Here is a 288,358-nt window from a genome sequence, read left to right on the forward strand (position 1 = left end):
ATCGCGTACACATATATTTCTCATTTAGTTAGCTCAGATGAGCAATATTTATATTACTTAGAATATTCTCGCGATCACGAAATCAGCCAATGGCTGTTGTGGGTCCAGCTGCCTGCGATGACGTTGCATGACGACAATGCGGAAGAGAGAGCTAGCAAGCGATTTTCACTGCTTTTGACACGAGATTGCAACTTCCCTGCAGCATTAAGTGCGATAATATTTTGCACATATGTTCCCAGGAGTTTCGTTAACAGATCGGCAGCGTTTTTAAAAGCGTTTCAGGGGCTCTTTAAATCGATTGGGCCTGGTGAGACATGCGACTGTACTGTACAAAGCTATTGAGATCAGCTGGACAAAACATCGCGCCCATGTCCCCATGTTAACTGAGGCACACTAGCACAACAAAGTGATCGTTTGCATACCCTAAAATACGAATGACATTCAGCACCCCAGGAATGTTATTAGATCGGAAAGAAATAATCAAACAGTAGTCGTTTTTGTTTCACGCATTTCCAAACACGGTGGCTTCTTTTGCATTGAATTGACGCATATTTCTAACTCGATGTGGCAGATCTTGTTGCTTGGCGTTTGTAGTTGCGTCTTATGCTCACATTTCATTTCACAACAAAAACTGCCGGACCATTATCTTTAATAAAGCTTGTTCACGCCCTAAAATGACAGGCACAGCAGAGGCCCGCCTTTCTTGGTGTTCCTGCCGCGAAAAAGCTACTCTGCATCGGTCTGTTTATGGAAAACGGCATTGTAGTTTACGCGTTGCCATTCTCCAACTAGTCCACGCGCTGCTGATCAACATACAACGCCACGAGTACCGAGAGAGAAAGAGCACGTTGAGTGCGAGTGCCACGAGCAGCGAGACAGAACGCATAGCGCGAATGTGGTCCCTATAAGAACCATAGCGCGTCTGAGCGCCGCCGAGGAACAGACGCAGCGCGAGCGCCACGAGCAGCGAGAGCGCGTCCATGTCTGCTTAGAGACAACACACAACTAGGCGCCGACGCGGCCGCAAAAAGAAACCGTTAATGCGCAGGCATTCTATGGCTACTTCCTTCGGAAACCACTCCGTCCCTCCTTCCGTCTGTCTGTAACGCGTGGCACGATGTGATCCATAGGGTCCTATGAGGGTATGTACGAGAATGCCTTATGACTACCGAGATTTATTATGACTATATATATATATATATATATATGAGTGTATGAGCGACTGGAAAGAATGCTTATGCACTATCTGACAAATCAAATCCCGCTGGGCAGTTCGGCAGTAATTTTTTAACATTGGCGGTGCTGTGACGATAATGATGATGATTATGATGATTATTATTGTGATGATGATAATTTATAGCCTGTCTGAGTTAATCAGGTATGCAATACATGCTTTTTATTTTAGCATTTTGTATACATCTCATTAATCTTTCTTTCTCTTCCTCAAAACTTCTATATCTACCTTGTTCCGCTACCTATGCCTGTAACGGATGCGATCGTATCAATCTCTTTCCCGCATTCTTTCTGTCAATATTCTGAACGCCTCTTGCCCACCTCGACTACCGACCTGTTGAAGTTTCCATGCGCTTCAATTAAAACCAAACGCTTCTGGAAAGTGTACCTTACGTAAGGGTTTCATTGGGTGAATACCTTCGCATTGCATTAGGACGTGCTGAGTGGTCTTTGGATTTTTGCTGCAGCAGACATACGATTTATCTTGTTGCGAATATTTGTTCCGGTATGTTTTTGTGCTTAGGCAAGCAGCTCGAGCCTCAAATAGCAAGACACTGCCCTTTGTGTTACCGTACAGATTTTCCCTTACAATTTATTTCTTGTCATTCTTGTAAATCTCCGTGGTCCTTTTTGTTTCCAATCTTCGCACCCAATTTACTGTCTCTGTTTCACTTTCTTTCTGGCGATTCCTGGTTGTTGCACTTGGTTCGTACACTTGACTCCTGGTTGTTACAAGTTACACATTCAATTACCCTGTACTTGGTTGCCTAATTTATTGACCTCTTCCTCCATTCGGTGTCTACGCTTTTCAAGTACAGATACTTGTGCACTTTAACCGCCCATTTACTGTGATCCATGTTCCTGAGTCTTTCTTAAAAACTAGTTTTACTCTGCGCTTCTCTGACTTCAAAAGAGGCCAACCACTGTCACCATGCACTGTCTCATTTGTGATTTTATCATGGGCTCCCAAAGTCAACCGACCGACCGATCTTTGGTTAACTTCCAGCCCTGACAAGATATCCGATTTCAAACACCGAATGGCGTTTGCGAACTTCAGCGCTGGCACCCGCTGGCACCCGCTGGCACCCGCTGGCACAGGGTAGAGTCACTGGAAAAAATTTTTTTCCAGTGACTCTAGCACAGGGGGCGCAGTAGCGCCCCCTGGCGTCACTGTATACATATCGTGCTCAAGTCTTCCTCTGTCAGCTACGTATTATTTTAATGGGGGTACGTGTCTCCTACATAGCGCTTCTTTTACAGTTTCTTGACGTCATCATCTTGCTCATTAGTGCGTAGTCACTTTTAGTATTGAAACGCTTCCATGTTTCATGCCACCAGAATAGACCAGAATCTTTTCCCCTTGCCGACTTCTATGAATCTGTCTCCGACGGGATGCTTGCAGAGGCTTGGTGGTTTGCAATTGCTGCGTCGGGTGTACGGGTATGGGAAGACGGAGAAAGATGATATACGTTTGTGCAGAATAGTACGCATATGATTACAAAATCAGGAAAGCGTTATCACAAAAGGCTGACAGGGCCTTAAATGTACCCTTAGGAGGTCTTTGTCTTAAAGTCCTCGTATACGATGACGGACCAATACTGTTCTCGTACCTCCTCGCCACCACAGAGTGCACTCGAAAATAGAGGTGCCGGCACAACTCTCCTGCCCTCAATCCAAGCGAGGGTTTCCGTGCTGGAGTGCGATATGTTTGAGTTTGTAGAGCACGAAGGTATTGGCAGCCCGCAAAATACGTAGAGTCTGGCACCTTGGAACGAGCTTGGAAGACGACCTTCGTACACTCCAGCAAAACGTTGGTCCTTCGATCCGGTTCGTTCAGGAAAGGTGAGACATGTAGTATACGCAAAGCTCTTCGTGGCAGCAGCAGGCAGCCTCAGACAAATTAGGCCGCCGCCCACCCCAAGACGCAGGGACGCGATGACACTGGTGCCTACAGCAAAACGCGGTATTTTCATCCACGGCCTAAATCGCGCGTGTAACGTGGCAGCATTGCTCCGAAGCCTAAACCCCAATCGGTGTCTCCGTGGATGAAGTGGCGAGCAATAATTTTCTGCGAAGAAAGTTGTCGGCCAGAAAGAGAGACAGAATTGGTAGGTCGTAACACGATGACCTTGTGGGGACGCTCGACTTTCACGCGTCCCCTGATATTGTTTTCCCCGCATCGCTCGCGTCTCATGTAATCAGGCTTCGCCATGTGGCTTTGCACCGGCGGCGGTCGGTGTGGTTGCGACGATTATAGTACGAGATATGGCACGATGGATGGATGGATGCTATGAGCGTCTCGTTTGGAACGGGGTGGTGGGTTGCGCCACCAAGCTCTTACTATATTGCCTAATATCCAACCTACGTTAAAAGAAAAAAAGAAAGGAAAGAAAAAGAAAACCACGATGAATTCCCATAACCAAACTTTCTTAACCCCGACTGTGAACTTTGTTTTTGTACGCCTCCGTTTGCCATTTCTCTACTTTTGTCCCATCAATCTCCCAATCGCCTCTTACTAATCTCTACTGTGGATATGTTTACTTTCCCCTTGCTCTCGCTGAACCCAAGGGCTTCAAGGAGGCCAGAGGTGCCTAAATCGACGGCTGGGCAGATATATTCACATTTTAATAAAACATGCTCCATCGTTTCCCTAGCTTTGCCGCAGCCAAGCACATGCTTCTTCTTCCTTGTATCTCGCTTTGTAAGTGCGTGTTCTAAGGCATCCTGATCTCGTTACAAAAAGTAAAGAGCTTCCCTTTGAGTTATCATAAAATGTTTTATTCCTGATTTCGTTTTTTTTCTCTTAAGTAGTTACTCATAGTAGGTTTCTTTTCCATTGCCGTCACCCATGAGATTATCTCAGCCTCTCTGATTTTCCGCTTGACGTTCTTTGTTGCCATGTTGCTCACCATACAGGCCGTATACTTGCTGGTAAGCTTCCTAGTTCTTTTCCTCGACTGTGAATCAATGTTTTTCCTGTACAAATACCTGAACACTCTCCCAGCCCATTTGCTTTCTTCCATATTACTCAGTCATTCTTCATAATCAATTTTACTGCGAGCTTCCCTCACTTCAAAACTTGTCCAGCCTATATCACCCTGCACAGGTTCATTTGTAGTCTTCCCGTGAGTGTTGCGCTGCTAACGCCACCTAACGGCTGGTTACTCGGGTGCAAAATGGAGTAAGTAGCCTGTGCCTTTTCGGCTAGCAGTCGGCTAGCTGCACGGACGTTTCGCACGCTTGACGGCTGTTCGCGGGACTGTCCTGCGAAAGGCTTGGTAGCAGGACATCGGAATGGACGAACACGATCGTTCGAACGCGTCACCGTTCGCGTGACCGTGCACGCGAACGACTAGGCGCTGGCGTCCAGCATGGGGTTAACATGTTCGCTCAATATCTTGCCGCAGTAAGTCGAACCTCCTCGATTAATTGCGCGCCCATCGACGTAATTCATTGGTAATCATTCGGCTGGCTAGATCGGTGTACAAAAAACTCAATAAATGCATTTGTTTGTTTCCACTACTGTTGTCGTTCCTTTTCCCAAGAGCACGTTTGAGACACCACCAACTATCCTCATTCATTACATGGCCAAACCATGCCTCAGTTTTCCCTGTTGAACATTGGCTGCCATGTCCGCGACTCCTCTGACCATTCCTCGCATGTAAGCATTCTGAACTCTACATGTCATTGCCATTGTTATGATTGGGGGCTCAATCCCATCGCTCGTGATCCGTTGTCAAGATTGGAGTCGGGCATGAATTAGAAGGTAGCTGGCCCATGCCGTCGTCCAACTTATCCACGCTGAAGACGTTGATGAAGGGAAGGACTGCTTCTCATCGAGAACGAGGAATATGGGTTTATTTACAGTATCTACATCAGTCTAGCATGGCTGCTTAGAAAAGTACATCAGCCTAACATGACTGCTTGAGAGAGTGCCAGTCTAACATGACTGCTTGAGAGAGTGTCAGTCTAACATGACTGCTTGAGAGAGTGTCCTGAGCAGCGGTTTAAAAGCACTCGGTCCTCCCCCGATACCGAGGTGACGGAAACGGCCGTCCAAGCACCGTAGGCGAGTTGACCAGGCACCGTAGGGGAGACGAGTGTTGGGGTCTCGGTGCTGACGCCCGTTATTGCCAATGGGTCGCAAGCCCCAAGGGTAGCGTTGGCCTGGCGGCCTGGGGCACTGGAAGCATCCGAAGGTCCCGGCAAAGCAAGAGTAGACTGGTAACAGAACAACTTGTTTATTCTAACATAGCAAAAGAGCGGCCGGTCAGGTCGACCGAAGTAGAGAGACGGGAGAGCACGTAACTCAACAGTACAAATCGGAGCCTCTCTCCTGGCGTCCGGGGGCAGCTGCTCTTATACTCTCGGCGTCGCGGGCCAGAAGGAAGGTCACGGGATGAGCCCACGCGACGGCGGAGCATGAGCCCACGCGACGGCGCGCACGGTCGAGCCGAGAGACATGCTGAGCCGAGTGTAGTGACGCATCGCCAACCCGCCGACGGACAGACCTCCTGGCACCTCACTTGGGGAGCTCCGCTCCCCGGCTGCCGCGCTTTGACAAGCGTGGGCACACACACACACACGCACATACGAAGACACGTGGCACTGAAACACGCCTGGACACGCTTGGCGGGGAGGCGTTGCGGCGGCGTCGAACGGGCCAAAATGTCCGCCGCTTTGAACGAAGCCCCGGCGTCCGTTGCATCCGCGCCGGCATTACCGCGCGTTGTAGGCGAAACGTAACAGACGCCCCGCCGGGGGAAGGAGATCCCGATGGTCAGGGGACTGCATCCGCTGTCCGGAGGGATGTCGCTCGATGATGCTCATAACCGAAGTCGGGCGTCCTTTGGCGTTTCTTGAGCGCAGCGCACAGAGAAGGCCTCGTTCTCACGTTCAGGTGCACACAGGACACTGCAAAGTGACTTCGGGAGAGTTGACATTTTTGTTCTCGTTTCCGGCAAGCGTTAGAACTACGCCGAAAGTCAACCGCTCAGTCAGCAAGCACGGCACAACCCTCACTAAGCCCTGCCAGGCTCTTTCCCCTTTTATACTGCTGCCTAGTTCCTTACAGTAGTTTAGCAGCACTCAGAACGCGTCCACAAATCGGAAAATTGCACTAGAAAGCACATCATCACTTTGAAACACTACACGAAAGCAATAGGTTAAAAATCCTGCCTCAGGAAGAAAAACATCAGTAACAAGCAATTTTGAGGCTGATTCCCACGTTAGGGGCTTCGACTTAAGCCATCGGCGTTACCGTTGAGACTCCCCTTTTTGTAACGCACCTCAAAGGAATATTGTTGCAAAGCGAGGCTCCAGCGCAGGAGGCGGCCATTTTTGGGAGAGATGGTCTGCAGCCATTGGAGAGGGCAGTGATCCGTCTCAATGATAAACCTCGAGCCAGCTAGGTAACATGACAATTTCTGAACGGCCCACACGATACACGCACACTCTTTCTCGGTGGCGCTATACGCCTGCTCACGACTCGTCAGCTTACGACTAGCATACAGGACGGGGTGTTCTACTTCTCCATTTTCCCGTTGGCACAGTACAACGCCCATGCCTCGCTCACTAGCATCACACTGAACAACGAACCCTTTTGTGTAGTCGGGCGATCGTAGCACAGGCTGGCTTGTTAGGGCGCTCTTTAGGGCGCTAAAAGCTCTTTCCTTTGTCTCATCCCAGACGACTGTTTGCGGCTCTGTCTTTCTTAGAGCATCCGTCAAGGGAGCCGCGATATCAGAGTACCTGGAGATGTACCTCTGATAGTAGCCGGCGACACCTAAGAACGACCGAATATCGGTCTTCGTGCGCGGTTGCGGGAAGTCTCGCACAGCGGCCACCTTTATTTCAGAGGGGCGGCGACGACCCCGACCAATCACGTGTCCGAGGTAGACAACCTCGGCCTGTGCTAACTGGCACTTGGGAGCCTTGACTGTCAAGCCCGCATCGCGCAGGCGGGTTAGCACTGCCCGCAAGTGCGCCATATGCTCAGGCCAGGATGCGGAGAATATCGCTACGTCGTCTAGATACGGTAAAGCGAATTCTTGCTGTCCCCGCAACACTTTATCCATGAGGCTTGAAAAGCAGTATGGCGCGTTCTTCAAACCAAAACTCAAAACTTTAGGACGGAATGTCCCCATTGGTGAAATGAACGCCGCATACCTACTAGCCTCTTCTGTAAGTGGAACCTGCCAATAACCCCTGACAAGATCTAGGGTGGAAATAAACTGAGCGCTACTCACTCTCTCAAGGCGCTCCTCGATGTTAGGGATCGGATAAATTTGATCCTTAGTGATGGAATTAAGCCTGCGGTAGTCGACGCAAGGACGAGGTTCCTTGCCCGGTACCTCAACTAAAATCAAAGGGGAGGTATAATCACTCTCACCCGCTTCAATAACACCGAGCTGCAGCATTTTCGTTACCTCAGCCTCCATAATATCGCTCTGGCGGGGTGACACCCGGTACGCCTTGGATCGTACTGGCTCTGGGGAGGTAAGTTCTATGTCATGAGTAAGGACAGAAGTCCTACCAGGCCTCTCAGAGAACAGACCTTGAAACTCTTGTAAGAGCTGGTGTAGTTCGGTTTTCTGCTCAGGCGACAGCGATGCTTTACTTATTAAGTCACTAATGACTTGATCGGTGTCTTTCCTGTTCGTCACTGAGCCTAGTCCCGGAAGCTCGACCGGAAGCTCTTCTAACTTTCCCGCATCGGAAATTTCCTCTCCAGTATCTGGTGCCTTTAACGCTACAGGCTCAATTTTATTCAGTTCGGGCGTGCTCTGAATACCAGCTTGCTGCGCCTCTGACCCTTTCTCATCGTTCAACAACGTCGGCCCCGCAACTACCGCCTTTGCAGCGAGCTCCCGAACCTTCGATCTGGTTAAGGCCTGAACGCTAGCCTCACCAAACAAAAGCCCCTTCTCGCGCAGGAGGTGATCGGACCTGTTCGAAAATAGGTACGGGTACTGGGGGGGCAGCATAGATGACACTGCGGCCTCCGTCTCAAGTGCTCCGAAAGGTCCTTCAATAAGCACTTTTGCTACCGGCAGACACACGCTATGAGCTTCCACTGCTTGCTTGATCCATGCGCACTCGCCCGTGAACATATCGGGTTCTACGTAAGAGGGGTGAACTACATCCATTGTAGCTGCGGAATCGCGAAGCACTCGGCACTCTTTCCCGTTCACGAGGTGGTCTCGCATGTAAGGCTCGAGAAGCTTCATGTTCTCGTCAGTGCTGCATAAAGACAAAAACACGACTTTTGGTTTTGTTTCTGGGCACTGCGCCGAAAAGTGACCCGGCTTCTGACACGTATAACACACGCGCACTTGCCTCATCTCGAACCGCTTTCTGCGTTCGGCTTCGGCTGCCGCCGTCTCCTCACGTTCGGTCGGACACTGCGCCGAAAAGTGACCCGGCTTCTGGCACGTATAACACACGCGCGCTCGCCTCGTCTCGAACCGCTTTCTCATGGGCGTGAACTTCGGCCTCTCAAACTTGGAGCCAAATTCACCCTTTTGACCGTCCTTAGCTCCGCGAGCCCGACGCGTCACAAACTCCTCGGCTAGCTCAGCGGCTCTAGCCACCGTACTAACGTCTGGCCTATCCAAGACCCAGTACCGCACGTTCTCAGGTAACCGACTATAAAACTGTTCTAGCCCGAAACACTGCAGAACTTTCTCGTGGTCACCAAACGCTTTCTCTTCTTTGAGCCACTCCTGCATGTTTGACATAAGCCTGTACGCAAACTCTGTATATGACTCACTTTTGCCTTTCTCATTTTCCCGAAACTTCCGACGGAACGCCTCCGCTGACAGCCGGTACTTTTTTAGCAGACTCGATTTCACTTTGTCGAAATCCTCTGCCTCCTCTCTCTCCAAGCGAGCGACTACGTCGGCCGCCTCGCCGGGTAACAAAGTGAGCAAGCGCTGTGGCCACGTTTCCCGAGAGAACCCCTGCTTCTCGCACGTTCGCTCAAAGTTAACCAGGAACAAACCAATGTCCTCTCCAAGCTTAAACGGCCGCATCAGGTCAGTCATTTTTAACGATACTCGTTCTCCTGCACCGTGTGCCTGACTTCCATTACGAGCGCGTTCCATCTCTAACTCGAGACGCTTCATTTCCAAAGCGTGTTCACGCTCTTCTTTTTCTTTCTGTTCTATAAGTTCGCGCTCATGTCTTTTTGCCCGCTCCTCAATGGTCTCAAGGCAATCCGACAGCTCGTCATCCTCAGCTTCTAACTCAAGAATAGCCCTTAGCAGTTCTGGTTTTCTGAGTTTGTCTGAGACATCCAGACCCAACTCTCTTGCAAGCTCCAGCAATATCGGTTTGCGCAACGACTTCAAATCCATGGCTGCTCTGAATGCTGCTTTCTCTACTGCCTACTATTGTCTTGCCGCAAACTAACCCGGCAGCAACGACAACCACAATTACCAGCTCTGTTTCTAACACTAACAAAAGCCTGGCAAAACTCAGAAGAAGAAAGTCCCGCACTCACCAAACCTCGCAGCCAAGACTTCAGCGCAGTCGTTCCGCTGCAGGCAACCAGTCATCACACAGGGCTCGTTGCACTGCTCCCGGATGGTCGTTGTGCTGCTCAGCATACATTCAACCGCATCTCTTCGCTGCTGGCCTCCGTTGTCGCGATCTCACCGCTGGCAACCAGTTGTTGGGGTCTCGGTGCTGACGCCCGTTATTGCCAATGGGTCGCAAGCCCCAAGGGTAGCGTTGGCCTGGCGGCCTGGGGCACTGGAAGCATCCGAAGGTCCCGGCAAAGCAAGAGTAGACTGGTAACAGAACAACTTGTTTATTCTAACATAGCAAAAGAGCGGCCGGTCAGGTCGACCGAAGTGGAGAGACGGGAGAGCACGTAACTCAACAGTACAAATCGGAGCCTCTCTCCTGGCGTCCGGGGGCAGCTGCTCTTATACTCTCGGCGTCGCAGGCCAGAAGGAAGGTCACGGGATGAGCCCACGCGACGGCGGAGCATGAGCCCACGCGACGGCGCGCACGGTCGAGCCGAGAAACATGCTGAGCCGAGTGTAGTGACGCATCGCCAACCCGCCGACGGACAGACCTCCTGGCACCTCACTTGGGGAGCTCCGCTCCCCGGCTGCCGCGCTTTGACAAGCGTGGGCACACACACACACACGCACATACGAAGACACGTGGCACTGAAACACGCCTGGACACGCTTGGCGGGGAGGCGTTGCGGCGGCGTCGAACGGGCCAAAATGTCCGCCGCTTTGAACGAAGCCCCGGCGTCCGTTGCATCCGCGCCGGCATTACCGCGTGTTGTAGGCGAAACGTAACACGAGGCACCGTAGGAGAGACGACGAGGCACCGTAGGAGAGACGACGAGGCACCGTAGGCGAGTTGACGAGGCACCGTAGGCGAGTTGACGAGGCACCGTAGGGGAGACGAGGCACCGTAGGGGAGACGACCCGGCACCGTAGGGGCATTTATTCCCCGAGCTGCAGCGCGCCCGCCGGCTGCCCATTGTCTGGCGTCTTGGTCGGCGCGTGGGAAGGTGTCTCAGTAGACGTTCCCGCGTGCTCAGTAACAATAGTTGGTCCGCCGAGCCCGTTTAGTCACAATGGCGACTTCGTCAAACTTGGCTCCAGCGACGGAGAGTCGAGGACGCACGTATTGTTGTTCACACGCAGCCGACTTAGTCACGCCGTGGCTAGAGGTTTGCGGCGACGCTCCAGGAAAGTTTCCGCCACTGTCGCAATTGGCCGGCAAAACTTGCACTGCAGCTGGCCGTTCTTAACACCACTCAACGCATTCATCTAAGCGTCCTAATATCAGCCACGTGGATCATATGCATGCTAACCTTTATTAAGTTTCGATTCGGTAGAGTATAGGAGTTCGTCTCGTACTTTTTTGCTACGTAAACTTAGCCCTTCAGCTTGACTGGTATCTCCTTGTTGAAAATGACTTCGCAAGTCTTACTTTATTTAGGTGCATCATGCTTAAAATCAGCCAAAGCAAAATGTCCACCATAATAGCCACATCGTCACACAGCCTATATGTGGGCCGAGTACAGGCTTGTCTCGCGTCGTTAACCTCAGCTGCGGGTCACCTCAGCCGCCTCCCCTCCGGAAGACGGTGGTTGCAGCATACATAAATCATCAGAACCAACGGTGCTCAGTCTGGATGCGAGATAGGGATCGACGCTCTCGTGTGCCAAACAGGTGCACGGTCCGCGAAGCGAATCGGTGTATGCGATCTCCCTTTCACGTCAACCTGGCGAGCGACTGACACCAGGCACCCTCGGATGACGCATGGATGAGACATATACACATAGTGACATCATCAGCGACCTATGTACTATACTGGTCCAGTTGAATCGGAGTTGTTTACATTGGAGCAATCATCAACAACTTTCATCCAAGGTAATAAGTAGCCGTTCTATTACGTATGTTAGCAATGCGTAATATATTTTGCGTTCGGCTTGGTTGCGGCTGAGAACGTCAATCCCGGGCTGGCACGCGTCAACGTCTTTCCCATCGCTGGAAGCAGCCGAAATGCATTCAATTGAATGCGCCGTTAATTTTAGAGCCAGTTGAGCCTCAGAAACGAAAACAATACAGAAAGGGGTGCCGTAGAATACGGTGGATAAGCTGTTTGGAAGAGGATCGTGGGGCATTGTAGTTAGATTTCTTTCGTCTTAACGACAAAGACCGCATTATACGTAAGAAAGGGGGAATTATCAAAACAAAGAAGTTTAACATGATGACCAGAAGGCACATAAGACACCAAAAAAGAAAAGAAATAAAAGGGAAGCAGTGCAGGAATTTGCAAAAAACAAGAAAGAAAGAAAAGAACTGTTTCTTTTGTGCAAGATGAGGGGCTATGAAGTAATAGAAGAAACGCATTTAGACCATCCGGCGGTACGCAAAGGGATATATGGCGTTGCGCTTCTGAACTCGAGGTCACAGGTTCGAGCCCGGCTGCGACGACCGCATTTCGACGGGGGCGAAATGCGAGCACGCTCGTTTATAACATATAGACTAAGGTTCGCGTGAACGTTAAAGAAGCACAGGCGGTAATAATCAATCGGGAGTCCTCCACTACGGCGTGCCTCATGATCAGGTTGTGATTGACACGTAATACCCATAATTTATTTTTGTCAGCATTGCCATTTGTTGGGCATGTTGGTAAACTGACTTGGAAAGCATATTTAGCGCTAGCGAACGAGGGCAGTAGGGAGACGACACGACAAGCGCATTGTGGTGTCGTCTGCCTTCTGTCCTTGTTCGCTAGCGCTAAATATGCTTTCCAAGTTATTTTTGTCACACGCATTTAACGTTACGAGTGTGTCATTTTACCGATGCCGAGTTTTATAGACAATGCACACATTTTCGTCATTTCCCGATTTTAATCGCAATACTGCATTTAGTGTCAAGCGACTTTACAAAACATCCTTTCAAAACACGTTTTGCGCCAGGCGCAAGAAATCTTCGTTGATAGCGCGCAAGCGCCATAGACGTCATCTGCGACATGCCTCTTCGTTCTCGCGCGACAAGATAAACTACTGTATCTGCTCAGGGCAGGATACAGACAAATAATTTCTGAACCAGTGCATCGTATTCAGCCAACGACAGTTTCTTCTCGTTTTTTTTTTTTTTTAGGAGAGTCAGTGGGTTGCACGCAGGCTATGAAAAGCTTTCGACGAGCAGTTTCCCCTCGAAGAATTATCAGCGCTATTTTTGCTCGGTCTGCAACGCCTGATCCCGTATCGCCGCGTGCACGAGGCAGTCGCGAAGACTGTGCAGGATTTTCGAAGCCCACTTGTTTAGAGTGCCCTGCGCGGATCAGCGGTTCAGCCGCAGCTGAACAATGCGCTGACCACTAGCCACGAGACCGCCACCGTCAGCATTATGACGTTTTCGCGCTCGGAGTGAAAACGCGAGGGGCCCATGTGTGTATCCCTGGTAGGAGATAATGAATCACTGGCCGCTAGCCAGGGAAACATCGGAGCGCCATGCGCGTCAGCTGCCCGTGGCACGTTTCGTGTCTAAAAAAAAAGCGCACTCGCTACGCAGCCGCGAACCCGTTATCACTTCAAAGTCCCTCTTTCCGAGGAGCGTGGGCGTCGGGGGGTCTATCGTGACTGCGCCAGGAATGGTTTCAGAAGTAGACATGGAGAGCCTGCGGTTTTCTTCCCTAGCTTTAACCTAATATCACCACTCATTGCATATATCGGAACCATAAGGCTATATTTACGCGATAGCGTTAAGGAACCCGTCTCGCAGAAAATCCGGCGTCCGCGTCCGGCGTCGGACGCCGTTTCGATAATACATATTTTCGAACCACCCATACCCAGGCCTTCCATGCGACGCAAGGAATTTACTGAATTGAATTTCGCAAGCTGAGATACGAGGAAAAATGGTAAACTACGACATACACACAACCTGCAGACATGATAGCTCTCGGATTGCAATTTGACTATACGGGAGAACATAATTCTGTTACGAATACTCAAAGAAACGACTTTTCCAGCGCTTCTACAATTCACAGACCGGCCGTGGTGTCCGCCATTTGAGCACGCCGGCGCGTGGGTGTCTCGGAGGCCACGGAGCGGCGAGGTCGCTTCCTAGCAATACCGCCAGCTGGCGCTCGCCTCCGCCGCATCGGGGCCCAAGGAAGAGGCCGTGTTTCTACCACAAAGCCCGCCTTCGAGCATAGCGTTCGCGGCCAATGTTTTCCGGTCAACATTCGGTTACATACGCTCCAGTGGCCGGGAAGCGTGAGAAGCAGTCAGGGATCGTTGAATGCTGCCGCGTTCCACTCTTAACGGCGAAGCTTAAACGTGCTCCAAAATTTTCTTCTCACAATATTTGAATTTCCATCTTCCTTGTCTCTACATATAGTCATCACCAGAAGTCGCGTCTTCTCTGCCATCGTTATGCTAGAAATCTTCGAGAATAAAGCTAGATACCCTATAAAGGCGTTTCCTCACCCGTACGTACTACACTGGATAAGGTGATCGAATATCATACCTTACTGTATATTTTTCTATATTTGATAAGGCGAATGAGCACAGTACCTTTCGGCCCTGAGTCTTTTGTTTGCAATGTGCCAACACTGTACACACGCGCCGTGGCTGTTTAGTGGCTTTGGCGTTTTACGCAGCCAAGCACGAGGTCGCGGCCGGATCAAATCCCGGCCGGGGTGGCCGCATTTCGATGGGGGGCGAAGTGCAAAAATGCCCGTGTATCGGTGCGTGTTAAAGAGCCCCACATGGTCAAAATCCGGAGTCTCCCACTACGGCGTATCTCATAAGCAGATCGTGGTTTTAGCAAGTAAGAATGCAGAATTTAATCTTTAGCATTGTACGTATACGTCGCCGGTTGACATACACACCTGAATATATAGCACCTGATGCCACAGCCCGTTAGTATAACAGTATATGCAGTGTTTTAGTATGTTGCTAGTGGGCAAGAAAGTATTCGAGAGTACTAAAGAAGCGCGCGCACTGCAGAAACGAACGATTTGACAACCGGAGTGAAAGGTGGTATAGAAACCTTCGTGGGCGCCGTGTCCAGTTCCCTGGTTCTGCTTTCTTTTAATATTTGCGAACCCTTTTGGACTTTTCTTACCGTTGCTGCCACTGTCTTGTCGATTAAGTCATACTTAAAAGCAAAAGTTGAATTACTTATTCAACGATGGGATCGAACCTCGGTTTCCCAGCACACACGTTCAGCCACTCTTGCGAATAAGCCAGTTGGCATCCTCTCTCGCGGCCCGATGTTTACAACCATTGTAGAGGCCACAATCGCCCGTGCACTTCTTCTGTGCCAGTGCCGTTAACTGTAGCTCTTTTAGATAATCGCCGCATGTGTCACACTGCGTTGCACAGGTGCGCGAGAGAGAGCACGTTCTCGCGCGCGTCAGGTTCCTTTACGCCAAAAACGCAGCAATGAAATGGTCAAATTTATAGCATTTGATTGACCGCTGCACGAAAGCTTCGCTTCACATAGATTCTAAAATGCGGGTTTGGATTTGCATAATTTATTTTTCTGACCTTTCTTTTCTTCTTTCTTTCCCTCTCTTCTTTTTCATTTTTTTCTTTAGGAAGCATGGTGCAGGGTTGCCGCGGTCTCATTATAAAGGTCGAGGCTCGGTAGCAAGATTTAGCCAGCGAAGGTGGATTTGTTCCACCCTCAGCTCGCACGAGTGCACGTGTTGCCATTTGGGGCAAATATCGACATGCATAACCTGCTTTCGAGCACACGTACAGCCCAAATTTCGCTGACCCCAGTTTGTTTACGGAAAGAATAGCCTCGAAAATCGTGGTGTTTCGCAAACTAAAATATTTTGGCCGCTAGAGGATGCTAACTGGCTTATTCGCAAGGGTAGGCTGAACGGGTATCTATTTTGGTTAGCAGCGTGATGATCTGCATGGGAAGTAATAGAAGTGACAGGAAGTCAGCGATCTTTCCCGTCACTTCTTTCACTTCTCATGTAGATCGCCGCGCTGCTAACGAAAGATTACTTATTCGGCTTGTTATTCCGCAAACAGCAAGAACCTGCAGCGAGTCTAGCCATGATTTTCTCGTGGGAACGTGTGATGCGATCGCCTTCGTTGCTGGTAACACTTGTAACGCTCTGTCGGCACTGCCGGTGAGGCGAATGACACGTGATTGAGATGAGTTATTTCACGCGTCACGTTTTTCTTAGAAAAAAAGAAAGGAGGGTGCTAATGCTGGTGGAACGCATGCGCGATTGGTATAAAACCTGGCTGCATTGCCTTGCCGCGGTTCAGTCGGTTCACTGCGGCGGTCACCACCAGTGGAAGCGCCGATTCGAGACACCACCTTTGACTTGAACGCATTGATGCATCGTCGCGAGTGTGGTAAGTACACTTAATTGCCAAGTTCCTCGGCGTATCGTAGGTGGTATGTAGAGGTTACGAAGGAAGGCTGGGTTTTCTTTCTCCATGAGGTCTGGACGCTGAGCTTGAGGCTGTTGTGGCTCCCTCTTCACCTATGCTGCGATGCTGAAATAGATAGTGTACCGGGCTGTTATTGGAGGTTTAGCATCGCCAACACTACAAGGCGGCGTAGTGAACATCTACTAATTATTTTTACCAGCTGTGATTCTAAAGACGTCCATCTAAAATGTACGCGGTGGTTTCGCGTTCAGTCCCCATCGCAATTCGTCTGCCAAGGCCGACAATCGAACCCTAGACTTCGTGCTCAGCAGCCGAACGTCGTAGCCCCTGAACCGCAACAGCCGATAATCTACTATGCGGAGACCCTGTAGGACTGGTTTACATGTAGTGTTCTTTGCTGCCTGACTCGATTTTATAACAGAAATTTCGCAGCCAGAAGCTATTTTAGGTGTACCGCGTTTCAATTATACGTTCCATATAGGATCGTACTTTGCTTTCTTTTGGAGCTGATGTATTTCACGAAAGAAGTCTCTATAATTGATTATGAAAAAAACGAAAAGAACAGGGTGCGAATATTTGAGGTCTCGACTAGTTTTGTTTCGAGTCGAAGTATCTGAGTTAGGAATTAGGCCTCTGGAGTGTTTATACTTTATACACCACTGATAACTTTCATTGCTTGACCGTTACTGACGGAGAAGAGCGGTGCATATACTGTGGCTTAAGTACCACGCATTGCAATTCGAACAGTAACTAATTATTCCTGAAACTTCTTTTCTGTACACGAAGGGCACAGCCGCATGCATGAGGCTGGGGAGCAATCATGTTTGCGTAATCTCCTGTGCCTTTAGCAAGGATGTGCGTACCTGGGGCGGCTTGCACGAACGTTTAATAATGAAAATAATAACGAATATAAGAACGCGTTCCGAAATGTTCCATAGACAACGACTAGTCCGCACAAGAACGCGTTCTTAAATTCGTCATTATTTCCGTTATTACATGTTCGTGCAAGCCACCCCTGGTTTCGTTCACAGCCTGCAGATCCCGACAGAAGACCGCGGCAGCCGCATTTCGGGAAGCGAAATGCAAGAACGCTCAATATGAGTGCACATTAATGTAATTGGTCAAAATTATTCCGGATCGAGTCCCCTACTACGGAGTGACTTGTATACATATCGTGGTTATGGCACGTAAAACCCCAGAAGTTAATCTTTACTGATATGCAAACTAACGTTATAGAGGAGGAGGAGTAGGGTGATGTAGTTGGCTGCAGGCGGGTCTAGCCTTAGCGCGGCCTTTCAGAACTTCAGAAACCCAGAATCTCAGGTACGTTGTTCAGTGCGTCCTCATTCAAAGCGCATCGTGAGACAAGCGAACAAGGCGACGCGCACAGTCATGCGGAAAAGAACGCAAGGCTTGAGACGCGCGCGCCGACCCGCGTAAAGTGCTTCGGCCTACAATCCGAAGCAGCGGGGTTCATTATTTTTTTCGAAGCATTGGGGTTTATGGACAGTGGAGGCAAAATAGACTTTAAGCAGGCAGAAATAACCAACCGCGGGTTATCTGATTGGTGGCTAAAAACAAGGAAAGAGTGAAATTTCCCCGTCCACTAAGTACAAAATATATTACTAGTCACGGCTAGGTGGCGTGAGCTACGGCCCGATTTAAAGGTTTCAGCCTTATCCATCCATCCAGCCTAGAAGGGAGGCTATGTAGCAGCTCTAGAACCCCCCCCCCCCCCCCCCCTCGGCTATAGTATCAGCATCCCTATAGCAATGTGACAGAACTATACCACAACGCCCCGGAATGAGTCTGCTAAACGTTATCAATCACAATCTGTCCACATCACTTGTTTTCAACACTTCAACACGAGCCAGAACACGTACCGCCCAAATATCCAGTGCCCTCGAGGAAACATCGTTTACTTTAGCAAGTGAGGCGTCTCGACGCTGAAGCGCTTCAAAGAATTTCGTACGCGAATCACTGCAGCTTGCCGCACAGAAGAAAAAGGTACGCGCGTAGGATCATCGCGTAGCTGGGTTATGTAGATCTAGTCAGTCGGATAATCTAGTCATTCGTTGAGAGCTGCATCGGAAACACTGAGCACGTGCTGGTGGGCGAGCTGGTTATGCATGATTACAAAGAAGGCGCCAAATAAAACAACAGACGAAGGAAGGAGACGCGCCTACGTGTCTCGTGTCTCCTTCCTTCGTCTGTTGTTTCATTTGGCGCCTTATTGGTAATCATGCCTTGGAAAGAAGAAAAAGAAAAGCATGAAGAATGCTCAAGACTGGGTCTGATCAACGGAAATTTGTACTGAGCCTAATTTCGCACTGAGAAAAATACTGGAGTGTCATGTGAATATATGGCAAAACGACACGCAATAACAGGACTAATGACTTGCAAGTAATTTGACTCTTGTAAGTTAGCATCAATACTATATTCGCTTGCCTTATTTGTCCGTGTTTCCATAGGTGATTCTGTCGCGCTGGTCTTCAGCACAACAAATGGGTCAGTCTCGCAGCGTGGCAGACCGCCGTTGCTACGGTTCTTTCCTAAACTGAAACATGCGGACCATGAAGTCTGGCTTTCTAAATGCATGCAAAGTGTCATCCAGGCTCATGCATATTTTCGTAAACTCCTGTAGCTTTCGGAAATAACTGAACTGTGTCCTCTAGAAGCTGTTTCGTTGCTATACATGTGTTCGTTCAACTTGTTTCAAGCCAGACATGGTCTATTTCTCTTCTTTTGCTTTTCGTTCACGGCTGCGCGTTCGACTATAGTCAACGCTGAATGCGGTAGCTGTCATTCACCGACTCCCTCCCAACACACACACGCATACACACTTTTCGAACGCTTGAATGTGGGTCAGTGGGTTCAACTAGGCAATTCCCATGGGAAAAAAGCAAAATATACGAGCCTCCTGATGTACTTCAAGTTAAAGACAATTTCGCAAGTTGGCTTCTTCGCATACGTCTGTCACCCGAAACCAGGAAGTTCGACAACAGCTTCCTTGAACCGTCACTTACAATACGTAGATCGACTGCAGTAGTGGTGCTTCTTTGCATGCGCTTTGTTTCTCTTTTTTTTTTAATCACGATAGCAGTTACGCCTTCACTTCAACTTAACTTCACCTTCATCATATCCCAGTGAAAACGCTTCGTCCGTAGGGCATCCGAATCTTGTTCCGATATCTGTGCACCGTTTCGGATACAAATGGGACATCCACCAGGCTGAATATCCTACCGCAGACGCCCCAAGGATATCGCACATGGACAATGTTTCAGATAATCTACCGCGGATGTCCCAGGGATATCGCATATGACCCTTTTTTGGCATACTGCGCGAGTGTCTGTTCTCGAAGAAACTTTGTCCGAGCTTCCTCGTAATAGAATTGTATTCTTCCATGTTCGAATTACAATCTGAAGCTATCGTGTCTGCAGCTCGTGTGTACGTTGTAATTTACAAAATTTTCTGGCTCGATGCACTTTGAGAACTTCATTAGTTCAATAAGCCACTTGCGCTCGGCGGAAGGCCTAAAAGAATGAGGCGTATGCCGCACTTCCTCACGCGTGCGTGCATGCTTAACGTGTGCACGCAACGTGCATACTTGTTCATGATGCGTAGGGGCTTCTCCCGTTGCATGCTGTGCTGCGACCATAACAGACATTGTGGCAAACACTGCAAAAGGCCTTAGTATATGTTCGTGAAATGTACTAGGCATGTCCCCATGGTGTCCCTCGCGGAGACGCAAGTGATGTCCGCAGGACCACACGATACGGAAAGTGTAGCCAAATGGCTATGTGAGGGACGTCCGCCGGACGTATTCGGCAGATCCCCTGCGGTATCCTTGTTCTGGCAGTGGATATCTATTGCAAATCCATAGCACGTTATCACTGGGGCGCTACTGTAGTTATACGGCACACAACGACGAGGGTGATGATCTCTATTCGCGCCTACAAAAAATTACCAAGTCTGTTTAAGCTAATCTGCCTTTAAACCTATTGCAATCAAGCATTATTCTGCTTGCTCTTTGTCTCTTCATTAAAACCTCTCTCACATTGCACACTTGCTTATGAATTGAATTCTGGGGTTTTACGTGCCAAAATCACGATTTAATTGAGGCGCACGTCGTATATACAGGGGAGACTCCGGATTAATTTTGACCACTAGGGGATCTTTAACTAGCCCCCAATGCAAGCGGCACGTGCGTTTTTGCATTTCGTCCCAATCAAAATGCCGCGGCCGGGATTTGATCCCGCGACCTCATGCTTAGCAGCACAACGCCATAGCCGCTAATTAAGCCACCGCGGCGGGTACCGCGGCCTGTAATGACCCCGGCTCCATCAATCCTTCCTGATTTTTCTTTTTCACACAAACCAAATGAGATGGAAGCGCAGTTTTCGGCTTTGCCCAGTAAATTTGGAGCTCTATATAAGGCCGTGCTCCGACTGCTTGCTGACCGCGTCTCACATAGGTCAATCACTTTATTGGACGGCAATCGAAAACTTTCTGCGCATGGTCTGCTGTTGAGCGCTATTGCGGCTTTGATTCCGGGCTTTGGATGCTGCGTCCAAAAGGACTCGGAATGAAAACACTCGTGTACTGAGATAGGTGCAGTTCAAGTGACAAATCCCGCAGTTTTCCGCTATGCGACGCCTGTCATAGCGCCATTAATTATAACTGGTACAAGCACAGCGTGCATTTTGTGGCACTGATTGTGCGCCCACACACGGTAAGTATTTTTGCATCTGGACATACAGTTGGAAAGTACCCAGGCAACAGACATCCCAAGGTTGTTTGATAGATGTCCCTGTAAGGATGTTGAGGAGATCCCAGGGATGTTCCTAAGGTGTCCTACGCTAATCCAGAGAACCTCCCATGCGAAACACCGAAAGATGTCACTCGTAGGTCCCGTCCGGGCCTCTTTCGTATGTTATCTGGATGCGGGATGGAGGTGTATATCCCTGGCTTGATACATAAAATGGATGTCATTTGCCATGCTTTTTCTAGGTACATGGTGGCCTTTGCATGCAAATGATCGGATCAATAAAGCTTGCACAGCTTAATTGCAACTTGTCATCGGGTTGCCTAACTGCATGAATTTTGCGAACAGTGATCAGGCCCCAAGAAAAGATCAACATCGTGCCAGGACGTACCACCACCGGAAGTGCGGATCGGCACAATCCGGCGATATTTGCGTGTTACATTATTGACAGGGAAGAAATGCGATATTTGATTTGTGCAGGAATAATGGGCCCCCAAGGTGTGCGTAAACTTCACATTTTACCAATATATATGGCCCTTCAGCGTTTTTGGTTTAGTCGCGAAAATAAAAACAACGAAATGCAAGTGTATTGGGCCGTTTGTGCACGATTCAAACGTGCTGCTGGCGAACTCTGCCAACGCATGCCGATATGTCTGCAATTGTTCATTGTTGAGGCTTCGCTGAATCCCGCGGTACATCTTCCATAGGACGTGGGATGTCAGCTTTATTATTTTTTTTTTTTTTTGGTGGGGGGGGGGGGGGGGGCTTGTGGGATGCTGTGCGTTGTCTGGGTAAAGACCACGCGTATGTACAAGACGTAGACACAACTCAACGCATCGCTGGAAAATCTTTATTTCGACAGCCAAGATGCGCTAGGCGCAATTAATTTTCGGCGGCGCATGAATTTCTTCGCAGCAGCTAGCCGCTACGGCGAATGAAGTTAAATGGAGACTGCCTTGGCGCATGTCAAGAACGGGGTCACACTTTTACGGCTCGAGAAGAGTGTGGTGAGAACTCATGAACTCCGAAAGAAAAGAAAACGAACTTTAGTCGCAATATTCTCGCTTTCTAGGACAGCGTTTGCGTAATGGCAAGGTGTGTCTGCACACACTTCAAACAGTTAAGAGTATCTAGTTCAGCGCAGATTAAACTTGCGCTCGCCCGATTCAAACGCGAAAGTCCGAGTTAGCCGCGCGTGCGATATCAAAGAACCAGCTTGTGGCCTTGCCTAGTTGCTGCTCCCTTTTCACTCCACTGCTTGCTCGTCAAAACTACCGCCCGGCAGAAAACGAAACCAAAACCGTCGACAAAACTGATGCCATTATCAAAAGTTTACAACTGCTTAAACTAGTAGAAAACGCATAAAATGTGATTGAGTTTTTTAAATTCAATGTGAATATTATTTCAAAACATAGTTTTGTGCTTTATTAACACAACGCAAATGTTTTTTTTCTTGCCGCTACGTGTCGTCGAGCTCATGTGGGGAATTTTCCCCCCCACCTCGCGTCAGCGCTGGAGCGCTTTTCATGTGTTGCAGCGCGAACATTGCTTGATAACAAGATTACGTGATTGCAGTGTACAGATGCAGGTTAACGTAAGGTGAGTTTTACTTTTCATTCAGTTGTTTCAAGATTCAGCGAAGTCGCTTTCCTGCTTGGTTACCGCTTCACAAAATCTGAATGAGCGCTTCTTCCGACAGTTGCTTCTCTTCCGCAAGTTTAACGGCACCTCTGCGTATGTGCTTGGCTAAATAACTACAGGCTTTATCGTTATCCTGTACTAATGGCCGGCAGTTATTTTTTTTTAAAGAAATAATAGTACGCGGCCGACACAATGCCTTTCTTGATTCTGAAGAAATCGGCATGACAGTTTAAGAATGCCACAGCTTCCTGACAGGTTCGGACGCTTGTCGACTCTTTCGAATAACCGGATTAAAAATCGCACGTAGCCGGGCCGCAACCCGTAAAAGTACCCGCTGTGCAAAGCTTCGCCTGTCGAGCGTTTGCTTGCATAATACTTTATTATTACGCTTTCTGAGTGCCTTTGTGTAATGCTACATTGACCTCAATTTTGCAAGGATAGCTTCTGTAGTGTTTTTAAACTTAATACCGCTATTGAGTGGATGTTACAAACAGGCTAGTATACTACCGAAATTTCTTGGCATGTTCTTGACAGCTTCTCACTTGTCAGGATGACGTTCATTTTTCTGGCGCAAGCGCGTAAGATACGAATCCGAAGTCCCGGCGCTACTGCTGTCACTGGGATTGTTATCACGTGGAATCTGAGTCGGCACTGTAAACTCTCGATGTTGACTGTTCCTGGAGCAGTAGCCCTGCGGAAATGTGTAAGCGGCGGAGACGGCCTGTTTTTGTAAACAGGGGCGCAACCTCTGACGCTCGTGGTCGAAGAACATGCGTAATTCATGCTGCATGAAATACTTGTCTGGGCACCCTTTCGGCTTGTTTACGAAAACATATGGTGCGGCGCTACTTTGCGACGGCGGCAGTCGCCACCCGCTTGCTCGGCTGTCGCTTCTTTCGCGCATCGCGAGGCGTCTGGTAACTTTCTGTGCCTAGTGTGTTGGTGATTCACTGCAAGACGTTTTTCGAGTAAGTTTGCTGAATCACTTTCTACTGTTTCTTTTTCAGATGCAGATGACATAGCTACAGGGTAAGCTCTATTCGCACACTTTATTATCTTGCTATCTACTTCAGACTGTTCTATCTCACATGTGTGGTTGCTGCATGCTCCACTTCTGCCAGTACTTCAAATTGCTAATAGGTATATAGTTTTTGCAACTTTTCCTGACATTCTCCTTTGCTATAGTAGCAAGTCCCAATGGTCAATTGCTTTCACTCTTGAACTTGAATAGAATTGAACTTGAATTTTTGTTTCTCTAAAAGAGTGGACATCAGCAGTCTTCTTGCAGCACACATTTAATTCAGTTATGTGGAAAGTTGGGCTAGTTGGTCATTAATCGTACCTTGCTGGTGAAGCAGCGCACTGACACAGACACGGCGAAGACACACTATCACACTACCTGACACTAGCAGAGAGTGTCTTGTATTCTTGTGTTTTCGCCGTGTCCGTGTCAGTGCTCTGCTTCACCAGCAAGGTATGATCACACATTTAATGTGTGATGTGGATGACATTTAATTTGGATGACTGTAGCACAACTCCATAGCTGTGGTACAATGCGAATTTCTGCATTATGGCTCGATGCGGAGAGCACAGTATGCAAGCTGCTGCTGCTGCTTGAGATTGTGTTGTTGTCAGCAAACTGTGCACTTGCATTCTTCAACCAGCCACGGCATATGGAGCACCTGACTTGGATAGAAGTATTGATTACAAAATGCTTATTTTCCAAAGTGTAGTGCAGGTTTCAAAATCTACATTGTTTCGTTATTAGCAGTGGCATCCTCCTTTGGAGTGTTACAGGTGAAAGAACTATCTGCTTTTATTAAAAGGGTACTGACACAAAAAGTTTAACTTGAAATAACTGTTTGATTATATTGCTGCACGCTCATGGGTATCATCTGTAAAGTATCATTAGTAAATGAAGCTTAGAAGTTCTTGTTTAATTTTGAAGTTTCTGCAAGTGATGAATCGGAAAGTGCAGCACCTATCGATGCAGTCATCAGCATAGGTTCTATATTTGTGAACAATGTTGCGTCACAAGTTTCGCTGATTGATTTTGGTGACGTGCAGTCATTGGCTTGTCTTGCACTCTTTGCACTGGGTGTCTACGTGGAAGCTTCTCACTGTTTTCGGATTACTAGGATACTGGTGCCATGGCTGGCAGTAGCAAATCTGGTGGTGACATCTTGTGACGATTTGTCCAACTACAATGCATTCAAATTTTTTGTCTCGTTAGTGTTGTTGTTCAAGAGAATTGTAATAAATTTACTGTACATTAGCAATTATGTTGCTATGAACACTCTACATCATAAGTTCAGTAGAATGTTGTATGTTGCAGTATTAGTTTTGTGGGCTATGAGGATATAAACTGTCACCATATGTCACTACCAATTTTGTTCCTGCTGTGTACAATACATACATATTTTATGCATTTTACAGCGTGTATCTTTAGACCATACTCACACTATCAATCAGGTGATAGAGAAATGTGTGGAATATAACCAACCCTTATATACAGTTTTCATGATTACGAGAAAGCGTTTGATTCATTCGAAACCTCAGCAGTCATGCAGGCATTGCAGAATCGGGGTGTAGACAAGCCATATGTAAATATCCTGAAAGGTATCTATAGCGGCTTCACAGCCACCATAGTCCTCCGTAAAGAAAGCAACAAAATCCCAATAAAGAAGCGCTTCAGGCAGGGAGATACGATCTATCCAATGCTATTCATAGCGTATTTACAGGAGGTATTCAGAGACCTGGATCAGGAAGAATTGGGGATAAGAGTTAATGGAGAATACCTTAGTAACTTGCGATTTGCTGATGATATTGCCTTGCTTAGTAACTCGGGGGACTAATTGCAATGCATGCTCACTGACCTGGACAGGCAAAGCAGAAAGGTGGGTCTAAAAATTAATATGCAGAAAACTAAAGTAATGTTTAACAGTCTCGAAAGAGAACAGCAGTTTACGATAGGTAGTGAGGTACCGGAAGTGGTAAGGGAATACATCTACTTAGGGCAGGTAGTGACAGTGGATCCGGATCATGGGACTGAAATAATCAGAATAAGAATGGGCTGGGATGCGTTTGGCGGGCATTCTCAGATCATGAACAGCAGGTTGCCATTATCCCTCAAGAGAAAAGTGTATAACAGCTGTCTTCCCAGTAGTCGCCTACGGGGCAGAAACCTGGAGGCTTACGCAGAGGGTTTTACTTAAATTGAGGACAACGCAATGAGCTATGGAAAGAAGAATGATGCATGTAACGTTAATGGATAAGAAGAGAGCAGATTGGGTGAGGGAACAAATGCGAGTTAATGACATCTTAGTTTAAATCGAGAAAAAGAAATGGGCATGGGCAGGGCACGTAATGAAGAGGGAAGATAACCGATGGTTATTAAGGGTTACGTACGAGATTCCAAGGGAAGTGAAGTGTAGCAGGGGGCGGCAGAAAGTTAGGTGGACGGGTGAGATTGAGAAGTTTGCAGGGACAACATGGCCACAATTGGCACATGACCAGGGCAGTTTCAGAAGTATGCGAGAGGCCTTTGCCCTGCAGTGGGCATAGCCAGGCTGATGATGATGATCTTTAGGCCACTATACAGCCAACTTGCATCTATACTATGTCATATGCTATACAACCTCGCACTATTTCCTGGCATTGCTTGGCCATCGTTAGCCCTTGTGCCATAAAACCCCATACATCATCCTTCCATAAACCTCTCCGGCTACTTGGCAATGTGCAAATGGTGAGAAGTTTACAGACATGCTAAAACATGGCTAGAACTCGCTTATGCCGGGATCATACTGTGCAGTGGACTTCTGCCCAATGAATCATTACGATAATGTAGCGATGCACAGGTTTCCCACCAAACTAGCAGGAGAAACAGCACAGATGGCATGGTAGATAGTGCATGAGCATGTGTTGCAGGTCTGCACTCTACGGTTTCATTGCTGTTCACAAGCTTGCCTCTTAAGTCGCAGGGCACGAAGTGCTCTTCGAAATCGAGACTGTGACTGGTCTTGAGGTAAGAGCATATTTCTAAATAATCCTCCCACGCTGGAGCAAATAAGTTTCTTTAGCAAAACTGATGGTTCAGTAGCTGATGATTAAGCACGCAAAACAGAGCCCAAATAATTTTGTGTCAGTACTCCTGTAAGACTCGTGTTTTGTCATGTCAGCTAGGGATTATTGTGTAGTTTGTCTTGCAAATGACTCGGTATAGCAGTACAGCAACGGTACAGCAGCAGTGGCTTCTCATAGGCATTAAGTCCTTTTGAAGCTATGCCTATGACACTGGTATTGGTCTAGAATTCTATGTTGAGTTCTGTGAGGTGACTTGCAAATGGTATGGTATGTAGCTCATACATTGCTCACTTTCATTTGCACAGTATGTCTGCAAAGGCCTGTGGCCTTACCAGTTTTGCAAGTGGGGCGATGGATAGTGGAGGCACCAAGGGCGATGGTGACAGCCGCACTGAGAGAATAGAAAGGTATGCGGATTAGGTCATCACCTGCAGTTGCCTGTTAGTAATTACGGGTTGTGCCCTGATTGTTCAACACACTCTGCTTTCTTGGCATTTTGTCATTGCTTTTCCACCACAGCACACTCAACCGAGCACATCTTTGTTTCCCAAGAATTTGGCACAAAAGTTAGTTAGGGTGCTTAAAGTGCCAATCCTGGAACAAGTTCATCAATTCGCGAGTTTGCAGTGGAGAAAGGAAGGTAATTTTCTGTGGATGCCATATGAGAAATCGGCTGTTCAGAATGTCAAGTGGCATACTAATACTGAACTTTATTGGTACTGCTTATAGTACTTTATGGAACTTTATCGGTACTGTTTACTGTGTAAAAGCTGAAGCTGTAATAGCATTAAATGCCAAGTGTTGTGGTGTGACTGAAAAAGCACTGGTATTGCATTTTTCACACGTCAGAATGGACTTTGCGTTTGCAGTATGATGAATAAGGTGCAACTAATGAATGTCATGTCTCAGTTGTTTTGATTATGCATGTGGCATGGACAACTTGAAGCAAGCATGCTTATGTATTGTCTTGAGAACCTGACCTGATGAGATGCATTAATTCATGGCTGCAAGAAATTGAAACATCCCTGTTACCCATCTATGACAAGCAGAGCAGGAAACATTCAGGAAGAATCTAGATAGCAAACAGTTTCAGCACCTCGTAGTCATTTGCATGCGGGTGTGATATGGAAATCGAAGGGGCAGTCAACCACTTGCCATTCCACTGCCTTGTCACTGTAACCAAGCACACTTATACTGTTTGGCATCTTCAGTTCGCTGCTCTTACGTTGTCTGGTCACTTAATCCCAGACGCTGATAGAAGCTTTTGGGGTTTTCTTTTCTTGTCATGTTTGACAAGACAGCAAAATTGTCATAGGCTCTTCAGTTGATCTTCTTTCCTCATGGTCGCATGAGCTGAGGTGACGGGTATGGAGTACCTTTCATTCTTCAACCTCTGTGCTAGAAAGTGAAGTTTCCTCCTCTGTCAATTCTTGTTTAGGCTGTTTTAATGCGATAGCGTTAAGGGCCCCGTGTCGCAAGAAATCTGGTGTTGGCGTATAGCACCGATCGTATTGTGAGGGGAAAAATCGTTGCAAACCACGCAGGCCCTCCGCATGGCGCATAGATGTTACTGAACTAATTGCATTTCTCAAAGTAAAATGGGTCGGAAAATCGTAAGGCATGACTTGCACAACCTACAGACATGGATAGCGTCGGATTGTAGTTTGAATATAAGAGCAAACATAATTCTGTTACGTGGAAACTCAAGCACAAACCCGTTTTTCAGCGTTTCTACCATTCATAGAGCGGCACGCCCTGCTTGGTTCCTTGTAGCAATGCCATCCAGATGGTGCTCGCATTCGTGGCAGTGTTGCACGGAGGTGAAGGTGGAGAAAAAAAAGCTGCAGTTGCCAGGGAGCGTTCAGGGATCTTTGAATGCTATCGCGTTCCACACTTAAAGGCGAAGCTTAAGCATCCTCCAAATTTATCCGGACCCATGATATTGCAATGCGGCAGATTTGTCCTTGAATTGGTTACTTTGTGGGCACAGTTCTTGGTGAAAAAGTTTCACCTGCTGTGCAATGCAGGTACTTTACATTCAGCTACATTTACTGTCCAAGTCCAAGCACCGATTGAATGAGCAACCTGATCTGGTGATGTTTGAAATTGTTTTCGTGCAGGTACAAGAAGCAGAGACGGGAAGAATTGGCGAGGCACTACATGACAAAAACAGCTGCATCTGAAGAGAACACGGCTGCTACAGCTACGAAAGTTAAAGCTGCAACAAAAAGTGCCGACGCAGAAAGCCACATTGGCAAGGGATCTGCCCCAGAAAGAAAGAACGTCGCACCAAGCGTTCGAATGACCAGGACGTCTCGGTAAGCTTTCTGTGAGATTGGCATGACATTAAGTGCTGGGTTTCTGGCTACTTCAGTGTGGCCTACACTGGTGTTTACCATGTTAGTTAGAAATAATAGTGTAAAAAGTGGAAGCATGTGGCTTACGTGCTAGTCGCTTGCTCTTGCTTTCGCAATATCGTGGCGCTGCATCATCACAAGCAGCTGGATCCACCGCTTTTGGCCGATTTCATGACTGCAAGAGCATTCTCAGTTGCAAATAATTGCTAATTTGTGAGTTGAACAAATGAAATGTGTACATGTCTGCAATCTCAAAAGGACAGAGAAATAGTTTCTTCTTTGTACTGCTGGTCTACACAAAATTACGCGTAGCTGCGCCTGCTGTGCATGGCTTTCGAGATTGGAGCGGCGTGCTGCATAGCATGCCATATTTACTCGCGTAACAATCGCACTCGCGTAATGATCGCGCCACCTGAATTTTGTCGTCAAAATTAGATTTTTTTCTTTCCCATGTAATGATCGCACCCTGAACTTGTCGCAGCGATATGTGGTGTGCCAAGTCTAGCTAATGACGGTCGCGCTTACCATCTGTCGAATGCTACGCGAACAACTCTTGAATACATACCAAGTGGTTTGCACGCACCCAACATTCTTCAGCAGATGGCCCATTTCATTCCTTTCATCACTTTCCGCACTTCCATGAAAAAAAAAGCTACAACCAAACTTGCCTTGGCTTTATTATTTGTAGGCTTCATAATGGTTTTGGTCAACAACAGCAACAACATAAAGGGCCCGCGTAATAATCGCACCCCTGAATTTGCGTCGAATTTTTTTGACAATGAAGTGTGATCATAATGCGAGTAAATATGGCACTCTATGACAGATGCCATGGACTGCTGCAACACTAAACTTTGGGCAGGGCTTTGCCCTCTTGGCTTCACCACTGTGTAGCTTTCAGCGTGCTAGTGGAAATGAAGAGAGAAAGCCAGGCATTGATGCAAGTTCTCCTCATATAGTTGGATATTAAAAATTTTTGCAGCATGAGATTTGCGATACGTCTTTTAATAGTGAGACCGTTCATGGACCCTTTAAGACATAGCGAGCACGTGGGGGCGGCCATATATATATGCAGCAGAGTGGACTTGCTTTCTCTATTGGGCTGCTACTAGCATTGATTGGCACACACTAAATAGTATAACCTATTGAAACAGTGTGCACAAAACTTGGAGGTTACAACAAAAGGCCAGAGAAAAATGCTGACTGCGAGGTTTTCGTTTTTTTTTTTCATGAAGGCGAATGAATATATATGAACACCACTGACACTCTAGAAATGGTGAAACTGAACTGACCTTTCACACAACTTTTTTAACTCTGCAAAACTGAAGAGTGCTTGACGGTCATTGTTCTTATCGTCCATGTTTTGTTCATAGAGGTAGGTAGCCAAACGAGTTGGCCGAACATGTGATTGTCACGTCGGAGCTTGCAGTAGGTTTTAGTGGTCCCCTCTCTCCAAGTAGAGCTATGACGTGGTGTAATGAACAAATGCGCATTGATCAAAAACTACCGGGAGCCAAACTTTCTTGGTCAATCCACTGAGTCTTGAAGGTCATGCGTTGAGCCGACACTTCAAAGGGGAAAATGCACAAGGGACGGCTTCAAGGAGAGTTGGCATGCTAAGGCTGGCTATGTGATGTAATGCTCTCTACTAATTTATTTCCTTCAACATGCTTTCCTTTGCATTTCTCTCCGGCGGAAGTTTACAATGCACTTCCGCTGTGTGGTCTTGTTTGTGCCGTTTATTCTGTAGATCTGTATTCCTCATGCTTGTGCGACATGATGCTTGCTCAAGGAAACTGTTGATCACAAATAAGCCTCTGATAATGTTTGGTTGCACGTTGTTTAGCATAGTCGTCTAAGGTGCTGCTTGATAAATACTGTGTAATAAACGCATACACATATGTTGTAATTAGTGGGGACCTTCTTTGCAACCCTGCACAATTGCCATGATTGGGAGAGCAGAGCTCGTGGTTCTAATTTAAACGGCTTTCACATGATTTAGCGGACAGTTATGCAGAAGAGAGATTGCACATTGGGGGGGGGGGGGGTAGTAAAGAAACCTCTACACTACACTTTCAGTTATTTTCGCACATCCTGTAGGGTGTAGTCTTCCTTGCACATTCTTGTTCTGTAACTTTTTTTTTTCTTGCTCGCTTAAGCATGGTGGAAGAACAGACGTCTCATGCAAGTTGAAATTGTAAAAGTGGCTTTTTACTACGATATTCTTGCAGGGAAAGCCATTCTATAAAAATAATGAAATTGCATTGATGAGCATAACTATTGGGCGAGTTGGTCTAGGTTCATGATCTGACCACAGCATTATGCACTGAAGTGCAGGAATAAGTGTTAGTGGAAAGATGCACAAACACAAGCGCTATTGTATGTGTGCTTGTCATGCTCTTCTGGTGCAGCTGTTGTGTTTGTGCATCTTTTTGCAAACCACTTCTTCCCACACTTCGGTGCTTTGCATTGCATTCAGGCCGTGTACAGCTATAGTTCTATCCCAAACGCTACATTGATGCGTATAAAGCCAGCTCCACTATACTTATGGACTATTTAAATTATATTGCGGCCACATGGTACATGGACCTCAAGTTTGAGACTGCGCCACTATTGAGTATTGCTGCTACAAATCTACTTCCTGCCTGCACCAAGGTCTACCATTGCAACTCAATTCGAAAAAATCCCATGGAAGCCGGTGACGTCGGTAGACAACAGAGCATTGTCAGGATTGGGGGCTCAATCCCATCGCTCGAGATCCGTTGCCAAGATTGGAGTCCAGCATGAATTCGAAGGTAGCTGGCCCATGCCGTCGTCCAACTTATCCACGCTGAAGACGTTGATGAAGGGAAGAACTGCTTCTCAACGAGAACGAGGAAAATGGGTTTATTTACAGTATTTAAATCAGTCTAACATGACTGCTTGAGAAAAGTGCATCAGTCTAACATGACTGCTTAAGAAAAAGAGTGTCAGTCCAACATGACTGCTCAAGAGAAAGTGTGTCGAGCATCCGCACAACAGCAGTTTTTAAACACTCGGTCCGTCGGCGATACAAGGTGGCGAATGTTCGTTTCGTCATCGCAAAACTAGCCGCCTCCCGCGAAACAAGGTGACGCGAGCGTTCGTTTACTCATTGTAAATTCGCCGCCGCCCCGAAGAACAGTTTACGCACACAAAGGCACACACATTCCGAGGTCTGGAGCAGACGTCAGAGGGGCGCCGTTCCGCTGAACAGTTTACGCACACATAGGCACACACCTTCCGATGTCTGGCGCCGACGTCAGAGGGGCGCCGTTCCGGGTACCTCGGAGACATTCTGGGTAGCTCGTTGTCCTGCGTGCCGGCCGGCGCATGGGAAGTGACATAAAACGGCTTTCCCGCGGCAGCTTGCTCACGCGTAGCAAATCAGGTTCGTGCTGGGGACCTCGGGCACACTAGTTTGTCCGTCGAACCCGTTTCGTCACAACGGCGATGGGGCTGGTGGATGGAGGCGGTTTTCAGCACAAAGCCCGCTTCTTCGAACGCAGCCTAGCTGCAGCGACGGAGAGTGGGGGATGCGCGTCTTGTCCCCCAGTCGTAATTGGGTGGCAATTTTGCCTTGCAGCTCGCCATTCTTAACAGCATGTGAAATCAACTTTCCTATGGCTTGATTTTGCATGTGTCAAAGTAAAATGCGATGGCGTAATGTGTGGTTTCAATGCTGTGCCTTATTTCCACAAAGGCTTGCAGATCCTAGATGTGCAGCGGCTAACAGGCTGTGGTTTTACTACTTGACACTCGTGTAATGGCAGCTATTAGCTTTTCCACAAATGTTCCCATCTGCAACTGTGACTGCAGTTTAACCTCAATTTAACAAACCCTGGTGTAACAAAATCTGCTTTGTAACAATGTTTTCTTAGCTTGACCAGTTCCATTTTGTGCATGTACTTGCAATTGAGTGCAATTTCGCTCTGCTGTTCAGGTTTAATGAAATCCTTGTGGATTGGATGCACGTACTATCGTGCACTATGAGTTGCTACATAACAGCCCGTTTCTGAAAGGGTTTCGAGACTGTATGGCAACGGCCACACGAAAAAATTGAAACTAAACGACATTTCAATTATACTTCTAGCATCTTGTTTACAAGGCTGTAATTTTTCTTGGCGAGACAAAAAGGGGCAAGTTGAGTGCTACGATGCCTGGAGATTCTTTGTAAAGCACAATTGAAAACCAACAGAAAATCATTTGCACACTACCTTCCACGTGCAAATGTTGACAGTTGATTTCAAGAGACTTGAAGCATCATATCTCTGAATTTACTGTACTAGTATCAAAATCACGTAGCTCGCTTCATGCACCCAAACGCATGACTGGCCAGTCAAAACAGGAACTGATGGAGAGATTGAGTGCCTCAGCAATGACTGAACTAACACATGTGCAGTGTTCTCATTGTTATCACTAATAGATATCGCATCAGGGTTAACCTGTTTTCTTGAATCTCTACAGCATTGTAGACGAATGAATAAATGAATGAGCCATTTATTTCAAAACGGGATGGCTTATGGGCCTAAAATTGGCAGTCAAGCATTGGTGGGCTGTGACAGTCACTCACATGTACACATAACATTGTCTGATGGCAACTGCTAGCACAAGGTGCAGTCTGTGACCAGAGTTTGCGCTTGACTCTATTTCTGACACATTAAAAAAAAAGCTTTTCTTGCTGGAAAATTGTGAGTATTGTACACAGTACCACATATACCTGTAAATTCCACGTCTTCATTCCACATTCTCCATTTTTATCTTTAGTGCAACAGGAAGTCGAAGTCAACTGCAGCAACATCTTTGTCATTTGTCTACGTCTGATACGTTTCTTGACTCATTTTCTCCAGGAACTAGGCCTCGCATGCCTGGTTCAGATCAAGTTCCCTGTCGTGAAACGAAGAAGGCAGTGCAACAAACAGAGTTCACTAGCTAGACCGCATAGGAACGCGTAGAGTTATCAAAGTGCATCCACTGTGATGCCTTGTAGAAATTTGTCCCCATATGCAAATTTCAACAATGAGAGGACACACAGTGAGTGTAGGTGTTGCAATTTGATCTTGAGATGCCCTCATCATTATTACATGAGCAGGTAATTTTTTTTTTGAAAGGCGTGCACAATGCTGTAAGTGCAGGAAGAAGAAAATTTGGAGTACGCTTAAGCTTCGCCTTTAAGAGTGGAACGCGATAGCATTCAATGATCCCAGAGTGCTTCTCGCGCTTCCCGGCAACTGCAGCTTATGTAACCGTAATGTTTATTGGGAAAGGCTGGTAGTGAACACTATGCACAAAGGCAAGCTTTGTGGTTCTTTTTTTTGATGGTGTGCAAGGAACCGAGGGGGCCGCGCCACTCCTACCAAGACAGACCTCAAACGGCTGCTGGAAAACACTATCTCGTTAAAAGGGGTTTGTGTTTGAGTTTCTGCATAACAGAATTGATTTCTCGTATATTCAAATTACAGTCAGACCCTATCATGTCTGTAGCTTGTGTGTAAGTCGTACCTTCCAATTTTTCAACGTATTTTGCCTTGAAAAATTCAAGTAAAGTGGTTCAGTAACTTCCATGTGCCACGTGGAGGGCATGCATGGTTGGGTATGCGTGGTTCGAAATCCTTTTTTACGGAGCGATGTCCAATGCTGTCAACTGACGCCGGCTTTTCTGCGACACGGGGCCCTTAACGCTATCGTGTTAAAAAGTGGTTTATATGTCAACATTAAAGCATGTGCCTCCATGCTGAACATTTTGCCCGTTAGCTTTATCTGTATACATTTATGGTGCAGTAAACTCCACAGCTGCAAGACGAAGTGACTAGACTTAGACTAGAACTGCAAATTGACCACATATGCAACACTCTGAAAAAAAACTGCAAGTTCGCGATGCACACTATTATGTACAGCATCTGAAAAGGTTAAAGAAATTGTATTTAGCTAAGTTTTGACTGCAACTGCAGTCTCTTAATTCAGATTTCGACACTAGTTCACTGCTCATTTATTTTTGAATGACTAGCTGCAACACAGGTCATTTTTATGCGGTAAACATCGGATTCGTGCTTGTGCATTTAAAATTAAGTTTCTGTTGCATTGTGTCATTGTGCAGCTTTGTCTGCTTTGAATAATACCTTTGATCAGGATTCTTGCTGTGTTCTTTCGTTGAATTTTGTGTTGGAAGGTTTGTCGCCTGTCAACTCCTTTTCTATTTTGCAGTCTTCGTGCGCTCTCCCATGCTGCCAATACACAGGGTGCTTCAGGTAGGATAACTACTTCATACCCCCCCCCCCCCCCTTTTCGGTTTTGAAGCAGTGCAGATGCAAGATGCTTAGTATGTATATTTAATGTTGTATTTGTAGAAAGAATTCCCTGTGGTGGCTTGCTTTTCATTAAATGTTCAGTGGGTGCGGCTGCTGCTGTATCCTTCATTGATGGCTTGTGGCGATACATGCAGTCTTGCGTGACATGACATTGAGCAGTACAGCTAGTTGGTCGAGTTAGTTGGGCATTGTAAGCATGTAAATGTGCTTAACGGAAGTGGAGAAAAGCACTAAGTGCATTCTGTCCTTTTTTTTTTCTTCATCCACGTCTGTTAAAGTGCCCCTAAACAACCGCTAATATTACACATTTAAAATGCCTGCATTGCCTAGAAAATGCATGACCATCATCCTTGGCTTGGCGAATGTGGCAGCACTTCACTCCACAGTTTCACGCCACACACTTCACGTCACAGATTCAGAAAACAATCCTGTGCTCCTCTCCTTTACGGTGACGATTTCAACAGTGGTTAACGTTGTCGATTAGTTAGTCAAAAAGGGACAACAGCATCACCATGACGAGAGCAGACTGTTTCGAGAAAGAAGGGGGCTCGCTCATTGTAGGCCACTGAGCGAGTGGCCCATTCAATCCATTCCATTCAATCAGCTTCACGTGGAGGGTGATTGTGGGTGGAAAATGGAAGCTTTCTTGTGTGCTGACACGACCCATAGCTTTTGCAGCACTGAATAGTTTGGTGAGAGTATGCGGCAAGGGGAACTGAGTGCAAGAAACAGTGGCAGCCAAGTACTCGTTCATCAAATGCCTGTAACTGTGCCATTAGGCACCATTACAAAAGTTCTTGCTATGTTTTCATACTTGAATAGTGCACATGTTCTATTGTGCAACTAATTTTTGAGCTCGGGGTGGTTTAGGGACTCCTTAAGTGAATTTACACTTGCAAAACATTAAGGCTGTGCATGGCTGTACCAGTGGACATCTTTTGACATTAATTACTGCTACCCAACTTGCAACTATGTATTGTTAGACACTGACAGGAAGTGGGCTTTGTCTTCCCAGAAGTTTTCATCACATGCTACTTCTTGGGAAGCCAGTTGTCATGAACTGAAAAGTGCTTCAAAGAGACAGCTAAGTGTATGCACGTTAAGTTATTCTAATTCTTTCTGCTTAAAAGTAGTTGCTGTGTAGCGACTCTACGAGGCTTCAGTTCCTTGAACATGCAACAAATATACATTCTTTTCATGTGATGAATTAAAAATGCATGTTGACCAGAACTCCCAACACATTCTGAAAGTTGGGAGTTGTGGTCATGTGATATCGGTGACCTGCAGGCCGGTGCAGTGGTCGACAGTGCCTTGTGATGGTCTTGCCGATGGCTTTAGGTGATGAGATAATGGAGAAAAGGTGTGACGAGTGCACATTTTGAGAAAAGTGATAGCAGTAGACCTGTGTCGAATGTTCAGAATGAAAGAGCAATGAATAACTTGTGGTGCCCCCAACTTTTGACAATATAGCTATTCTGTGGCTTTCGACCACTGTACCTCAACAATGAGGCTGACTGATCCCCATGTCAGTGCTTTGTGGTACCGCCATTGCACCATTAGATCAGTTTTTGTGATGTAAGAAGCGTGCTCTTCAACACACACTACCCCAAGAGGCTGCACTGCTCTTGATGCACGTTCTGAGCAGGTCACATTAAAGGGAATATAAATAATTTGTAGTGTGTTTGAAAAATTTTGGCACCATACTGTCATGTCATCAGCAGCTGTCTAAATAAAGCACAAAAAGTAAAAGGCAAGATTCAAAATTATCAAATAAAGATATCAAAGTGTTGCCTTCACTGTATTTACTTTACTGCAAGCTATCTATAGCTTGCAAGTGAATGGGCAAGTTCTTAGCCTTGGTTGAAGGTTTTTCTTTGTGGCTCCTTGTTATGCATTGGGAATGAATTCAAAGCTTGCATGCGTGCACTTGACCCCTTTGGTGACCCCATAGTGATGCCTTTACTGGCAGCATCTGTCTCTGCAGTGCTTATGGGACAGTGAATGTAGTGAATGTGTGTCGTCCTGTCGAAATGTCGATTCTAATGCGCAACTTTTTTTTTTTCCTGAAGAAAATTAAGCCTTAAACTGCGTTTGGATGCTTTGTTGCATAACACGTTAGTATTTCGGCGCAGCTAACTTTAGGAAACTGGGCACAACTGTGCAAAACATATTAGACCCTTGCCTATTTTGTTTGCTAAAAGATTGGGTGTATGTTAGACTTCCTTGTTTGGCCATGCTAATGTTATCTCTACCTTAGTTTTCTACTTTGGCCATATAGAAAGTGTGGGTGCATTCGACTCAGCGGCATGTCAGAATCGGGCAAATACTTCCAAATGAGTTTGCAGTTTGCTTAACTTTTTTCTGCGCCTTGTTCAATTCAACTTGCTGGATAATTCATTAAATTTAGTCAGTTCTGTCAGGGTTGAATTAATGGTCGTCGACTGTATACGATTGCATCCAGGCTTTTTCTTGTCAAGAAGTAGTCTTTCACTGTCCACAATACTATTGCAGCCGAACAACCATCAAAGCCAGAACTGCCACATCGTGGGGAGCGTCAAAGTTTGAGGCCCCTGGACCTGAATGACAACATCCCAGCAAGGGTAAGGGAAGGATCGCATCTGGGTTGTTTCATTGTGTACAAAAACGGTGCAAACTGACTGGAATTCTGATTACATCCACGCTGCAGGTCATATTATCATTCTTGCTGTTGAATTAGTCATTTTGCTCCGTAAATATTGGTGTGCAATTTTTGCTTGATGCATTACTTAAAGGGACCCTGAAACGATTTTGTACAAACATACTGAGTTACCAATCATTAATTGATGCATCTAAGTGCTCCGTGTAATGCGTGTAATTTATAAGTTTTAAAAATGTATATCACTGCTGATCGCAGCACACTGCTCGGCTGAATTTTCAGCCGTGCCTACTCACTTGATGTAAATTGCCCTAATGACTTCAGTAGAACGAGCTATCTGATTGGCTGCCCAGGGTGCGTCATCGATAATTTTTCCAACTTAATGGTGAACAAATGTTTGTAATAGTTGGAATGTTAGTTAATTTGCTTCTATAAAAAGAAAGAAAGAGAAAGAAAATGTGCAAGAACAATTTCTCAGTACACTTACTTTAAGCACTTCCGGCACATAGCAAGTGTCGTCTGCTTGTGTTACAACATGCTCTGTCTTGACAAGAGCTCCGCGGTCAATGTCTGTCTGTTTTTTTTCTCGTGAACACCATGAATCGCTTTTGTTGTGTTGTGGGCTGCAAACGTAGCCACTGGCAATATGTCAAGCTGCAACATCGTGTCCCTCTGCAAGGCAGCAGACGAACGGAGTGGCTGCAGCGCATCGAACTATCGCTATTCGATCGGTGCCAGGATTTTCACGTTTGCGGCCACCACTTTACACCAGAGGATTACTACCACAATAGCATTTCGCGAGTCTGGTATTCGGGTAAACACAAGCGAGGGGACAGGGCCTGGCCGCTTGACCATGCCGCTTCACGGGATGGGCAGAAGTGCAAACGTGAATGATCTGCACGGTGCAGCCACCTGGTGGCACAGAGCTCAACCAAACACAGTAGCGGTAACGAAGTGTATTCTTTGTTGCTGGCACAAATTTTTTCCAGGAGCATAATTATTAACATGCTGTTTTTTGTAAATGTTTAAAGTGTTTTCCACTTGGTTAGAGCAATATTAGCTCTTTGTTTGGCTGGTTAAGCTCTGCGCCAACAGGTAGCTGGACCATGCAGACTGATCAGGCTGCTTACGTACGTCTACGCTAACGTTGCTTCATCGGCTGGAGTTTATGCCTCCACCCATATGTCAAAACACCCAGCTCGCCTGTGGTTACCGGAGTTCCAGACACGTTTGGCGCTGCGACAGAATGCTCCCAACGTACGCTGCTTCGATAGCTCTCGCTTGGGGTCGACTGCCAAGCAGCTGCCAGAGAGGTTGGAGAGGCTTTGTTCGCTCACTCCTAAGAACCGAAAGTAGATTACACGACATGCCATTGTGACACAGAGCCAGTGAAGGTGGAACTTAGCCCCGATCACTCGGTGAACGAGTTGAGGAAAAAATGCATGGCTATGGAGGAGGGTAACTTGTAATCATCCACAGCTCTCTTAATATCGGACGCTTCACACAAATTGTGGTGCGAATGATTAACTTTAGCTGTACCTTGCACGTCTACAAAATTTGTCGGAATCGTTTCAGGGGCCCTCTAAAGCAAATACTTCATATGGGTGTACGTTGTCCAGAGTTACCTAAACACTTTTGATTTGTACGTTTGGTTTGCACATCAGTCTACTGAGGAAAATTTACTGCAGTGTAGTAAAAGGATATTCTGATGCTCAGCTGTGAGTTACTGTCAAATTGCATGCTAGCCTGATGTTTTCCATAGAATTAAAGCAGCACGAAACGGAACACAGAAGAAAGGAGTACACATATATTCACCAGGAGCTGCCTGTAGACACTCTCCCCCCCCTCCCCCCCGTTCCATCTCCATGCAGTTTTGATCCCAAGGTCTTCACTCTTTCTTTTCATGTTAACTGTTTAGCTTTAATTATATTCCTTGCATATAATCTTAGGCCAGTGCTTTGGTGTGCAGGCTCAAGTTTTCTCTGGTAGCAGCAGAGCAGAGAACAAAGTTGTGGCTGGGTCTTCCAAACCAACTGCTGAAAAGAGCCCCATCAAGCGGAAACCACCGGCAGCTGTGAGGCACTCCCCTTCACGAGGCTCAATGGGTAAGTAGACCTCAAAAAGCAGGCACCTTACTACTTCAGAGTTGGCAAGTTTTGTTCTGCATCAACTTCTGTATTTGACAAAATTGCAAAGCTGCTTTTATTGCTTTTGTGTGTATGCGTGCATGAATGTGCAAGAGACCCTCACTGCAAACACTCTGTTGTGCTTAGGCCACTTACTCGTTCATTATTATGATTAAAGTTCTTCGACTTTCTCTCGGAGACCAACTTAACATGGCACTGTTTCTTTTACTCCTGTGCATTCCTTCCACATATTCATAGGAAAGAGGTCCTGAACCACCCCTCAGGCGTGGTGAAAAAAAGAGTCCGTGGATAGCCTACACTGCTGTGAACATTGTGGCTAAGTTTTGTAGTTGTGCGTCACACATGGAGCTCGCAAACAGAGCGCAAGGCCACCTTTCTCTCAAACACTTTTCAACAGAAGCCTGCTCCTCACTCTTTTCTGGATGCTTAATTTTGTTATATAGTGGATTCCCATACGTGGCTGCCATTGGCCAATAGCTGACATCAATTGAGGGTGTTTGGGCAGCGTGCATCTTCCTACTGTTACTGTGTATATTTATTTTTGAAGTTTACTAAACAGGTTGAAGTAAGCAAAAATTTCGTTCCGAATTTCGATAATCGCACATCTCCGAAGAAGCAGACTCTCGTGTGCATACGCTTGGCCGCGGCCGCCCACGTAGGCAATAAACTTTGGCCACCCTGCTTATTGGTGTTGTAGTTGTTGGGTCTTGCTAATTTCGGCTAGTAGTTCTGAATGCTGAACTAGCCTTGCACCTTGCAAAACTTCAGCTTGGGCCACACGCACGCTTGCCGGCACATCCTCACTCTTGGCCGCTCCTGGTTACACTTCCGCAGACTTATTGATAGTGCTTCAAAATGTGTTGGATGTGGCTATTATCTGTCAGTCACGCTGATGAAAGACAAAGGTGGTCTGCACCACGTAGCACGGAGCACATGAACATATGAGCGCAAGCACGTACTCAAGCCCTGATGTAATAGTTTTGCAGAAACCTGCAAGGTGGCGATAAGTAATAGAGAAAACGAGACATCCACCCAATGGTAGCATTTGCTACATGCATTTGCATGGGTTCCTCAAAAAGAAAGCTCTCAGTTGAAAAATTTGTCCTGGTCCGGGACTCGAACCTGAGACCACCGCCTTTCCGGGGCAGCCGGTCTACCATTTGAGCTAACCAGGTGGCTAGCAGATGGTAGGGCGGAGGCGAACTTATCAACAACTCCAAGCAAAGGCAAGAGTTTGATCTAATAGTTCTGCTGAAACCCGCAAGGTGGAGAGAAGTAATTAATAAAGTGAAAATGAAACATAAGCGCTGTTGTGTACAAAGCAAACACAGTGCACTACAATTGCATGTGGCTGCATTATGCTACGTAGCATAGATACTGCGGCTGCCGTTGGGTGCTGCGATGAGTCCATTGGCTAAGCACTGTGGCTCGCTGAGCACAACCACATTTGGCTTATGTTTGGAACGTCGTAGGTGCCAAAATCTGAAGTAGTGGTCTCTACGTTAACATCCAAAATCAAGTTTGGACTGTATGCCACGGTGACCTTCAGTAGGTGGAGCGTTGTGTGCATGCCCCGCTCCACCATAGCCTTTGCAGTGCAAGGCATTGAAGGAGCAGAAACATCGTAAAAGGTGTGTTTGATTGCCAATAACTCTGCTTCTGCTGAATGGATTGAAGTACTATCTGCGGTAATGTATGTCTGAAATAGCCTACTTTAACTCCAACTGCATTTCTCCATTTCAATAAAAAGTGGTTCAGGGCCCCTTTAAAGTGGGTGTGGTTATTCCACTTTTATAGATGGTAAATGGCTCTCTCCTTGTCATTGCTGCTGGGAAGCCATTCTAGCACAAATAAGATGAACAGATGACGGCGTAGCATGGACAACACCCGTAGTGTCCTGCCTTCCTATCTTTGCATAACTGCCAATGATCCTTAATTTTCTTTGAAGTTTACGAATTTAGGATGTTTTTAACGGTTTTGCGAATGTTGTGTCAAGTTTTACAAAAAATAAAATCTGTTTGTGAGCAAATTTTGCTAGTTAGTGCCCAAGCTATTGGAACTCTTCCGATCGTGCAAGAGGGGCGCTTGCTTGGAGCAAGTTAACACCGATTTCACCTGCTTCAGAAAATTGTCTGTACAAACGCCAAAGTCACTAAGATGTAAAAACATTGGGTTGCTTGTTCACTTTCCCACGGAATGCCTTCCTCGATTTGTTCATTGTGGCATGCTCACCGACGTGAGCACTTGTCATCGATGCCGAAGGTGCCGTCGGATGCTTGCCATGATTCTAGGCATACACAACAACCTTGTGCTTTAGTGCAACTTTGTATGCCGTAAAATGCTTCCTCTCCATTGCTACTCTCATGAGCTGACAGATGAGCCGAAGGAGCTGGCAGCAAAAACTGAGTGCGCAAAGACAAGATAAGGCTGGCGACTTGCGTGCTGCCACGGGGAGGAGCCTGTCGTGGCTGTGCCCTGGATGTAGGAAGTCAAAGTGCAGCTCTCTATTTAGTTGCGGTGTGTAAAAAATTGCTGAGTCATGTGTGCCATTTGATCACGCCAACGTGATTGCATCTTGGTTGGAATTTCTCTCCCCCAAATTTTGGGTGGCCAAGTTGAGGGTGCAGTCCACACATGGGTGTGACCATAGATTGTACGTTATTTTTATAGTGGGGCTGTATATGTCTACCTTCCCACACATTTTTTAGTGTCTGTGCCTCAAAACTCCCACGCCCTCTATGATGAGGCAAAGCAAGCCAGTAAGGCATGTGCTGACACCTGGCATAGCAAGAGGAAAGCTAAGAAACTGCCGAATACATAGCTTCATACAATAATTACTGAAGGGAACTCTGGCGCAAGTGTCTACGGGAGCTGCAATCGGGCTGGTTCCGCCAGCATGGGAATTGTGGGACGTACATGGATTTGCCTAAACTTTTGTCGAAAATGACAAATTTACAAAGTCGGAGAGACGTTGAAAGCCAGAAGGACAAAATGCTGTGTAATAAATAAACATCATTAAAATCTTCTGCCAGCAGGATTCGAACACGGGACTTCTACCACAGAAGCCTGACATTAAAAGCATTACGCCACGGACGCATGCATCGTCGAGCGGCATAGGATGCCCTTATGAATTTTTTGCGAGCAAGCCAGTGTCCCGAGACGCTTGGCATGTTTCAGTTTTGACACCTCGATAGGTTGAGCTGCTATTGGTAGCGATTGCGCATGTTTGCAGGGTATTGGACGGATACGGAAGGGAAAAGCCCCAAAAAAAGTAAACTTTTACACTCAGTAATGTGCTTTGTCTCCTTTTTTTTTTACAGCTCCGCTGGTAGTGCACAAGCAGTGTGGAATGGCTGCAAAATTTTGCTTACGGTGTTCATAGTTAACTTTGCCCTTTCCTCCAGAGCGCACATTGAGCTAGTTTTTAGTGTCACTAGCTGATTTCTTCTCACGGAAATCGGGGAAGATTACTGACAAATTTTGAAAAGTAACTTTTAATTAAGGTAAACAATGTGTGAAGGGCTGCAGAGGACGTACTAAAGGTGCCAGGCCTGCTTGTTCTATTCACTGTGCCTGTACAATGTTAATAGAAGTGCATACGAAAGCGATGTATATGTAGTCGATTAACTTTCATGTTGCAGTAATTGGTAACTGTAATGAATTACATTTTTAAATAAAGTATGGACCGTATTTGCCCAAATATAACGAGTTCCTGCTTTTGAAATTTCTGGCCTCGAAATGTGCCTTGTGTTATATTTGGAATTGTGAATACATATGTAAAGGCCAAGAAAAAAACCTGAAAAAATTTTGAAAGATACTTTTTACAGCACAAAGAAAGTGAAAAAAAAAAAAAATTAAAATTTCCACGTACAGTTTTACGTGCCATTCACTGCTGTGCAGCATACAATTCTAGAAATGGCAACAAGAAAACGGCAGTGCAGTTTTCAAGTGTTCATTATATGCTTTCCTGTTTTCTTTTGAAAAGGGCGCATAACTTTCAAATGTAGCGGAATACAGGACGCCCCCTGGGTTCAGCAGGTCAAGGTGCCCATTCAGTTGCTGCTTCCTGCATAATTATTGCACCATAATTCTTTATTGCCGGTATTATGTACATCTGCTATTTTAACCGGAATTTTGATTCTCAATTCCCAAAATTTCTTGAAAAGAATAGGGCAAATCTTTTTCCTCCTGTTCAAAATTTCCAGAAATTCAGCATCCCTATTTGTGACACAAACAAATGCATTTTTCTTCCTTTTATTTTTTTCTGCCTACTCGCTGTGCGCTCCATGCTTGCTACTCCACCGAGCATGAGTGGAGAGATGGGAGTTACCACTGTGAATTTGTGCTGTCTTCTATTTTTTTATTTGTGAAACTTTGTATCTGCAAGCTGCAGTAGAAAATTAAACTAAGGCTCGACAAGCATCCTCATTTGTGCTTCCTTTCCTGTTTCTTTGCAACATCGCTTTTCGTTACGTTTGTAATGTAAATTTTTTCTTTTTTTGAGAGGCTGACAGACCTCTCGCATTATTTACGTGCAAATATGGTAATTATAATCGGTTCCATTTTTTTCTGTTTTGTTTACAAGTCTGGTATGCATCCCATATAAAGCATGTGTTCGAGGCAAGTTTTAAAAAAATTAGTGCTGTCGCATTGGTATTGTGTCAAGATTTTATGAATTTTATGGTTCACAGGCTGGCATGTCTTTTTTTTTTTTTTTGTGGAAGAAGACATTGGTCATACAACGAAGTATCACCTGACTTGCCAAACAGGTTCCTTTGAGAAGTTATTAACTCAGCTTGGCTTTTATTTGGCTGCAGCACCCTGTATATCACCCCCACCAAAGATGGTCATGCCTTTCTATGAGCGCAAAAGAAAGATTTCCGTGCAGTACATTTTTGGTGAATTCACGTGGCATTGTTTTTCACACTAGAAAACGAGCACACTCTCGTGAAAAAGGCTGATTCAGAGGGACCCAAATTGGTTTTTTTTAATGTTTTTGTACTATGTATATGTGTATTCGAAACAATTGCTTTCCACTTGTTTGTCGAATGCATGGTAAGCTTCTAGCAGCAACATTTACTACACAAAGCCAGGGGCGCCTAGCAACTCGGGGTGCTGCCTGTGTACATTGTAATGAACTGTTGCGCATAGTATTGTGGTTACAGCTGGTATCAATTTTTATTGTACACTGCCATACTGACATACTCGCAGAAAGAGAGGACTTCGGTTGCTTGAATGTATCTATCCTCTCAAGATAATTCCCAAGAGTTTCTAAATTATGCAGTTTGAGCATGCAGGGCCTTGCAAACTATTCAGTAATATGAGAAAAAAAAATTTACAGCACTTGCTTTTTGCTGGATGTTAAGCTTTCTTTGTGCTTGCACATGTGCGCTCTCTTGCTAAGTTTGCGCATGCTTTTGCCAGGTTTGGGACACATGAAAAACCTTGCCTCAGAACAGAGGTGATACCACATCTTTAAATTTGTGCAGTTATAACGTACTAGTTTTTTCTGGCTGCATCCCAGTTGGGCTGGATTTTGTACAGTCTGGCAGATGCTGTTGCTGTGCCTGGCATTGTGGGCTCTTCCACTTCGCTGCTTTTTGTTTGTTTGGGTCTGGCCATGATGCGCGCTCACTTGACACCCCGCCATGCTTCCAAAATAGCAGCGCTCCCCTGCCCTTTTGGTCCCTTCCCCCGGCTCACCCCTCCCCCTTTGACAGCCCTCGCGTTCATCCCAGCCTTGGTTGCCCTGCTTTTCGAAACTGCTTTCACGGCTAGAAGAACCCAGTTTCAAAGCCAGCAGGCAGCCACCCGCTTAGCCTCTTCATCCACCAGTTTCCTTCTGTCGGCGAGTCTCCATGCAGCGATGCTGCGTCGTACGCTGAGCCCGCGCGCAGACAGCTCTTTCGGAGTTCTGCAGAAGTGACCTAGTGTTCACCCTACTACTTGTGCTGTGTGCACAAGGTTTTGGTGTCAAACGTGTGCAAGAAAAGGAGCCTTCAAGTGTTTTCCCCGACAGGTACGGCCAGGCTTCGCACCTTTAATCCTTCCTTATTCTGGTCTCTTCATAGTCATAATTGATACCTCACTCCAACAGAAAGTGAGTACCCTAGTAGCAGATGTGGTAGAAGCAATGGTTTGTTTCCTGCAGAAGGGGCAAATTAGCCAAAAGATTCGGACAACGTCGGCATGCTACTTTGTTTGCTGGTCAAGTGTAATGTTCCATTCACTTGGTTGGGAATTCTGCTGCTTTTGTCATTTAACAATTTCCATCTTCTTATAGAAGTAGCAGAAGATGACGTCAAGTACTTTGGTACGGTCATGTTTCTATGTTGCTAAAGCTGCCTTTGACCACTCTTGTTCTTTGACCAGCTCATAACATCACTTATTGTAGGATGAACATGTCAAAATTGGTTATGATGTTTTAGCTAACGTGTCCCTCATGAGAGCTTGATTCCTGAACTTCCCTGTTATAGCCGTCCCAATGCAGTTTAGAAAAATGCCTTGGCAGCTTGCCTTTAGACTCTTGTGGTAGTTCTGAGAGTTTCCAGCTTCCTTATAGCCATCTTACCTGTTGCCATCTAGTTGGGCTCCTTACTACTGCTTGAAATAGTAAACTGTGTTGAAAACCACTTCGGAATGAGGGTTCAGTTGTGCAGCTAGTTTCATTCAAATGTCCATGTGTCTGTCTGCATGTGTGATGAATGTGTGCACTGAATGCTCGTCATTTCCTGTTCAAATTTGAGTGATCTTCAATGCTTGCAATGTGCAATGTGCAGAGCGGGCTCATGAAGATTCTAATGTTACCTGTTTGTATTGCTTTTACTTTCAGTAGCCAGATCTACTCAAAAAGCATTCATTGCATAATGCTATTTTTCTTTCCCTAATGGCTTGCTATTTTTCTTCTGTTTTTCCAGTACTTGACTTCTGTTTTACTCATTGTTAGCTGTGCTACTAGACTGGCTCTGATCAGGAATGATCAGTGAACCTGTATTACACAACTTGTCATATTGTATTAGTAGCATGACAAAGTACCAGCTGGTACAAGACGATTGTTTGCATGTAGGCCAGCTGCAGTCACGCCGACCTGGTGCTTCGGGTGATTCGAAGCCGGTGTGTGATGAGAAGCCCCCGTCTGGTCATGCTGCAGAAGACCAGGCTGAGAACATTGTTCCTCATGTGAGTGTCTCGCATTTCAAAGGGGAGTTCGACTTGCTGCTAATGCTGCACTGTGGCCATGCATTTGTCTGTCTGGTGCTGTGATGTTGGCAACCCTCACTGCTAAACTTGGGTACTAAGCAGCCTCTGCTCAAGTGCTAAGGTATGACTACATAAGTCTTTTTGCTGACAGCTTGCACAAACCTCCCTGACCCACGTGGTGTGGGACATACTGCAGGGTTTATTGCTTTTTATTGCTCGTGAATGTGAAAAGTACAGCAGGGTGCACACCTACAAGCAAGGAATTGTTATTGGTAGTTGCTGTTCATTTTACAAGGAATGGTTCATCAAAAGTTGAACTAGATTAGTTGCCATCAAGTGCCCTCAATGAGATCTGCTGTAATGTCTTTTGTGCAAGGTGTGTGCATGTTGCATATGCACTCACCTGTTGGTTTTCTTTTTCTTTTTTTTTCATCACAGTCAAGTTGAAAAACGTGAATTTTTTATGCAATGTTGAAACAGGACAATGAGCATATAGTTGTATTCATATGCGATGACCAGTTAATAACCACTTGGTGGCGTTTCAAAATGTGAATCTGGGGCAGGTAATTGTAGCCCCAGTGTGGCGCTGTTACTGCTGCATTCTTTCTTTATAAAAAAAATTAATTGAAGTAATAAAATAAGCTGTCATTCCCACAGCTGCCACAATGTTCTTACTTTTCTTAAGACTGCTAATGGAGCAACAGAATGCCACCATTTTCCTATGTTCAGAGTGCTTACTGTACTGCCAGATAATGTATTCTATTTGGTTCGCAAACAGCAACGTTGACTCTAGCACTTAGTTTACAGCTGCCTTAACTTCCAAACATGACACACAAGTGAGGAAATGTCACTATGCATAAACCAATGTTTTTATTATGGTGGTACCCTTTATGGTGGCAAGGTGTAAAGTATAGTGCACAGTTAACGGGTACACCCAAGTAATAAAGCGATTGTAACTGGAGCATTTGTTTGCCTTTATTTGAATGGAGGTTCTAATATAATCAATTGGATTTTCATTTATACATAAAATTTCCCTTGATATTTCATGCTATATCTTAGTGATAATCGATGGTAGAATACTAACAGCATGTTCTCTTTGACAGAAAATCATACCATATATTTAATACGATCTATAGGACTCCTTTGGATGTACACCAACTGTCTTGCCAATTATTATACCAGTTGGGCCCTGTCTTTGGCTCACTCTACATATTCAGCACTTGCTATAATTGCGCTGTCACCTTTTTGTATGACAGGTGAGCCCACAGCCAGGTGGCAAGCAATTGGACGCTTTTGACACATTTGGTGAGGAAGAGCCAAGTTGCAGCAATACTTTGTCAGGAGAGGAAGAGTCTCAAGCCACTGCTTTCAACAAGCACTGCTCAGTGCTCCCTGATGTTCCATGCAACAAGGGAGAGCCAACATCGCCAAAAGTGTTCAGCGTGACCTTTCACACGACCTCGACATCGTACCTGCAGCCTTCTGATAGACCGACCTCTAGTTCCAAAAGTGCTGTTGCCAAAGTGCAACTGCCCAGTGTTAGTGTAGCGATTGACACCAGCTGCTTGTCTGAAAGTTCAAACCAGTTCACAAAGCCAGAAGTGCTTAGGCCCTGGACAAAGTCGTACTCTCCTGTAAAGCAGCCACCATTGACAACGAGAGCTCCAGGTACCACTGCGACAGGTTTGATTGTTCCTGTAGAGAGCAAGTCCGCTGCCTTGGAAAGCTCGTCCACTATCATCGGGAGTCAAGAAAAGCTACAACCACAGACGCATCACACTCTAACCCTAGATAGAATCTTAGTAGGTACTGAAAGCTGTGGGACAGTGCAGTCCAGTCTAGGTTCAAGTTTGTACAGCGACCTTACTTCTCATCCACAGAGCAGTGTTCAAGTGGGGCCACCAAGAAAGGAATCGGACTTGCTTGCAACTGAACAGCCAAGTTTCCAGCTCGAAGCCTCGGAGAGAAGTAAAAGTCTGTTTGGGGAGGCAGAGTTTGAGAAAACACAAGTTTCTTGTGAGGGCGAGATAACCGTTGAGACAAAGCTCGAAGAATTGAACCTTCAAAAAAAGAGTGAGTGGAGTGCCTCATTTTCAGAGTCCGTACACAGCATCTTGAAAGCCAACGCAAGGGAAGACGACAAACCACGCCACTCTATTCTTAAGAATCGCTCAAGCAGCTCAGAAGAGAGAGACCACTCTCCCGAGCTTCACTCTATCCTCAAAAGCAAGGAGGACATTGCCAAGCCAGAGGACACTGCCAAGCCTAAGCCAATTCTCAAGAAGCACGAGGACACGTGCGTCCATAGCGAGCCAAAACCCATCCTCAAGCGCAAGTCGGTCGACGAGGATGCCGAGGAACGCCTGAAGCCCATACTCAAAAACCAGCAGCAGAGGCGTTGGAGCCACGAGCACTCCCCAGAAAAAGGAGACGCCATTGTTGTGCGAAGGAGGTCTCACTCCACAGAACTTGAAACCAAACCCGTGCTCAGTTTTGTGGAAACTGCTGCAAATGCTGTTGCAGTACGGACTGGTACAGAAGAAAAGCCTGAACCTGGCAGGCTTACAGAGTGTGTTGTGGTAGATTCCTTGCAATTGACTCCACAAGGGGGACATTCAGTGTCTGAGTCCAAGGTTGTGAGCTGTCCCCCATTGGACAGCACTTTGGGAACTCGTGGCATTGGTTTTCAGGCTGACGGCTCGCCACACAGAGCGGCAGTTGAAGAGGTTGTCCTGAAAAGGGACAGGCCCATCACATTGAGGTCTCCGTAAGTATAAAGCTTTGTTCCCAGTATATTCATTTTCAACATATTTGTAATCTTAAAAGGAAGAGAGTGTGAGGCGCTTGTCAACTGGGCATGGTACTAAAAATATGCTTGTTTATTCTCCAGGTTGGTCATTTGATTATTCATTTGCAGCTTCATCTAAATCAACATCACACTAGAAAACTACGAAGCTACACAAGCTTGTGCCGGCAGAGACTCTTTCTGTCTCTAAATTTTCCTGCAGTTGCTCTTGTGCATTAGGAAATTTGATAAGTGACATAAACATAGCTTGCCTAAGAAATGCTCATTTCATTGCTTTTGTGTTATCGCTAAATGCTTTGGGAGGCAGCAGTGAGGGCTGACAAGTATAGGCGGGCAGAAGTAGCTCATTGTGACATAAGGCCAATGTGTACGACTAATGAAAATATCTTGCTCATATAATGTAAACTTGGCGCATACAGCTACTGTCGACTTTCAATAATTCCCTCCTTAAAGGTGGCCAATTTTCTTGTTTGAGCTAGAATTGTTCCAAGGTGAATAAATATCTCACTGGACAGAATTAAATTATCCTATACAAACGGTATATGGGCACAGACAACTTTGTACAAAATGCACGACTGAGAAACTGGCTACTCCTGAGCATCATGGCTGAAATATTAGTTCTCACCTTGCACGCGCTGGGTATTGTATTTAGGTGCGTACACATGACAAGGTTCATGGTGCAATTTTGTAGGGCTGTCCATGAACATGCTCACTAGTCTGGATACTAAAGGTAGACTCTCAAGATTATTTTCACTTTAGAGATAGCCTCCCACCAGCAATCTCTGGCCATGTCATTCTTCCTGCAGAAGCCATAGAGCTTGAGTTGAGTGCTTTTCTTGAACTAGCTGGCTTGGCATGCATTGAAAATGTAGCGGACTGATTAAAGCTTTTCCCATTTAAGGAAATTCATCATAATTTTCAATTGTCTGAATTATGAGTTGGCTCAAATCTTAGATGTTCTCAGAAATTGACCAAGCAGCAAGTTGATGCATGAGCTACAGATAATGTGCCTTTCCAAGAAGGCTCACTTGAATTACTATTCCATGGAGCCTTGGCTTGGCAAGCAAATTTGTAATGGAAGCCTGAATTTGTGTGTTGTTGTGGTGACCAGCTTAATATGGTCTTCGTAGTTTTTCTGAAGTTTTATTATGATGGGGGGGGGGCAGCCAAGTACTTTTTTTGTTTATGAGTAATTGTACATTTCAGAGAACTTCAGGCATACGAAGCGATTTCACTTCACACTTTATGACAAGCAGAAAAAGGTTTTATACATTGTCTCCCATGCAGCCCCTCTCAAAGCATCGTGTGGATGCTAGCCCTGATTTACAAATCCTGGGGTTCAGATATGAATGAAGCATACATTCATGTTCAGTGGACTCTGTTGGTTAGAATTAAATTGAAAAATCTGTTTTCTTTGTCAGCAGTTGTACTTTGTGTTAAAGTAACAAAACTACCTCTTGACTTTCTAAAGGTTTGTGTTGTGTGTGTCACGTGCTTGGAAAGATGTTTGCATAGCTTGCATTTGGGCTTCTAGCAGAAATTTTGATGCCATTGCAGGCCACTTGCTGGATTTTCCAGCAGCACGTCGTCACCAGAAGAGAAAAGATACTTCAGGCGAAATGCGTCCTGCTACAAGACCCAGCCTGTAACAGCCAGCGAGATCAAGGCTACAGATAAGTATGTGCTATTTTCCCTGTGGCTTTCTCGTTTGAAAAATGCTTCAGTAGTATCTGTGTCATCTGACATGACAACTTCAACCGGCAATGTATTCATTCTGTGTAGCAATTTGAGACTGGGCTCTTTTTACTCTTAGTTGAAGCAAACCACTTATGCATGTTTGCCACAACTAATGCCCCCAGGTTGATGTTGTTGAGAAATAAAAAGAATTCTTACTGCATCACTTTGTGTTATAACTTTGCCGAGAAAGTACAGCCGAACAGTCAAACCAACTACGGCATTACCAAAAATTTCACTTATTTTAGCTTGTTTCAGTTGCATCAAGCGTGGCCTGAAGTCTGCCACTTAAAAATGTTGTACCAACTGGCGAGGTGCCATACTTTATTTTTTCTTCTGCTATCGTGATGGGTGCCGTGTCAAGTGGGCACTATTATTTTACTCACTGAGTTGCAAGAACAACAGAAGTAGCGGATTATCACATCACCACACATGTGGACAGGCTATCGGTGGCACGAATAAAAATGTACATACTGGTGCTTCATTGCCAGTGGGCTGTGTTAACTGCACAGGGTGGGAGGAATGAATTGGAAGAGACAGTAGCTTCATGTTGCTACCCACCAAATGGCTGTGAGTCAAGTGCACATCGAAGTCTCAAAAAAAAAAAAAAACTCATTTGCAAACTTCTGCTATCTTATAGTAAAATTCTTCATTTTTAGGCCTGTTTATCATTGTCATATTGACTACTTAACAATATCTGTCCTGATAACTGCAAGACTAACTTCAAGAGAATGTGGATAGTTTCCAGCATTCCTCTTTTTTTTTTTTTTTTAGCCCGATTTCTGAACTCGCTTGATTCTTAAACCTACCCACAGCATTATTACTCTCTCATAGAACAAACTTATCGTGACGACTGAAATTTTGGCCATTAGGTGAATGAAAACACCCATGTGCTTAGATTTAGGTTCACGTTAAAGAACCCTAGGCAGTTTCAAATTTCGGGAGTCCCCCACTATTGCAGGCCTCATAATCAGATTGTGGTTTTGGCGCGCAACACCCCATAATTTAATTTTTTTTAGTTACGGGAATATTTCACAAACAAGCTTGAACATTTCCGAGAGTACTGTTCCCGTATCGCTACAGAACAAGTCTGCAAAAATTTCTTTACATAAGCAGTCATCCCGACTAATCAAGCAGTTTTGAGTATATTTCACCATGTTCTAGTTTTCTTTTCTTTTGCTTTGACAGTAGTACCTTTCATATTTTAAGGCTGGTAAGTCTGCTTAGGCTATGTACTCGTACAGTTCTCAGTTCTAGCAGTGATAAATAAATTGCAGCCTTGCTCATGGTGGAAGATGCGGCAGTACTGCAATGGCATGGTTAAAAATATTTCTCTTGCTAGAGGACAGCCACTGTGTACATAGATCATATGCTCAAGACGCTTTATGTGTAAAATTTATTCAGTGAATTGCATTTATGGTATCATGGTACATTGACATAGACTTCTGCCAGGACCGAAAACCTGGGAGGGAATTTATTGGCGAAGGCATTAAGACAGGACTCGGAAGGAGGTAATTGTATCGTAGTTGTTAAACAAAACATTATCAAGTAACTTGTATAACCACCTATGCCTTTATGGTGTTCTAAACAATGTGCGCTTTTTTAATCGTAGCTTTAATTTTCTCTTTTGCTGCACAATTCCAATTCATTTTGTACACAGTGGTTTTGGGTTACAACACACTCATTGCATTATAAGTACATGTGCTGCACTGCCTTAGTGGTTGCAGTACTCTTGAGCCAAGCACAATACTGTGCTTGGAATCTTTACCCTTGCTTTCACATTGTGAAACATGCGAAAGGCTAAAATACTTGTGCTGAAACTATGGCACCTGCCAGTGGTCAGTTCAGCTTGTTTATCTGTCAAAAGAAATGGCCCAAGGCAGACAGCTCTTCCAGGTTTCATGCTTGAATGAGCATGAATTTTTGTTTATTGAACTGCAGTGTCTGAGCTGCCTATAGGGATTTCTTATACAGCTTATTGCTACTTTCAGCTGGGCGCAATCTTTGCCCTTTGTAAACCTGCTTCTACATTGCGCATTTCTGCAGAACTCTGTTTAACTCGGTATTGTAAACAATAACCTGGAACTCTTCAGTATCCTCTGCATCCCTAATGTAGCTTTCTCATGTAAAATCGATTGTTGCCAAATTTGCTGTGTGTACGTGTCTGTGTGTGCATGCTTGCTTGCTTGCAAGTATGTGTAAAATTAAATCTCTTTGCACACAGCCTGGAGTCTGTACGGTCCTTTCGCAATCTGGTGCTGAAGGAAGCATCGTTGAGCATCTTCAACAAGGAAGCCTTCAGGCAAGATCTGCAGGCATACAGCAAGAAACCAGAATTCCCACTGCCTTACAGCCCACCATCCAAAAGCACACGTCAGCAGCGAGAACGCAGACGTACCCTGCCAGTTACATCGGAAGAGCTGGAGGAGGCAATCAAGATGGATGCTGCGTAAGTGTACCTGCACTAGTAGTAACCCTTTATACATTGCATGGAGCCATATTGAGGCAACATTGCTTTTGCCTGTACTTTTCAGTGAAACTTCCTATGCCAGTAATTTCCTTGGGCACGTGGAATTAAGCTTCCCACAGGGCAGTTGTTTGGCAATAATACTGTTGCAAATACTTTCCAAGTGTGAAAGAGTAATTAAAAAAATGGAAACATTATTGGAGACATTACCTGCTGTGGTGGCTTAGTGGCTGTGTCATTGCACTGCTAATAGTGAGGTTGCTCTATCAAATCCTGTCTACGGTGCCCTGTTTACTGTGCATTGGGTGCATGGTAATTTAAAGAACCCTAGGTGGTCAAAATTATTGCAGAGTCCCAGGTTACGGCATGCCTCCTAAATTATCTAATGAACTTTTCAATTAAGTAGCCATACTGCTGAGTTATGGTAGGTTGGCTGATTTCATTTGTAAAACTGCAAATATGTGGGGTCTAAGTGTAACCAAATCCTTGTTATCCAAAGAGACAAGAAATTGCCTGGCTGTGAATAGGTAATTGTGGACAGGACTGAACGTGCATTGTAAGATGTAAAAAGGCAAGTCTGGGCACATCTCTGGGTTCTTTTTGCACCTGGAGAAATGCCAAAATTGTTAAAAATAACTTTAGGTCACTACATCGTCACCTGGGCATTTCAAGCACAAAATTGCAAACTCTGAAAAGGAAATTTGGCCTTGTATTTTTCTCGCAGATAAATTTTGCTTCCTTAAACTTCTTCATTCCCATGTATATAAAAAATCAATCAACAGTGATAAATGATGTAATGCTATATTCTGTAGACCAGGAAAAAGGCCTTCAGAATTCGCTTTGGTTTTCGGCGATTAAGCAGATTTTTGATGCAACATTTGCTAAACTGTGGTGTGCACAGTGTAAAAATTACTCTGGCATATGCTTTCTGTCACTCCCGAAATGTGTGCACCTTGGTATTACCGCAGGATTACAGAAATGACGCTACATTGATCAATGAATTCACAGCGCTGAAAGGCAATAATTGGAAGAAGTTAGCAGCTGGTAGTCTGCTGATATGTTTAGTTATCATTTCTTAAGCCTCTTCAAAAAGTGCATTTCTCATGTGCACTTCAACATGTCTGCTGCGTGTTCAACATGTAGGTCTGGGAATTTTCACAATGTGTAGAACAATTGTAGTTCTAAAAATCTTCAGCCTCAGGCAGTTGTTCAGAATTGGGCTTTTCAAGCCGCTGCTGGCTTGACACTGAAGAATAGCTTCTTAATAGAAGACCATTACCAAAACTTCACCACAAACCAGAAAAATGCACATGAGACCGAACTGCAAACTGTGCTATTCGGAGTGCAAAGTTAAACAAAAGATTAATTTGCAAAAAATGCAGTCTGCCTTTGCCTCATGAAGTTGAAGAATGCCTTCACTGTATGTCATGGGCACCGGAAGGACTAATCTTTTCTGTTCTGTACCCATAGAACAGTTGTATGATTATATGCTTTAGGAATGTTCTCATGCAACATATACTATTCTAAATTTTTTCTGACACATTTTTTTTGCAGATGTATCTATTTTTTATAGTTTCTTTCAAGTGGCCACAAAAGTATCAGCTTTAGAAATGTTTGTTTCATATGTATTAAATATTTTTCTTGCAACTTACATACTTCGGAAGGCCAACCATCTTTCTACAGTTACATGCATGGCGCTGCCTAAGGAGACATAAATGTAACCCCTGAAAAGTGATATCTCTGTGGTAACAAAGAAGTTGGTGTAGTAACACCCATTTAGCAGGTACTACTGTTAACATTGTCATGTTCTATTTTTTGCAGTGGTCAGAAAAGAGTACCAAGCCCTGTGAAAACTGTTGATGCAACCAAAGATGACTCTTCGGATCCCAGCAAGCTTAGTGTGGCCGCGAAGGTGTCCATGTTCAAGAAGTCGGCTGTGCTGGATGCTCCCCGAAATGGTGCAGAACGTAAACGACCAGCACGGTTCACTGTTGCCGAGCGCCGCCTGCGATCCCAGACACAGCCTGTCACAACGGAGGAAGTACAGCTGGCAGCCAAGGAGATCAAGGAACAGGATAAGCAGCCTGAAGTCAAGGAGGATGATCTGTCCAAGATGAGCCTGGCCGAAAAGCTCAAGATGTTCAACCAGAAGGTGAGCTGCATTCCTTTCTCTGTCCCTTGGCAAAGAAAACATGGGCTGCTGTCTTCAGTCTTTCAATAGTAAATGATTGGTTGATTGGTTGATTGGTTGGTTGATTGGTTGAACGACTGATTAATGGTGTTTAGCATCCTGAAGGAGTACCATGGCTATGAGATGCTGAGTGGGGAGCTCCAGATTAATCTTGATTGCCTGGTGTTCTGCAACATTTTGTGTGCTTACGTTTTTGTGCATTTCTTCCCTATCAAAATGTGGCTCTCCTATTGCAAAATGCTGTTGCCACAGAGCCATCCTAAGAGGTCATCATTTTTCTTACCTGTGGTGAATTGTGCTCGTGGTACCACTTCACCCAAATATGATAAAACCGCCTGCATCACAGTAGTAAATCTTTACATTACCTCAGGAATTGAGCACAGTAGCATAGAAATTGTGTTAAAGGGTCTGAAAACCAATTTTCATGGTACCGATCTTTTTTTTTTTGTGCAAAGGAAAGCTTACCAGTGAGCGTCTAATCATGAAGTGGTAACGCAGAAAACGCTGTGGAATATTTCTCAGAATATTTTGATCTGCAGTGAAGTTGTAGTCGTTTACTGGAAGCATTCTGAAAACAGTGATAAGTGAGCGCGATAGCGATTATGCATTGCAGGAGGCAGACAAGTGCAGCTGTAGCTGTAACAAAGTATTTTGTTTATCAAGCTGATGTTCCTGTAATTCACGTTTTTCGGTGTGTTAAATTATTTCTGCAATAATAACTACATGCTTTCCTGATTTCCTGTCCAATTTCTTTGGTTATTAACTAGTCAAGAGTGTTTTCTAGCCACGCCAAGTTAAGTTCTCAAAAGCAACGCAACACTTTCACATATGATATAGTTTAGCGTATTGCTGTAGCCATGCATGTGCTAGTACTGTAGTGCTGGCACCAATTTATGGCACAACTAGCCGATGGCATTTGGTATGTCACAGGGAGATCGCACAACATGGGGTCCTTATTCGCAAACTCGAGTACAAACGGCATGTGCGCCGCCATGCATTGTGGTATGCATGTGACACTCGTTAATGTGGACTATACTTCATAATAGGCTGTACTTAATTAATAATAGCTCATTTACATACAGTGATCTCGTATACTACAAAATTAGTGAACAAGTCATTCACCTAAAATCTGGTAAGGCAGACTTGAACTTTCACCGGCATTTCTCTGGACAATTCTTCAGCAGGAAAATATTCACTGAAAGAAACGGCATTTTCCAGTGGGAATACAAACAACAAAAAAAAAAAAGCCCTCCAAATTTTGGGTTGATGAAAACAAAAAATGCTGTACCCTGTGTTCTTGCTTACATCACAATTTGCGTGCATTTCATTACTAGCTGGTGCTCATTAATGCCAGGCAAATTTGCTAGTGTCCTGCTCTTATGCCCACAGGTCACCCTGGATGTGCTCACACAGAAGCCACCCATGCGATCCAATAGTATGCGGCGATCTTTAGGGTCCAAGTCGTGCGCTGAACCTGCTGTGCCCGCGTTGGCCACACTTGGTGTGCCACTCAATCGTGTACGCTCGCATTCATCTCCTCCAGAAGACCCAGTGGAGCCTGCTCCTGGGACCATCCCGAAAGGCAAGTGTGGCTCTTGCATAGAAGGGGTGTGACTCTGGTGCAGTGCTGGTGCAAGCTGAGGCGATAAAATATGGTGGAAATTTATGAAAAATCTGGAGGTAATGGCAAAATATTGTTATAAGAGTTGGCCGATGTCATTTTTTTAGCTTTGTGCATTATTTAATGTTTATAGTACAGTACTAGTATTTTCCATGCCTGAAAGACAACAGCTGGTGATGACAAACTTTTTGACTGTGGGGGAAGTTAGAAGTTAAGTAGAAGTTAGTAGTGTGCAGTAATTCTTTATTCAGACATATCCCCGCTTAGCCTGAAAGTGTTACAGCAGAGGGGTTGCAAGCATGAAAAGAATACATCTTGATTCACACTGCACACCTGTCCACATGACAGTCAGTTCCACTGAGCGATAGTTTTTACAAAAAAAGAATTGGCATACAGGCCCGTCCTAGCCCGGTATTCTCTAATGTTGCACTAGGGGTCAGTGCGTGCTGATATAGAGTTTGGTGGTTTTACGTGCATTTCCCTATCAATTCGTTTTGTTCTGATAGATTTCATACAGAAGCTTTAGCCGCAGTTTATTTCGGCGAGATGACAGGGATTCCCAGTTGAGCTCTCTTTTCATTGCTGTGCAACTAACTGTACTTCCTCCCGTACCTACCCGAGACGAACCTGGCTCCTCTGTTTTGTATTTTTTCTAGTTTATTTACAAGACATATCTGTGACGGGTCCCAAAGGGTACAAGCATATTCCAAAATAGGTTGTATACAAGTTAGGTACACCGTGCTTCTAAGGTTAGAATTTGCACATTTTAAATTTCTTTGAATGTAATTTAAAGCAACTGCCGCTTTGCCAACTACATAGTCCACATGTGCCCGCCAAAAGCAGTCGCCCGATAGCATCACGTCTAAATATTTAATGTTTAATGTTTAATATATAAATATTTAATTTAATATTTAATGAGCATAGATTTAATTCAATATGCACTATTCATTAATTATACACACTATTAGATGTGCTAATGAAGAAAGATAACCATCATTATTTGATTAACCCATTGGCATCCTGCATATACAGTTGAGTTTACATGTTGACACTGATAGCAACTTCTGCAGGCCGTAACTGAAGTGCAGCTTTAAATACAATTAGTACAGCTGTGTAACTAGACTAATGGGAAAGATTGAACACGTAGGCACGATAATAAATCTTCACAATTGAAAGAAGCACTCGCTGCTTGTTTTCAACTCTGGGAAATACTTTGCGTTTTAGAGAAGTCTCCAGAATCATTAAGGTATATATATGAAAAGGTAATTTTAAACTCTAGTGCCTCTACAGCAAACTCTTTTACATTGAAATGACCTGTACGATGAAGGAATAATTCTGTCCTGGTTCTATTGTGATCTGGGCAATGCGCAACAGTTGCGATGAAGTGATCTGTATAACAAATTTTGGAGATCCCGAGCACACCGATTTAAAGGCATTGGGCTGTGTGTCTTTTCGCAAAAGCTCCGTTATGCATGAATAGGTATGTCCAGGTAAGGCTAAGCCAAAATGATACACCAATCCTTTTTGCACAGACTGTGGCCAGTAGATTTTCTTCAAATTGTAGCATTACGTAAACGTTAAGTTCAATCTTTTTGAGGAGACTCATTGGTGTTGCATAGCTACTTGTTATTTAGTTTAACCTTGCAAAAATGTCTTGCTCTGCAGATAGCAAAATGAATGCTACCAGCGTTCTGTGTGCAAAATTGCATAGGCAGTCACTGGAAACATCGGTTTGTTCCCTTAACATGAAGTAAAGTCTGAGGATTCCAAAACCCAGCTTTAGGTCTATATGCATATAAATCTGTTGGTGTAGTAAAAGTCATCTGGTTTTGGAAGAAGCAGTGTTCACACCCATAGTACATACCTTAAATGCAAGAGTGCTCGGAAGTTCTTGCCACCTTTAAGGAATTGTTGCAACACCCGCCATGGTTGCTCAGTGGCTATGGTGTTGGGCTGCTGAGCACGAGGTCGCGGGATCGAATCCCGGCCACGGCGGCCGCATTTCGATGGGAGCGAAATGCGAAAACACCCTTGTACTTAGGTTTAAGTGCACGTTAAAGAACCCCAGGCGGTCGAAATTTTCGGAGACCTCCACTACGGCGTGCCTCATAATCGGAAAGTGGTTTTGGCTCGTACAACCCTATAATTTTATAAGGAATTGTTGCAACGAGATGCCACTCATGGTTTACTAAGAATGGTTACAAGAGCATTGATAACTTCAAGGCTTCTTACTTCATCTAAAATGAAAGACCAGTTAATCAAATACTGCTTTGCTGCAAGGGCTGAATTGTAATTTTTTTTACCAAGCTTTTTCTTCTATATGAAATTGCTGGTACAGTAGATGATTGACATGATGAAAACCCAAGTTTCTAGAAACTACCATTGCATTATTAGTAGGGCAAACTTGCGCAAGAAAGCTTTCTGTAGCTTCTTCGATTTTAACAAAAGCACCTCGACGCCACAGTTGCAGCACCCTTGAGAGCATTATCTTGGAGCTGATCCCATCATTTCAAATAGATTTTCTTGTATCTGCTACATCAACTTCATTCCAAACAGTCAGTGTTATCAGCAAGGAGAGGGAGGTCATTCTGGTGCTTTTATTTTATTGAACATAGTGAGCTCGTAGTAGCTTTCCCATAAGTATTTACGGTAACTCTGCCATACCTATCCATTGTAATAGTGCATGATAGAATAAATATTATCTAGTCAGTAGTATATATTGATGAGTAGTGAAAAAGGTAGCTAGGTCTACTTGTCACAAGATACGGTAAAATTTTTATTAGATGCAAGCCATCACAGAGGTTTAAGATTGATCAAGTATATATGCTATCTACAACTCTTCTAAGTTGCTTTCAGCACTTATTCTTGCACTGTGAAAGTGCCAACATGGTTGGTAATGTCTTTTCTAATCTGTTGCTACCAGGAATTCTGAAGGTGCAAGTGGGACCCCAGCCTGTTGTCAAAAGCATATTGAAGCAGGACCAACATCAGGAAGTCAAGGAAGACGTCAAAGGCATCCTGAAACAAGAGCCTGTCTCGGATGCTGCACCTCCAACTCCCATAAAGCCCATTCTTAAGCCGGAGAAGCCCTCTGCCGAGTCTCCAAAAAGCTCCGGCAGCGAGTCATCCTCGGAGGAAGAAGAGGAAGAGGAGTCGAGCTCTGAATCGAGCTCTGAATCGTCTAGCGAGGAAGGCAGTGAGACCGAGGACAAGAAAAAGATTCTTCTGGGTGGTCAGCGACATCTGGTGATTGCGCAGGGCTCTTCACCACAGGCTTCCCGCAAGGTCATCTCAAACCCGGCAGTCCAGAGGAAGCTCAATGCTTCACTGCGCCGCAAGGAGGAAGAGCGGTGAGGGGAAACTCCTCATTTCTCTGATCTGACTCTCTTGCCTGCTTGTGGCATGTGGCATCTCTTCCATGTGGCAACTTTGGGGATTCGAGTGCTGTCCTGTTGTAGAGAATGTTGCTCGTTTCCCTCCCAGTGCCTTACCCCTGCATGCTTGTAAAAGCCTGGTTTCAATTTTTTTTTCTTCGTTTTTGTTGCTGCTGCTGCTGCTAGTGGCTGTGAGCTGCGTTTTTGCTTCGTATCCGAAGTTTCGTTATTCGAATGGTGCTTGCAAAGTTGTGATAGTTGCTTGGACATTGTTCCACTTTTGGCTTTGAACTGCGTGTGGCTTTCTCATGGCTAGACTGCTGATGTGTGGGTGCTATTGTGGCCAGTGAGGTCATTCTTTTCTCTTTGATGTGAAGCAATGTTCTTTAGATTGGAGCTTTTCTTGATTGTCTTTCTTTTACTTTTTCGGCAGTCAACTTGAGGTTTGACGAGTCGATTGATTTTATATATTATATAGCTTGAGTGGGTGAGTTTTAAGGTAAGATGTTGCAAGCCATTATACTTATTTTTAACAGTGGACTGCTGCTTGAAACTGGTTGTACAGTTTACTTCGTGCAATAAATTTTTACCTCATGGAGCCATCTTTTAGTCTGTGCTCCTTTATTACAAGCAGAAAAAAAAGTAAGGCTGTGGCCTGCAGGTTGCAAGCAGCCGGCAGAACAAGATGTACATTTAGAAACAGTGTCAGGTATGTTACGATGTGGCAAGTTAAATACAGCGACGAGCCTAATTACTTAGCAGTCTTTATTTAAACTGACAGCTTCAAGAATTCTTCAGTTAATTGCTGCTTTGTCAGCACTCAGATTTTGTGAAGTAGCGGGTTAGGGGCAAGTTCACCAGGCCTCGTGGAGGTTGAAGACTGGGCGTGTTGGTATAGCATACTAGATGTTGGATTGCGAAAAATTTTGACAGTACAAAAAGATGAAACACACAACGAAGCACTACACAGAAGAGAAACACACAGTTGTCTTTCTGTTCTGTGTGTCCCATCAAAATGTTGCACAATTCAACATCTGGCCTTATGGACTGAGTCTCGAATTTGTTGTCAGTAAAACATACAGAACAACCTTATTGAAGAATAAAACGCTCTATGGGTGGAGCCCCTAGAGAAGGGCCCCAGTGGCATCCGCACGTTGTCTCACTTGTCGGATGATGGCCCTTTGGACGTCTTCCTGTGAACTGGACAGCGCCGCCTCCCATAATTTCTGAGTTTGTTCTTTTTGTGTATATGCCGTGCATGCCCATGAGATGTTGTCTAAGGTTGGCGTGGCCCGGCACCATGGGCATGTGTCTGTATATCTCTTGGGATGAATATTATGGAGAATATGCAGGTTGTTATATGTATAGGTATAGGCAGCTTTCTCCATATAACCTGTTCTTCCTTACTGAGATTCTTACCTGGGGGCGGTAGTTCCATTCAATTTCCTCTCTGATAGTTTAAAATTGCAGAGTAGTTCTGGTCAATGGGGATCAGGTCGTCGGAGGCGCCCTGTGAGCACCCGCGGTGTGTAGCATGCGCACGAGCTACTCTGTCAGCCTCTTCGTTTCCTCTGATTCCCTCATGACCGGGTACCCATAAAAGGTGAAGTATGGCTCGGGGTTTTATATCTCGTATAATCCTATAGGCTGTGGTGCATACTCGTCCCCTGAGGTAGCTTCTGCATGCCGCTTGAGTCAGATAGGATGGTTATTTATTGTTAGTTTGGTTCCGTCGCTTCGATAGCAAGGGCTATTGGCAATTTCTTCTGCTTCCACGATAGTGGTGTTGCGAGTGGAGGTGCTAGTGATTTCTCTGCCCAAGTAGTCAGTGACAGCAGCTACCGTTCTTTTCTGCCTGCCTGGGTATCTTGCCGCGTCCACGAAACGGGAATTTGGTTTGTCTCCGTGCCTTTTTTTTTAATGTATGCAGCTCTGGCTTCTCTTATGCCTGCATGTAGAGTTGGGTCCATATTTCTGGGTATGGGCGCCACTTTGATGCTGTTTCTGATTCTTGCGGGGATGGGTTTAGCTTGGTTGTATTTTTCTAGGAGCTCGTGATACCCGAGTCAGCCAAGGAGTTTCCTACCCGTGGTCATTTGTGCGAGTCTGTTTCTTTGAGTTATCAGTTGAGCTTCTGCCAGTTCCTTGAATGTATTATGAATCCCGAGAGACACGCGTTTTTTGGTTGAGCCGCATTGTGGAATTTGTAGGGCGATCTTGTATGCTTTCCTTAAGCACGAATTGATCGCAACCCTCTCTGCTTTCGTTAGCTGGTAATACGGCAAGCTGTAAATGAAGCGGCTAACCACCAGACTTCTGATTAGGCGAAGGGTGTCTGATTCCTTCATCCCCGTCCTTTTCGTGGCTACCCGCTTTATCATTCTTGCGACTTGTTGTGTTGCTGTCTTGATGAGGTTAAGCCTGCGTTGGCGGTGTTGATTTGATTGTAGCCACATGCCGAGTATACCCGGATTGTGGTCTTCTCGGGTATTGCATCATTTGCAAGTCTGATTTCCAGTTTAAGGGCAGGGTCCGTCAGGACGTCAAGATTCCTTTTGCCTCTCCAGACTCGTATAATCTCAGATTTCTCTGATGCAAATTGCAGCCCTCTGACTCGCATGTATGTCTCGATTTCACAGGCAGGTGCTTGTAATCGTTCTTCTTGTTCACGTAGCGATCCGGTGACACACCAGACTGTAATGTCATCGACGTAGAGGGCATGCTGGATACCGGGGATGGCTTGTAGTTTCCTTGCAAGACCTATCATCGCCACGTTAAATAGCATTGGCGCCCTGGGGAGTGCCCTTGTTGGGTGCCTTGAAGGTCTTGATTTTTAGTGCGCCAAATTTAATCTCAGCGGTTCGTTGGTTTAAAAAGCTGCGAACATAGTTGTATATCCACTCTCCGCAGTTTGTTTCAGCCAAGCCATCGAGTATTCCTTGGTGGCTTACGTTATCAAAAGCTCCCTTTATGTCAATGGCCATGACAACGTGTTCGCTTGATCTTGGTATATTTGTCAGGACTTCTTCCTTCAACTGTAGGAGAATGTCTTGAGTTGAGAGCTTGGGTCTGAATCCAAACATAGGGTCTGGAATGATTTTTTATCCTCCAAGTAGTTTTGTAATCTAGAGTTGACTATTCTTTCAAATAGTTTACCCAGACAGGAAGTTAGGGAGATTAGTCTAAGGTTATTAATTGTTAATTACTTGCCAGGCTTGGGAATTAAAACTATTTGAGTGTGCTTCCACTGTCATGGAATAGTACCCTGTTGCCAATGTTAATTTATAAATGCAGTATATGCCTGTAAAGCCTCATCGCTTAGGTTTCTAATTATGGGTTTAGTTATCGGTTCTTTGCCTGCCGCTGTGTTTCGGGTCATTTTCGCTATGGCAGCTCTAACTTCTTCGATGGAGATGGGTTCATCGAGTTCAGGGTGAGGCGCTCCCCTGTATTTGGTCTCTCAGGGTGGGGGAGATTAGTCTTTTCCGAAGCACTTGTTGTATAATTCTTCTTTGAGTTCTTGTTCCGTCCCTGGATACGTACGGATTAGCCGTTCCACCGCTTTACAGCCCTCGTTCTTGGTTTTGGTTGGTTCCATAATTGCTCTTAGTATGCGCCAAGTTTTTGTTGTACTCAGTGTGTCATTAAGGGAGTCACAGAAGCGTTCCCAATTGGACGTAGCTAGTTTCGTTGCGTACTCTTCCGCTTTGCGGGTGATTTCTGCAATGCGTACTTTTAGCTTCCGGTTCTTTTGTTGCTTCAATCTTTTCATTAGTCCTCTGCGTGCCTCCCAGAGATGCAGTAAGCGAGGGTCTATCTCGGGCACCTCACATGTGCGGGCTAATTCTTTTGTGACTTTATTCTTTTGTGTTGTTAAATTTTCACACCATTTACTTAAATCGTAGATTGTGGTGCTTTGTTCGCTTTGCATCCGGCGGTATTTCACCCAGTCGGTAATTTTGGCTATTCGTATGTGTCGTTTAATTCTCCCAGTCCGAATTTTGGTGCTGATGTAATGGTCACTACCTGAATCATTTAGGGTGTTTATCCATTGTGCATCTTCACAATTCTGCACTATCGTGAGGTCAGGGCTGGTGTCCATGCTCACACTGTTGCCTTGTCTAGTGGGCACTGCAGGATCCGTTATAATTGTCATGTTGAGTTCTGTTTGTTCCAGAATGTTTCTGCCCTTAGCGTCCTGTTTTGGGTATCCCCAACTAGGATCTTTGGTGTTGAAGTCGTGAACTATCACCAGTGGTCTTCCTTTTACCAGGCAGACAGTTTCCTGCAGGAGGCTGTCAAACTGTCTTTCTCTGGCTTGGTGGACTGTAAATGTTTAGTATAAAGGCACTCTTTTTGTTCAGGCCCTTATATATGATTTCTATTAGTAAATGCTTAATATCTGTGTCGGTAAAAGGATTGCTTGATTGTGGTAATTGATTTCACTACCAAAGTCTCTATTGCTTTCTCCGTATCCGGGTGTGTGTACACTTCGTATCCCTGAAGGTTTGGAATGGATCAGACTTCCTGAAGGGCTATGACAGCTGGTGGCTCACTCTTTGAGCTCACCAGCTGTGTTAAAAGTCCCCTTTTCCGCCGGTATCCACGACAGTTCCACTGCCAGATTTCGCAATTTTCTGTTATAGTTGGTTTATGTTTAGGCATGGTTGCTTTCTTGTGCAATGGCTGCTAGCCCTGATCTGGCGTATGACTTCTCGGCTATCTCTCTAATGTTGGCTCTGGTAATTTGCTTACGTACCGTTTTCATGATTTCAGTTTACAGAACCTGGAGTTTTTTGTCGGACTTCACTTCAAACTCAGTCATTTGTTGCGTTAGTTGGTGTGTTGTTTGGGCTGACACCTGTTGGGTGATCTGTTCTGCTATTGAGGGTAATAGTTGTTGGAAAGTCTCTTGGATTTATGTCTGGAGTGTTTCGACTGTCAGCCTTTCTCCCTCTAATGTAGGGTGCCTTTCGGGTGCTGGTACAGCTTGCCCCAAAGCTTGCTCTGACTGTGCCGGTTTAGCCTGTGTGTTCTGTTGCTGCGACTGCGTTTGCTTTAGTATCGCATTCTCACGCTCAGTCGCCTAAGTGAACTCTCGTGAGTTCTAGCTCTCGTTCTAGGCGCGTTATCTGTGCAGTTGTTTGAGCTTGTGGGTTGGGAGGCTATTGCTGACCAGCTCGCCTTGTTTTTGTCGCCTTCATTCTTTAGAGATTGTTTCTTGTTGTTCTGTTGGTTGGCGCTTTGCTTCTCCTCTTGTTTTCTGCCCCGGGAGTTGGATCGGCCTCTGGAGGTCGACCTAATGCGGGCCGGAAACATGCCCTCTTCTTTAGCGCGCAAGGCACGAGGGGGAGGGGGTGTCAGGGAGGGTAGGTTCTACTCGGCGGCTGCTTACGGTGAGGCTGCCATATCTTGAAAGCGATCTGCAATCTGGACAGAGTGCATGCTTGCGTGGGCCTCATCTTCAAAGCAGTCTGCGATGTAGACAAAGTGCGCTGAGTGCCGATAGCTTCGTATGCGCTGTGCTTTCGATGTTTAGTTTGCATTGAAGTGAGAGGTAGCACGAAGGTCAATTCACTAACTGCTGCTGCTGTGCTTATCTTGCTTAATTCGCTATTGCAATCGATGCTTCACCTTTTGGACGAAACTGCGACTTTCTTTGTTTTTTACTTAGGATGTTTGTCACTCGCTCTTTGCAATAAAGTTGTTCGACATCGTAACGAAAGTTTTGGAAGTGAGGCATTTCGGATATTAAGGACTTTGGATAAAACGAGACATCCTTTTGTTGGATTATCAGGGTCCGTTGTAATGAGAGCTGACTGTACCCTGAATTGCCATTTTTCTTTTATATCTTGGTGGTACTAATAAAGAAGAGGGGAGTGGTACACAATTGCTTGAATGTGTCAGGATAAATATGGCAGTAACTGCATATAACATTTGTTTGATAATGTTGATGAAAAGAAAATTTGCTACTTTCATGGCTGTTGCGTTGATATAGCTTCAGCTGTTAATGTGACTGTAGGGAATTGAATGATTTAGCATAGGCCTAGCTCTGTATGGCAAGAGTTCATAAACAATTGTTTGATCTCTCGTCAACTTCATGCAGCCGAGTTGCCGACTGGCCTCTCGAGTTTAGCCTGAAGTAGGACTCTGCACACACTTTGACCATGGGGTACAAGAGGGGCAGTGAGACAGCCTTGCTTGAATTGCATGGGCAGTTTATTGAAAGCAGCTGCAACTAGGCTGTGCTTGAGGCTGTCAGCTTGCCTGGCACGCTTAGGCTAAGGAAAATGCTGGTATCCATTTGCATGTTCTCATGGTTTCGGTAGCTGCCACTTGCCCTTGCATCTGTTTCATTACTTTAGACACCTAGTTCCTGGTATGGAATCCCGACCGTGGTGGCTACATTCTGATGGGAGGTAAATGTGAAGAGGCTTGTTCCCTGCGCGTTGGGTGCATGTTAAAGAGTCCCAGGTGGTAAAAATTAATCTGGTGTCCCCCACTACTGTGTGCCTCATAATCATATCGTGGTTTTAGCACTCAAAACACCAGAATTTAATTTTAACACCTAGTTCCATGTGGCTTTGGTCTTATACTTGCAACATGTACGAGATTTCTTCATTCATAACAAGTCAGTCTTTAAGATTGAAGTTCCACCATAGCATTATTGGGTATATTTTGACTGAAGTTCTAAAAAGTGCATTTGTGTTTGTAACTCCTGAGTGTGCTTAGTAACTTCTACAAACTACTTGTCACATTCTGCGAGATGGCACTGCCATGGTGGTGGCAGCTTCACTGGAGCCATTAGATGAAAATCGAGGAGCTGTACTCCCATTTCGCAGCTGAGTTCTTTGACATGCAGAGAGAGTGGCTCTCGTGCTAGAACTCTGTTATGAAAAAGTACAGCTGATGAGGTATCATTACTTGTATGACACGAGGGACGGTCGCAATTTGATTGTACTTTTAGAAAATATGTAAAGCTAGAATATGTCCTCTGCAGATGTAGATGCCACTTATTACCTTAAGCACGGCGGCTCAGTATTGAACTTGTTTGAAAGGCACTGGTTCTGAGGTGAATACCTAAGTGGAAAACAGGGTCCAGCGTCTTCAAGGAAATTCATGTAGCAGATGGGTATGCTATAGTGCCGTAGCTCAAGCGTAAACCTATGAGGCTCTTGCACAAGTTCATGAAGCACTTTGTCACTACCCCATGTTGTCTGCGACAAAATCTTAAGTAGGTTCATCGTTTTTAGGCATTCCCCCTTAAGGTATTTAGTATGGGCAGGGAAAGTTAGTTTTCAGTCAAGTATAACTTTATTATTATAAGTATAATTGCCCGAAATTCTACACAGCTGTATCGAAGCTGCAAAATAGCATGTCATGCAGCAATAGGTCCAACGTTTTAGGAATTAGATGTCTTGCATCTGGAAGCAGCATCTTCATCGCAGAAGCTTATGCAGTGGTGGCAGCTGCGAAAATTAAGAGAAGCTACTATAAGGCTCCCTAAGCATTGTGAAAGCTTTAATATCTCTATGAAAACATAACGGCCCTGTAATCAACTATCTTTATTCGCCACAATGCACAACTTATACATCTAATAGCACAGAAGCATTAAGGCAACATTCTTGCAGATGAAATGTCTACTTGCATAATGAAAAAAGCTAGCAATCCGTCCATTTCTGTTACAACCACAGACCTGAAGTCATTCTTGCATAAGAAACTGAGGAGCTACTGGCAACTCTTGTAGGATGTGGGAACATTGGGCTTCAGTAACGAAGTCACAATGTGGTGTCCTCTTGTATTGACTGAGAATAGGGCACACATATGGTACCCATTCTTGCCTTTTGACTGGCGCTGAACCTTCCTTCTGTGGTAGATGTGTTGGAGGTTGGTCAGCCTCTCAATGTTACTGGAGTGTCGGGAGGCAGATGCTCTTTATCAGCAAGTTGTACACAAAGTTCACTTATATATTTACACAAACCTGTCCCCAATTCTTTTATATGGAAAGCTTCATAGTTTCTATTGCCAGTCTAAACAAGAAAATTGAGTACAGAAATGCGTGCAAGTCATTCTTATATCCAACTCATTGATAGAGAGCTTGCATTTTTAAACCACACATTAAATACATCATGCCGAGCACATGTTTCTTGCCATTTAGTTTTTCTTTTCCTTTCCTGGTGCTTGCACGACAACAATCAGTGGGATTTTCTTCGACTTAAAAATTAGTACGTAGTCCAGCGTTTGTCCCGTTCTCCTTCATGTGCTTGCGTATTTTAACCTTACTGGAACCATCATACATCCACTGTATACAAGCTCACCCTATACTGCGAGAACCACGGTTCACTTGCACTTTTTCGCCAGCCACTACAAACCCATCAATGTCTTAACACCGATAGTCATGTATTCCGACGCTGTGCAAGGCCATATATGGAGGGAGGCAAGAGGGAAACTGGTGATGCCATTTGGTTTCGGTAGCTAGTGCAGCTCGCCACGTAGCATGGCCTCTTAAGATTTGCGCATGCTGGTAGCTTTTGCTGCGGTTGTCCCATTTGCATGGAGAGAGCTTAATTTTAATGGTGGGCATGGCCGGCTCCTTCTCCGCTCCGCTGTGCTTGCACCCAAGGGCTTTTCATGCGTTGAGGAGGCTTTCGCATGCTTCAGTACTGTTGCTGTGCCTTGGATGAGGCGAGATAAACAGGATGTTTCGCTGTTATATAATCCCTTATCGATTAGGAAATGATGGCTGTAGGCGTACGAGGGGCAAGGCATGTGCTGTTGGCTATTCAATATCAAAGCATTAATTTTTTTTATGCGCACATATACTCTCGTTACATTCACATTGGTGTGTAAAAGTGGTATATCTGTGCAAGTTGGTCATTAGACGCGTAGAAAGTATGACCAACCACCGACTATCCCTTTCATCTATCCTTTAAACTATGGTATATTGCTTGCTTTGTTAGCGAATGAACAAGCCTAACTCGCAGGACTAGGTATGCCAGTTCAAAAGTGAATATTCAAGGTCAAATGACACTGAAAGTGCAAACACACAATAAATGTCTCGGCTAAGCCGCAGCAAGCTTTAAAAAGGTTTCATTGCGGATTAAAGAAAATCCGTGTGTTCTGCTGCATGTGTTTGCGTGCCATTGCAGACTGTGTGCCACATTTTCAAGGCTGGATGGAGCGAGAGATAGTCCGCGAAGCACCAACTCATAAATTTTGCCATCATTTACCCGTTTTAGTGCCTGCTTGAGCGGCAACTATAATTATCAACAGTACGATTGAAATGTTAGTTGCACTGAACACAAATCCGCATGCATCTTCCTATCCGCGCGTCTGCTTACAGCATGTTTATTTATTTTAAGAATATACATATTTATGAATACCTTGCCGGCCTTCAGGAAGGCATTGGTTAAGGGGGAAACTATGGTTACATGAAGGAAAACAAGCGTTATGCAAGGGGAAAAAAGCATCAACGTAACAATAGCTTTATTTGCATAATGTATTATTGTGCAAGACCAATAAGTCAGTGCAAAAAGTACAATTGAAATGAGAACTAAATAGGAAAGGCTATGCATGGTGAAATACTAGTAAATATTACACGAAGGTAATTACACTACAGAGTATGCTTACAATGTAGCCATTGCCATATCAAGTGCTGAATCACCGCAATGCAAAGTGCAAAAGAAAGAACAAGGACAAAGCAATTGCAAAAAATTAGACTGCCATCTACGATAAGCTACAAGTTCAAACAACGAATGGTGTGTAAAGTTGCATATTTGCTTAGAAAAATGAATTATGAAACATAAGTACAACAAAATCAATGGCTAGAGGGAGAGAAATGTATTAACAGAAAGGCTGAGGTCAGTCTGAGCTATAACTTGGATCTGGCCTGCTATCAATGGATAAGACTATAGAAAAGGACTAGTAAAAAATTAAGGCACTAGTTCGTTGAGAGGTCAAAATGTTCGAGGCAGACCTGAAACATCGTCTGGATTATATGCTATGAAAATCTTACGCAACACGCGAAAAGAGGCGATGCGCACGTTGAGATCTCGCGATGTCTGTCATCTAGGGCCGCCTCCACGTGCACCGGAGCCCTAGGCTAACAGCGCCATCCAGGGGCGGCCGGGTGGCGTATTTTCAGTTGCTAGTAGGTACAGCGGGGCGTGGCACTTGTGTAGACGACGGACGTTTGCGCGCATGCGGGAGTATGAGCGGGTGCGAGCGAGGAAATGTGAGGACTTTTGCTCCTTGAATATACGACTCTGCCTAGGCACTACGGAGTTTCTTAGCGCATGTTGTATGCGCGTGTTCCTAGGCGCGCCGGCAGAAGTCGCGGGGCGTGGTAGTGCTGAACCTAGCATCGCAAGTTGGCGGCTCGACGCAATTATATTTATTCAGTCGTGTTGTTTGCTAATTAAAACAACGTGTCACTATTTCGCATTATTGGCGGCGCCTCCAGGACACCAAAGCGGCAACGGGGATATCAAAGCTAGAAGCCGGACTGGTCCGTGGGTTGGGGCTCGCAGAGGCCTGCGCGGCCCGAACCCACGGGCCGTTTGATCCCCCCGCTACCGCTTGGGTGCCTCGGAGATCCTGCGCCGCCTGCTTTAATATAACTTCAGGTGCTCTCCGGAGGCCTCGGTTTGCCGGTTACATGTGCCCTCCTGGAGCAGTGCCTGTAAAAAAAATGCAACCTATCGTCGCGTCTAACAAAGTTACCCGCGACTTATACAACGCCAGTCAGAACCTCGCCCCTTCAGAGACAGTGATCACCAAATGGGGCGTCCGTGCCCACTGCCTCACCGCGCGGGCAGTCAGCGGCGGAGCGTAAGCAAACTCGACCCCCCTCCACAATACCGGCACGCCTAGGGACAAACGCACGCTACACGCGCGAAGAAACTTCTCCACCGCAGTGCCTAGGCAGAGTCGCATATTCAAGGAGCAAAGTCCCCCAGATTTTCTCTCTCGCGCCCGCGCAGAAACGTCGTGGGCCGTCAAAAGTGCTACGCCTCGCTGTACCTACTAGGAATTGTAAAAATGCGGCCGGGTGCGCACGCAGCATGACATTAAATTTTTTTTTTTTTTTTGCTGGGGAGCGCGTCGATGGGACGGCCGGAGAAAAACCTGCGAGCGCGTGCAATCATAGAGGCCGTGCGCATGGTGTCTCGAGAATCGCTGCACTGTTTGATGTACGTTCTTACGCCTCAAGGCGGAACCGCATGGCGCTTTTCAGGCGCGATTGACGCGCAGATGGTGGGACGTGCGCGTCATTTTGACGCGTGCCCAGCATGATCCGTCACGAAATCGCGCCGCCGAGTGCTGCTGCTCGGAGTAGAAAAAAACGCGTCGCGCGGCGCGTCCGCCAATCAGTTCAGGTAAGTCACGTGGCATTTGGTCACGTGGCATTTTGGTTTTTGGTTTTGCCACCAGATGGCCCTGCTATCTGCGCATCTCGACGGAACCTCTCTGGCGCATTGTTTTTTCTCGGCAGAACTGGCGCGTGCGTCAAAGAAAGCACGTGCTACCGTGATTTCGTTCGCGCATCGTGTTCATCTAAAATGGACAAAGCAACCTTAAACGAGGCCCTAATAACTGAAGTGGTGAAGCGTCACGTCCAGTGGGACATACGCGACCGCAATTACAAGAACATCAAACGTGACCAGGCTTGGCAAGCTATAGCAGATACCCTCAGCGTAGATGGTATAGCAGATGCCCTCAGCATCCCCCTAATAGTAGCAATCGCCTCTTCTGCTCGGTAGTAAGTGGCCGACACTCTATTTTCTATGTGAAGTTGTAAACAAGCAGCGGCCTCTAAGCATGCGGAAGGTACGTAGTCGCAATTTCGCACACAATCTCGCTGCTTGAAATTAAGCTTGATAAATACACTTCGGACAAAAATGTTGCTGTCTAAGTACACCAAGATTATTTTTATTGTAGTGTTCTGTAAATTTAAGGGCATATTATATATGCGGTAAAAGAGACAATTCATGTCGTTGGGAGTTACGTTGTCTGGCAACCCGGAAAACTCGACGCGAAAGCGACGCTCCTTTTTTTCGTGCGTGTGCTCGCGCGTCGACGGCAACGCGGGCGTTCGCCGCGCCTCGCGTTTTTGGCTCGCGGAAAACGCGCCATGCGGTTCCAGCTTTACGCGAAAGAAATCGCTCTCCTCGGACGCATTGCGGCGCGGTGTAAGCGGTTAAGCGTCGATAAGCGCACTGAGTATGACAACACTGAGCGTGATATGAAGACCAGGAAAAGATTCCCAGCAGCAGGTCTGGTACAACTATTTGCAGTATTTAGCCCATGAACACCATTCGTACGCGTTGCGCACGATTTTCTTTCGAAATAAGTTTGCGCTGAGAACGGCAGAAAGCCGAGCTAGTCGGTAAGGATTCTGTTGGTAAGGAACAAATATCTGTTCTTTTTTTTCCTTTATCTGCTCATTTTTCCTCTGTAGGGCAGCGCATATCTTACCTAACTTATTGGGAGCAGTGAAATCAACATTAACATCAGTGAAGCACAATAAGAACAACGGTTTTACTGACTGTCGTATGGGTGTGGTTTATAATATTCCCCTTAGCTGTGGCCAGTTCTACGTAGGGCAAAAGGGACGGCGTATCAATCGGAGGTGAATGGAACATAAAATGTCGTTAAACGGTGGATCGCCTTCTAACCTTTCCCTACACCGCCAAGATTGTAACTGCACGCCAAAGTTAGATGAATGTGCGATATTGTACAGGCATAAGAATGAAGATACGCGTCTTCTGGTAGAGGCATGGCATATTTATACTGGTGGAAGTGCGTGCGCGAGTCAGCCTTCGAGTACTTTACATAAGGAAGAGATTAAGTGCCTTAACAGTTATCTCTCACGTAGACCGGCACATGTACCCGACTGACACGTGGTGATACCATTCCTGAGCTTGCGCAGATGAGTTTTGTCTTCTTTCTTTTTTGCCTCAGTGCTCCCTTCAGTTGATAGTCGGCGTTCGTGTTGTCCACTTCTCTACTCTTGTGTCCTGTCTGTACGCCTCACCTCTTTTTTTGCATAATGAACTTCCGGCTGGACTACTCAATGCAAAAACAATATTGCTAACCTCGGGCGTTATAACATTTCTTTTTGTTCGTTTGGATCTAAGCATCTATTCGCACTTCGATCGTCACGTGCAAGGAGAAAGAAACGGTGTGGTTACACTCGAGAAGATACGGTATGTGCACTCGTCGTCCACCACAACGAGCTGCAGCTGCAGACGTGCTACGTTTCTCGGCAGAGCGCCATAATACTTTCGCGCATGAATGGCAAGTCGACAGACATATGTACTCATATAGACGCGCGTCTGCATAAACAGATGCTTCGTCAAAAATAAATAAAAAAAAAAGGAAAAGAGCTTTGTCTCGCGCCAGCTCTTTCTCGGGAACAGGCGATTTCTTCGCGTCTCGAGGAAGGCGGGATTTACAGCTTCGCGGGCCCAATTTCGCATACGTGACCCGTGTTTTGTCCTCGGTCGTACGTCCGCGGGGATGAATTGCGGTGGGCTTAACGCACTGTGTTCGGCAGACAAGGCTCGCGTTTAGTGTGGGAGTAGCGTTCGGCTACCAGATTTTCGTGAGAAAAAGACGACCGAGGGGGAGCGAACGTCTCTCCCTTCAGGCAGACCTTCGCGGCCGTTGGGACGAGCCCAGTTTTAGCCCCTCTGCCCGCTGCGGCGGCGCGGTTTGATTCCCGGCCGCATTTCAATGTGCGCTGGTCAGCCCAGAAAACATGCTAAAAAAAAAAAAAGAAACCGGTGGTCAAGGCTAAGACGGAGCCTTCTACTGCGGCGTCCCACCTAGCTCCAGTGTTTGTTTGGGACGTTAAAACCCACGAATCCCATCTGCTTGAGCCCCTGAAGAGCGTACTCTTAACGGCGTCACTTTCTCTCTCTCTCTCCTACCCATGACATGGTCTCGGCTCGCCGAGCCGTATATAAGGAGGATGTCGCATTGAGCAATCGGCAGAAGGGCACGACACGGGTAGTTGCGCGTGCAACGCGATGCAGTCAGCCAGCGACATCGCCTTACTGGACGCAAACAATTCTCTCGCCGGGCCTAGACGGGGGCCGGCTAGGTACCGCTTGTGGCCGCAGCCTTGACCAGCTAGCCTCCGCGGGGCCAACCGTGTCTCCGCCGCCTGGATCACGACGCGCTGTGGTGCTCACGACGGGCCAGCGCGCACCCTCTCTGCGACGCGCCTTTTCTCTTTTGTTTCCGTCTCCCCTGTGTCGACGAGCGCGGGTGAGAACCGTACCGAGTGAGATTGAATACTTCTCGCGGCGTTTCTTAACGGGGAGGTGTGTGTGTGTGTGTGTGTGTGTGTGTGTGTGTGTGTGTGTGTGCGCGCGCGCATTTTCTTTGCCTTGCGTCCGTTCCGAAACGGAACACTCGAGGCACGACAGAGAGACGGTTCAGGCTGAACTGACGGTTACTTCACTAGCTTATTGAAATGAAGGAGTTAACGGTTACTGTCCCTTGAAGCGCGCTCATTCAACTGGATGCAAATTATTAGAGCCACTCATGTTTGCCAGGAATCGCTTGATAGGATCTTGATAGGATCTGATAGGAGCGCCTTGTCCTGTCGTCTTTCTTGTCTCTGTCGTTTTGCGCTAAACAAAGTATTCATGGATTCAGTCTTTAGATGCTCGGTTGAAAAATGAGGCTGTACATGTATTTGTGTTTGAATGTGGTTGTGCTACCTGCTGGGGATGGCCAATGCGTCGTGACCGGCGCGTTGGGGGAACAGTGTATGGTGGTCGATTAAGCGTCGAATAGTAAAAGCAACAAAATCCCAATAAAGAAAGGCGTCAGACAGGGAGATACGATCTCTCCAATACTATTCACAGCGTGTTTACAGGAGGTATTCGGAGACCTGGAGTGGGAAGAATTGGGGATAAAAGTTAATGGAGAATACCTTAGTAACTTGCGATTCGCTGATGATATTGCCTTGCTTACTAACTCAGGAGACCAATTGCAATGCATGCTCACTGACCTGGAGAGGCAAAGCAGAAGGGTGAGTCTAAAAATTAATCTGCAGAAGACTAAAGTAATGTTTAGCAGTCTCGGAAAGGAGCAGCAGTTTACGATAGGTAGTGAGGCACTGGAAGTGGTAAAGGAATACATCTACTTAGGACAGGTAGTGACTGCGGATCCGGATCATGAGACTGAAATAACCAGAAGAATAAGAATGGGCTGGCGTGCGTTTGGCAGACATTCCCAGATCATGAACAGCAGGTTGCCATTATCCCTCAACAGAAAAGTGTATAATAGCTGTGTCTTACCAGTACTCACGTATGGGGCAGAAACCTGGAGGCTTAAGAAAAGGGTTCTGCTTAAATTGAGGACGGCACAACGAGCTATGGAAAGAATGATGGGTGTAACGTTAAGGGATAAGAAAGGAGCAGATTGGGTGAGGGAACAAACGCGGGTTAATGACGTCTTAGTTGAAATTAAGGAAGAGAGATGGACATGGGCAGGACATGTAATGAGGAGGGAAGATAACCGATGGTCATTAAGGGTTACGGACTGGATTCCAAGGGAAGGAAAGCGTACCAGAGGGCGGCAGAAAGTTAGGTGGGCGGATGAGATTGAGAAGTTTGCAGGGACAACATGGCCACAATTAGTACATGACCGGGGTAGTTGAAGTATGGGAGAGGCCTTTGCCCTGCAGTGGGCGTAACCAGGCTGATGATGAGTAAAACCTGTGGAAAAGGAAAAGGGTGGCAGTGCGGCGACGAAGAGATAGAAGCGATAAGGAAGATTCTTTTTTTAAGAATGATATGCTGACGTTGTAGGAGTATGTGGAATGAATATACCTGGTGGCGCGATATTGAACTGCCTCGAGCGCATTGGCGACATATGCTTGATGGCAGATGGCAGATGCGTATTCGAGTTTCGTTCTTACCAATGATCTATAGGCTAACAGTTTTACATGCAATGAAGGGAGGCGAAGGTGACGTCTTAGAAATCCCAATGTTTCGTTAGCCGATGAAATAACATTAGTAACATGCACATTCCAGGTTAGATCATTAGTCAATTGGATACCTAGGTATTTGTAGGATTCCACTGATTCCACGGTGACGTCACCAATCCGATAAGGAAAGCGAAATGGGTGATGACGACGGGTAAATGAGACAAGTTTGCATTTATTAGATTTGAGTGTCATCAGCCAAGCATCACACCATTCTTGTACCCCGTTAAGGTCGGATTGAAGAGTTATTTGGTGAGTGATGGTATTGACTGCGCGGTAAATAACGCAGTCATCGGCAAACATACGGATACGGAGTGGACAACAGTGGAGTGGCAAACATACGGATACCTTTGTAGTGGACGCCATATTAACTCTCGCTTTAGGTGAACACCTCATCTATTTCCTGGCAGAAGGGGACACATCAGTATACTTGGCGTTTACAGGTAGTCTACGTCCGAATGACGGCACATATGCCCAATGCTGCTAAGCTTGATTCATGTGCAGGTATATTCAGCGTGACATGGCCGATAGCTACCGCAGGTTGGAAACGAATGCCGACGGTATCGCGTGTATCGCCGTCCTCACTCGCCGACAACCCTTATGTAGGCACCTTGCGCTGAAGCTTTCCAGAGTCTAGAGCAGCGCCGAACACAGAGCCCAGCGAGTGGTAGAAACAAGATTGGAGGGACGCGATAAAGATTCACCGTGACACCTCCGATCGCTTATAAGAGTATCAGATATATGAAAATATCCAAGAGCCCATGCTTAGCATATGGCTGGACATGTTTGCGATCGACATCTGCAGCGCGAACATTCGTGAGCTCGGCAAAGATCGGTGCGCGGACACTGACGAACGTGGGTCATTGTCGCTTGTAACGGCGTCTCGCTTCCTCCGCATCCTTCGCGGCCAGTGTCGGCAACGTTTGGGTGACGTTTGGCTTCACCCTTTGAAACGGGTGGACAGCTATATAGCGCCTTAGCCGATTCAATGTATCCTCATAAAGAGACGGAGTCAGGCAGTCCCTATGGAGTCCGTGCAGTCATGATCATGCTTTATTGGTATCCCACTTGAAACAGGGCGGTAACAAATGCTCGCCTAGCCTGCTTGATCTAATCGAAGTTTTCATATGCTAGACAAAAACGTGAAGCGCCCTCTGGCTGGTGCAATACGTATTACGGCGTTTTGAACTGTTGATCATGTTAGAGTAGTATTCAGGCCACTCCAATTCTAAAATATGCTAAGATGCTAGCAGTATGTCGTCGTAGCACTTCAAAAACCGTGTAAAGGACAGCATTTGTGGAGTTCTCATCGCTGTATATTCGTGCACGCGTAAAGGAAGGGTTACTCGTCGCTGCATTGTTCGCGCTCGTGTTTCTGTTTAACGGTAACGCTCGTAACGATTGCCATGATCGTATGACAGAGGCGTGTGATCACTTTCAGGGTGTATTCCCCGAGCAATATTGAAAACGGGCGCGGTTTCTCGGTCTTCCTTTTCCTCCTCCCGCCGACCCGACCAGCTGCGCTCGCCGCTGCCTCGCAGCAGGCTTCCCCGCGAAGCGCGCATCCCCGTGCGCAGTTTTCACCCTCCTCGCCACCCTGCTTCCCCCCTTTCTCTTCGCGCACACCGCGCGTCCGCCGCGATTGTCGGTTGCTGCTGCTGCTGCGCTCAAAACTACCGCCGCCCAGCATCCGCGCCGGTTCTCCCTACCAGCCTGTGCGGCGTGCCCGTTGCGGTCGCATCTTCGGAACGGCGTTGTGGGACCCCGCCACTCGCTTGCCAGCCTCTGTGCGCGCGTGTTGTGCGAAAGAGGCGTTCTCCGCGGCTTGCTGCTGCTGCGTCTTCCTTCCGCCTGCCGTGCTGCGGTGTCGTCCGATGTGGGGTGCTCTGTGGGGATGACACCGGGCCGCCGTGTGTGTGCAACGCCGCCGACACAGCCACTTCGACCGCAAGCGTGCTTCGCCGACTGACTGCTAGCCGAGCGACAACGCTGTTGCGATGCTCGAACCCCTGTGAGTCCCGCTTCTATTGCGTGCGTTTCGCGCTCTCGCATTCTATACCGTGCATGCCACGAAGGTTGCCGCTGTGTACAGCAAAAAGCAGTTTTCTTTGAGTCGGTACGTTTGCTTCCCATAGTGAACATGCTGATTGACCTTGGAGCGGCCGTGAACATTTGAATATATACTCTGTGTAGAAGGATCTCCGTGCTTGCGTGTGTTATCGGGTGCTTAACTTGCGAGTGTTTTGTTTTGGGCGTTCGCGTGCAACATATGACAGCAACGTGCGACGTTCTCCCATTCTTTTTTCTTCGTCGTGTTGCCTCGTACGACGCTGCTATCAGGACGTCGCCGAAAAGGTGCCAACCTTTTATCGCGCGCGTGCTCTCTTCCTGACTGACGCGCTAGAGTGCCTGCCGTCAATCCGTAACGGCAGAGCAGTCCCTCGGAGACGACCCTGCGCGCGAAGGTCGTGGCGTCTAATGACACGTGTCAATTGCTTTATCGCTTGCGCAGTGTCTCGTAGTACTACTTATTCACCTCCTTTGTTCCTGTCGCGTAGAGGGAGCGTGTCACCGATGCGGCGCGGCAGCTGGTGCTCACGCCGGCGTCCGTTGGCAACAAGGTTGTACTGCAAATAAGTTTCCTTTGTTGCACTCAACTTCCGGCCCTGCTGGGTTGACGCACCTGAAAAGCAGTTTGTCGAATGTTGTTGTCGCGGCAACGATCTCGGTTCATCGTATCGGGGCCTGATATAATTTTAATTGAATTTACCTAAAGTGGCTTGTGCCGTGCCGTGTCCATCTTTAAAGCCCTCGTTAGGTGTGCGATTGCTAATCGTACATGCACGCTTGTTGCGCACTACGATCTCGTTAATTTTCAGTCTACTGATGCCTTACGTACTTAGTCAGAGCAGTTGACTTTTTTTTTTATTCTTCCCATGTTTACCTTCCAGGTTATCTATTAAATACATTCAGTGGCACGACATTATCTGTCCTCATAAGTGTTCGTTCGTAAAAGTTCTATCAGCGCATTAGGGTGACAGTGCTTACTTCCCGAGCCTTATTGTCTTTAAATCGAAGTTGCGCATGCAGAACATGTGCGTCCAGCCGAAATCCGTCCCTAAAGGAGTCAGAATTTCAACGCTGTAACCTGTTTACCTTTGTGTCACTGACATCAAAACGTTCCAAAGACAGTTCTCACGGCTTAGCCATATGTTTCCCGCGAATGACTAGCATGCGACTGCATCGACAAGCGTTTCCGTCAGCCGAACGTTCGGCTGCGCCGCGCATGTGTTAATGCATGCGTTCACGCTTGCTTTCGTCCATTCCTTTGTCTCGCGGTTGGCGCAGACCGCATTGTTTGGGTTCTTCCGAGTACGGGCTACGAAATTCTCCGCCTTAACTCGATTGTCGCCGCAAAGAGGCCCTAGCGAGATGCTGTGCATTTTCCGCCTTGCGGTCTCGCTGCCTTCACATATGACACTGCGTATACACACATACTATCGTTGGCATTTAGCTATGTCATGCCGTCTATACAGGATGTTCTTTTTTTAGCTGCAATAAATTTTTTAAAAAGGTTGCGCGTGGCAGATAGCACAATTCTAACCCTTGATCTAAATTACTCGATGAGGCGGCCATTACTTCTATGAGAAATGAAAATGTTCAATTGAATAATTAACGGAATTACTTTTTTTTAATTTACTAACTTTTTAATAATTTATTTTACGGCACATATTTCAATGTACGAATTATCGCCGCTAAGTTTGCACGGGTGGGTTATCCACTTGGAACGAATTCTCTGGACAGCACCATTTCCAAGATATGAACTTTCAGTCTCCGACGAAATGCATTGGCGTTCCAGTTACTTCTTTAAAGAAAATGCAGTGTTTTATGAATTGAAGGACGAAAGTAACTGGAACGTCAATGCATTTCTACGGACACTTCGAAAATTAATATCTTGTAACTGGTATTGTCCAGAAAATTCGTTCCAAGTGGATACGCCGTGCGACCTCAGCGGCGATGATTCGTACATCGAAATATGTGGCGTAAACTAATTAATGAAGAAAGTTAATTAGCGTATTTATGTTATTTATTCAAAATAACATTTTCATTTCTCGTAGAAGTAATAGCCGCCTCATCGAGTAATTTAGATTAAGGGTTCGAATTGTGTGCTATCTGCCATAGGCAACCTTTAAAAAAAATTCGTGCAGCTAAATGAAAAACAAATCACCCTGTACATAGCTAGGTGATGTTGTGGCGCCAGCGGTATAAGCGTAGGCTAACAAGCGACGATATACCTATGTGTTCAACTTCAATTAGGCCCTCTAACAGGCCATTTAAGCTACTTAACGTAATTGTGTTAGTAGCACTAAAGTTAGTTTCGGTCGGTGCAAAACAGTGACGGCAATAGCTAGTACGTTATTGCGCGACGTATAGTGTCACTCGAACAATATGCTAGCGTCGCCTGCTAGGAAAAATCGCAGCTTTTGCCCGATCCTTTTCCTAGCCTTACCTCTGGCGTTAACACTTTACGTCTGCGCTGCTGCTTCATAACTTGTCTCGTGCACCGGAGCGGTCGCTTTAACGGCTGCTGCATGCCTGGAGTGTTGCTGCTCGCTTCTGGCCTTCTTCGTTGTCCTGGCGACGCAGTTGACTGAAGTGTCAATGTTCAGAAAGAACCCTACGTTCGAGGATCGTTGTTCGGTTCCTTAGACATTACCAGCTTCGTGGCGCAGCACAAGACGAAGGACGGCATAAACTGCATACTTTCGTCCTTCGTCTATTTCTGGGCCACGGTTCTGGTATTTAAACGTGTGCCAACTAGCCCGGCAACGTGTTCTATTGAACAACTTTTTAGACGTACCGTGTCTTCGTCGTGGCTGCCTCTGAAGCGTGGCATCGTGGATGCGAGAGATTTGCCCATATGTTTGCCCACGCCGTGCTTCTTCACTAATTCGTGCATTCTTGGTTGGAATAGCCGGCGTCTTTATGTGAAGCTATATGCCACTCATCGAGAAATATTGGTTCTTTGTGAGCAAGCGCTCGCAGTCTAAACTGTCCCTGTTTTTTTTTTTTTTTCGAGGGGGGGGGGGTGAGGTATGGTGCAGCTGCCAAGCACAGTGATGGAAGAGACTTTGACGTAGTCTTGCGTCAGGCTGGTAATACCAGTTGGCGTATGGGCACACTGCGAATGTTGCTTCTTCGAGCCATTTACTGCAGGCAACCGGCTAGTTAGAGCCTTTATAGTGAATTCGTTGTATCGTCTGCGTATAGGGAAGGTAGCGCTTCTGCCGGCTCTTTCGTGAGAGTTGGCTTGTAAGAGCCAAACACGTCAGTTTAACGCCAGTTGGCTGTGACGTAAAATCGGGGCCAACTGATTTTTACGTCAACTGTCGCCTTCGACGCAACAAAATCATTCTTGTGTGTACTTGGACCTACCCTTGCACGAACGCAGGTCAAATTGGATGTAATCGAACGTATATTTAACGCACGTCACTATAACCTACATGCGTCTTATGGCGCGCAAGGAAAAGAATCGCGCAGCACAATTGCGTGTAATGTGTTAAAGGGACACTGAGAAGCACTAAGTCAGTTTAGACCGATAAGGTACCACTTGAAAACTCATTTCCTTACTTTTACGAATAGGCTGATTATTAGAAGAGAAAATTCGTCTAGGTTACATTTGATATTATTCACATTTTTATTAATTTTTTTATTTAAACCGCAGCGTGGGTACCTGTGTGATGTCACGGATTTCACTCTTCATTTTTCTTTTTTGAGCCGCATTGGCTCAGTGAAAGTTGTCAAAGTTCTGTTCAACCTTTGGCTCCTTTATAGCGCAATGTTGTTAATTCTCGCCCATAAACAATTAACTTGGCCCTAATAGACGCCATTAAAATTAATAGTGTCTTTAGTATTCTCGAAGGGTAATTGACTAATAGAGGTGAAGTCATTTTTTTTTCTTTAGCGTCCGTTTAACGTTGTGACCGTCCTCCCATGAGCAGTATACCTGAGGGGTGTGTAGTTATTTTTGAGACCGAATCGAATAGTGCCAGAAGCAAATCAAATATCCAGTACTTTTCGAATAGTTATCAGAATTACTGTAAAGCGATGCTCACATCCCAGTATTCTTTTAAGTCAAGTTTCTGTCATTACATAGTATAGTACGTTATGAAGCGTTGTTCATTATGAGCAGAAGTACATCATTAGGAGCGAACAAGTGGTTCCTTCGCCTGCACAGCTAGGGCTCTTCAGAGTGCGAATGATTGCTGTACAGCCTTGAAGTATGGTTACCTAGGTGACGTAAGCCTGCTCCACTACGCAAATGATTGACTCTTCAAACTGCTGGTACCACTGCGTGTGAGGCTTCAACGGTGCGGTGTAAAGTGTTTTAATTCCTTTCCCGTTTTGAACCTACGCCATTCCGTCCTCGCTAGACATCCGAAAGTACACCGGCAAGGAAAAGAAATAATGCAAGCTAATAAAGTCGATACCGTATTCGTTTTCTTTGTTGCCGCCCCCATGGTTCTATCCTGCCCCCTCTCCCAACACACGCACGCACCGATTAGCACCGCGCCTTCTCGGTGTCTTACATCTCGCGCACCCTTCCGCTGCTCGCCGTGGCGTATCCAACGAAGTCTTCCGCCTGCTCGTGGTTTCCGAGCGTGTGTGAATGGGAGCGTTCAAATCTCTAGCGTCGCAGTAAAGAAACGAACTTCTGCGGGTCGGGCTCGGCGAGTATAGCACCTAGAGCAGTAAATCTAGATCAAGCGTTAACATTTGGGTGCGTAGAGTGTCGAGAACTCCGGGTTGGGACGAGCTCCCACCCAGAGCGCACACGCACACGATCCCTCCGCTTTCTCGCAGCAGCCGGGTATAAGGGCACAATGAACCCACGTCTTCGGGCCACCGAGGGCAAACGCACTGAACGGGAGGGCACAAGGCATTTCGCCCGGTTCTAGTTTTGCCGAAGTGCAAACATCAGCCGAGGAAGCCAGTCCTTCTGGCAGAGTGAGAAGGGCGCGTATTGGTCGCAGGCGCGCGCGACCTTCTCCTCCTCAACCTCCTTTTCTTCCTTAAATAGGCGCGTATTTCTTCTTTGCCCAAGAATGCGTCCGCTTGACGGCGATGACGACCACCGCCACCTTCTAGAGTCGTTACGCCGCGACAGCCGAGAGAAAGCCGTCACGAGAAAAGCGAAACGGGAAGAGGGAGCCGTTATCGGAGGGGTGGGCGTGCTATGAAAAGAGAATTCTTCTTGCATGCTGCTGCGTCTATTTAGGGGTCATTACGCACTGGAGACGGGACGACGAGGAAACATAAAACAGTGGAAGGGAGGGAAGTAATAGGACCAAAAGCTGATACCCCGCGTGCTCCGTTTTCTCGGCGTTTTCTCTATTCAAATGGTCGTACAGACAGCGAGCACAGCGGCATTGCGGGAAAGCGAGTGTGTGCGAGGAAGAGCTCGGGACCTTTTCGGTCGAGGGTGGCCGTGCCTTTGGCAAGAGGGCTGCGGCTGACGGCGCGTGGTGCTCTTCGCATCGGTCGCTGCCGTCGTTCGTTGCCGCAGTGGTTTGGACTTCAAGTGGCGTCCTTTATTCGCCCATTTGACGTCTTGTGCTGCTCCTTTCTAACGCCGACCGACCTCCTCTTCGTGACAGCTCCATCCTTCTCCGCCTGTCTGGTGTCAAGGGACGTTCGCACTGGCCCGTTTTCTTTCGTTGAGTGCCCGCGCAGTTTCAGTTTTCTTCCGTCGAGCGACATCAGCTGTTGTCGGTCTTCTCCTCCTTTGACTCTGTAGACCCTTCTCTCCCGGTGTCCTGGAGCCGTCGCACTAAAGGTTGCCTGACTAAGCTTCCTCCTCACTTAGTGCGTCCGGCCGACTCAGGCCGGCAACATGAGATGCATATATCGGCGCGTGCTGGTGCTATTTCTCCCGTGATGCGAACCGGGGCCGGACCACCCGCGTTCCAGAATCTTACGCTTCGCACATGTATTATGCGCTCCCGTTGCTGAGTGGTAGAACGTCTTCTTGCCTCGTCCCTGTCCATGTCGCGCGAACACTGGAGTGTGTATACGCTATACAGCTCGCGTCGGCCAATCAGGACCGTGGTCGTACGAATACACATGACTGCACCGTGTTGTGAGTCTGCTCAGCATGGCACGGCGGCTAGCTGGGCCAGTCGGTACATCTGCATTATCACTCATAGCGCGCACATCAAACACGGGCATATTAGAGAGAAGTAGCACGAGCGCTGGCTCACGACTACAAGTTTATTGCTTACGGTCATATGAATAGAACACTAACACGTGCGTACACCCGCGCACCATACATTCCCTCAGCCAAAAGCGAAACTAAGACAAGAGCGGCAAAACAAGATGGTGGGATATTTTAACGGCCAGTTACTTCTACGAAACATTTTTCCTGGTGCAGTGCGAGTGACGCCTAGCTTGCGCACCTGTCACCACATTTATTGATTAGGTAGGCCTCTGAAATGAGGCGGGCCTACCTAATCAATAAATGTGGTGACAGGTGCGCAAGCCAGGCGTCACTCGCACTGCACCAGGAAAAATGTTTCGTAGAAGTAACTGGCCGTTAAAATATCCCACCATCTTGTTTTGCCGCTCTTGTCTTAGTTTCGCTTTTGGCTGAGGGAATGTATGGTGCGCGGGGGTGTACGCATGCGAGTTTTTCTATTTATACGACTGTTCGTAAGCAACAAACTGTTAGTCGTGTCAGTGCTGGCGTTACGTCTCTCTTCTTTGTCCGTGTTTGATGTGCGCGTTGTGTTTATGCTCATCGTGGAGCAGTATCGAACGCAGTGTGGGACGCCACAATACGCCTTGTAGCTTCTACTCCAGTGCCATGTTATTTTGGGATACATAAGTACACAAAAATAATTGCGCAAGAAAGGTTGTGCGTACATTGTACGTATTTTAGACATACGATGCTAATAAACGAAATTCCAGGTGCCAAGCACCCTGTACCGTTTGAATTGGTCCTTTGACCTCGCAGATGGCATCCTGGGTTGTGAATATAGAATTATGGGTATCGAAGTCCTGCTACGATTGGATGTAATAGACGAAGTTACGCTGTCGCATTAAGTGAGATGGGTAACTGTACCTTGAGAACAGACTGTTCGCAGGCGGAATGCGAATAAACCAGTACGAAACTCGGAACGAGAAGCCGTCGTAACGAGTGCATTGCGGGGGAAGTGAAAGCATAGTAGGCGAAGCGAGTCTTGTAATACGCGTGGTGGTTTCCGTCTCGCTCGGCGCTCCCCGTGCTTGCATCACGAACGCAGGGCGAATTAGGCGGAGAAAATAGCCGCGCTGGGGCACTGCGCTTCCATTGTGCAGCGCACGGTAGACGCACTCTCATTCGTCTCGCGTAACGGTAAAAGTAAATGCGCACCTCTGGCGTTACGAAATGTGATCACGTGGGTATGAGCCCGCTGGTCGCCCCTGCCGCAGGATTTTCTTTTTTCGCGCATTCAGTGTTTCTCGGAAACGCGCCGTGCACGTGTGCCTTGCTGTACACGGAAGCGAGTCCCACGAGACACTTGGGCGACATTTAGCGTTCTTTTCGCTAACCAGTATCATCAACAGGTTTCTAGCTGCGGAACTGTCGGCGATCACTTGTTAGTGCGTCGGTACGTGAGGACGCGACCTTTTTAGTCGGTGCAGTGCGCATACGTGGATTTCATGTGCGCTTTACTTTGTTGAGTTCAAGGGAACGAAATGACTTTAAGGCACAGAGGTAGTCAGTCGAACTTGCGTGGTTTGTGCTTTTTAAACGTGCTTTCTTTTTGTCTTATTAATCGTTTTTGAATGTTCCATGGCGGGACCCGTGCCGCTGCACGTGTGCATCGTTGACCGGGGACTCGGTCGCTGTGACGTTCTGCTCCTACCAGCGCAAGGTAGCAGTTTCGTTTCCCAGTCGCGGCGGCTGATTGTCGGGGACTCGGTCGCTATGAAGTTCTGCTGCTGCCAGCGCAAGGTAGCAGGTTCGATTCCCAGTCGCGGCGGCTGATTCAAAATAATCCGATTCGCCCCCACGGCGTCCGTCATAGTCCATGTGTTCAGACGTTAAACACTCTCAACATTTGATTTGAACGTGCAGCGTTTCATCATTAACCGAATGCTGGCATTTCCATTGTTTGCAAACGTTTCGCTGCGGCTTCTCTCGGGAGTCCGGTTACCTATACCTCCACGTAGACTTCCAAGACCGGCCGTTATTACCGCTCCACCGACGTGTACCGGGATTTTGCTGGTAGAATCGGGGAGGCGGCACGGCGGTCCGTACTGCACGCATGGTGCGACGACGGCTGACAGGGCGTGTGCGACCGCGCGCGTGCGATGCCCGGACATCGCACGCTCGAAGAAAGCGCGTTCGGCGGTCCGTGAAACGGGCGCGTCGCTCTGCAAGAAGCTCGGCCGAGACTTGCCGGTCGCCGGTGGCGTCGGCGGCGTGTTCGCGGCTGGCCGCCCGCATACGCGCTGCCGTTGCAGATATGCTGCCGCGAAGGGGGGAGGGGCCGGCAGCATGAACGCGCGTCGTGCCAAGTTCGCCTCAGGTCATGGACCCCCCTTCTGGGTTGCTCAGAGGGGCCCCCTGCTTGTGGTGGCGGTCGTTCGGTTCTGCGCGCACGTCGGTGCTCCTTGCCATCGGTTGTCGTTGCCCTTTTCCGTTCAACAAAGGTGATCGTCTGGCGTGCACTTGGTTTGGGCGACGTGTCTATCTCCCTGCGCTGTATATACTGTGCGAGGCAAAATCTAAAGCGTGTTGGGGCGGACGTCAGGAGTCGCGAGTTTTTATGCGCCCATCACGCCGTTGCATATTTCTGACGGCTATACGACGGTGGATAACGATTCCTCCCTCGCACGCGCCAGATGTCCTGAGCAGAAAATGCGAGCGTGCCGTACTCGTGGTTGAAGAAAACGTGCGGGCAACGTGGAGCGTTGCCAGCTTCTGACAAGTGTATGCAGAACACGTGGGGATTGACGGGCTTCTGTCGATGAACGACCGTCTCAATTAAGTCTACGTCGTCCTCGTTTCTGTATGCTGTAGCTGCACACACGACGTAACATTTGTGGTCGACTTCAGCATCGTACGCAACGGTAGTCGACGTGTCATGGTTCCTAGAGCGTCACCGAAGATGGTTTCGCAGCCTATAAATATCGGTTAGGACACTGTGTCGCTATGCCGGTGCTCGTTTGTTAACTGTAGACGTGCCTCGTCTTTGTTCCTGTCGTCTGTGAAGCGCGCTCGAGCCGAGCTCCCAAGGTCAGACCGACGAACCAAAGATCGCGTTCTCTTTGTATTAGCCGCGTTTCATAACGTATTTAATTTGGCTTTGTGTACTGTCGCTAGAGTCTGCTCGGTTTCTCTTCTACAGCACCAGTGTGAAAAGCGAGAAGGCGACTTCTCTCTGACAATTGACTGTCGTGTTTTGTTTTCTATCGTGTAGCGAAAATCGACGCTAGGCCACACGTGACGAGTCGCAGAGCCTTTTTGCCCGCGCTGCATAGTGATGAGTCTTTCGCTTTTCATCGCAGGGCTTCTCGGGTTCTGCTGTGTATCAGTGACTCGTGCCGCGCTGTCGCCATAGCCTTGAGCTGCGGCGCGACGGCCGATCCTTTGCGCCGATGCTCGCTTGCACTCGGACTAGCACGCACCGCCCCGAAACTGGGCTTCGTCCCATGTGCCTGCCAGGTGCTGCGAAGCACTCGCTGCGCGCTTACGTATATGGAATATCGACCGGACGCTGCTATAACCGATCCGGAACACGCCCTGGATATGAACGCGTTAGCCGCGGAGCCGTGTACCTTACTGAGTGAGATCCGGTTTTTCCTTTTCTTTCGTAGGTCACCTCGCACAAGCTTAGCCGTGTCTGAAATGTCGTGTCTAGGCCCATATAATCCTGTCACGGCGAACGCTTCGCGGTTGTGCGATGCTATAGTTGTAGTTATGTGTGCGCTGCGGGATGTTTTGTTTTGTATTTCTTCCTTGTTTATGCGCCTCTGCTGGGTACTTTGCTGCGTGACAATTTGCCATTGTCCGGGGAACCGTGTTCGCCGCATGCTGAGTCGAGGCAACAGAGCTTGGCGGAGAAATGGGTGTGACGGGTAAGTGCGCAGCCGTGGTCCGTCGCGGCACGTGACGCGATTTGGTGCACGGTGCACCTCGGCAAGGTCGTGTTATTGTCGCAGGCTTTCTTGGTGTTATTGCCGGAGTGGGAAGTATGACTTGTGTAGGAACAGCACGTTTCTCGTAAGAGGGGACGCGATGAAATAAAAATCCTTCCTTCGAAAAACAAAAATGCACATTTCGCTTTTGCAGTGCGGGTGCGCCCATGCATGGCCCAGTGTCCCAGCTATAGCACGTCTCGAACCTCTGAACAGTTTTCCTTTTCCTCGTGTCCCTACATCGATATGCGACTGCGGCGCTTGAAGGCAGGTGTGGTCCTCTATAGTTGTGGGGGGGGGGGGGGGGGGCTGAATGTGGGAGGATCGCAAGCACTCTTTGCCAGGCGGGCATACGAGCAGCGCACCTAGGCTACCGGACATGAACGATACTCCTTTGTCCGGAGCCTCCTAGACATCGTACATATGGCGCCGCATCGTTGTTTCCTTTTCCTTAACTAGGCCTTCCGGACTGTGAACAATCGTCATATGCTCATAAGTGCGTTAGAAAACGAGTTACTTTTTTTAGCGATACGGCCTGGCTTTCATGGTCCGTGCGTGCGAGCTTGTGTAATTTTCAGTGTGCCTGTGAAACAGGGAATAAAATTCAGCGCTGTTAATTTTTTCTAGACTGTTATATCGCGCCCGCAGATCTAGAACTCGGCGAGGAGCGTTTAGGAAAGGTTGCGTGAAGCGAATTATACCGGAGTGTGGATTGGAAGGCCAGGCCAATTAGACAGCCAGAACGACGTCAACGGGCCGGGCAAGGGGTTTCTGTCGTGTGTAACGCTGTAGTGCGAGGTCCGGGCTTTGCTGCCTCCAACGTTGAGGCATTTCTGAGTGCTCTCTGTATGGTCGGTCTAGGAGATGCGTCCGAAGTGGCAGTGTGGGAAGGCTGCAAATGATTGACTGCACATGATTGACTGCGCTTGGTCCACCAGGGTGCCAGTTTTCAATTTGTTTACAACGGGGATGCAGCGCGACTGGCGCTCTTGACTCACTGGCGTCGCGCATCTTGATGCGCAACGCCAGTGAGCGCTGAAATTGTATGTCAGGATTCTTCCAAAGCTCGTGCATAGCTCGTGCAAAGCTCGTGCACCCGCGGAAGCAACGCAGCATTAGTTTTTGAGAACGCTCATTCAATGAGGCATAATTGGCGGTGTGAAAGCGCTGTGTATATAACTTCAAGTTGTCTTTCTTTTTTTCATTTTGCTCTTTTCCACCGAGGCACGAGAACTATAGTTTTGGTAACCATAAGATCAGCGGAAAATTGCTGATAACCCATCCATAACACATTTCTCTCACAGTATCTTGGAAGTTTTCTATCTACTGAATTCATTATCTGTCTACGCAAACAGGATACTGCTGTTCCTTTTCTTATATACGTACTTGCTTTGTCTTGAGCTTCACAACGTCGTATCTCCGTGCTTGTTTGCCTTTCTTCGCGCTTGTCAAGCCCGACCTCATGTAGCAAATAAAGAATGGAAAGGAATCGGTTGGGGATGAAGGGGGCCCACTTTCAACTAGAGAAACCGCAGCTCGCTCGCGCATGTGGGCTGCCTTGTAAACGCGCCGCCCTTCTCGTCTCGCGCCTCCATCAACCCCGACGTTGCGGCCGAGTTATTTTGTTTTCCCCCCCTCGTCTTCCACCTCGCAGCGCCTGCTCCGATTTCCAGAGGCCGCGCCCGGTGCCCCTCCCCCTTCATCCACCCCCGTTCCCGGCGCGCTCATTGCAGGGTGGCGTTTGTTTGAACACTTCCTCGTGTTTACGTTCGTCGCTAATACGGCGTGCCGAGCTGTGACCCGTCGCTCTGTCGGGCCCGCAGTCGCGACCTTTCTCTTCGCCGCTGCCGCCCCTCTCCGCCGGATGCGTTGGCCATCAGCAGCAGCGGGAGTGCGCGGGCAGAATCGCGTGCACGTACGTTCGCCGAGGCAGGAAGTCTTCTAGGCGGCTGTGCCGAGGATTTCCGATACCCAGAACCGCCTCCTCCTTCTTGGTCCTTCCTTCTGAACTTCCTTTCCTTTGTCTTCGCTTCTTTCGTTTTGTTTTACTTTTGCATTTCCACGTGCCGGTCGCCGAATCACTCAGTCGCGCGGCGCCGAAACGCTAAGCGACCGGCCTCCCGTGACTCTTGTCTGTGCCTTCCTGTATAGCGCTAGCCGTGTTTCCTAACTCCCACCGTCATTAGATTGCTGACCCGAAGAAGCAGAGAACAATGCAGTCTTCGCTTCGGGATGGCGAAAAGGAGTTGGGGGGGGGGGGGGGTGGCTATGCATTTATTCGACCGTCCTTGCATTGGCGATGCGGCACGTTTAGTGCGTGTGGTCTCCTCCGGCTGTGGGAGCGCAAGAGCCAAGGACGCGTTGCATGCTCTGATCCCCTCTCCCGGTTGGTCGAGGGAGAGAGCACATTATCGCGGGCCCGGTTGAGCTTTCGAAGATCATCTTGGCCCGATACCGATTCTGAATCAGTGCGCTGAGTTCCGAGCGGAGCTTTTGCCTTTCACTAGGCTTCTCTTCGAACAGTCCTTAGCGAAGGGACGCCACTATAGCGCTGCGAAATGCCGCGCTTCTGTTCAACGCTGCTGTCTTCAGAATATGTGGGGTGGCTGTGCCTGTTGCTGCAGTAAGACGTCCGTAGTGTCACTAGCAAACATGCAAGAAGCAGTCTTGCCGCTCTGGTTTTGCGTTTACGTAGTATGCGCTCGTGCAAACTCTGCATGAAATTGCAATAAGGGTTAACGTACGAGTCTTTCCGCATACGTACATAGTAACCACCGCCCCCGTATGCCGAAAATGGCTGTACCTTCTGGAAGCGACCTTTTGACGTTTTCTTCACTGTAGCTACACTGCTCATTGCGTCGCGTCTTGACCCGCAAGCGCATAACTACTCGTGGATCACTCTTCCTTTCTGAACCGAATTATCTCCGTCTAGGCTGTTCCTCCCAGTCATTCTTGCTCTGCGGTTCCACCTTCGCTTCGCTGACGACCTGCGTTGCTGCGTATACCATGAGTAGACGTGCAGTGTTCGCGTGCTTCTTCCGCGACCCAGTTCCTGACGGACGGACAGACGGCTGAAAAAAACAAACAAGAGACGCTGTGCTAGAAGATGACGTTCCAGGAAATTGCTTCGCGTCCCTTAATTTTTGCTTACATATCAGCGCCCCTCCGCCCGCCCTGTTGCACGCCTGCAGGAGAGGCTTCTTTCGCTGCCTTCGGGCTCTCTTCTCAGGCGCTGTAGTAGCTGCATCATAATTTAAAACGCGGGCGTATACTGACAAGTGCTCCCCGCCAGACCGTCAGGTCGTCGCTGGGCGGTTCGTTCTCGGGCCTAATCCAGAGGTCGCGTGCTTTAGAAAGTGTCAAATTCCGGAAACACCCGCGGCATCGCTGCCGAAGCACACCGGCGACGCCACCGTCCACACCCTGCGGCGGTGTTCGAGTATACAGCTGCCCGGCCAGGCATCGTGGTGGTGGTGCGTGTAGTCGTCGACCTCTGCCGTCTCCTATCCGGTTCTTGCGTTAACGGATCTCTTGATGCGCTGTACGCGGTTCATCCATAAACAACTTCGCGCCAGCTCTACCTATATGTGCGCGTGTGCAAGCGCGTTGTTATATAGCCACCCCTTCAGTCTGGCCTGCCTGCTGCTCTCCGCGTGCACGAAGTCTTATTGTAAACAGCACAGCGTGTGTGTGTGTGTATATATATATATACGTGGACTCGTGGGCGTAGGCGTCCAATTTATATGTGCGGCAGGGCGCCAGCTTAAGACAACACTGCCGTGTCGAAACAGCAACGTTCATGCGGGTTGCTAGCTCGCGCGCGCGCTCTGCCGATGCGCACACGTGTATATATATCTTTAGCCACTAGCCGCGCGCTGAAGCACAGACGGCGACGCGGCCTTCCTCTGTTTGTGCAACACAGGACGGGAATCGCTGAAGTGAATCACTGTTACAACCGCGCCGTTATTCAATCTGCCGTTTAGAAACTGCAGCAGCTGCGACGTGCGCACCTACTTTTGCCTCGAGATAACGCGGCAAGGTTGAGGAAAAGTACACGACCACGTGTGGTCTTCGGAGACGTCTGCACGTACGAATTGGAGCTTTTCTACTTCCATATGTGCTTCGTATAGAACGTGTGCGATATAAACGCGCTAGCCCATATCTGCATGCCGTGATACCCATTATATTATCTGCGCTCTGCCTTCCGTACGTAATTCCCTTCGCCCGACGCTATCTTTGCTTCCTTTACAATTGAAAGGAGTTGCAGACACCTCGCTTCAAAAGTCCCATTTCTCCTTCAGTGTTCGAAATTTGTCGCCGCGAATGGGCTATTTTCTGGTTCAGCAAAGTTGAGGTACGCCTCCTGTGAGCGCAACACATGCCTGACTTTCAACTTCATGATCACCACATATCATCCATTATACATCTTCAACCGTATATATCATCACCGGCAGCACAGCTTGATTCTAGTGGTGGTAGCGCGAGCTTGGCTGGAATACAGCGGTTCCTTACAAGTGGTGGAGGTTCCTTACGTGGAGGTTCCTTACGCCCCTATAATTATTACATTCAGGGAACTCTACTGACATCTGGCTTGAACGCTCACCGGCTTCGATTCCGCAGTTGCTACATGTGCTCTAAACTCGGACGACATTATTAGCCAACTCGGACTTCAGTCTAAGTTCGCTAATTGTTGCTGTTAAGAAGAACGCTTTCCACTGCGTTCTCAAGAAAATTGGGTTTCAGATTGTAAGGCGACTCGTGACTTTTCTTCAGTGCTACATTTTCGTTTACTGTAGCGTAATCGCCGCTGCCATGTGAGCCAAGCCGATTAGAGTACTGCACGGGCCCGGCCCCGTCGCCCTCGGACCATTGTCGGGCTCGGTCTTGAAGCCGCGGGCCATTTCACTGATCAGCCTACATCGGACCTTCGAACAAGTGCGGGCGGTCTGCGCATTTATCCGAGGCATTCTTTGCAAAACTCAAGTGACAGGTTGAGAAAACTTACTCTTAATTACCTTGGCAAGCGAAATAAGAGTTCTAATCCTTTTTTGTTTGATTTGGTAAAGTTTTCTCATTGCCGCTCTCTGCGAGTGCACTATTTTCCATCGCTCTCGATACGATTATTTTATTGCAGTTGCGTCACTTTCTCAGCTTTTTTTATTTATTGCACCTCATCGACGATTGCTTTATGGTCGCCGCACTGCATGGCTTCCGCCTTAACAGATTTCGCAGTGGTCTTCGTGAGCCTTAAATGTATGCATGAGAACAGCTTCGCATGTGCTTAGATGGCTGGTTGTTGTTGTTGCTGCCTCAAAACATGGCTCTTGGTATGGAAGTGTATTTCTCGCGTTCATTTTCTTCATGCCCAAGTTAGGATATGCGCGTTTGAACTTTCAGCTGCTTGTGAGGCAGATAAATTTTAACCTTTAAATTTTGCTGTAAGGACCGTTTACAAGAGCCATTATATTGCGAGGACAAATTTGGAGGCGGCGGGGCGAGTTCTAACGCCAAAATGTTTTTTTTATAGTTTACCGCCTCATTTCGTGCACCACCGAGGTGTGACGCTGCAGTAACGCCGTTGCCAACACTTATCACGCTGCGGCATATAGTGGCACGGTATACGTATTTGCTGGGGCGCCCCTTCCTAGTATAGTAATAGTCTCGCCTGCTGCGTAGCGCCATGTCGCCTCCGCGTATTGTATATAGCACATCATGCGAGAAGCTGGAGGGCAGCGCGAAACCTCGTGATAGCTGTCAATGCTTCGCCTTCTGGCGAAGCCGTCGCATATCTTAAACAAGTGTGTACAATTCTTCGGGTTTACAGCATAACGTGTATAGAAGAGTTCTGTACACCTGTGTACAATAAAATGCGCCTTGCCAGAAATGTTGAACCCCGATATTGCTTCTGTTGACCTTTTAATGTAAAATGTGGAAGTCCTCTGTCGGAAAAAAAAGTTGTAGGCAATGTTTTATTGTCACTGCACGTAGCTTTATTATGTCTTCGAATGCGCCATCAAATCAATGTTTTTAGGGCATGTATGGGTTATGTTCCTCCGACGGGCCCGAGCTGTGCCCGTTCATATTGTCGCGGGCCCAGGCCGGGCCTGGATGTGTAGGCCCGGGCTTAATCCGGTTGGCCCTAGCCGAAACTTTCGGCATCTGCAGTGCTCTAAAACCGATTCCAAATATCGAGAACCCCAATGGCCGGAGGCCTTCTCTGGATTTTTGAGTACGCCAACCCTCGTTATAATACAACACTTTTTTGAATCTATAGTACAAAGTTCATTGGCGGTGGACAGCTCCACTTATTTCGTTAGCACATAGCAAGTAGGGCGCCTTTAGCTTTTGTATCCATGCATAGTCATGCGCACGTTCTACACGAACGCATGAATCACGATAAAGGCTAAATTTAGTTTACTTTGGTAGACGCGTTACGCCCGCAGACCGAATCTGTATACTTACGGGTTGCCGTGATGCTTCCTGTGGTTTCGAAGAGTTCAAGGCCAGCCAACTGTTCTCTATTAAAAAGAGTAAGCTTGCACGATCCTGTACGATAGCGGGAACGGCATCGTGAAAACTAAGCAAATGTGCGAAGATGTTCCGAGTTGCCCCGAGGTGTAGCCTACTTCTAGAACGGCAGCCTTCTGTAGAACGCGTGGAAAAGCTTTAACTGCACACTTTCTTAGCCGCTTACACAAATGACTGTCAGCTGTTCAATACTCCTTTTACCTTTCCTAAATACCGCCTGCCGCCCGACGACTGTTGTAACGAGGACTTGCTGTCGCTAGCCATTTGAGCTCCGTCATAGGCCGTCAGCCTCTTCTGATGTGTGGTCTCTGCATCACGCTACGGCATCGCTGGCGCAGGTTTAAGAGCAAAATAACACAGCACCGAGTTCCCTTGGCCAGAGCGCACATGTGGTGTCCTCGTCACGTCGCGCTATATTGCGGCTTTGGCAAGTTGTCCGTGCAGCCACGGCGCGTCGTTTCTGCGGAAATGTACGTGTGCGTGTGTTGGCGAGAAAAATGAAGGCTCTTCACGCGGAGGCCCTCTGGCATATGCCGCCGTCGCTCTCGCTCGTTCACTGAAGCCTCCCCCCCCTTTCCTTTCCTCTCGTTTTTTTTTTTTTTTGCTTCATTCGAAATCGTCTTTTCTCCCTATACGTACTACGTCACTACATTATGGGTGGCCTCTTTGTGTGGCTCGGTGCGGGTTGCACGGCGCCGTTGCTGTGTTTTGCTGTCTTCTCTCCTCGGCCACCACGTTTTGTCTGACCTTGAGCGCGTGTGGCTTACAAAAGGGACGTGATGTACCAGCACGAAAAGAATTCCTTTTATTACCCTCTTCTGTGTGTGTGTGTGTGTGTGTGTGTGTGTGATCGGGCTCAGTTTTTGTCTTGAACTATGCAAAGTTTTCCGCCTCGCATGTCGCTGGACGCTTGTGCTTCCTCTTACGTGTACTTTGCATTTTTGGCACAACGAAGCGTTCGAGCAGGGAAAAATGCCAGAAAGCGAAGAGGACGGAGGATGTTGCGCTCATCCACTGCAATCCCACGAGCTGTACAGGTATTGGAACGGACACCCGGCAGTCTGGCAGTCCCGCCTGTTGATTCACCGTTTCTTTCTTTTTCTTATTGTGCACGAACAGAATGCAGCAACAAAGAGGGCTGCACATGAGGCGCCCCGCTAAACAGCTGTTTACCCTTTGTTCTTGCTCTTACCAACAGAACGCAGCTGTTAAGGCCTCCCGTACGTTGTTTCGACTCCACTGTTGTGCGTACGCTTGCGCGAGTGTGTCGCGAATGGACATGGCGGGGGCTTATTTCGTACGTCGCGCCTGCCGAGCGCGTCCGTCCTTTTGCGAATGCACGAGCTTTGTCGATTCTCGCTGAGCTGGGCTGGTGATATCAGTGCCCTGCTGACGCGTGCTACCAGAAGTGATTACCTACTTGTTTTTAGTTGTTTTTCATACTGCTTGCTCGCCGTACGTTGTGTTTATATTTTCGCTAAAGACAGCGAAGAGGACGGAGGATGTTGCGCTCATCCACTGCAATCCCACGAGCTGTACAGGTATTGGAATCCGCATGGGCTCTATCGCGTCTAATTACGTTGTGGCGTTTTTTCGTTTTCTGGGGCATGACGAATTGTAATTAAATTCTTCCAAAAGGCCCGCTTTTACTTAGAAGTCACCATAGGACCTGTTGCGGTAGCTTAGTGACTGTGGCGTCGTGATGCTGAGATCGAGGCCGCGGCTTCGATGGTGGCCACATTTCGACGAGGGCGAAATGCACTAACGCTTGTGTACTTTTAGTTTAGGTGGACGTTAAAGCACCCTTAGGTGGTCAAATTAATCCGAAGTCCCCATTACGGCGTGTTTTATAATCAAATCGTAGTTTTCGCATGTAAAATCCCGAAAATTCAGAAGTCAAATATATAGTCAAAAGAACACTTGCGTATCCGCTGCTTCAGTCTGTTATTTTCTTTTTGTTAGTGCCCTTGCCAGGGATGCTTACGAAGAAACCTAGCTTTCCTGAAACAACTAATTTAGTCTCGTCAAACTGTTCAATTTATTTTGTTCGCTGCAAATGTTTTCTCGTGTCATTATCCCGGCTTACACAGTAACCACTGGGTGCGAAATGCTCGTTGAGGCTTCTTGTGGCTCAGCAGCTTTCGAGTTCAAGCTCGCGGTGTTAATCTTTCACCAAACTGGCGTGGTGCAAAGTCTTCCTTCCGTGTGCTGAGATGTCGGTGCATGTAATTTAATTCATAATCCGGAACCCTCCACTAATTGAAGCCCCAGGCCGTATTACTGCTGATTCATTCTCTTCGAGTTCATTGCTCTTCTGTTCTTTTTTTTCCCATGTGGCCGACTCCGGCGGTTAGTGGCACGGCGGCGTCCGAGCCCATGCCGGAGCGCCAGAAGAACTAATAACGAAAACGATAAATCAATCACACATTTTTATTACAGTATCAAACACATTTGGTGGTACATACAAAAATCCATCTATCAGGCTTGACAGGGTCTGCACCCCCGAGTATTCGCAGACAGGGCGCATGATAAATACATAATTTGGAACAGAAATAAACCGAAGAGTGTACAGAAGGCAGGCGCGTTAATTGACACGGCCTAAACCAGTTACTAATGCCACAAATAGTAGTAAAACAAAAAAGCATAATAACGCAATTAACGCAATCGGGGCCCGAGTTCCGATCTTGGGACGTTAAATCTGGTAAGTTATCACTCCCCATGGCACGCGCGTGTGCGCATCAGTATCATCCATGAAGGACCCAGTGGTTTGTTTCCGAACAACGATGCCGGGTTACTCCTCACCCCGAAACGGGACAATCGCTGGCTGTAGTCCCGTGCTTCATCGTTTGGAGCCGTGACAAGCGCCGCAGCGAATTGCTTGGGTTGGTCGCCTGTCACCTGGGCAGACAGAGCGCGGGCTTTGTCGTGCGCACGTACTGCACACCCCTGCTGCGTGTGAGCCTCTGACTCCTTGTCGTGTCTGAGCTGGGCAGGGACAAGGAGCGGCTGATACGTCCGTGTTGACCTGGCTTCCTCTTCCAAGGTTAAATCGTCCCGGGTCGTAGGAGGCCGCGAATGCGCGCGTGGCATGCATTCATTTCGCTTAGTGTGTGTGTGTGTGTGTGTGTACGCACGCACGCACGCATACAGTGCGTCTCCGTGTCTGTCGATAAGCTTTAGTGCAGGTGCGGAGAAGGCGTGGGTCGCCTGTAGACCGCAACACGAATCTCGTGCGTCGTGCAGACAGGCGGATTCGATCTGTTGCTGTTGTAATGCGATACTCGTTTCGTGTTTAGTCTCTGTATGCGACACAAGCTAGTCTCGCCATCTTGCAGTCTGCCCACACGTGGAGTGGATCGATGCACGTAGGGCACTGTTCTTCGTGCCGTTTATTTTGACCCGTCGTATCGACAGTGACTGGACGCGGCGAGTGCTAATTGATTGGCCCCGTTACTCGTCCGCTACCAACTCGCTCTCCCAAACGAGTCATACTTAGAGCACGCCGATATGAATGGCGATCATTGCAACGGCGATCCAGTACTTGTCTGCTCAGTGGCCTTTGCACGTGCTTCGAGGGCCAAGTACATCACAGGGACAAACATTTGTCCCTTTGAAGGGGCAAATTTTTTTGAAAAGCGCGGTGGCGTTACACGTCGGCCTGAGCGGACACCGAAACCATCTCCACTCGGTTCCACCACCTTTAGTGCGACGCCCAGGCGACTATTCACAAGGTGTGGTCGTGAGGACTTCATTTAATAGGCTATGCCATGTTGAGAGCAAGCACTCAATAGAGGTGATTATCTCATCTATACGAAGATCAACACACCGCATTCAACACTGCAATAAATGTGGTGCTGTTATAGGGGTGTGCGAATAGCAATTTTTAAGACCGATTCGAACACGAATCAAATATATTCACAACGTCTGCAAGTTTTTGTCGTTTATTTACACATTACGCATCATGGGGCGTTGTTCGTTAAAAGCACAAAGCGCGGCAGCAAAGATCGAAGTGCACTGGTCAACTGAAATGCGACACGCTTTTCTAGCTCGCAAAGTATAGCGCTTAGTGTGCTCCAAGGTGCCTGGCTGTACTTCGGCGGTTTTTCTTGAATATGCTTGCTGCTTCGTTTTCTGCTCCCGTGGAGAGAAGTTCACTTCGTCATACCTTGCATCGGGCTGATGTTTTTGGGGATATGAAGTTGTACGATTAAGTGTATTGTTGAGGTTACCTTGATTGTAATCAATATCCCGCGTGTTTTATTTAGTGCGATTAATTTGACACCGTAATAAAAACAACGCCTCAGTTTTTATTTTCGGAAAGTAAGAATAGTTAGTATGAGCGTTTCGCTTGACTCTTCGACGCATGTTTTGGTCGTCTGTCTCGTAGCGCTTCCCTTGTGCCCTCGGTAGGGAGCCTTTCGCGCCAGCTTTGTGCGCTTTTACAAGTAATTTTACTGTTCACTTTTGACAGAAGCAGCCGTTCAGCTCAGCTTGAACGCCTGTGATCACCGATTTTGCTAGATTGACGGGAGCCGTGGAGCTTCTTGTGCACCTAAACGTAAATGTGGTGTGCGAGGTGCATAGGTAGGTGCATCGATGTGCAAGTTGAATCTTGCATGTATGCATTCACAGGCACACAAATAAATTGTGCAGATACCACGCACTGTGGAAAGCTGTTATGCGCAGCATTTTGCAGGCGCCTGGCTATCGACCATTGTACAATTTGGGGTTTCGCTAAACGATACCAGGCGGACCAATGTGTCCCTGTTAAATGAGTAGTTGTATGGGTTGGATGCTAGGATACGCGTGTGTTTGACGTCAGCAGCACAACCACATTCTAGGCGATCGTATGACGGCAATGGCATGATTTATACGCCGGCCGTTTGACGCCAGCTTACGACATGGCGATTATTGGGTTCCATATATTGACGGACAACCGTTAGTGATCAACACGGATTGTGACGTCATCGGCGACTACGTGTTATGCACTCGTGCGTACATATGGCTATCTTATGTGGTGTATGTTAAAATGACAATGACATTTGTACTTCAGGGAAGCAAATGTTAACTTGACGAACTGGAGACTGTACAACGTCGCAGTTTCTACGTAGCGCGTGCTGCTACGAGGAAATTACTGTTGCAAAGCAGGCCGGTCCCGGAGATAGTGCAGTCTCTAACACTGGGTCTCAAACGCAAGCTGTCACGGGGAAAGAAGTGGCACGGGGCTGCACGCATCAAGCGTTTCCAGGAGCTGGCTGGCTGGCTGGCTTTGGAGCGAGATAAACATGCGTGCGATCGTGGCCTATCAGTAAAGAAAAAAAAAATCGTGGATTAATGGTTGGGTCACTCAGCTGCTGTGCTCGGTGGCAGAAATTTGATTATCACATCGGTCACGCGTCGGTCACGCATTATGTGTGTTAAGGTCGTCTGTTTTCCTGTGCGAGGAAGTATAACTGCGTGTCAAATTTGTACGGCAAATTGCATGACTTGCCAACCACTTTGCTTACTTGGAGTGCCTCGGATCTCATTTCCGGTACCATATTGAGCATCTTTTCACCAACTGTGATTTATCGTTGCAATATTCACTGTTTTTCGCGCGTGGGAGTCGACTGGTGGTTTCGCTATACGCAATGACTTCGCATTCCATCCTCCCTCCTTGGGGAAATGTTTCGGTCTTCTAAAGCGAAACTCCTGCAGCGCCGTTCTGTGCTTCGGTCGAAACTAGTCCTGCTGAAAATACTTTCCGAGAAGCGGACGGCGCGGTCCGGGAAAAGGCAGCCTGTATGCGCGTTTCTGGTTTTCGGCGCTGACACGTGATTAGCGCAGTAACGGTCCATTGCACCACTTGATTGCGTATATACGCGTTATACGCCTCTGGATCGATCCCCCCTGCCGCCATATACTTTTCCTCGGGAAACTTAGTGCGGGTGTCACTGTTGCTCGCTACTGCAGCTTCTGGCGCGCGTGGCGCACGCGCCTGCTTCGTGATTTTGTCTTGGGCGCATCGAGTGGTGCTTTTTTGTACCTGTCAACGGGATTTTCCTTTTAACACCCTCTTCCGTCTTGCTTCTTCTGCCAGCATGGTATTATTAACGCCAAGCTTCCTCAACCTGTTCCCCCAACTTTGCGGGTGCCGCTGTCTTGGCGAGAACACAACTCCGGCCACGTGTGCGTGCGTGCGTGCGTGCGTGTATATATATATATATATATATATATATATATATATATATATATATATATATATATATATATATATATATATATATATATATATATATATATATATATATATATATATAATATGTACACACACACACACCCTGGCCCGAATAGACTTGTTGCTTGCTGCTGCGTCTTGGGCCACTTCGTATGTGTACATTCTTGGCCAATTCGCCAAGGTGGTTATGTGTCACAGGGGCGCAACGGGTTTAACAGTATTTAGATGCGTGTCGTACACTTCTGTGTGTACACCTCTCATTAACATTCTTCTCTCAGCAAGCATCGTGCACCGCATTCGCGCTAGTGACAGACAGCTGCGGCAGGCGGTGGTGACGCTGTGCTCGTGTCATCCGCTACTTCTGGTACCTCGCTAACTCTTCATTATTTAGCTTGCAACATTGCTTTGAATCTGTCCCCCCCCCTCCCCCCCTCTTTCTTGGGTGCTTCCAGACTGTTTTAGCCCTTTCTAAGTAGTGCTGAATCGCATTCATTACATGTTCTGCTTTGCAAGGCTCTTACATCCGTGTGCCGCTGTCATACGCCTCATATGGCACTTCCTTGAGCACTCAGCATTATAAAGTTGGGGTTGAACACGGACGCGCGCGCTGCGTATTTATTGCTAGAAAACTGGCTGTAGTTCTGTAAGTGGCATTGTTCTTTTGTTACCAGCTTTCGCAGTTCAGTTTCCGGGGAACGTCGTAATAAAATGGCCGTGTTGTTTTAGACCACGTCAGGGGCGTTATGCCATCCCGTTCAGCCCTTTCATATTCGCTCAAACGCGAAACAGAACCATATAACGGTCTCGCGGATTGCGAAGTGTAGGAGGCCTCGGCAAAACGGATCAGTGTCGAACGCCGTTGTCGTTATAAATTGCAGGCGCTGTTGGAATTTCGTGCGACTTGTATTTCACTTTGTTTAGCGACGCCACGCTTTTGTTTTTCGAGCTGCCGGAGTGATGTCACTGCAGATTGTAGTCGTCTGTGCGACGAAAGCTGGCAAATCTCGCCTTTGTAATTTTCTCGTCCACGATTTATACCACTTTCATCGTCTGCGCTACCTCGTTCTTGTCACACCGTCGTTTCTGTGGAGCTGTAATATGCGCTTTTTTTTTTCTTTTCTCAGAAATTCCGCGCTTTAGCTTTTATTGCGCGCAAAGGGTTTTTCGAACATGACCGGGGCTGTCGCGCCGTACAGATTCTTTCTTTCGTCGTGTTAGTTGTGCGAGGAAGGCAGGGAAGGCATTGTGACCCCTATACATTCTTGTTCTAGGAATGGGTGCTTTGCAACGGCGCATAAATCCTATCTGGAGGCTGTCGCAAACAAACGGTCGAAACAAAGCAAAAACTGGTTCTCGGAAACGTCGTCGTTGGTTCAGGCGCTTTACTTGCACGCTTGGTTCCTCGTATAATCGATCGGTCCCCGAACTCTCGCAAGTGCGTCGCGCTCACGCGCGCGCGTCGCTAATGGACTGCCGCTCCGGGCCGCTTGACTTCGTTTCTCGTTAGAGAAGAAACTTCTCCGAGAAGATGCCCGCTTTTCATTCTTTCATTTTTTTTTTTCGGAAAACTGCGCAGTTTGGCAGGCGTGACCGAACAATTCATTGTAGACTTTTTTGCTCTCTCTCTCTCTCTGCCTCCGTTTCGGACCTCATTTTCTGATTGTCTTTCTTGAGCGAAGTTTGCCGAAGGAAATGAAACTTCAAGGGAGTGATGTAGTACGGCGAGAAACTCTGCCCGGAGCGACTAGGGTCGCCGCTAAAGACGCGACGGTTCCATCCGTATACAGGAGCGTCGCTAGCGACGCGTTTTTTTACGCGCTTGTTCGTCTGAACACTCGTCGTGCGATAGATTTGGTCACTGATTACGCAGGTTGCCTGTTACATGCACGGGAGGCGCTTGACCGACTGCAGCACCTTCCGTGTTCGGTGGAATGAGTCATTCTGTCCAACGATACGTATCCTTGCACAGTGCGCGTCTTATAGCAAAGGCTGACACGAAACCAGTTTTATAACTTGTTGCGTACCTTTTCTGTTCCTTTGCCCATCTCCGTTTGCCACTTTAAATTTTGCATTTGGTTGGTTGATTACACGATTCGTAATTCAACGCTATATGCACTAAGGCATCTCCATCAAACGACGTAGGGGTTCGTTAGCGTGGTTGCCGTCCTGCAAAAGAATAATTGACCCGCACTTGGAACATCTTTTCTTTTTTTCATAAATGCCGCAAAAATAGCGTAATTGCCGCGAGGCATAATAAATATCAATCGATATGCGCTTCTACTGCAGAGAGCCGGCAATTCCTTTTGCTTGGATAATTAGACATTTGGTCCATATTCAAAAGGACAACTAAAGGACACCAATAAATCGATTTTGACTGGTGATCTTTCAAAGTTTTCTGTGTTACTCATTCAATTGAACAAGGTTGATTACTAGGGGAGGAAATGCAGGCCAAGCTCCCCTTTCTTTAATTTTACTCCACTGCCTGTACGCCACTGACCTCATATTTCGTTATTTTCTCGTAATCGGGCCGCTTTGGCTCGCGAAAAGTTCCCGAAATTTGTTGGGTTGATTCGTTGCTTCTTATAGAATACAAAGTCGTCCTTCCTCAGCGATTACCTACATCGGGGTATACGCCTTCAGTGTTCATGATGTAGCGGCGAGGTGTACCGAGAACCCAAGGAAATTGTCGCCACCCGCTTTTTTTTTTCTTCAAACATACCTTCTGACTTACCAAGCCTCTTCTCGGTGGTCACATTGCTTTTGCCGAAGGGCTACTTACGCAGCTTAACTTTTATCCTTCTTTAGTATCGCTCTGACTCGGCTTTTTTGGAAATTCTCGTGCTCTCCACGGAGGACGTTCACGCTGCATGCTCGAGCATGCTCCGAATAAACGTGCTCCCATCGAGTAGGGAAAGGGTCGAGAAGGAGTGAAATATGGGACGAGCAGCTTGCTCCCGCGGGAGTGAGTGGTCGGCAGTCCATTGTTTTTAAATACTCCGCAGTTCACTCTTTAGGCGGCCGTACAAATCTCTAGGAGAAAATGGTGTCGTGACTCCGTGATCGTCACGCGCTCTCCCATGACGCCGATTATAGCAGGCGCTATAGTTTTCAGCCATCCCGCTTGAAGCTCGTTATACTGCGACCTCCACCCGCGCGGCCGCGTGCGCTCACTGTTTCAGTCATCAAAAGCGCGAAAAGAAAAGAGGGAGAGAGGACTGGCAGTTCTATTCATTTTCCTGGCCTGGCTGCTCGGTAATGAGATCGGCGCGGCCGACAGGCGTGCAGACCGTTTGTTCGAGTAGAGTCATGCCAGGTCAAGATCGTAATCACCTACTCGTCGGCTTTTTGTCTGCGCACGTGTATTACGTCGCACTGCACACGTATACCGGCTCCTCTTTCCGTGTTTTGGTGCTGATGCGATGCAACCACCTGCACGCACGCGCACGCTCTCTGCAGAGAAAGGTGCGATAAGCGTGGGACACGGGACGTCACGGCTTGACCCGCGGCTACCATGCCCTCTGTATCCGCCAACTAAACCTGAAATACGGCGTGGTTATTGTCGCCGGAGACGGGTGTTCGCCTGTTGCTTTGGCAATGACGGTCATTGCTGCGGGTTTTGGTTGTGCAAGGGGGCTACCTACAGCCTGTAGCACCGCCAAATACGTGTCGTTGTCAGTATTACCGTGGCACATAGCTTTCACGCGGTCAAGTCCGCGAGACATCGCGTAACTCTCCTCGACCAGCATGTGTTGGGCTCGGTCACACCGGTATTGCGGGCCGAACTTCGTCGGCCATCTTTCATAGTTTGATTGGGGTCAAAATACTTCATCGACCAGAAGGGGACTTTCCAGTCAAGTGGTGCTTGCTTAGCGTGGGCCGTTAGTTTCCTATGCGTTTCGCGTAGGCAGCTTTCACCCCTGCGGAACCAACTACCTTCGCTTTAGCCATTATAGCGATGAGCGCAACGGCCTTCGCCCACAGCGGCCGCCGTCTCGCCTGCGCTTTCGACAGTGCGAAGAATGCGCACGTTTTGCGGGCAGTCTCCTCGCTCCCACTCGACTGCTTTCGCTCCGGAAAAAATTATAGTGCCTTTGGATGACTTGGCTGCCGGCATTTCTTTGCTAGCACTGCGCTCGTGCAAGGAACCAGCTGTCAACTCGGCCCAGCTACATCCGAGATCTGTCTGCAAGGCGGCCGCCTTCTTTGCAAGTTCGTCCAGAGCTCCGAACTACTGCCTTTTGGCATATCGACGTTGCGATATTTCTCTGCCTTCTCGTGCACCTCTTCGAAAAGCGCAATGCTTTTGGCGTCATTCGCGGACTGGAGAGCGTAGCGTATACGTTTTAGAAGCGCTGTGTTTACCTGCGCACCGTGGTCTACGTCGAGACCGATTTTCCTTCTTGCGGTTCTGCGGACATTGACCTGAGGCACGCTCGTTGAAGCACAACGTCCTCGTGCGATTTGCGTGCGCGCGCATTTTTACTGTGGCCAGCATGCCCTTGTGCGCCTCTATAAGCCTCCGCGCTCTTATATATGAGGACTTTTTGAGAACACAGTCGCCTTTTCCGCAGCCCGTATGGCCCATGCCCCTCAAACCGCTATCTTTGCGTGCGCGCGCGCGCTATGGGGACAGTTCTATTCGGTGCCTTCGCGTGTCCTCATCTTTTTCGAGACTTCGTAAACACGGGCTATCTGCCGCACTCGGCCAAGGAGAGCGGACGGTCCGCCCTGCAACAATGGCCAGTTTGTCGCTCCCATTCGCACCTGCGTTCCGCGCGCGTCATCCCGTTGTCGTTTCACGCCGCCCGCTACTATTGTGCTGCTGCTGCTGCTCTTTACGCGTCGGTACGTAGTCCCCAAGTGTAAGAAAAAGAAAAGAATGAAACTAGGAATCTTTTCTCTTCGTTTTTTTCTTTCACTATCATCCTGTGTTCTTCAGCTTCGATTTTTTTCTTCTCCGTTACAATCTATGGCTCCGCAGGAAACGTCACGGATGGCTGCTTCCTCCACGAAAAGCAAGATGGGAGCCACCTTTCTTTCTTTCTTGGCGATATCGGTACACTGATGTCGGGCGCCTTGGCCCTGAAACCTGGTTTGCGCAAAAGAAAAGAGTACGCCGGTGAGGAGGTTTCCAGCAAGCGCATTTGGCGCACTACACACCCCACCGCGACGACGATTTCCTTTGCTTTTTCTCCCATCTCCTCTCCATCTGGACGCGCTCGTACGCTGTTGGACTCTGGGCTGCTATTGCCGTTTCGGCGGCTGCTACTTTCCTTCATTCATCGCTGGTGTTGTAGTGCGTAACGCTGTGCATACGCGTATACGCGCCTACTCTTTTGCTGGGAAGCAAATTTGCGGACTTGTCTAGATGTGTTCCCACAATTAGGCAGAAAAATCTTTGCATCTCGCCCAGAATGTGGCTTTTCATCAGGACTCCCTCCCTCGTCTCCAGCTTCTGGCTCGCGTGTGAGATCTGGTTGTTGATAGACCACTATTCACAAACGCTCGCACATGGGCACAAAGAGGCGGAAAAGAACGATGAAAAAGAAAACACACACACAATCCAAGATGCAAAGATTCGCACGCTGGAGGGGATGGACTCTCGTTGCGAACGGCGTGCTTTCGAGATGTGTGGCGCGCAAGTCGTCCCTGGTCGTCTTTAGTGCTGGCCACTTCTGCGCGCCGTGTACACCGTCCGTGACCTTCCTTCATCCGTATAGCTTCATGCTCTGCAGAGCAAGCGCGTATGTGCCGACGAATCGGTGGCGTTATAACGGCGCTGCGCGCTGCATTCTAAACAGCAGGCGCCGGCAGACCACGACGTTTCGTGCCTGGCCGCCGGCTAGCGCTGGCCTTTGTCCGCGAACAATCGCCTCTGGATGACACGTCTTGCTGATGCGGGGCAGTGCGCGTCGCCGAGCAGCTTGTGTATAGACTGTTGACCTTAGCTTTCGCGCGACGTGCAATGTATGTACTGCTGTGTGTGATACTGCCTGCTCTTTTCTTTGTTTCACTCCGTTTAATAATAGGCGGTCAACGCTTTTGAGGCATGTGCAGGCGTATGCAAACAGTTAAAAAAACGTATATTCACCCTGCGCGCTTTGTTGTTAAACTTAGGTCTGCGACGGGCAGTTCAGTAGCTTCACATATTTCGCTACAACTTTCGCATTTAATGCCACGAAACGAGAAGTACGCTGGCGACTGCTCTTGCGAATATTTTTTCGAGTTCTCGTACTCGATGATTCGTCCCCTACGATCACGCAAGCTGTGAACGTTGTCCATTGCCTATCGGACGTCTTTCCTTAGAAATGTATAGAAATTTTTCCCCCACCCAATATTTTGTCCCGGGTCCGCCACGTGTGTGAGCTGTTCGCCATCATCGACGCTGTCGTCGTATCGGCGTCGTGCCGACGTCATTGTTGTCTCGGTTGTCGTCGAACTAGCCATGACAAGACTGCGTTTTCCTTGAAGTTACCCTCAGCACTTCTTTTTTTTTTTAGAATTTGGTCATCGTAAGTTCGCGCAGCCGTGCAATTCACCCTTTTCTCTTACAAGCAAGCAGTCGGCGAAATGGCGGGTGACAGCAATGTATAGTCGGTCGTTTAACGATCGGTTATTGTCGACCTGCAGTGCGCTTGGCTCGACCTCGAGGTCAATGCCCGTTTTCCTCCTTCAGAACTTCGGTGGCGTTCGTGGTCCGGGCTTCTTCCCATATTGAAAGCTCGACTTATAATTTGCCCTTTAGGTGGCCCTGTTTCTTGCGATTCGGGTATCATTCTTCCTCCTGGCCAAATGTCTCTGAAGCGACGGTTCAAAGAGCGACGAACTCGAAACTTGCAGGATGAGCAAACACGTACGCGCAAACGCAGGTTATTGACACAAATTATGGGCACTGTATACATATCCATTTTGTTTTTGTCTACAGTTGAATATAGTCCGTGTTTGAGTGCCGCCTATGCGTTCCGCGGCCAGCCAGCGGGTGCATAGTTGTGCGCGTAGCAATCTGTATACGAGGACAGAAGTGTACACACCGCTGACCAATGGCTATGATCAGTCTACTGCGAAGCACGCGCGCCCGTGCCGTTATTTCCGCGGCGGTCGCGGACCCTCCTCATCGTTGAAGGCACGCCGGGCGCATTGCAATAGCGCGGGCCGTTCCTGTCGCGCGCGCTGTCCGATTGCGGATCCGTTTGCGTCGTACGCGAGCACCGCCCATATGGGGAACCGGTCCGCACAGCCTCGGTGCGTGTTGGCCCCTTGGCTGACCCCTCCGGTGTGACCTCGACGCACGGGGGACCGGGTCGGTCGGCTGAAAAAGAGTTCCTCTCCCGGGCAATTGGCGTGTTTCGTGGTTCCTTTTCGCTGACGCCAGCCTCGTTTCGTTGATAGGGCCACGCGCCTTCCCTGGAAATATCGTCCTACATATCGTCCTGTGCGTGCGGGCGTGCATGTGCGTGTACGCAACTCTCGCTCCGTTATTTTGGTCCTATAGATCCTTGTCTCGTTTTTGTATCATGTACAAGAAAAGAGGAAATGTGCGTGGATCGAGATGAGATTGCTGAGCGTGCTTTTCTGTCTGTCTGTGTGGGGGAGGAGGGGGGAAGTCCCAAATTTGATCGCTCGCTGCACAGCGGCGCTGCATCTTCGAGGGCTCGATCCACTTGTATGCATAGTCAAATAACGTATTGCGTGGCCACAAAACCGCAGCCATTCTCGGACCCAGTTAATGGGACCTCGCGGGGAACAAATTGCGTTTGTGGGTGTGCGTGCATGCGGTGGAAATTTTATGCAGCATTAATATGGCGACTGTTCCTTGTTGCGTCTCGTGTGTGTGCGAGAGCAGTTTGCTTTCTTCCGTCTTGTTGGTGCACAAGTCGGTCAATTCTTTCGGCTTTCTTTGTCCACTGACATAGTGTGACCACGGTGTGTGCACACGCTGCTAATGTACAGGACGACCTTAATGCGCTTTCGAGGATGACACGACCCCTGGCTGTGCTTGTACAGTTGCGTTTATGTCGTGTACTCGACGCTAAGCTCTTTCCTTGTTCGTTGTGGGCAGGCTTGGTCGTAACGTTGCTGTGAAGTTTTTCCATACATGGGGTGAGTGAAATCTGCTGGGAATGTCAAGGTATCGGCGGTGCCGTTGGAGCGCACGTGCTCGTGGTTCCTTGCGTTATCGTACCATCGGTGTTTCTTGTCGGCTTCTTTTGTATGGCCAAATACTTCGCTCCAAAAGGAAAGGGTAGGTTGCTGCTAATGCATAAATGAGTTAGTTATTTAGAGTTTCATGGCGCAAAAGCAACTAGATATATAAGCCAACCACATAAATGAGTTGGCAGCATAGATGCGTACGTTCCGAAGACATTGCTGCGACGGTCGACACACTTAAGTTTATGTAGGCAGTTTACCTTTGCCCTCTTCTGTTCATCCTCTAAACTGTCTTTTTTTCCCCTTCATAGTAAGCGCCTATAAGCGCAGCGGTGGAGACAAACGCAATAACGCAAATAGTTCTCAGGCACGAATACTTGACTGTTTGTTTGTGGAGCGTTATCTATCCGACAAGAAAATCAGGTTCGCCGAAGCACTTGTTCCAGTCTAGCGACCTGTGCGTCTGCCCAAGCGAGCCGTCATCACCTCAGGAACGTATAGTGGAGTCAAGCTCGTATGCGGCGACCGAAATCCCCACGTGCTATATTTCTATATGGCGCGCTGTCGGGCCAATACATGGTCACGCGGGCCTGTCTCCCGCGTGACCTTCCGTAATGAACTTAGTTCCTGTGGTTACGCATTTGGCGAAGAGTGGATTAGTGCCGGGTCGCTCGTACGCCTTTTAATGACTTGCATGCGTGCTCATGAAGGCGGCGGCCAGCGTCGCACATGCGGGCGCATGCAATATGCACTTACAACGCAGCCGCCGTATAAGCGATGCGCGATCACGACAGTCGGCTGCGGCTTGGCCTCGCTCCTGCATAATGGGCGGACGGGGGCGAGGTGCCGCGGTCTTTGCGGAAGCAGCGAAAGTGTTGGCATCTCTCATGAGACCTCATGTGACCGCGCGCCGTTGTGCAATCGCTGCGCCCCGGTTTCCTGCATGGGGCTTCGACGCAAATGTGAGAAACGTGGCCTTATGGGCGATCTTGCGATCCGGTAGTGATGCTGCCAGGTTTCTAGGCTGCGAAAGGATGGCCGCGTTTCGCTCGCATGTAATCAAGTGCTCGTCTGCGTTTGTCAACGTGCGGCGACTATGAGAGCCTTCTCTTTCTGCTTTCATCTATAGCGCGTGAAGAGTGGGGACGTCGTGTTTCGTTAACATATTTTCCATTTCATCACGCATTTATCGCGTTGCCTTGGCTGAAGGCGCTGGAACACTGGGACAGTCTTTGTCGTCACTAACGTGTTAATCAAAGCCAGCTGCAGCGCTTGTATGGCACATTAGGCTCTTCTCCGAAGGATCGCTGCACGCGTGTTTACAAAACTTTCAGTGAATATTTGACAGGCCATGGTAAATCTCACGTAGGATTATTCAAATAGCAGTTAAATATTCTTTTTTCAAGCATGTTCTCCTGCGCAAATGCACCACCTGGCAGATCATTACATCAGTGCTTGTCGGCTCCTTTTCGTTCTTTTCCTGCATCTGGATACACGCACTGGTTTTTGCTTGTACGAGTGTAGTATAGTCGCTGTAGTACTACCGCCACGTCACCATCAGAAGACACAAACCAGCAGGACGTATAGTTAACATTTTGCTGGCAGCTGTTAATCCAATCGTCTTCACTGGAAAACGGTTGGCTTAAGTGGCACGCAATGGCCGTTCGGGAACAGCTGTTCTGACCTGACCTTCTATAAATAACGGGGCTGTAGCCATGGATAGCTTAATTTGGTTCACATCTTGGAAGCGTCTAACTCAACAATTAACATTGTGATATTGCTCTATTAACGATGAATGGATCACGTTTCGTTAGTGTTCTCTATTTGAATTGTTTCTGCGACATAAATTAGAGATAAATTTTGTGACGCCTGTCGTTGGTATCGCGTTTATAATTCGCAGAATGCGTAAACTCTCGACCGCCATTAACGTGATACAGTCCGCTGCAGCTGTTTTTTTGTGGTGGGTCTCATTGAGACGGGAGTGAGCATTTAAACGACGCACTTCTATTTCAACTATCCATCGGACCCATGCATCGGATGAACTTGCAGCTATGTTAATTGATTTGTCCTATTTATGTCCTTCTTTTCTTTCGCAAATTCATTCCGCTGCGCAGTGACACCACAATGGTTATACCGTGCGCTCGTTTAGTGTGCCATTCCAGGTCACTGGGACGATTTATTGCGGCGGTGATGATCGCTGTCTGATCTGCATCTACGTTTGTACCACTCGCATTCCCAAGCAGCACGCTTAGGAAAGGTCACGACCACGCGGCTCCAAGTGCAGCTTACGGAGGGCGCAAGTGTGAAAGTCGCCGTGGATGGGTGGGAGAAAGAGTGGGCCGTGTATACCTTCTGCACGTGGTTGCGCAAGACGCGTGCCTAACGAGCTCTGACGCAAACACACCGCGCAGATCGTGTCCGCCGCAGGCCGCTTGCTTGCTCACTCGCGCGCACGGCGGTTCCTCAGGGTCACAGAGGTCCTGGATGCGGCGTATAAGGCCGCGGGCGAGGGAACAGCGACAGCAAGAGCTCGCGCACACCTGAAGAGGGCGAATGGCGAGAGAGGCAGAGGCAGCGGCTTGTCCTGCCGGCTGTCCGTCCGTCAGAGAACAATGGCTCTCGTTTGATGGGCGTCTCATTTGGTTGGGCTGCTTGCACGTGCCGCCACTGTGACGCTTGCTCTATATACATGCGCCTTGACGACGCACACTTGGGTGTCTTGGTATGGTTCTAAAGGAAGTTGCGATCTTATGTGATTTGTTGGTAATTTTTGTGCCGCTAGCGAAGTAACGTGGGGAAGATTGCTGAAAGCGAATCAGTAGCTTTCTTTACCTCTTTCTCTCGTTTTCGTGGTTGGTCGGTGGTCGGGCTCGCCAAGGAAAACGTTAATTAGAAATTTCCTTCTTTCGGGCTGTTCGCTTGCATTGAGACATCCTCGATTATTTCTGCAGTTTTAAAGCGAATATCTTTCATTGCCTCTCTCGTCCTTTTTCGGGGTTGCATAGTCGGTAGTTGATCAGTGGTCTGACTCTGCAAAGATAACGATAATTCGAATTCTCGTTCGCTCGTTCGGGCTATTTGCTTACATTGACAATAATCGACGATAGCTTATGCTTAAACTTCTGAAATGGCAGTGTACTAATCGAGAATGGTGTACTGTTCCCTCTTAACGAGAACCACAACTATAGACACCTTTTTTTTTGATCAGTGATGACAAAGAATGGGCGTCCGTACAAGTATGGACGAAACTTCGCAACTGCCCACACAAAAGCGAGGCACTCGCACTCTGCGATTGAATACTTGCGCTAGGGGGGGGGGGGGGGGGGGGGGGGAGGGAGGGGCGGCGATAGAAGTCGCCTGGCATAGGCTGTAACGCGATCATGTCCACGCTGGCGTTGCACTAACATTGCTCCTATGCCGTGACCACTGGCATCAGTTCGAATTTCCGTTGGGGCATACGTGTCAAAGTGGGCCAGGGTTGGAGGCGTGGTAAGGACAGTTGTGAGATCAGAAAAAAAAGAAAAGATGCGGCATGATCAGGACCCAAGAAAACGGGTCGTCTTTCTTCAAGAGATCGGTAAAGGGTAAGTAATTGTCAGCAGAGTGTGCGGAACGCTAACACAACATGTTAGCATAACGTCCGGAATTGGTGCGACGATGTAATCGCCGTCAGGTACAGCTGGCGTGGAAAACAAGTCGACGTGTGTCAGATTTAGGCTGAAGGTGAATAAAATGCATGCGTCTTAAACTGATTCGATGCGAGTCCAGAGGGTCGGCAAGAAGAGGCAAGTCAAAGCGAAGTGAGCCGGCCGAACAGTCAGTGAGGGCAGAATGAGTGGCGAGAAAATCCAGACAGAGAATGAGTTCGTGAGGGCAACGCTCGACGACGGTAAAGGGAAAGCCGATGTTTTTCGCAGCGATGGTGAGTGGCGCAAAGCACTTGCCAACAATAGCGACAGTCCCTCCGCCGGCGACTTCTACGGCTCGTTGCGGGGCAGGCGTCAGAACTTTCTTGAGCCGACGGCTAAGAGCGGCACTCATAATGGACACATGTGCCCCGGTGTCAATCAACGCGTACACAGGAACATTGTCAACAAAAAACGTCCGAAAAGCTTCTGGTGCGTGGGTATAGTCAAGCGAGGATTTCGTGCCAATGTCGTCAATGCAGCAAAAGCTGTACTGTCTAGGTTTCCGGTCGGGGGTGCTGTGGAGGAGCACTGCGTGACGGAGGCGAATGAGATTGACGGCGGGAGGGAGAAGGTGAGCGGGTGTAACGGGTTCTTGTCAGAAATGACGCAGGGTCAGAGGATGGGTTGGGCATAGAGCGAGCGAAGGAAAGGGACGGACTAGAGGGACAAGGGTACAAGGGTAGGCGGCAGAATAACGTGTCGGAGAAGTCCAACAGGTGCGGCTGTGGCGAGCGATATGCCCAATGCGTCGACAGTTCAAACATATCGGCTTGTCGTGAGTGGTGCGCCATTCGGACTGGTTGCGTTATCCAGAAGAGTAAGAGGAGCGGGGTGGGAACGAGGGTGTATAAAAAGGTTCAGAGCGCACGCGACGAACGGAGTGAAGGCCGACGCTCGACAATTCTTGGCGGACGACGGCCTGTATTAAGGAGATCGCCGTCGGAAAAGGATCAGATGACGGGAATGAAGTGGCCGCTGGTTGTGCTGCTTCGACCTCACGACGAATGATGCGGGTTAAGTTGTCAGATCGTGAGAGCTGGTGGAAGAAGTCGTCACAAGATGACGTAGCAGCTGCGTTGGGAAGGCGCGTGATTTGTTGGGATACTCGGTGGCTTTTAGCATGCTCGAGACGGCGGCATTCCATGAGGATCGTATGGACGCTGGCGACGTTGTTAAACACCAGTAGATTGAAGGCGTCGTCATCAATGTCTATGAGGACGTGAATAACCTTATCGTCCTCCAACATGTTCGAGTCAGCCTTGCTACAAAAGCCAAGACGTCGAGAAGGTACGACACGTGGGACACTGTCTTGTCTGTACGCATGCGGCTATGACCTTCTTTGCATGGAGTTGGCGACCAAACGGATTGCCAGAAAGGTTGCCTAAAGAGATCCCAGCTCGTGATCTCCTCTCTCTCCGGGAGCCTGGAACCATGCGCGTTTAGTGCCGTCGAGTTAGAAAAGAACGTTTGTGAGCATAATAGTGGGATCCCACCTGTGACGTGCAGACACGTTCGTAGAATCGGAGCCATTCGTCAACATCAGGACTGCCTACTTCGGGGAAAACGGCAAGATCCGGGGGGGGGGGGGGGGGGATGGTGATGTTAGTCGTGGCTTCAGGCGTAGAGGCTTGCGTAGATGGAGTGCCGCAAGCAGGAGCCGAAGTTGCATTGTCGGCTTTGCGACCGCTGCGAAGCTCCATGGCGTGTACGGGGAACGTCCACGTCCACCAAGTATTACGTGTAGCAGATGCACAAGGCAATGTACGGTATATTTACACGTAGGCCAACGGTGTTCAAGATGATGACATGAAGCATCAATTAAGATTCAAGCTTCATTTCTCCAAGAGAAAAAGGCCGGGGACAAAAAGCTGCCTTGGAGCAGCTTGACTGAGTCCGGGGCCCATTTACAAAATGGCAGCTGTGAAGGGAAAGAAGTACAATTTGGCATACATGCTGAATCAAGGAACCATACACAATGACACAAACCCACTGTGGGGGGGATAGGCCACGAAACCGGGTAGTGATGTGATTTGAAAATGAAATAAATTGGTTTATAAATAAATAAGGCGACCCTATAGTAGGATAGGATATCCTTCTTCAATGGCGAGTAGTCGGGAACACGTGGTCTTCCTCCTCTTCAGTCTAGTAGAACTGTGGCGGCTGTTGCGTATCAATATTTTAAGTAGTCGCTAAGGGCTCCAGCATTGCATCGCTTTTAGATCCGAGAGCAAGTGTGTATACTCTGCCTGTTTCGTAACCCAGTCTAGACGGGTCTTTCTACAGAAGAAGCGGGAGTTCACCTTTCGCTGCCCTTTGTTTAAACTTTCGACGTCCTTGAGTGCCGCGTATGCGTTCGCGCGCGCTTAGTCGCGAAGTCCAGAAAAAGCGCTACCCGCTCACGCCACGGCAGGGGCGCTCGCCCGCTCGTAACAACCTCGCCCACGCTGCCCACGGCTAGATGAGGCGCTCTAGCGGGGGAAAATCCCGAGGGCAAACGTGCCCGAAAAGTATTACCTCCGGCAACAAAAACCAACATATAGAATACAGTCGAAACAGAGCGCCTACGTGCTCCCAACACCGCGCTCTCCACCGCGATTGCGCGTCGTCGGTCTGCATCGTCTCGGCAGCCGATGCGGCCGGCATAGCAGCAGGCAGCAACAGCAGTCGGATGCGGCCGACAAGCCATGTCGTTCACCGCCAAGAAGTGCACTACGCGCGATGGAGCGTAACGAGGTAATCGTCGCGAATGGGTCTCTCGGACGATAAGGGCGCGTGCTTCCATCCGTCTGAAGCGCGCGTTGGAATGGCGTGCACCTGGAGCCGCGTTACGTAGCGATGGCTTTTCTGTGCCGCTGTGACTTCGCGGTTCCTTCTGTGCTGGCACGAGCATTCCTGTGGCCGATCGGGATAGCCGCATCCTGGAGATGACGTAGGTGCTGCGACAGATACGTTCACCAACGCTGTCAGGGGCGCACCGTGCCTTTCGTTCGCGGGGCGCCCCTGGTTGCCTCTTATGGGGGTTGTCGGCATCGTATTATGCTGATATTGACGCTCGTATGGATTAAACTCGCGAACATAATTGTTGTATTGGCTTTTATTCATTGGAAGTGCGGTGGCAAGGCAGGTAAAGTTCATTTACTAGAAGTCTGTCCCCCCTTTTTTTTTCTTATTTGACTGTTTGTACACACAATATTGTTTGTGGCAGCACCCACATCACTGTCATTAGAAACGCTGTGCTGTAGGTAATTTGTTCATTGCGCCCAAGCACTTGTGGCTTAGATTGCCAGTGAAGAAATCTGCTTTGTGCGAGTTTTTTTCCTTGGCTAAAAAAACAAAAACAAAACTGAATGGCATTTGATTTTAATGTGCCAGCCTAACTCTATCGTACTGAAAATTTTGAGCAATAAGTTTTTTGTAATATGTAGAACAGTGTGGTTTAATTTCGTATGCAATTCAGCTGGCTTCCTTGTTTTGTTCTGCATGCACCACAGTGCAAGAATGTGTACCTGGTGTTTTAATTCATGTTGCTCTTCATGGGCCTTCAGTCTTCACTATGGCATTTTACGTGAGTGCTAAATTATTTACAGCATGTTAGCCATCACATTGTATAATGCCCTGTTTGTTGTAACTGTCTTTGCATGATTTCTGAGCTACATGCTAGTCCCTTTTACTATTGATTCTTCATCTGCCAGTTTTGATGAGGCTGTTAAAAAAAAAAGTCAATCGGAGAAATGCTTAGCATCTTTGTTAATGAGTACCTTCACACATCTACATTCCATGGCGCTACAGAATGAACACAGCATGTAGGAAACAGGTCATTTGGGATAAAATGTGTGTACTTTTGCATTTTGTTTCATTATCCCTTTTCATGTGTGGGCCATGTTTGGGCATTGTCAGAACTGAAAGCTTCCTATGGGGCTGCATGCCATGTCTGCAGTCGTTCTGAGACTTGTTGGAACTTCAACTATCTCTCACTCTCGACTATCTGTAGCCCTGCTCAGTTGTCAGGTAGTTGCTGATTGGTATAATCTAGGTAGTCGTCGAGTGTTGATCATTATTGCTTATTTATTAAGTGATGCTGAAAGCACTGCGTTTATGCATTTAGAGTTCTGAGCATATGCTCAGTGAACAAGGATAGCTTAATAAAGAAAATGCTGATTTGCACATTTTTGAATTTAAAGAACTGAAAATTTTGTTGCTTATTTTGTTCCGTTAGATAGCCAGATTCTGTAACCACAGTATGCCACCTCAGTTCCATACGTGCAACAAATCATGAATTGTAAAATTTTTTTTAATGTGACAAATTCAAAAGGTATGCCAAATTTCTTGGCATAGGGATTTTTTTACAAGTCATCTGTGTATGGCATTTTGTGTTTTTCACGTGCCTGACCTCTTGTGTAGGAAAAGTGAACTTTTCCTGCAGGTACCGCTTTCATTCTCGAACTGAATTTTTTCATAATTTTTTACAATCTGTACTAGATTTGGCCATATACTTTTTTAAATCTATGGCATCATGGGGAGTTGTTGCTGGAACATTATGGTGGCATTCCTAGCACTCGTTTGGTATTTTGTATTTTCTGGCGTATGAAGTTCCCATTCTCAGTGAGTCATATCGATGCTATTGCAGAGGTGTCTAGTTATGTAGTTTTGATTTTTTAGCTTAAGCTTTCAGCTTATGCTTTCAAGCTTTTAGCTTGTAGTTCAGCTTTTAAGTTTAATTTTTGTTTAGTGCAGTAGCTTTAAAGTAGCAGAACAAGAATAGCCAAGTTGTGTTGAATCAACCGAGATGCATGACTTGTCTAGGCTATGCCATTGTACCCTGGTGCCTGATTGGGAAGCACTTGCTGTTATCCCCTTTGAAAATTAAGGTCCACTTTTTATTCAACTTTTGAGCCCAGAATGACTTTTCCACCATTGCTGCCACACTGTTAATTAGAATTTTGTTTTCTCTGTGCAGGAGGAGTGCTCATGAAGTCCTTTCGTCTGAAGCTCGGCTGCGCTCTTCCTACGCTGCAGCCAGTGACAATGGACTGGAGGTGAACACACGGGGCCTCTATGCTCGTGAGACCAACCGGACACAACCTATCACTCAAGACGAGAAGACAACTTGTAGTGGAGGTATTGCGCAAAGGTGAGATATGACTTGGCCTGAACGCGGAGCTTAACAAATGTGCCACTGCTCAGGTGCCAGTTTCTGTGTGCCGTAAACCAGAATGTACAGTTGAGGCTTGAATTGGTATGCAGTATGAACACATTGATGCTTTTTACATTAAAGGGGAATAAGTTAAAGTATCCTGAGCATGCAAGTTCAAATATGTTCTCTTACTTGCATGTTTATTACTGGGCCATTGCGATATTCAATTCCAAAACAGCATATAAGGCAACAAAGTTGCATATTTGCTCAGATACCTCATTGCCAACCTCAGTGAAGCAGTCAAATGGTTGCTTTCTTTTGCATGTGCGACCCATGTGCAAGCTGTTGACGGGAAACGTCATCTATAAAATCTCTTGTGGAAAGGCGCCCAATGAGCTCAGTAAACATGGCCTTCAAGGGCTGACGTGGTGCTGTCATCTATGTAGTAGAATAAAAACTACGTGGACCATTCGGGGAAACCGCTTTGAACATTGGAACACAGCAAACCCCGTTAATTCGGAAAATCTGATAATTCGGACTCGTCCTTTGGTTTTGGCAGGAGTATGCATTATCTAATGCAGTGAAGCAGATCTCGTTAATTCGGACGTATTTGGCGCACATCGGTTAATTCGGAGCTTGGCAAGCGCTGGAGCGTCGCAAATGTGTGATGCAGAAAAGCAGAAATGGTGTTAGTGCATTGCTAGTCCGCATTGTCATAGTCATCAGGGGAAATCGCACGTGAATGACAACAATGGCAGAACGCTTCGTCCCTATTTGTGCCATTAAAGCCTTTGTTCTTGTGTTTACCGCCACGCACAGCACCGCATTGGCTGCATGCTTTCATGACTGCGTAGTTGCCATATATGATAGCGGCCGCTGTTTTGTCCGCGGCGGTTGCGGCAAACAGTGCTATTGTTTTGACTCTGTATACGTGTTGGTCGCGTGCGTTCATAACTGTGTAGTCGCCATCCATGAGTGCGTCGATCGCTACCGCGGTTTCGTCCGCAATTGAAGCAAATGGCAGTTTTTTTACTTAGTGCATGCGTTGACTGCATACCTTCAGCACCGCAAGGTCGCATCGACAGCAGCTGCAGCTTCGTTCACAGTGGTTGTGACAAGCAGTAGTTTCGTTCTGACAGGCTTTCGAGGATGAAGAGCACCGGCTACATCGTGATGGATAGCGACCAGCTCATTAGCAAAAAAACAATCTGGATATGCGCACGGTAGTAAAAAGCCTGTCTCAGATGAAGACTCGCACCGCGGCCGTCGTAAGTTATGCCTTCACCGCTGTGAGCGGCTAGTCAGCCACGAGATAACGAGAAGTGCAGCTTTCGCACTGCTTTTGTGCAAAATAGAAAATGATTGGTGCATTCATTCAGTAAATAAAAGCTTGTTGACATAATAAGCATTTGTTTCTTGTTTTCTTGATACCCTCGATAATTCGACATTCTGTTAATTTGGACATTTCTTTCGGTTCCGTGAAATCCGAATTAACGAGGTTTTAATGTATTACCATGGACAAGTCCAAAGCAATGTCTATCAGTGCCATCTTAAAGAGCTGGGCTCATCGAAAGTACTTAAGGGGTTATTAATTTCATCTATTGAAAACTTAGTTTCACCACATTGCTTGCATTTTCAGAATTGCGAAAAGCATACAGTCAAGGAGTGTATTAAGAATTTTCAATTAATCAGTGAGCTTTGTCAAGTTTTGGATTGTACACTGTATGCGAAAGTGCTCTACATGAATGTAAAGTCACAGAACATATGTCTAGTATACTCGGAAAGAACCTATTCAGTCACTTGAAAGATAAGGCTGTGGTAAAACGTAGGAAAACATGATGAAAGAAGTGAACGCATTTCATGACAGTATACTGATGCTGTGAGGACACCCAGCCATGTTTTACTTATACTCTACGTGTATCATTGAGTCTTGCAGCATAACTACAATAAGTTTAAAGATTATGTGACATGTTTTAAGTATCATTACTTTCATCAGTGCTTTTGATGCACTATCTCGGCATGCACAATTGTGCACACAGCCTTTGAAGTGGGTATTTATGGGAGTGTTGGATTACACATGCTTCTAAATATAAACTGAATCTTCATTAGTGTCCATGGTGTACTGCACAAAGCTGCCTGGAAGCTCCTTTCTCAGGTTAAAAGCTGCCGGCAAACAGTCTAAAAGCTGGTTCCAGGTGCCAAGCTCCGTAGTGCAGTACTGTGCCATCAACTGATATAGGTTGTTGACACACAACAGACATGCCCTATTCATGTCTTATCAAGGTGCGCACAAAGTGGTGTGGCTTAATGCAGGCGTGTGGGTTTGGTTGTTAAGTGGCCTCCATCTTATCTTATCTTAGCGTTCACTTTGACCAGTTTCTAGCAAACATGCAGGTTGTTTTGCTTTGCCATCAAGCAGCGGAAGTGAGGATAAGGTGTTCTGGCCAGGAGCAAGCTTTGTGCCGTATAGCACTAGTGTGTCTCGAGACTTGCTATTGAGATAAATGGCTGTAGTGCACGTAAGAACTTGAAAAGGGCGTCTACTTTCTCAGTATGGTCTGATATAACACCCAAATTAATTCTGGAAAAACGTAACAAATTTCCCAAATATTTTTAAGTATTTTTTGTCATTATTCTGAAAAGGTTACTTGATGTTTCTGGTTAGAATTGAGTACGAAAATTTCAAAAATAAAGAAATGCTGCTTTTGAGGGCAGCTTTCCCTGAATGCTAACTGTAAGTCGTCTCTGGCAGTGGGAGCAGCACACCATCAAGCTGGATGAGTGTGATTCATCATTGGCGATACTGGTACAATCTCCCATGACGATTACAGCTTGAGATTAGGCCATATGGTTTATAGCCTGTAAACAGCTTACCCTTACAGATCCGAACACGATAGTCTCGAGCCGGATGGGCTGAGCGCATACTCCGGAACCCAGTGACCGGCCGCTATCTTCCCGGAGCTGCCAAGACACGTTCGCGTGCATGTAGCGTGTGTGTGTGTTACAGGGTGTTCAATGTGTAAATATGTCTGTGCCCGCAACATCCAAGTGCAGAACATAATCGGGGCGTCACTGCGTCATATATGGACGTGCAAATACCCAGCGAAAACGAAGCAGATTGCAGAGCACCGTTTGCGATGAACATGATGTACGTCGAGAGCCGGGCCGTTGTGGCATATTCAGCCGTGCATGTCCTTTTGTCTCTGTATGTGTGTATCTGTGAGCGTCTGTCTATGTGTATGTGTCTGTCTATGGGCCTCGATTACACATGCACGTGTAATCCGTGCAAGATCCGCGCAAGTGCGCTACGCTTACTCGAACCTATGCCGCCTGTTTTCAAGGTGCGGGCTGTGAGATTTTTCGAGGCACTTCAATGCGGAGATAAACTATATCGCGTACTGCAAGGCATTTACTAGTTCATGACGTATTGTCAGACATGCAAATCAAAGTGGAATAGCCGCAGAACCAATGTTTCTGCATGCAAAGGTAATGCGGACTTACCCGAACAATCCGCTCCGTCTGCAGACGCTTGCGCTTGCCACAGCCATTCCGATTTGCAGCAGAATCTTGCCGAGAAGCTGAAGTTGACTAACTAAATTTGCTAGCTAAAATTCACCATCCCGTTCTTCGTGAGAACTTCAAGGAAATGTCAAAACGCAAACACTGCGTCTACTTGCGGTCGCCTTGTTTGGCAGCTCGGAGCCGTTGGAGCAGCAGGTGGTGCCATCGCGCTTTGAAAATGGTGCCACTGAATTTTTTTTCTGTGTTCCAGTGTATAGGCCTTTAGGTATATATCTCCCACATGACTAAAAGTGTTTATTATGTATAGATGAATGTATCTTCTCACATGATATTGTAGTGCTGTTAGACATGTTTTCTTCAATGCAACGAGTGAAAAGAAAGTGTGCAATATACAAGTTTAGTACTCTTAATTTCTTTTACTGGTGTTCATGCTTGTCAGGTATTGCTTGCGCTGTTAAAGGGAATGATTAACTTATAAGGGCTAAGAAATTGTGCACAGTCTGGAAGTTATGGGCGGTCTAGTATCGTACACGTAAAAATGCTTTGAGATTTCCATAGCCCTCATTTTTAATGATCCAACTGATTAAGGGACAACAATGTGCACCTGTGCTTCTGTGTGCATTGGACAGCAGGTCTTTTTGCATATGCCGAGAATTGACAGCCATGAAGCTTTTTGTTTTGAATAGTGTCCTTGCTTTTTCTAAGGTGTATTGAGGGCTTCACACAAGAGCACTGTTACATACCCTGCGTTCATGTCACAGGTTAGAGGCCCTGAGAAAGAGTGGTGAAGACTGGCAGAAACGGGTTGACAAAAGCAAGCAAGACATAACTACATCGGACATCGGTGCTTCGTCGCCAGTGTCAGTGCTTCGAAAAGATGCGGTATGCCATTTTCAACTGCTTATTGTGTGTTATGATTACTTATTGTGTGCCTTTTGTCAGCATCCACATTTCTATTCACTTAGAGACACATCACACAAGAAACAATAATTAACAAAGAAAGGTGTTTTACAGCACTACCACTTTGTAATGTTCCTTAGCCTAGTTCATATCCAATTAGCCTTTGTTATTAAGCATGAGTTTGTAGGTTTGATGCCTGGCTTTACCATTTGCATTCTGATAAGAGAAAAATCGCAAAAATGCTCATGTACTGAAATTTTGGTGAACATTAAATACACTCCCAGATGGTCAACATTAGATTACATTTTTTTTATTACATCAAGGCTGTGGATTTTCCCAAGGACTGCAAAAAAAGTCTTATTGGGCTGATGGCATCTCCATTTGACTAATTTTCTTCTTGCTATGTGCTGTTTTCAAGCACAAGAGAAAGTTGTGCTTGAATAAATTGAATTGAGGTATTCGGAGACCTGGATTGGGAAGAATTGGGGATAAAAGTTAATGGAGAATACCTTAGTAACTTGCAATTCGCTGATATTGGCTTGCTTAGTAACTCAGGGGACCAATTGCAATCCATGCTCACTGACCTGGAGAGGCAAAGCAGAAGAGTGGGTCTAAAAATTAATCTGCAGAAAACTAAAGTAATGTTTAACAGTCTCGGAAGAGAACAACAATTTACAATAGGCAGCGAGGCGTTGGAAGTGGTAAGGGAATACATCTACTTAGGGCAGGTAGCGACGGCGGATCCGGATCATGAGACGGAAATAAGCAGAAGAATAAGAATGGGCACGGGTGCGTTTGGCAGGCATTCTCAGATCATGAACAGCAGGTTGCCATTATTCCTCAAGAGAAAAGTGTATAATAGCTGCGTCTTACCAGTACTCACCTACGGGGCAGAAACTTGGAGGCTTACGAAAAGGGTTCTACTTAAATTGAGGACTATGCAACGAGCTATAGAAAGAAGAATGATGGCTGTAACGTTAAGGGATAAGAAAAGAGCAGATTGGGTGAGGGAACAAACGCGAGTTAATGACATCTTAGTTTAAATCAAGAAAATGAAATGGGCATGGGCAGGACATGTAATGAGGAGGGAAGATAACCGATGGTCATTAAGGGTTACGGACTGGATCCCAAGGAAAGGGAAGCGTAGCAGGGGGCGGCAGAAAGTTAGGTGGGTGGATGAGATTAAGAAGTTTGCAGGGACAAAATGGCCACAATTAGTACATGACCGGGGTTGTTGAAGTATGGGAGAGGCCTTTGCCCTGCAGTGGGCGTAACCAGGCTGATGATGATGATGATGAAATTGAAGCATTAGGTGAACAAGCACCCAACTCAAAACCCAATTCAAGCAACTTTCCAACAGAAATGTTAGATAAAACTGCAGGACATTCCTTTTCCTTAATTTTTTCGTTTCATGGTAGTGGCAGCCATGTTTAGTCGGCACTTTTGAAACAGTGCATTACCTTTCACTGAAAACCTGGCAGGAGCTGTGTTGAAGTTATAACAGTTAGCCATTGTACCAGGAAATTGTGCTGTTCACTGAATTTACCAAGTACGTCAAACCACCCACCTCTATGCAGCTTTTGCAGAAACAAAGCAACTAGTAGCGAGAGTTATGCTGTCCTTGCTAGTTGAATTTAACTTGGTGCTAAAATTTGAGGGCTAGGGTGAGGGTTTGCCTCCCTCTTTAGGGATTTAAAGCAGCACAAATGCAACACAAGTCTAACTGGACATCTTAAGTCAGCTGTGCTCATGCCCCTTTGGCTTTCTTTTGATAAAGGTGGTTAACACTGCGGGCATTGAAGGTAAGAGTCGATAAGGTTAGAATTCTTTCAGTGCTATTTGCATTCTTATGATACTTGAAAGTTTATTTCCATCTTGTAAGATACAGATGGGGAGTGGCAGAAAAAAACTGTCCATTGGACAGCTTGACAAGTCCACCATCCCTCATTTGGGCAGAGGCAGCATCACATTCTTTCATTCATTCAAAATATACCCATGTATATACATTTTTTTGCAGCACTTTCTGGTATCTGTGCTGGTAGTTAACCATTTTCCTTTGATGCCAACTTGGATTACTAAGTATGCGCCACTGGCTTTGTGCTGCTCTTCAGTTAAACCCTTTGATGCCAAGTCAGGTCACTGGGTATGTGCCATTCTTCAATGACAAAATAAAAGAACATTCAAAAGTTCTGTGTTGGTGGGCAGAATCGAACCAACATCATGTACATTGAGTCACTCTTGCCTGAATATGCAGGGGTGGGATTCCTGTGCCACTTGTGCCATTTTGATAGAAGTGTAGATTTCTGTGCCAAACTGTGAGAAACATAGAGAATTGACCGAATTTGCGCCATGCTGCACTAGAATGGCTTCGGCATGTGTGCTTCGGCAGTGGCCATGAACAGCGAGTGGATTCGTTCTCTTAAAGAGTGCAGTCATTCACATTTTGCATACCATGTGACTGCGCCTCCCGCACAGTTTCTCATAGTTTTCGTGCTTATATCTATGGACTTTTCCATGCTTTCAGCAAGTGGGCAGCACGCATGCGGCCACTCTTGGCTGTTCTCGCTGCTGTTGGGAGGGCCAGGGCAACTGTATTTAGAGTGTACTAGAACACAGCTGAGTGGGCCAAGCGGTGTGGTGATCCCTAGCTGAGGCACAACACAACGCAAAGTAGGCTGAAGGCACTGCATGCAAGCTAGGTATTAGGGAAGCCCGCTGTACCGAGTTCAACGTGTGAGTTTCTCTGTCCACAGGGCCGTTATAATGTAAAGCTGTTCCGATCTGTTAAGCCCATATCAGTCAGTTTTGCCCGAAAGGCAAAGCATTCATTGTGATAGCAAAGGAATCGACAGCTATACGAATAAGGATAGTAGCTTTATCGACTGTGTAAATTTGTAAACATTCGTACGGTAAGCAAATATAATTTGATGACTACGGAAGTGCAACAGCAGTGCGAGAAGTGACCGTCATGCTGCCTGGCTCAACGTGAACTAAGCGGCTAAAACGGTGCATGCGAAGCTATCAGTACTCTGTCACTATATCATACCATATATCATATCATATCACTCTGTCCCTATCGCAAATCACTTTAGAAATAGGCCTCTCTATATGCAGCAGCTGCTGGAGTAGAACCCCTCCCTTCCCTCCCCCTCCCCCTGGTGCCTTGTGCGTGATGGAAGACGGTGCGCTTCCTTCCCTCTTTCCTTCCTTGCATGCGTTAGATTTAGCCGCCATTGTCGGCTCACCCTCGCACACTTTCATTTGCACATATGGCGTGTGGTGACAATGTTATCACCCCTGGACTTTATGCGGAACATTACTGAGATGATAGCAGAAATGCTCCTGGAATGTCCATATATTCGCTATAGCAATAGACAGTTATAGTATAGCGTACACTATACGCTTTGGTACTGCATGCGCTAGGCAGCGAACATTTATTAGTGTTAGTTCGCGTACAAGGTCTTCAGATTTCAGAGGCCATGTGCCGTCGTGGCTATCTCCAGACTTCACTGATAGGTGGCGCTGACATCTCAAATGTTTCTCTAGTTAGGCTTTGAGTCGTGCGAAACGAGAAGTCATCTCGAAAACGAGAAACACTCTGGAAAAGTGGTTTGAGGCTAAGCGAAATACATTTGCAGTCATTTGCTACGAACGAAATGAACTTTACAAAAGCAATGCCAAATTCAATTCGAAGCGGGCAGCCAGGACCGCCGCCATGTTTTACGTAAACTACGCAAACCGTGCAAAGATGGTAATGCTAAATCTGAGAAATAGCTTGCGTACACTATATGCTATGGGTCATTTAGCGTTCTGTACATGCGCAGTGATGACCAGCTATCTTATAACGTATGCAGGGGTATAGCGTATGCGAAACTAAATCTATCTGGTCAAAACCGATTAGAGTAGTCCTACGTTATACCTTCCCAGGGTTGATTGCGGCTCTCTGGGTCTGCGGTGATGTATGCTGACCCAGAAATGATGTTACGTGTATTGGACCATATAATTTGTTAGCTGCATATCAAGTATACGAAAACACAAAAACTCCATCCTTAATGAAGTCTATAACCTTCTATGTTCAGCGTACCTGTCTAACCAAATGATTGTTCTTTGTTGGGTGCCTGGCCATAGAGGCCTAGAGGGCAACGTAGCTGCTGACGAAAGGGCTACATCCGTATCTTTTTGTGATGCAAACATTAATATACCTGTACCCTACACAGACCTTAAACCATTTTTACAGCATAAACTACGGAAATATTGGCAACGGCAGTGGGACACTCAGGTATCCAACAAACTGCACCTAATCAAACCGAAAATAGGAAACTGGATCTCTGAGAAAACAACGAGACATAAGGAAGTACTGCTCTGTAGGTTAAGAATTGGGCATACCTATAGCACTCACTCGTACATTCTAACTGGAACTAACCCTCCGACATGCACTAGGTGTGGAAGTAGACTTACAGTCCTTCATGTTCTCGTTCAGTGCCCATTATTAGAAGAGGAGAGAAAAAAGTTCTTCCCTTCCTTATACCGTCATAATATACCTCTGCACCCAGTCTTCTTTTTAGGCAACGACCCTCTAATTTTAAATCAGTACTCAAGTTCTTAGAAGAAACTAATACCATAGAAATCATTTGGCCAGGCTATTTGTAGCACAGCCTCTGCTTAGAGGCTGTAGCTGCAATGAAATCACTTACAGAGCACATGCCTCGCAGCCCTTGCACTGAAGGGCTCTGCAGAGGCACTGGTGCTGCTATAAATTAACATCTTTTAGTATCTTATCGTTCTCAACGTACTTTTACAACCGTAGGACTCACTTCTCATTGACATTATTTTAATTGATACATATTTTACAGCATTTACAGCGAATATTTTAGGCCAATATACAGCCACTCGATAACCGCCATATTCATCGATACTCATTGCCATTCTTCACCAAATGTCGTGGCGCTCTTTGGCCATTTCTGGCCCTTGCGCCAAGAAACAATATTCATCAATCAATCAATCATAATTTGAGCACATTTTCCGCTATCATCATTAGCGTTGGCGTGGGAATATATATAGTTCAATCGTAGTGCCACAAATGTATCCAGCTTTACAGGAAAACATGCACCGTGCTGCCGCTCGACCCACTCTTCGATATTCAACTATGCTATAGCTACAAAGCCTGCTTCTACTACGTGCTTCATGATGATGTATTCTGTGTTTAGTTGTGGTTTTGAAGTGTGCTGCCATATTCTGTATTCCATTATTCCACCAAAATTCAGATTGGCCTGCTCCAAACTGCTACAAAACACAATTTTACTTGCTCCAAAAATTGCTTCAATATGACTTTGGGCAGTCCCACCCTTGAATATGTATTCAGCCATGTATTGACTTCATGGTGATGCTGCTACGTGGTGCAGTGTGTTCAGAGGGAAGTGCAAGAAAAGAGCCTGGCAGTAGCAATACGGTGTGTGAAGTGAAACAACACGAAGCTTCAATGCTAATTCCATTAACGTCGCCAGTCATCCTGAGGTAGTTTCTGCGAAATCTTCTATGGCTTTCAGAAAATCATTGAGGTGCAGAAGTCCCCATCAATTGGTGATCGTAAAAGCTGGCTGGAGTCCTCATCAGAGTCTTGGCGACAACGTGTCCAGGAGTCTGATGCCTCCCAGTTCACAGTAGCTGGGAAGATGGGCATCTCGGAGTCTGCAGCACAGCTGGCTGACCGCAAAAAGAAAACGCCAAAACAGGAGAAGTTTTCACCAGCTGCATGTAAGTACTACACTTGTACAATGTGGTGTCATGGTGTAGAGGTATAAAAATTGCTACTCTGACCCACAGGGTTTGTCATAATCTTGCGGTAAGCTTTTATGCTCCACTGTGGCTCGGCGACTAGCAGTCTGCTGCATAGCCAGAGTTCATGCATGTGATTATAGGCCATGCTGCAACATTCTCTTGAGCTTATATATCAAGATATTGCTGTGCATTAAAAAGAAAACCAAGTCGACAAAATCAACCCGGGCCACGTAACTATAGCCCTCAAGTGCTCTTTGCAGGTTCCTGTGCAAGAAACTTATGCAACTTACTGATGTAAATGGCTTTAAGTTTTGTGCAGAGCAATGACTCCTACTTGAAGCTTTTACAGCGAAGCTGTATACCTCTACCGTTCAAGGAAATTGTCGTGTCGTTGGCGTGGTAAGCAAAAAACTTCCCATACGAGGGCTGATCCTGGAGATAGTGCAATGCCGGGCCGACCTGCAGTGGAAGTGAAGCAGGCGTTAAGCACTCCCTATACGTGGGCCGATCCTGAAGTTAGTGCAATGCCAGGCAGACCCACGGCGGAGGTGAAGCAGGCGTTAAGCACTCCCGATACGTGGGCCGTCCCTGAAGGTAGTGCAATGCCAGGCCGACTTGCGGCGGAGGTGCAGTTCGCAGTTAAGGGGCCCACATACACAGCTTTGCTGGTCATCCGTTTTCAGAGTGGAAGGCCTCCGAGTTTTTTTTACTTTTGTCGCTGGACAACTTGTCAAGCAGCAACTTACATGAAAATATTTGCTTATGGGTAGATTACCTACTTGTAAAATGCTTCGTACAAGCAGGCCTTTGTACAAAATTATCCATTCTAGGTTCACGTGCATAGTATATCACTTTGGTTGTTGCCAGACTGCAGATTTATTGCAGATGGGTATCTACCATTCTTGGGAACTAGACTGTTGTTTCTTGATAAAGAAATGGTTGAAATGGTAGCCAGCAATATTAGTCTGCATCATTTGCATTTGGCTACGACTCTTCACCAAGGTGGACACACTTTGACAACTTCTTCAATACATGTCCTATCTTACCCATTGTAGGCAAGGAGAAAATAGTATGGAATGTTTTCTGTTGACTTTTGATACTTTGTTGACTTTCTGTTGACTTTTGGCATCTGATAATTTTCTCTTGCAGCGTCCAAAGCAGAAGTTCTTCGTCGGATTCACCAGCAAGGGACGCCAGTATTGCCAGCAATATTTAAGAGCAAGTCTATGCCAAATGCAGCTGAAGGTGAGCCAGAATTTACACGTTTAGAATGTTTCGTTGCTAATGTGCAAAAATAAATTATCATTTTGATTATAAAGGCTTTCTTGTATAACGAACTCTGTAGTCAAATAATTGACTACATATAAAACACAAATCTTTTTCTGGGATAACCCCTGGGCCGATTTTAATGAAACTTGTTGTACTTGAGAAGGTTGAATTTTTATTTAGGTCTTGAATTGTTTATACAAGTAGCTGAAAATCGGCGAGTTTGAAAGAAATAGCACGAAGTTTACAAATCGGGAACTGTGCATCGAGAACAAATATTGCAGTTTTGTAAATAGCATCCCTCGGAACATCCAAGGTGGACAAATTTGTTATTAGTTTATATTGCCATTTGGTAGTGATGGTGAAGAAAGCAGCCAAACTGGGAATGACGAAACTAGCGTTTTATTGGGCGAACTTGTGCCCTCAAAAACAGGTTACACTCCAAGAACGGCGACAGTGGAGAACACATTCGGCAATCGGCGAAAATCTGATCAGCGGGTCAAGTGCGTCGGCTTTTATACATCAGTCGTCGAATGTTCCAGAGTAATTGCTGGGTGTGTTTCTTTCACAAAGTTCTACACTATTCGCGTCGTGCATACATGCAATCGCATTACACAAGGTTCAGTGACAGACAGCGGATGGAACCATTGATAACATTCCAGAAACTTCAGATACATGCAGGCTCGTCCTGCGCTGTGTGGTAACATTTGTTAGGCGGTGACAAGCGGTCACGCGGAAAAGATAAGCAAGTACACATGTCAATATCTTCCTTGAATTACAGTATTTATGAGCATTTTGCAAAAGTCCTACTTGCATATTAGTGGCGTACTTAAGAATCACGTGTAATACAAGAATTTCATCCGCTTTAGATATACTATTAAGTGGACTTCAGCAGTATAGCTTTTTGGGCTTGTTGGTGCATGATTTGAATAGCAATGAATAATACGCAGAGGACGAGGCAGTAAAAACCAGACACATATGAACAGTACAAGCCCTAACTTCCAAGGAATTTTATTTTTCATATACCATGAAACCTCGCTAAATTGTAGTTGGCCGGAGCTCGGAAAAAGTACGTACTAAATGGGAGCACTGGGAGGATATTCTGTAAGAGTCCTCCTAGAGGTCTGTCCATTTCGGCTGCTGCTGATTGGCTAGGGCTGCTTGTCTCCTCCTCTCTTCTGCACCTGTGTCCAATCAACAGCGGCCGAAAGGGACAGTCCACTAGGTGGAGTCTTACAGAATACCCCCCTTGCTTAATCAAAATAGCTGGAGATCGCCCACTCACCTGTCAAAAATGGAACTATGAGAGAGTGCGATGAAAGGGTAGAAAACATACAGTATTTATTTACTTCACATGACAAGTCTTATTTTTGTTTGATGTCGCGGCAGCCTAGCAATGACGATGGCGGCCTCAAACTCTCTTAAGCTACAAGCCAGCTTTTCCACCAGCCCCCTCTTCTTGGAAACACCTGCACGAGGCTGGCGTAACGCGCAGCATCCGCCACTGTCGGGCCTGAATCGCCCGTACTTTCGCTGTCCGTGTTCTCATCACTGTCATTAGGCAACACTTCAGCAACAACAGAGGCAATGATTGCGAAAAATCGAACCTTGTAACAGACGTATTTTCATGGTCGCAGCAGCACTGCCGAGCAACTTCTTCGCATCCCAAATCCCACACACCGCAGTCAACTCTAGATCCCTTTTGCGTGTCAGCACCGACGTCTTCACACCAAGTTCGATAGCATGAACGATGTCTGATGTTTCTTCTATGCTTAGCACCCGGTTTTTGTCCTAGCTTGCACAATATCACAACACAGGCCACCACGTCCTCCAACTCTGGCACGGCACCAAAATGATGTTGATGTTGATGCGGCTTCACCCTTCCAAGCGCCCTCTGTGCTTGCGCTTGGAGGCCATTCCGATCTTTGAGGCTTGTTGTTCTGCTGGGCCGCCGTACCGCCCTGATTTCATGACGCACAGTGGAAACACTACGTATTAATCGATACGTACGCAGTTGGGACTGTTTATGCGGATACAAAACACATTGTATTCAATGGTCGCTGATTTGGGGATTTGACTTTACTACTTTTAATACGAAACTACTGTTTAAGCAAGTGTGGTTTAATGAGGCTTTACTGTACATCGCTTTTCTATGCCTGAAGAACATATCACTTACCGTATTTACGTACACAATGATTGCACTGGCGTAATGATCGCACCCCTGAATTTTGTCGTCAAAATTAGATTTTTTTCCTTTTCCATGTAATGATCGCAACCCAGTGATATGTCGAGTGCCAAGTCTAGCTAATGGTGATCGTGCTTACCATCTGTCGAATGCTATGCGAACGACTCTTCAAGACATACCAAGTGGTCTGCCTGCACCGAACATTTTTAAGCAGATGCCCCATTTCTTTCCTTTCATCACTTTCCATATTTCCATTTAAAAGAAAGCTACCACCAAACTTGCCTTAATTATGTGTAGGCTTTATAATGGTTGTGGTCAACAACATCAAAAAAGGCACTTTTCGATTCTTCTCGTTTGCACTCGTGGGCACGCAACAAATAGCGAGCGGAAACGATAGTAGCCACGTTTACACTGATAAGTTAGAAGTGTACTCTATGCATGCGCCGACGCTTGTAACACAGCTAAGATATTCGCCCACCCATAGCGGAAGCGGGCCGTATTAAGATAGTAGTGAAGACAAATGCCGCAGTTTCCGCAGCGTACCTACCATGGGTTTGTCACTGGCAGCTAAGCGCGCCCATCCGTTTCTGTCCCCTCAAGGTGGTCATGGCTACATTATTGCCCCCAAACTTGCCGATAGTAATGATATTATTCATTACTGATAGGGAAGAAACTGTTTCAATGCGTGTAATGTACTCGCGAGAAGAAAAAAAAATTGCATTCGGCACGTTCGGCTTGCTCCGCCGGCCGCCATTTTTGTTTTGGTGTTCCGCACTGTTAATGTTACAGTGGCAGCCGCCTATTTGTTGACCTGTTGTCATCCCGCAGCAAATGCGGGGTGAAAAAAAAAAGGTTTTCTTTTCGCGGGAAATTTTACCCGCGTAATGATTGCACCCCTGAATTTGCGTCAATTTTTTTTTTACAATAAAGTGCGATCATTATGCAAGTAGATATGGTAAACAACCAGTATCTCAGAAACACTAGCTCTTTATTACGCAGAAACATAGGTGTACTCACACATGTGCATCCTGCTCTGCTTATTTTTTCAGCTTCAGTGATCTCTCAAGTTACCCTGTCTTTGCTTTTTCCTATGACAACACATTTGTCTAGGAACGGCCTGCACGTTTTTGACTTGCAAGAAAGGATGTGATCAGCAAGTGTTCCCCCTCGCCCATATCAGATACTGCGGGAATGTTCCATAAGGCGCTCTTTAAGCATCTACTGGTCCATCAGATATATGGACATAGATTGACTTGTACACGTTACAGAAAAAAAAAAGTGACCAATTACAATTCTTTCAAAATTGTAATTGATTACGGTTACCAATCAATGCCCCAAGAATGTAATTGAGCAGCTACTAAATAGTTACAGATTACGTTAATGTTAGCACCTCCTTATTTTATGAGCATTGCAAAATAATGTAAATTGAAAAAGCTAGGCCACCTCGTTCCATGTATCCTCTGCAGCCCTTCACACATTGTTAACCTCCAATAGGAATTGCTTTTCAAGTTCTTTTTTGATAATCTTCTCTCGTTTTGTTGTGATGAAATCTGCAGTGACACTGAAAGCTCGCTCAATGTGCGGGCTGAAGAGAAGGGCTGTGTTGTAACTTGCCAACACTTTACTCACAAGATTGGGGAAAGTGCTCCCAATAGGCTAAGGGAAAAACTGAAAACTCACCCATAGGTACCGTATTTACTCGCATAATGATCGCACTCGCGTAATGATCGCACCCCTAAATTTTGTCGTCAAAATTCGATTTTTTTAATGTTTTTTATGTCCCGTGTAATGATCGCACCTCGAACTTGCCGCAGCGATATGTCGTGTGCTAAGTCTAGCTAATAATGATCGCGCATACCATCTGTCGAATGCTACGCTAACGACTCTTCAAGACAAGCCAAGCGGCCTGCACACACCAAACATACTTAAGTAGATGCCTGATTTCATTACTTTCATCACTTTCCGCACTTCCATGACAAAAAGAGGTACAACCAAGCTTGCCTTTATTATGGGTTGGCTTTATAATGGTTGATGTCAACAAATACAACAAAGGCGCATTTCGATTCTTTTCATCTGCACTCGTGAGCACGCAACAAATCGCGCACGGCAATGATAGTAGCCACGTTTACTCTGATACGTTAAAAGTGTACCCTATTCATACGCCGACGCTTGCAACACAGCTAAGATATTCGCCCACCCTTAGCGGAAACGTGTCTTATTAGGATAGTAGTGAAGACAGATGCCGCAGTTTCTGCAGCACGTCGGCCATGCATTTCTATGTCACTGGCAGCAAACGTTGCTGGCAGCTAAGCGCGCCCACCTGTTTCTGTCCCCTCAAAGTGGACATGGCTACGTTATTGCCGCAAACTTGCCGATATTAACAATATTATTCATCACTGATACGGAAGAAACTGTTTCAATGCACGTAATGTACTCGCGAGAAGAAAAAAAAAAAAATCGCGTTCGGCGCGTTCGGCTTGCTCCGCCGGCCGCCATTTTTGTTTGGTGTCCCGCACCCGCAATCCCGCAGCAAATGCGGGACGAAAAAAAAATTTTTTTTCGCGGGAAATTTAACCCGCGTAATGATCGCACCCCTGAATTTGCGTCAATTTTTCTGACAAAAAAGTGCGATCATTATGCGAGTAACTACGGTAATTCCCTGGCGTCGATGTCCAAAGTGGCCATCGCTCTAGAAGTGCCATTTGAATTTGTCGGCCACTATGTGATGGAACTGATGCAAGCAGATTCGTTTTCTGTAGCAGGCAAATTTGAAAAATTATGTTAATCTAAAATAAAATAGATAGAAACATGTGTTTAACAGCAAGGAAATTGTCTATTTTAGTGAAGTCATAGTCTGCACTTTGTGAAGAATTTAGTCCCAGCTTTTACTGCCTGTGAAAGTCCCTTAAACATGCTTCCAGGAGAGAGATACAGCGAGAGACAGATATCCAGGAGAGAGATACAGAGAGAGACTCAGATAGCTTTTCTCTTATAATAAATTTCTATAAGTGGTCAGACTTCCAATGGAGGTGGGTAAATTTGCAAGTCTGCCATGTTCGTGTGAGCAAGGCATAGCTGCAGGACACTGATTGTGGGAAGGAGGAACCCATGTACATGTTTTCACCTTTTTGGACACTGTAGTCCCTGCCAACTTTTAAGTGCTCAAAGCAGCGTCACCTGTTATAGCATGTTTTGTCAAATATGTAACTACGTAGTTACAGTTCATTGATTACTGAAAAAGTAATTGATTTACAGAGTAAACAAAGTAATTGTTAAATTACAATATTGCCTTAACCATGATTGATTACAAGTAATTAATTACATGTCATTCGTTGCATAAAAGTTCGCTATCAGGTGCAATTTACAGAATTGTGATATTGTGATATCGCTTTTCATTGTTAAGTTATAGTTTTAATGTTCCGTTTTGTTTTCCAAAAATTTGCAATTTTTGACAATTTTATTGAAGAGATTGATAACCTAAATGAAAACTCTGCTTCAAACAGTCCCTAGATTTTAAGTCTTGCTTATAAATGCAACAAACATAATCAAATTTAGTGCAGTGGTTGCCGAGAAAAACGATCTCTTTTCCCATGCTTATAGGTAGGAGCCCCTGAGCTAAAGCTTCCTCTTAAAGCAAAATCCCAGCAACTGATAGTACATGCACTTATTGGTTATTAAAAGCATATACTATCTTTTCGTGCATGTCCATACTCTTGGGTTAAACTATTTCCATAAAGGTCTCTGAATGGCCTATAAGCAGAGTAGTCTTAATGACTCGTTACTGTATGCTGGCTTGAAATTTCTGTCTTATAAAACTGTTTTCTTTAATTTCTAAAGCACTTGTTCCCTTGCTTGGCATTTATATAAGTTTTAAGGTGATGTTGTTCACATGCAGAGCTATCCCGCCTGAAAGCCGAAGAGGAAGAAAGACCACGCGTTCTGATCCCAAAAGCTGACAATGAAACATTCACTTCGTTCTTCGAAAGCGTTCTCCCATCGTCTAAAGATGACAAGGTTGACATCAGCGAAGCGGCTTTTGATGCCATTGTATCTGACAATGTCAAGTAAGACAATGTATATATGTGTTTTCTTGAACTTGGTCATAATCTTTGTTTGATATCTGTGATATGTAAAGTTACTATGTTGCCAGAGCAATGTGGCATGACCTGTGGAAGCAATCCCTTAATATACAAGGGCAATGAAGCATGGCCTGACTAGCTGTCTAGCAGCAAAGCTTTCATTTGAGCATGTGGGTTCACAGCTAACTGGTAATAAAGCAATGCAATAATGAAGGGGGAAAGAACACATAGAATTGCAGTTTTATCGAAACTGAAATTTTCATGCACATGTAAAATAGTAGTTGCTGCAACAAAATTCAATTTGTAAGTAATTGCTGGTCTTGTGTACTGTGTTCTTTGTCCCCCGTCACCCATGTTGATGTACATGCTGATCCAGAGCACAAGTGGTAGAATGCTCGAGAAGGTCCTTTTGCCACCTGTATTAAGGTTCGCATAAGGTACAAAAGAATAGTTTGTCCCAGATATATCAAATTCTGATTTATCAAATCGTTGTCTAATTGAACAGTTATAAAATCCCCTTAAAGATCCCCATGCAATAGCATAGCAATGTACTATGTGTACATCTTGTGCCCGTACACTTTACATCTTGCTCCCGTTCACTGTACATCTTGCGCCTGTTCACTGCCACATCTGATATGCTGAGCGCTGCCCTGCTCTGCATGGCTCTGCACGTTGTTGGAAATATTCGATGCCTACAACTTGAATCGGCGCTGCTTTTTCACATGCTGTCAAACAAGAGATAGAATCTAACGAGCAGTACATGCCATGGAGGAAAATTAGCAGGGTGCTGTCAATTTTGCTCGCTGAGCATATGTATGGCTTGTGCAAATTGCAGTCGTTTGTTGATGGCAAGAGCAGATCACCACTCTGCTTCAAGAATGCAAATGGCCTCTCAATCCGACATGCCTTCCACAAAAAAGTGTGGATGACCTCCTGTATTTAGTCTGAGTGGCTCTGGGCATGGGATGCCAAACCAGAGATGGTGCTCCGCTGGTTTGTCTTCTTGTAGGCAAAGGCGTTCTGCAAGTGGCATTTCAGGATTCCACGCACTGCCGAAACGAATCTGGCCCGAGTTTCCACTTGGATGGATCTATACATTGCAGTTTCAATTTAACAACCACCACACACATCTCTGGAACTATGATGTTCTGTATGCTGAAAGACATACTTTCGAAACTAACAGCACGTGTGTAGTGTTGGCAGTCACTGATATAGGAGCTGAATGGAAAGGGCTGAAAGCGAAAGGATGTAACGGCCGTGATGAGTGGCATGCAAGAAGACGCATGCAGACTTGTTTAGGGAGGTCGAGAGGCGAGGATGACTGCTTCCAACAGGAAGTCTGTTCTGAAACCCGACTCGCCAATCCACCTGGCTCGTTGCCCACATATGACGATTGGCTGTTTAAACTACGTATTGTAACGAACTTGCGGGTGGGCTCGTTCACGTGTGATTCTCAGTTCTAGTGTGCTGATGGTGGCACAGCATACATATATGCAAGCTAGTTTGCTTCCATGCTGTGTCCATTTCTACCTTATCTTGAAGACTTGCTTGGCAACAAGCACTCTCACACATGCACAGTGCACCACGGTCTCGCATCCGGGTGCCGCAGGCTTTTAGGGTTAACATTCGGAAGATCGTTCTGCAGTGAGAGCGATTAGCAACGTTTGCGAGGAAAGAATAAGTCAACTTTGTCCGTTTGATGCAGCCTTCGAGAAGCGAATAGGTAAGCTCCTGCTTTTCATTGTCTCGGGAAACTGACGGAGACATGCGGAGATCTTAGATAAGCTTTAGATAGGCTTATTTTATCATTCGAATTGATATATGGAACTATTTCCGATACCCTTAGAGTCCGATATATCTGGGATAGACTGTATTGCATTCATATTTGCAACTTTCAGCGTTTGTGTAAATATCCAAAATATTTTGTAAATTTGCGGTAAATTATGTATTGGGTTCTCTCGCTAAAATATTATTGAATATTTGGTACTGAAATTGTAATTTTTAAAATCTATCTTGCATACCAAAAAAGTTGGAAGGCAATTCAATATCGTGAAGTCGTTGAAAGATGTCTTCTTGAGAGCGCTAAGGGTGAGAATGGGGCAGGCTTGCTGTGCGTGCACTCTGTCGAGTCGCACCTCACTGGAGGAGAGTAGAAGTGTCAGATTGCAGGAGGAGGTGGAGGAAGAAAAACTTTATTTTCATCAGATCTTCGAATTACGTGAATTACTGGGTTATTTCTTTTGCCAGGCAGCGTGAGGTGGCCGTAAGCCCTTGACTTTCAGCGATGTCCAAAGCCCAGTTGATGGTCCGCAGCTGGACTGCGAGATCTGAGCCAGACACTGCTACCTCCCAGTCCGAAGCGTCATTGAGTTGGAGTTCCGCTCTAGGCTTTGGGCCGTGGCAGTTGCTCAATATATGTGTCAGGTCCGCCTTATGGGTGTTGCAGTTTTTGCTTTTAGGTGGGAAACAGCCCAGATATATTAGTGAGTACTTGTAAGGGTTGGCAAATGAGCCAGTCTGCAACTGTCTCCAGGTAACCTGTTGCCGTTCATCGAGTGATTTATGTAGAGGGGTGTATTTTTGTTTACATTTGCAGTGGTGCATAGTAATTTCATGGAATGTCGCCATGCGATCCCTTGCTGAACTCAGGTCGAGGCATCCTACCGCCTGGCTGATGAAACCTCGGGCATAATTGTGGGCAGCTGAATTGTGGGCAGCTGGGACCCAGATGATTTGAATCTGGCTGTCAGGTGGTGGATATTGGTTTAGAAGTTGCAGGGCGGGTTTGTGGATTTTGCCACTGGCAAAGTTTCTCACTGCAGTTTCATAATTACTAAAATTATTTTTGCGGTGGTGTCAGTGATAGCCATAGCTATAGCTGCTTCTGCTTCCTCTGCGTGCATACAACTGTCGCTGCAGAGTGGGCCTGGCCTTGATTGCTGACTATGCCTGTAGAGAAGGCATCTCGACTTGGGTATTCTGCAATGTCGATGTGGACTGTATCCTGCAGGCCTGAGTAGTGTTCATGTAAAGCTTTAGTTCTTGCTCTCCTTCTGTCCCTATGATGTTCAGGATGCATGTTTCTTGTATTGAATCTATCCTTGAATTTCTGTGGTATATTAGTGGAAGTTTACATATGTAGGTGTGTGTGGATTCATATTGGATCCTCAGATCCTCCAGTTTGTGTCTTCCTACTTCAATTTAAATAGCCTCTCCAGCTGGGCTAGTTTGTGTGCCTCGACGAACTCCTCTAGGGTAATGTGGATTCCCCATTCTAGGAGCTTCTCATTAGCTGTGTATCTAGTGAGGTGAAGGGCTGATTTGTATGATTGTCTAATTAGGCAGTCGATTTTCTTCTTTTCGTTTGGGTAGGGGTGCATGTAAGGAAGGGAATATACTATCCGGCTCAGGACGAAGGCTTGGACAGGTTGCCTGAGATCCGCTTCCTTCATGCCTTTATGTTTGCTCTTAATTAGCCTGTTTGTTTGGCTAATGCACCCTATGATATTGTTCAGGGTGACTGCATTCTTTCTGTTATTTGGTATGTTCATCCCCAGGATTCTAAGGGTCTGCACTTGTGTGTATGTGCCATCTACCATCACCTTGATGTCTGCGTGAAGTATTATTGCTTGTGGTTGAGCCCTTATAGTCGGAAGTTCTCACTTTTGAGGGGAGCGTGAGATCTGTTTGATTCGCATGATATGACACCCAATCTGCTCCTACTTGTATGTTTCCTCTATCTCACTATTGCTTCCGGTATCAGCAAAAAATTTGTTTACTGCACCATCTGTGGGATCAGCCCACCTTTTTCTACAATGCACATATTCACAGAAACAGCTTTAGCCTACACTACCTTCGGGATCAATCCACACTTTCGGACTGCGATTTCTGCGAGATTTGTGTCACGAAAGGGGCTGAAAACAGATATACCCAATTATGAAGTGGGTGTAACTCACCAAGGAAGACATTCTCTTCAAAAATAGATTTACTGCGTAACCTTTGTGCAACAAACATACATGTAATGAATTAATGGATATAATGAAGTAAATATAAAATTTGTTTGCCGATGCTTTATTTCAAGGAGTATTCTACTGATAAAACAAAACCAAAAATGCAGGACTCAAGACATTATCAATTACAGTGAAGCACATATATTCGCTTGCTCGCAGCTGAAAATGTGCATTCTAGTATCACTATTGTTAAGCACTTGGCAAGAGCAACTTGAAATGGCACGTTCTGGACATCTGTGAGTCTTGGCCTGCAGCTTTGCTTGGCTGGTTCAGTCAGCAAGGCAATGTGCCAATCTCATATAATCACACAGATCACGGGGCTGCATATTAACGACAGTGCAAAGCATGTTTCTAATTTGACATCTCTGACATGCAACATACCGTATTTACTCGAATCTAGGCCGACCCCGATTCTAAGCCGACCCCCTAAAGTCCGAAGCCAACAAAAAGATAAATATTACCTCGAGTGTAGGCTGAACAAAAAGATCGAGGACAGCGTTCAATAAATGCAAACAGCATTTATTGAATCTGAACTTGCAGAAATCATTCAACGTTGTCGTCTCTGCTAGACTCGTTGCAGTGTTCCTTGTCACTGTCACTTTCAAACAGTGCACTATCTTCGGTACCATCAAGTGCATTGGACATGCTACACTTTTTAAACGCGCACGATCAGAGTACCTGGGATGTCGTCCCACGCTGCAGCTGCCCAACCCGCCAGCTGTGGTAGCGATGCACGTTTGATGCGGCCCGTTGCCGTTAGCATGTCGTCTTTGTCAGTCAACCAGTCCGTGAAATATTTCCGCAGACAATCCTTGAAAGGTTCGTTGATGTTTGTTGGCTGCAACTGGCTTGTCATGCCGGTATGACAGCGAGGTCAGTGTTCGCTTGGGCGAGCGCAGCCTTCACGTTGTCGGTCAAGTGCCCACGGTAAGATTCGACAAGGAGAGAGTTCTTTGTCAAAAGGGCTCCTGGACGCCGTCGCCACACAATCTTAACCCACTCTTCCACCATCGCGCCCGTCATCCACCCGTTCTCATTTGCCCGCACAATGACATTTCATGGGAAAGTTTCTCGAGCAGGCGGTGTCTTCCTTTTAAGTATCATATAAGGAGGGAGCTTATGTCCGTCATCTGTGCAGCACAACATCACAGTCGCGCCCTGCTTCTCGTAGCCCACAGAGCGCACCTTCATTTCCTTGGCACCCTTGTCATTCACGGTGTATGCCACTGGCATATCGAAATACACAGCCGTCTGGTCGGCGTTGCCGATTTGCCCAAGGTTGTAGCCTGCCGCTTCTCTCTTTCGCAGCACGTAGTGCTGAAAAGCTATCTGCTTTTCTTCGAAATCGGTTGGCAGCTTCTGGGTGATTGAAGTGAGACGTCGGAGGCTGAAGCCGAAGCGCTTCATGCATTTCTGAAGCCAGCCTCGGCTGGCTTTGAAATCCTTTGGCGTTAGGCCTCGCTCCCTCGAAAGTTCCCTAGCTTTCGCTTGGAGCATTTCTATTGTCACTGGAAGGGCAGCTGCTCTCTGTGTCCGAACAAAGTCTGCCAAAACTGTCTCCACTTCGTGGTGACGGCCTTTCTTTGGTCCGCTAAATGCCATCCTCGTTGCGGCATACACAAAAAGCTGCCGTCGTTGTCCCCTCCAATGACGGACGTTTTTCTTGTCGACGCCGAAGTCCCGCCCGGCTTGAAGGTTCAACGATGCTTCTGTGGCTATCACAACTATTCGCTTGAAAGTGGCACTGTAGTGGCATCTCCTGCTTGGTGCCATCGCGATAACACCACGCCGCACACCGATACGGCCGACACGACACAGGTCAAAATGGCGACCTCGCTTGTGTACGGTTGGCTACTGGCACTGACCAATTACTAAAAGTAACTGACCAGTTACTAAAATATAATCAATTACTTTGACTGTTATGTCCCAGCCTTCAATAACATTGCAGAAATACAGCAGAGCAGGCTGGACTGGCCCTTTCATTGCACCTTCTGCACCCATTCATGTTTTTAGTCTTCAAAAAGAATTACTTTAGAAAATTTTTGTCGGTCATCATTCCTTGTTTTCTTGTGAAGGTGTCGACAGTGACACTTAAAACTCCCTCAAATGTGTTCGCTGGAGGGAAGGGCAATGTTGCTAGGTACGAGTGTGTTGCACACAAGTTTGGGGTTAGTCAGTGCCGTGATGCTCACATCTAGGAGCACATCATTGTTGCTAGAGCTCGGAGAAGGTGCTCCTGGTAGGGTCAACGAAAAGTAGACAAAAAAATGTAAATTTCCTGGCAATAGGTGTCCGAAGTAATCATCACTCGAGTCATACCAGTGTTAGTTCGATTCATTGGCCAACATCTTGTGTAGCGCTAAGATGAGCAGGCAACTACTGAGGGCCTGTGCTTGCCTTTTTGAATGTAGAAGAGAAAGAAGTATTTATTTCCATATCATAAAATACAGGTAAACAAACAGTTGTTGCACCTGTAGCCGAGGGCTAGTTGAAGTTCCAATAAACAATGCACGGGTAAAAACCTAGCATAGTAGCAGTATGTAACACAGACAGTAAAATATGTCATGATAACACTGGAAGAGATAAGAATGGTATACAGAATAGTGTCTATTGCGATTAATTAACAGTACTAAATTATATACAGCATAAGCAAAGAGGTTAAAGTAAATATACTGTGCACAGTAGAAAAAGCAGTTTATAATTCGAGCTAAATCAAATGGTGGTAAATCAAATGGTGGTATGTGGTACTGGTTGACCAATGGGGCCATGTGCTCAGAATGTTTAGGGTGTGGCATAATTCTAATCGCTCATTTTTGAAGTTTCCTATTTGAATTTAACATGGTTTTATATGACCAGCCTCAAGAGTTTATACAGTACCTTAAATTACTTTCTATGAAAGCAAAGCACATACGGCGTAAAACTTGGGCATCGAAGTGCTCATGAGCTTGAATTAAGCCGTAACACCCAGATGCTAACTTGGAGCAAACACTGTTTATGCGATTTTCCCACTGCAAGTGTTTATCAAAGATCACCCCGAGATACTTGAATGAACTAGTTTGTTCGAGTATGATATTAGTTATCGTTAGGGTTAATGTGGTGGTGTCTACATTATTGAAGCGAGACTGGAATACCACATATTTGGGTTTCTTTGTGTTAACTTGTTTCCTAAGAACCAGTCATCCGCTATAAGAACGCATGTGTCGTCGGCAAACATGAGTACTTCTGCAGAGTCGGTTATTTGTTGCAGGTCATTAATATATAAAGAAAAAAGAATGGGACCGAAAACAGAACCCTGTGGAACACCAGTACAAATATTTTGTTTAGAAGATGTAATATTATTAATTCTCATGACCTGAGAACGATCATTCACATAACTTGGAAGGAAATCAAATACTTTACTGTAAAACGCATAATGTTTAAGTTTGTCTAATAAAATGATATGACCGACAATGTCTCGTGCTTTTTTTAAATCAAGAAATATAACACCAACTAGCTTACTGTATTGCAATGCCATGTTTATTTTCTGTGATAAAGTCATAACTGCAGTAGCCGTTGAGTATCGAGGTGTAGAAGCATGTTGCTGATTACAAATGATGTTGTATTTATCTGGACATGCTTTTATCTGTACTGATATAATTTGCTCGAAAATATTATTTACTATATTTAAAATAGATATTGGCCTGTAGTTTGAAGGGTCAGACGGATCACCTTCCTTGTGAATAGGGATTACTTTAGAAGTTTTTGAAGAAGTTGGATACTTTGCTTGTTTCATAGAATGCACCTGCGAGACTCGTGCTTGGAACTGCGATGGGCCTTCCTCTGGTAGTTCCCACCAAATCAAAATGCTCAAAGCTGGGTTGCCTGTTGCAGCTTGTCTTGTCAATTAAGTACTTGGTTGCAGAAGAAAGTAATTGAATTACAATGCACATTACTAACAAAAGTAATTGGATCAATTACAAAAGCACAAAAATATTTAATTGATTACAAGTTATTACTTACATGTAACTACTTAGATGTCTGGTGATGACAGGGGACTTTATGGCATTTTCTTGTGTAATTCAGGTGCATGTTGCATAAAGCATTCAAAGGTCTGACATTCATGCTTTGTGTATGTTATCTGTAGGCTTGGCCAGAGGAAACAGATCAGTGTGCGCAGAAAAAGGCAGACCAAAGGCAACCCACTGAAGAAACTGGCTTCTCGTACAGACATCCAGACAGAGTATGTTGAAGTACGCACAGATGTTGCTGAGAAGGAGCTGAAACGAATGAACATTGAAAAGTGTAAGTACTCTGTTAAGAAATAGGGAAAAAAAATAATAGAGAAAATAATGCTGAAAACTTGCATGAAAGCCAATGTCTGGTTCATTTGTCATTGTAGATGAAACATTCTGTAGCTTTGAAGTTTCGCACATCTCGCACAGGTCCTCCTTAAATTAAATTGCTGTGCTTATTAACATTGTATTGATTTGGACTATGCTTGTGCTGGTTCATGTTTTGCATTTGTTCTCCCATGTCGGAACCCGCCGTGGTTGCTCAGTGGCTATGGTGTTGGGCTGCTGAGCACGAGGTCGCGGGATCGAATCCCGGCCACGGCGGCCGCATTTCGATGGGGGCGAAATGCGAAAACACCCGTGTGCTTAGATTTAGGTGCACGTTAAAGAACCCCAGGTGGTCGAAATTTCCGGAGTCCTCCACTACGGCGTGCCTCATAATCGGAAAGTGGTTTTGGCACGTAAAACCCCGTAATCTAATCTCCCATGTCGAAGACCTTAAGTTGTGCTTCGTAGCATCAATAGTTGGAAAACTAGTCACCTTTAATTCTTGGCTGTGCTCATCAATGTCTTCTGAACAGTGAAAGGTGTTCATAGGCGATGTTTCTGTGCTTAAGTAAATTGTTTTGCTTTGAAACTTTCCTGAAAGTATGTTCTCCAGATGACAAAGGGTTCTGAACAGGTTTGGACTTATATGAAGTGTGTAGAGCACCTGGCCATAGTCATTTAGGTGTTATGGAGAGCCCATGGTTTTTAATTGAATTGCAGCTCATAATGTAAGTGTCAGTAACATAATGTTGGCAACTCTGTACTGTTCGTTGTAAGGAGTTCTGAGAAAGCTGGAAATGCTGTCATGAGCACCCTACACAGCAGCGCTCATGGCCAAGAGTGTTAAGTTGCTGCATGGAAAAAAAAAAAAGCTACTCCAGGCTTTGTGGAAAGTGAAAGACCATGGCATTCATTCTTGTGAAGTGTGTCCCGAGATGAGGATAAGTGCTAAGAGAGTGCGCTTCTAAATATGGTGAGAATTTGGTATGTAAAATGCCAAGTGTTAGGCTATTGCTACTATGTATGTATCTGAAATTTTTGCAGAGCATCACTTATTGGACAGTGTCTTAGTGATGCCAATTTATATCTGATTTGACTAGATTCATTTTAGGGGCATATTAAAATTTTGATATTTCTTGTGCCCACTCTAAAAACGGACCTTTTCCTTTTGTGCAGTGGCCAAGACTTCCGATTTGGCCCTCTCAGCTTTGGCAGGGCTGGCCAGCACAGAAGACTTTCGTCGAGTGCAGCTCAAGAAGTCTGACGACACAAATTCATTGCTTCCCAACCGTGACCTCATTTTGATTCAGGTCAAAGGTCGGCGTCATGTGCAGACGCGCTTGGTTGAGCCTTCGGTCTCCTCCCTCAACCATGGGGATGTCTTTGTTCTTGTGACACCCACTACTGTGTATTGCTGGATTGGTCGCCACAGCAATGTCATTGAAAGGGCAAAGGTTAGTGATCAAAACTTTCTGCTGGGCTAGTTGGTACATACTTAAGAATGGCATGGCACAAAATACACTGACAAGTGCCAACTTGCAAATGATTTGTTCGGGAAAACTTATGCCAAAGCACAAACTGAAACCAAGAACGACCAAGATGTTTAGTGATCTTCCTCCATCCAGTGAAAATGGTGCATGTGCCCAACCTCTGTGTGCTACTTTTATGTGGCAGTTGAACTTGCATTTTATTTTGCAAACACCTTCAATTTGCTCTCCAAACTGCAGTGGCACTCGTACTGGAGTGTCCCAGGAATTGCTGCAGTGGTTGCTATGCTGAGAGCCACTTATTAAAGGTCCTGAATATTGTTAAGTCACTCTGAAGTGTTTTACAGCTCCTTATTGGTATTGAAGGTAATTTCAGTGCTTCAAGATATGTCTTAATAAAAAAACAGCTTAAAAACTGTTTTAAACTTCTGGTAAGCATTATATACTAGTGTGACAAAGCCACAGCAGATGGGCAGAATGGCAGCGAGTGATTTATATTGTAGCATACTGGAGCCCTGTGCATTATGTAGGTACGCAGTATTTTTTTGCAAGATTGCACACAATTGCACAAGTGCCCTCTGTTATTGGTTAAAATGGCTATTCAATCTGTACGGCTGCAAGTGCTAAAACTTGTGCAAACCTGGGCATTTGAAAGTATCAGCAGGGTCCTTCAATACCTTTAATCTGGTAACGAAACTTCCGTGTAACGCTATGGGAGAGCTTCATATAGTGCCCGCAGTGGACGCACTACAGTGATGGCGCAAGTATAAGGTAGACTGGAGCAGCCGCCGAACAGACTCCACGGCGTTATGTGCGTGTGCTCGCTATTGCGCAAGGGTTGAATGCAGGCATTGGCATGTGAACGTTGTCGACGCAACGTGGAAATCGCTGCCCTGTTTCTGTACGGTGTTAAGAATCTTAAACATGAATAATTTTGAAACAAGATGCCTTGTTTCATTTCCACGTTCAACTGCATTTGCAACAGTGGCTTAATACACAATTCAAATTGTACACGTGGACTACTCCATCGTTAGAAACCGACTAGAGAGCAAGTTCACTTCGCACTTTTATGTAATTGTGCAAACAATAACCTGCATTGAAACTAACAAAGCTAACCAGCTGATTACTAAATTAATCACTAATTACTAAACAAATTGCCAAAGTATTAAACTTATCACGATTATTACTAAATTACCAACTATGAAATAAAGCTAACAAGTTCATTAACAAACCAAACAAATAAGTAATTACTAAACTAGATAGCAAGTTGCAAAACTTCTCACTGATTACTAAACTAATTACCAACGAACTTATAAATTAATGTGGCTAACCAGCTCATGAAATAACTATCCGAATAGGTAATTACTAAACTAATTATCAGATTAGTAACTAAGCAACCTAATTTAATTATCCAACAACTACATTAACTAAACTTGATAACTACAGTGACAGAACTCAACTTGTAAACTAATTACATAATGACTAATACACCAACTAAGCTAACTAAATGAGCTAACCAACTGATTAACCAAGTTATCTAACTGAAACAACAAAATTCATTAATGACTGGCTAACTATAGTAACTAAGCAAATATCATTAACTTACCCACCAATCAGCTATAAACTACCACACTGAACTAGCTAACCAGATATAACTGACTTATCCGACTAACAAGACAAAGTGCAAATAGAGACAACCAAACGAAGCCTTTTGTGCAAGGAACGCTACTAGGGGGGAGGTGGGGTGACTTGAATCGTAAAACGGTGCCGTGTATAATTTAAACACAAACACATAGCACATTAAATTTTGCCAAAAGTTCCTGTTGCACGTTCACTCTACAAACATGCTGAAAGAAATGTGGTAGAGGCACCTTTCCTTGTGAAAGACTTGCATGATCTTGCAGCCCGGCCATCTGGCATGACAGATTGTTCATGTTCTACTTAGGCCAGCACCTCTGGTGACACCTTCTGTCCCTATATGAAACTTTCGGGGAAGTTTCATGACCAGATGAAAAGTATTGAAGGACTCTGGCGTCGGCTTTTTTTAGCTCATTGCTCAATTTCATGTCATTGGTGTTGTCGGTGGTGGAGTCTGCAAAGGAGACTTTGCGCATGCACGATTGAAAGTGCTCTTTGAGCATCCCAGAAGGTGCTTCCATTGGAGAAATCGCAAGTAATGCCACATGCAGTTCCACCAATGGGCAGTTAGCAGTGGCGTAGCTAGGTCGTCTGGCTCCCGGGGCCCATAGGTCTTCTGTCACCCTCCTCCCCGGGTGTAGCCGGTGGAAAGAGGGGTGTCTTCAGACGTATCTGACACGCCCCCCCCCCCCCCCCCCCTCTCTGGCCCCTTGCACCCGGGGCCCACGGCCCCCCGGCCCCCCCTGTTGCTACGCCTCTGGCAGTTAGATAACTGTTTGTTCCCTTCAACAGCACCAGATGAGTGTTGCCCTCTATGCACAACGGGTGATCGAATACACCAACAATGCCCACAGTATCGTGGAAGTGGTAGTGTATTCCCTAATGACAGCGCATGCAGGACGTGCATGCTGAGGTTAGAGGGTTTTGAGACATAGAGTAGATTTGCTTTCAAAAACGACAAAGTGGATGCACCGTCAACGCTATGCCTAATAAAGGGAAAATGAGACATCTACACAAATGTAGCTAAGTGCTACGAAGGAAACCTATACAGGTTCCTTGAAAGAAAAGCCTCACAGTCTTCTCCTTGCGGGTTTCCGCTAAACTATTACATCGATGCTATGCTTAGTTGCCTCGTGGCAGAACACACCTATTGTGCCCAGTCTCCAGGGACGAGGAGCACATTTGGGGCTCTAGATCGTGAGTGAAAGTACCTAACCCGCGCCACAGCTAGCTAACGCTTAAGCATTCACATTACACACTCGCAACCATCCTGTGAAACCTTTTGCACATCTTTCAGAAATGGTGTGTATGCAATGGTAGCACAGAACAATGAGATTGCAAAGCATGAAAATGAAATATTTTAAAATCCTTTTACACTTTTGACCTAGAATAAAGCATAAGTTATATGATGCCTGAAAACCTGTGAAAGTTTTCTTTAGCTGCACTTCCTAAATATCAACAGGCAACTGATGTGGCCCAAAGTATACAGTCCAAGAAGGACCTGCTCTTCAAAGGAACCTCAGAGGTCAAGATCATAGACGACGAAAAAGAGGACAACTCTAAAGAGGCCCAAGCTTTCTTCAAGCTGCTTGGAGGTACTGCTGATAACTGCAACCCTGCTGGCGATCCTGGTGAAGACTTGGTGAGGCCAAAGTAGTTTTATGACCGATGCTCAGCAAATTAATTTTGACTTCGTGAAGCTTATAGTGCTCAAATATGTAGCCTTTGACCTTTCCTTCTTTCACTTCTGCTGGCCTGCCTTTAAGTATTTAGTGACCAATCTATTTACAAGGCCGATTGGCATAGAGGAGGCGCAGTTTGTATTCTTTTTCTAGATACTGAAGTGCAAGGAATTGAAACTTGTCGAGTAAGCAGTAACCACTGCACACGGAAATAATCGATTACTATTCTCCTGTTACCTTGGCTTTTTCAGTGGTTTGAAGCGGCTGTTGTCGACACCAACATGGTGTACACTGTGGAAGGAGATGCTCTAGTTCCGTACGACAAATACTGGGGCATGCAGCCGCGAGTTGAAATGCTCCAGCCTGACAAGGCAAGTACCACCTAATAACGCATGTGGTTCATTGGAAACGTACCTTTTCACGTTTCTTGAGCATCTTTGTTTCAGCAAGGCCACTACAGTGAACACAGCTCTAAGAAATGAAGTAACGAATGAGTTGTGTTATTCTTTAGGGAACATTGCAAATTAGTGCTTATCTTTATCATAGTGTCGGTAATTAGTTGGTAGGGGTGTGCAAATATAGAAATTTTTGAATACGAATCGAATATGAATACTTAGCTTCGAATATTGAATCATTATCAATTAATGATATGCACATGTATTTAAAAACAGGTTTGGTTATATTAACATCTTGGAACGTCAAAATTACATTGTCAGTGGTAAAAGATTAGAGTAGTAAGCTGTTATACTAAAAGTGTGTATTTTGCTCACGTTAACTAAAAAAATTGAGTAGCTTCCCTGGCAGTCTGTTCATGTCAGCCTGTGTCTTAATCTACATAATCAAATACCTGTAAACTCGGATGCATTTGACCCTGTGCCAACGGTTACTCATTGAAGTTGCTGTCAACAATGAGCTCGGATTGACGCTGCAAAAGAGTGCTCCCTCGCTTTCTGCAAACTCATGCCCCTTGTTACTGAGAGGCTGGCTTTCCCCCCAAAGCTGAGACATCCAGTAGCTAAGCGTGCTTTGCAGGTGAAATTTCACCAGCAGCACGAAATTATTTTGAGCACATAATTTAGATGACACATTCTTATAATAGATTGAAGCAAATGCTAAGAACCGTGTTTGCTGTCGCACAGCCAGCAATATATTTGATTTTTTTCAAATATTTGTGTCCAACTGAATATTCAAAAATTTTCGAATACCTAGTTTTCGAAGCAAATATGAATATTAAAAATACAATATTGGATAATATTATGCTTACGACACCTCATGCATGCATAGCAAGAATATCCACCATATCAGGTTTCTTCTGTTGACTTTTGTCATTTTTGTCATGCAGGCTTACGTGTTCAACTTTGGAAGTGAAGTCTACGTGTGGCTCGGAAAGCTTGTCCCCAGTGAAATGCGAGACCTCTCTGTCAGACTGGCTGAAGAGCAATGCAAGGCAGGCTTTAATTACTCGGACTGTGACATCAACCCACTCTTTCCAAGAGCTGGTAAGGCTTGTTTGGGGTATTATGCCCACTATTTGTAGTGTAAGATGTGAAGTTTGGCATGTGAAGGTTTCATGTCCACTCAATGACTGAATTTACTGAATGTGCATTAATCGATTTATGTGTCTTTTAGTATTAGAACAGTATTGCCATAGATAGCCGCTTAAATGCACATGTAGGCTACCTCATGTGAATTTCTTTGGGTTAAAACACATTTGACATCATAATTGATACATGAATCATACATACCGTATTTACTCAGTCTCTAATGCGCCCTCGATTGTAACGCGCACCTGTTTTCTGTGACCAAAGAAAGGCAAAAAAAAAAGGCCCTCGATTGCAACGTGCACTCATTTGCCATGAACTAAAAAAAGTCCTTTACAGTACCACGCCCCTCATTCTTTCATACAGAAATAAAACTTTCTCTTATTTGGAAAAAACAAAATATTTACTGCCAACGCACTGAAGTTAGGATAAATTAAAGATGTCAGTTTCACCCAAAAGGCGAAGCATCGATTGCGATAGCAAATTAGTAGACAGCTATACGAAAAGTAAGGATAGTAGTTTTATAGGTTGTATAAACTTTTAGACATTCGCTTACGAACTAAATCAACAAGCACGGTGTCACGTGTGCACAAGCAAACATGAACACGTCTCACTCAATGACTGCAGAAACATTTTAACCGCTGGAGTGAGGAGGTGTGGTGGCAGGAACCAAGGAATTGACCTTTTTGTATCCTCTCTTCGAAGTGAACTAAGTGACGAGAACACAGCGCGGTGCGCCTAGATGCGTAACTCTTGTCTCCGTCACAGATCACTTTAAAGATAGGGGCAGCACGGGTGCGCCGTACGTAGCAGCCGCCGGTGTAGAACACCTCTCCTGTTTGCGCCAGTCTCGCATGCAAGTTTCGGGAACTCCGAACGCCCATGATGTTACCCGATTTCCTTCTGTCTCCGCACAAGTGATCGCTTTCCTTTTAAATGCGGCATCGTGATGAACTCGACATGTCTTTGCAGTCGGCACTTCCACGCTGATAGAGCAAATGCAGAAAGAGCAAACGCAGAAAATGGGAAGATGACGGTGCACTAGCCTAAGCCAAACGAAGCATTGCCTAAGCACACGTACAACCCATGGAGAAATCTACGGCAGCTAGGCTCGAACTGTGTACAAGACTGCCATTTTGAAATGCCAGTGGCAATATGCAGGGTGTCTACCAACCAGCAATACTGGGAGAACCAGGAATTCTCAGGGATATTGAATAGTCTGAAAAAACTCGGAGAATTTGTGCTTCTATCGGGGAAAATAAGCTGTAATTTTATTGAAAAGGAACGAAAGTAGCGGTAATGCCCTGGCTCAAGTAACTGACAAGAATTGTAACGAGTAGTCTTTGATGCCCTGTTGTCGACTGGAGGAGTTGCCAGTGTACAGTCAACGACCGACTTTCCGGATGCCCAATAATTCGGACGGCTTCGTGGCACCATCACGTACCCAATAGAGTCAATATATCAGAACGTCTGCAATTTTGAATGCAAGACTACCCTTTGCAGTTTGATTTTTTGGACTGAAACGCCATTAATCAAATCCACCACTGCTACCGTTTTGATTATCTCGCCGCATCAAACTGGCGCCCTCGCACACAGATCCGCTTGCAACCGTAGCCACCACTGCGGCAACACTAGGCCCAGCAGCTTCTACGTTTGCTTATAAGCTTCCTGCCATTGGGTACCGTGTTTTTCATTGAAAGAATTTTCCTCTGTCAGCAATGGCACTGATTGTGCCTTTGTGGTTTTCGTGATTGGCTTCGAAGCTCGAAAAGCATAGTGCGTTGCATAATGCCGGTTCCCGAAAGTCAGCTTCGCCTCTATACAGAAATGTTACTTGGTGAAGCATACACAAAAGTATTGCGGTGAAGCATAACAAGCGTGGGAAGGGGCTTTTGCTACGGGACACAGTGTGCATTCCTTAATCACGCACGCGTGCACCCGGTATCTGCTGTCACAGTACGGGCACCAATATGCCTAATACGCGTACCGACAGGTCTTCAGAGCTTTTTTGAATGTGCCTGTGGCGGTTTGAGCCCTTAAGGACAATGAAAGACATGCATTCATTTTTCCCAACTGGCCAACTTTTCGGGCATTTTTGCGGCCTCTAGGCAGTTCGAAAAATCTGACGTTGACTGTACAACCGACCAAAAAGATGCTTCAAATGGTCCCTGGGGCAAACGAGGAAGGAACACGAGAACAGAAAGGAGCTATGCATTGAATGAACGGGAAAGGAAGCCTGCTGCTGTCGTTTTGAAGAAGCTTGAGCTCAAAAAACGGTATTGGCTGATGCCGAGATGCAGGTGTCCCTCATCCAAACCAACATAAACTCTTTAAAGCAGTGAAACACAACAGTGAGGCGTCGATCGTGCGAGGGCCAAGAGTATGTCAAGACACTTGAGGTTGACTTACGAGCTGTTGAGAGAGAATCTGAACTGTGACAAGGTTTGGGCCTCATACCACTGAGCTTACTATTAGTTGATAGAAATAGCTCATATTCGAAAATATTTGCTTCTGTATGTATCTCCTTTTTATTCATATTTGAGAATGTCAGACTCGATTTGCAATTATTTTCGAAGACATTTTATTTGCTTTGCATTTTACTGACCACTCCCTTTATTCTCTTTTTGAATAAAAGAAACACAACTCCTTAGTATTCAAACTGGATTAAGTCATTCTTTTTTTCAATTTTTTTCGCAAGCTTGCTATTAGAGAGTGACAGCATCTGGTGACATTGTTTCAACCCGTCTTGACATAAAACATAGTTCTGCATCACTCAAGGAATTTTGCAGAGGCACTCTGGTAAAACCTGGAGAACTCGGGGAATTTGGAAATGTCAACTTAGTAGACACCCTGATATGGTAACACAGATTTAGGCTCGTACTCAATTCTAACGTGCACACAATTTTTGGACATGTTTTATCGGAAAAAATGTAGTTAGATTCGGTAATTATGGGTATGGTGTGTGGATTGGCACATGACTGCATATTTGTGAAGACAGTTGGCTGTTGCTTGAGAAATGGTGCCGCATGTTGAGAGGCTTGATGGGGCTGTCGACATCATTGTTTGCTCAACTGGTGGAACAGCAGAGCCCTAGTATAGCATGTAAACTTGTAATACAGTCGATCCCCAATATGTCGAATTCGAAGGGTATACTGCAATAGTTCGATATATCAATAATTCGAACTATAAGACATACCTATCTGAAGCTTATCTGAGCTCATCGCACATCTTGGACAGTTTCCAGAGATTATGTAAAGCAGGAACCCGTGCATTTGCTTCTCCAAGGCCACGTAGAATGTGAAAAAATTGTCTTAGCTTTTCCTCACAAACGTTGCAGCTTGCTCACACTGCAGAATGGTCTTTGATATACTGATTGCAACACTAATCGTAATAACCTGCATTGCCATGATGCGAGACAGTGGTGCGCCTCTCATACATCGAACTGCTTGTTGCTCATTATTATTCAAGATAAGGTAGAAATGAACCCACCGCAGAACTTGCCACACTTGTACTGCGAAATGTGCATGAATGTGCCTGGCCACATGTCTCTTATAATAGTATGAAAAATACACTGTTTACATGGCCGATTGTCATGCATAGATCAATGAGCCAGGCAGACTGTTGTCGAGTTCCGGGACAGACTTCCTGCTGGAACTAGTCGTCCTTGCTTCTTGACTGCCCTAAAAAGCCTGTGCATCTCTTCTTGCGTGCCATTCAGCACTTCAATGCCTCACAGCTGGTACATCCCTTGTTCTCAGCCCTTCACTTCCAGCACCTGCGCGGTGACTACACACACGCTGATGGGGGGCAAAATGCGAAAACACCAGTGTCTCTTGCAGTGGGGGCACGTTAAAGATCCCCTGGTAGTTGAAATTAATCCAGTCCCCCACTATGGTGTTGCCTCATTATCAAATCGTAGTTTTGGCATGTAAAACCCCAGAGTTTTTTTTTTTTTTACTACACACGCGCTCTTAGTTTCAAAAGTGGCTCTCAGTTTGCAGAACTTCAGAGTTCATTCCCACTCGCATGCAACTGAGGTGATGCGAATGAAACATGTTCAGTGCAACCTACAAATTGCACAGCGGCGAGTCTTGCATGCTGCTGTTGCAGTGGGGCTCTTTTCTCAAAGTGCAGATGTGGCTTGGGGTGGTTTTTGTTAAATCTGAACTCTAATGTAAAGATCTGTCCAAGTGGAGGTTGGGGTTATATTTGTTTTGGTCACTCGTGGAATCCTAAAATGCTGCTTGTGGAAAGCCCTCGTCAACAAACCCACCGGTGCAGCATTTTCAGTTTTGGCATACTGTGATTGGTGCCTCTTGCAGATAAATTCCAATATAATCCATGCTTTCTTGTGGAGTGCATACCGGACTGGAAGGCCTTTTGCTTTCTTGAAGCAGTGGTGGTCACCTCTTGCTTATAACGAACAGCTGCAGTTCGCATGAGCCATTCATATGTGAAGTGAGCAAAACTGAACACCGTGCTCATTTTTCTTCTGGGGCATGTACTGCCCTTCAGATTCAGTCTCTTGTTTGGCAGCATCTGCCAAAAGAGTGCCATTTCAAATTTGTCTACATTAAATGTTTACGACGACAGGAGAAGTGATCGCATCTATGTGCCCCTGCAAGTGTATCGAATGTGTCAGTGAACAGGAGTTCAATGTATGCATAGTACATTTCTATACTTTTGCATGGGATTTTCAAGGGGATTTTGCAAATGTTGGATAGAGGCTATAATGCGATATAGCCTGGTTCGATATTTTTGGAATTTGCTGTACTCATGACACATGGGCACTCCCAAGTTCTTTTAATCAAGGGACATCTACCAGAAAGATGTTCTCAGGAGGTGCCAAAAGACAAAGGAGTATATCCTTTCTGGCAAGGGCAAGTGGAAAAGGAGACATCCAAACTACTTTGTGGGTATAAAGGCTTAGCCTCGTGTGCAGCTTATCAAAAGAAAAGTTGTCAGAACACTTCATAATCTTCGTGGTAATTTCATTGCTTCAAGAAATGTTTCTTGTAGTTAACAGACAGCCAGTTTATCTTGCAGTGAACTTTTATTGCAAACGTGCTTTGAAATGCGCACAACAGGCCCTGTCGCAAATGTCACCATTCTCAAATCGTCATACTTCGCTGGGGCAGCTGTGTCTGCATAAAGGAGACTGCGTCGTATTGTGTCTACTGCAAAACTCCTTTCTGTAAGGTGTCCTTCAGTGCAAAGTAAAGGGGCTTGCTTAAAAGGACTTCAGTTCGCCTGTGTATAAGTATAAGCCTCAATGTCTCATCACTTTAGCCAATTGCTAGGCCTAATCCATCAAAATGTACACGACCTTCACCATTTTAGGTTTACGAAATGAACTTTCGTTCAACTTTGGTGCATAGAAATTGCACAGCCAAAAGCTCATTTCTGCATAAGGCTTTCATGAAGACTCGTTCCTTGTTCACCCCTTCCAGGGCCTGAAGAACAGAAGTCCATGGCAAGTGATGTGCGGCCCAACTGGACATTGTTTGCCAAGGTGAACCAGCACATGGAGCCTGTTCTGTTCAAGGAAAAGTTCCTCGATTGGCCAGATGATGCCAAACTGATCCGTGTCAAAAACAAAGCACAGGAAGATAGCAAGGTGTGTTCCTTTCAGCCACGTTTCACTGCGTGCATCTCATTTGCTCTGCTCTTTTCTTTTATGGAGTTGTGGGATTCTTGAAGGGGCTTTACCATTTGTCGAATATTTCTATCATTTTTAGATTAAAAGTGCACTTAATTAGAATGACACACAGCCTCAGATGTAACTTGTTCATGAATGCAATGTCAAAGGACCATGAAAATTTAAAATGACATTGATTTTGATGAGAACTAACTGCTTCAATAAGTATGAGTAAGAAAACAGCAGTTTTGACTATATAGCTTCTATTATAACATAAGTAGAGATGTGTGAATACTCAAATATATAACTGAATCTAAACTCATAGCGAACGTTTAAATATTCTCTCTGAGATTTCAATATATTTGATGTGGAGGCTCGTGCAAGGGCACACGTCACGTGTGCCACGGAGCCCCTTGCGCTCGATGCCACCCAAGCGAGCATTTCACTGTTTTTGGTGTAAATGGAGCGCTGAGCGTGCCATGGACAGGCCACCCTGGCTGATGCGGTAGTGGACTTTGTCACTGAGAATGCTCCCCGATGTCGGCCCTCTACATTTAAGAATCTTTGACAGGTGGCAAATCATGCGCTGAACCTAACAATGAAACTGCGCATACGACGCCTGCTCTTTACCGTTGGTGCTGCTGTGCACGGAACAGTGATTGGGTCATGTGATGCGCAGTCATTTCGTCGATTGTGTAGATTGTCCTTATGATAAGCTACCTGCGGTAAATTTGGACAACCCTTCTGTATATTGGAGAAAAACTGGACAGTAAAATTTTGCACACAATAAATAAAAGGTTGCCGCAAAACGCAGGTTCACTATTCAACTTGGAACATTATTGGTGTTCAGTACAAAATGAACACCACTTATTCATCCATTTCAGAGGAAAAAAGGCATGTGATGCTTCTAATAGAAATTCTATTGATAAAAAAAATTTTCCAGATCTTCATATACTACAACTGAGCTGTAATCAGTGCTGGCATACTAATTTGATGTTACCTTTAATAAGAGTAGACTGTACTGTATATCTTGATTTCCATGTACTTAGGCTACTGATGGCTTGCTACATTTTTGTTAGTCAATGCTAGGAGACTCCTGAAAATTTGCAGCACCGTGTTTCCAAAAATTTGCAAGCATTGAATTTTGCTAAATGTTTCTATATCCAATTTAACATTCTTCTTTCTTGATTCGATATTCAATTCGAAATCTGCTATTCGGTATTACGCACCTCTACTTTTAAGTTATGAAGTGTTGTTTATGAGGAGTTTAAATTGAGCTGTGGGAATAAATAAAATAAGCAATTTGTTTGTATACTCAGGACTCATCAAAGTGCAGGATGATAGAATTTTATAAGGAAATGTCTGGCTGCCTCAGGAATGCATATTGTGCTCCAGTATGCGACTTGTTTCGTTTTGTCTACTACAACTACTGGGATGAAATTTAACTTTTGCTCCAGTGCTGTTTATCGTACGCACTTGAGGAAGTAAACTATGCAAAAGCTATTCGGAAAATATTCGTATGACTATTCCACTTGAAGACCGAATCGAATAGGGGAATGTTGAATTCGTTATTTGAAATCTATGAATATTCGCACAGCCCAAGCTTCTACTTGACTGCGCAGTGTTTTCAAGCATTGGTCTGCACTTTTAAGTGTTCATGTGTCACTAATTCTACTGCAGTTACTAAGCATTTGCTTACTTCTCAAGTGAGATAAGAATGGGCAGTTTTGCTAATACAAATATTTGCACTATATATACATTGCAGGCTGAATCTCTTGATTCGGAACTGAAGCCTTGTGATGCCAAGGAACTGCTGGAAAGACTTCCCAACGAACCAGACCTTGAACTTTCAGGCTCCCATTTGGGACGAGGGCTTGAGTACTACGACTCTCTTGAACGCAGACAGTACTACATAAACACACTGGCAATAAAGGTAACCTTTGAAACTTTTGTGTGGCAGAGCCTTGATAAAAGTAGGCTGCTGTTACATTTAAAACTCCTTGTCCTTAAGATTGACTTCTGAAGTGAGAATGTCAATGAAAATATGCCCGTGAAGCATCAGTGGAACCTCATTAATTCTAACTGCAAGAGGACCGGAGAATTATTAGCAGGAAGCGCAGTTCGAACTAAAAGGAGCCCCTTGAATATTGTGCTCGATAACGGGAATGGTACATATGGTAGCTGAATGCTAATATGGATTTGGCAGGGGCTGCCAAGACATTTCAGCAAAGTCCGAAATATCTAGTTTGCTAGAAAACAAGTCTATTTTATTCCACAATTGGCCAAAATAACTGGTAAGTGCTTTGCAGCACGCATGCATATACCGTATTTACTAGTGTAAGGATTGCAAATTTTTTTTTCAGGAAGTTTTATTGGGTGGAGGTAAAAAAAACTCCTATTTTCGGCCCGCCTTAGGAAAATGTTTAAGTAACCGTAGCTCACAATGTTTTATTACTATTCAAACGAGTCTTCCTTAAAAAGCCTATGTGATGCAATCAGACATAAAAACCAAAACCGCCTTCGCTATGTTCGCTTCCTGTTTGCATAATATTAATGCATTGTGGCGAAGCTGACTTAACATTGTGTGGTGAAGCTGATTTTCGGAAACTGACCACTATTGTGCAACAATTTTTCGTGATACAAAAATCAGGTGCACGTTAGGTTGTTCGTTTAGGAGCTTTAATGGAATTTTTATGTTACTTTACTGCTTTGGACACACAGAAAGTGGCCGACCATTTGATTCAGGGGCTTGTTAGTATTGGACAAATACGACCAAATAAATCGGCAGTATATTTGTTTTTTCTGCATCCTGTTTAATTTGTGCCGCCGGATAATTCAATCCAATTTTGTCTGTCCTGTTGAGGTCGAATTAATAGAAGTTGACTGTACATATGACTCTGCCGAGATCAGCCAGTCAGTTTAAATTATCCATCAATTTGAATTACCAGGATTCCACTGTACTGTGAAGTACAAGATGTTTTTGGTCAGTCTTTGTGGTCTTTGTTAACCAAGTGGTGACAAAGTGCAATATATAAATGACTTGCCATGCTAGTAAAATGGTGCTCACTTTATATTGATAAAAATTTATCAATTTCATACTTTTTCAGGTTTGGCATATAACGGAATATGAGCACAGGACACTTCCGGAGTCGAGCTATGGCCAGTTTTACAGTGGCGACACCTACGTTGTTCGGTGGCAGTATGCTGTATCACAAACTGGTAAACTGTCAAAGCTTTTTTTGTTTTACTTTCCTTTATGCGCAGGAGTGTGAGAGTTCTTGAAGCTTGAGACTTCAAGTTTGCACTCAAAATTCTCGTACTCTCATTGCTCAATCAATACATGAAATAATGAATCTGTGATGTGCATTCTTTTGCAAGGCGCATATGAAGGTAACTAAATTAGATTCAAGACTGCACTACAGTCGCTTTGATATAGGTTGTGTTCCAATGCTCAAAGTAGACTGCTAAATAGATAGCTAAGCAGACAGCAGCCAGCACAAAAGACAGCTTCGCGAAGACAGCATCGAAGTAAAAAAAAAAAAAAAAAAAAAATTGTAGGTTACTTTGCTGTCCAAACGAGATGGCAGCCTAGCAGAATGCTTGGAAACTCAGTGTAAATGTCTGTGCACAAGAAAACGTAATCACTAAGCTACAGTTTTCATTGGTGCACGCTCAAAATAGAAAAGTTTTAAGAATAGCAATATGTGATCTTATTTGGTTTTCTTGGATGTGTTCCATTACTTTGGCTGAAAGCTGACTTGGCTCTCAATGTAGACTGCCTGCAATACTTGCCAGAATTGGAATGTCCGTAATGAAGTTGTATTTCATCAGTAAAGATTGCTCTCAGTTTCCACTTGCTCATACTATTATTGCTTCAAGACGGTGCCACAACCTACATTCACATCCCAAGTGTCCATTTTGATTTGAATTCAACCTTGCTACTTGGTTTTCATCATGCTCTAAAGAAATTAATAGTAAAATCTGCTTTGAATATGCATGCAATGGGCTACAGCTATATTGTGTCGCACACATTGCTGATACCCTATAGTACTGAAACTCGGTCAGTTATTTGAAAACAACTTGAGAAGTGGCATTGTTGAGCCACCTGGCGTTCCAACTATTGTCACTATTTTCTCGCAACAGGACGACATTTGTCAGGGCAGAGGTCACGACATGTGGCAGCAGGGCGGGAGCGATGTGTTTACTTCTTCTGGCACGGCCGGGATTCCACAGTTACCGAGCAAGGGGCTTGCGCTTTGCTCACTGTTGAGCTGGATGAAGAACGAGGACCTCATGTGAGTGGCTGACATTCTTGTGTAGTCAGATACCTTTAAGCTCCTCCACTTTTAAGACTGTACTTTTTTTTTCGGTAATAGTCATTGTTCTTGTCGATGTTGCTTAAAGTGTTGTGTGCCCAGAATTTTTCTCAGTAATACCTTGATGGGCCTTGGTGGATAGGGATGCAATCTACCTGCTGCGAAGCACGAAGTCGAGGGTTAGACTCTTAGCCTTGGCGGGTGTACAGTTGAATCTCGATAAACGGAAATTGCTTAAACCGAACTGCCTGTTAAATGGAACACCATCCTCATGGTTGGTTGGTTTTCTATTCATACAATTGTGTTCAGCTTTGTCTGTCGGTAAATGTAACTCCTGATAAACGGAACCAATTTCCCTGTTCCCTTGAGGTTCCGTTTAAAGAGAGCCCATTGTATTTTGATGGGATGAAATGCAGTAATGCTTATGTACTTAGATTTGGGTGCGCATTATATGACCAACCCCATGAGGTCAGAAATGAGCCAGAGCCCTTCACTTCAGCCTCTCTCATGACCACTGTGCAGTTTCACGATGTTAAACCCCACAATGTAATTTTAGTCTTTAGGATGCAACCTTCACTGCGTGTGCACGATGGGTCTGCATTCTGGTGTAAATCGATAATTCAGAAATATGCTTTGGCTACAGAGCTTCGCTTGTTAATGCTTACATGGACAATTTAACAAGTAGCTACATGTCTTTAATGTGAACTAATGAGATGCTGTAGCTGTACTGTTGCTGTAAATGAGGCATAGGTACACAGATAAGCGTATATCGGCACTTTCATATTGGCCACGACAATTAGCTTGACATAGACTCGTCAATTTACAGCTGCTACACACAATTTGTTGAACATATACAAGCACAGACACATTGCACATCCCGCGACTATTCACTCAATAACTAAACTAGTAAAGGAAACATAAACCAAGATATACAGCCATTTCGTGTCGCACACATTGCTGATACACCTCGTTGATACGATCCCATTTCGTACAATTTCTTGGCTCAAATGTTCACATTATAGAAGACAAAAAATGACCTAGTACAGTTATGCTTCTTTTTAGCGGTTAATATGTTCCCTGAAAACACAATATTTCACTACCAACATTCAGTACATTGCCATACTGCGATCATATGACTTGTTTTGCGGCCACTAGATCTCATGTAAACAAAAGGCGCTAGGTACGTGCGATCGAAAGCAGTAAGTGCCCACCATGGTAGCTTTCCCACTGTATGCACCTAAACGTGACACGTGATAATGCAAGCATGCACAGAGTTTCCTCTTCTGGTACCAGCGGATCTCCTCACGGGTTTGCGCTCTCATAGCTATCGCCTCAACGCTATTGCGATAAGGGTCTTTACTAGGGGTGTGTGAATACTTGAATATCACTGAATTGAATTGCATAGTGAACATTCAAATTTGACTCGTCAATCGAATATCTACTGTTAGGTTTTTCTAATATTGAATATTTTGGATGGGGAGACCCTTGCATTGCCACATGTCACGTGCTCTGTGGAGCCTTTCATACTTGATGCTGACAAAGCAAGTGAGTGTTTTCATTAGTTTTTCATGCAAAAGGAGCCTCGAGCGTGCTGCAGACAGGGGCTGTCCCAGCTGAGGCATCAGCAGGCTTTATCACTGCGAGCATGGCCTCTAAAATTTGAGCACTGGGGCACGGAAATCTGAAGCCATACTGCAAGTGCTCCCCAACGTCGGCCTAATGCCGGATCGCGCATGCGGCACCGCCGTATTGGCCACCTTTGTCGGTGAAAAGTTTGTTCAGGTTGAAAATGATTAGTCAAAATTATAATGCGATAGCAGTGCGTATTTCGTGAAGTGTGAAAGCATGTGCAAAGATCGGGCCGATTAGCCACTGATAGGCATGCGGATCGCGTTGAATTAGCAGCGACGAACTTCCTGCTGCTTCAGCAGCTGTCAATTTAAGCAGCAAGTATGATCTCGGGACCGATCACCACTGACGAGCTGCATACAAACATATCAGCAGCAAACATTCCGCCATGGCTTGCGGCTCGTTGCCATGTGTGCCAGAGGTGAATTTTCGTCATGGTCATACTTCCTAGGCCATTAGGCTAAATCAGCACTGCTTTATCGTGTGTTTGCTACTAAACTTGCTGTTTGGTGCAGAATCGACGCAGATCTGTTTGCAGCAGCTGCGTGACACTCAGAAAGCCAACAAACCGCCTCTCAAATGAGTGTATGGGATGGCAGTGTGCAGGAGTTGTGTGAACAGAGTGTCGCAGGAACTTGCCATGACCTCCAGATTTTATAAGGTTTGACCAGTGGCAAATCATACTGAGCCTGACTATGAAAGGACATGAATGGCACCTGCTCTTTACCGTTCATGTCGCTACGCGCGAAGTGGTCATCGAGTCGTGTGATGCACAGTCATTTCATTCGTTGTGCAGATTAACCTTTCGATAACCCACCTGCCGTAAAATTGGGACAATAAGAACTAGGATGCGAAACATTCTATGAAATAAATATGTGGTTGCTTGTACCTGCCAACCCTCCCGATTCGCCCGGGAGACTCCCGATTTTTTACTGAACTTTTCGATTGTACGAACACTGTCTTATATCTCCCGAGAAGTGGTCTCTGTTCCCACAATAATGGTTTTTGTGAAACCGGCACCGCAGCATCTACAGCCACATCGTAATCGCCAGCATCACCGGCAGCCGCACTAGCACCATCGGTACCATAGACTAAGCAGTCGACTATGGTGCCTAGTAAGCCGACCAAAGCCAGAGCCAATGTAGCTCTTACATTTCATGCATGCCTTTCTCCATGGCGCATCTTGTTGCTGCTGCTTGTGTGTGATTAGTGTTGACTAGGCCGTCTGTGTGCAGTGCACCTTGTAAAGTTAGAATCCTCATGTCCTTGATGCCATGATGCTATCAAAGCCCAAGAAAAGGTATTTGCAGAAGTTTTTGCGATTTCCGTGCTTTTTGACATCAAGAAAAGAACATTTTGCATTTTGTACAATGTGTGGATGCGACGTCAGCGTGTCTCACGGTGGTGAAGGCGACTTGAAACTGCATGTTTCCATGGCGAAGCATCAAAACTAAGTTCGCACCGCTGGGCAGCAAGGCAACATAGTGAACTTTCTCCGGAACAACTGCGACAACAGTGTCGTACGTGTGGAGTGCCTGTTTACGGGATGCCTTATCGAACACAACCTACCCTTTAGTGTCAGCGACCACGTTGGACCTCTTCTACGGAAAATGTTTCCTAAATGTGACGAGGCGAAGCGCTACGGAAGTGGACGCAACTCTGAAACGCAACTCTGAAACGCAACTCTGAAGAATGCGGAGGTGACCAACCGGAAATTTATTTCACAGGCATCGCTCTCGAGTCTTTGTTTCTTTATTCAGTGTTTCCTTCAGCTGCTGCTCAGAGATTCCAGTGAATCTGCTGAAGACACTTTAGATGCTCTTGAAGCTGAGTTTGCCACACTACAGTTGTACGGTCTTCCAGAGGACATTCTGAATGAAGAAAGGTGGGGCGGGCAGTGGTCTATGGTTGGAAAAATGAAGAACGCTGATGGAAAAGATGTTTCACCAAGTTGCTAAGGTGATGCTGGATTTGCTTGTGATACCGCATAGCAACGCAGAGTGTGAAGATATTTAGCACAGCGCGAAAAACTAGGGCTGAATTCCACTCATCAATGTGCAACACAACCCTCCAACACCTGCTGCTAGTGAAGGGCCATCAGTCTGGACCATGTTTTGAGCAAAGCTACTCCGACAAATTTTTGAAGTGAGTGAAGTCTGCTACTGCAAGGTCCCTGCAAAAGGACTCATTGAACACTGCCTGAAAGTTTGAACGACCCCCCCCCCCCCCCGCCCCCCTTCCGTCCCACCGGAAGTTCAATTCGCTATTAGAGAGAATCTCATTGGTATTCAGTACAACAGAACATCATTCATTTGTCAGTTTCAGAGGAAAAAAAAAAGCACTTGATCCTGTTACACAGAAATTCTATTGATGAAAAACAATTTTTCAAGACCTTCATATACTAGAACTGAGCTGTAGTCAGTGCTGATTTGGTGTCCCATTTAATGAGAGTAGACCATACATTTTTGTTATGCAATGCTTGGAGACTCCAGTGCATATATGGTAGTGTTTTCTTGCCCAAAATTGGTAAGCATCAAATTTTCTGAAAACATTTCTGTTATTCAATATTCGATTTGATATTTGGCTTTTTCTTGATTCTATTGTATATACATTTCGAAATGTACTATTCGGTGTTGACACATCCCTAATCTTTACCTATTATTTCACAGCGTGTGTGGCGTAGTGCTGTTGAAAGCGTACTGCATGCATTTAATAGGTGATAACCCAGATGCCACAAAGTAAGCGTTGTTTCACTGTGGTGGCATTGTAATCCAATGTTGGCCACGTGCTTGATTACGTTTTTATTTCCTGTTAATTGTCTTAAAACACTACGCAATAGGAAAACAACAAAGCAGGTCTCGGGCCGCTCGCACCCCACCCACTCAAGGTGCGTGGCTGTCTTGAGTTGCAATTATTTTTGCAGAGTAGGTGTGCCAAACTTCCCGCCGAAACGCCCTACTTGAAGATGCTGCTGACCTAGGCCAAATTCGAGAAGCTGTAATGTGAGCTTGCCCAAGCCACAAAAATGACACCTGTCATGGGCCGCTTACCACCAGCTCGGCACTCGTTGGCATCTCATGCTGGTATCTCATGCTGCAGCAATTCGTGCAACGCTTCACATTACGCAGATGTCAATCAGTTTGGTGTACCAAATTTTTAGTGGCTTCAAATCGTACGTTTTCCCGTTTAGTACAATTTCTTGCAATTCTTTCAATATGTATGAGCGACACTACTTTATGTACTTGGTACTTATAAATGAGAAGGGAAACAGAGGGCCTGATTTTACTTGGTCATATCATAAGAAGCTCACGGACGCTGAGGACAGCATAGGGGAAATTGCTTGTACTTATTAATTGAATTAAAGAAAGATGCTTTAATTCAATGAATATGTGCAAGCAATTTCCCCTATGCTGTCCTTGGTGTCTGTCAGCTTCTTATGATATCCTACTAAGAAAGAACTATATTCCAACAATATATGTGCACATTCTTGGCCATATTCTGAACAGTTGCATCTGCCTGGGTTGCCCGCCACTTTCTCGATAAAATCGATCATGTCCTTCATTGCCTGTGGCATCTTGGGCATCTGGCAGTTCCGAGCCTTCAGTGGTGACGCACAGCAACTTATTCATGTGGTTAGGGAGAAGGCTACTTCCTTTTGGCAACAAAATGTGGTTGACGGCTGAAATGGAGCGTTCGACGGTGGCTATGGTGATTGGCAGCAGCAAAAGGTGAACGACTACATTCTGCAACTTGGGAAACATACAGTGACGATTGAAGTGGGGAACAACGAGAAGTGGAGATACAAATGCAATGCGTGTTAAATTCTTCATCTAGATGCAGAATGGGACATCTTCTGACGACTGAATTTCTGCCGTCTTGCTGCTGAATTCCTCCCTCCCATGCTTGTGCCCTGGTCCTGGCGCCTTCAAGCCTGGGCTGTCCTCGTATTTGCCCTACTTTCCTTTGCATGGAAATTGTGGTTTCTTCCTCCACAAGCCAACTGTGGACAATGTGTACCTTTGCGTATATGCTCTTCTTCCGGTGCTATTAAACAAAATTTCCGGTCAAGCATAAAAGAAATTGCTCCGAATTAAGGGGTGCCTTCCTGCGTGTTTAGTGCCGGAGGTTTCATAATCTCGAGTTTCAGAGATGCGTTGGAAGCGAGAGGCGGATGAAGCGTTTGCTCCCCGCTGCCAGTGCTTTTCATTATAGCATTGTTCCACTGTGTGCAACACTATCAGCCGTGGGGGTGGAGTAGACGTCAAAGCATGGTTCACTTCGCTTTGAACCGCTTATCCGAAGATATCGTCAACACTGCAAGAAATCGTATGTTTCATCGCCAGCTCCAAACTTAACAAAATGATTTTCTCTAATTTGAAATTTTTTTCCAATTGTCCGATAATTCTGAAAACTTGCAGCCCCTTACATAAAAAAATGTTAGCGCTGACTGTATTTGCATAAAAAATTAAATTTCAATGCATAAATTTCGATGAGCTAAGCAAATTGCATATTTTACTAACTTCGTCATTTCGAGGTTTAACTGTACATAAATTGAGAACTGTGGCTGGGACTTGAAAACTAAATGCTTGTTAAATTCTGGCAGTGTAATACCATGTAAACATGTAATTTGCTTCTTAATATGTCATTCATTCATTTTTTTTTTTTTTTGGCAGGTGCGTGTCTTGCAAGGTAGGGAACCACCCTGCTTCTTGAACCTCTTCAAGGGCAAGATGGTTGTCTACAATGGAAAACGGCAAGAGGAGGCTGTTGACTCAGGTTGGTTGGAGTAGCAAACAGTAAAAAAGGGCTACTGTTAACCCACATTCAAGACATGACGCATTGTTGCCCAGATTAGCCTCACCTCCATGCTTAATGGTGCAGTAAAGACAGCCATTTTACTCTGACAGTTTGGCTGTCCTTTGTGTAATGCTGTAGGATAATGTGATGTTGAAGTACAGTAATGTAAACTGCAGCTGTTCATTATTGGCAGGAGCAGATCGCCACTCTGCTACAAAAACTCAAAAGGCCTCCCAGTCCAATAATCCCAGTCCAATCTTTTCACTCAGTGGCGCCGGCCATGGTATACCGAACTGGAGATGCTGCTCTGCCAGGTTTGTCTTGTGAGCAAGGGCTTTCGTAGAATGGTAGGTATTTTAGGATTCTGGAGGGGAAAGGCTCGGAACGAAGAGACATACCAGCCGCAAGGTGTCTGAGTGCGGAGCAGCACACAAGAGGGGATGGGGCCCATTGCCCACATCTGACTATAAGCTGTTTCAGCAGCATATTGTTGGTATTGTAATGGGAGTTCGGTGCCTTGAATGGGTTCCAAGCGGTCCACGACGCGCCCAAATCTCGGCTGTAGCAAGAACTAATTATTCCCCTGACCCACTGCTACTCTATTCTTCTGCTTGCCCTTCTCTTCCTCTTTTTTCACTTGTGGCATTCTTTGCCATTACAGTAGTGTAACGTACATGTGGCTAGACACACTCGCGTGCGATTCACCGCGCAATTGCACTGATAGTAGCATATGTTGTATCTATACAGGCTAGCTTGCATCCATGATGCACCCATTTCGACCTTGTCTTGGATATAAATGCACAACGAGCACTCACTTTGATACACGCAAGGTGCACTGGGGTCTCGTGCCTGGGGACACAGGCTTTTAGGGTTAGCATTGCAATCAGTATATCAGACCATTAAGCAGTGCAAACAACTAGCAACATTCGTGAGCAAAAAATAAGTCGTTTTATGTGTTTGACATGGCGTTAGAGAAGCAAATTGGCAAAGAGAAGCAAATTTTATGATCTTGGGGGAAACTGTCAGACGTGTGGAGGTCTTGGAGAGGCTCCAGATAGGCATATTTTAGATTTTGAATTATTGATATATTAAACCATTTCGCAATCTCCTTTGAGTTTGATATATTTAGGATTGGTTATATTAATTTTTAAGCAGGACATAGACATCAGGGGCTGTATTTTCACAGGAATGGCTCTAATCCTTTTCTTTGCCTACTTCGTTTTCTCTCTTACGAAAGCTCTATTCTTGATGTGATGCTTGAATGATGCTTTGGATGTTTTAGAGCAAGATTAATCTACCAATTCAGCTTGTCTTGATTTTTTTGCCCTAACCACCCATTTGAACAGCTTTGGGTGGGCAAATTTGATGCACACCCCTCCACTGTGACGTTCCTCATAGCCCAGATGTAGCTCTGAGGCTTAAAACATAATCACTCATTCACTTGGCTAATCATGCACCTTATCAGCCAACAAATCAAGCAAACGGTGAATAAATTGTCACCGGCACAATGCTGAAGTGTTGTCTGGGTAGTGTGACCTCCCTCGTCAAGTGGTGTTGCCCCCATTGTAGGAGACTGGCGCATGTTTGTGGTTCGTGGCGAGTGCCCCTTGGAGGCAGCTCTGGTGGAAACACCGGTTGGTGTCGAGAACCTGCGTAGCCGTGGCTCCTTCCTGCTGCTGAGTCGCTCCACCGGGCGCATGTACCTGTGGCATGGGACCAAGTGCAACCCACACTCCCTGGAAGTGGCACAGGCTGCAGCAAAGTCCATTGTGGAAGAGTGAGTCTCTACCCCGTGTTAACCCGTCCTATGTTTTTGGGGAGCTCAGCTCCCTCTTGCAATTTTACTGATCATTGTTTCAGGTGACACACATTTGATATGTGTGCACAGTGCATTTCTTGCTTTTCAGCTTTGACTGCCTGGTTCATCAGATATCGCATTCATTTGGTCAGGTGTTTCTGAAGCCTGGAAATGCCACTTGCAAAATCACTGGCCTCCGTGTGAATTCGTTCGGGAACACTTGCAATTTAGTGCATGCATGTCTCTTGAAAATGACCGCTGTCTGCAAGAAAATTAAATATGAAAGAAATGTGCTTTCGGCTGATGTCCAGCCCAAATCCCTGCTAGAATGCCTGGAGTGCTGGCTTGCAGTAACTGAAACATTGCTCAGTTTGTCAGAGCGGAAGACTTCTCGAAGGGTTGAAACATAGACTGGCTTCGTTTACAACTTGAGAAGGATTTGTCTTCCCCGAGGGACACTGAATTTTCAGATGGGAAATGTTTCACCTCTTGTTGAAGCTTCTTAGAGATATTAATTTGTCCAGTAAATGGTGACATTTAACACTACAGTAGAATTTTGGCATTACGAATTTTTCAGTGGCCCCAGCCAAGGCCCATTAGCCTATAAGATGCTAGAGTGCGGTTGTTACGAATAGATTTTTGCCCTGCGGCATGGGATACGAATAGATGCCACCCCACAGACTGCCTCCTGTCTGGCCGCGGAACAGAACCTTATATAGCCTCTGATATGTGCCTTATATAGCCTCTGAGATGGTGCGCTTAAATGTGCCGTTTAAATGTGCGCAATCTCGGAGGCCCTGATGCGCCTTTGTCTGCCTTCGCTGTAGAGTACAGATGATGCTGGTGGGGGAGGCCTGCTGGTTGAGGAGGTGACGCTTTCATCCATGTGTTTTTGGGGGCTGGCATTGCTTCTGCTGCTGCTGTGCTCGAAGCCATGCTCTTGTTGTCGTACATTTGCCACATTGCAAGAAGCTATGTCTCGCGAGAAGAAAGCTCTGTCATTTAAAGAGAAATTGGACATCCTGCAGAAGTTGGACGAGGAACCCAAGAAAAAACAGTCGGCGAAGGAGCTAGGCCTCCCAACGTTGACATAGAGCACCATTGTAGGACAACGTGAGCACATCATGAACAATATGCTTTCTTCCAATGTCAGTGCGAAAGAGGTGAAGGCAGCCCATCATCTTAAGCTAGAGGAAGCTCTGCTAATGTGGTTTAAGGAAGTTACTGTGGCCAGTGTGAATATAGACGGCAAGGTTTTGAGAGAGAAAGCAGACGAGATTGCACTTACTTTACGTATTGATGGATTCGAGGCTTCTGGCAGCTGGCTGCACCATTTCAAAACGAGCCATAGTCTTATGTACAAAAGGCTGTGGCCAAGAAAAAAAGGCTGACGATTGAGTCATGAACAATGGACTCTCAACTACACTGCCGTCATTCATCATGGGGTATGTGCCTCGAGATGTCTTCAGCGCAGATGAGGCAGGTCTGTTTCCCAACCTTCGACCAAAGAAAAGCCCGTGCTTTAAAGGTGAAGCAAGCTAAGGAGGTAAAAGAAAAGCAAGGAATACCAATGTAAAATTTTATGACATTTTGAGGGGTGTGAAAAAACTGGTTTCTCTCATGTTTGTTTGTTCAGAAAAACACAAATTTTTTTTTAAGTCGCAGTTTTGCCTGGAAGGTGAAGAATCGATTGCAATTGCAGATTAGTGGGCAGCTAGCTATACAAAGTAAACATAGTAGTTGTCAGGCACATACCTGGAGGGGTGAAGGCCAGTTTCCTCATCGATTTGGTGCTTGCGCGATTAAATTGAGATGCGTTCATTTGTCACCATCTATTGCAACAGTCACATGCGTCTCTGTTGCTTGGTTAGTTTAACCTACTTTGTTTAGACTGATCCAGGGACCAGGAAAGGGATTCAATTCATAGTCAACTGGTCTGTAAGCTCGTGGAACGAGTTACGGCCGGAGAAAACGCCAGTTGCATTTAACTTTTCCTTTTGTGTCATTATTTGCTCGAGTGATGGTTCGCCGCGATGCTGGCAGATCCTTGGAACCATATGCAATGAAACCTCATTAAATTGGAGTTGGCCGGAGCTCAGAAAAAGTATGTACTAAACGGTACGTAGTACTGTTTAGCCAAAATAGCGCGAGATTGCGCCCACTTACCTGTCAAAAACGGAACACGGAACTTGGAGAGAGTGAAATGAAAGGGAAAAAAGAAAGTGCAGTATTTATTCACTTCACGCGACAAAAGTGTTATTTTCGCTTGATGCCGCAGTGGCCTAGCAGCGACGACAGCGGCCTTAAACTTACTGAAGCTGCGTGCCAGCTTTTCAGCCAGCCTCCTCTTCTCAGCAAACACTCGCGTGGCAGATTCCTCGTTGGCGTTACGTATTCTCCGTGCACGTGCGTGGTAGTGCTACAGAAGTCGCGGAATGCCGTTTTCATTGTGGGGTGCTGTTCTCGTCGCGACGATTGCATTCATGTGGTTGACGTAACACGCAGGTTCTGCCACTGTCGGGCCTGAATCGCCCGTGCTGTCGCCTTCCGTGTTGTCCTCATAACTGTCGCTAGTCCACACTTCGGCAACAATGGCGAAAAGTCAAACCTCGTAGCCGACATCTCTTCGACATCGCAGCAGCGCTGCTGAGCAACTTCTTTGCATTACAAATTCCACACACCGTAGTCAACAGCAGATCTGTCACGTGCCAGCGCCGACTCACCTGTGTCACGTTCGATAGCACGAACGATGTCTAATTTTTCTTCTATGCTGAGCACCCAGTGTCTTCTATCCGAGCTTCGGCATGACGCGAATCCTCTTTTGCACGATGCCACAACGCTCTGGCACGGCGCCGAAATGATCTTGATGTTGATGTGGCTTCACGGGCAAACGCTCAGGGCGCTTGGAGGCCGTTGTTCCGATCTCTGCAGCTTGTTGTTCTGCCGGTCCGCCTGATGGAGACAACACACTGCCGTGTTTGCGCGACGAAAAGTGGAAACACTATGTGTTAACCGACACGTACGCACTAAGCTGGTACGGTTTATGAGGAGACAAAACACATTATGTTCAATGGCCGCTAAGTCGGGGATTTAACTTTACTACTTTTAAAACGAAACTAGTGTTTAAGCGGGTACAGTTTAACGAGGTTTTACTGTACTCGAGATATGGGTTAGGTAAGGTGAAAAATAAAATCATGCGAAACAGCGTCCATCATCAAACCCTGCAATAACCGTTAAACCCATAAGCAATATGAATGTCACCTGTTACCTCGTCTGTTTTTCCCCTAATTGTACAACATTTTTCGTGCAAAATTAGCAACTGGAAACAAGCTGATTTGATCATAAGGATGGCGACTTGTGAATAAGCCTGCTGGACGCTACTCACTTTATAGCCATGGCTTGGGACCGAGTCACGCCGGTTATGATAGCCAACTGCTTCAATAAGTGCGGCTTCATCAGGAGTCCTACAGAGATGCCCCCTGAGCTGGAAGACCCAGAAATTGAGGACTAGGACCAGCTTGGGGGGAGGCCGGGTGCTTCGTGCATGCTTTTATCATTGCGGACGACAACCTTGCTACTTGTGGTGTGCGCATGGTCAAGGACATTCTCTTTGAGGCCATGTCCGAGGCGGCAAATTTGAGTGATAACGAAGGCGATGAAAATGGTGGGGCCACTGACGAGCGGCCCCTACCGGCAGCTCAAATGCTGCACGCTCTCGACATCCTGAGGCATGCTATGGCCACGGGCGAGTTCAGCGATGACACGTGCGCGCATCTTTATGGATTTGAAAGAAGTCTGCTGGGTGACCTGACAAGAAAGAAATAGGACATCAGGGATTCCTTTTGCCTCAAATAAAATTTTTTTTTTTTTTTCGGTATACGTCTTGCTTCTCTAAGTGAGAAATCGGAGGATCCTTAAGCTTCGGCTTATAGAGTGGAATGCAATAGCATTCAAAGTTCCCAGACTGCTTCTCGCACTTCCCAGCAACTGCAGCTTATGTAACCACAATGTTTATCGGGAAACACTGGCATGAAGGCAAGCTTTCTGGTAGAAGTGTGGCCTCTTGCATGGGCCGGTCCCGGAGGTTGTGTACAGCTGTGCCAAAAAACAACATAATTTTCAAGCGTGTTATTGTTTTGCGCTTCTAATATTTAAGTCTTAGAGGATATAACATAAAATCATGCGCTTTTGGTGTTTTATTTCATGACATCTTTTTTTGGGCTGTCATTCTAAAAAAAATCTGAGGAATAACTTTGTCAAGAATGTAAGCCAAGGTACGCGCAACTTTCGTGATAGAATGGTGTGGCAATATAGCCCGCATATACTGCATGTCATATGTCATATGACAAGGCGTGGCATATACATATACCTAAATATATACGGAAATCTTCGCTCACGAACAACTCCACCGCGGTCCACTCCTACAACGGATTAACAACGGATTTTCTGAGACAGGGGGCCCTTAACGCTGTCGCATTAAAAATTTGTTGCTTTGAATTTTGTTAATTTAGGTTGCCAGTTTTCAGTGTTTTCAGTGATACGAATTCCCAATGACACAAATATTTTTCGTGACCCCGTAGAATTTGTATCAACGAGATTCCACTCTACTTGTTAATAGCCACCAATTGCTTGATGTAGTAAGACTGGGCTTGGAGGAGTGTAGACATCCTACCTTTGCTCTGTGCGATTGCCTTGTGCAAAACATTGGGGCTAATTGACATGCCTACGCCACATGTAGCTCAGTGGTACAGTAGACTTCCGTTAATTTGACTTCCATTAATTTGACTCCAGTTATTTCAATCATGACTGAAGGTTACGGTCGACGCTGGTAGATTTCTGTGGGACAAAATTTTCGTTATTTCGATTTGAAGTGAGCCTTCATAAAATAATTCAAACTTGGCTGATCATATGCATGTGACCGATCCCAGTGGCTACTCCAATAGTTGGCAGCGTGTAGGGCACACTGAATGCATTGAAGACATGTCATCTTCTGCCGAAAACGCCAATTTTCGACATGCCCCAGAAGTATTTTAAAGCAGGGGCATGCAAATATTCGAAAAGTTCGAATATTATCGAATATTATATTTTTAGTATTCATATTCAATGTGAAAAATAGATATTCGAAAATGTTCAAATATTCGGTTGGGTTCGGATGTTCTAATCAAGTCGAATATATTGCTGGCTGTGCAGGAGAAAACACAGTTCTTAGCATTTGTTTCTATAGCTAGCATATTGGGGCAATTTTATGCAATTTCGTGTGCTGGCGTAATTTCACCTGTAAAGCGCACTCAGCCATTAAACGCCTAATGTTTGCGGGAAAGCCAGCCTCTCAGCAGCAAGGAGCACAGGTTTGCGAACGGCGAGGTTGCACTTTTTTTTTTTTTTACAGCACCACCTCCGAATTTGAGCTTATTGCTTGACAGCATGTGCAATGAGGGACGACTGGCACAGGGTCAAATACCTCCGAGTTCAGGAGCATTTGATGCGGTAGTGGAGGTCCCTCCCCAGCCTTTGACTATGGCACCTCCTAAAGTTACTTTTTCTGTAAAACACTTCAAGCGCATCAATAAACTGAAACTGCAAAAAAAAAAGAAAAAAAAATAACGCACAGGCTGGCAAGGACAGCTATTGGGAATTACTCAATTTTCCAAGTTAGCATGAGCCAAATACACAATGATTTTATATAGCGGCTTACTCGTGTCGTTTTTTAACATTGACAATGCAATTGCAATGTTTCGACATAATAAATTAACCCAACTTGGTAATAAATGCATGTGCATATCATTATTCGATATTCAAAGCTAAGTAATTGTATTCGATTTGTATTAAAAAATTTTGATATTTGCACACCCTTACTTTAAAGCAAGAAAAGGTGCATAGGGGCTTCTGGAAAAATAAAAGTTCAACTGCAGAGATTGTTGAAACTAGCCTCCAATGCTCCTAGCACTGTTCCAAAGAAAAGCTGCAAAAATGTGCTTTGGTCGACTCAGCAATATAATTTTCAAGTACTAGAAGCTTCTCTTGGGTTGTCAATTTTTCGATCTTACATATAGTATGTTAGAATGATGCCTTAAGCAACAGTAGATGCTCATGAGTGCATGTTATTTTGATAATTGTTTGACTAATATAGAGGGAAACATTATTTTTCCCACCGTGGGTTGATTGTACTCATCGGTTTTTCAACAGCATATGCAAAATTATTACGAGCAATCCTTCCCATCTTGTGGGGTTTTCACTCGCACAAGAGCACACAGTCAATTTCAGACCGACCTTCAACCGAAGCTTGACTAGCAGTTTAATTTTATGCACTTTGAACACTACTTGTGCAAGTGCCCTTATACAATACTGTGCGACTTTGTGCTGCACTTCAGTTCCTGTACAGTGCTGTAATGTGAACAAAGCATGTCGAGGCTCCAGTGCCTGTTGAACGTACATTGACTGCCTTGCTTGTGCAGCAAAGCTGATCGAATGCAATAATAAAGCTTCGGGAGTCTTCTGCATGCCCCCTGACCTGATAGATATTGCTTCACGAATCTAAAGAACGCAGTAATGAACAAACCAGGTGCTTGCTGCAGTCGGTAACAACGAATGCTCCCTGTATGATAGGAACTTACCTGTTTTCACATTTGCGGAGCTACTGCTTTCCCACATATCATGGCCTCATAAGTTTTTTTTTTTTTTTTTTTTTGCATGATCTGATCTACAAAATCTGGGAACAAAGAACCAGGTGCATACTTTATACATTTCCAATTTTTTTTTTCCTCTCAGTGCTTATGCTAAAAAGCAAATCATTACTTTCATTTGTGTTCGTTAAGGTGCTTCTTTAGTTTCACATAAGAATTCTCACTGTTTTAACGATTATTACTGTTATACATCCATTCAAAACACTAGTGATCAGGCTACAATATTATGCATTGTAGTATACATTGACTACTGTGTCTTGAAATAAAATTTTAAAATATAAAAGCACCAAAAATGAGCACATTTCTAACAGTAACAAAAGAGTTGAGATAGCAGCAACAAGTCGCATCGCATGTTCTTTGCGTTCTGGAGAATAGACAAACTAGCTATGTAGTCTAGACATGGGCCGTTAACCAGTTCGCGATTGTTGCAATGTCGTTTTATAAGTGCCAAATATCAAACAAACTATGGACCTTACGAAGGACATGTCGTGCTCTTTTATAGACAGCGGTAAATTATCCAAGAATGATGATGATGAACATTAAGTAAATTCCCATTTTGTGAAGGTATAGTATGGTGATATTGCTTTTTATTAATACCAGAATAAAGGGCATGCTACAGAATGGTGTGCACATTGGATTTCTGCTTTGTTTAGGAGCTCCAATGTCATTTTTACGTTGGTTTTCTACTTTGAACCCAAAAGAGTGGGTACATGTTCGATTCATGGACATGTTAGAATCTGGAAACATGCTGCCAAATGAATCTTCAGTGAATTTTTTTTCTGCCTCTTGTTTAATCCAACCTGCCAGATAATTAGACCAATTTCATTGGTCCTGTCAGAGTCGAATTAATGGAAGTTGACCATCTTTTTTTCTCCACATAAGTCAGAGAAGCGGCAATTGCTGGCAGAGCGATTGCCGGCATGCTTTGTATAAGTGGATCCACCGTAGCTGGCACCAACCTCCTTTCCACAGTCTGCAAGTGTAAGAAGTGCAAATAACACATGCCTTGCTTATCATGATTATCATTTGGTATTGTTGTGACATTGTCGCAGAACACCAGCAGAGATGGCCATAGCAAAGGACGTGGAGCTGAAACTAACAGAAGTGAGAGAAGGTGCTGAGGAGCGAGGGTTTTGGGATGCATTTGGTGGTGACAAGAAGAAGAAACAGCACCTGTTTGTTTCACTCTTAGACAGTGAGTGTGCCCTTAATATGACACTTACATCTCACAAATGTGCTGATATACATTCTTTTTGTTACTTCACCAACCCATCCTCCAGCTGCAATGGCTTATTGGATATGGCGTTGTGCTACTAAGCAGTAGGTCTAAGGTTCGATTTCTGGCTGCAGTGGCCGCATTTTGATTGGGGCGAAATGCAAAAAACATGTGTACCATGCTTTGGGTGCATGTTAAAGAAACCCAGGTGGTTGAAGTTAATCCTGAGTCCCCCACTACGGCGTGCCTCATAATCATATTGTGACTTTGGCACATAACACCCCAGAATTTTTCACCAGCTCATTCACCATACCTTTTCCAAATGCTCTTTCAAGACATTGTGACTACTCTGGAGTGGCTCTTTCAATGCTTAGACCTACCATGTTAACTTGGTGACTGTGGTAGTCTGCTGCTGAACACAAGGGTTGCAGACCTAATTCCAGGCTACTGCCATATTGCTTCAATACATTACTCGGTCAATAATCAATTAATATTTCTGTGTTTACTAGATACTGCTAATATTGCAGGTTTGCAATTGCCACAATTGCAACTATTCGTTGGAAGTTGCTGGTAACTTCAAAGAAATCATTACTTTGGTAGGCCTGTTGTAGGATCTATGCAATTTTAAGTTGCAGTGTGTAAATACTTCACATCAAACTTCACCGAGTGTTCTTTTGATGACCCCTGCAAGCCGACAGCTGCGCCATGCACGGAAAGGATTATCTAGCGCATTGTTACTATGACCATTATGTGATCGCTGCGACTTGTCCGTACACTTTCCCCCGTGTAACTGCGAATTTCTGTTAAAAATGTCATCGTAAGAAAGATATGTAGTGTCATAGCTCCTTCAAAATAGGGCTGGGTTGGTGCCTATCTGGCCATTTCAATACTAAGAGCACAGCCACCATTTTTCCTTCAAGAGCTTAATGTATGTTACTTATCAGCGGGACATGAATAAATTCTGCATACCATAGCAAAGCATTCTAATTGGTTGGAAGTGGAAACTACTGCGGCTTGCCGGCATTTTGCAAAGGTCTTGCCATTACAGCTGCAACATCAGCCACACGCATGCCAAGAGCCTCATAGTTATGTTTTCTGTCATTTCGGCCATAAAAGTATGAAGTCGGAAACTTAAAATGCCATCATGAACCGGTATCAGCAAGGAGATAAAGGGAGCGTTGACGAACTGTGGTCTACCTGTTACTGTTACTGTGGTTACTACACAGGGGACTGTGTAGTAACCTCTTTGCAACTTTCCTCAGCAGTGGCCTGTCGGGCTGCGTTCATGCCATTTTGGGCCGTGTCAATATTGACAGCAATGATAAGATAGCAATGCTCGAGGGACTGTTGATCCAAATTGGTCTTGGTCCAAGTCATACAACTAAGTGTAGTGTGAGAGTTTGAAGTGTTTCTTGTAACAGTACTATGATTTTGAATATGTTAGTTACATCTGGACACAGTTATAATAGGCATAGCTGGAAAATCGTAGATACAGGGAAATGCAAGCATTATAATCAATTAATCATTGTATCTGGGATCATTATAAGTGGGTTTGACTGTAGTTAACCTAAAAGATGACCTGCACATTGACATAATTCAAAGTTCACGCCATTTTGCACACATTTATGTGGATCTCATCAAAAGTTTGTCTAGCATTAAACATACATGCCAAAAATGTCGTCTAGTTGCCGTATGTGTCATGTATGAACAGTCTTGCAATTAGCAAAAAAGACTGGGCACTTGACAAGCCTCAACATAAGGTGATGCCACAAAACCATCAAAAGCCTCGAAAAGGGTCTTCAGGCAGAAAACTAAGTTTATTACATTGTTGTTATCTTTTATCAACTTTGCAAAGCACCACTAAGCTATTTGAAAGACCATTATTCAGTTGAGCATCTTGAAAAGATCATAAGTTAACCATATGTTGCAGGCTGATGAAATTCTTTGAACTTGTTTGATAGTGACGTTTATATGATACTGCTGTATAGCTGTATTAAGGCAGTGCTCATTGTTCCAGAAATGTTGCAATTCGTTGATGAACTGCTGCGTTCAAAAACAAGAATTTGTTTCATATTCTGCAGGCACACTCGATTTTGATTTCACGCCAAGACTATTCCACATGACACTGGTGTCTGGCACCTTTGAAGCGAACGAGGTGTTCTGCCCCTTTCAGAAGACTGATGTGCCTTGTGCCTATCCATTCTTGCAGTCAGACCTGTACAATGCTCCACAGCCAGGTGAGTTTGCGAAGTACACCAGAAGCTCTTGGGCTGAGGCTGATTCTCTCTCAATGAATCCTCCTGAGCTGACTTATTTGATAAGCCAGAGTCAGTTACAGGTGCCATGAAAAAAGGATCTGGTCAAGATAGTAAACTGCAGCCCACTTCTTATGTTAATTCAACCTGTTTGGGACAAATGAAAGTGATTAAATTATTGGGCTTGTCAAATTGAACAAGAAGCAATAGACGCTGAAACACTGGTGATTCATCTCGCAGTATTTGCCGGATCCTAACTCACCCTTGAATCTAATGCGCAAGCACCTTTTATGGGTTCAGAGTAGAAAACTAATGTAGAAATGACATTAGAGCTTCTAAGCAAAGTAAGTCTAATGTGCACATGATTGTATGCCAAGAAAACGTAACGTGCCCCCGATTCTGGCAGCAAGAGATGAAACCAGTGAACTTTACCTTCACAAAATGGAAATTTAGTTGCACTTAATGTCCATCATCATCATTCTCAGGCAACACTTTATTGCTTTCTGTAAACTGCAACATGTCATTTCCCGCGCAGTCCATTGTGCATTTGACATTCTGTATTTATCGCACGACTGACTAACCGCTTCGTCAGTTTGTTTCGCTAGTTTGTCCTGCGACGCATGCAGTTCTAGAGAAACCCCAAAATGCGTGGCATAACTTGTTGCCGCTAGCTTAGCATGTAAAATAGCATACCTCTTGAATTAGCTTTCATGATTATACTGAAAGCACTGCATTGTTGTAATCTTGCTATGTGAGAAATTGTTCTGTTGCCATCTTGTGAATGCAGTGGCGATGGCGCTGTCTAGGCTTGCTGTAGCGATAAGCTGTTGCGAAGGCTGTGAATCTGGTTTTGGTTTCATATCTGATATCACTGTGCATCCAACTTATGGACCAATTTTCCTGAAGAAACAACACAAAAACAGTAAAATAAGTAAATATGTGAGCATTCATAGTGAGCTACCATTTTCACTAGAAAGTATTGCTCGGGCAGGCAGAAAATTGTATATTTAGAGGGAAGTGGACACATTCACCATTCCCTAAGCGTTTCCAAGAAGGACGCTGCCGCTATTGGGGTCACCTTGGGGTCAGGCACGTGCATGCTAACCAGTGAAGTTGGCAAAAGCCAATTTCGGGATCAAAAGAATCAATTTGGGCCCATAGAAATGTGTGGGTGCCAGCCGTACGGTTTCGAATTAACCAAAAAATTAACCAACCACTTTTTTCCTCATGTATTCTTCCTGCAGTGGGTTTGGCTTTACTTGCGACGTTCACTATTCAGCCAGGTACAATTTAAACGCATACAATTTATGAACGCTTTGATACATAACTGAAAAAGATTTGTCTCTTGCATTAGCCTACTTTGTCATGTCATGGTTGTTCTGTTTCATATTGAATGGTTTGTGCTGCAGAATAAGGATTCAAGAGAAAATGTTATTCATTGTAATGCATTGTTTAAGTTTTAAATAGGTACATCTGCACTAGTAAATAGTTGGTTTTCTTCCTTGCAGCTGTGTTCTTCCTTGACAACCGTCATGAGATGTACATTTGGCAAGGATGGTGGCCAGCCAACGACTCTGAAACAGGCCTACCTCGCATTCCAAACAGTTCAGAAAAGGTGCGGTGGAACACAACACGTCGCCTGGCCATGGAAACAGCCCTACACTACTCCCAAGGTACATTTCTTTCATTTTTCTGTGTGTACAGTAGAACAAATAACAAGTAGTTAGCCAAAACTTCAGTGCACCCACTGTAAAACTAGGCCTGCCAACATCATAGTGCAACTCTATATGTCTATTTAAATAATCACCATTACAAAAATCTAGCACATCAACCCTTATCCCTTATCAATAAAGGTCGCTCAGATAAGGGCTAGGCATGCACTAGATGTCTAGATGTACGTACATCTGAAATTTGGTATTGTAGTTTCATATTGAACTGTATTGAAGCAGGGTGGTTAGAGAGAGGCTCTTAATGAATTCCGGATAGGTTTAACTGGTGGAGTGCCTAGCATGCTACTCCAGATAGGTATAATGAACAACGAAATAGTCTGCGCTTGTTACAATGGACCCCCATACAACACTTTCGGTTATAACGGACCATATTTCAGCGTTAGCTTGTTCTACCTATTTCATTAATGCAACGAAGTTCACTTTTAATGGACCGTGCTACAACAGACTATCAGCTAAAGCGGACGAAATTAGCGGCAGGCAAAATGCGAAAACACCCGTGTACTTAAATTTATGTGCACGTTAAAGAACCCCAGGTGGTCAAAATTTCCAGAGTGCCTCATTATGGCATGCCTCATAATCAGATCATGGTTTTAGCACGTAACAACACCTAATGAATTTTTTTTAATTGGCAAAAATTTTTTTGAAAAGCGGGCTTATAAAACGTACTTTGTCCATGTTGACACGGACTGACAACTGACTTGTGAGGGTCAGCCGACAACCATGGCTCACTATTGCTCAAGGGAGAAAGGGAGGGTGGAAACACGCCATTTTCTTTCGCATGCAAGGCACAGGGGGTGTGAGGCGAGAGAGAGGGGGGTTCTACTCCGGCTGCTGCTGCTTATAGCTTGCTTGCGCAAGTAAAGTATTTTTAAAGCGATCTGTGATGTGGACTAAGTGCATGCCCGTGCAGGCGCTATTGCTTGAAAGCGATCTGCGATGTGAACAAATTGCACCCAGTGCCGATAGCGTCGTACGCACTGTGCTTTTGACATTTAGTTCACGTTGAAACAAGAGACAGCATGAAGGTCAATTAGCTCACTGCTGCTGCCATGCTTATCTTGCTTAATTTGCTATTGCAATCGATGCTTGGCCTTTCAGGACTTTTGTTTGTCTTTTACTTGGGATGTTCGTCACTCACTCTTCGCAATAATGTTGTTGCACATTGCGACCAAAGTTTCAGAAGCGAGGCGTTTCGAACATTATGAACTTCAGAATAAAACGGACATTTTTTGTCAGAGCATCAGGGTCTGTTGTAACGAGAGTAAACTGTAGTAGAATCTCGGTGATACAGTCCCGCCTGGTGCGAATTATGGAATAAGAATTTTTCATAATTCTTGTCCCAAGTCCGTTAGCTTACACGTGCTTAATTTATAATGTTCTGATCCACTCTTCGCACTGCGGCTGATGATACAAACAATCTAGCTGCTGTGTGATCCTCGTTGGAGACGGTTTGGAGGTGCCAGCAGGGCCAGACACCGCTGCTTTCAGGCTGGCAAAAAAACGGAAAGAAAGAAAGAAAGAAAGCTGTGTGCGTTATCAATTAACTTTGCACCTTATAACTTCATTGAGAGCTGGCAGTCACACCGCCCAGTCTTGCCGTGTTAGCAAGATCAGAGGCATTCACTTCTTTGAGCAGTCTTATCTCTCTATTCTATCCCCTCAGTCACCTTCGGTGCTCGATAACGATTCGACACTTTTCTACCTTTGCACCCGTCAGCTTGGACAGGTGCGCTGTCTCAAAGAAAAGTAAAGAATCCCTTATCTTGCTCAAACCATGTCCTTATCGCGTCAGGTTGTGGCTGGGACGAAGCAACAAAAGGAACTTGAGATAGCTGGGCAGATCTTGAAATGGTCTGCCACTGAATATGCGAAGTGTGCAGCTTGCTGCTTGCAAAAATGTTAGCAAAGTACCAGTCATTCAAATTCGTATCAGCCAATAGGAGTGCTCTGTGTCCATCATATGACTGCAGTAACAGATCGTAACACTTAATTTTTCTTTCTTGCGCTCGCTTTTGTTGCTTTTATTTCTACATGGAGAAATACAGCACTGCAGCTATCTGAACCTCCAATCTCTCGTGTTTACAACTTACTTTCTTTTTTCTTTTCTGTTATTTTTTTCTGTTTTGAGGAAATTGGTCGAAGGCGTGCCATGCTGAGTGCAGGTGTGGCGTAGTGACTTGCATTTTTTCATTTTGGATTTTAATGAATGCCGCATGAGAGCATTATAGTAAGTGGCTTATTTTACCATGGAACGCGTACAAAAGTTGGTCAGTTTCTCGTTATTATATCCGATATACCATTGTTAAAATCGGTACCGTTATAGATGGCTTTGGCTGTAATTTTTTTAACTAATGACCTTACGACACATGTTGCAATTTACAAATTGTAGCTGGGGAGTTCGCAAGGTGGATCCACTTAGAATGAATTCTCACGATGACGTCAGCTTGAAGACAATAATTCGCACCTTGTGAATAAGCGCATACCTTTACACATACCTTTACACTTCTATACTTATCTATACCTTTACACTTCAATCCGTGAAATGGCATTTTGTTAAGAACGGAAAAGTGTAACGACAGTGCATTTTTACTTCAAGTTTGCACATATTTCAAATGGTGTCATCTACACAATTTTTTCCACTGGATATGCCTTGCAGTCTCACTGGCTGCAATTCGTACATTGCAAAATGTAAGCCATAAGGTAATTTCCTGAAAACAATATTAATGAATTTTGTAAATTAGTTGATAGCGCATTTCGATTTCTTGTTTAAGTAATGTCCGCCTCTATGGGTAGACCAACTCAAGGACTTGAATTGTGCTATCTGCCACAGGCGATGTTTAAACACTGCTTAATGTCGTCGCAGAAACACCTGGTGTATATAGTTGCAACCAACAATGTAGTTTTAAACTGAGTGGTGTGGCCTGTACTTTGAGTGTTCTAAAGGATGCACCTCCCAATTCTGTGCTGCGCGACTACAGCCATATTTAATTTTTGTTGTCTCAATAGCGGGCTGTAAGCTTCTGTTGCCAATAGTATATTTGAGCTTACTTAACTTGAAACAACTCTTGTGTAATCGGAAATATATTAAGTAATGTGTATAGCAAATAAAATTTGCTATTTCAGTGTTTGTAGGTCTACAGCCACGTATGATACTGGCATTTGCACAGTTTATGTATAACTAAATAACCTCCTTTTCGATTTTTTTTTCTTATTTTTCCAGAAACAAATCCCAGTGACCCCCCAAAGGTGTACCTGGTGTTTGCAGGCTTGGAGCCTGTGGAGTTCACCTGCCTCTTTCCAGAGTGGCAGGACAGGGATGACATTGCGACGATCAACATAAGAGTAAGTATACGAGCCGCACGAGCTGTACCAACAGATTATTGGGAGTTTAAAGTTCTACTCACGCACAATGCAAGTGCGCTCATATTGCGAGATATCTGTTGGACCACTTGCGTGGCTAAGCTGTTTCCTTCCACTGGACAATTCGGTGAGCAGAGTATGCACGAAGTGGAAATGTGGCCAACTCTATCCAGAAGTGAAAGGGTAAAATTGTCTTTAAACCAAGATTAACAAGGAGTTATTAAGGAAACCCATGTGGGTATCTCGGGAAGCTTTGCAGTTCAAAAGAAATTCATTTTAGTCTGGGAATTGAACCTAGAGCCAAAACCACCTACTGGAGCTGTTGCCTCACCATCTGAGCTAACCAGATTAGCAGATAAACAGGAGCTCAGTGAGTGGTAGTATGAGGCCGAGTGAATCAACTTGAAGCCTAGGGCCACTAGACATGGCAAATCATGTGTGTCTACCCGGAAGTAGTATTTGCAGCTCGGGAGATGGGCTTTGTGAACAGCAGTGAAGCATGGAGAAAACCTGATCTGCACTGCAGCATTGCTGCAGGTGCTCTTAAACATTGCATCGGTGGCAATTTTTTTTCATAGCTATAATTTCTTGAAAATTTCGCAACCAGCTGTATTTCTTGCTTAATTGGTTGAACTTGCTCCAATTTTTTCATTCTTGTGCTGCTCAGCATTGCTTACTTTCGGTCAAATACTTTTATTTCTGCAGGAAGATAGAACTCATGGTGACAGGCTTTCAGTCCAGGAGACACTTGCCCAGCTCACCAAGACCCACTACACACTCGAGGAGCTGAAGTGTGTCCCCCTGCCTGAAGGTGTTGACCCAAAGAGGCTCGAGTCTTACCTCACAGACGAGGACTTTGAGGTTTGCTCACCGATACTGTTTATCTAGGACAATGTGTTTTCATGATGTCTCAGTGGGATTGACAAGAATGAGTGATGGGCATTTTTTATAATAGTGTGTTGCAGCTGAATTGGTGGTAAATCCAGTGGAATCTTGGTGGTACGATCATGCCTGATACGAATTTTTTAGAACTCATTCCGATACGGGATTATATGAATTTCTCAAGTCCCGACCCAAGTTCATTAGATTTGAACCAGCTAAATTTTGAATGATTAGAACTGCTTCTTGTGCGGTTCGAACCATTCGGTATATATGCAACATATATTGCAGTATGAGTAATGGAGGAGCCAGCGAAGAGGCACCGGTAGCGCCAGACAGTTCCTGCTGTCAGGCCGACAGTCTGGCTGCGCTTAGGTGCTGGTCCCATTCCTGTTGTCAGGGCAACCTACTGTATTTTTCTCCGTGTAACCTAGAGGCCGAAGAACAAATCCAGTTGCGTAACCCACGGAAATAACTACATGCAACAACGCTCAAATCTTTGCAAAAGTAGTCTCCATTTGTAGATGCACGATTCATCCACGTCATATCTTCGGCCAGTGGCTCTGTTCCTCCTTCTTCAGCGATGCTGATAAAGCTGGATTCACACGACGGATGTGAATGCGGACGAATCAGTCGTGCGACATGTGGCATGGATCTGATCACTTCACACTAGCAATCACATGCCTGAGCATGACAGCGCAGTCGGAGCAACCCCTCGTATGGAAAACGGCGACAGAGTAGGTATGACCAAGCTGAAAATCTTAGCGGTGCTTAAGGCTCTCTGGCTTATCGTGAAGCACTTTGCACAGACCGAGGGAGCGCCATGGTCATGGGTGACGTATGATCCCATGAAATGCAATCTGCAAGAAGCTTCAATTGCGATTTTCTCCGTAGTGTGAACATGGCTTTATCTTTAGCTTCTGCTGTGCTTGGGCTGCTGTTGACCTCAGCTCGTCGTTATCAGAATCCATTTGCCAGTGCTGCATGCTATATTCACTAACTACTAAATGCAAAATGTTAAAGAGGACGAGAATACACAACCATGAAGGAGAGAGGAGCTTCAGCACACTGGGGTGGAGAGAGGTTGGGGTCCCTTAAGAGGTAACGAAACTTTGAATGGCAGAGAACCATGCCTTAAAGGGCCCCTAAACAACTTCTCGACACTTTTTTACACATTTCCAACATATGCGCATATCATGTAGAGAATGCAGTGACCATCTTCTTTGGCAAATGTGGCAGCGCCAGAAATTCAAAAAACAATTTCTTGCTTCTTTCCTGTCCTTATTGGGGCCTCCTTCACATGTGGTGATATCAACAGAGTGCTCCAGGCAGCATCGGCAGGGTAAAAGCTGTCAATTTGTAATGTAAACTTAATTCGTTTTATGTATATTTCTCTGTATAACGATGTTCTAATGAAGTTATATATTCTCATTTAATTTATCTTTGCTATACTGTTTCACTGATCTGCAACACCACTGCCTGTATGTGTTTCATTATTTTTCGTACTTAGCACAGGAGGCCCCTCGCCAGTTTAAACTCTGGGACCTCCTTCTGTACTAATATTTACCATATAATTGGTCAGTCTTCGAGGGAGGACAGCACCAACATGACGAGAGCCATTGTGCGTTCTGAAGATTGAGTGGGGCTCGCCTATTGTGCACCACCGAACCTTCTGCGAAGTTTCCATTCAGTCAGCTTCATGTGGAGGGCGATTAGGGGTGGACAGTGGAGGAGTCTTTCTTGTGTGCTGACGCAGCCCATAGGTTTTACTGTACTGCATAGAGTTGGTGAGCATATGCGGCAAGTAGGAGACACCGCGAGTGAAGAGGGTAGCGAAGGAAAGCGAGAAACCGCTGCTGATGCATGTTCGTTCACCAAACTCCTGTAGCTTGGCTATTACTGCACCATTTCAAAAAATTCTTGCTGCTATATATGTTCATTGCAGACTAGTACACATCAGCCACTAGTAACTAATTTTGGAGCTCAGATTTCTTTAAGGGCACTTTAAATGTGGCTTCCCAATGGCGCACGCTGCACTGCCGTGAAGCCACACCTCAAGGCAAAAAATTCACATATAACTGGCACTCCAACTTTACTGTTAAATTATTTAATTTTTGGAGCGGGTTATACGCACTAAAATATGGTACGTCACTCCACTTTGACTCCCCTCCCTTTCAAAAAAGGAAAAATGCTTTAGCTTTGTGCAGTATGATGCTACTTGTTGACCATATTCAAGCACCTTGCAACTTTATCAGGAGCCGGCAATCGCACACGATCCAGTCTTGCCAGGGACACGATTCAGGCAGTAGCTAGGACGCACCAGTGTAATAAACACGGAATAGCCATTCAGATCTTCTAATGTCAGAAGCCTCTGAACAAGCGAAATGTGCAGCTCGCCGCTGCCAAAATGTGCGTGACACAACTGCACCAGCGATTCAAATTCGCGTCAAGCAATAGGAGTGCTCCTTTTGTGCCACGTAACTGCAATAACGAGTCGTGACACTAGTTCCTTTTTTTCACTCGCTTTAGTTGCTTATATTTCTTCAGCGAGAAATACAGCACTGCAGCTATCTGAACCTCCTATCTCATGCTTATGCCGATAAGATGGCAGCGCAGCGTTAACGAAAAGCCGGGCTCGCGTGATCAGTAATGCAGTAGCACCTCCCTAACCCCAATTTTTCTTCCCAAATTTCGAGGTCAACACAATAAACACATACAATTTCCTGAAATTCTGCTGCATGCTTCCAAATACAGTCGAAACCCACTATAACGAAATCTCGCAACAACGGAATTATCACAACGAAATATTTTTGTATCCCTTGCAAATGCCCATAGGATTCAATGCATTTCGTACCTCTGAGCAACGAAATGTCACTGTACTACAATCCCCCATGAACGAAATTTGCCAGAATGTAAACCCGCATATTACCTACTCGGCAGGCTCCAATATGTGCTCAAACGCAATTGCTTTGCACTAAATTTGTGTAGAATACCACCACATTGCACTTCTGTGGGCGCTGCCATTTTTGTTTACAAAAACAACCAAGCGTTGGAAGCGATCGCTTGTGTTGCAAACACGTCATAGCCGCCATCTTGTTTATTGATCGCCCATTTGAAGCGACGCGCATGTTGCTACCAACATGGGATGACGGTTTTTGCACGTCTACTAGGCGAGATCGGAAATCATTGTTCAAAACGTGCGTTCAGTTGGCATTCCCCAAGGCTGAAAACTCGGTGCAGCCTAGGCCAAATTGCGTGAGGCAAAACTGAACGCAAACTGAATGCGTATTTCGAACAACGATCGCCGATCGTGGCAGTGTATTGCGTAATGTGTGCCTTGGTGATAAAAATGCAGGAAAGAAACAAAGACAATCAAATCCACGTTGGCAGGACTGAATTGTCGGCAGGGATTGAATTGTTTGACACTTGAGATGGTGGTAGCAGCACAGAGTGCCATGCATCGGGCCGTGATTGAGCAATCATCTGGGGAATACTGATCACTTGCTTCAGGAATGCTGGTTTTTGTGCCACGTGACAGGCACCGCGTGCGAATTCGGTGCCAGATGTAGATTTGCGCAAAGGGGCCGTAATCTTGGATCGTTTGCCTTCGGGTATACGAGATACAACCACTTTCGCGCTCGGCACCGGAAGCGTCAGCACCTACGGGTGACCGCGTGCGCTGGAGAAACGCTACTGCATGCGCTGTTGCTCTGCGTCTGGTGCCGAGTTACGCAAAATCTCTCAAAAGTGATCGTATCTCCGAAAGCGAATGACCAAGAATACTGCTCCATAGCAGTGCTGCCACTGCTGATCGACGCATGCGGTGCGCTTTGTACTGTCGGTAATGCGGTTCTATATCCTCGAGCAAAGCTTGCTAAAGTAGGCTAACGGAATTTTGACAGTAAAGTATCGTTCTGCGATGCAATACCTCTTTGTGCTGTCTCTTTTCGCAACAACGAAATTCTCGCTAAAGCGAATTTATTTGCGTTCTCTGCCGATTTCGTTATTGCGAAGTTCAACTGTATTTCGCCATGAGATAAAGTCGTTTCGATTGCAGAAAAAATTTTTCTGGCTGTTTCACGTTTTTGGGTGAGGCGAATTTCAGGTGATATGAATTCTTAGACCATACCGAGAGAATCCTATCATTGAGATTCTGCTGCAATTGGGCAGGTTGTTCTACAAGCACATGCTACATATTAAAAATATAATTTGGTGATAAGGAAGGTGCTTCTCTTGGTAGGAGCGCAATTTCATGATTCCTGAATTTGGCCCAAAAATTGTTTCACTATGCAAGATCACATCGCACATTTCTCTGCAAGCGATTTCACGACTGCAGTGTCAGTAAATTACAAATAATGTTTCATCTTGCTGTAGGTGCTGTGGAATGGTGCTTGTTCAGTCTTGTATGCTGCCATATATGTACAATATTGTGACTTTACTTTCGCTTATATAAATGTCATGTTGCTTGTACTAGTGCCATATAGTGCATGCACAGGGTGTCTACCGTCAGGAAAAACCTGGAATATTCAGGGAATTTGTCAGTTCTGGAAAATCGGAGAAATTGGTTCCTCCAATGACCAGCAAGAAGCAAAGCTTTCAACTGAACCTATGCAAACCACAAATAATGCTTTCATTGGTTTTGGTGCTTTGAGATTTCTGTTAATTCGACTCCAGTTCATTAAACTTTTCTGGTAATTCGATACTTACCGGTGTGCATGCATTCCTATGGGGCCCAAACTTTCATTACTTTGATCCTAAAATTGTCTTTGGCTGGATAATTGAAACTTAACCAGTCGGAACACATGCGACAACCGTTATGGTGATTCCAACAGCGACCCCTTTAGTGGCAGTGTCTGTCGGCAGAGTTTAGGGGACAGTGAATGCATTGAACACTCATAAATTTCCCGTCAAAAACTATTTTTTAACTAGTACTAGAAAGATCTTCGACCAGGAAGCGTAGCTCACAATGTCTGATTACGGTATTTGCTAGATTATAAAGTGCGCCTTCTTTTTTTTTCCCCTGTGAAAAGTGGGTCGGAAATTGCCTGCACAGTTCAATCGGATGCGAAACCAAAACTACCTTCACAGTGGTCGTGTTTTACCGCATAACACATGTGCACTGCGGCGAAGCCGGCTTGAGTTGCCATTGTGCAACCCTTGTTATAGCCTGACCCATTTTTCTTGCTAAAAAATTGGGTGTGCTTTAGATGTATAATTCGTTTAGGAGCTTTAAGGTCATTTCTACGTTAGTTTTCTACTTTGGACTGAAAGAAAGTGCCCACGTGTTTGATTCGGGGGACATGTTGAACTCGGGTACAAATACTGCCAAATGAATCGGCAGTATGTTATGTCATCTTTTTTTTAAATTTCGCCTGTTAGGTAATTTGATCTGTTTTGTTGGCCCCGTCATGGTCTATTTAATGGAAGTTGACTGTAGTGCATCCTACCTGACCTGCAGTTTACTGGAAGTAGTTTAAAATTATTGGCTGGCATAGTAACTTGCGAAGTTATAAACCACCATTTTCTTGCACCTACACTTACCCCCGTATTCAGAAATGCAACTTAAGTCGAAGCCCATGCTTGACTTGATTTAGATGACGCCTGGCGTTAACGTGCCTAAAGACGCTCCCTGCGTTTCCTTCGGCGCGTTCATGATAGGCGTCACTTAGATCAAGTCAAGCATGGGCTTCAACTTAAGTTGCATTTCTGAATACGGGGGTTAGTCTCGTAGACTGCCGAGGAATGTTCCGATTTCCGAGGAATTTCCGATGTATTTCGGGCCCAGTAAATGTTGCTTCATCATCAGGGAAAACCTGAAGGAAAACAAAATATCAGAACTTGAAAGTGCCAACATATAAGACACCCTGATGCGTACAAGCAGGCAATTGACTGTGCTGAACGAGTGTTTTTCTTTAGCCAAATCATTAGCTGACTGTGTTCTACTTGTTTGCCTTACACACCTTTCAGGCAGTGTTTGAGTGCACGAAGGCCAAGTTCTACGGGCTTCCAAACTGGATGCAGAACAAGCACAAGAAACAGGCCGGCCTTTTCTGAGGTCCTTGAGAAAATTTCATGCTGGCCTAAAATCGGAGAGATGCCACTTCAGATGTGTGTTCACGTTGAAAGCGTGGTCTCCCCAGTGCCAACGGTGCCTAGCAAGATGTTCGGGATATGTGATCAACAGCTGTACCGAAAAATGTACATGCATTCCAATAATTCTACGTCTTCTACATAATTGTTCATGGGAAAAGAATGTGGAATATACATGTGAAGTTTTTATGTGTTCTGTTTGAATTATGTGAGAAATGTGGAATTATTAGAATGCATGTTAAACCTTTTCATTATGGATGGACAAAGGAGACCTTGAGAGGTGCATCTGCTGCCAACTCTGCTGTTTCCTGCCGTGCCGCTAGAAATGTGCTTTCTTTTTTTCTTCTCCCCCCCCCCCCCCTTTGCTGTGATGTGAGGAGATTTGCTCATGTGTGTCTCGCCTGGCCCCCGTAACATACCTATAAATATTGCAGCCTCTTATGAGCATGTGACGATGACCACCAAATGTGATTTTTCTTTTTTTATTTGCAAGTTGTCACATGTCTGATACTTCATCTTTCTTCTTCTACATCCTCCTTTTCATTTCTTTGCTGTTTCTTTCTTAATATATACGTATCTGTGGTTATGCCCCTTCTTATTTAACTATGTTGTATTTGTGTCAGAATATATAAGTTCCCTTTGGGGACAGGCTGTTCATAATTTTTTTTTATTTACCTGTGATCTTTCAGACATATTGCACAACATGGAGATGCAGTTGACTTTTCATTTTAGCATTTGTTGCAAATGGAAAAGACAGTGTATTCTATATAAGGATGATTGATGATTCTAAGGAATATCCGAGAAGTCGTGAATGCAGCCTTGAACAATTTATCATAAGCCCCTAGAACCTGCTGAGGAGCTGTCTGAAATGCAGCGCTCTCTTCAATTTGCAAGTGTGGCCAGAGTATTTTTGTATGTTACTTAATGGGGAGCGACAAAGCATATAGCGGTCTATATTTTAACAATAAACGTGAAGAAATTGACAGCAATATACAATGTGAGACATCTGCAATCCCCATTTTGCAGTTTTAGCTTTCTAACCTACAGTGTATATACAAGAGATATATTATGCCTTACCATTTTGATTTCCTTGTTTTGTAAAGGCATTTTGTTCATAATATACTAGAAGCTGCTGAATATACACTGTTAACTTATTTCACATTGAAGGAAGGTTTTATTACAAATACTATAAGACAAAATTTCTTCTAGACTGCTGGTGAGATCACACGAGAGCTGTGGCACTTTATTGTATATACACTTATAGAGCTGTATATTTTTTGCAAAGATTGTCATTCAGTGTTGTGTGCAGTCTTGTGTATCTTGCAATCTGGTTGTGTTTATATTTTTTATTTCTTTTTGTACATTGTGAAGTGATGTGTTGAAAGCCTCAATCTGCATGGAAGCAGAGTTTGAGTCAGAAGATATCTTAACCAGTGCAGTTTCTAGATAAGCATGACATGCTTGGTCTTCTATTTGTCACAGGGTTCATTACACGCTTGCCAGTGAGCATCGGGAGTGCTGTGTTTGAGTTTTTCTCACTCTTTGTTGAGTGCACTCCTTCGTTGTTGTGTGCATACTCATCTGTTGTGATCATGCTGACAAATGCTACAATATGTTCAAATGAAATACAAGTGTAAGTGATGGAAAGAAGTGCCTGCATACAGTTTCATTTTTTTGTCGTATTTTTACTGATTATTCGTTAGTCTGGACAAGCCTTTCTCAGTTGCTTGGCAGCAATGTTGCCAGCCGCAGTATTGCTGATGTGAATTGAGTGCTTCCTTAGATTGGCACAGTATATACAATCAATTTAACAAGTGGCTAGAGGAATTTTTATGTTCATTTGTACTGCACTGTAGCACGCACCCTGCTGCTTCATTGGCCACTTCAGGTTAAACAGGGTGTTCTGCACACATACTCCAAATGGATGCCACATCACCAACAACTTAATGCAGTAGCATCCATCTTGTGTTACTGTATTTGTGAAAGCTTGTAACAGCTAGTGTGGCTTTCCTGTACCATCTTTGAGGTACCACAGCTACAGTCATGCCCATGCTTTGCAGTGCTTCCTTCACTGTGCAAGCAGAGCATTTTAGTGCATATATTGTCCGAAATTAAGAATGCAAAGGCAATCTTTAGTGGCTTGTTCTTCTTTGACTGAAGCAAAATGTGCTTGCCTGGTTTGCAGAAAGCTTACTATACATGTTTTGAGCGTGCAGGTCAAATCTTGAACCTGGTGGAGCATGGCATTGGTGTTTTTACCCTGTATTCTTTTATCTTTTCAATATTAAAAGAATATGTTCCTTATGAAACAGCATTGATACTGCTTACAAGTTGAGACTTAGTCAAATGGCCACGCTGTGTGTTGTGTGTGTGCTTCTTCCACAGTCTGTCAAACTTTATAAAGAGCACGTTTTTTAAGACAAGATTTACATGTTACTAGCATTTTTCTGTAAATAAAGACTGGTCGCTGTGTGCTCCCATTTTCATTTTTTCTTAGTATATTGCTTCCTTGCTCTACTACTGGAGTTCCACACACACCATTTAGCGCATGTGCTCTTTAAGTGTTCTGCTGTGATGGAGTTAACTACGGGTGGTGCATAAGTAATTTTTGAGACTGAACTGAATATGAATCTAATAGTGCCAGAAGCGAAATCAAATATTGGATGTTTTTCTTGCATAATTAACAGCCATTTTCATGTTCAATATAAAACGGCGATCACATCCTGGTATTCATACCGTTGGCAAGTTTCTGTCATCACAATGTGTCTTATGAAGTGGCATTTACTGAAAGTGCAAGTGGAGCATTGGGAACAAGTATGCAGCTTGTCCACATACACAAGTCTCTTCGAAGAGTGAATTATTCAGTTTAGCTGGTAAAGGTTAACCTGAGAGGCATAGCCTGCTCTGCTACATATGTTCGCATGTTTTAAGTATAAAGTGCAAGCCCCATGAAAGCGATTTTGTGCGAGACTGCTTTTAGCAACTGTAGCGACAAAATGGGTTGTCGTGCGAACAGATTGCTTGTTCTTGTTGCTAATCGCTCGGTTCTCAAAATCTAGAATCCATCACTTGTTGGCTGAAAGTCCTGCGAGCGACTAGTCAATACCACGAAGCCGGAGCTGGATGCACATCAGTCAAGTACTACCGACTGTCGCACGGAATGGGCAAACTAAATTTTGATACCTACAAGGATAAGAACCTACTGCAAGACCTTCAGAAATATTTTATGGTTCTCTTTACGTTAAAACATGCCTTCGGTTAATAAAGCAAGCATCACGGCAATTTTAGCACGTACGTGCTGCCCTCATAATGGTAACGGCGGGAAAACGTCGTTCAGACTTCACTGGCGTGTGTTATGATTTTTTATTTATTTATACTGTTCATTCCATCGGGGATTATAACGGGATGGGCACGTACATGGTCATCTTTCAATATAATAGCACAATACAGTCCACCCTCGGTATACCGAACACGGGTATATCGAGTTATTCCGTATATCGAATACTTTTTATATTGCCTGAAAAAACTCATGCATTTTTTTTTTTTTTTTTTTGAGCTGGATCGGCCGTAAAATGGATATGTAGAACTTCGCTACCCTAGACCACGTGTGCTGAGTTGACAGGCGGCGAGCTTTCCTGCAACACCCTCGAAGATGGCGCTCCCGACTGCTGCGCACTTAGCTGCACACATCGATTGCACCGTGGGCGCCATTTGAACGTATTGGCGTACGCAAACGGCGGCTTGGCTCGTAGTTTGTCACTATAACACGAAACTCTATGGCCTGGCTAGTTCGATACGTCAACGACGCATTGCGTTTACCGCACCGACTCCTCCTCGGTGCCGCGCTCTGCGCCTACCGCGCCTCGTGAGGAATGGCGGTTTGCTTGCACAAAGACGCGCGCTGTTCACTGGGCTCACTCATAGACCCCATGGCAGAGGCCACAATACTTTGTTATTGGCAGTGTTTCAAAATGATTCGATTGACGGATATGGAGATCGCAGCGGAAGTAACGGCCAAACAAACACGCTGCCGAGGTTGATCCCGCAACCACCGATTTTGCCCCGCTCCCAACTTCAACTGAGGCTGTAACTGCTTTGGCCCTTCTACGCCGCTACTGCGGCGCAATGGAAGGCACCGGGCTATTGCTTGTGCATCGTTTAGACTATGTTGAGGATGGCATGGTGAAGCACGGCTGCCAATAAGAAGCAGGCTACACTGCCGCAGGGCTTCCAGCTAAAGAAATAAATACTTTGTGTAAAGCTTCAAGTGAGTATTTACTGCGACACGATTGGTTCATTGATTGATTTCTACACGTTCCTTACGTGTTTTTACGTGATTTTATATATATCGAATTCTGGCCATATCGAACTATTTCGCTATCACCGCGAGAGGTTCGATATCATTTTATATATATCGAATTCTGGCTATATCGAACTATTTCGCTATCACCGCGAGAGGTTCGAGGTTCGACTGCATTTAGATTCTATCAGCGCCTCCTCTATATTTAGATGCCCGTCAGGTTGTGCGGCAGGTTGTGCGCAATGGGAGCTCGCTGGACGCCGCGCTTCGCACTCTTGCCACAGTGCAGCGCTACCGGCTGATCGCCGGCCCATCGTCTGCTCTTGTTGTACAGACTGCTGTCGCTACTATTTTTTTATTGCGAAGCAATACTACTTTAGGTCGCACTTCAGCCCGTTCCGTGGCGAGGCGGTGGTAGGCACCATTGACCTTTAGCGTGACCTCGCTGCGTGACGTCAAACCACGTGATCTAGAGTGACGTCACACCAGCTGTGTAAAAACGGGGCCCCATCTCACGCCGTCGCGAGGCGAGGCGGTAGCCATCAACGGCGGCCTAACTCCCGCTCCTCTCACCAGGGGCGCTACGGTCGGTGTGACGTCACACCAGCTGTGTAAAAACGGGGCCCCATCTCACGCCGTCGCGAGGCGAGGCGGTAGCCACCAACGGCGGCCTAACTCCCGCTCCTCTCACCAGGGGCGCTACGGTCAGAGTGGGCATATCTTACGACGCGGAGAAAATGGAGTGTTACCGCACCGTCGGCCAATCGATACTGGAAGATTTTGTAATGGGCACGCTGGTGAGGGAAATGTTTGTCGGCATACACGGATTCGACGGATGACTTCCTCTTAGATGATTCACTGTAAGCCGTAACACTAGCATAACCCAAGACTACCACCAGCCATACTACCAGCTGATCCGAGAATAACACACTATTGCTTCGCAATCACCAGGCTTAACCAAGCTAAGCCACGGCCGTTTTTTAAATATGTAAACTGCAAACTATTTTCGTATCTCGCAAGCAGGCATATTTTACGACCTACAATAATGTGGCTCATTTACTGGCTCACCTTTCTTCAAGAAAGGCATTCTAACACGCCAGTCATTTCTTTCCCGTTTTTTCGGAGCGCTGGGGAGCCGATCTAAGTGTGCACTGTGGCAGTCAAACAGAAGTGAGTCATTGTGGATAAAATTTAGAAATAACTTACGCACGGTTCATCCCAGCACGACAATATTGAGTCCAGAGGAAAACACAGCCGGTATAATTAGAGCGGCCTAAGGTATGCCGCCCGGGAAAGGATGTCCCCTTTCCCTTTGGTTAACGTCGATGAGAGGGGGGCCAGGCCATCCCCCAACCCCCCCGGCATGACAAAAAAAGACACGAATACATATTCGAAGGAGGCTTGTGTATATTTTCTTGCATGGTTCACAAAGCATTAAAAGCAGCAAAAACAACACTTGACTAGCACCTGCTACAATTTCAGCACTTTACGCGAGAGTGGCTTCTTCGCGTACATTTTCATCACAGGGTTCTTGTCTGTGATATTCATGGCATGATTACTTAGGAGTGGCTTGATAAACTTGTAGCACAAAAGCACCAAGAACTGTTTCCTGTGAGCTGGGTCGTCACTTTTGCATTTCAAGACTGGTATGTCCATAAGTACACCGACAGCATGCTCCATACTGGTTTCCAATGGCCTATCAATTACTTCGCTGTAGTGGAGAACAATATCCACGAACCTTTTGAGGCTTGTCAGAAATGAGAAGTTCACTTGTAGGATACTTCAGTCCTCCCCTGTCCTGATAATGAGTTGATCCACAGGTGCATTTCCTTTCGGCTTCTCAACAATTTCAGTGCAGCGCTGGCAGTTCAGCTTCTCAGTCATGACGTGGGCTATGTACCCTCCAATCAAGGCTATGCTATCAGTCTCTGGATTGGGAAGCCATTGCCTGGGCCTGGTGGAGTGCTCTCGGAGCCTATCTTTTGCTGCCAATGGAAAAAGATCCTTATCTGGGCAGTTATCGTTCTGGGTGCCAGCGCTTGAAACTGCTGCGGCAGCACAGAGTGACGTCGAGACATTGGCATTGCTTTGTAGCGACGAAGAAACAATGCCAGTCTTCTACATTTTCTCGAGCCCACAGAGCACGCTTCTCATATCCATAGCATCATTGCATCCTGCTGTTCTTCGAAGAAAGCCAACTAGGACCTCAATTGGGTCACTAGAAAATTTTCGAGTCAGAATTAAGATGAACTTTTCTTCATTCAGCAGGAACCTGATGCACGTGACGTTTGAGGTTGTGGTAAGTACCAGCGCATGGCGCGTCTCCTTGCTCAAGAAACTGTCAGGGTGGCTTTCATTCTTCGACTTGTTGAGGTAGCCCAGGAAAGTTTTCTCGAGCCATACCAACCTTGAGCCATTTGGGTCACTGAAATGTCGGGTGTCGGGATCATTGGTATGGATGTGTTGGTGCGGGTTACTGACATCCATAAGAACAAACCACTTGTGCATGACTGTCGTGAATTCTAAAGTAGGACCCATTGTTGCGAACTCAACATCACAGGTGTGGCCAGCCTGATGCTTCATACACTGCAGTGCAGCTGTCATAGGTGGCAAGAAAATCTGCACCGCATGCCTGACGCTAATCTTTTCAATCTTTGTGGAGTACAAATGCTCACGCGTCAGGACCCTTATTGGCTTTACTGTAGATCCTTCCTGCATCCTGCAGAGCTCCTTTAAAGGATCCGATGAAATCTCTTTGTTTCCGCTCATACATCTTGCAAGAAGCTGAGACCTAGGGCTCAAATTTTTTTATGATGCGGCATTGAACGTAAGCCATGAATAGATGCGTGGAGGGGTCTGCAGGATGCGGCGTTGATGTGCTTTCGTCCCCTTTGTGCAAAATGTCCATAGTCGAGACATTCGTTTTATGATTGTCAGTCACAAGATGGACAATTTTAAAACCCTATTCTTCAGTTCTTTCCACAACATCAATGATGGTTGCAGCAACATCAGGTCCCGTGCATGTCATAGTGAAAAAATACCCAACTAGTATTTTACAACGTGCGGTCAAGCCACAAAGAAAGCATAGCAGGGCATTCGCCAGGTGGTCACTGCTATCACTTAGCACCAATTGACGTAAATCAGGACTCATGTTGACGTCGCCTATGAAGGCGTCTCACGGCTTATTATATTCGAGCTTCTGTCTTATGTGCATTTCATCAACAACCAGGCTGCACATTTTTTATTGATCTGCAGGTAAGCCTTCAAGCTCTGTTTTCAGTCTCAAATGCACCAAAGGACTGAAGCCAACTTCATCAGTAGACGTTCCAATGTACTTACGCAAAGTATTTCTGCATGGAAAGCGCCGAACCCCTTCGGAACGGATGTACTCATACACTTTGGTGGACAAGTTCCTTAGAACTATGCGGCACCTCACAGTTGTTTAACCCTGCGTTGCCTTCTTCTTGGTGTAGTTCTTGATTTGGTCCACAATGAATGCAGCCTTCACACTATTTTGTTCAGCATCAGCGGCAACATCAAGGAAGGCACTCACGTTGCAGTCATCCTTCAGGTTCCGCAGTTCCTCTTGATATCGGCCTACTGTCTGCTTCAGCGTCGCGACCTGAAGCCGAAGCGCGCGCTTCTTTTCTCTTCACTTCCTGTGGTGCAGGAAAGAGCTCGAGCTCATTCGGGCTGTGTCCGTCTGCGTTCCAAACTTTCGTCTCGCAAAAACAAATGGTTCATCGCGAGCTGCTGCTGTAAGCAACCGCTGTTCTTCGGACATTTTGCTGCTCGAAAGCTGTGCAGACGCCGCGGACGACTGATCGTTACCTGGTACCGTGTTGTCGCAGGTTGGTTCGCTGGCTGGCCCCACGACAGCAATAGGACCATCATGAGGCTCCGCGGTGTTGTCGATCGGTCTTAGGTTACCAATCTCTGATGAAATTGATGTTTCACGTCCTTTATTGGCACTGCTGTCAATTCTGTTTAGCGCCGGCATCCGTTTGCGACTTCTTGGATCACTGCACCTTAATAGGGGCAGGCTGCTTGTAGAAGGATAGCATCGGAACACACTGGGCACTGCTCCCTTCCTTAGCTGGCGGATCTTTGAGTTTTATTTGAAATCACATTGAACGAAGTGTTTACTGCATACAACTGAATTATTGGATGTAGAATTAGGCTCTCAATCCTTGCGTGAAATCACTTTAATCTACTGTTGACGCAGCTCGAGATCAGCAGGGATTTCGTGGAACGAATGACCTGGGCCCTTCTTTCTCGCACTTGACGTGCAAATAGGTACACAGCAGTACCGCATGATGAAAACTGCTCATCAGAAACACAAAGGTCGGCAAGTAGATACTCGTCGTACACAACAACCACTGCAAAACGAAGAGCGCGAAGCCTTGGCTTAGCGAACCATGTTGTAAACACGTGCTCGGACGGTGGGAACGGCCGCAAGCGTAGTGTCAGCCGGCAGCGCCACGGCCGGCGAAATCAAGCGAATGGGAGAGGGTGACAGGAGAAGGCTTGCAGGGCTAGCTGCAGCCTTATTGACGGGCACCTAAAAATCATGCAATACAAGGCAATTAGCAAAGGCAAATAATATGGTAGGCAGAACTAAAGTAATACATCATAATAATGTTACAAAAAACAAAAGGTAGTCAAAAAGGTGGACAATTGGCAAAGGTGAACAAAATGATAGGCTTTAATTACACGGTAATACATGGCAGTAAATTTAAGAATAACAAGAGGTAAGGAGATATGCTGACAATCAGCAATGATGGTAGGCAGTAATTAGAAAGTAATACAGTCAAACCTCGATATAACGAACTTCAATACAACGAAATTCTTGATATAACGAAGTACTTAAGTTTCATAATCTCTTGTCCATAGAACACCATGTATTTAGAGCCTCAACATAACGATTTGAATATAACGAAAGAAGTGCCCAGACAATAAATCAAAATTTCCGCGAACGCAGATAGTCAAATGATTGGATTACAACCGGCTGCTTGCAAACGCACTTCTCAATTCGCGCGACAAGAGCGAACGCCGAAGTGCAGCCGCATCATGCTCCGTATTAAGTCCAAGTGCGATAAAATCTTATCGTACACCGGGCACTGTGGGCTTTAGGTGCGAGTGAAAGTGTGCGAGGGTGAAGGAAGAAATATGGTGTCTTCACGCGCGAGCACAGGGAAGCAGGGGGAGTGGAGCGAGCTGGCGTTAACGCGATCAAGCGCACGCGAGTGAGCGGAGTGGGGGGTAAGTTGGCGCGCATCTCGATTTCTGGCCCGCGTCTCGGCCGTGGCTGCGCATGGCTGTAAGCGTGGCTGAGCGTTTGCGCAGCCGCTGCCGTGTGTGCACAGAGTGGGTGTGCCGAGATTGAGTGGCACAACGTTAGCTGTCTTCCCGCACGTTTAGTATCGGAGGTTACGTAATCTAGAGTTTCAGTGACCCGTTGGGGCGAGAGGCAGACGAGATATTCGTTTCCCGCTGCCGGCGCTTTTCCTGATGGCGTCGTCTCAGTGCGGGCGGCGCTATCAGCCGCGGCGGCGGTGTGCACGCGAAAGCATGCTTTACTATAATTAATTCGTACCGCCGATGTGAACATATCGTCGACGTACGTGGCATGGAACCGTATGATTTGTCGCCGACTCCCAAATTTATCAAAATGAATTGTTTTCTCATTCAAATTTGCTTTTTTTTCAATTGCCCGATAATTCGAAAAGTTCTGCGGCCTGTTTTCCTGTAAGAAAAATCAATCGGCGTCTGTACTTGTTTGCATAAAAGGTCGAATTTCAATACAACGAAATTTCGATATAGCGAAGCAAATTGTCGATTTTACCGACTTCGTCTATCGACCTTTACCTGTACAAGAATAGACTTGAAGTGCCTCTCACCAGGCCCCATAGCAAATTTTGGTTATACGCTGGAAGTTAATACGTGTCCTCTAGGGGGCGTTCTGCCGCAAACATTTTTCAGATCTGTTCATAAATAGTCGAGATAGAAATATTTCAGGGCCGCGAACCCATGATTTCAGGAGGCTAGCTCCACTGCCAAGCGAGACACTCTCTCCCCTCGCCCCGTCTAGCCTCCGCAAGGCGAAATTCCTTCCCTGCGTTCTCCCATGCATACCGGACCTCGAGGATCGCGTGGCGCATACATCACGGGTTCCGCCTTCATTTTTTTTCTCCTCGCTTTTTTGCGGCGCGGCGCACTTCTGCTGACGGCGTCGTGCGCGAGCTGTTGCGATTGTCTCGTTTCGCGCAGCGCACGATTTTGCGCGCTGTGCACGAGGACACCTAACTCGCGGTATAAGTCAGTGCTACACGTATATATATATATATATATATATATATATATATATATATATATATATATATATATATATATATATATAAACTGGAGCAGATACAAGTGGACCCGCCGTGGTTGCTCAGTGGCTATGGTGTTAGGCTGCTGAGCACGAGGTCGCGGGATCGAATCCCGGCCACGGCGGCCGCATTTCGATGGGGGCGAAATGCGAAAACACCCGTGTACTTAGATTTAGGTGCACGTTAAAGAACCCCAGGTGGTCGAAGTTTCCGGAGTCCTCCACTACGGCGTGCCTCATAATCAGAAAGTGGTCTTGACACGTAAAACCCCATAATTTAATTTTTTTTTGCTTTTCTCTTCAATTTAATAATTTCACGAGTTATCCAGGGTGTATGCCTGTGCGTTTGTTTGCGTTTGCTGGGTATGAATTTGCTCATACAGTAGTGACACGTCTCAACAAATTTGTCCCAAAGAGCGTCCGTGTTTTCGACGCCGTCATCAAAGTCTGCAAGTACGGTTTCCATGTATTCAAGCACACGAGCATCGTCAGCTCGGGAATAGTCCTTAATACCGAATGGGAGATTTTTGGTAGTTACTGCATTTAAGAAGAGGAATTGACATGCTTACAAGTTCATTATCGGACAGCCCTTGTTCCACTAGAATGGTATGTTCTGAAAAAGCCCTATTTACAAATACTAAATCTAGAACCGAGCTTGAATGTCCTTGTACGCGTGTGGGTTGTTTGATTATTTGAGTTAGCGTTTTTATTGGCCTGGGAACAGACCAGTCCCTCCCCGTCCATACTTGGCAAATTAATGTCTCCAACCACGGAAATTTTCTTATTATGATATAGTGACATATGTTCTTTGAGCACAGTTAAGTACTTCGGGCACACGTCCGGAGGCCTGTAACATGCGTATAAGATGAAACTATGTCCCCAACATGACAACTGTACGCACAAGCATTCAAGAATGCAAACATTAGTTGTAACTGTAGCTTTTACTTCGGGCTTAGCAAGGATGGCTACTCCCCCGCCTCTGGTGGTTCTGTTTTTTTGATACACGTTGTAACATGGGGAAAATACTTCATCGTCACTAATTTCCTTTCTCAGCCACGTCTCTGTTATCACCGTGATGTGAGGATCATGCTGCGTAAGTATGGTTTCTAACTCATCTATTTTATTACTGACACTGCCCGCGTTTAGTTAAGTTAAGTTATGTTAAGTAGCCTCAGTTCTTTCCGTTTGGTTACATCTCCGGTATTTTTGGAGGACCTAGCAATTTTTACATTGGGTGTGGTTTCTAGACGAGGGATCTGGTCGCATTCCTCAGTTATGCCTGTGGCAGTGGCGCTTGGCTTCGAGTGTTTGGCCGTCGGGTTTCGCTTGCCGCAGTGTTTCGCTTTTTGGTTCCGTTTTTTTTGAACAGGTACATTATCATTTTTGTTTTCGTCCCAAACGTATGCCTTTTTATTGATATATAGCTTATCGTACACCAGTGAAGCTTTGTCGCCGTTTTATCGATTCATTTTGCAGCTTTGCCATAGTTTTCTTCTGATTTCCCGCCCTCTTACCGAAAAATCCTCGCCAATATAGTAATTCGTGCCTTTCAGTTTGCTTCCCTGCTTTAGAATTGTAATTTTGTCTCTTGAATCTAGGAGCTTAAGAATAACAGGCCTGACCTTGCCAGGCGATGGCCGTCCCAAGCTATGAATACGTTCTATAGCCACTGGTTCTAGCTCAAGAATACCTTTTATTATCTCATCATTCACAGCACCCTCTAGCGATTCGGTTTTATCTTCTTCAGCTTCAGGTAGTCCGTAAACAATGATATTAGACCTTCTGCTTCGGTTCTCCAGGTCATCAATTCTTGCTTCAAGGTGGACAATTCGCTCCTGGTACGACGTAACCTTAATTTCTAGACTGGCCAAGGAATCTAATTTTTTGTCAATATCGGTAAGGCGTTTTTCTTTAATTTCCCTAATGCCGATTGCAATCTCACTAAGTTGTTTTGCTATTTGTGCGAGGTCAGGGCCGGGGTTAGTTTCGATGTCGCCACAAAGCAGTAGTATCCTTCGAACAGATGAAGCAGCATCGAACAATACGCAACATATTCCGGAGCCGAACAGCCGTGGGCACGGCAACACCACCAAGAATGGATCGTTAGAACGAAAGCACTTACCGTATCGTTTGCTTACCTGTACAAAATACAGGAATGGATTAGATGCGACCCATATCGTGGTGATGCCGCCGTGCCCAGTGCCAGACAAGTCCGCTGGAAAGCCTTTTATAGCGGAATCCGTCAATGTCCTCATCCACTTCCTGGTCACGTGGTGGCGCTGTAACGTCTCCGTTGGGTGGAAGGGTAGCCTCGCCCATGATGATGCTTGTAGATTACCTGATCCTTCGAAGTCATGGAAATTCCGCTCATGCGCCGCTACGACGTTCGCCGCTTCCACGCGCGTGTTGTTGACAGTGAGCAGCAGGCCAAAGATCTGTACAAAATACAGGAAGGGATTAGATGCGACCCACATCGTGGTGATGCCGCCGTGCCCAGTGCCACCCACGATATATGTGCCTATTATTGAGGCACAGAAACAGTATTACTGCAAAGGTAAAGTTAAAGAAAGAACTATTGAGACATCGCATTAGTCAACAAAACGAAGCGGCTACTTAACACACTTCGTATAACTAGGCTTCGTTGCGCTTGTCTCTGGTGCGCACTGGGTTGTCCCAAACTCCGGTGACACTGTGTACATGTCCACTGTCACAGAGGCCTGTGCCTTCCCTGCAGCTGTCACCGGTGGAGTAGCCGTCTGGCACCCGAACAAAGGGAAAATCGCAGCCGTGAACTTCAGCCATCCTTCAATAAAACATCGGTTGGGGCTAGTTGGTACACAGTACTTTAAGGTGAAAATCCTTACTGCAAAGTCGTTAAGCGTTTCTCCAAGATCATCGAAGGAATATCCACATTCAACTTTCAATGCCCATCATTGTGGGTTGTGCTTCTCTGTCTGCTACTGCATCCCAAGCGTCCTCGCGAAAGCACGCGCAGGTGGCCATATGGCCCTGGGGATGAAATTTATCTTAACTTTGCTCCAATTTTGTGTCATTGTGCACAGTTTTCATTTAACATATCTGAGGACTATGCGAAAAATATTCGTATTTATGAACAATGTCTATTCGATCTGGTCTTCAAATTGAATAGAGCACTATTTAATTCGCTATCTGAAAGTGTTGAATATTCGCACACCCCTAGAAAGACGACAGTCTGCGTTGTAGAGCTAAGTCATGCTTCAGGAGCTGCCTATACTGTTTCACCGTAACTTGGCAAACTGCGAAGGCTGCGTGGGTCCTCTGCACTCTACGCCGAAGAGAGCCGTCAGCTAAAATAGTTCGCGTGTTTAATTTTAATACGAGTTTCTTTGCTCGAAACAGTTTTTATCGTTCTCATTATAGTCATCGTCAGGCATTTTTTTTTAAAATATAATTTCATTTGTAATGCTTCTTTATTCATGTGGCGCCACTTTGCCTTTCGGTTAGGAACAAAGTAGGTCTGACGGACAAGGGGTCTGGGGCAGAGTGTACTAGAAGTTCACTGTACTTCACTGTTCACCCTTTCTAGTTTACTGTAGGGGGGGGGGGGGGGAAATACCTGTATGGGTTGTCTGCACTAACGCTAGCCACCATACTATGGCATTTTCTTTCCTTCTTTCTTTCTTTTCTTATTTTTTTTTAGCAGACGACAGCTTCCCCTGTCGGGAGTGGCCCGCTTTGGCGGCGGGTGGAGCGGTACCACGGGAGGAATTACGTGGCCTTCTACCACGATAGTATTAGTCCACAGCGCCCACAGCCTTCCCCGTTTGCTAAGTTACAGTGGAACAGATTATGATATAGCACAACGCTATATCATAATCGAAGCAATTAGCCTTGTGTAGTCTGTACTAGCAACTCGTCGCTTCAGCGAAAACTTCTAGCATGGAAGTGGGTAAAAGATCAATGTAATTATGCACATTGAAGTCAAACGTGTTGTACAGGCGCACGTGCATACCAATGGCACAATACGTAAATCTGACGGACAGAGAAGCACAACCCACAATGATGGGCATTGAAAGTTGAATGTGGATATTCCTTCGATGATCTTGGAGAAACGCTTAACGACGTGCGTGGTCTCTTGGCGTACGTTGTAGAGTTACTGTATAGGATCCCTTGTACGGTAACGCTAGTGCGCAGTTCCTCCCAGTGACACATGCGCGCAATCTTTCCAGTGCCATACGGGCGCAGATTTAGAGAAGTGGCGGGAAGTCAGTATACGGTGGAAGGCGAATCGCACTGATGCGACAAGAGATGGTAGTTTGAAAAGGTGTGCGCCGCGCAACGGCTGCCGCCATAGGCACTCCTCCACTCGCCGGCGGAATGTGATGGCCCGAAGCAGGTTCCAGCTTGTTTAGAACGAGGACGGATGCGCCACATGTAAACTCCGTCGCATATCATGGGCGTTATAAAGCAAAGCTATTCCAAGCTCTTTCTGCAACCAGCCCTCCAGGATTGGTCAGACGTTCCCCCCCCCCTTCGCCTGCCACGCGATGTCGCGAGAACAGGTAAAACTCCCTATCTGATATGACGTGTACACATTAGATTACGCATGAATATTTTATTTATTTATTTATTTCAGATACTGTCAATCCAAGTGGGATTTTTACAGGTTGGGCATATAACATGTACTCACAAATAGCGATAAAAGCAGGTTTACATGATTTCAACAATGATATTTGCAATCGACACGAAGCAGATATACCCATATGGTAGGAAATGAAACAAGACTGGTGCATTTCATTGGCAAAAAGGCGTGACATTGCATAGGCAAATACAATGCTCATACAGATTTCATTTTATACAATGACGTGAGTGGTGTTATTTCCGGCTAACATAATCTAATTATTGCGCAACAGCTCTTCTGCAAGGTTTACAAATTTCGGCAATGATGTGTTAGTCGTTATGCAGGGGTCCAGGCTATTCCATTCTCTTATTGCAAGAGGAAAGAACGAATATATAAAACAGTCAGTGCGAAATGCGTACTCTTTAAGTGTTAATGAAGGCTTATGGCGGGAAGGTCTGGTGTCAGCTAGGGATATATACAACGAAGTATTTATTCGCAATGCATTGTGTACTAATTGGAACAATAATTTTAGTCTTGCTAGTTTGGCGCGGTTCGCAGAGTAGAAATACAGGCTTTTTCTTTTGTTATACGAAACAAAAGAAACCAAACAAGAGAAAAAAAATAATTATTTCCGGTTGTCCACATTTTTCTTGCCATTGTATAAGGGTGGAGCATAGGCGTTACTGAAACAATTGAATTTCTCAAAGTAAAATGCTTCCGAAAATTCGTGATGTCCGACCTACACACAACCTACAGACATGATAGCGCCGGACTGCAACCCTCCACAATTAGTCAAATGTTGTTGGGCGCCGCCCACTTCGCCTGTCTGTCACGCGACGTCACAAAACTGCGAAAACTGACCATGTCAAAGTGACGTTTACGTATTACATACCCATTTATATGCCGAACAAAAGTGACATTCTTTTTTCGGAGTAGCCGATGACTTCCGGCGTTCCGAAAGGAATAGAAGATGTCCGCCTACCGATCACTCGGACACTGGCTACTCGGAGCTTCCGGGGAGCATGAGTTTATTGGCGTATAATAAACATTTTTTGCTTGTCAGTATAAGGTTGTTGAGCCCTCTCGGCACGTTTACGACATCGCTCTGCCAACTATTCTTCGTGATGATCCGTTTTAGCGGAATTTTTAACATTCCGTTGCACGCCGCCGCGATCTTCGACAAGCCACCGTAAACTAAGCAAGGGGAAGCGCACCAATCGCTGACCTCGGAACCGACCTCCTCATCCGGTTATCTATTTTCACTGCACTAGCTGGGCCCCACCGAAATCTTCTTCACTGCGGCGTGCTCCTCGCCTCTTGCCCGCCAATACCATAAAAGAAAAAAGAAAAAACAACAACTTGGAGGACTCTTAAGCTTCGCCTTTGAGAGTGGAACGCGATAGCGTTATCGGGCCCCATTGACGCCGACACTGATACCGAAAATTGTGCGACACGGAGCCCTATAGATAATAATGGCGGGCCGATCCCAGCGGCAATGCAAGGCAAAGAAATGGCTCCCCCCCCCCCCCTTAAGGCAGGGGCTACAAGCGGTGACTCACACCCCCGTAAGGAAGGAAAAAGGGGTTTGTATTTGAGTTTTCGCGTAGCAAAATTATGCTTTCTCGTACATTCCAACTATTTCCTCGTAGATTAAAATTGCAGTCCGACGTTATCATGTCTGTAGGTTGTGTGTAGGTCGGACATCACGAATTTCCTGAAGAATTTTACTCTGAGAAATTCAATTGTTTCAGTAACGCCTGTGCTTCACGCGGTGGGCCTGCGTGGTTGTGGTTCGGGATGATTTTTTTTTTTTTTGACGGACAACCCTGTCTACGGTGGGCGCAGACGCCGACACCATATGTTCTGCGGCACGGGGCCAATCAGCTTATATGCAACTGTGCGCTTCCGTTGGTCTATGTGGTTGTATGCTAGTGAGTGAGGACTCGGACGCTACATTGAAAAAGTGCCGTGTATAAAATGCTTCGTACTTTGTATATGTTATCGTCCTGGTGGAATTGTGCCGTGATTGTGATACAGTGTTCGCATCCTCTCTTGTTGAAATAAACTTTCTAAACACATTAACGATCTCGCGTTAAAACCTGTCAAGATGGGCAATGCTACTGGTCGTGAGAGCAAACAAAAGTGACCTCCGATAAACAAGGAGAGCGTATGATTGGTCTGCTTAAGGTAACGCTGCGGGTCACCGCCTTGTGCTCGCGTCGGCGATTACGTAAATTTGACGTCCGGAGATTGTAATAAAAATAGATTGGTATAGCTTTACGTTACAGAGCCACAGTTACAGTGACGCGCTAAAGAATGCGACACGGTATACTGTCATATTTATTGCAGTAGAGCTGCAAGTTGTGCTAGCTGGTGCATGTTCATCTTGTAAAAAAGGGGCATTGCACTAAAAACACACGGACAACATACTGCGCGCCTTCTGTCCACTTCTACTTCTGTGATCCGTATGTTTTTAGCGCAATACCCCCTTTTTACAAGATGTCACATCAATGTAAACGCGGCTACAAACTGCGCACACATCACTTTCAACTTTTAGCTGAACCCCATGGAGGTACATTATTCCTTTTCCAAATGTCTGTGGAATATATCAATCTTCTCCTCCCCCTTTCATCGAAGTGATGTCCTTACATTACAGTAATAGTATTACTGTGGCAGGATCCTGTTCATTCTTCAAGTAATCATCTTGTCCCGATCGTAAGTGTCGCGCAGCCTTTGTCATTGCCTTCCATATCGGTGTTTTACATGCGTTGGCCTTGAGTGAGACAGCAGATCGGGTGCTTTGTTCCCTTTTTGCAGTCTTTTTGCAGTGACGTCACTCAGTTGTGGAAAAAGACGCAGTCAAATCTCACTAAGCCGCGCCTGTCTGCAATCTCCATTTCCCCGACGCTACTAGGGCGAAAAGGAAATTTTCTTGTGCCTTTCAGTTCTATCAAACGAGGTCAGCGGTCGTGGTCAGGGCAGCCAGTTCGCGCGCGGCGCCCAGTAGTTCAACACTACGGAGATCGACGTTACGGACCACGGTCCTGTCACCGAATTTGTGATGTGCCTTCCATCTCGCCATGAGGCAGCGGTGCCGGATCTTCTAGGGTAAGCGTTTGTTTATTCAGTGAAATCACAAAATGATTAGCCACGTTTAAGGAACCCAACAAAGTCGGGTCAAGTTGGTTTGTCGGGTCAAAATCCGGTCGTCCAGTTCATGTAAATGCTAGCGGATCGGGCCGAGCGAGCGTCGAAACAAATTGTTTCAATCGAATGCACTTGACGCCACTACAGGCGGGCACGAAATAAAGCCAGAATAGAGGGGCTTTAGGACGAAACAGATAGAACTGTTTCGTCCATTCTTTAATGCCGTCAAGTGCATTCGCTATGCCCGACCAACTCATTTCAAAGTACTATTCTGTCAACCTGTCGGCAAAGGGAGGGCATACTCGCCCCATCCGCTTGCATAAATGTGGTCGAATCGAACTGGATCAGCTCGTCTTCTGACTCGATTCGCTATCAATTTGGTATAGCAGAGAGCAGTGTAGAAAACGTACGCTGCTTGCTATATATTATTATAACGGATATGTTTAAGAGGTAAGCGAGAGAGAGAAAAATAACTTTTATTTATGTAGCCGGCAGATTGCTGATGCAACGATTTCTGTTGATGTACAGAAAGAAAGAAATCTATAAAGAAAGAAAGCAAGAAAGAAAGATAGGTAGGGGGGCCAACCCTGCCTAGATGGTGGCCAGAAGCCCTTCGGCTGTGGCGGCATCCCCGGCCTGCAGGACGGCCAAAAGTTGGTCTTCGGGTGCCGAGCTGAGCAGCACGGTCTCCCACTGCGTCCCATCTTTAATTCTTCGGCCTTGTTTATATTTTTGTGGTGACTTTGATAATCACTTTCGCTTCAAGTGAATTTTTAGCCGTGCCCAATCATTAAACTCTTATGCGTTGTCTCGTGCAGTGAAACTTTGTCATGGTATTTTCAACGTCATCGTGGTGCTCACTGATCCTGTTGGGTATCGTGAAGAGTTACAAATCCGAATTTTGCTCAATTACTGGACAGCTTTAGGTCAGTGTAAGCAAACCATTTGAGTTCCCCTTGCTTACGCAAGCACGTTGGGTCCCAGCAAGACCCACGCAGAGTTTAGGTCTAATATAAAGCCATGTTATATAATGATTCCCGCTTTGTTTGGCATATGTCTCGTGCCTGCGTTTTTTTATCCTATCTTGTCCTTACTTTACTATAACCAACCCTCCTTAGAGCCTGTAAAATATTGACACGTGTACTTGTTTGTCTTTTTTGAGTGACCGCTTTTTACCGTCTAACCATGTTATCGCTCAGCGCGGGTCGCGCCCACACGTATCGGAAGTTTCTTGAATGTTATCGATGGTTGTTTTTGCTGTCTGTTGTCATCGAACCTTGTGTAATCTAATTTAGAACTTTCTGGAAGACACGCGGGCACCAGCGATTACTCTGGAACCTTCGATGACTGATGTGTAAAAGCCGACGTGCTCGACCCACTGATCAGATTTTTGACGATCGCGGACTGTTCGCCGCTGTCGCCGTTCTTTGAGTTTAGCCTGTTTTTGAGGGCACTTTCGTCATCCCCAGTTTTTCTGCTTTCTTCACCGTCACTGACTACGCGACAATATAGATAAATTAATAAATAGGTTTTGTTTGCACAACGGTGTCAAGGGTGCCGGAACTAGAGACATTCACAGATTTCGCACAGCTGCTATAGCGATTAGCGCAACTTTAGCCACACAAATTAAGGCGACTCTTTTGACCAAGCTGACAGTGACGGCTGATACCTACTTTCCAGTGTTGGTAAGCGCGCATATAAGATAGTAAGCGCTAATGGGTAAGCGGGTCGGGCTGCTGCGCTGAGAGAACTGAGTTCAAGAGCAACCGCCGGACCAATTTAAGCCACTGCTTATTCGGCACTGTGTGCCTATGGGCCACTCATTAACGAACCTCTTTGACGCCGACAGGTGTCACTGGGGATGGAATGTTGGTCTGGGTATGTGGTATGGGTATGCACCGCTCTTCATTGAATCGCTTCAAGGCGAGACGCTAGATAGATGTATTACGTGCAATAACTGTACGCGAACTTTTTCGAGCGCAATTTTTTATTTCAATACTTGAAATTTGACGGGGTACGCCTTTGTACTCAAGACGAATGCCTACCCCCGAATACTACATTGCACGGGACGGACTTGATTCGTAACTCACCGTTTAGTATACATACCTTCAAATTTCATTTGTGCGAGAGAGTGCATAGACGATTGGCAGTCGGCTTCGTTCCAACCGAACAAATGTGCGCACAACCGGTGACTATTCGGCGCTGAAACATTTTGAGGTCCGGAAGCAGCTTCGGAAGAGGAGTGGTCATTAAACTTTCGCTGTTGAGAATAAATTTAAAAGTGAATATCGACGAGAATTCTAGCCTTGAGCAGAGCTTCTTTTGGGCGGCAAGTGATATCGTCGATTGTTTGCAACTTCTATGTTGGCTGCGCCGCATAGCTCTGTTCTTGTGGAAAAGTCGTCCACTAACATACATTTATCTGTACATAAAAAAAATGAAGTGGTTATGTCATCAAAGAAAAAGAGAATATGAAGAGAGAGAGAGAGAGAGAGAGAGAGAATAAACATCTTTATTATGTGAATTTAGCTTTGGAGAGGAGTCCTCATTCCAGAATGCCTTGAACTCGGGCAGCGTCCTGGGCCCTCGCGATCAGCCGTTGCTGATCCTCGAGGTTGGAGCTGGCCAATGCTCTCTCCGAAAGCTCGTTGGTGTGATAGGGGTTCGGATGATTTAGTGGCGCCTGTCTACAAGCATACACATACTATACGCCTAAGGGACCCGGGTTTTCCGCAGAAGCGGCATTGCGGGAAAGGAAGGAAGGAAGGAAAAAGTGGAGAAGGAAATGCAAGGAGGTTAACCAGTTTAGCTTAACCGGTTTGCTACCCTACACATGGGAACGGGATGGGGGGATGAAAGATGGGGAAGGGAGAGAGAGAGAGAGAGCACATAGCACAGCACACACACATCGTCCGTTAGAGTCCATCACTCTGGCGTGGTACGTGATATCACTGTCACAGCCGCTTGTCCAATCCCGTCTCTTTCAAAAACCGAAGTAGTTCCTTCGTCGCCTTCAGCTACGATGTCTTCTGTCGGCGGCATGTGAAAATCGTGTCGAGGGACAAGGGTCTAGTGTCAAGGTGCGCTAGAACGGATGCCAGGGACTGTCGCTGAACATTATATTCAGGACAGGCATTGCGGGGAGAATTGTGTAAGGGCTATGAGGTGATTTCTGGTTCGGTGGGGGAATATATTGTAGAGCTCGGATTGTATTGTATTGTATTGTACTGTATTGTATTGTATTGTATTGTATTGTATTGTATTGATTGGATTGTATTGTAGGGCTCGGAGGAATCTCTCCTGCTTTTTAGGTAGTGACTTGTGTTGGGGACCTGTGTTGTGTTGTAATGTTGTGTGATCTCTTGGTACGAGACTAGAGGATGCATGCGCTCGGACTCCGATTCCTCAACGTCACCTCGGTGTGTCAAATCTTGAGCCATGGGGTTGGAGATCCCGTTATCATGAATGTCGTGGTGAGCTGGCGCCCAGATGATCATGACTGTTCTTGTTGACGGCTTTTGATTGATTGTTTTGAGCGTGTTGGTATGAATTCTGCCGCTAGCCAAGCTGCGACACGCCTGCTGACAGTCGGTCACTTCAACCTCTGTATGGGAGAGCGCGAGAGCTATGGCCGCTTGCTCGACTTGTGGAGGATTGTTTCGGCGGAATGAAATTCTGCTCCGATGTTGCTTTTTCACGATTGCGGTGGCTGTTGCGGCTGCTCGCCTGGGGTAAGACGCCGCATCCGTGTAGGCTGTAGAGGGTTTACTCCCGTATTGCTTGTAAGCAAGGAAAGGTAGTTAATCGGAAGAGTGTTTGGTTGCCCATCTTATACAGGGGAGGAGGGAGTGTAGTTTTCGCGCTTTCAGCTGTTTACTCTCGATGACTGACTTGTGGTTGATTTACTCAAGATGAGTACACGAGGCGACAAGTGCACTAATTTTGATGCGGAAGCATCAAATGGATCTCTGAGCGAAAAAGCTGGCGGCGTCTATAGCATTGAAACGGCACCTAACTTCCACTTGGCTGCGCCGCCACGTCACGAATGCGCCTTGCGCGCTCCTGACGCTGGCTCGCGTTTGCTGGCATAGCGTGCCAGGTGTTGCTTGAGGGGAGAAGACATCGCCGCGATATGCCACGCCATATTCGCTCTCGGAAGCCAAGCGTCCTTCCTTTCTTTAGATCACTATCATCATCTCTCAGAAGCCTGCATTATCCGCGCGTACCTTGTCCTAACTGCGCCTCGGTAAGGCCAAATCAAAACGCGCCAACCCTCTCAACGCGTTCGCTTGCCCGCAAGGTGTTCATAACTCGAAGCACTGCTCAGCGGCGTTCGATTGGACATTAATGCTTTCGCATTCAAGAACTCGTAAGAAGTGCTAAGGTGTCCTCGGAAGTTTTCGGTAGGCATGTCTCGGTATAAAAGACGAAATCGTATAACTGAACATCCGGAGTGAGCAGCAACCGATATTTTTTTGTGAACGTTTGCCATCAACACGTGCTTGTATGTCGCTAAAAAACAAGTACTTTCGCGAAGAACATAGACAACCAAACAGTAAGACGCCGCGGCGTACGGCCGCCGCAAGCTGCCTAAACTGAGTAATGGAAATTCTTAACACTGTTTGGTCTGCGTGGATGTGCGATTTTTTGGGGGTGAAACTGACCATCGCGCTTAGGTTAGCCTTGTATGGACAGGAGTGTCTGTTCATGAACGCCACAGAAAAATGAAGCGCGATGCCTTTGTAAACGTGGTCCACTCATGCAGTTACTAGCTTCTCCCCACCCATTCCACCATTTTGGCAAGACCGCTACGTTTTACCAAATCCGTGCAGTGCAGTCAACGATACGGATCGCGTTGGCCAATCGGGAAAGAGAACCACGGAGAAGGGCTCGTTGACTAGAGCGTTGCCAAACCATCCGTGCCTGGCACCTGAGATGGACCGAAGAATCACGGATAAATTACCGCACACAGTGGAACAGCGCACAAGGCTTTTGTTTTCTACATGGTTGCTTTGGTAAATTCTGTACCTGTGAGCACTGCCCGCTTTTAGTGCGACGGAGTAAACGCACAGTTGGTTTGCTAACGATGAAATTCTGCACGGGCCAAACAGGCAGATTTAGCGGAGTTAAGCCACTAACTTGGTTTCATACCAGCGAGGTCTCACAAGGCCAGATTTAAAAACGACTAAAATTGTCACTTACCATTGTTTGAACGCGACTGTCGTTGGAATACGGCTAAATAAGCCGACCTGACTTTGGCGGGTTATGCGCGCTCCGCCTCCCTGCACAGTGAGCTAATTTAACTCTGTATAAAGCGAGCTGTTCACATGACGGCTATGCGAAATAGGCGGCTGACGGCTAAGCAGCTATGCAAACGTGGCTTGTCTTCCTCATAAAAAATAGGCAATCTAATTCCACGCAGGGTGCAGGACTATGTGGTTCAAGCTGTGCAAGTCCATGACGTCATCCTGCCGCTGGGGCCTCCGCCGCCACCAGACGTCCGCCAAGAAGGCCTGCTACCAGAAGTGGTTCTTCGGATCGATGCGCGCACGGTCGTCTCAGGGTGTTTCGCCGCCGTCGAGCTGTGCCGCCTTGGTCTAGACTTTTCGGTCTCTTCTTTAGTGATGCGAGCGGTCTTCTTCATCTTCTTCGCTCTCACCTGCCACCATGCACCGGCAATCTTGCCCGACCTGGATCCGCCTGACGAGGTTGTTTCTCTAGGACGTGGCACTCCGCTCGTCGTCGCTTTCTGCCTCATGATTTTCACCATAGCAGTAAGCAGTCTGTTCGACATGAGCGTACTGCAGAAGCTCGCGTGCCCTGTCTTCTCCACCGTCGTGGCCACCATATTGGCACTGGTCGTCTAGTGACGCGTGCATACGGGTCAACGGGCCTGTGATGAACGTGAAGAGTCTCATTTCATGGATCGCTGTCATGTTTATCTGTGCTGTGTTTAATTTATCATGAGTCGCGAATGACATGTATGCTGTTTTACCGAGCCTTCAAGATCTACCTGCTACGATATCGGAGCAAAGCAAGAAAAAAAGAAAGACTGTTCCCCAGCACTCATTTGCAAACGAAATTTCAGCGATTTCCATCATGCACTCTTTTCACCACCAGCACTTGCAAAGCCTGCGCACTTGTATGTCATGCCATCTGCATATGCTGACGCTCTTATTTACAGGATATATGCTTTGCAAGAGACACCTGGTGCTACATATAGGATTTTGTGTTCACGCGCAGCAGATATGTGGTTTAAATGAGCGCACTCAGTGAAATACAGCGAAGGTAGAACTGTTTTTTCGGAATCACAATTTTTATGGCAGGAGGTTGCAGAAATTGTGCGAATACCCTTAATAAGAGTCCCGCTAACTAAAATACTAATATCGTAACTATAGTTCAATACATGTGTTGTGTTCGGGGAATTGAAGAGAGAGATAGAGAGAAAACATTTATTCGGATCATCGAGGTGGTAGCTCTTGAGGTCGAGTGGGTGGTGTCCTCATTCCAGGACTCCACTGGCCATGGCAGCTCGACGTACTTGCTGGACGAGAGCTTCTTGTCCCGCCAGGGTATCGCCGGTCAGCTGTACCTCCCACGTGCTAGGCGTCTTTAAGTGTTGAGGTTTGCCCCCGCACCCCCACGAGAGGTGAAAGAGTGTAGGGCGTGTGTCGCCGCACCAGGGGCAGATGCCGCGATATGTATGTGCGAGCATTTTACTGTATCTGTGTAGGTTTGGAAATGTGTTTGTCTGAATAAGTCGGAGAGCTATTGAAGAAGTGAAGAAATACTTTGTTCGAATGAACCCTGTAAGCTGGAACATTTAAATAAACAGTACCAATCGCTATACGTGTGCTGGTGTCGTGAATACCTACTCCAAATAATTATTCATGTGCAGGAAGTAGGGAGCCTACAATATCGCCCGTAAGACTGCCTATTCTTGAGAGAGAGAGAGAGAGAGAGAGAGAGAGGGAGAGAGAGAGGGAGAGAGAGAGAGAGATAGGTGACACAGAGGTGACACAGAGGTGACACATAATTTTGAACACAGCTACAAACTCATTTACCGTGATTTTTGGTATACATTCGTGTGGACAATGGGAGCGCCTCCCCGAGGAGCCCGAGAAAACTAGACACGCGTGACGTTTCGACGGGACCACCACCACGGGAGAACGAAAGGAAAGGAAAGTAGATTACGCAAGCGATCGGAACGTCGACAAAGAGAAGGGGGTGCGAACGTAGACATGGCCGACGTGGGTCAAAGCGTAGCATCTGTTCATATCAGCTTAATATCTGATATGAGTTCTACTTGGGCCCAAGATATTAAACTTATTTTTGCAAGTTGGCGAAGTGCTTGAAGCCTACTTCACCTCCGCCGCGAGTCGGCCCGGTACTGCACTATCTTCTGGACCAACCCACAGTTTTGCACATGCAGAACAGAAATGTACGTAACCCCTAGCCTTAAATAATTCGCTGTAACATGGAACTTTGACCTTAATTTTCTCTTTTAATAATCAGCGTATTTCCGCAAAATTAGCGATAATATAGTGTTGAAAGAATGCTTTATCACTATAGACTGGTTTATCAGTATATATTCTTTCTGTAGAGGGAGATCAGGGAGCTCTAGAAATATGCGACCCAAATATATTCTTTCTGTAGAGGGAGATCAGGGGGCTCTAGAAATATGCGACCCAAAGTTAGGGGACGCTATCGGCCAGGTGTACAAAGAACGCAAGGAAGTGTACGAGAAAATAAATAAGTAAAGAACTGCTAAAATCGTACCAAGGAGTTTGAGTTTTTCGGTATGCAAAGCAGGGGCTATTATTTCTAAAACTCCCTATTAGGGAACTTTAGAAATACGAGGCACCCCTGCCTGCGAAATAAATTCCTGGCTATATGCCACTGTAGCCGACAAGAATTATTTGTCGTGCTCAGGTTTGGACTGTTTAATTCTGATTTCAAGAGACAATCGTATCTATATTACTCCGGCTTCACAGTATTGTTTGATTTGCTTCTATTCTGGTCTTCTGGACGCGACGCACACAAACTGGGGAGGTTAAGGTTGAGTGCCCTGTTGTCACAACAGCAATTAAGTTCTGAAGGTGAAAAAAATTTTCATCAGACTTCACGCAGTCAAACAGCATTGAGTGAGCTGTAGTTTTTTTTTTCAGTGATTTTTGTGTGGTCCAGCAATGACACAAAAACAAAATGTAAAGATATTTTGCACGAAGATGCGGTCGAAGTGCCCAACAAAGTTTGCCTCATCGGAGATTCTTCAATATGCGCATGCGCTTGTCCTTCCTCTCATGATTGATGACTTTGTGGAGGCTAAGCAATGTACGAAGCCTGGGTAGTTTGTTGAGGCGTTGTCGCTAAAGTGGCGCCGAGTTTCATTAAAAGAATGCAAGAGGAGGGTGTGGCCAAACAAGATTCTGGTTTATACTGACACTATTTGCTTTTGGGCTTCGACCGCGGGGAAATTCAGATAAGTTTTTGCTTGACCAACGTGCTGGCATGGCGAAAGCGAAAGGAGGCTATATAAAAAAAAAAAGTTGGGTGGAGATGATGTCCGGAAAGTGAAACCGGAACGCCGCCATCTTATGGTGGGCACGAACAAACATTAACTCATAGTGAAGCAAAGGGAGCACTTCCTTCGCCCTCCCTACGAGTTTATTACAGGTAAATTTTCCGTACAGATCTTTCTCGACGTATAGATTTGTGTCACCGGTTTTATGATGAAGTCTACTCACCTTTCAAATTTTGTGAGAGATCATAATATCAGTACTCAGCCAAAGACGACACCTTAGCAAGAAAAAAAACGAGCTTTCACTTTCCAATGAGCCGTTCACCTAGTTTAATAGAGAAAGAGCACTTCGGTTGTGAGCGGACTTGAACTCTGGGGTCGCTCTCTCAGAAGTGACATATGGTCAAGCGCTGGCTTCACCTGTGCTGGTGAGGAGCACAACCAGATCGGACGGCGTGCGCGTCCCCGCTTAAGGCCTTCACAAAGGGAGTGTTTGCTATCATGGATCGCCGTTCTTCCGCTGCGCTGGAGGCCCACACCCCGTTCTGTCCGAGCGCTTTCGCTGGCCCCGCTATGCGGAAAGACCATTCGAGGCGCTTCCTCCCCGCTTTCCTATCTTGCGCGCGCGAGGTTGAGCCGCGAGTGTCTGCTCCCCTTGCACGCTTTCACTCGCACATGCAGTATACGGCGCTTGGCGACGGTGTTATCGCCCTTGGCCTTTATACAAGACATCACGGCGACGCCGACGGCAAGAAATGCGCCTAGAGTGCCCATGTAATTCATATCGAAATAATATAAAAAAACCTGGTCGCTTCAAGAAGGCATTAAAAAACACTATTTACGACTCCTCATTAAAGAAACATCTTTCTTTCAGAGGTTAATATACACATCAAATGGTTATGACCTCGATTACAAACCTACAGCTGTAGATGAACCACAGGTTTCAAGGGCTTGCCACAGCATCATAGTCTCGCACCGCGAAAGAGGCCCAAGTCTTTTGCCACCGATGTAATAGTGGGGCTGGCTAATGCAATGCCGCTGCTACCCTGCTAGGTAAATGAGCGGTCACTGTTCAGAGGGGAGCATCACGTGCGGGTGAGCTCAGGAACACAGAGATACACCGGACTGCAGTTGGTACACTCCGCGCGCTTACTGCGCTTCTGTTGTTTTCGACGAGGCTAACACGACTTTGCTCTCGCCAGAACTACGTGCGCCGAAGTCAGCAGACGGAAGGGAAATAGTGCATTAGCACTGGGCGCGTAAGCGACTAGCGACTTGTCTTGTCACGGTATACGGTTTAGTAACGCTCTTGCGCTTAAGTCGCGCGGGAACTTGTGCCACTTTTGCACCGAGAGATTCGATGCGGGAAAGCCGCACCGTGATCTGCACCGCAGAGGGGCATGAGCGTACCGGAGCCTGAATGGAACTGGAAAAGTTGTGAACGCCATGAAGTTAACAACACGTAATATACAATTGCACCTTACTGAAAATAACGATAGACTAAATTTGTACACAGTACTTAAATCCCACAAGAGCGGGTGCTTGATGGTGCGTGGCGGTGTCTTCTCGGCAATGATGAATGTCTTATTTCGCATGTAGCTCATCTAGCCACCAGTGAGCTAAGCAAAATATCAGCACCCCGTGTCTCGTTTTGTCAACGTATGGTAATAAAATTTCTGCTTAAGAGGAAAGTTCAGCCGCAGAAATGTATAAGAGACGTCACCTTGCGTAATGTCGCAGGTGAATGATCTCAAGAAATGCGTGTAGATGTATCAGATGTGTTAAAGATGGCCAGATGGTGCATTGCAAGCTCTGCCTCGGAGCGGTCGCTTTCGGAGAGCCGCGACTGGAGCCAACGAGAAGGCGGTTGATGCACTCAACAAAGAAGGCGGGCGAGAAAAAGCGGACGGAATAGTAAACGTTATTGAAATAGGGCACATCGCAGTTCAGGAGAGCATTGAAGGCTGATGTTGCTGCAAAACGAATGCCACTCGATACGTTGCAACATCGCATGGAGCAATGTCACTAATTGCGCGCTAAGCGACCTGCAAAAAAGAAAGAAAGAAAACACCGCCCAATACGACAATGCGCGCCTTCACAGTTCCCCCGTGGAAAGAATTCGCACAATGGGAAGGTAAGTGCTTCTGCACCGCTTCAAATGCAATCGAAATCGAGGCCAACTGTACAAGACACCGGAGACGACCCGTGCAGCAGTGAGTCATTCTCTCTACAAGGCTAGAACAGAGCTCTGTCGGAGGTGCCTTTCTCAAGCTTACTGACCTGCGGGAAGAGTGTGTACTGAAAAAGTGAGGACTATGTGGAAAAATGAACAAAAGTGTACAAAACAGCAGTTTCGCTTTCAGTATAATGCACCGCTTTCGTTTATGAAAAGTTGTTGTGCATTGCTTTCATTATGATTCACGTAGTAAGGTGGTGCCCTTATTCCGTTTGTTCTTGTCAGTAGAAAGCTAGAAAAGAAAAAGCCTGTTCTCAAGGTGGTCTTATCATTTGAACGTCGGCCAGCCTATAGGAGACCACCACTTCGACGGAAAAAATGGCTCCTGTCGAAACGCCAGCCTACCTCTCTCTATGTGGCACTTAACCTATAAACAGTTTTTTTTTTCGCCACAACATTCGGGAAGCCGAAATCATGCAAACTAAAATAAAGCACGCTTTATTTTCTTTCTGTATTTCAAACATAATTAGCGATAACGGACGCAGTCCTTCAAAACACAATTTGCCGCGGTCTGAATGAAACGTGTACCGTGGTCTGAATGAGGCCTGACGCGCGTGGGAAACGACAGCTGCTCCGCTTTGCTTCTCCAAAAACAGACTCATAATTATGTGGCAGCAAGGCACAATGAGGTGGCTGTATTGGAGCTTCAGTTATGAGCAGGGGAGCAGGAAAGCGACGAAATATGTTCGCGAATGTGTAACGCTGTACCGTTACGAACTCAACAAATATCGCAAGCTAATTAACTGCGCGTTAACACATAATCCAGAGGATGTATAATGTTCCATTAAGCATCGCTGAATAGAATATAGAGCTAATTTGAACATGTGTCAAGAGGGCTCTAAGTGATGTATATCCACCACCGTTTATCTGACTACGACGAATACCAAACAAGCCACAGTTAGACCATGCCGCGCTGTTTGATGCTTGTTTTAGTGAAGCTGTGCGCGTATGTTCTTTTATTGTATTTCGTCTTCATCTGGTTATAATGGTTGACAATTAAAGCATCTGCATTGATTGCAAGTTGACCAGTATGGGGTGGCGTACGCAAACGCACGCACGCACGCACGCACGCACGCACGCACGCACGCACGCACGCACGCACGCACGCACGCACGCACGCACGCACGCACGCACGCACGCACGCACGCACGCACGCACGCACGCTTGTATTGTATTGTGCCACATGTAGATATTCCCCTGATTCTATGCGGAATTCGACTGTTGCTCGTGCACTGTATGTGCACGCAGTGTGTCTGAAAGCGTAGTGCTTTCGTGTCATCTGCCTTACACATAGTTTGCGACTTCGAATAAAATTCAATTGATAGACGGCACATCTGTCCTGATCATTCGTTTGTCCCGTCGTCTGCGTTGTCTGTGTTGTGTGCGAATGTTGACAGAAGCATTTCAACATGGAAGGCCTCCCGAAGCTGTCGGTATATGCCACCCAATGAAGCCGTCGTAAAAAAAAAACTTTACACTGGTCCTGCGGGGGAACGAATATAAGACGTGGGAGCAGGATCTGCTGTTATTTACCGCAGCGTCAAACGTTGTGAAAGCATTTGTGCGCAGCGCTCGTGTCGTACGCTTCTTTCTTCGTCCCTTGTCTTAATGCTGAGTTTTGTTTGTTACCACGAGTGCCTTACTGCTACCAAGAGTGGGCAGGGAGCGACGCACCTTGGGAACCTATAGGAGCGCATGTGTGCTCCCATGACGCACCGCGACCAATATACGCTGTCGAGAAAACTATTAATCCGAGTTTCTCTGGCGCGCGGTCTCCTGAGAAAAGCAGGCAGAACGAGGACGAATGCCTCTTCCGTATTTCTAGAGAGAAGAACGTCTAAACGAATGTGTGGTTGCACGACGGCCGGGTAATAGCCCTTCTTTCTTTCTAGATAGATAGATAGATAGATAGATAGATAGATAGATAGATAGATAGATAGATAGATAGATAGATAGATAGAGAGAGAGAGAGAGAGAGAGAGAGAGAGAGAGAGAAAGAGCAAAGATTTCTCGGCATCGAATTTTTGCCTGTTCCACTGCCTTCCAGAGTGCCGCGTTTTTTCCTTATTCTTTGTTTCTTTACAGCAAAAATCGAACATGAATTCTAGCAGTCTGAAGTATAAAGCGTTAAAGAAAGTGGTGGTACGTTAGAGAAAGCCTGGTAGTTTCCAAGGACGACGATGGAGCCTCTTTTTCTGCCCGTAGAGGCCAGGAACGAATTGCGCCTGCTGCTCGTTCGTTATCACTAAACAGCACAGACACAAGCGAAACAAACGCGTTTCGACATCAGTGAAGATCACTTAAATGTGATGAAGACGCTACGCGAGTTCCTTGCTGCACGCAAGACGTCCGCTGCGATAGTCTCTGGGGCCCGTGGTAGGAACGTCCTGGCGTTCCTAGCGAAAGGGCCTCAAGGGTAACGAGAGTGCGACTCCACCTGAGGCTGGTATAGAAGGAGAAGACAACAGCGTTGATTGTTTCTCGAGACCGTCGCTATGCTTATCCTCATATCTTCATTTATTCCTGCTGAAACAAACAAACAAACAAAAAACAAACAAACAAACAAACAAACAAACAAACGAAGCACGACGCTATGACGCATTTTTTTTTCTTTTCTAAAAACAAACGAATAAATATTCGGCTGTCCAAAATAAACAAATATATTAAGCAGAATTCAAAGTGCAGGCAGGGTCAAAAGCTCACGGGAAGCGTGATCTGAGAAAGAAACAGAATACTTTCTAAGCCCGAGCACGCAGTCCCCTGGAATTTTTTATTTCGAAAGTTTCGAAAATTTTGAAAGTTTGCTCAACGGCATAAACTATTAAATATACAATTGTAGGCCGGTTTGATATACATCGATCGTGCCAGAAGGTTGGTCCCATAGAGCCAAGAATCATAGTCTGGCGGTCTCGTGGGATCAAGGCCCACTGTTTGCAGGTATAGCGCCGTCGTATCTGGTTTAGGCCATATCATGTACACAACAGCTGTTTGGTTCTACACGCGTGCGCTCGAGCTGGGCAATATGGGCAAGTATCCCCAAATGGTCCACGGAGGTGTGCGAGTGCTGCCCCGACACGGAGTCTCCGCAACACCATCTCTTCCTGGCGGGTAAGGCCGCCTAGAATTCAAATGTGCTACTTGTACTATATAGTGTACGCCAGCAGCGTAGTGTTCTATTGCTTTTGAGGCTTCAGGTTAACACTGGGCTGATATTTGACGTTGTTTCGGAATCTGTATCCGGTAAGCTTGTGACCTTCTCTGCAGGTAACGAACTACAGGCTTTAACAGATCAGTCATTTGCAATCAGTAAAATTGCTGTATACATCAAACAGCAGAATATCACCCGCACCAGTATGACATGCTATACTATACTCGAAAACACTGGCGCACCTGGTAGGCTTCTGGAGCTAACGTTCCGAGTAGGTAAATTCAGACGCTTCCCACGTCTCCACTTTGATGCTCCTGTTAAACGTAATCTATTTCCATTTTTTATCGAACAGCGATTAAGTGCGCAACATCGCTAGTAGCACCCAGCTTACTGGTAACGGAATGGAGCCGCTTTAATGTGAAGTTAGAAACAGACCAATTGAACTTCTTCTAAAACCTAGTTTCATGACTCTTCAGACTTTTTTTCTTCGTTTAAGGAACACTTAAGGGGACGTCAGCGCATTGTCGCACGTCTCGACGGCCGACCCTGACGTGATGTTCATAGAGTAATCTTTTGCACTGATCTTGATTCCGACAGCAAGCTGGTCGGATATGGGCGTATTGGCAGGTACCCAAGCCGCCCAAGCAATGAAGGCCGCACATGCGAAGTGCAATGTTTCGACACCAGGCGATTCTGTCGTTATGGGGCGTAAAAATGCAGTTTCGCACACGCTCGCGGATCCTTTTATTTCACCCCTGCCTGCACATTGCCGCAGTGGAATGAGTTCAACTCCCAGTGCACGCGGTGGCGCGAAGTTTTGCTTTTCGTTGCAACAGGGTGACGTTGAAGCTGAGTATGACAACGTTCATGGTCTCATGACGGTGGTGCGACAACGATGACGTAGCGGAAAGGACAGACAGATGGACCACAGTAACCACAGTTTCATTCTTTGATTGTCGCATGCAATAAAAAAGGCATGCCGTTATAACCGCTATAAAGGCATGACCTGTGAAAATACGCCATTCACACACCTTTGATGCTGCCCGGGTGCTTTCTTTATGCTTAGAGGCTCTGGTTACTTTCTTGTGCGACCGGTGTGGAAGCTTTTTAGAGAAAGACAAAGTGATCATTAACCACAGAAAGAAATGAAACGACCGTGCGAACTACCTTAGTATAAGCCACAAAATTGAGCCAAGTTGAGTAGAAGAAAAAATAGCATCGTCATTCAGGCGTATGTCATTTTCACATTTTATGACGCACCTCGAGATCTCCATGGCCGAAAGAATGCCTCCTGCGAAAAGTTGGAGAAAGGCGAACGACTTTCGCTTGTCTCATCGAAAATGCGTCGCTGCGAACAACATTTGCGTTGATGTTCACCGGGTGTGCACCATTGCGTCGTCGTGTATAGTACATTATTTTCCTTTCCGGCTTTGCGTATAAGGGTGCAGCCCTCGCGCAATCTGGGCCGGGCAGGCCTTATACATCTCCCCGCCCAGACAGATAGAGAAAGAAAAAAGATATGATGAAACGTAAAAACCTGGGGCGCAATCCTGCCAACACTGCAACCACATATTTGCACAAGCTTTCTACGCACCGCCGAATATTTTTCTTTCTTTTTTTTGGGGGGGGGGGGAAGAGGGGGGGAGGGGCTTCCAGTTCTTTGGCAAGAGCTCGCTAAGCACATTTTTCACATTCCACCGATGCCTCCTGGCATCGTTTCCCGCGATCCGGAATCCAGACGGCACCATAACAAAACCTTAGGAATAAAAACGAAACGGATGAAATGCGCGAAAGAACTGAGCTATTCAAGTACTTGAAGCCTTGCCACCAACTGAGCTTTCAAGACATCTGTGTTAGCAAAGCCTATTGCAAAGATTTGCTTTTTCCTTTGGTTTGGCTAAGGCCGAAGAAAAGCAAAACCAAAGACTGGCTGATATCGGCAGTGTCTTTTAGCTCCGGCTGCCAACTTTTACCGATGCTCGACTCTATGGCGGCGGTTTTCAGTTTTGACTTACCTTTGGAAAAGTGCATTTTGCGGAAGGACGTCTGCAAAATAGTACCCAGAGTATGTCAAAAGATGTGCCTTTCGTGGAAAACTGCATGCAGAAGGCGCTGTTTCCACTTTCTGCGGAAAGTTCACACCAAATTACAGAGAAAGAAATAAAACGCAGGGAAGTTAATCATGATATTGCAGCAGCGCACTTAAATCTGACACGTTCACGCACACATAAAAGGGACATACACAGGCATGTTAGATGTAAGTGAGCTGCTTCAGCATCATGGCTCACCAACTAGCCCATCAATATCTATTAAGGGAAGTTAACCAGATTCGAGTTTACAGTTTGCTACCCTGCATGCGGGTGGGGAAAATTGGTTTGAAAGCAGAGAGGAGGAGAAAGATTTAAAAAAGATTAGGAAGCGCTATAGGGGTTCGCAGAGTCTGGTGTATCTTAAAAAGCAGGGTAATGCTTTCACAGTCTTCTGATGGGATGATCGGTCCCGTCTATTTTGGAAGACTATACCTCTTGTGAAAGAGGCCAGTCGTCCACCTTGTTGACCACAGTGGTGAGTGATCGTCTCTGCACTGTCTCTGATCATGACACTGGCAGAGAATGTGAGTTTCCAATTTAGCATGGTGCCTATGGCGCAGACGAATGAGAAAACTACGTCGTTGATGACATTTGCGTTGCAAGTTTTTAAAGTGAAGTTATTTATATAGCAACTAAGAGATGAAAATTATTACTCCTTGTCCTGTGCATGCGCTCTTTTCTATCTAATCTGCGGGCTCAGCCTTGAAGGGGCCGATGTGGTTGGGCGTCCCACTAACTAAATTTTCACGGCCATTGATTGCTGTAGTCGGGACAAATTATTTCGATTGTTCGAAAACTATCAAAAGTCATTTCTGCATTCACGCCAGAAAGCTTTACAACGGACGGTATCAATTACTGTTGTAGATCAATAAAAATACCGAAGAATGTGCTGTGTATTGAGCTCAGACTTTGCCACGGAAGCTATCAAACATAACTTCATACAAGTACGGCGCCTGTTTGGCTACAGTGGAGATGAGATCGGCTTGTGAAACATTGTTTGCATGTCGTTTTATCAAGATGTGCCCCATTTCAGTCAAATATATTGCAGTGTTTATTCGCATGATAAGACATGTTGCCTTTTACGTGACGTCGAAGTAGCTTCAGGTTCGAGTAATCTGGGAGAACGCCTGTTTGCAAGCGTCCGGACTGCGCCGAGCAAGCACCAAACTTTTGAAATACAAATTTGACCACTGAGACTATCATACTGCCTAAAAATAAAGGAACGGACTTAACGGGTACCGAAGGGCTTGCATGATATTCGTCTCGTGGGCAGGCGGTTTCAATGACCGGTGCTATTCATACTTTGATATGCCTGTCTGCAATATTCGGGACAGATGATCTTCTGGCAATGTTGATTTTTTATTCGCATTTATTGACAGTCTGCGGAATGGCATAAAATAGAAGCCTCTTGCATGTTAGTATACTGCTTCTACCATAACGGCAATATGACCTACCTACGCAAAAATTTCTTTGGTGAAAAAAATTCTCCGTGATTAGCGAATAAAGCTAGAGAAAAGCGCGTGGATGTTTACGAACGTTTAACGCTTTAATTATTGCTAGGGTTTTGACGAACGTTTCTTAAACATCGTATAAACTACTTGCTTGCATGTCTTGACTGCCCGAAGAGCTGCTGCCCGTGGCCGTGCTCATACTGAGTTGTGGTGTGAATGTGCATGTTTAGCAATCATACACGATCTTGAAGAAAATGTGGCGGTGCACTGGCTCATTAAAATGGACGCCGATATAAATGGCGGAGCTATGCGCTGGAGGGGACTCCTTCGTTACGCTCAGCACGTTCGCTGCACGTAGTGGAAAACACGCGAGCGAAAATTTTGTGAATACCTTTCCTGGCACCGTCGTTTTGTGCTCCACTCGCAGGGCAGCCGTGTGGCGTGCCTGGCGTGCGTAAGCTAATGCAGGCGTAGTTTTTTCGAGCGTTCGCCGCTTCATCCATCAACGAGTGGGCGAACAACTAACTGCCTTATACTATAGGCTCTTGTAATCTTTCTTCATAACAGATGATCCTGCGGCAACGCACGCCTCTCTCCTGATCTGACAACTTGGGCCACTGCACGAAAACTACGTATATGCAGATTGCGTGCTAAGCCTCTTGAATTGCGAGCCACTTTCAACTCATCACTGATGTAATTAGACCTTGAAGCCGCGCTGGACTGCAAGCATATATATATATATATATATATATATATATATATATATATATATATATATATATATATATATATATATATATATGATATATGCGCGCGCGCGCGCGTGTGTGTATATATATATATATATATGTGTGTGTGTGTGTGAGGAAACATCTTCATATTTTGTATGTTTCTTGGTTAAAACACGGGCTGGTTGGTTTGGATCCATCATAGATAGTGTAAGCGCGACTCAACGAGGACGCATAAAGAAACAGATACACAGGGACAGCGCTACTTCCAACTATAGATTTTATTTTCACACGCATCGATAAATAAATACAGAACGAGGGGAAACAAACGAGACAAAAAAACTGAGTGCCTCTCCACTCTCTGAAGAAGGATGACAAGCGAAGCTTTGTAATGTGGGCCCCTTAATGGCGAACTGCACCTCCGCTGCGGGTCGGCCTGGCATTGCACTAACTTCGGTGTCGGCCCACGTATGGGGAGTGTTTAACGCCTGCTTCAACTCCGCCGCGGGTCGGCCCGACATTGCACTATCTTTGGGATCGGCCCACGTATGGGTAGTGTTTAACGCCTGCTTCACCTCCGCCGCCGAAGGTCGGCCCGACATTGCACTTTCTTCGGTATCGGCCCACGTGTGGGGAGTGATTAACGCCGGCGTCACCTCCGCCGCCGAAGTTCGGCCCGGCATTGCACTATCTTCGGGATTTCTTTTGTACACGCGGATCCGATAGTGTGGAAAGTAGCCCTTAACAGTTTCGCTGCAGAACATTCAGAGGTGCATGTCGATCAACCGTGCCATTGTCTAAGGTAAGATCAAGAACATACACTGCAATAGTTACAGGAATAAACCGAGGAATCGTATCTCTTTTTCAGATAGCGACACTGATGGCTTGCGTATTTTGCTATTTAATAGGCCTCCACAATCTGCCTTGTCATCTGCTGTGAGCCCTGTACAAAATAGAAGTACTTTCAAACATGGGCCTGCAGGGACAATCTCGGCAATGAATGCCCGAATGGCCCGAGATTACTCTAGTGACGTTATATTGGTGCTCTTTTAGTGCCTGATTAATGCATCTGCCTGATTTAGCAACATATGTTCTTCTGCACGAAAGAGGAATGGCATAGACAACGTTATGAGTGCAGGTTAGAAATTATTTGCAATGTCGAGTAGAACATGCGTTCCTTTTGTTGTTCTCTTAACCTGTGTGCGTAACTTCTGTAGGCGTTCAGGGGCAGAGAAAACCACGTCCACCCCCGGCTTTGCCGCTGTTGTGCTGAGATTATGTGAGGTACAATGAATGTGTTGTACCATAGCAACTTTCTCTCGTCTAGCAGTGCTACTGCTTCCCTTCGATGAGTTTTTATTCTTCCTGCTCAAGCCCTCCGCGACCGAAGTGAGCATATGCATTTACGAACATGCATTTTCGAACAAAAAGAAAAAAGGTGCCTAGCTCATACTCTCTAAATAATGTTTTAGTACAATGCGTTGACGAAGTCAAATACCTGGGCGTCACTTTAGCTGCGGGATTAGACTGGACATCCCACATTGACACAACAAGCGCTAAAGCGTGACGCCTTTTGCACCTTTTCCAGAGGAACTTCAAGTATGCGCCGAAACCATTGAAGGAAGCTTTGTATCTTACAAATATTAGGCCGGTGTTAGAAAACGCTCGCGCAGCATGGGACCCCTTCACAAAAGTTCTTCAAGATAAGTTAGAGCGTGTTCAGAAAAGGGCTGCAAAATTCGTCACGGGCATTTACGACTACAAAATTAGAGGTTCGCAAATCAGGGAAAATCTAGGGTGGACGTTGCAGTCCACACGCAGAAAAATAATCAGGTTCAAGCTTTTACACAACATTAACAGCGGTAACACAGCAATCAATAAGAACATATATTTAAAACCACCTCATTATTAGTGTAAAAGACGCGACAATTCCAAGAAAATAAGGGCTGACCAAAGTCGTATTAATGTATTTAAGCTTTCATTCTTTCCGCGAACAATTGCAGAGGGAATTTACTCCCGGATGAGATAGTGTCTGCACCCAATTTTTCATCTGCCGCAGAGAAGTTTACATGAATATGTTTTAGACAATATTTCCAGTGTGCCGTTTTATGCATTGTGTAACAAATTTTATAATAGGATGTTGTTAGTATTGGATGTGTTGTGTTTATTTACTAAGTACGATGATTGTATTTTTAATACCACAGATGATATGATGCCGTTATTCGCGAAGTTGACCTTTATGTTTGTAATTAACCCCCCTACGATAATGCCCAACTCGGGCGCTGTAGGTATTTGTAATGAATAAATATACATCGGGTAACCAGAATCTGCCAGGCACTTGGCCTGATCTCTGAAACTTGTTTCCACTTTGTGGTCACATGCCTTCATGAGCCAGTCCTACCATTTCATTCCGCTCATTCAAAACTCGTAAGACGTGGCATAGCAACATCTGGTTTCAATAATTCTTTCATGAAGTGATGTGACCACGAAGTGGAAACCAGTTTCAGAGATAAGGCCAAGCGCTTGGCAGATTCTGGTTAGCCGATTCGTATGCTCACCTCGGTTGTGGAGAGCTCGAGCAGGAAGTATAAAAACTAATCGAATAGAAGCAGCAGCACTACTACAGGAGAGAATGTTGCTATGGTACTACACATTCATTGTATCTCACATAATCTCAGAAGAACATCGGCAAAGTCGGGGGTGGACATGGTTTTTCTCTGACCTTGAGCGTCCAGAGAAACTATGCAAAGAGGTTAATTCAAAGAATAACAAAAGGAACGCATGTTCTACTTAACATCGCAATGATTTGTAACCTGCACTCATAACGTTATCTATGCCATTCCGCTTTCGTGCAGAAGAACGTATGTTGGTAAATCTGGCAGATGCATTAATCAGGCACTAAAAGAGCACCAATATAGCATGACTATAGAGTAATCTCGGGCTAATCGGGCATTCATTGCCGAGATAGTCCCTGCAGGCCCATCTTTGAAAGTACCTCTATTTTGTACAGGGCTCGTAGCGGATGACAAGGCAGATTGTGGAGGCCTATGAAACTGCAATATCAGAAGAAAGGTGCGTGAGGAAGCCATCAGTGCCACTGAAAAAGCCATACGATTCCTCGGTTTATCGCTGTAACCATTGCAGTGTATGTTTTTGATCATGCCTTAGACACATGTACGGTTCATCGATATGAACCACTGAATGTTCTTTTTTGTATCATTTGTTTCCGCTCGTTCGGTATATATTTATCGATGCTTGCGAAAATAAAATTTATAGTTGAAAGTAGCGCTTAGTCTGTTTGTGTGTTTACTTCTACGTCCTCGTTCAGTCGCCCTTACGCATTATATGTCTCAGGAAGGATTTTGGAAGGAAGGATATGTCTCAGGAAGAGTCCTGGCTGGCTGAGGCAGCCCTTTTACGGTGCTGACGGCTTAAATTGTAATCTCGACGCATTCTGAGAGATCGCCTTTGCGTGATTCACAGGTACTGAATTTAAAGTGGCTTGTTATAGCTCAGCGTTCTTTGTGGGAACTGTCACTCCTTCTGTGTGCGCAGTATAGCACACAGAGGCCTGGAGCACGGCTGCGTGCGCGAGGGTGCCACTAAGCTTTTGGTTTCACGATTAAGCCTTACGCTGCGGACCGCGGCCTTAAAGTTAGACTGGCTATAGTTCATCCGAAACTATGCACTCTGAGTTAACGGGAGCTTAAATTGACTGCAGTGAGTGGAACTCTTCAAACAATTTCAACGCGTATCCATGAACGTGACTTCATTCACCGCGAAGACCACACAAGGTTGGTATAATAGGTGATTTCTTTTAATATATATGCGTGGTTATTGTTCATTGATTATATTTACAACATTAAAGAAGAAAGCAAGATCTCTTTACACTAAATACTGCACAGTGCGAAAAAGATATGGAACATATACTATAGTGAAAGAATGCATTCTGGTTAATGCGAATGCCTGTTTATTGTTCGAGGCGTATCGCTTCACCCGAAGGCCGCTTTGTCCACAACCTTTCGGCAAAAGAGTGAAGGCAGGCTTGTAGTTGGGGGGGTAGGGGCACGGCTGACTACATTAGACAAAACACACGCGTTTTCTCTTGGCACAATGAAATTCAGATGTGAATGTTTACTTACAAAATTTCTGGATGCATATTTATCTGTGCAGGAGAGACAATGAAGTCATTGCTCGCAGAATGCGTGTCCACTGCAATGTTCAATTTCTTTGACTTTCTTTTTCTTATAATATCGCATTTATTTCGGCAGTATTTGAAGCTATACTCTTTGTGACACTTTATTTTTTCAGACAAGTTTGACACTGCAGAATGAACTTACGACCGGAGCACCCAACCCAAATATCGATAAATGCAGCATTTATTTCGCGAGTTGCACTAGACGAAGGGGCTGGTAGCCGCCCACCGACGTAAAGCAATTACTGCTGCGGTGAACGCGACCGCCATTGAGGGTTGCTTGCACAGCGACGTTCGTGTCCCCTTGAAAGCTAGAAATATTGTCTGAACCGTTTTCCGAGATCAATAGTGTCTTGCGTAAGTGTACTTTTGTTTCTGGTGTTTAGGCTCACCACAGAGAACAATATCAATAACGAAAGAAAAAATAAACCCACCGACGGACAAGTGTCGACGGTCTATCCTCTGGGAACCATCATTTCGTGCGAGCGGCTTTTGAGATACGACTTTCATTTAGACCGTAATACTCTTGATCTCTTTTATGGATGGTCTTCGCATCTAAGTGCCAACATTTCGTTTCCGTCGCTCTGTGTTGTGCTGCCCGCTTTGTTGTCGGCACAGGCTTGGCAGAAACGGCGTTGACTTATGGCGGCGCACCTGCACTTTGCTCCGCGCTGACCACGAATCTTGTTTTACTGCTTCATTGCATTCTCCCTCTTGTTTCTTCTCGATGCTATCGCGGTCGTTGGCCTCTCGAGACATTTTATTGAGAGGAGTTACTTTCTTTCATTTTGCTCGTCCGCATGTTGCAAAAGCTGATATATCGTGTCAACATGCGAGGCTAGCTTTTAGGCCTGCCTTCCCTGCACCGTTGTTCACAATATCTCGTCTCGTTGCTCCAGGTTGGAGCACTTGCCACAAAAATGAGTACACGTCCAGCATAAAGGCTGTCCCGTGTGCCTATAGTTACTTGCGGGGATATTTGTTGTACGGGATGCCCTGAAAGTCAAGAGTTTGTTTTAAATTTCTACTAATATACAAAATTAAAGGTTGATATTGTGAAATATCTGCCGTGGTTGCTTAGTGGCTGTTATGTTGCTCTGCTAATCCGGAGGTCGTGGGATAAAATCCCGACCACGGCGACTGCATTAAGATATGGGCGAAATGCGAAAACACCCGTGTAATTATATTTAGGTGCACGTTAAAGGATACCATGTGGTCAAAATTAATCCGGAGTCTCCCACTACAGCGTGCCTCATAAACAGATCGTGATTTTGGCACTTAAAACCTCATAATAAGAATAAATACATTTTGTGAAATCACGTTTCTCTCAGTAAAAAGAAAAAAAAAAGGTATCGAGAGTTTTAACGACTTGTTATTGTTGTGCATAGGCACTATGGATAACCCCACGGAAATGTTAGGTCTAGGCTCGATGGGTTGCCGCAGAAATTTCTGTGGAGGTTTGAAGAGGACACCTTGGATTTGTGTCTGCACTTAATCAGTGGCGTGTTGCATGGTTCGATTGGATGTGTCGCGCAGCACCGCTTTCTTTTTGCAAGTGCGCCCTCTTATGGGAAAACGTGGAGTGCGTCTGTTTATAACAGTTCGCTTCTTTATTAATACCAAAGACTGTATGGAGGTCAACGCGAAATTTCCTTTGGTTTTCGTTCTTCTAGGGTAGAAAATAGTGTTTGGGCTGTGGATTTAACCATAAGCGAAAATGAGTGCGCTGACAGCTTTAATATCTTTCTTAACAGAGAATGACATTGGATTGATGAGATATAACACTCTAATGTGTAAACCCATGTATCTTTCAGCGCGTGTGAACCCGCTGAAAGATAGGAACTAATAGTTTGTTTTCTTCAGTTTATCCATGCTGAAAGACGCACCAGTTATTTTTTTCCTTATTTTAGATATCGGGAAAATGACAGACTCAAGAAATTGAGGTCCCGACTTTCTGAAGAACGCGAGTTTTTTTCTTGGAAGAGACGATAATTGGTCATGACAAGGCCAGGTTTTCTTATATGCATGCACATAATAGATAAATAAGGGGTCTTGCATAAATTTGCTCTCATTTCGTTTTCTATAGCGCCGCCTGACCTCTTCATACTAATAATCATCATCATCGTCATCATCATCATCATCCCACTACTGCAGTCGCTACGGCCACCTACTTTACTCATGAGCTACGAGGGACGCCGTATAAGAGTTTGTGTGTGTGTGTGTGCGTGTGAGAGAGAGAGAGAGAGAGAAAGAGAGGGGGTGGTCTATGGGTTACTTTTGATAATCTGGCGTCCTTAAGGCGCAACTGAAGGTGCGTACACAAGTGTATTTTTCCTTTTACCGTAATAAAATGCGTCCGCACCATAGCCGGCAATCCCAGTCACTATCTCGTGTTTAGCAGCGGAACGCCGTATCTGTCGAGCCACCACGGCAGGTGATAGCGGCATTGGATCTTATTATAGGAGTTATTTTGTTCTTTTTCCACACCATTTCGTCGGATCATATGAAAATGAAGCGCGGGAAATCTGGCGATAAAAGCGTCTAACATTGATAAGTGCTTAATTAATTGCGCGCCCAGTCCTGCAAGATAATGATGCTTCTGGTCGAATCAGCACTATCACACACTGCAATTCGTGCAGAGTGGCCAGCTGAATGCGTTTGCGCACGGTAAACAATAGCGTCGTATTTGGAGCCTGCCATCTGCCTTCACTGACTTCGCCGCATGCAGTCGCCTACTATCGTGTGTTAGTGTGAGCATGGAGGTAAACATCCTCGCTTTCTTTCGCCAATGACAACGTTTGATATGAGCTGATATTTCAAATGTACATATGACATGCATTAGGACCAGTGGAACTCTAGGAAGGCATCATTTTACCTCTTTTGGTTCTCCGACGATGCGGTTAGGTTTTGAGTTTTCTTGTTTGGTGTTTCCTTCGGTATTGCAAGGGTGAACGATGTTGCACTGTTACAGCCATTCAATCCACTTCTGATTTCTAGCTGTAGCTCTCCCACCTGTCGCCTCGTGGAGAAAGAAGATGGGTATGGTTTGTAAGTTCGTGTTCATAATAAAACCGTGTTATATATGTAGAGAAAAACAAAATTCACTGACGATTACGATACTCCATAATGCGAAATGTGAGCATTGCTCTATACGAGTTTTCATTTCGCGATATATTGGCTGGCGCGAACAATCTGTCTCGTGCGGCACGTTTCAAACGAAGCGAAGTGGGGTGCGACTGCCTCGCTAATCGGGAGATCATAAGAGACAGCGCGTGGGTGACGTCTGGGTGCGATTAACAGCAGCCGCCGCAGACAGACCTCCGCTCATGCAGCGCTTTGTTTCCATATGTCTGACGAGCGCTGCTTTGGCGCCATCTCGCAGCCATTGTCGCCGTAGAGCCCGTCTTGCGCTTCACTACGCAGTTCTTCTCACGCGTTCGCCATTGGTAGAGCATCGCACGCGTAATGCGAAGACGTGGGATCGTTCCACACCTGCGGCAACTTGTTCTTTCACCCACTTTCATTTCCATTAATTTATCATTTCTTTAATTCATTTAGCAAGTACAAGTAATTTTCCCTATGTTGTCCTTGGTGTCAGTGTTTCTTGGCTTCTCATGATATGCTTAATAAAAATCGGGCCCCTCTTCTCGTCTACCGTGTACGTAGGTATTCGTCTGTAGGCGGCGGAAGATGACTCTTTCCTCTGTGTACAGGTTCTTGTGAGATGAAAGGTGCGTTATTCTGCTGAGTCGGTGGTGTTGCAGAAGCTCCGACTAATTTAGGGCGATATCATCAACATTGGTGGCCGGCCTGGTGTGGGACGGAAGGAAAGCCCGGCTGGTATGCTCGCGGGCAGCGCCGTGTGCCGCCTCATTGCCTGACATGCCCTGATGGCCGACAACCCAGTTGATGTGGGTGTCGGGGAGCGGGGAGCGTGCGATGTGATTTGCAAGTATTTTAACGCGACAGCGTTAAGGAGCTCGTGTCGCAGAAAAGATGGTGTCGTCGGCGTCATCGACGTTGGCCGTGAGCGATAAATCCCAGAAGGCACTTCATAAATAAAAACATCGTGCAAGGTGGCTGGTGGGAATCGAACCACGGTCTCTGGAGTGTGAGACGGAGACGCTACCACTCAGCCACGAGTTCGTTCCTTCAAAACCGGACAAAATCGCCTCTAGTGCGGTGTTGCCTTAGAAACGTTTAGTAGAAAGTTGTACTGCGGTGTATATCGGTAATTATGACCATGTAACTTACAGAAGTCGCAGTTTCACGAGTAGCGAAGTACGTTTCCGCTACATTTCTTCTGTGCTCTGCGCACACGCATAGCCATCTTGCGGCAAACACAGAAGGCCCCCTCCTCGCAATGTACGGCGCTGCCCCGACACGTGGCGCGCCACTCGCCCCATGATCGCGTCCGCCTTCATGGCGCGTCGGGGCCCGGCTATCTGTGCCGATCGCGACGTTTGGCTGGCGTAGCGCGTTTGAGTAGGCGATGCGAACGGGGTGCGATAACGCTATCGCGTTCCACTCTTGAAGGCGACGCTTAAGCGTCCTCCAATTTTTGAACGCGGTTTCTTACATGCGTCCTTTTTTATAGTTGCGAGCTGCTGCTCGGGAGTCAGTGAGGATTACTGCTACTTCAGGGGCAAGTTGTTATCGCCAGAGTGATTGTTGTCCCCTCTGAAGTCTCGGCGGCTATTGTCAGAATGGTGACAGCTGCGAGTGCTTTGCCTCAGGGATCTGTGTCGCTTATAGCGAAGGCGTTTGGTTTAGTATACCGGGCAGCATCGGTGTACCTCATATCAGGGTCTCTCGCGTATTTACTCATTGAAGTTGCGATCTCGAAGAGAGATCACAGCAGGTGGGATACATAAAATGTGTTTACATAAAAATGTCCAAAACCATAAAGAATAATACTTTTGCAATAGTGAATGAATACAAGAATCTGTTAAATGTCAAACGCAGAAAATGTATGTATAACACAAATGATTTAGAAACAAAACAGCAAACCCTAAATAAAACTAAAAAGGCAGAGCTAGACCAGATAACACTGCACACGCAAAAAACCCTAAGTAGCACAAGAAGAAAGGCACATGCAAACATAAGTAACAATACCCAATGATTTATTGTAAGTATTACTCAAACAAAGACAATGAATATTGGGTCACAACATCATTGACAAGGCTATCCCATCCTACAATGGTTCTGGGAATAAAAGAGTACTTAAAGCAGTTATTACGTGGAACTAAAGGTGTTATTGTAAATGAATGTCGTTGTCTGGTAGCATAGCCTTCGAAGTAAGTGATAATTTGTGGTGTATCTATGTTATAATATCCTTTTACTAGCTGTTATGGAAGAATTTCTGTTGATAATCGTATGTAATCCACTTTGCTTGATGAATTCAGTTACTGACATACGCCCCTAAGAATTATATATATATCGTACTACCTTTTTTGTATTCTTTCCAGTTTGTTGATGTTTTTCTTTGTATACGGGTCCCAAATGGGTACTGCATACTCAAGCATAAGACGTATAATTGACTGGTATGCAAGGAGACGTACAGCAGGCGTCGATAACATTAAAGAGCGTCTCACGAAAAGAAATTTGTGTAGTGCTTTACTTGTTACTACGTCTATGTGCTTTGTCCAAAATATATTATTTGTGATCCATAAGCCCAGATGTTCTGTTACCTCAGAGAGAGTAATGCCGTTTGCATCGTAATGAAAGAAGAGTGGTTTCTTATTATGAGTTATTTGCATACAGACGGTTCTTTTCAAAATTAATAGTTATCTGCCACTTCTCACACCATGATATGATTTTTGGAGGTTATAATTTAACCTTACTTGATCCTCAATTGAACTATTTCATAAATCACGCAGTCGTCCGCATATAGTTTATTTAATATTACCATTAATGCCAGCAATTATGTCTTTTATAAAAATCAGAAACAACAGAGGCCCAAGCACAGACCCCTGGGGAACACGAGAATCAACGTCAACGCAATTTGAGGGAGAGCCGTTTAGGGAAACATACTGATAGCGGTTCGAAATGTAAGCTGCAATTCATGCTAGAAGTTTGTGATTTTTTGTTACAAAACCTAATTTATGTAGTAGTTTATTGTGAGAGTCAAATGCTTTGTCAAATGCCTTACTAAAATCCATGTATATAACGTCTGTTTGCTTGCCTTTATTTATTGCGGCTGCGAAATCGTGCGTAATTCCAATTAATTGTGTAGTAACCTCGTCTAGAACCGTGTTGAGCGTTTATTAGCACTTTGTGTTGTTCAATAAAACCAACTATATGTTTATAAATTATGTGCTCGAAAATTTCACAAGAAGTAGACGTTAATGAAATGGGTCGATAATTTGTGATATTTGATTTGTCACCCGATTTGTGCAATGGTGTGATTCTGGCTGTCCTCCAGTCGTCAGGCAATACACCATCATTCAGAGACTCATGAAACAACACAGACAAGAACTTGGCGCACCATTCTGCATAACTTAAAGCAAAAAAAGCATTTGGGATGTCATTCGGGCCTGGAGATCTTTTAACATCTAATTTTAGCAAAAAGGTTGAAAATGTCGTGCTCAGCGATTTTCACATACGGTATACGTGGTAAAAACATATTCTGCATTGAAGGATAATTATTATCTGTCGTAAAAATAACTTTGAAATGGTCATTGAAAACCGCACAAACAGCAGAGTCAGCACCCAGGAAGTGGCCATTAAATGAAAACGAAGTGTTAGGGCATAAACTCGACCTAATAGACCTCCAGAATTTTTCGGGGGACGCCTTAATGAAAGAAGGAAGTGATACAGTGCAGTATTTTGCCTTATCATTCTCAGTTTGTTGTTTCAATTGCGTTGCTATTTTACAAATGGCTCCTTGTAGCAAAGGGCAACCCGCATGTTTGGACTTTTTCTTTTCAGTCTTCTTCTAAGTTTGCGTTGTAGCTGTAGTGTTTGTCGAGTAATCCAGTCACTGGCACTCGTAGATTTTTCAGTTAGTATTGGCACAAAGCGTACTATACATTCCTGAATAATGTTATTTAAAGCTAGCCATAGATCATTTATACTACAAGTGCTTTCTATGTAGTCATTATAATAAGAATCCAGCTGAGTGCGCGGATTCTGCTCTTCCGACGCTCCTTATGGTCAGTCGGATGCATATCGCGCGGCATACGTACAACGGTGATACAATCCCGGAGAGCAGGTGAGATTCTTGGTTTATGGTCTGTTTCGACAATGTAGCTTTCACTATAGTTGAAGTAGCGCAAAACTGAACGTTTGGTGGGTGCGAGCTTGAGCCGCTCTAGTTGGCTAGCTTTATGAGCCTCGGCGAGGTGCTCCCGCGCATTGTGGACGCCGAGCTGGAGGAGTTTCTCCGTTGATGCCATGGGTGGGAGGGTCAAGGCTACTTTGACTGCCTTTCGAATGACAATAGTGCGTTTCTTGATTTCATCCGGCGTGAGTGTCAGGTAGGGGGTCCTGTACGCCATGCGGCTAGTTAGGAGGGCCTGGATTATCCATACCGTTTCTTGCTTCTTGAGTCCGCTTCCTTGGTTTGTGATCCTCTTGACGAGGTGCGTTATAGAAAACTGTTATAGAAAACTAAAATTAGCAGCAAAAGCTATATTAACGGCTTGGGTTGCTTCGTCGCATTAATAATAAATCATTGTCGTGCCGAATGACGCATGTTAGAGCAATAGAAAAGGTTCCACGGGCGATGATGTTTCAGGGCCTGTATTAGTTTCTTTTTCTTTTTGCCTTTCTTGACACTTTGCTTCATTTCACTATACGTTACGCTATCCTGCGCAGATGAAGAAAATTGTTTGCATTGGTTCACGACAGCTGAATGCTTCATGCCACAAGACACAGGGTATCGACCATAAATTTAAAGTATATTAAAGACAGCCTTTCATAATATAAGCGGCAAACGCGTTGCTTGGTGCTTCGCGTTGTTGCTTGATCTCGCGAAACTCAGAAAACTAAACGACCTGCCAGACAGCTATCTCTCCCGACGAATTCAGACTGCAGAGTCGTTTACTATCTGCTCAACAACCACAAGATCTACTGCAGCAGTGAATTCAACCCAAAGGTACCTATGCAGAATACTTTGTTTGGCGTTTGGAACCTTTCTTTGTAGCATTTACTTCGGCATTTTGTGCTCTCGCTGCGCGCGACTGCCTTGGCACCTATTTGAAGGCTTGCGTTTTCTTAGAACATGGAACGCTTGAGTTCTCCTTTCTTTCTCGAGTGTTTCTCTGTTCCCAAATGCCGAAGTTTCTTTTGGCGCACACGTTCTTGGTCGAATGCTTAGCGGTAAGAAGTTCAGCTAACTCGGCAACCGGGTTGAGCGGCAGCGATTTGTAAGGATCGCAAGTACGTTAGCAGCCCCTGGTGGGAACCAATAAATTCTCTACATCTCCTTTTTTTTTCAGAAAAACGGTGAAAATGGGCCGTCATTGCAGTCTGGCGCCCTTGAGACAGGGCTTAAAAACAAAGGCGATGGCGAATGACTATACGACAAATGGTTGAGAAAAGCGAAATAGTGACTCTGAAGGACAGAAGTTGAGCGAAGGAGGTTCAGCGAAACGAATGGAAACGACAATAACGAAAGAATGATCCATCTCTAGACTGCTCTTTGTTTGTGTTTTGCCTCAGGCTATCACTCTCCGGCGTGTTCGTGTCGCGTTGTCGAAGTTGTGACAGCGTACGCAAGTGCAGCGTTCCAGGCGGGTTAACGCACCAGCCTCTATTCTGGGGTGATTTCCGCTGCCTTCGTAGATGTACAAGGGAGCGTAGCGAGCAATTTATGACAGACATTTTTACTCAAATGGTGTCGCGAGCTTTGAAAAGTGTGGCATGGTCATTTAGCAGCTCTCCGAGACATTTCCAAGCAAGTACCAGGCGCTGTGAGTGGTGCACAACAAGTTTTCAAATACAGTGATGTTAGTGCCATGAATAAAGTAATGATACGTGCATTAAAAAAAATTCTGAATGCGCATTGCGGAAAGCGCTTTGAGCGATGAAAAAAGAAGGAAGGAAGAGAACAGAAGCCTCTTCACATGTGACTGGGATTGAATGTACTTGCAAGAGCAAGTTGCGATCTTTCTTGCACGAGGGGTTGCTGTGTACGCGCTCTTTTTCATCACTCATCGCTTCAGCTGTTTGTTGAACTCGTGTAATAAAGGCACCGAGTTGATAAAACACGCTTTGGTGAAACCTTTGTGTGTGTTGCGGCGCTGTGCCTAGCATGCGCTCGACGAATGACGTTTGTTCCCTCCTGGACTGCGATATTAGAGATGGTATGCAAAATGCCTCAAAAACTGGTGATATGAACTAATGCGAACTTTATGTACAACCTGCTGCTGCAAGTAAAATTCCAACTGAACGGGCATCTCCAAGGCACACACGAGTATATGACACACAAGAGGCTTCAAACAATAGTTTCACAAATAGTGCAAGCACTAAGTACAACTTGCTATTGCAAGAAAGAAAGAAAGAAGGGAATCCTACCTTGAAAGAGATAGACAATCAATCTTAAAATACAGGAAACTCTGGCAGATGAGGAATGAACAAAAGTTCTTGTTTCTTTAGCCTAGCTAGTCGTGTTTGTTTAGTTTTTTTAATTGCAGTTCTGAATTAACGAGCATCATTTACTTTGGAAAGAAAATACTCTTGCTTTCAAACCTCGCCGAAGCGCCCTAGCCACGCCCGCGGGCTGCCAAACAGTTGTGATCGCTATGTACAGCAGACAGCGATGACACTTTGCAGTAACGTATCTGCCCCGTGGGTAAAGCAGTTATCACCCGCATCTGCGAGACACGGACGCTTAATGCGAGGTCTCCGCTGCTACGATGAGTCAATGAAGATAATCTGCTCGGATAGGAAGCGTCACGCACTAGTAAGCCTGAGAACAAAAAGCGACAGTGAAAGCAGTTTGCGCCCTTCGATTCTGATGGGGTACTGTTGTTCCGCAGAGGGATACACGACTTCGCTCTCGCGAGCGTATGTATACACTCAAGTGAGCGCGCAGAGAGCGAGGAAGTGTACACTGGGCGTGCAAACAACGGGCCAGCTACCTCACCACGTTTTGACTTTGTGCTTAAGTCTGCGATTACTGCAGAGGTGGTTGAAAGGCAGGGTCGGATTTGTGTTTCGTTTTCCGCGCTCACGAAATAGTCCGCCGAGGAACTCTGCTGTTTGCTTGCCCTGTGTTCTCTCGGACGATAGTAGACTGCTTCACGGGCGTTAGACTTCAGTTAAATACATTAAAGTTGTGTGCCTTGTTATGTATCGTATTTTTATAACGACAAACTAGCAGTAATGGTGAGAGCAGGTCTACGTGAAAGACTTCCAAAATTCCAGTGTGAAATCCACTCTCCACGAGTAGAGAGAGAGAGAGAGAGAGAGAGAGAGAGAGAGAGAGAGGTGAATGGGAGGCAGGGAGGTTAATGAGGATGAGGATTAAGCCCGATTGGCTACTCTACACTGGGGGAAGGGAAAATGGGAGGGAAATATTAAGAGAAGATCCACTGAGGATATCGCCGACGTGGTAAAGTTTTTTGCTCTATATCCACTGACGGTCACTAAGTCCGGATCAGAGATGGTCGCTCAATCCAATCCAATCCTTCAAATATCGCAGCAGCGCTTTTGTGTCACTGAATTGTCACTCACTGAATTCTTTTATTGCTATTCCTTTTTGCGCAGATGAAAGTTTTTCTCGCGGGTGGACAGGAAACACCAAAAAACGTAAATATTAAATCCGACAATTTTGAGAGGTGGAACACGCCATGTCAGGAAACTCACCAGGAACAATAAGTGGAAGGGTGCACTTGATAACGTAAAAAAAAAAGCATAGTAAATTTAGACACATTAGAGTCAGAAATGGATTTGTTTTAAGTACATATACAAGGAAGTCTGCACTCTAAGAAACGTTTACACTCTTTGGGGCTTCTCTTGTCCCGCAACAAAATTCAGAATCTATCTTGCGCGTATTTTTTTAGCGCTTCGATCTCGCTTCTTTCAGATCATGAACAAGCATGACATAACGTTAACAAGCATGACATAGCGTTGTTGACAAGAAAATAGAGAACGCAGAGTGTTAATGAAAGGCAGTGCACTCAAGATAGATGATGGTTCTTGTGTGGAAAAAAGGTAAGACACAAAGGGTGTAAATTTTTCTTTAATGCGTTATCATTTTTGGGGTGCTTCTTGCATTTTCCGGACGCTATCTATGTATGTTTGGCTCTCAGAAAAAGCAAGGACAGGAAAGGCAGAGAGGTCAACCAGACGAGCACCCGGCTTGCTACCCTACACTGAGAGTGGGGGAAAGGCTCTCACTGCGGTGAGGGGGCCCGTCATAATAGTTTATACACCATTATGACGGGCGCCCTCACCGTGTTGCTAAGGGAAGGGGAGCCTTCTTATTCCACCGCATGTTCTGCGCACGGGGTTTCACTAGTCAATGGTTCGCCTTTCTCACTGGGACACGAGGTAACAACGTAAGAGGGCGTCATTATTCATTGGTATGTGGCCACTAAAGGAGCACCGAAGGCCTCCAGCCTCCCTTCCTCCCTCAAGCTGGGCTACCCAGCAAGTCGCTTCTCTCCCCTTGGCAGGAGCCGGCCCTGTCAGAGGTGGTGGTGAAGTATAGGTCAAAATAATAAGTACTGTAGAAATCCAGGGAAAACACGGCGAAGGCGGGAGATGGAAATTCAAGACGGTGAGCAAAATCAGAAGAAGGTGAAGTTTACCTATCGCTCCTTAGGTTAGTTCTTACGCTCATTTCGAATTCTATTCTATTCACTACCTGTAAACTTTCGGCACTAGTACGGCAACACCATTGCCTCCCACGTATGCTAACATTTTCATGGGACAGCTTGAAGCAGACCTGTTGAAATCCTACCCTTTGAAACCCCACACCTATCTTCGTTACATTGACGACATATCTATAATATGTGAACACGGCACAAGCGCGTTAACCAACTTAAGTAGCCATTTCAATCGCTTTCACCCGAGTATTAAATGTACTGCTCAACACTCTCCTAGTCAGATCAACTTCCTCGACACGACGGTCTACATAGGAAACGGAAAACTAAGAACGACACTTTACGGGAAGCCTACGGATGGTCAGCAATATTAGGCTGTAACAGTCATCACCCGCGACACTGCGAGCAAGGAATTTTTGTCGGACAAGCGAAACAAATAAGAAGAATCTACAGCAAACACCCCGATTATATCCACCACTTAAATGGCCTTCAAACAACGCTAGTGCAAAGAAACTATCCACAAGTTGCTCTCGATAGAGCTTATGATGTCACGTAAAGATTCGAGACACAGTCGGAATTAGCGAAGAAGCAGCCCTCGAATCTGGCAGACGGCCAGCATTTATAATAAGATATTCTAATGCACTCCCAAACATAAATAACATCCCACGAAAATACCACCCAATATTATCAAGTAACAAGCGTCTGAGAAAAGTGTTCCCGCATGTACCAAGGGTTACCTATCGCCACAACAGGAAACTAGAAGACATGTTGGTGCGCGCAAAAGTCAGCCAACATCATCCCCCGTAATAAAAGCATGTTGTCGCCCCAGGTGCAAAACTTGCAGGCACCTTCAAAGTGACATTAAAATGAAAATCACCGCAAATAGCTATACACACGAAGTCAAATCTAGCTTCACTCCTACAAGTTTGAATGTGATTTATATGTTTGAATGTTCCTTCTGTAAGAAAGAATATATCGGTGAAACGGGACAATCAATGAACGTCACAATAAACAAACATCGCGCGGACACAGCTAAAACGCTCCCCAAAGCTGTCGCCGAGCATTTCAACCTACCAGGTCATAACTTTGATGAACTGAAACTCTACATCTTACAGTAAAATTTACGTTCTGAACGAGAAAGAAAATACAAAGAATCATACCGTATCCATAAGTTCAAGATGTTGCAACCAATAGGCATAAACGTGTCAAAGGGAGCTTTAGAATCTATTCGCTATGCTAAATTTCAAGCTATAGGCAACAACACTTAGTTTGGTAGCTTAGTGTTTCTTTCTTTTCTTTTTTTACCTATTCTTCTTTTCCTCCTTTTTTCCATTTATTTATTTATTCATTCCATTTCAGTATTTCCTTTTATTTATTTATTTCTTCTTCTTTTCTTTCTTTTTTAACGAGCATCGATTTCTGCCGCTCCTTCTATTATCTCTTTCAGCGACACGATAGCCGACGACCACCAGCGAAACAATAGAGTGCTGAAGTGCATACCTTTGACATGCCGGCTCACACACGGCCGTCGACACGTGATTGACAGACGGCCGTGTCACTGGTATTGTGCACAGCCCTCCTTTATTCTCATTTCGACACCCTCGCCGCTAACACACCTTCGCTCGTTGTCGCACCCACCCACCTTACGCCCTTTCCCCTTTAGAAGAACCCCGCCTGTATATACTGTGGCGAGGAAAGCATATGTCGCTTTGAAGAAGACAAGTCCACTTGTCGAAATGTTGGCTCCTGCTTTCACTTTGTTCTCGTTTTGCTCAAGTACTGTAGAAGTCAAACGAGGGACTATCACAGCAACGTTTAAAAAAAAGTGCCGAAAACATGATTCAAACCGAACGCCGCACAATCTTGCATGAGCTTTTGCGCGGCGCCATGAAACCATACGGAGAGAGTCCCTATTATACTGGTTCTGCATCTGAGGCTGTTACCTCGCCACTGTAATGAAGGGCCCTCTCACTATAGTTAGATCCTTCTGTTTTGCCCACTACGTGGGTCACTGTGTAGTCCATGGGCGAATGGGTCGCGCATGAGGCTGCTTTGCTGAGTAAACAGGATTCGAAACACACATTCGGACGACCTACGTGGGTAACTAGGCATGTGTCACTGGGAAGGAGCCGCTCTCCAATGACGAAAAAGATGCTTTAAATTTATCTGATGCTGGGCGGAATCGAACCCATCTCACAAGAGTTCCTGAAGGACAGCAAGCCGGATCTGACAGAATGACAGGCTGCGCCGCGAATGCACTGGGTATGTGCCGCTCTTCAATTAACCCCTCGTCAACTTTGGTCACTGGGTGTGTGGCAAGAGAGGGAACGATACTCAGTATTCGCAGGCAACGGCACACCGCGCTTCTCGTTTCGGAGGCCACGTAGGGACTTCGCGACAGCGCCAGTAGAGGTCGCAGCACGTCCAGACAGAAGCGCGATGGAGGAGCTCGGTCGCCGCATGACGCGTTTCTCAGCGTTCGCATTCACCGGCGCGCCACGAGTTTCGGAGGTCACGCACAGGTTTCGCGGCAGTGCCGCTAGATGGCGCCGAGCGTTCTTTGAAAAGCGCGAAGCCCGTTGCAGTAGACGCCTCATACATAACTTGTTTCGACTGGTGGCAATACGTGGTGCCTCTATATTGATTCAATGCTAAACGCATTACTGTCGACAGTCATCGTGGGATGAGTTACGCCGATTTTTTTAAAAAGTGATATATGCCCACACGCTATTGCAAGCATGGTAAAAATCTGCGATGATTCAAGATATGCATTCGCTCGAGCGTCCGAATCAGTTATAAAACCGGACTGTTCAGAGAGGACAAAGATCTCAAAGAAGCCCAACTTTTCCAACATCCTAGTGTTACGGGCGCTGAGCGCCCGACCATTGGATCGGGTGGGTACGGGAAAGGGCGCAAGCTCTGAGTAAAACTTGAAACGCAAGCCCTTTCGTAGGACTGGCGTGCATCGTCAGGAAAGCATAACAAATGAGATTAAACACGTATGTAGCGAAACACATGGAAATAAAAATTGTAGTATAAAAAAAGAAAATTAACCTTAAAAACTATGACAGTGGCATCATCATCATCAGCAACAAAAATAAGATCAAAATATTGGCATCGTGGTTCTTTCTATTTTGTCAGTCGAATAATGGCAAGGCAGGCCTCTTTAGGCAAGATAATGAAAATTAGAAAGCTTGCTGAACTGCCTCTGATAAAAAAGCTCTATAAAGTTTTGGACATATAAGTAATTTCACAATGAAATTAGCTAACCTAACCTAACCTTGGAACGTGCAGATATAGTTTCTTAACGGTGACAGGTTGCTGTACTTTATATGGCAGGGAAGTGCCATGCAGATAACGATATTATATTATACTGCATGCATTTCAAGCAGAAATTATATAAAGGCTACAAAAATCAACTCTAACGGCTACGGATGTGAAGGTATGCTCAAGATGACAGCATGTCCTGCGTCGTTCCTTTGAAACGATAGCTAAGTTATCGAAGAAAAAGCAACTTACTCATGTCACTTTGTATGGCTAGGAGTGAATAATGGAAAATTATGACGCGAAAGAATGCGCCAAGTGTGCATTCACTGATAACCAAGAAAACGGAAGCTTGAGACAGCGGTCCACAGGCTTGTTATGCGTTTTGCGAATGCCTTTAGCCAAGAGAAATAAAAAAAGCAAACAAACAACAACTCAGAAAAAGCTATAAAAGCAGCAGGCCACAATACTGGTGGTATATGTGCTGCAGAGTTAAGCTATCGTAAAAACTTTCTTTTTACGGTCGTAGCGTCGCGAAGGGATCGGACCGCTGCGCAGAAGTATCCGTTGTTCTTTACCGCGGCTCCATCCACCGGTGAAACGCGTAGTGGACAGACGCTTGATTGTCGCTGACAAGAGGGATCCACGCTAGCTCTAAAGAATACCTAACTCTTTAGGGTCTTCTGGTGCGTGCAGCCTCCCGGGGTAGTATACGAAAAAGACAAGAAAAATATGCTACTATGAGATGGCGGAAAGAAATAACACATATAGAGAAAACAGAATGATTTAAGGTCAGTAAACGTCAAGTGATAAGTTCTCTAAGAGGAACGCGAAGCTTTCTTAGCAGCGATTTTGTCTCAGTTTGATTCGATTTCAGACTGCGTACTTTCTGTTTCTTTATACGCTACATATCAGGGAGAGATCTGAGGGGCTCACATACACAGATCTTGGTAATTCTTCGAGAAAGCGCTGGCTAGTCCTTGGAGGCTCCAATATGATGGCTATACTTTCATCTCGCTAAAGTGCCCAGAAGTTCCTTGTGACTGGCTATTAGCATGGGGTGGAGAAAGCATCATAAAGAAAAATAAATATGCTTCCTCATGTGGCGTTCACTTAAGTGTGACGGATACGAGCTAGCTGCTGTCCGGGCGACGGAAATCCGCTGACAGCCCCTGGGGACCGTCCCTCGCGAACGCATCCCGGGGGAAGAGAGGGACCGCTCAACGTTAGTACCGGGGCTCGAGACGGTTCCGTTAAATGCTTTTGGAGTTCGTTGCTGCGTCCGACTGTCATCGACACTTCCTTCTGGTTTTTTGGACATTTACGGTTACACTTGACGAAGATTGACTAACAAGACGTCGGGTGAACAAGACGTCGGGTTTTTGAGGATATTACCCTGCCACTATGGTGTTCGGAAGCCGATAACATCGTCACGAGCATTATGCTCGTCCAAGTGTAGCAAGCCATATGAATGATGCTACGGGCCGTAATGAAAAGCCTGGGGCCTTGTAGGCGTCACAAAGCTTCATAAAGCCGGCACGCTTGGTTCTCCACAACTCGGAGTCAACTTCGGCGAATTCAGGAATAATGGCTGACGGTGAAGCCGAGAGCAAGAAACCTCGCCTAGAAGACAGCAAGTATGATGATACAACATCGAACTATGAGCTAAGTGATGAAGAAGAGATGGGACGAGATGCACCATTTAGTTTGGTCACACATAAGAAAAAGCAAACAGAAGGCATTCCGGTTGTCTTTCGTCCAACAAGTGAAGGTACTATTTTGTGGCAAGTAAATCCAAACGAAGTGTCTTCCGAAATAGTTTCCCCTGCCATAGAAAAAGTACAGTCTTTCAGGATGACCAGAGATGGAAGTTTCAGCGTCAGCGTTGCTTCCTTAGCATCCGCAAAACGCCTTTTGATGCTCTCAAGCGTAGGCAGCCTGGAAGTCAAGCCCTTAATCCCAGAGTCATACACGCGAAACGTTGGGAAAGTATACAGTATACTTTGCAGTATACAGACAAACAACTCCTAGACTTCTTGAAAGACGCAGGAGTTATATCGGCACGCAGACAAAGTATTCCCGCCAGGAAGACGGAGCAGTAAAGTCACATCCACTTCACACGGTAATTCTGACTTTCAGAGACGATCGCCCTATTCCAGGAAGAATTTACTCTGGTTTCACCAGTCATCCCGTCGAGGAATACCGAGGACCAGAAATCACTGCTATAATTGCCAGAGATTTGGGCACATGGCGACTACCTGCCGCAGCACACGTCGATGCAAAATCTGCCCAGAAGATCATGGCCACAAGGAGCGCAAGTCACTTCTTCAACCTAAATGCGCGAACTGTGCGGGGAACTTCCTACTCAGGCTGCCCTCAGAACAAGGCAGCGGCACAATTGCGTCGACACGAACTTATCCATGGAAGACAACCACGACGCAATGAGCCTGCCCCAAACTTTGAGATTGTTCAACCACTGGAAGATCACCCACTTCAGCGGTCACCGGAACCACCACAGTCAAGAGAACCAACAAGTTATTCTTCCTCAAGAGAACAACGAACACTGCAATCAAGAAACCAATCAAAAGGATCACAGTCAAGTGCCTAGTCTACGGAAACCCAGACGACAACAGGCAGAAAGTAAAACACAAGAAAACTCGAATATTCGCACATATTTTTCTCAGCGACCTTATGCACCTACTGCAGAAGTAACGCCAGCTGATAGCGAACATACCACCGCATCGGTGACACAACTGATTTTGCCAATGATTTTCGCAGCTCTTAAGGCAATCCTATCTGCTCCGCCGGTAGCAAACAACCTACCAGAAGTGATAGCCTTGTTGCCTCTGGAAGCACTATTGTGTCAACAATCCAGGCCGAAACTGCGGCAAGCAGTGCATGAATAGCCGCTACGAAAGTGTCTCCATATTCAGTGGAACGCTAACAGTCTTCGAAGTAAGTGTTCTGACTTTCGTAAACTGCTGTGCAATACAACACGACTTTCGCCTCTCGAATTATGCGATATACAAGACTTCTCGTCAAGGTGCTGTTAGCAGAGTGCTCCTGTGCGTCAGGAAGGACCTACCATCTTATCAAATTCAGTCCTGTGATTCAGACTTCCCGGAATTCGTCACATGTAACGTATCCTTTGGCAAGCACTGCATAACAGTGATTAATCTATATCTACAACCTTTAAACCAGATTTCAGTAGAATCGGTAGTGGATATGTTCAATATAGCTCATTCTAATGTACTTATATGTGGCGACTTAAATGCACACAACATTATCTGGGGCAGTGATCATCGTGATTCATGGGGCAACATTATTGAGTGCGCCATAGATAAATGCATTTTGACTGTTTTAAGCGATGGGTCGCCAACATTTCTTCTTGGATATGATTATTCAAGCTGCATCGATGTTAGCCTGTGTTCACATTATCTAGCGAATTGTGTGGGATGGACAACAGCTATGGAAACTCGCGGAAGTGATAATTTTCCCATCCTTGTAGATCACCCTAGAATGCACTATGATATCAGGTGTTATAGCAGATTGACCAACTGGCAAGTTTTTGGTATCGCCTAACGGATCAAATTAATCAACATGTAACAGTGGAAAGATTTACAGAATTCTTGCAGGATAATATGAACATGTGCGCAAAGAAGGCCTCAATCCCAAAAGATTATGCTGCAGTTGATGGAGTATGAACACCTAAGAACCATCAGACGCCGATCCGAAACAGCGTACCGACGTAGCGGAAGTTTAAAAGCATACAAGAACGCAAATAAACAATGTAATGCGCAGACGCATGGAAAATTTAGGCAAACGGCGCTGGCGCGATTTAGGCGGCCCGCTGTCTCCTTACACGTCTGTCCCACGAATTTTTCTTGTAATTCGTTCTTTAAGCGGACCTGTAACACAGTTTCCCATTTTGTGCCCTCGTTGTAGCTCGGGACACGTGTGAGATAATAGTTGCAAATGAATTTTGTGAGATTATTTCCAGACCTGCTTTTTCATCGCAATGTGCAGAATTCGATATTTCAGTAGTGTTAGCTAAGCAGGAAATTACTGCTTGCTATTGGGCCCAACATCCTCAATTAGATCATACTTTCCCATTAAGCGAGCTTCAATGTGCAATTGCATCATGTAGCCAAAAGTCCGCTGCTGGGCCGGATGGCATTACGTACAATATGCTAAGAAACCTCGGACCGACAGGTACAAATGCTCTCTTAGACATCTACAATAATTTATGGATATAAGAACCTGTACCTGACTCTTGGAAAGTCGCTCGAATCATACCAATTTTAAAACCAGGTAAGACGCCCTTGGGCCTTGAATCCTTCCGCTCAGTTAGTTTGACAAGTTGTCTGTGCAAAGTAATGGAGAAAATGATTGACGCACAACTTCACTGGTGGTGTAATGAAACGGATAGTGTTGTCCAACTACTTAGTATGTTTTAGAAAACATATATGCAGAATGGATGCAATATTAGATATAGTAACGCGGGCGTGCGCGTGGAAATATGACAATAGCAGTATTCCTAGACATCAAGAGGGCATTTGACACTGTTAGTCACGTTCATGTTCTGCTAAGTATGTTGGAACTCAGACTGTCTGGTAGGTTCTTGCGATGGATTTCTGGATTTTTATCAGGTCGCAAGATATTTGTTCAGACGGGTGAAGGAAAGAGTGCTGAACATGTCAAACAGGGAGTACTACAGGCAAGCGTACTCAGCCCCTATCTTTTTATTTATTTATTTATTTGAACCTCAAGGGTCCCTGGCGGGACATTACATGAGGGGTCATGGCTGCGTCATGGCTGATTGAACAAGAAGACTGCCATCACAGTTAAAGTTTTCACTCTATGCAGATGATGTGTGTATTTGGACATCTTGGTCTAATGCTCAACTACGTCGGATGGCATTGCAAGACGGCATAAATGTCATTAACCCATTTTTGAGACAGAGAGGACTGGTTCTATCACACGCCAAGACAACTGTATTGCCCTTCACTAGGAGGCATTTAAAAAATTTCACTCTTAATCTGGAAGGACACCCTCTAATGATTGTGACACAACATCGATTTCTTGGCATAATACTTGATAGGCAGCTAACCTGGGCACCCCACATAAAAAAACTTGAAAACGAGGTCAGTGCCATAGTGACTGTACTTCGCAGACTTGCAGGCACATCATGGAGCGGATCAGTATCGTCCATGCTGACTATTTAGAATGCATTAATACGACAAAAAATTGCGTATGCTGCGTCCATCTTACACGGACTTTCCCACACGTCAGAAGAGCTACTTCAAAGACTTTCAGCTAGAGGACTACGCATATGTCTAGGAGTCACACGAGCGACTTCTAGCTCTCTTGTAATAGCTGAGGCTCATCAAGCACCATTTCCAGTTATGCGAACTACAGAAACATACCGACATTATTTCCGTCTTCAAACACAGCATAAAAGCCACCCATTGGCTCTAGACATAATGAAACGAGATAGAAGGTATGTTCATGTAGAAATTCGAGAAAATCTTCTAATATTGCCAAGAAACGAGTTTTGGGACTTGGACGTCGAATATCCTCCATGGCTGCTTACACTTTAAAAAAATCGAATTGTCAGTAGACGGGATATTCAGAAAAAGAGACATGTTCATTCAATATGCTCAACAACTAGCACTTTACCAGATATATATGCGGTATTCAGGATACACACGCGTCTATACAGATGGCTCCAGTAGAGAAAACTCTTCAACTTCCTCATTCATTATACCGCACCTCAACAAACAAGAATCATTTAAATCTCGTGCGACTTCGTCCTCAATGGCTGAACTGTTCGCAAGCCTATGTTCCATGAAATTTATATTGTCAGTAAGAGACGCGCAAAAATAGATAATTTTCAGCGATTCACAGGCGGTTCTAACATAACTCTGCAGCACAAAAGGGAACACATTCAGTGATAGCATAATATACGAAGCACCTAAAACCTTACAAAGGCAAGAGAAGCGAAACATGCAATAGCATTCCAGTGGATACCAGGGCATCGTAACACTCCTGGCAACACAGCAGCCGATGAAGCAGCACGACAAGCACACCTCAGAGATGATGGGGTTCCACTCCCAATATCGAAGAATGAATTACACTGCATTATAAGGACAACGTCTTTCACAATGTGTAGAAGCACTTGGTTTGACCAGAATTCTAAGAGCTCAGATTGATATCATATTGATCCGTTTGTTGAATTCAAATTTTCATTGTCATTAGACAGAACTGTGGCAACCCTTATTCATCGATTAAGGCTAGGCACTGCCTCCACAAAGCATTTCTTACACAGAATTGGTCGTGCGGAAACCCCCGAATGTGATTGTGGATTTGTAGACGAGGATATATATCACCTCCCTCTAGATTGCCCACATGACGACACACCAAGATGCCGACTTAAATCAACCTTCATTAAATTAGACCGCAGATATTTCAGTTTAAAGAAACTTTTGGGTCCTTGGCCAACAACGTCCTTGCAGAAGAGCGCTTTAAAAGCACTAAAGACTTTTCTAGAAGAAAGCGGAATTGTTGGACGCTATTAACGCTTTTACTATTCCTTTCATTTCAATGTCGCTGTCTATATGCATGTGCGTGTGGATTATGTTATGTTGACTGTTCTGTTTTGACTACATGTGATAATGCATTTACACGATGTATGCACCACCCGCTGACTAGAGACTGTGTTATTAGGCGACGGTATCGTTTGTATTTTTGAAACTGTTTTCTACATAACTGTGGAGACATTTGCCTTGTATATTGTATGTACCATGTGTTTCTTATGTCGTAGTCTTCCTGTGAAAACGTTGCGTGAGAAGCCCTAGTGCTTGTGTGAAAAGGTTTTTGATATGTAATCTTGAACCCTGTATGTTGTATGATGGAACCATTCAAGAAATAAGGAGTAGCCGGCGCCTTAAATTGTGCGTCAACATCTCCTTATATCATATCAATCAAAAAAAGGTAACGAAAAAGTGGCAGATCCGTCCTAAGGGGCGAAGCATTGGGAACGATATTTTGGCAAAATATTATTTTAACAATATTTGGCAAAGTGTCGTTGTATTTAAGTAACATTGGCAAAGTATCAGGGGCGGAATTCGCCTTCACGTTCGTAAGTGTTCCTTGTCATTGGCTGAACGCCTTCAGTAATAATATGTCCAGCATCAGTATCGGCTGGAATTCGCTCTTGGGCTAGAACAGTTCTCGTCTAAGAGTTTAGAGTGAAAACGAGCCGATAATATTACGCGAAGTAACGCTCGTAACTTTATGGACGGTGTAAACTCGCGTGGTGTCCTCCCTCCAAAGACGTACATGGACAGAGTTCTGTAGAAGAAAGCGTATGCACACGCCAGTTTAAAATAATACACGTTTCACGGCAATCGAATGAACACGAGTGATCAGAGCTCACTCGATGACCGCGACTGCTTGCGGTCTCAACACTGGCGTGACGTGGAGCACCGGCAGTGGGGAGCGTGGGTGCTCTTCGTTAAAGCAAACATATACCATGCTGCTGCGGTGCCTGTGTTACGCTTCTGAAAGTTTGCCCGATGCTCACCAGATCACAGGATCTCCAACGTGCTCCTAGACGACGTGCACCAAGACACCGACTTTCTCAGCTCGCCCTCGCATGCTCGCCCTGGCAACCTTGGCCGATCACTTGACATCCGACAGTCGGCGTTGTATTAAAGCTTCGCTTTAATAAGTGGAGAGCCTCGGTTTCCCTGATTCTTGGCGCTTTACGAATACGTTGGGGACACTTCAAAATGAGTGAAAGTTGCCGAACTATGCGTAGCAACTCTCTCTCTCTCTCTCTTGAAATTCCATTTCATGTAGCACTTCCTTTCCAACTCGTTCTTGCTTCCGCGAAATTTGACGATTTTCATAGAGTTAGATGGCACGAGACTTCCGGGTTTCTAAAAAAAAGAAATTGGACCCTTCGAACGCTGTGCCGCTGGATGCGTGATGCTCGGCTCGGCTTAAAGAATAAGTTCGTGTTCGCCACCAGTATTGCGTAGAACAGTTTTCTCTGTAAAATTGCTAGCATTTCTCGCCTTCTGTCGTGTTGATCAGTTTCGTAACTCCGTCTGTTTCGCAATAACATCATTAGTTTCATTTCTGGAGGAGACCGATTAGATAGGTGCTATTAATTTTTTTTTGATAAACAAATACCCAGCTGTCTCCCATGATGGTTGAAGCTGTTCCGACTTGCTTCGTAGTAAGAACAATGACAGTCGTTCATCTCAATCCATTTGAAGTCTGCTAGATTGCAAAGATGCTGCTTCACGCTGGCGTCAAGGAAGTAACGTGGACGTTATCCATATGGCGAGAGCGCGGCGTAGTTTGAAGAACTATCCTAGAAAACAACGGCAGCGACGCACGATTCTATTAGACTAGGTTATAAATTATGCCTAAAAAGACAAAATTGCAATAATTTACTGTTGAGTCGCGGAATTTTCGAGCACCGACCGCCCTTTTTAGAACAAACGTATTGCCCATGAAAATAGGAAAGGGTAAAACTAAAAGCGCCACATTGAAGGTCCTACAATTTTCACAGAGACGCTTGCCGGACACGCATCGCTGAGTCCGTGGCAGCCGTCGTGTGATGCATTTCCTTTTTTTCTCGGACTGTATGTATTTGACTCTCCTCTGTATATGTGCGCAGCGTGAGCTTTATAAAACTCCTCGTCTGAGAGAAAGAGACAGAGAGGCTACGGAAGTAAGTAAGATCTATGAAGCTCGGACAATCTCGTGTGCGGAATTCGGCAAAAATGACATCCATTTGTTTGAACAGGTTTGTTTCTTTTCTTCCTTACGCCCAAACAGTTTGCAGCAAGTTTTTATTTGCAGAAGCCTGTTAGAGCGCATTTTTCGAATTTCACGGATCCCACTGACGACGCTTCTTTAGTCGAGCAGTTCGAACGCTGTTCATAGCAAAGCAAAACAAATGCCAGTCACACGAAGATCACCAGGTTGCACAGGAATCTAAGAACGTGGAACTTACTGCAAACTTGGCTTTCTGAAGTCTGCGTTGGCAAAGCCTACTGTAAACTTGATTTTCTTTCCTGTTCTTGCAGCTTCTATCCTCATTCGCCGGCTTTCACCAGTGCATCGATCTGCGGTGGCGTCGAAGGTTTGGTGCATCTTCGGAAAAATTACCCCTTTTTGCGCCTATTTTCTTACTACTTTTCTGTCCATACTGGCGCAGTCCCTTTGTGCCGAGGCGGAGATTCGGCTTGAAAAGTTCCTGAATGACGAATGCTCGGAGCTCAAGTTTTCTGAGTGCTTAGACAACACTACCTGTAGATCCTTAACGTGTACAGTACTCAGCGATTGAAATGCGATACTAGGAGCGCATGGCAGCCGGCACGTCTGTCATGGCCGTTGTTATGGTGCCAAAGCAATCACCTGCAGTGTCCACTGGTGGGACAAAAAAAGCGGCGGAAGTCACGTGCTGCGAATGTAGCGTTTCATTCGCTAGCACTGCCAAAGGTCGTAAAAAACACGACATACAGCAAACTGGAGCAAAAAGTTTCAGCACATGTTGCGGCATTTCGCTTGTATACGTGTGATGAAGGCTTTGAGTAGCTGGCACGCAATGACCTTCAGAAGTTCTGAAGGAAAGTGCCAAGACTCATTTGAAGCCTTCCTAATGAACGATGCCCTTTTGTACATCGCAATAATTCTTTTGAATATATCTCACGAAAGTGGCAGGTTTAGCCACAAAGAGAGGAATGTCGCCTAAGAAGAATCTTGGCGGACGACAAGTGGCACTGCAAGTTGCTCAGAACCGAGCTTCATTTTAAGAGCCATGATATAAAAAGAACAATTTTAATTACTATCGCATCTTTTAGTCTTCCATCACTTTCGGAATGCTCCATTTGTTAGATGGAAGCGTGCTTCCGTAATTTGAGAGATAAATGAACAGGCACTTAGTCAAAAATGGAATGTTCGACGCACGAGTATATCTATAGAATTTCACAGAAAAGCTCCTTCTGCGCTGAGTACTTTTAAGGAAAAGAAGGGAGGTCTTGATGAGCTCGCAGGTTTCATAGTTGAGGTGCCTTCAATTATTCTCGGCGCAGCAATTTGTGCGAGCGACGTGGCTTTTGTCTTTTGTTCCAGCCATTCTATCTTTTTAACGAGATTCCTAATAACAATTTATCAGCGGGAAAGAGGTATGCTTACGTAGCACTTACTTTCGCTCAAAAAGTGAAAAAAAAAGTGGTTAAACAAAGCTATAATTTCTTTTTCCTATTATACTTACACTTCAAAGGAATGCCCGGATGAATATTTATCTTCGTTTAAGAAGAGTGCAGGTATTTAATTAGGGCACCGCCCACCACTCAGCCCTGAACTTTTCCCTTATTTCTGAACAAAGTGTTTCCCTCTTATTTTATACCAAGTTCGAATCACGCTTACTGTTGCGCGCAGAAACCCTCCGCTGCCCAAGTTCCATCGACATGTGCTTGCTGGAACCTTAAGCCATACAGATTATAAGGAATAATGTGCTCGCAAAAGAAGAAAAATGATATTCGCGTCATTGAGGCTGCCCAGTCTGGCGCACCAGGAAACGCGTTACTTTTAAAATTTGTAAGTAGAAGCCGACGCTGTTGTAAGATAAGCTTTTATGAAATTGTTGTATGGAAGGTACTACTCGTTGGCAGTAACCGTGTCTTACTTCGTCTTTGTTCCCCATCGAGTGTGACGTTAGTAAATTCAAGATATTCGAAATCCTTTAATGTACGGGTCAATGGGCAGATTTGATATTGCCCTGCACAAACGTATGGGTTACCCTTTATACTTCTTGTACATGCACCATACCGATTTCTTCATAAATCGGCATGTCATTGGTCGGACAAATAGGTTATATTGCGTGCTTACATGTTTTTCGGTATCGGGTGCACGCACTGATTTGCCAATAATAGAAAGTCTGCCTGTTTAACGTTGTTTGTACGATTCACTTGTGCAAGTAGTCGTGTTAAGTGAATTTTTTTCGTAAACAATCAGAGTTTAGGTCCAGACGCTTGCTTCTGCGCTTTTGTCTCCTATACGTCAGCATCGCTGTTGAATTTTGCGCTGGTCGACGTTCGCAAGGCTTGGACAGTAACTGCTCATTCTTGGACTGTGGAAAAACGTTTGCGCATTTACTACAGACCCTGTACAATCCCTCGGAGACACCATTTATTAATAAAGCACGCATGAAGATAAGACTTTTCCACAGTAAACGTAGAAGAATGTAATATTTGCATGGGGAAATGGCGCCAAACCATTCGTTCTGCAAGCGACGAGGGACTTGCGTTCTTGGTGGTGAAATTTGAAGACGTTGGTGAGCGGATAAACGAAGTGCGTTCTTTTTTACTAGTGTTCACATTTGTCTGGTGAGAGATAAACACTTCAACGAGAACTGGAAAGGTTAACTTAGCCAAGCACCTTCTTGTGTGCTTTCGATTAAAGCTGACACAAATATTAATAGTAGAGACATACATATTAATAAAGAACGCAAGCGATGAGAAATAAAAAAACAGATAGCGAGGGAAAGAGGCCCGTAGAAACGCGCACACTGATTAAAATTGCGCTCATAAGTAACGCAACAACGCGATAATTGAATTCTACAAGACCTGGTTAAGCCCTTGACAAGACGTGTTAAATCCTGGTTAAAATGTGACGCAAGAAACAAAAGCGCCTTTGTGACTGGAAACTCTAACGCTTTTCTGACTTGCAACAATGCTGTGGCTGTTTTCGTTGCGTCATACTTACGTTACTGAATATTTCATACTTTTTGTCATCAACTATTTAATTTTTTAAAATCTTGTTCATGACCATGAATGTTTTTCGAGCAATCTTTTTTCAGGCATGGCGCTTTAGCTCATATAGCAATTATTTGGATCAGCAGGAAACACCTGTTTCCAGCCTGTTCATTTATTCCCCTAGCTATAATGTCTCTTGCACTTTTGCAGAAAGGCGGTTCGGTTTGTAGTGCCGTCCAGGTCGCTAATGTAGTGAGAACGACGCGATGCCCAATGCAGAGAAACCAGTGACTGTGTTTATTTGTTCCTCCTCAGCGCGCACTCTCTAAATGTTGTCCTCCCCGGCCCTCAAGTGATCTTTGTCATCGCCCCAGCACTTTGTCATCGAATTAAGGTCGCTCTTCAATCGGTGAGCACCAACAGGTGAACCCTCAGTTTGAGGACTTGACGATGTGAGGGTGTAATGTGGGCACATATATTAAATGCAGCGTCATCAACATCAAGTGAAGAGGCTTTGCTCTCTCTAGGAGCTATCTTGAGAAGGAGACGAGGGCGCTATACTCGCGGGAAGACCACAAATCTATCTGTTTGGCTTCTGCACTGACAAAGGTAGTATTATGGTCTATAATACATTCCGAAGCGCTGACTGGGTAAGAACGTCAAACCGGATGATTCACCTTCGATGCTGTAACCTCTCAGTCGGCAAGACTCGTGGATCTGCGCATCGCCTAAAGCGAACAGCTTTCTTTGGCTCCCCCACCCATTTTCTGGGTGGTTAATAGTTGGTAATCGGATTTTCACCGCCGATACAAAGGCGCCGATGCAAAGGGTACGCGTTCTCGCGCAACCGAGTTCACGCTCGTTGACGAACGATATCTCTTTGAGACGCACGTCCTGTGGTGTGAGAGCTTCGGGGCGTCTTAAGGTTTACATAATGTGGTGAACTGCGTTGGGGCAGGGCAGCCCTTCTCTTCTCCTGCCACCCTCTCCTGGTGTGGTGGCAGCGGAAGAGAAGGATGGCAGTCGCCTTCCTGCAGACCGCTGCGCGCGCCGCTGGAGACAACACACATATGACGTATCGGCTTATATGCATGGCCACCTATACTGTCGCTACAGATGCGCTGGTTAACGGATTCATTATATGCGGAATTACGCAATAAATCAGCAAATGCTTTCTTAATATTGTCATCGTAACAAATATAGGCCTTCAAGCGCAGAGCTTTCTATAAGTGTTCGGCTATGCACTTACTTTGACAACCGCCGTCGATGATTTCCGCACAATTTTTTAGAGCACAGCTCTTAGGCATGTTGTATAACGTTGTCCTCTCTCTAGGCACCCGTTCAGGCGGTGAGTGTCGGCTTCGGCGCCTCTCGTAACCAAGCAAACGAGCACATCGAAGGATGAAAGAGCGAACGCGGAGAGCAGCAGGGGATAAAAGATGGTGGCAGCAAAGAGAGCGCGAGGAGGAAAGCGGAGAAGGAAGATATGACGAAAGCGTAAGAAGAAAAGCGTAGTGCCACGCAAGACGGGCTCTCCGGTGACGGTGGCTAAGAGATGGCGTCAGAGTAGCACGCGTCTTAGTCTGTTCACCGATGATGCCACCGATGCAATATAGGGAAACAAAGCGCTGCATGAGCGGAGGTCTGACGGTGGCGGCTGCTGTGAATCGCGCCCACGCGTCACCCACGCGCTACCTCTCGCGATCTCCCGATTAGCGAGGCATTCGCGCCCCGCTTAGCTCCGTTTGCAACGTGCCGCACGAGACACATTGGCCGCACCCGCAAATATCTCGCGAAATAAAAACACCTATAGAGCTGCGCTCTAATTTCGAATTAGGGGATATCGTAATTTGTTTCCCTAACTATCGCATAAGCTTGTCTGTTGCCTTACAAGCCCCTCTAAACCGGTCTGGGAACGGGATAAGCTCCTCTTTGCTTATTGCGGGTGGCTTATTTAGGAGTGTGTAGGCCTCTCTAATTAAGACTCCTGCGGTTAATTTGCTGTGCGCCAATTAGACCCATCTCTCCTTTTCCGTTATCGAGTGCACAGACGTCTGTAAAACTCAGGTTGCGCGCCTATAATAAGCTCATTCCTGATTTATGTCCGCAAGCTGGAAGCGGCATCATCGTGCATTGCACGCGCTGCAACCTGTAATTAGGGAAGGAGGGCCTCGGTAATCATACTACACGACAAATTAGCTCGTGAGCGCGTTGCTATCTACTACACGCGGTGAACACGATACAGGAGTTTGGACAGCTGCCGTTTTCTTACTTTCACTTAATTAATCAGCTAATTATAGTCTCGCGCTTGCTGTCTGCGTACTTATCATCGGTAGCAATGGAATAAAACGTCGGGAAGACCAGTTTAGTGTATACGGGGTTCGTCATCTCCTACGTAGGTGGTTCTCGTGTTTGCAATTGCAACTTTCACCGTTTTCTAATCAGGTGTCTTGAGCTGCGTTTCACATCTATGTTGTCTATTTTGGCTTCGCAGACAACTATGAGAATCACGCGTGCCTCTGTCTACGCGACTACGATAAATAAAATTTTAGACTCGTCAGCCAATTGTTTAGTATTGGTGGCACTAACGTGGTGGTGAAGAAAACAGCGAAGCGAGTAACTCCCCACAACGGTCACCTACAGTGCAAATGTGCATCTGCTAGAGAGTGAAGGAGGACGTGACACCATAAGTCGCCTAGCTAAATGAAGGAAACGCCGAACGAAACCAAGCCGAATGCGCAACAATCATCCGTATTGGTACAATTGTTGTTTTGGAATACGTTTTCTTGTTTTAGTTGAATTGACTTATTGTGGTGTCGCCTCCGTTTCGGTTGTCTCGCAGGCGCTTATGTAGTAGATGTGCATTCAAACTTATTTACCGAAAGCATGTTCAAGTGATAGCACTTGTGTTGTGTTACTCGCTTTTTTTATACTTCCCTTCGCCGCGCTTTTACATCACGAACGCCTACAAATTAGTGAAGATTACGCGTGTGGCCTGTCGTGGACATCAGTTATAACTACGTGAAGCCAACAGACAATGAAGACCGGAAAGGCATAGGGGATATTAACTTTTCTTTTCAGGGAAAATACAGAAACCGAATAATAAAAAAATGAAATCGGACGCAGATACAACTTGCCGTTCGGTGGGAGTCAAACCCACATCTTCCCCATTGCATGTGGCTGCTCGGCTCCCGTTATTTGTCTTGCTGATTTTACATCGAGAGCCTCGACTCTGGCAGCCTTGACACCACGAGGAGTTAATAATAATAATATTATTATTATTATTATTATTATTAGTTATGTGTATGAGGGGTTAGTGGTCAATCGCCTACTACTAAACTTTTCATTCTACGTGACGCCTGCGGCTGAAAGGAGGTTCGACACCCTACGCCATGACTGACAGTCGCGCTGGCTGATACTCCCAAGAATAGATCTGGTACACATGCGCAGGCGCGAGGAGGGAAATAGAAGAAAGTGTGTGGGGAGATAGACCTCACCGTAGCTCGATAGGCAATTGATATAAGGTTCAAGATATGGCTTCAGCTCCCACTGTCTTTTCGTCCGCTTTCATTTCCGCTTTCCTTGTTATTTATATATTTTAGCTAAATGAACAGTTCCATTCCGGTATGCTTTCCTTGGTTTGATTGCTTATAGGCTCTATGTAGCTGTACCTAACAGAAAATAAATCTTTTAGGTTCCTTTTATTCTTTTCTTGCTCATAGCCATAATGTTATTTCCCATCACAATAGAGCCGCATAAGTAAGCTTTGTGAAGAATGGAGCAGAAGAATCACCGCGTCTATTACAGCGGAATGAGGCAAGCTCGGCGCAAATCAATAGGTGTTACGGGCAGTGTCTGCTGAACAGGAGCAAATAAATAAATAAATAAATAAATAAATAAATAAATAAATAAATAAATAAATAAATAAATAAATAAATAAATAAATAAATAAATAAATAAAACGCTTGTTCAACTGCTAATAAGAGAACTAGAAGCTGTAACGCGGGTATTTATAGCATAAGACAACATTCAAAGAGTCGACTGCGTTACGTTATGAATTGAGATACACGTCTACAACATATGGAGCCAGAATTTCTTTTCGTGACAGCCTACACAGTGGCTTGTTAAAAAACGGCTTCGGCATCGGAAATGGTGACGACACAGAACGACGCAGCCAGATACATATGTCAGAGTTGGAGCTGCTAGCTTTGATGTTTTCCTGTTTGTTTAGCAGATGAAAGGATCGCTGACATGAAGCAATACAGGCGCGGTGAACGAGATCGCCCCTCAAAGTAGCTTGCACAATAGCACTCGCATTGGTCCAAGAGCTAAACTAAGAAGCTTGAGCAAGCTTGCCCCTCGAAAAAAATAACGTGTGTCGCAAAACGGCTTTTCTTTACCGACCTTAACAAGACTTAACAAGAAAAAAAAAGCAAACATTGAATCAACTTAAAACCTTCGGAGCAGCCAACAACAACCTATACATACTTCTTCGGACGGCGTTTCTTAGGAGGTGCAGGTTCAAATATACGACTTCTATTATGACCGTAATGCTTTTGATCTCCTTTATAAATAGCTCTACCGTCTCTGGAACTGCGGATATTTCGTTATCCAAGGCCCCATTTTGTGCTGGACATCGACGTTGTCGACATCGGCTTCGCGAATGATTCGTCCACTCGTGAGGGTCCACACGGTCTGCACCTTATGTAGTCGTACTTAAATTTTATCTTTTTTTTGTCTATTTCTTGTATCAACCCAAAAGCGTTGTCGCGTCCTCCGATGCGACATTCTAGAGATGAGCTATCGCCTCTCTGACCTTTATGTGGAAAGTGATGATATATTGCGTGAGCGCCCTTAGCTCGACACCCGGGCTGCCTTTGCTTCTATGTACTCTTGCAAATGTCTCACCTCGCAAACTCAGGTGGGAGCATTTGTCACGAAATGACGCACGCACAGACTTCTGAACACTTCGTGTGCCTAGATACGCGAGGGGACGTTTTTTCGCGCCCTGACGCCCGCCTTTACGTCTGCTCCGTCCTACAATATGCGCTCAAGACATGCGTTTTTGATCGCTTCTTTCTGTTTCAATGTTTGTTTGCCTTGCACCCGGACGTGAAGTCGTCTAGCAAGGGCAATTTCATTTCGTTTTTGATTAAAGACCATAGTCTCCCCGGACATCGCTGAGAAAGAACTCTTGGTAATAAGTTTGTTTCGCTCTTCATACACCAGAAATACTCGCAGATCTCCTTGCGCTTCTCAGACTGGTATGTCATTTATGATGAAACCAGCGAAAAGATTTATGAGCGTAGATGTTCCTTTTTATAGCATTCATTACGTAGCCAGGTGAAAAAGAAAAGCAAAGCGTGGCTTCAACTTGCTGTAAAGGAAGGGAAAGGCTATATTTGACGGCGGACGTTTGAAACCTGTCATTTTCAACTTTCTTGTTTGTTCTTGCTCAAAATAAATTCGAGTGCAAGTGATTTTCATTAAGGTTCTAAGCATGCTGCTCCTGCTGAACGCTTAATGGCATCAGCGTTACTCGTTGCCTAAAAAGAGGAAGGGGAGAAAAAGCAGCTCGCTTGAATCAAGATAATACAAACCGGTTGTTTTCATGTAACTTGAGGCAAGCGTTCAAAAATACCAGCGCGCTCTATGGTTATGAAAGTAATGCATGTGCTACAAGACAGGGTATTTTCTCGTTATATTTACCAAGTTGATTTCCTAACATTAATTAAGCCTTGCCACAACGGCTGTCTAAAAACTTCGTATTGGGGCTAGTTAATTTTGTGAAACTCTCGCGAAGTTATGGCGACGCATTTTGGCGCACGGGGTTCTCTCTCATACTCAAGACTTTGCTAATCGGTGCCTAGCAAGTGAAGGAAGTGTTTGTTCCTTTTCAGGTGCTGCACTTAATTAAAACAAGGCCTGCTTTTGAGGCCAAGGTGCTCGCTCGATCCAGACTGAACATTTTCTGCACATGGACTACACATGTCACTTCAGCATCGTCGCTGGCGTTCCCATTAAATACATCGCTACCTTTCTTTCTTAGTCGACGAAGTCGTCACTTGACACTCGATGTTTTTATTTAACATTATACTTCCGAATTAACCCCTCACAGCAGTTGGGAGTGATGTCTTCGAAGTGGTCGACCGGTAAGTGCTTTTTAGCTTTTTTTAAAGTTCTTCATTTACCATGCTACAATCTCGAGTGAAATTGCAGCTTCGCCCATATAACGAAGCAGTGACGTCATAGCTAGTGAAACATGTGCGTTGACCGCCGCCTCAAGCCAGGAAATATCATAAACTGAGCCTTGTCCACTGATATTGTTCTGTTCTCTACCCACTGGTATTTATTTATTTTATTTTATTTATTTTCAATACCCTAAAGGCCCCGAGAGGCATTACATAGGGGGGGATACAATTCACACATGATATTGTAATAAAAATGACTGAAGGCAACAAGCACAGATTTCGGTAGAAGAAACACTTTGTAAAAGAAAGATGAAAAAAAAAGAGGGAAAAAAAAAACGAAAAGTAATTTGGGCGAGAGTACATGGTACAATTCATATTTGCTGTACATGGCACTTTTCAACAAGGCACAAGTGGCAGGTGGGTGCGGGTAAATGGAAATTTAGAAATTATACATATATGTAACACAGGCCAGTCAAGAAGTGGCAGCTGAACATTTTATACATTTAAAAATGTGCGCAGGGCTGATTGGAAGGCAGACGGGTCAGTGATTGTTACAATATCTTCAGGTAGGGCGTTCCATTCGTTCACTGATAACACGAAAGGGGAATTTTGGAATTTTTTCGTCCTAGCAAATATGGGAGCCACTTTGCATACATGGTCATTGCGGGTGGACAGATAATGGGCGGGTAAGATGGGAGCAGATGAAAAAGATGAACCACTATAGTAAAGGGAGTGAAAAAAAGACAGACGGAAATATTTCCGTCGTGTGTCAAGATCCGGAAGATTAAGGGTCTGCTTTAATACTGACACACTTTGATATGGAGAGTAGGAGCGCAAAATAAAGCGGGCGGCCTTATTTTGAATTGATTCGATGCAATCAGAAAGGTTAGCTGTGTGAGGGTTCCAAATAATTGAGGCGTAATCGAGGGTTGTTCTGACAAGGGAGATGTATGCACGAAGTCTTGTGTCACTGTTTGCAAGGTACAGACGGCGTTTTAAAAAGCCAAGTTTTTTTATTGCCTTGTTAGTAATATGCTCAACATGCATGGCCCAGCTTAAGTCAGATGTAAGAATAACGCCCAGATATTTAAAGGAAGAGGTTCGTTCGAGTATGCAATTGCGTAGAGTGTATACGTTAGATGGAAAGGTTAGCTTGGAAGAAAATGTCATGGGCTTAGTTTTCTCTGCATTAATTTCCATCTTCCATACGCGACACCATTCAGCTAATGTGGTTAAATCTTTTTGTAATATGGCAACGTCATCAGGGGTGGTTATCTGTCTATAAATTACACAATCATCGGCAAACAGCCGTATTGTTGAAGTTATATTCGTAGCTATGTCATTAATATATATTAGGAATAATAATGGGCCTAACACTGACCCTTGAGGTACCCCTGACCTAACGCGGCAGAAAGTAGATTGGTTGTTATTAATAGTTACCGACTGAGAGCGACCAGATAAAAACTCGTTAATCCACTGGGTAGTTTTCTCATCTAACTTAAGGCTGTTTATTTTCATGATTAGCCGTTTATGGGGAACACGATCGAAGGCTTTCGAGAAGTCAATAAATATTGCGTCAGTATAAAGCAAATTGTGCAAAGAGTCATGTAGGTCAGTGGTTAGTTCGAACAACTGTGTTTGGCAAGACCGTTTGTATCTGAAGCCATGCTGATTTTTGAATAACAGATTATTTGCATTAAGATGACTCATAATGTGGGAGTAAATTATATGCTCAAGGAGTTTACAGCAAACTGATGTCAGTGAAATCGGGCGGTAATTGCTTGGACATGAGGGATCACCAGATTTGAATATAGGTATGATATGGCCAGACTTCCAATCATCTGGAACACAGCCGGTATCCAGTGATTGTTGGAAAATTAAACACAGTATAAATGCTGATACGTGGGAAGTTAGTTTTAGTAGTTTAGAACTGATGCCATCCGGTCCAGGACTGGAGCTAAGCGGGAGCCTGTCGATAGCCCGTGATACACCTGTTGCAGTAACGGTGATGGGCTCGCTTGGATGAGTTATCGTAGAAAGAGAGACGGTACAAAACTGGTCGAGTGGCGGTTCGTCGGTAAAAGCTTGAGTGAAAGTGTTGTTCAAGAGGTCACCACATGCTTCATTGGGCACCATGCAGCCATCTGCGTCCTTTAGGGTTATTGCAGTGTCCATATCTTTAGGGTTAATTACACGCCAAAACTTTTTTGGATCAGACGTTAACAAAGTGGGCAGGGTATAATTGAAATAATGATCCTTAGCTTCTTCAATTGTTTTTTGTGATTCACGAGCTAATTCTTTATATTTTTTCCACGCATAATCAGTTTTGGTTCGCGAGGCTTTATTATACGCTCTTTTCTTTTTATTCAGGCAATGTTTGACTTTTTTTGTGAACCAGGGAGCATTTGTTCTTGACGTGAATGAAATCTCAGGGATGCACGTATTTTCGATTTTCTTAAGGAAGTCACGGAACACTATCCAATTGTCATTAGTTGAACGATTAATGAATTCGTTTGAAAAGGAGCTTGCAAACTCGGTTAGCATGCTATTCATTTTTCCAAAATCTGCCTTTCTGTAATTAAGTATGCGTTTTAGCTTTGTTGGTTTATTAGGAAGTGGGAGTGGGTGCGAACAATGTACTACTCTATGGTCACTAATTTCATCAAGGACGTGAACTACAGCATTAGTCGGATTGTTAGTTAGGACTAAATCGAGGGTGCGTTCGCCTCGTGTCGGCTCCTTTACCAACTGAGTTAAATGAAACAAGTGTAATGTTTGAAGGAAGCGAGACACCTCAAGCCGGGCGGGTGTTAATGGCGATGATGGCATTGACCAGTTAATAGCAGGGTAGTTAAAGTCGCCGCCAAGCAACAAAATACACTGTGGATATTTGTTATAAATAAATTCAAGCACACTGGTCATGTGGTCAACGAAATCGGGTTTGCTATCAGGAGGCCGATAACATACGCCGATGATGCATGTGCGACCTTCAAATCGGGTTTTTACAAAGATCATCTCAAGAGGGGTATCAATATCTACAAGAGAAGGTTGATACGCAGTCCTTATTGCTATCAAGACACCACCTCCTCTAGACAAAGTTCTATCTTTACGAAATATTGAAAAGTAGTCAGGAAGTGACAACTCGCTATTGCGTATGTCACCCCGGAGCCAAGTTTCTGTGCATAGTATAATATCAGCAGAGCACGTGTGAACTATTGAAAGTAAAGAATCAACCTTATTTATAATGCTGCGAAAGTTTGCCAGAAGAATAGATAAGTTATGTACCTTTCTACTGACAGGCTCGATTCGTACAGTTTGTCATTCTGAGGCCCGTGGTTGAGGTGTGTCTGCCTGAATTACACGGGCAGAAACCGCATCATAGCAGTAGATGTGCCCTTTAAGCTTCAGTTTGTTGTACCGTATCGTGTAGCGGTCATCCTTCCCTTTATTTTGTTTAGCAAAGTCACGCAGCATTTTCCTTGCAAACTGTATTTTTGGGGAAAAATCTTCCTCAAGCCAGATCTTGGGTTCAACATCTCTGAGTTTATGCGCATTGCGAAGAAGTGTGTCTTTCGTCTTGAAGTTTAGGAACTTGATAATTAACGGACGCGTAACATCAGGTCGAGGCTGCCCGATTCGATGCGCGCGTTCAATGTCTTCAGTGTGCAAGGTTATATTTAGGTGAGTGGAACAGAAATCTCTTACTAACTTCTCGCTAGCGTCATAGTCTTCCTTCGCAACTTCAGCTAAACCTTTGATAATTAGATTGTTTCTTCGTGAACGATTATTCAGGTCATCTACAACATCTTCTAAGTCGCCATTCGTACGTGACAAAGTCATTTTTACTTCTTCGAGCGAGTCATTAACAGCTTTAACACCAGTGCCGATTTCGGGTACAATAGGTAGATTTTTTTCAACTGCGCAGACTCGGGACCTAATATCGGCAACATCTCGCTGGATTTCTTTCAGAATAGTTGCAGTGGTGTCAAAATTCTTTTTGTTAGTATCCATGAATTCTTTGAGAAGCGCATATACATCATCTACTTTGGGGCCAGGGTTGGCTTCAATGTCCCCAGCACAGAGCAACAGCAGCGCTAAGCAAATTGACACGGCAAGCGAGGGCTTCGGGCAGACGACACAGACTAAGCTGACTACGGCATGTGAGCGCTCAGTTAAATCAATCTTATTCCGGTGACAGGTACTGAAGGCGCCGATACGAACCCTGTAGGTAACTATGTCAATTCCCATCACTCAAAGAGGTACAGGAATGTTGGGCAAAAACAGCAATAAGGGGATAAGCAGCCACGGTACTTGTTAAAGAAGAAAAAAATTAGGGGTGAGGGGTGTTAAGTGCTACTACATACCTAGAACACAGCAGTGAAATGTTAAGGCGATGTCGTGCGTGACCGCATATCCCGGAGGGCCAGAGCGAAGCAGTGCCTTTTATGCGGTGCGGTGGCGCTGGACCGAGGAGTCGCAGCGCAGGCGCAGTAGCTTGCCCTACCAGGACACCGACGTCAGTCGGTCGACACGTGGGCCAGGCCGTATCTTCAAAGTCTGGTAGGTCGACGCACGAGCAGCAGGCAGTGGCGATGGCAGAAATCTTTTATGCGGTGCGGTGGCACTGGACCGAGGAGTCGCAGCGCAGGCGCAGTAGCTTGCCCTACCAGGACAGCGACGTCAGTCGGTCGACACGTGGGCCAGGCCGTATCTTCAAAGTCTGGTAGGTCGACGCACGAGCAGCAGGCGGTGGCGATGGCAGAAATCTAGAACACAGCAGTGAAATGTTAAGGCGATGTCGTGCGTGACCGCATATCCCGGAGGGCCATAGCGAAGCAGTGCCTTTTATGCGGTGCGGTGGCGCTGGACCGAGGAGTCGCAGCGCAGGCGCAGTAGCTTGCCCTACCAGGACACCGACGTCAGTCGGTCGACACGTGAGCCAGGCCGTATCTTCAAAGTCTGGTAGGTCGACGCACGAGCAGCAGGCAGTGGCGATGGCAGAAATCTTTTATACGGTGCGGTGGCACTGGACCGAGGAGTCGCAGCGCAGGCGCAGTAGCTTGCCCTACCAGGACAGCGACGTCAGTCGGTCGACACGTGGGCCAGGCCGTATCTTCAAAGTCTGGTAGGTCGACGCACGAGCAGCAGGCGGTGGCGATGGCAGAAATCTAGAACACAGCAGTGAAATGTTAAGGCGATGTCGTGCGTGACCGCATATCCCGGAGGGCCAGAGCGAAGCAGTGCCTTTTATGCGGTGCGGTGGCGCTGGACCGAGGAGTCGCAGCGCAGGCGCAGTAGCTTGCCCTACCAGGACACCGACGTCAGTCGGTCGACACGTGGGCCAGGCCGTATCTTCAAAGTCTGGTAGGTCGACGCACGAGCAGCAGGCAGTGGCGATGGCAGAAATCTTTTATACGGTGCGGTGGCACTGGACCGAGGAGTCGCAGCGCAGGCGCAGTAGCTTGCCCTACCAGGACAGCGACGTCAGTCGGTCGACACGTGGGCCAGGCCGTATCTTCAAAGTCTGGTAGGTCGACGCACGAGCAGCAGGCGGTGGCGATGGCAGAAATCTAGAACACAGCAGTGAAATGTTAAGGCGATGTCGTGCGTGACCGCATATCCCCATAACCATTCTCGCTACGCAGTTTTAATAGTCCTTTGATCTACAGACCAAGCCGCTTATGCTGATAGTCTGAGAACCAAATGCTGACTTATTCGCCGTATATTGATACCCGGACTGCCTTGCACAATTTCTTCGAGGAATCGGATAATCCACCCATGATACCGTTGAATAACGCGGGGGACAGGACACTGCTTTGCAGCACGTCTCGCAATTTCCCCCGAGTTACTCAGCGCTGCCCTTGACTTTACTTGCCTCAACTATAGACAGTGAGGCATGTGTGACAATTTGACAAGTTAGATGCACGCGGTTCATTGCGGTCGCACTAGACTCCAGGATGAACTGGCGACGTTCCATAGACACTACGATTACCTCGAATACCTTGGTGCACCGTTTCAACATGTGTGCACGGAGAATTTTTTAGCAGGTTAGAGGAAGCGTCATTTTCCCGTTAGCACACAGATTTGAAAAAGCCTCAGCAACCAAAACATATTTAGTGGTCTAAATCACAGAACACAAAATTAATGCTTTGTATTATCCAAGTGCAATAACTGTATTTTTCTCTACGTGTGCCTTTCGATTTTAGTACTTGGGTGTACACTGAAATGTGAATTGCTTTTCTTCGATGACTTCTGCTTTGACAAACAGGTTTTCTTGGTCCTTAGCGGGAGTCTAGTATATACGTTTCAGGTCAGGCGCAATAACTGCCGATACGGACGCGGATGAACGTTCTTGAGTGGTGGTTCCTCGACGCTTGACAAAGGCATAGTGCTAATAAATTTGTCATTCGTATACAAAGTTCTTCTGTTCGCCTCAATATTGTAAAGCGTACACTGTAACAACATGGTAATGCTCTTCTTTTTGGCAGTGGAAGTTTTTCCCCGGATTATAATATCTATGACGTTATTGCTAGGCGCAAACTTCTTGAATGAATCGCCGCCGATCCTCATAGCGAAAGAGTCTTGTTTAATCAGATTGCGCACCGGCAGAGAATAGGGTCCTACATTCTCGAATGTACGCGAGTACCAGCGATTTATTTATTTATTTATTTACTGTTCATTCAGAGTAAGTATACATTATATAGGGGAGATGTTACATAAAGGAGGTAAAAAATGATATACAGAAAAGGCACAGTATAAGTAACAATGAAAAATTATGCTAGCTCACTAATTTACACATCATAAACAAAAAATAATAGTGGTAGTTCACCATAGAAACCTCATGATACACTTTTCAATACACAAGTTGGAAATGATAGGTCTATACAAACATAGTTAAGTTGCAAATATAGTATCTATACAATAAAAAGTCACATGATATATTGAACGCAAGTTTTATTATTTAAATGTAGTTCCCTAAAGCATTTCTAAATTGAACAGGATTACTTATACTAACAATAGATGCTGGCAGACCGTTCCATTCTTTGCATGTTTTGGGTAAAAATGATTGCGAATGGTTAGTGGGTTAGAGCGAGGCACATGTACCTTGAACGCACGGTGATACCCGTACCATTGATACTATAGACGCAGTTGACTCATGAGTTCGGAGTTTCACCATCGAGGACTGCACTATAGCCTCTCTGGTTGCTTGTTTTTTTTTTTTTTGTCACAAGTACGCTGAATAAAGAGCTAATTTCTTATTGCACGCTTTTTTGCAGGGTTTAAGTCTTCCCCGCCGCCACGGTGCGACAGTGTGGTCTAGCAGCAAGTGCTCGTGCGAGAATGAATTCGTCTCAATACGCAGCAACGGTAGCTGGAGACAGTCCAAACCACAATCGTCTCGAGGCCGCGTTCGCATGCTACATTTCGCGATGCCACTCACCGATATGGTGAGCCCCCGTGCCGGCAAAGACAAACCATCCGCGCGCTTATCGAAGCCGCAAGCGTAGGTTTCTGGTGAAGCCATTCGAAGGGCCACTGACGGACGCAAAGTGAATGGTACAGGCTTGCGCGTCTTCTTGAAGGGACGCAATAAAAAGAAAAAGAAATGAGAAAGAAAAGAACAAAGAAAGAAAGAAGCAAAATAAAGAGGTAGAAGCGGAGAAAAAACTGTTGTAATCAATGTGACTAAGGAGCAAGAAAGAAAAGCGGAAATAAAGGAAAGCAAACATTCGGCGCTAATATTTTCAATCGAATATGATTGCAGTTTGAGATTTCCTGCCGTTCTTGTTGCTGTCCTTAACCTGGTGTGGCATGCATTTTCCACAGGAGGCAAAAAAGCTATGACTGCGAGCAAATGAGAACGCTCTATGACAACAGCACATGTTTCAGTCTCCGATGCAAACCGCTTCAGATGTTTCCACATTGAGAAGTGGCGCATTACAAGCGAAAGTACGTACAGTAAGATAAGTTGAAAACGCAAAAGTGTATTTCGTTCTTTAAATAGAAATTCAGGTTTGTTTCCTTTCCGAACGCAAGCCCGCAAATGTGCTGCTGGTGTTCCGTTTCGAGCTTCATATTTGTAGCACAAGAACAATTAAGAAAGAAATTCGTGGGAAGATGAAAATGTGCGTGTAAAGCGACTAGTTTGTACGCAACGCTTAAAAGCGATTTATCTTATGAGCTCTACTGAGCGCGCACAGGTGGTAATTACTGGCCGCAACTCGGTGCATCAATCTTCAGCCCGTTAAGGCAAACGCAGCTCATTGTGAATTCAAAATATCGCAATCCAGCTGGCGTGAGCCATTTTCCATCATTTCTCGCCACTTCACCGCAGAGTGCCTGCCATAATTTTCTCGCCGATTTCTTTTTTCTTATCGTAGTGTGACTTCCTATCGATTTCCACGACACAAGTCTTGGTGGCTGCGTGAAAGCATTTATTATTTTGTTACTTTTGCGCGCGCACTTAAGTAATTCATCAGCCGTTGCTAGGCACGCTGCTCAATTTGTTTTATAGCTGTATTGCTGCTCATAAAATTAATTATATTCAGATTACACTGTTCTTTGCTGGATTTTTTATTACCAAAGCCAATGTAAATCACGTTCATGGAAGTATAGTGGCGCCTGTACGGCGAGCCAAAGAATGAATAAGCAATAACGCGGCAGAAAAAGTAGGCTTTTCCAGCCAAAAGCCTTCACAGAAAGATATTCTAAACAGCGAAACGCATTCTAAAGCATCACCAAAAGGTGCATGTAGTACGTCAACAGCATCACTTAAAATTACTAACCATCGTAATTAAGCAACTATAATCGCTGCGGGTCAGTCCGGCGTTGTATTGATAGAATGAGGCCACGTACCTCGAGGCCATGCCCTTGACAGGTACAGTTGTCATGAAACAGTTTGGAATATTTTCACGTCATACGGCCCCGGAAGTAGAGGGAAAATACTGGTGCTGCGCCACTGCGCAGCAGCTTTCTGGTCGTCTAACGGCTTTAGTTAGTCAAAACAGACCCCCACACCTCCTGCTACGTAGTCCTGTTTGTAACCACAGCTATTTGTTTGTATGGTCCTTTCCTCGTTTTCGAGTGTGGAAAAATGAAATGTTTACTGTATTTAGCACAACTATAGGAAGAGAACGGAGCGTTGAAACGGCACAACCATGGCGGCAGAAATTGGAAACACTCTGCTTGCACCATTCGTTTTTTTTTCTTTAGTGTGCTCTAAATGCGGAGCATAATATGCAATGACTTATCGACGAATAAAAGGGCCTTATTTACGATTCACCTATATGGTTGCCTAAACAATTCGATTCAGATTGATTCAGATCGGCAAGCAGTCAGCGATTCTTGAATCTCGTCAAGATTCGGAACTTCAAATGTTACTTTTTTCCGCTCAACAGAAACATACTGAAGTAAGGCATGTTGTTGGGATAGTCGGTTCATAGATTGGGCAAAACTTTAAACTGTGCGAGGAAGACAGAACGTGAACAGAAACATAGACGCACACACAAATCTCAGTGCGTGCGCGACCATCGCGCTTTGTGCGTGCCTCTATGCGTGTGTTCACGTCCTGTTTTCCGCGCGCAGTTTAAACTTTTTGCCCAACAGAAACAACCGAATCAAATCTCGCAAACTTGTCTGCAATGGAAAAATGGAAATTCACTGGCGCTCATCTGGTGCTGACAGAACGCATTCGGCGCTGCAACAAGAGAACTTCTATTCCTCCTCTTTTTTGTTATTGATTTAGTCACGTTTTTTTCTTCTCTGAAGCGCATTGCCCATAAGCTGGATGCTTGAAGAAAGCTCAGCGTTTCGCGAAGAGAATGACGATGACTATGAATACAATGTCAATCTGCCTTCAAGATTTCTTACCAGGCGTACTGCTGCTCGCCTTTGCGTCTTCGCTTTTCGCTCTTTCTTAGTGGTGCAGAAAAGCTTCTTGCGCCGCTGTGAGCAAACTGCATCTCAATATAGCCATGAGGTCGCGTAACTACGTTGGTTTGCCAGTACTGCAATCTGACTGAGGAACTTGATCCTTATCTTTGATAATTGCTCGCAGCGTCTGAAAATTCTGAATAAACCTGAGAACCCTGCTTAAGCTCTTCAACGTCATAGTTTTGCTAATACTTCTTCCTACTGATGTCGCCTAGCGCTCTTCAGTCATCACTGGCCCTTGCGCAAAGAAACCCTATACATCATCATCATCGTTGCCTAGCAAATGTTGCATGATTAGGAACACATACATTTGTTGTGCGTTCTATACCTTGATAATTATAATAGGGATGTGCGAATATTATCGGCGGTGCCCAGCGATCATTGGCGGTTAGGCTGCATGCCGGCGGTGCCGGAGTAACGATTCCTCCGTCGCTGATTGGCCACATCACTGTACGGCGGCCCACAAATGGGGCCCGTTCCTAGCGTCTGTAGAGTAGAAAAATTACGCCTTTCGTGAGCAAAATCGCCGTCGAATGGCAGCCCTCGAACGGCAAACGGCGTGCGGCGAGTTGCCGTGCCGTAAGCGTGGACGGGTCTTTAAGCTTGTTGAAGTTAACCTGTCAGTGACCGTTCGTATAACTTACAATGAAAGTTAAGTTTTACATTGAAAAAATAATAAATAAATGACAAACCCTGTGAAAATGTTTTTAGTAAATGCAGGTAGAATGTTGTTATACCAACTACACGCGATACTTCTTCTTCAAGGGACCGGGTGTATTTACTGCACTGCATTGCTTTATGCAGTACAGTAACACAAGTCCAGGTTGAGCAACGGAATACTCATATTCGACGCCTCTGAAAAAGAGGCTTGCACCATTTGCGTCATGATTTAATGGAAGGTACAAAATTGTAAAATATCTCGCTTATCCAGGACGTTTAGCAGTAGCACTGACGTGACTGTCCACGCATCTCATATCGAATTGTAAATTTTCCCTTGAACTGATTCAGCCTTAAAACGAATAAATAAAAGCTTCATTGCATGAACAATAAATGCTCATCGTAAGCGGTGAGGCGTCCATGTTTTATCCTAAGATACCACGGTCCATTCGAAAAGAACAGACTGGGATTTTCATTTTTTTTTTGCATAAATGAAATATATATTGCAAAGCTTTTTTTTTACAGAATTGTTGTAAACTATTTGACGAATGCTTTTATGTTTCATGCGTCTCTCTGCTTTCAACCTTTTTTTGTCTTTTGCTTCTGCCTGACGTTATTTTTTTCGTCAGCTTTATGTGCTGCAGTACTTTCGCCACTGCACAACCTTTTTTTTCTTTTTAATATGCGTGAAGCTATGGTTACCCGGTTCCCGTGGCAGCCCTGTAAATATTAAAACTGCAGAAAGGAGTAAGCAACGCAGCTATGACGTAGGAGCTTCCGAGTTTGCATTATTCCAAGAGAAATAAACTGAAGAAAATCAATACTATGCAGAAATGGTACTCGAGGGAACAGAATGGATTTTATCCCGACAGAGCCAGAACTGCGAAGGTTTCACTTCACTGAATTTTAAAACGAGCCTAGAGTGCCGGTCTCGCACCGGCGAGAAAGAGAGTCTGGGCCATTCGCGTCTTTTTCTACATTCCCGAGGGAGTTGGATATCTTTCGAGAACTTCGTCGTTCGTATAGCATCGAAGTCTGGGAGCTTCCGGCGTCGTTGTGAATATGAAGTGCTCAACAAGCCAGAGTGAAGCGGGAATAGAAATAGTTGGCGTTCGTAATCTATAGTTAAGGTGCAAATGATGTGCCAAAGAAAATAACCAACGGTGCTCTTTTTTTTGCGTGTAGTTCAAGTTCGCCGCCACTTTGCCCACCATTTGTTGGCTCCGCAAAATAACCTCGTATGCAACTTTGTTGTCCACTAAAATATGAGACCCCGCTAAGTAGGGACTTCAGTAATTGCCCAAATGCTCCAGTTCAAGCACACCAGAACTGCGGAAAACCCGGCTTAACTCAATCTATACGATTGGAAGTACTTTGAGTACATATATTATTGCGTCTGCATAAAAGCCATTCCGAAATTGCGAGAGCGAAAAAAAAAAAGACATTAGCACCTGACTTGCTGTCCGTATAGAAAGAAATAAAGGTACAGGGCATGAGAATATTCGAAATTTAGAATACGAATAAAATAGTATTTGCAATTACATTCGTACTCGTATCAGAAAATAACTATACGGAGTTGTCGAATATTCGTTACGTTCGAATACTGTAAGGAACAGCAGATGTCGCAGTCTGCAAAAGGAGAAACAGATAAAAGTGGACATCCCTTCGGATGATTCCTCAAACCACAGTTGTCGCACACACATTTCCAGTTTCTGAGCGAACGCAAGGATCATATAATTTGTGCACGATCGCTTCTCATCGTTGAATAAGCAAGTTTCGCGTTATGGAGCCTACGTATTTGCGTACTTAACTTGAGCAAAGCAATTTATTATTTGGCCACTCTGGGCATGTTTGCAATTTGTCTAAACGGAGTGCTGCGTAGGAGTAGTGCGCTTAGTTTCCTCATCGAGCACTGCACTTTACTGCGCGCATCTCTGGACGTGCTGTTCTCCTGTTTCAGTACTGCCACTGTCTCGGTGCACCGAATACGATCACCTTTCTTTTGTTTCTTAGTAGCAAGTATTTAGGCGGCCTGACATCCAGTTGTTCACCATGTCAAAATGTCTCATATAACGTAAATAGGCCTTTCGCGGCCAGATGAACTGCACAGAACCTTTATATTTCGCTTTGTTTAGAAGTGGGAAATATTCGGTATTCAATTCGATTCAAAGCTTTCGCTATTCGAAGAGCCCTGAATAGAATGCATAAATAAATATTAACAACATTTCTTTCCCTACGCCAATGAAACTGTGGATTGCAGAAGGTTCTGCTGCACAACAAACTGGCCGAATCCACCGCATGACGGAATAATGAAGTAGCACCCCGAGGCTCACGATACATACGCGCTACGTCGCGAGGATACTGGACGCTGAAAGCATCGCGTTCAGCGTTTGCACGGCGCGCTGCTTCGAGACGGATTGATCCTCTTAGCATATGCTCGTACGAAAAGGGCTGAAAAACAAAAATATAGCTATTTTCAGAGCTCTTCGAATAAGGATGGCTCGAATTCGGAGCCCGTCTAGGTTCCTGAAAGTGCCGAAAATGCGTATACCAGAAGAAAAAACGTGCACGCTTGGCAGCAAGGCTCAGACGCGCAACCGACCCGTCATCAGCTGCAGCAACAAAAGCCCGTTCCTGGTCGTATACTGTACGCAAACGAATAACAGCACAGCAGAACAACACCATATTGCAAAGCACAGGGAAAACGAAGAAGAACCACGCTAAAAAGGCATGTCAGCAATTCTTCATTCTAAATATACCTGAATTTAATTCAGGACTGGCGCAATCTGCATACTTGCATACTGTATAGGTTCGTTGCATATACGACAAGCAGCACAATGCGAAGGCACTTATTTCCGCCTGATGTATATAGTTCCCACCGCGAAAATAAATAGGCAAGCAAGTTAAAGGAGTGCGCGATGGGCCAATGTAGAGAGCCTGTCAGCGTCGCATCTCAATGCCGAGAATACTTGCTGTCTTGACGCGTCCTAGATGCACTGAAAGAAAGCACACGAGGCGTCGCACGCATGAATGTTTAAGCGTTGTGGACACATTGTATACGCGCTTCCAGTGTAATGGAAGTTACACTGTGAGATGCTTCGAGACACACGATGCTGATAATACACTGAAGAGGGAGCAATGTACAACCTTAACAAAGGCACTAAACGAGAGAGTTTACAGAGAGAGAGAGAGAGAAAGAGAGAGAGAGAGAAGAAGGAAACTGGCTGCTTATTTGAGCGATGACAAAGAAGGAGGCTTCTGAATTTAACTTTGGGAAGACGTGTCACGTGGAAGCTGAAACGCTCTGAATAAAATATTCCCAATCAGCGCCCATAGCGGAAGCCGCGGTGCTCCAGAGTGTGCTACGACCGTCGGAGCATGCGCAAGCTGCCATTTTTCGTAAGATACACTGTGTTTAAACTCTGTGACTTCACGTTGCTCGCTGTTTATGCATCCCACTTCGTGTAGAAAAGCAGCAAACAGCAAGGCGTGCGCCTTCTTACTGGGATTGGTAATTGTGCGAAGATTGAAGACATGTAACGTCATGGGCATCAACTTACGGGCGCGGTCTACACGAATGTTTCTTTGCTTCCTAAGTGAACACACGTCCGCCGGCGGGAGTTACAAAACTTCTGAGCATGCTCGTACTACACATTAAAAACTTAATCATCTTTTTTCAGTCAATGGAATCTTTTAATCCCTTTCTGCCTCCATTTACAGAGTGAGCGTGTGCACACTGGCAAAAAACCCAGCCTTGCAATAAAGAGCTTCTCTCTCCCTCTCTTTGACAACAAGATAACAGGTTGCTTGGTCCGGACAACCTTTAAGTTCTTTGTAGCTGCGTCCGGTTTTCTTTTGTTTTTTTGCTTTATAGTGTTCACTCCAGCGAATCTTTTAATCAATGTAGCACTCTGCAACACTAGTTGGTGACAGTCGCACGTGGAGGTAGCTATATTCCGACTTTGCAGGGAGCATCCCGACTTCGTTATGGTAAAGAGCACTTCATAGCACTACTGTACCGGTGCGCAAACTACCAAAAAGAAATAATGTTTGAGTTTCAGCGATAAATAATTATGCACAATCTTAGGAGAAAGCAAGTGCAACGGGAAGCGTGGACGCCCGCTCTAAACCATTTAAAAATGACGCCAAAGCCGCGCACTCTGGCATTTAAAAGCCAGTATTTAAAGCCAAGTATTTAAAAACACAAACACATCTTTTGTGTTTACACGTTCGTGTTAGCTGTTTTGGCCTGTGTAGATATTTACTTGTTTTATTGAATAACGCGGCTTGCATAGGCGCCGGCTACGGCGGGGGGGTCTCCGGGGCCCGCCCCTTTAGTTTTTAGGAGGAGGCAGTGCCCACCCACCCCGGCGATGCCGTAGCCTATCTCCCCGCCTACAATGTCATTACCAGAGTATCGTCCCCCACATCATCTGAGGCTTCTTTTCACTTGCCTTTACCTTTTAACCTAAAATAATATTGTGGCTAATAGCTTACTGCATCATTGTTGGCGCGGACGTGCACGGCTTTTAATTAACGCTTTCACTTTATTTCTGCAAATCCTGACGACGGGAGGACAAGCGCATTAGAAGCACTAGCGGCGGCTGCCTCATCCGTATTTTCTCACTTCGACATTGTTCTAAATTTCCACTGTAAATACCATGTACATATACAATATATTTAAATATATATACAGGACAAAGTTTGACAAATGTTTTTAAAGCGAAAACAAGATACACGTACAGCACAAAAGGAAGGTCATACACACGACAGGCGCCTTTCCTGTGTATGACCTTCCTTTTGTGCCGTATCTCTTGTTTGCGCTTTAAAAACATTTGTCGAGTATGCACCAAGTAGGCCCACAGAAAGTTCTTCTAAGGACAGAGCTTATTATACTTTTGAAAGAGAAGGAACTGGCCAATTAACAATTACTTCTAAAGATGTGGATAACCTATGCTTAGAGAATGAATATGTTGGTGTATGTTTGCCTCACTTCAAATTTCTTTGCGGGCTTTTTTGACCCTGAAAAACCTGCAGACTTCAGGGACCCCTTCGGCAGAGTCTTCTATCCATGGCGTGTGAAACGCAAGTGAATATTGATACGTGTCCCAGTATTGCTTCACTTTCCAGTAAGTAATGATAACAACTCATGAAAAAAACTATTCTAATAATTTACAACATTTATCAGGGATGAAAACATCGTCAGTTGCATGCGGAGGTCATAAATATGTACAGGGTGTTCCAATTAACTATGATGCACCAAAACCTAAAGCAACTCGAAGAAAACCCACTGCATATTGTTTCCAGTACAGTGGAGTAGCTGCCAGTAATTATTTCGTTACTGCGATTTAATTATATCACTGTAATTAGGTATCTAACTTGACACGTACTATCCTAATTATCAAAGTGTCAATGAGGCGTTTGTAGGCACAGCCAGCGGACATTTAAGTGCGGTATCTTCAGCGACGTAGTAATTGCGTAGTAATTTTTTCCGACTGATAAATAAACCCCACGAAATGTAAAAAATACCATGAGACTGCCCTCCCACCCGCATAATAAAGCAGTGCTTTCTAACACGCACCTTCTGAGTTAGCCAGAATGAAATAAAGGAAATAAAGAAAAACATCACGATCGAGATAGTTCCTTATTTGCCGCGCACCGGCTGAAGTAACACGTCGCGTTTGGTGTTAGTTGGAAACAAGCTGTGATAGCCGTTGTCTCAGCGTTGATAAAGTGCACGGATGGTTCTTTTTTACAACGAAAGCTGTATTTCACTAACCTTCCGTAGTTCTTTCGGCGTCCGACAGCAGAAACGGACTTAGCGATTTCTAACAAACCCATATGGGTGCAGTGTGGTGGCGCAGATGTCAAAATGCGGAACAGATTAGGATGCTCGCCGTGAACAATAGCGTGACGTCAAGAGAGAGAGAGACAGAGGAAAGGGGAAAGGCAGGGAGGTTAACCAGAGGGGAAGACCCGGTTTGCTACCCTACGCTGGGGAAAGAGGGGAGGTAAAGTGATAACAAAGTAGAGATAAAGAAAGAAAGGAGCATAGACACGCAATCGCAATCGGTATGATCGAACACAAAACCTGAAAAAGTGTTGCCGTCAATTCTAATGATGCGTTAGATGATCGAGTGCGGTAACTTCTTGTATCTTTGAAACAAAAACAAAAGTGACAAAAAAATTCTAAGAAAAGATGTGGTGAGACACTCCAAGTAAACACCTTTAATGTCTCCTGTCATAGCAGGAACCGTTCTTGCATCAATCATAATTTGGATGATACATTCGGGTGTCGCCATTTCCTTCCACAGATATACGTATACCACGCCACGCACTTAAAGTTTAACCCCGAGTTAGGAGCTTTAAAAAATCGGCAAGAAAGGACGTGACAGAATTTTTTACTTCGGAAGAATTACGGAGGAGGAGTTCTAGAAAGAAACGCCAAAGAGGATACAAAGGTATACGATGTTAGTACCAAACCTATAATATTGAAGGGTCCTTTATTGTACTTTCTTTCATTTTTTGGCACTTCGGTCTATTATAAATTCCGAGGCCTAGCTTCATGCGATAGCCTGCTATACCGTCAGCAGGCTACATCCGCCATTCTCTGTAATACCGGACGCACCGTATATGAACGTGAGGTGACTCCAATTCCAAGTTTCCTTGAGTGCTAAGTCAACAGCGCTGCTCACGTTGTTCTCGTGTTCATCGAATTGTCTTGTGCTTCACCTCGCACGTTGTTATTAAGTGCTTCTTTCCGTGCAGTCCCAGATACCTTAAAATTTTCTTGCACCAAAGAAAGCTCATCGGAAGCTGTAGGACCTATAAACAACTGCGGTAGGTTTCAGGTGAAAAATTGCGCCATGAAACATGGACTGAACGGAGGCTCAGAAACGACAGAAAGAAGCGCGCAGATTTCCATCTTTGCTGAAAAAGGCTCACCAAGCATATTTACAGGACGGACCTATCCGAGACGCGTCCCCCCCCCCCCCCCCCCCCAATCAAAACACGGCTGCATGTTGTAATCGTAAAAGGCACAGGCAAAGCAAAAAGCAATAACTGTAACCCAGCGAAATGCGACACTTGCGTACACATCAACGAGAAAGTTATCCGCACACCTTGTTCTAACGCCAGACGAGCATTGTATGAAAACATAAAAAAGGAAAAAAAAAGGAAGTTAAATACAGCTGAAACACGGTAGGCACATGGATAGCACTTCAAATTACATCGTAAGAATTATAGCGGATATAAACGTTACTTCATATGAATCAAGTTGTGTCTGTAGATAACGACATCGCGACTACTGCACTACACCACATCGAAATTTCAAGTATACTGTGCCTACACTACACAAAGAAAAGTTTATTCGCTGATCTTGTCACGAAACAATAATCGTCATCTATCTTTCATGTTTTTTTTAGCGCTATAGCGCTGCGTGTCCAGTACTTCCAAATCACGAACGGCATGCGCAATCGTGACTTGGAGCGTGACCTAGCATTTTTGACAGCGAAGTAGCGAGTGCCGAGTCTTGGAGAAGAAAAACTCAAGGAAGACAGACGGACAATGTTGTTTGGGGACAAGATACGCCCCAAAGGGTGTCATAATTCTTTTTTTTTTTGAGTGCAAGAAGTTTGCCACTAGTTTTATTCCTGTTCAGGTTCCCAGAGAGGAGAAAAGAACGGTATGATAACTTTGCACAGATACTGGTTGGTGCACTACGCACACGTGAGAAATGTATTAAGGGAACGTATGATAGTAAACTTAGAGGAGACCATGAGCAATTTATGCAATATACAGCTCCGTTTACAAGTATCATTTTGGTCACGTGGACTTGAAAAAAATAGCGATGAGATGCGGGCGCTTTCTGGAATTATGTGAGGCGATCATCTTAGAAGCTGAACCTCACGTTTTAATATGTCTACTTTCGTGAGGGTTGATGTATTTCGTCGGCGAGACGACCTTGGCTGAGGCGTTGGATCTCGACATGGAAGCAGTGCTAAGAAAGTTAGTCATTAGTCTCCTCACGTGCGCAGTTTTCTCACATTGGAGAATGAGCCATTCGCAATCTGAAGCGAAGGGAAGTTGACCAAAACTGCTTTCTGTATTTCGACAAAGTATAAGGTGACTTCGTAGCGGGATAGACAGGGTACTGGACTGTGTAGGGAAAAAGGATGATAAACTCCATAAAATGACACTTTGCGCTGTCTCAACTAACAATGTACGCCGGGTCTCAGGAGGATACAGCCACACAGACGGTGGGCTATCAAGGAACAGCAGCTTGTGAAAAATATGCCCCGTTCGGCAACGGTTTACCGCCAGAGAGCTTTGCGGTCCCGTTTGAGATAGGAGACAGGTATAGTGCTTTACATCTCAAACAGTTCAATTGTAGATAGCCATCAGAATGCAGAGTATCTAGAAGGCTGTGCATGCTTAGCCTGTTTCTTAAGTTGGGGAACCTGCTTTCACAATATGTCGGGATAGTTAAGACATCAAATGCGGCTCAAGAAGTTTTGTCAAAAGTGCATCTCAATCGCAGAGAATGTTCCTCCTCTTCTTTCCACATTGTAAGCATGCTAGTTGATGCAAATGCATATGAAATTGCACATGCTACATGTGCGCATTCAATGTTTCGCCTCTCATCGTTAAACATGGGGCCGTATAAAGTAAACCTATTCCAATATGTTTTTATTCCAATCTCCTGACGTCAAGTTTGCGTAACCGCCGACGCAAGCATCGGGTGGTCACCCGCAGGGTTGTCTTATCAAACCAATCAAATGCGCCCCTCGTTAACAGGAGGTCACATTTGTTTGCTTGAAAAACGAATAACATTGCCTGCACGGAGCGGCTTGTCTTATGTAATTGGCTCACAAGAGGCGAGGAGCATGTTCAAGTGGAGAGGGATTCGATGGGGCCGAGCCACTGCACTAAATATCGATAACCGGATGAAGAGAGCGGTGCCGGCGTCTGCGATTGGTCCGTTTTCTCTTACTTAGCTTGCGGTGGCTCGTCGACAATCGCGGCGGCATGCAACGGAAGCTTAAGAATGACGCTAAAACGGATTCTCAGCAAAGAAGAGTTGACAGAACGAGGTCTTAAACCGGCCGAAAGTTCTCAAAAACGTTACACGGTCACGCAAAAAGTTTTATTACATGCAAATAAACCCATGCTCTCCGGCAAGTGTGAGTAGCCAGTGCCTGAGCAATCGGCGGCAGCCATCTTTTATTCCTTTCGGAACGGGGCAGCCTGCGGCTATTCAGAAGAAAATTCAGTTTTTTTCGGCATCTTAATGCATCTTTATCACGTCCACGTCACTTTGACGCGGTGAGTTTTTGCGGTTTTGTGACGTTGCGTGACAGGCAGGGGAAGTGGGCGCAGTCCGAAAACTCTTGACCAATAGCCGAGGGCTAATGACGAAGATGCGTCGAATCAGAAATAACTATTTTTCTTTTGTTCGGTCAAATCAAGCATAATCCGTGTGTACAGGTTATATCAGGTGGGGAGCTATCGCGGTTTTCGTGACGTCGCGTGACAGACAGGTGAAATGGGGGTAGTCCAAAAAAGTTTTTGACCAATCGTGGAGGGCTGATTGCAGAATTAGAATAGAAAAGTTTGGAATACCTTTACGTTATAGCGCCCATGATTCCTTAAAAAGAACAGTCGCCTTTTAGAGCGTTCACGACGAATGAAAGTTTCAATAAGCTCCTGAACGGCAGCTTACCGATATTATTGAAGAGCAGCACAATGTCATTCTGAGCCATCCCGATGGGTACAGCGCTCATGCCCAGCCACATAAAAGAAGGCGTCCCGGCACAACGCGACTCGCAAAATTTTAGAAGGAAAACGGAAAAACGGAAACGTACACCTGCTCGGGGGGGGGGGGGGGGGGGTGTTGTAAAAAAAACAAAAAAAAAAACAACAGCAAATTTTGAAAGATGGGTGCCGTTTTTCAAATGGATCGAGGGAGAGAGAGAAATGAATTAAACGTAGGAAGGTCGATCAGGTGGATGTCCGGTTCACTGGGGGTTGGGGATGAGAACGAATGGAAGGAGTGAAAACACTGATGGTGCGGCATTGTCCTGAGGTGGCCATCACAAGTGAAGTCGCTCATTGCCATCTGTGAACTTCAGGAACTGTAGCAATGTCCACATTGCTTTCTGGGCTTGTGAGGCATGTGGCCATGGTCCAAGTTCTTTTGTCGCCGTAAGTGTTGTTGAATCTAGGTGATCTAGCTTGTGACGGAGCAGAAGGCACTGGTTATTTCGAACCTTCTCTTAAGCTCCAACTACAGCAAGGCCTCTCCAGATGCGGTGCAACATTATTGTGTCGCCAGTAGCTGAGTGTGGCTTTCATAAAGCTATACGTTCCTTATTGGGATGAGTGACACACTCGCACGACAGCTGCGGGTATTAAGAGTCTACTGAAAATCTATCTACTCTGAATATGTGCCCGCTGCGATTGTCAGATGTAAAAAGAAAAGCTCACAAAATCTACCCAAATCACGTCGCTACGTATAATTTATGTGCCTAGGTAGACATAATTTGCAAAAAATAAAACAAAAAGCAACAACAAAGGAATATCACTTCACTAATAAAATTAATTGCAATAATTAACTTCTTAGTTACGATCTTTACGGTACATGTTTATATCGTAAAGTTGAAGGAAGTCGTCTCAGAGGTGCAATTCTGTGTTACAGCCACGTAAACCGAAATAAATGGCATCAAATTATTTGTTGAATTTACGTGATTACGAACGCAGCGCCGCGAAGCAGCGCTCGCTCAGCGGCTTTCCGGTAATTAGTAGGACTGCGTAAAATTAAGCTGCCGTCGCAATTTCCGCTTTTCCACGACCTTATTCTGCTTGGCGCTGTGCGAAACTCCTGATCGGATGTACAGCCACTCGGACCGCTTCATCGCGCGTTATAGCCCAGTTTCACTTTACGCCATCCTGCTACGTCAAAAGGTGAGTTGCACCATTAGCCGCGCTTCGCAGAGCAGCGTGAGTAATCAGGTAAATTCAGCAAATGATTCGAGGCCAATTATCTCGGCTCATATGGCCGCTTTGAGACGTGCAAACACGGAACCATAGATTTATGACGACTTCCTCCAACTTTCCCATATAAACATTTGCCATAATGCTTGTAACCAAGAACCAAGAAGGTAATTTTTGTAATTAGTTGGATTAGTAAATGACTGTTTTGGTTTTCCTTGCAAATGATGGCTGTTTAGGCATCTGTAGTGACGTCATTCGAGCAACTTTTGTGGGGCTTTCTTTTAAAAAGTGCTCAAAGTAAAAAACAAAACAAAACAAAATAACAAAACAAACAAACATCCAAACTAGTAGCGTCTAGTATATACTCAAGAATCCAGGGTGACAGGACGGTTTCATACCCAATCCATTGTCATTCTATTGAGTGACGCTCTATTTGTAACGTTTAGCTTGCATGCAACTGGGTGGTTTCTGTTCTGATGGGCCCTTGTAATCTTTGGCAGTGTCTAATGTGCCAGTCATGCGTGGGCTCATGTGTTTCTTGCGGCTTCCTTGCGATATATTTTCTCTTCAGCTTCTGTCAGCATAAGATAGCACTTGCTTTTAAAAGCAACAACATTTATTCAACCTGTTGTGTAAGGTTTGCCGGCTTCATGCGTTAGCATTCAGCCCAGAAAAACACGGTACCAAAAGTGCGCGCTGAGCCTTACACAAGAGCTCATAAATTATTAATTGTTTTTGCAGATATATTTTGTTCTCGGAAGTTCCGTAATTAAAACAACACTGCTGTGAGAGT

General features: G+C 45.5%; 1 protein-coding gene and 1 pseudogene across 2 annotated transcripts; both read left to right on the plus strand.

The window, feature by feature from the left end:
- Positions 1-16,028: 16,028 nt before the first annotated feature.
- LOC126542256 (uncharacterized) lies at positions 16,029-194,684 on the plus strand. Of its 2 annotated transcripts, none has more exons than XM_055077125.2 (36): positions 16,029-16,102; positions 23,555-23,576; positions 26,936-27,037; positions 28,751-28,948; positions 35,207-35,250; positions 37,822-37,910; positions 39,915-40,050; positions 47,159-47,271; positions 48,549-50,059; positions 51,656-51,775; positions 54,057-54,281; positions 56,121-56,451; positions 57,880-58,072; positions 61,035-61,461; positions 119,214-119,387; positions 123,674-123,794; positions 129,359-129,566; positions 130,740-130,835; positions 136,937-137,105; positions 145,254-145,411; positions 146,626-146,903; positions 150,037-150,216; positions 150,508-150,627; positions 151,599-151,755; positions 157,248-157,414; positions 159,201-159,368; positions 160,543-160,654; positions 161,579-161,730; positions 168,054-168,156; positions 169,747-169,954; positions 177,711-177,853; positions 179,956-180,111; positions 181,638-181,802; positions 185,080-185,201; positions 185,925-186,080; positions 192,066-194,684. In XM_055077125.2, exons 1-36 carry the CDS (start codon positions 16,084-16,086, stop codon positions 192,150-192,152), a joined length of 6,930 nt encoding a protein of 2,309 aa, XP_054933100.2. In that variant the 5' UTR covers positions 16,029-16,083; the 3' UTR covers positions 192,153-194,684. The 2 variants fall into 2 exon arrangements, with proteins under 2 accessions (XP_054933100.2, XP_050045199.2); XM_050189242.3 differs by lacking the exon at positions 16,029-16,102 and adding an exon at positions 22,427-22,505.
- Positions 194,685-217,849: 23,165 nt separating this feature from the next.
- Positions 217,850-218,029, plus strand: LOC126542681 (U2 spliceosomal RNA; annotated as a pseudogene).
- Positions 218,030-288,358: the final 70,329 nt, after the last annotated feature.

The sequence above is a fragment of the Dermacentor andersoni genome, chromosome 2, assembly GCF_023375885.2.
Source record: "Dermacentor andersoni chromosome 2, qqDerAnde1_hic_scaffold, whole genome shotgun sequence".
NCBI classification, from domain to species: domain Eukaryota; kingdom Metazoa; phylum Arthropoda; class Arachnida; order Ixodida; family Ixodidae; genus Dermacentor; species Dermacentor andersoni.

Bases quoted from the DNA above. Each gene is read 5' to 3' on its own strand.
- LOC126542256 (XM_055077125.2), top strand. The intron at 129,567-130,739 runs GTAAGTACTACA...TTTCTCTTGCAG, and splicing joins GAAGTTTTCACCAGCTGCAT to CGTCCAAAGCAGAAGTTCTT. The intron at 151,756-157,247 runs GTAAGGCTTGTT...CACCCCTTCCAG, and splicing joins CCCACTCTTTCCAAGAGCTG to GGCCTGAAGAACAGAAGTCC.